General features: G+C 44.8%; 11 protein-coding genes, 2 long non-coding RNA genes, 1 other non-coding gene and 2 pseudogenes across 39 annotated transcripts; 6 read left to right on the top strand and 10 right to left on the bottom strand.

The window, feature by feature from the left end:
• Window positions 1–4,216: 4,216 nt before the first annotated feature.
• On the bottom strand, window positions 4,217–16,392 carry Spint1 (serine protease inhibitor, Kunitz type 1). 3 transcript variants are annotated; one of them, XM_006499062.4, is made up of 11 exons: window positions 16,206–16,356; window positions 15,509–16,051; window positions 8,470–8,597; window positions 8,104–8,242; window positions 7,845–8,015; window positions 7,666–7,692; window positions 7,268–7,393; window positions 7,105–7,155; window positions 5,571–5,741; window positions 5,349–5,396; window positions 4,217–4,995 (listed from the first exon to the last, which is right to left on the bottom strand). In XM_006499062.4, exons 2-11 carry the CDS (start codon window positions 15,963–15,965, stop codon window positions 4,790–4,792), a joined length of 1,524 nt encoding a protein of 507 aa, XP_006499125.1. In that variant the 5' UTR covers window positions 15,966–16,051; window positions 16,206–16,356; the 3' UTR covers window positions 4,217–4,789. The 3 variants fall into 3 exon arrangements, with proteins under 3 accessions (XP_006499125.1, XP_030104818.1, NP_058603.2); NM_016907.3 differs by having other exon boundaries at window positions 4,238–4,995; window positions 16,280–16,392; XM_030248958.1 differs by having other exon boundaries at window positions 15,509–16,356.
• Window positions 16,393–23,675: 7,283 nt separating this feature from the next.
• Window positions 23,676–35,633, top strand: Ppp1r14d (protein phosphatase 1, regulatory inhibitor subunit 14D). Of its 4 annotated transcripts, NM_001290796.1 has the most exons (5): window positions 23,887–24,210; window positions 25,931–25,995; window positions 34,905–34,988; window positions 35,094–35,126; window positions 35,329–35,633. In NM_001290796.1, the coding sequence occupies exons 1-5, from the start codon at window positions 23,953–23,955 to the stop codon at window positions 35,414–35,416; spliced, it is 528 nt and encodes a 175-aa protein (NP_001277725.1). In that variant the 5' UTR covers window positions 23,887–23,952; the 3' UTR covers window positions 35,417–35,633. The 4 variants fall into 4 exon arrangements, with proteins under 4 accessions (XP_011238084.1, XP_011238085.1, NP_001277725.1 ...); NM_028104.4 differs by lacking the exon at window positions 25,931–25,995; XM_011239782.3 differs by lacking the exons at window positions 34,905–34,988; window positions 35,094–35,126; window positions 35,329–35,633 and adding an exon at window positions 30,896–30,977 and having other exon boundaries at window positions 23,676–24,210.
• Window positions 35,634–36,701: 1,068 nt separating this feature from the next.
• Zfyve19 (zinc finger, FYVE domain containing 19) lies at window positions 36,702–45,145 on the bottom strand. 9 transcript variants are annotated; one of them, XM_006500207.2, is made up of 12 exons: window positions 44,774–44,860; window positions 43,520–43,622; window positions 43,149–43,270; window positions 42,921–42,971; window positions 42,453–42,571; window positions 42,209–42,354; window positions 41,738–41,846; window positions 38,712–38,921; window positions 38,225–38,298; window positions 37,445–37,543; window positions 37,211–37,338; window positions 36,702–37,123 (listed from the first exon to the last, which is right to left on the bottom strand). In XM_006500207.2, exons 2-12 carry the CDS (start codon window positions 43,520–43,522, stop codon window positions 37,045–37,047), a joined length of 1,140 nt encoding a protein of 379 aa, XP_006500270.1. In that variant the 5' UTR covers window positions 43,523–43,622; window positions 44,774–44,860; the 3' UTR covers window positions 36,702–37,044. The 9 variants fall into 9 exon arrangements, with proteins under 9 accessions (XP_006500270.1, XP_030107959.1, XP_030107958.1 ...); XM_030252099.1 differs by lacking the exon at window positions 44,774–44,860 and adding an exon at window positions 44,569–44,739 and having other exon boundaries at window positions 37,211–37,320; window positions 38,712–38,918; XM_030252098.1 differs by lacking the exon at window positions 43,520–43,622 and having other exon boundaries at window positions 37,211–37,320; window positions 38,712–38,918; window positions 44,774–45,145.
• Window positions 44,914–81,252, top strand: Dnajc17 (DnaJ heat shock protein family (Hsp40) member C17). Of its 2 annotated transcripts, none has more exons than XR_374520.3 (11): window positions 44,914–45,064; window positions 67,337–67,406; window positions 67,665–67,723; window positions 67,969–68,056; window positions 69,750–69,835; window positions 70,057–70,153; window positions 72,783–72,826; window positions 73,072–73,265; window positions 73,787–73,867; window positions 74,290–74,400; window positions 81,067–81,252. XR_374520.3 is itself a non-coding variant. In NM_139139.2 (11 exons), the coding sequence occupies exons 1-11, from the start codon at window positions 44,987–44,989 to the stop codon at window positions 81,184–81,186; spliced, it is 912 nt and encodes a 303-aa protein (NP_631878.2). In that variant the 5' UTR covers window positions 44,957–44,986; the 3' UTR covers window positions 81,187–81,252. The 2 variants fall into 2 exon arrangements, 1 of the variants encoding a protein (NP_631878.2); NM_139139.2 differs by having other exon boundaries at window positions 44,957–45,064; window positions 73,188–73,265.
• Gm14138 (predicted gene 14138) lies at window positions 65,453–66,258 on the bottom strand (annotated as a pseudogene).
• On the bottom strand, window positions 76,184–79,243 carry Gm14137 (predicted gene 14137). Its single transcript, NM_001039223.4, has one exon. The coding sequence runs from the start codon at window positions 78,770–78,772 to the stop codon at window positions 78,245–78,247; it is 528 nt and encodes a 175-aa protein (NP_001034312.2). The 5' UTR covers window positions 78,773–79,243; the 3' UTR covers window positions 76,184–78,244.
• A 110-nt stretch (window positions 81,253–81,362) lies between the features above and the next one.
• Window positions 81,363–85,964, bottom strand: Gchfr (GTP cyclohydrolase I feedback regulator). Its single transcript, NM_177157.4, has 3 exons — window positions 85,879–85,964; window positions 83,982–84,076; window positions 81,363–81,810 (listed from the first exon to the last, which is right to left on the bottom strand). Exons 1-3 carry the CDS (start codon window positions 85,912–85,914, stop codon window positions 81,687–81,689), a joined length of 255 nt encoding a protein of 84 aa, NP_796131.1. The 5' UTR covers window positions 85,915–85,964; the 3' UTR covers window positions 81,363–81,686.
• A 10,753-nt stretch (window positions 85,965–96,717) lies between these two features.
• Window positions 96,718–116,754, top strand: Rmdn3 (regulator of microtubule dynamics 3). Of its 5 annotated transcripts, none has more exons than NM_001033136.3 (13): window positions 96,718–96,845; window positions 97,201–97,394; window positions 99,670–99,862; window positions 100,233–100,376; window positions 106,158–106,443; window positions 107,312–107,414; window positions 111,064–111,124; window positions 113,417–113,492; window positions 113,631–113,708; window positions 114,302–114,400; window positions 114,660–114,713; window positions 115,325–115,405; window positions 116,000–116,754. In NM_001033136.3, the coding sequence occupies exons 2-13, from the start codon at window positions 97,208–97,210 to the stop codon at window positions 116,048–116,050; spliced, it is 1,413 nt and encodes a 470-aa protein (NP_001028308.1). In that variant the 5' UTR covers window positions 96,718–96,845; window positions 97,201–97,207; the 3' UTR covers window positions 116,051–116,754. The 5 variants fall into 5 exon arrangements, 1 of the variants encoding a protein (NP_001028308.1); XR_003953698.1 differs by having other exon boundaries at window positions 96,724–96,845; window positions 114,660–115,232; window positions 116,000–116,752; XR_001783171.1 differs by having other exon boundaries at window positions 96,724–96,845; window positions 111,780–113,492; window positions 116,000–116,752.
• Window positions 116,755–117,678: 924 nt separating this feature from the next.
• Rad51 (RAD51 recombinase) lies at window positions 117,679–140,938 on the bottom strand. 2 transcript variants are annotated; one of them, NM_011234.5, is made up of 10 exons: window positions 140,718–140,938; window positions 137,352–137,440; window positions 135,007–135,144; window positions 132,209–132,326; window positions 129,877–129,968; window positions 126,595–126,689; window positions 122,135–122,248; window positions 119,549–119,678; window positions 119,244–119,365; window positions 117,679–118,703 (listed from the first exon to the last, which is right to left on the bottom strand). In NM_011234.5, the coding sequence occupies exons 2-10, from the start codon at window positions 137,436–137,438 to the stop codon at window positions 118,580–118,582; spliced, it is 1,020 nt and encodes a 339-aa protein (NP_035364.1). In that variant the 5' UTR covers window positions 137,439–137,440; window positions 140,718–140,938; the 3' UTR covers window positions 117,679–118,579. The 2 variants fall into 2 exon arrangements, 1 of the variants encoding a protein (NP_035364.1); NR_156017.1 differs by lacking the exon at window positions 119,549–119,678.
• Window positions 140,939–143,254: 2,316 nt separating this feature from the next.
• Window positions 143,255–206,633, bottom strand: Knl1 (kinetochore scaffold 1). 5 transcript variants are annotated; one of them, NM_029617.3, is made up of 24 exons: window positions 206,529–206,633; window positions 196,421–196,471; window positions 195,358–195,397; window positions 194,149–194,208; window positions 191,331–191,392; window positions 189,655–189,707; window positions 187,751–187,803; window positions 181,133–185,629; window positions 177,382–177,520; window positions 176,749–176,816; window positions 175,756–175,854; window positions 172,127–172,242; window positions 167,102–167,192; window positions 166,160–166,276; window positions 164,866–164,953; window positions 159,669–159,746; window positions 159,447–159,486; window positions 158,523–158,624; window positions 156,234–156,334; window positions 153,922–153,990; window positions 152,930–153,039; window positions 151,652–151,770; window positions 151,131–151,253; window positions 143,255–149,774 (listed from the first exon to the last, which is right to left on the bottom strand). In NM_029617.3, exons 2-24 carry the CDS (start codon window positions 196,453–196,455, stop codon window positions 149,675–149,677), a joined length of 6,360 nt encoding a protein of 2,119 aa, NP_083893.2. In that variant the 5' UTR covers window positions 196,456–196,471; window positions 206,529–206,633; the 3' UTR covers window positions 143,255–149,674. The 5 variants fall into 5 exon arrangements, with proteins under 5 accessions (NP_083893.2, XP_006500439.1, XP_006500440.1 ...); XM_006500376.3 differs by having other exon boundaries at window positions 147,268–149,774; window positions 206,192–206,617; XM_006500377.4 differs by having other exon boundaries at window positions 147,268–149,774; window positions 206,526–206,609.
• A 287-nt stretch (window positions 206,634–206,920) lies between these two features.
• On the top strand, window positions 206,921–207,002 carry n-TSgct7. The gene has a single exon. It is a non-coding gene; the product is annotated as a tRNA-Ser (tRNA).
• Window positions 207,003–211,553: 4,551 nt separating this feature from the next.
• Window positions 211,554–218,962, bottom strand: Rpusd2 (RNA pseudouridylate synthase domain containing 2). Its single transcript, NM_173450.3, has 3 exons — window positions 218,284–218,962; window positions 216,538–216,834; window positions 211,554–215,712 (listed from the first exon to the last, which is right to left on the bottom strand). Exons 1-3 carry the CDS (start codon window positions 218,926–218,928, stop codon window positions 214,993–214,995), a joined length of 1,662 nt encoding a protein of 553 aa, NP_775626.1. The 5' UTR covers window positions 218,929–218,962; the 3' UTR covers window positions 211,554–214,992.
• Window positions 218,963–224,345: 5,383 nt separating this feature from the next.
• Ccdc32 (coiled-coil domain containing 32) lies at window positions 224,346–235,973 on the top strand. 2 transcript variants are annotated; one of them, XM_011239574.1, is made up of 4 exons: window positions 224,346–224,444; window positions 226,365–226,614; window positions 231,527–231,683; window positions 234,588–235,591. In XM_011239574.1, exons 2-4 carry the CDS (start codon window positions 226,371–226,373, stop codon window positions 234,724–234,726), a joined length of 540 nt encoding a protein of 179 aa, XP_011237876.1. In that variant the 5' UTR covers window positions 224,346–224,444; window positions 226,365–226,370; the 3' UTR covers window positions 234,727–235,591. The 2 variants fall into 2 exon arrangements, with proteins under 2 accessions (XP_011237876.1, NP_955014.2); NM_199310.2 differs by having other exon boundaries at window positions 224,359–224,435; window positions 234,588–235,973.
• Window positions 235,974–245,090: 9,117 nt separating this feature from the next.
• Uqcrh-ps2 lies at window positions 245,091–245,598 on the bottom strand (annotated as a pseudogene).
• Window positions 245,599–247,071: 1,473 nt separating this feature from the next.
• Window positions 247,072–256,741, bottom strand: Gm14089. Of its 2 annotated transcripts, XR_866667.1 has the most exons (4): window positions 256,544–256,741; window positions 253,092–253,209; window positions 248,385–248,552; window positions 247,072–247,374 (listed from the first exon to the last, which is right to left on the bottom strand). It is a non-coding gene; the product is annotated as a predicted gene 14089 (long non-coding RNA). The 2 variants fall into 2 exon arrangements; XR_001783447.1 differs by having other exon boundaries at window positions 247,072–248,552.
• Window positions 256,742–265,467: 8,726 nt separating this feature from the next.
• Window positions 265,468–274,161, top strand: Gm39914. Its single transcript, XR_866662.2, has 2 exons — window positions 265,468–265,638; window positions 273,996–274,161. It is a non-coding gene; the product is annotated as a predicted gene, 39914 (long non-coding RNA).
• The last annotated feature ends 9,161 nt before the right edge of the window (window positions 274,162–283,322 follow it).

Here is a 283,322-nt window from a genome sequence, read left to right as displayed (position 1 = left end):
ACTGAGAAGAGATGATATTGAAATTCCCAAATAATCTATAAAAATATGTTGGGGGAAAAAAAGGACTTTTCTGTTATGTAGCTCTGGCTGTCCTGGAACTCACTATTGTAAAACAGGCTTGTCTCAAACTCACAGAAACCCACCTGTCTCTGATTCCCTAGGACTGGGATTAAAGGATGGGTCACCACATCCTGCCCCAGCCCCGTGTTTCAGAATGAGAGCCTGCTTTAGGAAAACAAAGCAAGGCTGGAGAAACAGCTTAGCTCAAGGAACAGAACCTAATCCCCAGAACCTATGTGAACAGGCTCGGGATGATGGTGCTTGCCTGCATTCCTAGCACCAGGGGAGACAGAGGCAGGTAGAATCCTAGGGACCATTGGCCTGACAACCAGCCTAGTTGGTGAGCTCTAGGCCAGGGAAGGAGCTGATCTCAAATGAGAAAATAGACGGCACCTGAAGAAGGAAACCCAAGACTGTTCTCTGGCTTCCAAAACCACACACATGTGCACCTGCACACTAGCATAAAGAACAAAATTAAACCCAAGCATCTCTTTAGAATTTTCACTCTTCTACTTAATACCTAGTATGTGAAGCCCTTTCTTTCTTCCTTCCTTCCTTTCTTCTTTCTTTCCTTCCTTCCTTCCTTCCTTCCTTCCTTCCTTTCTTTCTTTAAAGATTTATTTTATGTATGTGAGTACACTGTAGCTGTCTTTAGACACACCAGAGAGGGCATCAGATTCCATTACAGGTGGTTGTTAGCCACCATGTGGTTGCTGGGAATTGAACTCAGGACCTCTGGAAGAGCAATCAGGGCTCTTAACTACTGAGCCATCTCTCCAGCCTATGAAGCTATTTCTTGCTTAGTTTTTCTTTTAGGAGACAAGAGTCTTTCTATTTTTTCCCAGGTTAATCTTTATTTATTTTTGAGGCATGGTTTCTGTGTGTAGCCCTGGCTATCCTGGAACTCATTCTGTAGAGTAGGCTTGCCTTGAACTTAGACATCTGCGTGCTTCTGCCTCCTGAGTGCTGGAATTAAAGGTGTGTAGAACCACTGCTCAGCCTCCAGGCTAATCTTTAAAAACAAACAAACAAACAAACAAACTACAGTGTGTGTGTGTGTGTCTGTGTGTGTGTGTGTGTGTGTGTGTGTGTCCTGGGCACTGAGCTCAGGCAAGTGCTTTTACCCAGAGACATACTGAAATTTCTCTCTATCCCCTTTTTTTAATTTTAAAATTTGAGACAATCGGGGTTGGTGAGATGGCTTCAGAAGGTAAAAGCACTGACTGCTCTTCCAAAGGTCCTGAGTTCAAATCCCAGCAACCACATGGTGGCTTACAACCATCTGTAATGAGATCTGACACCCTCTTCTGGAGTGTCTGAAGACAGCTACAGTGTACTTAGATATAATAATAAATAAATCTTTAAAAAAATTTTGAGACAAAGTCCCACTGGCTGGCCTGAAACTTTTAAGATTTGTTTATTGATTTTATGTAACACTGTAGCTGTGCAGACGGTTGTGAGCCTTCATGTGGTGTTGGGAATTGAATTTTAGGACCTCTGCTCGCTCGGTCCCTGCTCTCTCCTGCCCAAAGATTTATTATTATAAATAAGTACACAGTGCTCTTACCCACTGAGCCATCTCGCCAGCCCAGGCCTTGAACTTACCATGTGGACCAGGCTGGTCTCAAACTCAGAGATCTGCCAGACTCTGATTCCTAAGTGCTGGGATTAAACACACATCCAACCATATCTATAACCCCTTTTTAAAAAATGGGGCTGGAAAGTTGGCTGTGTGGCTGGACAGTTGGCTGTGTGGCTAGTGTATTGCTGGTCTTCCGGAGGACCCAAGTTTAACTCCTAGCACATCAGGCAGCTCATAACAGACTGGAGTTCCAGCAACAGGGTTTCTGATGCCTCCCGCCTTCACACATACCCATGCACAGATATAGACACCTACACATAAAGAAAGATAAATCATAGCACTGTCTTACTATTGTGTGTGTGATGTAAACACACCAACCACAGAGTTCAGGGAGAGGAGGACTACCTGCAGATGGTTCTCTCTTCCACTTTTTATTTATTTAATTCTTTGAGTCAAGGTCTCACTGTGTAACCCAACTTGCCACAGAACTCGAGATGTAGATCAGACAGCTGTCCGATTCACAAGTGCTGGGGGTAAAAGTGTGCCACCATGCCTGGCTCTTCTACTTTGCAGTGAGGTCCCAGGATCAAACGTTATTGGTCCCAGGTCATCAGACTTGTGGAACTATCACTTTTACCTGCTGGCCAAGCTCACTGACCTACTTTCTCTTTTTCTTCCCCAGTGTTGGGAACCAAATCCAGAACTATGCATGCTGGGCAAGCACTCCACACCTGTACTGTCTCCAGCTTCTCACTTCGCACAGCTCTAGCAGCCTCTTTACAGCTGCTGTTTTCTGAGTACTTCATATACACAACTGGGGTAAGACTCAGGCCCTGCTCTAAGGATCGCCAAACAATCCAGGGCAGACACGGGGCAAGGTTCACACAGTGAGCTTAAGGCTTAACAAACTTGTTAAGTTTTTTGAGACAAGTGCTGCATGGGGCAAAGGTGCTTTTCTTGAGGCAAAACAACACCTGAGGCATAGGCAATTGCTGGTGCCAAGCAGGGAATCAGGAAGGCATGACAAAGCATTATTCAGGTGGCGATGAAACCGAGAGCAGAGATCCAGAGATAAGGAGCAGGTTTGAGGAGCAAATGGTAAGTGCGCCCCCTGGTGGCTGCTGCGAGATTCCTCCTCCTCTAGCCAGTCACCGCAGGTGGGCTGATTAATACAGGCGTTTTGTCTGCTCGGCACATACACATCTACCACTCCCAGACAGGCTGCTCCTTTCAAACGAACACTTGCTAGGCACCTGCTATGTTGACCACCCCTCCTAGAAATTGGATAGTCTTTGAATCATTAATTACACCAACCTGTACTTTACAAAGAATCAAGATGGTAATATGTCTTTTTCGAGCCTTAGTGTGGGTAAATGGCTGTCAGGTTAAGTGAGAAAAAATCCCATGGCCCCTGAAATGGGACAAAAGGAACAAACTCCACCCCTGTGTGTACTCAGCCCTCGATGGGTAACTGCCATTAACCAAGGTAGTTGAGGGAACATGGCATGCTAGATACGGATGACTCAGATGCCATCTGTGACTCCAGGAGCTCACAACCTAGGAGGGAGACGGATACACAGACAAAAGAAAGGATGCTATGTGCTCAGGGTCCTGTTGGCAAACCCAGGGTGTGGAGCAGGGTGTGCCAGCCACCTGGGCCAGCTAAGGTTCAGAGCTTAGCTGAGTGATGAGAAAAGATGTGGTCCAACACAGCAGCACCGCAGGTACAGAAATAGGCACCGCAGACAGACAGAGGGCTAGCCTGGTGGACAGGAAGGTAGAGATATGCACAGCCGGCAAGCTTGCTTAACCTTTCCTGGAACATGGGACCTTTGGGCCACCCTACCAGGGTTCAGATCCAGTTCTACCATAAATCTTAGAACTGGGGAACTCCAGCTTTGCTGTCAACCTCCTGGCCTGTGAATGCCATTAACAGCACAAGGCAGTGTGTTGGGCAAATGAAGTGTTGTGTAGAGCATTTGAGAAGCACCCCAACAGTATTAAATGTGTACGGACCCGCAGTGTTTGGCACACAGATCTGTGCAATCTCTTCAAGTCTCTTTTGGCACCTCTAAGTGGCTTGAGCCCTGGAGAGGGGTGACTGGAGTGGTGTGCCTCAGCTAATGGCCACTAGGGAGGAGCTTGGAGCCTCAGCCACAGGCTCTCAGATGGGCACGGATAGCCTATGCCCAGTGACATGGCAGTGACTGCCAGGGTTCAAGCCCCCAACCACGGCTGAACCTCACCCCCCCCTCTGCGTAGGTGTGGTGTTGGCAACCAGAGAAACCCTGCACAGCGGGGCCAACACCCCCATGGCTCTCCACTCTGGTGGTCAAAGGTGACATTTTTCTCTATCCTGAGGAGCCAGGGCAGTTTCAGGAGAGACAGGGAAAACCTGCTGGACAGGGTGGCCAAAGGCTGAGCCAGTTGGACAGGAGTTGTCTGCCCCCTCCCCCCCCCAGCAACCCCACAAACCAGGGCTGAGGAGATAGCTCAGTGGCACAGCACCTGCCTTGCACATGGCAAGTTTCACATCAGCACTGGAAACTAAGAGGGTGGGGGGTGGGGGTGGGAGGAGCTCAACAAACACAACACTTTATTTTGTAATTTAATGTAGCTTGTGGTTCGGTGTAGAGAGCTCAGGGTGACCACACACACTCTACCACTGAGCTATGACCCTGGGGCCCCAAAAGCAATTATTTACAGCACAAACTACAAAGACACATCCTTCAGTGTGTGCAGAGACACACATCCTTCAGCCTGTTGCAGAGTGGAGGGACAGATGTGGAAGGCAGTGTGTGGCTTCTGGCCTCTGATACCACTCAAGGTCCTAGCGTCATCGGATGGTGATGGGCAGCTTTGAACAAGACACAAAACACCAACTTTCTCCAGCTCTTGGATAAGCAGGTCCTTCTATATACAGTACTCCTGGCTCAAGGCTGCTCTGCTCCTTCCAGACTCTTGGGCCTTCTCCAGAACTGGCCTGAGTGCAGCTGAGACTCCTGCGAGAGGCCCAGAGATCTGTCTTCTGAGACAGAGTAAGTATGCCCAGGAAAGAGGTAGGAAGAGTCTGGTCCCCAAGTTTTTCCAGGTTCTAGCTTCTGTCTTGGCAAGCAGGACCTGGTAAGACTGGCAAGAGTCCCAGGCTCAGAGAGGCTGGGTTGTGTGATTATAGACCAGGTGCTCTGTGTCCTCTGTGGTGGAAACAGTGGAGCTGGCTGGTGTGGGAGGTGGGTGGTGCAGGGGACTGTGGAATTCCTTTCTTTGGTTCTTGAAGAAACAGTAGCCCAGGATGGTTAAGACCACTATGATGCAGATGACCAGAAATACAGCAATAGCTACCTCAGCGGAGCCTGGGGGAAGAGCAGAATGAGGCATTACTAAGGCCTGCCTGGTCTGACACCCACCACCCTCACTCTGTGGAATGGACAAAGACCGGGATGTCATGTGTAGAAGCAGATGAACACTCATCTCAGACCTTCAGAATAGCTGCTTCTAGAAGCCCAGAGGGGCTCTGATACCTGACAATTGGCAAGCAATTCACAGTTCCTCTCCTTTACCTATGTCAGGCCTCACTACTCAAGTGCACTCTGGGTAATCTCAGGGTCCTCTCAGCAAGGCTGGGCATTCACAAGCAATCACATGCTGCCCGTTCCTGAACTGACACCTACATATCCACACTGGTGACAGGACAGACTAGGCTTACCTACAGTGGGAATGGAGCCTTCCCTCCGAAGACCAAACACATCCTTCTCTGCAAAGTGACATAGAGAAACCAGTCGGCACTAGGTAAGTCCTTAGACTCACCTGTTCCAGTACCACAGCCCCCTGCCACCCTCTCCATGGCTATCAAGTCACTTATAGAGGAGGGACCAGCCCAGGCCTAGCCAAATCTTCCCCTTCACCCCGCTACTGCCACTCTGCTCACTGGAGATGCCACGGCAGGACTCAAGACACTGCTGTTCCTCCTCAAAGTTGTTCTTGTTCCCATAGCAACCACCATAGGTGAATCGGGCACAGCGTTCACTGAATGGGTTGTAATACCAGCGTGGGATGTTCTCCTTGCAAAACCCAGTGTCTGGCAGCTCTGCACAGTACCCTGTGGTAAGGGAGCATACGAAGGGGCAAGTGAGCCCAAAGAGCCACCCTGCTGCCACCCATCAGGCCCCGCAGGACGATAGCTAAGTACCCCCTACGCCAGGCTGAGGGCAGATGTCGCCTCACTAAAGGCAAGACAGACAAAGGGATAGCAATCTTCAGCTCCAAGAGAACTACTACTTAGACTCTATTTTAAAGATACGCCTGGGTACATTGTTTACTTATGTGCATGGCATGTGCACAGGGAGGCCAGAGGACAAACTGGAGTCACTTTTCAACAGGATGAATTCCAGGCTTGGTAGCGAGTGCCTGAGCGTCTTTATCCCCGTTAAACCATCTTGTTGGCCTCAAAGTTTCCTTTTTCAATGTAATTTCTCTGTGTCAAGGTCTCTGATTCCTACCACCCAGTAATTTGAACTTTTAACCAAAGGGGTGGGCTTTAGGCAAGAAAGAGTACCCAGCTTAAGCAGAGAGGTCTCAACACCTGTGAGTGACCTTTCACCTAAAACCACTGGGAAACAGATGTTGACATTACCGATTCATTAACAGTAGTAAAATTAGCTATGAAGTAGCAACGGAAATAGTTTTATGGTTGGAGGTCCCACAACAGGAGGACTGTATTAAAGAGTTGTAGCCGTATGAAGGTTCAACACACTGAGCTGAAGTGGTTGGGTTTTTGGGGAGTGGTTTGAGGTAGATTTTCTTTTCTATTAGTTATTTTATTTATTTACATTTCAAATGTTGTCCCCCTTCCCAGTTTTCCCCGAAGTAGACGTTCTTTGTGTAGCACTAACTTTCCTGGCACTCAGAGATCTGCCTGGGATTAAAGGCACCCACCACCATGCCTAGCCAATTTTTCCTATAATAGAGAAGCTGACTATGTATCCCAGGCTAACTCTAAACTCTATTTAGCAGAAGCTGACCTTGAACTTCTGATCTTCCTGGCATAAGCCATCAGCAGCAGGCTATTATCTTTATTTTTCATACATGTTACGTTTGCATATTGGGTAGTTTTGTTTTGTTTTTCCTCTCATCCCCCAGTGGTGGTGGGACACAAGCACAGTTCCTTGCAATGCTAGGTGGGTGGTTTTCAGTGTGTCAAGTCATGGTGGCTTTCCATGTATGACAGCACTATGAAATTTCCTGAACACATATGATTTAGTGATATGTTCGACGAGCCTGCAGTGATGGAAATAATCAGACGAGTGACTAGTGGTGCCTGGGAGATGAGTTAAGAGAGCTCGGGCCCTGCCTGTGTGTTCACAGCCTGTACACATAGTGAACCCCTGGGACACTGCCGGTTGGGTGGAGTGGGGACAGCAGTGCCAGAACCTGTTGTGACACAGAGGAACAGGGAGACTCACCTTTGTCACTGAGGAAATGGATATTCTGAAGCTCATCAAAGCCGCTGGTGTCTGCAGAGATGAGAGGTCAGAGGCTAGGGCCAACCGTGGGGAACCCAGAGGCATACAGGAGAGTTGTTAGGATCGCCACCTGACCCTGCCCCATCTCCTATCCCCAGCTCACATTTTTCACAGGTGGCCTCGTCGGAGCCATCAGGGCAGTCTGGCGTGTCATCACACTCCAGGAAGCCATCGATACAGCAGCCATTGCTACAGCGGAACTGGGTGGCATGGCAGCTGCCGGAGCACACTGGATGGAGGAGGTGAAGCTCAGGCACTGAGTGCCAAGGGACCAGCATCTGCCTGGGCCTCCCATTAGCCCACTGCTCACCAACCCTAGCTCCTCCCATCTGTAAACCGGGCAGAATCTGACAGGAAGCTGCTGAGTTGGGAGAGTTAGGCGTTTGTATAACACTGGGGTGGTGGGAGCTGAGCAAAATCAGGGTCATCATATGGTCATCATATGGGCTGAAGACCAAGACAAGGGGGAAGAAAGGAGGAAAGAAAAGAAGTAAAACTCACCTGGATGGTGCCTTTTCGGTGAGATTCCTAGGGGGGAGAACAACAGGAATAATAGGGGGTGTGGCCAGACTCTAACAATGCTGAGATGACGGGGACCCCTAGTCCACTTCCCAGACCTGAAAAACTACCCACCCTGGGCCAAGTCACCTGGGCTCTAAAGCTGCCTTTCACAGACCCACCTTGCACATCCTTGCAGGCTAGCATGCACTCTTCCTCACGAAGGTAGTTGTTCTTGTTGCCCAGGCAACCTCCAAAAGTAAAACTTTTGCAGATCTGTTCCTTGGGGTCGTAGTACCAGCGTGGGAAGGAGCCCCGGCAGCGGCCCACCTTGTAGGATGCGAGGCAATAATCTAGATGGAGGAGAACTTGTCAATTTGGACTAGAGGGTTATCAGTGGGGGGAAGGGGGCTCCAGGCACCTCATGTCCACCCCCGTCACCTTCTGTCTGCTTGGCAGTTAGCACAGTGATAGTCAGGTTGGCTGTTTCCTCTGGTTGGTCTGAGTCAGTTCTTGTCAGTTGGAACAGGTAGGTCCCCTCCTTAAGTCCCCACAGCTCCACTTCTTCCGGACGTTTTCTCTATACACGACACTGGTCATGAAGCCTGGCCACTTCCTGATGTTCTCTGACAACCCCGGGTCCTCCCAGCCATGCCCCACTTCCCCCGGGAGAGCACACAGACTGGATATCAGATGAATCATGTTCTCTTCTCTAGCCAACACCAAATGAGCCAGTGGTTGGCCTACGGCCCCTGAAGGAGTCCTAGGAAGCTGTGGGAAGGCCAGGGATCCAGCCCAGCGTCTCACCTCTACTCTGACATCACTGTCACCTTGCAGTAGGTGCCAGTCTGTGTTGTCTGCCTCGTTCAGTACCAGGGGCTTCTGCAGCTGGACCTTCAAGTCTATGCCCATCCAGATTCGAGGGATCCGGGACCCTGAGAGAAGTGGAAGTAGAATTAACCGTAAACGAGACGAGTGGTGGCCAACCTAGGACTCAGTAGCCTGCACAGGCACAGAGAGGGCTTTCAATAAAGCCAGAACCTTGCTCTCTATGCAGTTACATTATGACTAGTAGATTGTCTGAAGCAAGCAACTGGATACTATGTGTTAGATTATGTAACCCCAGTTGCAGGCTTTCTGATGCCCTCTTCTGGCGTCCATGGGCACCAGGCACATAAGTAGTACCAAGCAGAACACTAGATATACAATGGTGAGAGATACACTCATACACAACGACGACGACAACAACAACAACAACAACAACAACAACAACAGCAGCAGCAGCAGCAAAAGCATCATCACTCCTCACTAGCCTAGACCACGCTGAGAATCTGGACAGAGGCCTTCAGCTGAGTGGCCTTGGTGCTCCAGGGTGAGGGACCATGGGACAGGGTGCCTCTGCCATCAACAACAGGGAATTTCCAGGAGCCACACCCTTCCTGGCCCTGACAGCTTGAGGCTTCCTTCACCTGAGAGCTAGGGGTTCTGTCTGAGAGATAAGCACAAAGATGGATTCCTGCTAAAGATGGGCTGGACGGCCCCCATCCTTACACCCACAGAACTTCTAGAACCTATGAATACGACTTTATTTGGAAAGAGTCTTCGCATAAATGATGACATAAAGGACTTCTAGGACATTACCTGGGATATCCTACGCTGTAAAAAACAGAAATGGCAAAGTGTTGAGCTATTGACTCACGTGAGCAGGGCCCTCGATCTCGCTCGCCAGGGTTAGGGTTAGGATACAGCAGAGCAGAGTGGAGAGCAGAGAGCGGAGAGCGGAGAGCAGAGCAGAGAGTGGAGCAGAGCAGGGAGAACGCTCTATATCACTAAAGCATTTCCTTGCAAGCATAAGGACTTGAGTTCAATTTCCAGAACCCATATCAAAAATCCGGATGAAATGTCATGCACTTACAATCCCAGTGCTGGCTGGGGAGACAGAGACAGGAGGATATCTGGGGCTCACTGGCTGGCTAGCCTAGCCTACTTGCTGAGTTTCAGACCAGTGAGAAATCCATTGTCAGACAAAAACAAAAAGATGATAGCACCCGAGGAATGACACCTGAGATTGTCCTCTAACCTCTACACACATCCATACACAAATGTGTGCATCCACACGCATATTTCGTACACAAGTGTCTGGGTCCACATACAAACTAAAAAGCAAGAAACAGAAACCTGGCTCTGGTGGCACACATTTATAATCCTTACACTTGAGAGTCTGGAGAGATAAGAGGATTGTGAACTAAGACCAGTTTTTCTATACAAAGGTCCATGTCAGCTTTCACTACATAGCAAGATCCTATCTCAAAACCAAAACCAAACCACCAAAAGGGAAAAACACGGCCTGCCCATGTGCACAAGCCCACATGCATACATACAGACAATTGTTTTTATCTGAATCAGGGTCTCACTGTGTGTTCCTGGCTGGCCTAGAATCCACTATGGAGGCTGCCCTTGAGTTCACAGAAATAGACTGACTGCTTCTATTTCCCATGTGCCACTATAACTGGCTAGAAAGAATAAAAAAAAAACAGACACTATCATGACGTGACATGAGGCAGAAGGCAGCAGAGTGGGCTATCAGAGGAGAGAGAAGCCCTCAACAGAAGGGAAGACAGACTCGTTTTGGTTTTGGTTTTGACTTGATTATGGGGAACAGGGGGTGTTTGTAAACTGTGCTGGAGAGTTGGCTTAGTTAGTAAGGCGTCTGCCATGGACTCAGAAGGTTCTGAGTTCAAATCCTCAGCATCCATGTGAAAAGAGGCTTGGTGGCTTTTCCACATGTGTAATCCCAGCACTAGAGGCAGAGACAATATGATCTCTGGAGCTCACTGGCCACAGAATCAGTGAGCTGCAGTCTCTCAAAGAGACCCTACCTCCAAAAATGAGGGGGAACCAGGCGTCTTTAATCCCAGCACTCCAGAGGCAGAGACAGATGGATCTCTGTGAATCTGAGACCAGTTTGAGCTATATCGTGAGATCCTGTCTCAAAAACCAAACCAAACAACCAAGACTTTTTTTATTTATTAACAAAGGAATAATTAAGGGAAGTACTTGATATCCACCTCTGCCTTTACATGCAGTACACACATGCACACACACATGCACACACTAAAGTGAAAAGGAATTAGGAATCTGCAGAGCTGCTTCTGTGACCGTGAGGAGGCCAGGCTGAGACAAACCTCAAGGTTTTCTGAATACTACGTCCGAGTGCTTGGATACACCAAGAGCGGCAGTCAAACATTAAACAGTGATACAGGAAGAGACCAGACAGTGGCTGTGAGCAGTGGAGTGGAGTTATGCGAGCCTGGCTACCCTAGTCCTTGACCTCTGTGATGCACATGAGGTCCAGGAGTCCTGTGGGAGGGACCTCGGGTACCCTTGCCTTGGGCATCAGCATTTAAACATCTGACTGGAAGAGTTTCTATAAAGTACGAAGGCTGGCAGGTGGACAAGGGCGAGAGGTTCATTCAGGAGGGATGTAACAGGAGAGGTCTGAGTCACAGGCAGCCACCGGAAGTAAGGAAAGATTAGAGAAACATCTATGGGCAGACACGTCCAGCTTCTCACGAAAGGTTCTGGGAATGGGGAAGGAAGACCCAGGGCTAAGCAGAAGAGAAACCAGACTAAGAAAGAACCTTTCAGAAAAGCTGAATCCGACCCACATTGTTCACACACCCTGGCTCAGAGGGAGATGAGTGTGGGTGTTCCAGAGAGACCAGGGCTACAGACTGACGTGGGGATGTGCTACCTAAAAAAGCTGCTAATCTGGGGGTGCAGTGAGCATGTGCTGGAGATTAGGTAAACGGTGTAGTTCCGTGGCAGAGTGCTCTGGAATGCACATGGCCTAGACTTGATACCCAGCAGGTGGGGGGATAGGTGTCTGTAGGTTGTCTACGTATAGGTCACCTACGGCTGCTTTTCCATCGCCACATATACTACTTGGTGTATGGCACAGAAAGCCTAAAAAAATTTACCATTGAGACCACTTAGCTTCATAACCACCCTGCTATAACTGCCAGGTCACTCTTACTGGATGAGAGAAATCGACACACAAGAGGCATGGCTCAGTTTCTATCCAACATAACTGTGGGGAACTGAACTCTCGTGCCATGATTCAGTGTTTAAGTGTTAGAAGTGAGATTTGAACCCAGGGCTGTCTATCTCCACTGCTCTCACACTCTATCTAAAATTTAACTTTTGAGTCAGTAAGATGTCTCAGCAGGGGGAAGGTATCTGCCAGCAAGCCTGACCTGAGCTTGATGCCCAGGAAACACACAGTGAAGAGAGAACAGATTCCCGTATATTACCCTCTGGCCTTGGTGAGTAGAAAGCACACCTGGACAAAGAACCATACAAATGTAAAACCAACATACCCAAACCCCCTCGTGTTCCTTAGAGTAAAAGGCACGTTTTCACTAGAGTGAGAAAGTGGGTAGAGAGAAGAGAATCTATCAAAATGACTGGTTTTTCTTTTCCTTTCTCTCTGATTTAGACAGGGTCTCACTATGTAATCCAGCCTAAAACTTACTGTGCAGTCCAGGCTGGCTTTCAGACCCGAGTGCCAAGGCTCCCCAGTGCTGAGATTACGGATATGAGCGACCATGTCAGGCTGAGGGGAAGTATTTAAAATCATCTCCTTCCTAAACCTTGCCTTCAGGTTTATTATTGTTACAGTACATCTGTTTGTCTAGTATGTACATGCTGTGTATGTGATGTGGGCACGGGCATGACAAGGCATGTGTGTGGAGGTCAATGTACAGCAGTCAGTCTCCTCCTCTACCAAGTGGGCTCTGGACATCAAACTCAAATTGCCAGGCTTGGTGACAAGCACCTTCAGCCACTCGGCCATCTTGACAGCCTGGTTCCGCCGTTTTTCAAAGAGCATCACAGCATTCAATTAAAAGATGTGCTGACATACACCGAAGCTGTTTCCAATCCTTCATTATTATATATAAATGATGCTTCTGGTGAGCTATCGTGCAAGTGCATACATTAAGCCTACGGGCAGAACTGTATCAAGGGTGGCTCCACAGCGGGTTATGTGGAGGGTAAGAGTGCTCAGAGAGCAAAGGAGATAAGAACAGCCATGGGGGCTGAGTCACAGAGATGAGAAGACTTTGTGTTGGTGATGGATGGGAGAGACAAGGTTTCACAGGGACTCAAGAAGGCAGGGTTGAATGGGCCTTGTATCACAGGTCTGTAACTCCAATTACTGGAAAGACAGGGGCAGAAGGATCTAAGTTCAAGTGGGCTACAGAACTAGTTCCATGTCGGCCTAGTGGGACCCCATCTCAAAGTTTTGCAAAAAGGGCCAGGGATGTGGCTTGCTGGTGGGAGCCTTGCTTGGCAGGTGAGGTTTGAGGTTAGACTCAGACTAAAATCAAGAAAGAAAGAAAAAAAGGGGTCAAAGAGAAAGCAGGGAACCTGAAAGACACACACACACACACACACAAAAAAAAAAAAAAAAAAAAGGGAAGAAGTCAAGAGGAACAGATTGTGGTTACCTGGAAACAGGGCTGCCAAGGGCTGGGCCGCATTTACCAGACACTGAGTGTAAGCCCTGGCTGAGCTGAACCTGTTTTTATTATGTAAAAGCTGCCAGCAATAGGAAGGGGGGAAAGCAGATGGGCAGGCTACATCCACCCACCCCCACTAAGTGAAAGTGGCAGGCAGGCATCAGCCTCTGAATGAGGAGCAGCCCCACCCCCACCCCTATCTGCTCTCACCAAGCCCCAAGACCAAGGGGCAAATGCCCTACCCTACCTACCACTCCCTTCTTCCTACCCTCAGAGAGCAAAGGGCTGGAATGGCAATAAAACCAGGCCTCAGGACATATCTGAGGAACTGCAGACTCCGCCTCCCAAGCCACTAGCCAGGGTGAGGGGACACAGACACAGGGAAAGAACAAGTTACTGGGCTGGAGTCTTCTTGCCTGGCCTAACCACAAGCTGGGAAAAGGGACCCAAGCCACCCATTCTGGGAAGGATTCGTTCATCCAACACAGGAATCAACCAACAGCTTAGGTTTCTTGACACATCCCCTCTAGGCTACTTGGCTGACACGGGGACCACCGACATGAAGCTTCTGGACTTCCTTACAGTATCCCTGATACAGCCGAGAATGGCCGGGAGTGCACACAACACCTGAGCCCTACCCAGCTCCTCAAATGTTCCAGGAAAATCCCCATTCTAGCCTATCTCACGCCAAATGGACCATTTCTGGGGGTTTCCGAAAGAGGAAGGCTGGCCCTAGGACTAAGGGGCCCAGATCCAGAGACTCAGGTTCTGGCCGGGGAAGGGAGTCCTGTAAGGTTCTTGTGGAACAGGCTCCAATGCTAACCAAGTGAGATACCTACTTCACAGCATCCCCCACTTTCCAGAATCCCCACCTGGGGTCTCCCCAGAGATCAAGGAGAGCTATTGGACGCTATTGGACAGTTAGAAGAGCAGACCTTTAGTCTACCATAGGTCCTAGTAGGAAGAAGCCTGGAGAGAAAGGGTCTGTCGCACTGGCCCTATGTGTCCTGCTCCCTGCACTCCACACTCTGGTTCTGTTTGCTGCTGGGTTTCCACCCTGTTCTACTAAGGAGGTGGTCCTATGTCAAACAGTAGGACTTGTGGAGTAGGCCCCTGAAGTGAGGCCTAGGCTTACCCTAAAGGGATGTTGTCCTGGGTAAACAATTTTTTTTTTCTTTTCTTTATTTCTGCTTGTTTGCTTTTTGAAACAGGGTTTCTCTGTGTAGCCCTGGCTGTCCTGAGACTCACTCTGTAAACCAGGCTGGCCTTGAACTCTGAGATCTGCCTGCCTCTGCCTCTAAAATGCTGGGATGAAAGATGTGCACCACTATACCAGCAAATAATTTAACACAGGAGGCTCAGTTTCCTACTACTCTACAAGTAGCACCGTCTTCCAGAAGACTGGGGACAGATGGGAACGCACAGTGAGTAAAATGTTAAGAGAGCCAGCATTAGTTATAACTGTGACCCACTCCTGTCCCAAATCCCCACCTGTCAACACCAACAGGCAGAGACAGTAGGCTGCTGCAGTCCTGCTCACAGGCCACTGCCCAGTCAGGCCAAAGACTTATTCCCCATTTTGCCTCCATCATCGAGACAAGGTAAACAGACAGCCAGGCCTACCATATCCTAAGCAGGTCCAGCCCTGCTTGGCTCACGTGGACAGGCACACACACCTGCTGGGCCAGCTGACATCCCTCACCTACCAGATACACATACCAGCAGGTTGACTCACCCCAGTGGCCCTCCTCACCCCTCACCAGAGAGTGTCTAGGAGACTGGACCCACAGCACAGTCCCTCTCCCACAGGAAAACCTTTGCCTGAGTTTGTCCTGTATTGTCTGGAGGCCTGGTTATATCATTGGTCCCACCTGCAAAAGGCCAATCTATTCCCAGGGCAGAGACACTAACCTGTACCTTATGCAGCCACCGGAGGAGACCATGGTCAGGCTCATTTTGTCAAGGCCTCAAACGGCCCAGGACAACACTTGGCCAGGATGCCTTTCTAGTAGTCACTTGGGCGCATCAACGTTCCCTGACTTAGCCTATCAGAGACAGAGGTAGCGAAACCTAGAAAGTCACTTCACTTCTCTCATAGGCACATCCTGGGCTAGGCCTTCAACCCCCAACTCTGAACACCCTTCAGGAGCCAGAACCTGAGCCCTGAGATGCCATCCTTCCCCAATCTCCCATCCCCTTTGTTTACAAAATACTGCCTACTTCAAAGGGAGTCGATGGAAGGGCTCTCCTCCCTAACTCCTTTTTGTTGTCTTCGCCAAGCCTCCCTAACCTGCCTAGCCCTTCTGGCCAGCAACTTTCCTCACCTCCAAAGCCTCGAGTCCGCAGCTCGCGGTAGGAGCGGTAAAGCTCCTGAGTAAGATAGTTGATGAAGCCCTCCTTCGGAGCGAACTTGCACACGAAGTTCTGCTCGTACAGGCAGTTCATGAGGAAGCAGGCAGAGATGGCGTCCTCGCCGCCGTCTGGCTGCAGCTCCACCAGCGCCAGGTTGCAGTTCTGAGTGGTGCAGCAGGAGCGCACGCAGTCCCAGCCGCGGCGCGCCGTCGGGGAACCCAGGAAGGTGGCCCCGTTGCTGACTGAGGCTTCGGTGTCCAGCACAAAGGACGGCACCCCGCTGGTAAAGCGGCTCAAGCAGGCGGCTCCCCCGGGAAGCTCAGCGGGTGCGGACGGCAGCTCGGCCTCGGTGGCCTGGAGGCCAAGCGCGCAAAGGAGCCATACGCCGACCGCAGAGATGCTGGCCCGCGCCAGGCGGCGGCCCGCCATCGTGCTCCCAGGGGCCGTCGCCCTCCTCCCCGAGGCGGGGGTCACCTTCACAGTGCGAGCCTCCGGGTTCCGAGGGTGCTTGTGACCTGAGATGGGAGGAGGCAGAGGAGACACACCTGATCAGCTCGGGTAGGGGCGCGGGGCACTGGGAACAAGGAGGCGCACGCAGGACGATCCGCCCACGCACACTCGGACCGGACCGCCGACGTCCGGCAGAGCACCGCTCAGGAGCTCGCGTACCCCAACACAGAGCGGACGTCCGCCAAACATGCCCGGAGCCCGCTGGGCGTCCGCCTACCGTCCGCCCCAGCTACCTGCGCAGGTGAACGGGGTGGGACCGCCGACGATCCCGCCCGGCTTCCGCCCGGCTCTGGCTGCACGGAAGATTGGCTGCCTCCTCCCGGCCTTTCTAGTTTCTGGTGAAACTGAGTCAGAGCGCGGGGCGGGACTGGCATTAACCCCTGCGCCGCCGGCCCCGCCCACGCCGGTTGTACTCCCACCGGTCCTGCCCAGCAGAACTTCCGGCTGGACCCGCCGGGCGGCTCAGCCACCCCAGACCCAGCCGCAGCGCCCGTGGTTTCCGAACGCCCAGCGGCGTGGGTGAGGCCCGCGTGCCCTGGAGGCGGCTCTACCCTGGCTCCACGGAGTCCAGCCACTCGTTGGGTCCCTGAACACCAGAAGTGCGTCCCTAAGCCCACATTGGGCCGCGACACCCCTGCAAGGTGGCGCAGGTGCGGTTGCCTCCGGCCTTCCTTTCCGGTTAGAGCCGGCATTCCCTACCCTTGGCTGGGGGCGTTTGGGAAGGAGTTGGAGGAGAAATGTCGGGGAAAGCTTATGCAAACGATTTCGCTGTCTGTGGCCTGCCCTTGGGACATCATTTCCAGTTTTCCAGTAAGAAGAGAACCCCAAAGTTGGATAGGCTGCGTTTGTGTAAACCAGATCCTGGGATTCGTGCTTCACTGATGCAGCTCAGGACAGCCCTTCCTTCTGCGAGAGTGGACCAACAGGTGATTCCTGGTATCCTGGCTTCCCTGTTTCACCCACAGGAGTGCATTCCCTTTTGTTTGCGCCTCTCCCTCATTCTTGTAAACATTTCCTTTTGAACTCTTCATCTTTTGTTGGTAAATTGTCCCCTTCCCTGAATCTCAGGTTTACTCTCCCATCCCAAGGGGAACTCCCAGTGAGTAGTTGACCACTCTCTTCCACATAAATTCCCTGTTTGGACACCTGGAGGCTCCAGCTCTCTGAAGGGTTCAGTTAATCTCCCACGCAACAGGGAACACCTTCATACCAAGCTCATTGCTTTTCCTAAATGAAAAACACGCAGTCCTTTCTTCACATCCCAGATGTCTACAGGACATCTACACTCCTGTTTTCTTTCAAATTAACTTATTTCTGAGACAAGGCCTTGAAAAGCATCTCTGGTTCTGCATCATTTCCTAGTGTTGCAATTACAGAGATGAGTCACTATATCTGGCAAGATTTGTCTTATTTATGCCCCCCAGCCCCCCAGGAGAGACGGATCAACAGTTCAGAGCAATTGCTACTCTTGTGGAGGACCAGAGTTCAATTCCCAGCATCCACATCTCAGGGCTCACAGCCTCTTGAACTCTAGCTCCAAGGGGTCTGAAACCCTCTTCTGGCCTCCTCAAACACCTGTGCAAATGTGGTATTTATTCACACATACACACACATACACGTATCATAAATATATATATATCTTTAAGACTATAAAACATTTGGCCTAGTGATGGCACTGCTGATGGCGCTGGTGTTGGTACAGCACTTGGGGAGGCTGGCAGATCTCCTGAGTTCAAGACCTGCCTGGTCTACAGAGTCCAGTACAGCCAGGGTTACATGGAAAAACCCAGTCTCAAAAAATCAAAGCAACAACAAAGATTCTAAAGAGTGTTCTGTGTATGAGTGCCTGTATGTTATATGCATTTTGTGTCTGCTTTGTGCCTGTTAAAACCAGAAGAGGACACTTGAATTCTTCTAGAACTGAAGTAAGGCAATTGTGAACTTCCACATGGGGCCTGGGAATGGAATCAAGGTTCTTAAAGAAAGATTCTACGTCTTTTCATACTATTTTACCTCCCCCCACTATGAAAACCATCTCCCCATCACTTACCGACAGTAGTCTCATGTGTTGATCTTGGAGCCAAGGATGACCTGCCTTCACTGATTGCAAACCCTCCAGCCACTCACATTCCGGACACTGGGAGCGGAAACACGTGGGTGTCAGGCCCTCTCTGGATCTTCTGATGTTCCACAGCCACTGGCATAGTGATGCCCATCATGGTATGCTGGGGAAGAAACATGATTGTGCATTTCCTGGGAAGAAAGAACTTTGTCACAGTTTGATTTCTGCCTTCCCAAATAGCTTATACCTAAGAGAACACTACCACAAGAGAGTACCACCTTATCACAATACCACATTGCCAGAAGTTTATGATTATATTCACTGTGTACATGATATTAAAAAGACCTATATTTAAAGCTGGGTGTGGTGATACATGCTTATAATCCAAGCATCTGATAGAAGGAGGCAGGAAGATCAGGAGTTCAAAGTCACTCTTGGCTAAAATCAAGGTTGAGTCCAGCTGAGGCTGAAAAGAGACCCTGTTCCAAAGTGGGGTGGGGGGAGAGAGAAAGAGAGAGAGAGAACTAAACCCTTTGTTTTGGGCTGGAGATGGAACTCTTACTGGTAGAACACTTGCTTTATATGCACAAAATCTAGAGTTTGGTTCTTCAGCACTGCACAAATAAACACATTTATTTATCAGGCACTGAAAACGTCTGAATCCTGTTCCTAAGCACTTCTCACAAATTACCCAATATCATCCGACCAAACCAAGGAAGTAAGTTCTGTTTTATTTCCATTGTACTGATGAACAAACAGACAGGTGAACTAACGTGTTGGGTCACCCAGCAACTAAGTGGCAGAGTGAGGCTTGGCTCCAAGGCAGGCCAGCTTCATTGGTTCAGTACCTAAGCCCTGGGCTTCACGGTGTGATTGCCGCTCTGACTTCATCTGGAAGTTCCACTCTTACTTCAGATTCACCTTGCCTGAAATACAAAATCATTTTCATTTTTTTTCTTTCTTTTTTTTTTAATGATACCTATTGCTGTAGTTTCAATACGGTTTGGTCCCCTTGGAAGCTCATGTTGAAATTTGCTATTGTTGTGGTGTCCAGAGGTGGGGCCTTTTAGTGGTAATTAGGTCATTAAAAAGGAACTGGGTTAATCCTTGAAGGACTGGATGAGTTACCATGAGAACAGGTTGTAGAGTGAGGCTGCCCCCTGCCCTTTTCCTCTCCAGTGCATACCTGTTCACCCACCCTTCTGCTTCTCATTGTTGTTAGGACCTTGTGTCAGGCCACTGCTAGATGTATTTGTCAGATCTTGGACTTTGAGTCTCTGGAAGCTATTATTGAAGTTAATATTGAGTGTCTTCTTCATCTACTTGTTGCCTTATCCCCTCCCCCAACCCGTGTGTGTTGCAGGAAGCGGGGTGCATATGTGCGGGCATTCCTGTGGAGGCTCAAATTTGATGTCAGGAATCATTACGGAGTCAGGATTACTCTGGCTAGTCAGCTTAGTCTGGGAATCCGCTCTGTCTCCTCCCTTGAGTCTGGTCGAGCTACCTGGCTCATCCAGTATTTACGGGCTTTCTGAGGATCCAAACTGTTTCTCACATTTGCATAGGAAATGTTGTAACTGCTGAGCCATCTCTGTCACTTAACCTTGTTTTTGGAGATAGTGTCTCCCTGAACCTGGGACTCACAGATTTAACTGGCTAGCAAAGCTCCAGGGGTCCTCCTGACTCCATCTCCCAACTGCTAGGTCTGTACCACCATGCATGGCTCCTCTTCCTAACTTTAGAAATAGTTTACAGCTTCCCTTGAAAGAGCATGGGTGGCCAAAATGAAGACAGGAACCCTGGATGCCATCACTCACTCTTTTTAGCCTCAAGCCGCTCCCTCCTTACATCCTCTCCCGCTCTCTCTGCACTAAGTCATCTCTTAGCAACTGTCTATCTCCCACTCTCTCTGCACCAGTCTCTTCACAACTGTCTATGGCAGCAAGTGCTTTAACCACTGAGCCATCTCTTCATCCCCCATCCAGCTCCCTTTTTTTTTCTTTTTGAGACAGGATTTCTCTGTGTAGCCCTGGCTGTCCTATAACTCACTCTGTAGACCAGGCTGGCCTCGAACTCAGAAATCCGCCTGCCTCTGCCTCTGAGTGCTGGGATTAAAGGTGTGCGCCACCACGCCCAGCTGATTTTTGTTTTTAAAGAGCAGTTTGATTGCAGGGCAAGAGGTCAGAGGGCTGGGCAGTAAGTGGAATATTACTTGCAGCATAGGGAAATGTGTTCTGTTGTCATTTTGAGAAATGGTTTCACTGTATATCCTAGGCTGGTTCTGAACTCACATGGATCTTTCTGCCTCAGCCTTCTGGGTGCTGGAGATTATAGATGTGTGCCACAGTGCCCATGTGATGGTTTGAGTGAGAATGGCCCTGGTAGGCTCATATATTTGTATCCTTGGTTCCCAGTTGGTAGAACTGTTTGGGAAGGATTAGGAAGTATGGTCTTGTAGGGAGGTGTGTCACTGGGGGCCAGTGCTGAGGTTTCAGGAGACTTGTGCTAACCCCAGTTTGTCTCCCCTATGTTCGAATCAGTGTGAGTTCTCAGCCTTTTTGCCTCTCCTGCCCCTAACCAGTTCTTCAATCTCCTCCTCTTCCTCTTCCTCCTTTCTTCTTCCTCTTTCTCCTCTACTTCTTCCTCCTCCTTCTCCTCTTCCTCTTTTCTTCTCCTCTTCTCTCTTTCTTCTTCCTCCTCCTCTTCCTCTTCTTCCTTCTGATAGGCTATCATACTTGTAGCCCAGGCTGATCTATAGCTCACTATGTTCTGAGTACTGGGATTATAGGTGTCAGCCACCATGCTTGGCATTTATTTATTTATTTATTTATTTATTTATTTATTTATGACAATCTTGCTATGTAGCACAGGCTGACTTTGAATTCATAGCCTTCTTGCTTCTGTTTATTTATGACAATCTTGCTATGTAGCACAGGCTGACTTTGAATTCATAGCCTTCTTGCTTCTGCTTCCTGGGTTCTAGGACTACACATGTATACCACCTTAGCCAGCATTGGCTCTTTGCTAAAGCTGTTTCTCAGGAGCCAACATGTAATAGTAGACGTCAATACACTGAGCACAGAAACTTCACATCATTAAGGCAACTGTTATAAGACCTAAAAAGAAGTTATAACAAGACTCAGGGACCAGGGATGTAGCTCTGTTGGTAGAATGTTTGTCTAATGTGCAAGATGATCCAGACTGCATAAACCACTGTGGGTCTAACCCTGAGACGTGAAGGCAGGATGATTGGAAGTTCAAGGATTGGGGCTGGAGAGATGGTTCAGTGGTGAGAACACATTCCACTCTTGCAGAAGGCCAGAGTTCAGTTCCCAGCATCCATGTGGGCTGGGTGCTGGTTGGTTGTTTTTTGTTTGTTTTGTTTTGTTTTTGTCAACACTGAGGTCATTTGGAAAGTGGGTGCCTCAATTAAGAAAATGCCTCCCTAAGATTGGCTTAGGCAAGCCAATGGGGCTTAGGGCCCAGCTCACTGTGGGTGGTGCCAGGCCTGGTGGTCTTAGATGGGATAAGAGAGCAGGTTAAGCAAGCCATGAGGAGCAAGCCAGCAAGCAGGACTCTTCCAAGGCCCCTGTGTCAGCTCTCGCCTCTGTTTCTAACTTGGCTTCTCTTCACAATGCAGCTGTTGTAGCCGTATGTGAAATAAACCCTTTTCTCCCCACGTTGCTTTTGGTCCTGGTGTTTATCACAGCAAAACAAAGTAAATATGGATTTTGTTGTTGTTGTTGTGAGAGAGAAAGAGTGAGAGCAGATTAAGGCTGGTGGCCTGGTCTACAGAGTGAGTTCCAGGACAGCCAAGGCAAGAGAGAGAAATCGTGTCTTGAAACAACAGCAGCAACAACAACTAACAACAACAAGAAGACAGGCAACTCACAACTGCCTGTGACATCAATCAAAGGGACCTGACCCCTGGTTCAGGAGCGTTTTCAGCTATGTAGCAAATTTAAAGCCAACCTGAATAGGGCTGGCAAGATGGCTCAGAGTATAGAAGTTCTTAGCGTACAGTAAGCTTGGTGACCTGAGTGCAGTCCTTGGATCCCATGTAAAAACTGTCCCCAGTGCTACGTACTGCATATCTGCAATCCATCACTCTTATCAGTGACTTGACGACAGAGGCAGGAGAATCACCCAGATCACAGTCCACCTAGCTGGTGCCACAGAAACAGCCTTGAGAGAGAGGCTGTTTCCTTCACAGAGAAAGAGGAGAGTGCCGTCCTCTGACCACACATACACCATGGCATGGGCTCACCTGCATTACACACATAAGAATATATATATTTTTCGAGACAGGGTTTCTCTGTGTAGCCCTGGCTGTCCTGGAACTCACTCTGTAGACCAGGCTGGCCTCAAACTCAGAAATCTGCCTGCCTCAGCCTCCTGAGTGCTGGGATTAAAGGCGTGTGCCACCACTGCCCGGCAATATGTTTTTTAAAAAGATTTACTTATTTATTTTATGTACATTGTACCTGTCTTCAGACACACCAGAAGAGGGCATCAGATCCCATTACAGATGGTTGTAAGTCACCATGTGATTGCTGGGTGGGAGTTGAACTCAGGACCTCTGGAAGAGTAGTCAGTGTTCTTAACCACTGAGCCATCTCTCCAGCCCATATGTTTTTAATTAACATGTAAAAGACCCAAAGTACAATCAGCTATTGATCAGTAGTAGAGCTTCCTCAGCATGTACCGAGACACACACACACACCAGATGGTACCACATAAAAGGACAGTCATTATCTCAAGAGAACTAAAGCCAAAAATGATGGTAGGAGTTGGGGGTTACATCTGGAGAAGGGAGAAAATTTCTTTCTTCCTTCCTTCCTTCCTTCCTTCCTTCCTTCCTTCCTTCCTTCCTTCCTTCCTTCCTTCCTTCCTTTCTTTCTTTCTTTCTTTCTTTCTTTCTTTCTTTCTTTCTTTCTTTCTTTCTTTCTATCTGTTTTTCTGAGCTGTTCATTAAAACGAAAAACAAGACAAAATGAACCACATTAAGTTATTTAAATTTTTTCTTATAAAGGACTGAATAATGAAAGTACTTTTAAATGGCAAGCTTGTTTACCAGTCCAGGATTCCTATGTGAAGTCAGGTCTGAAGGTGTCTTTTATCAGGAAGAAGCTGAATCAGGGGAGGGTCACATGACCATAAACTTGGCTTCTAAGAATGACAACAGGTCTTGTAGGCCAGGCTGCATAAATCTGCCTTTAACAATCACAGCAGCAAAGCCAATATCCAGACACACCCAGACACAGGACAGAAGTAGCCATCTGTGAACTCTATCCACTGGCTGAGATTGCCCTCGGTGGCTCCTCACCTTGAGGAGGAATCCTACCCCTGCAGGAACCAGAATTATCCGACCACAGCTGCTCAGGCCTGCAATAGACTATCTAGTTCCTAGAAGATTGGATGCTGAGGGACTTCAGTTGATTGAGCCTAGTCACCGTATGTCTAGAGCTATCCCGGAAGACAGGTGGGAGCCCCACACCCTTCAGCACTCAAAGGCTCCTTCTTCCTCTTCTCAAGGCTTGCTAGCCTCTTGACATTTGCTTGTTTGAGGTTTATGTTACTGTGGGCTCCAGCAGCTGCAGAATGGAGGCTGGGATATGGCTCTGAATGCCACTGGCTGGCAGAGAGAGGCTAGGAAGTTCATTCCCGGCACTAACTAGAGACCTATTGATCTTTGACCCCTGCCCCTCCCAAGAGCCTTGGCCCTCTTCCCACCTCCTTTCTTCCTTGTGGGCCTCTCCCTCCATTCTCTGTCCCCTCATTTCCCTCTATTCTCTTGCCTAGACTGGCAGTTTCTCCCAGCACCTTGCACAGTCTGATCTCTCCATGCTGTCTTCAAGCCCTGCTTCCTGTACATCTCCCAGCCCTGGCACAGACAACCCAGACAAGAAGGTCCACTGGGCTTCTGAGAAGAGAAGGAGGGCATCGTCCACAGACTCAGAGTCAAAGACTCACTTGGACATTTCTAAGTTGCCCAGGTCCCGGAGACCCAGCCGGCTGACGGTGAAGTATGACCGGGGTCATCTGCAGCGCTGGCTGGAGATGGAGCAGTGGGTAGATGCTCAGGTCCAGGAACTCTTCCAGGTGGGTAGCTTGAGGGGGCTGCTGGAGACTGTGGATGGATCTGGGCTTGGGTCCTGAGGTTCTGAGAGCTTCCTCAGAGACTTCCAGGGCGGCTGGAGGGCTGATATGAAACGGAGCATGCTTCTTCAGATGGAAGAGAAGTCTCAACCACCTCAGTAACCCCTTTGTGCTATGGAAAAGGCCTGATTTCATTTCTGGGAATGTCCTAGACTCGGTTTCTGAGCTGTATAATGGGGCTGTCCATGCCTGATATATCTCTTTGCTAAGACTTTCTGAGATTTAAATGACAGTTGAAGAGTAAATGCTTGACTAGACTCTGTTGTTTTATGTCTCTTCAATGTACGTCCATGCGTAAAGCCACATTGTCCAATACTGTCCCTATCAGTACAAGTATGGCTTTTAGTTTTAAATGAATTAAGATGAGATGAAATTCAAAATTTAGATCCCAAGTCACATAGAAATGGTTAAAGTGCTGATGGTCTCGTGTGCCATATTGTCAGCACAGATGTGGACCAGCCCCACTATCTCAGGATGGGCAGTGCAGAGCTAGACAGTGAGAACACTGACACAGTGACCTCCCCTGGCTTGCACTGTGTGGCTCCGGCTGCCTTTCCTCAACCTCAGCCCCGGGAAGGATGGATCTTGCCCCTGGTCACAGGGCAAGTAGTAAATAGTTTCTCACTTAGACTCTGTCAACTCTGACCCCAGAGCAGGAGCAACTGCTCCATCAGGAATAAGGTTTTGACTTCTTTACAATGTCTTAGCCACAGTGCGAAGCCTGGACATGCATTATTTGATTTAACCCTCCCCCAAGCTCCAGTGGGTAGCTGCTGGCTTACAGCTGAGAGTTGAGACTCAGGTTTGCAGATGCAGCTCAGTGGGTAGAGTGTTTGGATGAAGCCTTGGCTGATACCCAACATCGGCATAGCCTACGTGGTTCATGGCAGCACATTCTTACGGGAGGTAGAAGCTGGGGGCGAGGGTAAGAAATTCACAGTCGTCCTCAGTTACTTAGTTAATTCAAGGCTACTGGAATACATAAGTGACTTGTTCAAAGTCATGCAGCTAGGGAACCATGGACTAGAACTATAGTTTGGCCCCTGGCTAGAAAGTTTGGGTACTTACTAGAACAGCCAGCCAATGGGAATTTAATCTACTACCGTGTGGGTATAAGCCCCATGGTTGGTTCCCAGAGACTAATCCACGAGACCAGGAGTTCTCATTGTTCACATGAGTGTTTGTCTTCTTCTGCCCTCCTTCCCTTCTTCCTTCCTTCCTTCCTTCCTTCCTTCCTTCCTTCCTTCCTTCCTTCCTTCCTTCCTTCCTTCCTCCCTCCCTCCCTCCCTCCCTCCCCCTTCTTTCCTTCTTTGGGTCCTGTGTTCAGGCCTGTGAGTCTTGCAAGTGAGGCCTGTCAGCTGTCCTGCTATGAGAGTAGAAAGGATGACTGATGGGGCCTGCTCAGTGTCGCAGCTCACTATGTCCTGTGCCTGTCTAGCATACATGGCTGGTCTGCTGAAGCATCCTTCGCCTGCTTGTAGAGAGTAGAGAGATGCTTCAGAGCTAGGAGCTAGAGAAGTAAGCTTTCTTGTTCCCTGTCTACTCTGGTATTGCAGGGCACCTCCAGCCACCCCCACTTTACTACTTCCAGCTCCTCCCCACTGGCTAAGTTTCTGTTTCAAAGGGTTTCATGTGCCCTTGAACAAAATGTCTCATATTTCAGACATCTCAGGGCAAGTCCTCCCAAGCAACTGAGGAAGGCAGCAGCCAAAGAACCCACTTTACAAGGTGAGGATGAGGGTGGGAGCCATATTGTAATGTGCCCATAATACTGGGAAACAGGCATGTGGGAGGACTGCTCCCAGGCAATGACTGGCATAAAACACCTGCCCTGTTGTTCCCATGGCAACTGTCCAAAGGTGCCAGCAGGAAGCAACTAAGTGCCCAGGAAGGTCCAGGTGGCTGGGCATCTAGACAGAGGTACGGCAACTCCGAGTATATCCAGCTTGTCTTCTATCTTCCCAGTGGCCCCTCCATGGCCTATCCTGACTACCTTTCCCCTGCTGTACCATTGGGGACGGGTACAGGGATGTGCCTCTTGTTTAATGATACTCAACCTTCGTTCTTCAGAGGACCAATGTCCCCATGGGTGTGTAGCCTAGCCTGGAGTCTGTGAGAAACTAAATCTGGGGATACAAACAATCTGCAGCCCCTGGAATTTCTGTTCTCTAGAAGTTCCTGGAGGATTTGGCTTAATCAGCTGTACATTTAAGGAGACCTCTTGTTAACAACAGGCTCCATACACTTCTTCTACCTCCCCCCCGCCCCCGCCTTTTTAACCTCTTCATTCACATCAGGCCCCTGAAAGTATTTGTCCACACTTTCTTCTGACTTTTCCCACTCACATACCACTCAGTCCCCTGATATCTACTGAGAACTCTCTGCCTCTGCTTGCTAAGTGTGCATTAAAACTAATGTGCAAATCAGCAGGCGACACCGCGGACCAAGAGTGAACTTCCTATATTTCCATGATACTGGATTTTCCTGGTCCTGTTGAGGCAGTGACATTTTAAAGCAATAACTTTTTAAAATATGTGGCTGTCAGACCTGGTGGCACAGACCTGTAAACTCAGCTATTGAGGAGGCTGAGGCAGGAACATTGCAGGTTCAAGACTAGCTTGGGCGATATAGTGAGACTCTATCTTGAAATAAAAATACACCAAAGAATTGGGAATATAGCACAAAATAGGTAAGTAAATTGAAAGTATTGTTGGGACCACCAAGATGACTCGGCAGGTGAAGGTAGTTGGCGGGTGAAGGTAGTTGCCTCATAGCCTGAGAACCTGAGTTTGATCCTTTGCACCCATATAAAGGTGGATAGAGAAAACCAACTCCACAACGTCATCCTCTGACCATGGCACTTCCCCACACACAATAATAGTAATAATAATAATTTTTTAAAAGGTTTTTTTTGGGGGGTGTCATTTCAAGACAGGGTTTCTCTGTATAGCCCTGACTGTCCTGGAACTCACTTTGCAGACCAGGCAGGCCTCGAACTCAGAAATCCACCTGCCTCTGCCTCCCTAGTGCTGGGATTAAAAGTGTGCGCCACCACTGCCTGGCTTAAAAAGTATTGTTGGGCTGGGTGGTGGGTGGTAAAGATGTTTGAGTTAGCAAAACTCCATGTGAGTCTGCTTCAGTTGACATTACTCTGCCAATTGGCCCAGGTCTGAGGAAGCTGCAAGAACCCACCAGAACACCACCAGAAGTGTTTTAGTGCGTTTCTTTCTATGAAGTCATGACATAGGATGACCATTAAGGAATGGCAAGTCGTACCAATGCCATCTAGCATCATCTACCGTCTGTTGGGTCCTTCCTAATGTCGTGCATCCTTTTACAAGTTTGCTTTAGCAACCTTTTGCCTGTGTCTGCTTCAGCAAAACGTCCCTTCATGTGTCTGCCTTAGCAAAACATCTCACCTGTGTCCGCTTCAGGAAAACACTCTTTCATGTGTCTGTCCCAGCAAAACACCATTGGACACAACTGACTTTCCAAAGAAACCAGAAGTTTCCATTTCAGGGCTGTTATTTTCTGGGAATTCAAACCATATGTGAGGGCTGAGGGTGGAGCTCTGTGACAGAGCATGTGCTTAGCATGTTGCAAGACCTTGGCACTAGGGATGAGGGGATTTGAAAGAAAAAATATTGGGACTGTGATACACTCCTCTATTATCAACATTTCACTGTAGCGTCAATCATGTTCAACATATATTGAATACATACATGGGATAGTAATGGTTTCAGGGTCAGGAGTCTTTTATAAAAGCAAACATAAACTTTTAAAAAATTGTGTATGTGTGTATACACATGATAGATATATATGTGAGAGTTCCTGCCACAGTGTGGAGAGGAGACAGCTTGGTGAGGTTGGCTTTCTCCTTCCATTTTTGTGTAGATCCCAGGGCTCAAACTCAGGTTGTCAGGTTTGTGCAGCGAACACCTCCAGCCACTCAGCCACCTCAGTGGCCCCCAATCCTAACCTTTAATGATGTATTTAGTTTTGAGACAGGATCTGGCTTTATGGCCTAAAATAGCCTTGAAACCAAGACTTCAGAGTAGCTGGCATCACGTGTCCTGACTCTTCTGCCCTCTGAGATTCTGATCCACAAGTGTTAGATGATGGATGATGGGCAGGCCAAGGATCTGTTCTACCTTCTACTCCATGACCACACCCTGGGCTGCTTCTCAAACCGTTTTTCTACGGAATTAAATATGCTGTTAATCCCATCAGGTAAAGCTTTTATTTAAAATAAGATCACTTCCGGGGACTTTCCATGTCTCTTTTATTTTATTCTTGGTGCTTTGAGAGAGTCTTGCTGTGTAGCCCTGGTTGGCCTAGAATTCACTATGTAGCTCAGGTTGGCCTCAAACTCTCAGCAATGTTCCTGCTTCTGCTTCCTGAGTGCTGAGAGTATAGGCTTGTGCCACCACACATTTTATAGGTTTTATTAATTTATTGTTATTATTACTATTACTATGAAAGGTACTGAAGATTAAACTCAGGACCTCATGTATAAGAGGCAAGCAAAACAAGACCTTTACCACTAAGTTCCATCCATTTAATCCATCTGTCTGCTTGTCTGCTTGTCTGGGCTTTGTTGGTTGGTTGGGTTTTTTTTTTGTTTGTTTGTTTTTTTTTGTTTTTGTTTTCTTTGAGATAGGATCTAATATAGCCAAGACTGGCTTCGAACTTTTTATGGAACTGAGAATGGCCTTGAACTCCTAACCCTTCAAGCTCCATCTCCCAGGTGCTGGGTACAGACCTGTGTCCCCATGCCTGGTTTGTGAGGTTGCCTGTGCATGTTAGGCAAGCACTCTACCACCTCAGCTGCATCCCTGGACACCCCTTTGCCAGTCTTTTACTCTTAATTTTGAGATAGGGGATTACTAAATTTTCCAGGTGGGCTTTGAATTCCTGATTCTTCAGCTTCAGCTTTTCTGAATGCTAACGGTACAAGAGTGTACCACATGCCTAGACTTCATTTGTATTTCTTATTTTCTATTTTTCTCGTCTCCCTATCTAGAAACTCCATCATGTCTAACATTTCTGAGATTTTTGGGGTATGTGTGTGTGTGATTTTGGAAATTGAGCAATCAAGCTCAGGGCTTCTCTCACATGCTTTTCAAGTTCTCCATCACAGAATTATATCCAACATGATTGGGTTCTGGACACTGTGAATTGAATATTAAGTAGCTAGATATGTTTTAAGATTTATCTTTTATTTTTAGTTGTGTTCATGTCTATGTGTGGGTATGTACATGAGTAATGGGGGCTCTTACAAGCCAGAGGCATCAACTCCCCAGAGCTACACTTACAGGCAGCTCTGAGATGCCTAGTGTGGTCTTAATGTCTGAGCCATCACCCCAGCCAAGGTAGCCACAATAAAAAACAAACAAACAAACACCCACCAAAAACTAGAAATTAAAAAAAAAGACAAATAAAAAAACTTTGCTCTAGGGGTTCAAGGATTCTTGAGGCTTGTTTTATTGGTGGTATTACTTGTGGACCTGAGACTTTTTTCTAAGCTTTGTCGGAGTTAGTTGCCTTTAATCCAGGGACTCACTAGCGCTCCCAGTACAGAATGACCTTTTTGAGGTCTCTATTGAGTTCCTGCATGCTCAACAATAAGTGTTCAGGTCATTGCTCAGATTTGATTTATGTCCAGTCCTGGATCAGGTGTGAGAACAGCCCACCTCCATGCCTTCAGTGCCTCACAGTTGGTCCTGAAGGCCACCTTAGCCCTCAGCCCACACTCAAGAGTGTCTCCTCTGACGATTGCCCCAGTTCTCTTTCTGCTTAACTGTCTGTACTGGCTGGTTCTGTGTGTCAACTTGACACAAGCTGGAGTTATCACAGAGAAAGGAGCTTCAGTTGAGGAAATGCCTCCATGAGATCCAGCTGTAAGGCCATTTTCTCAATTAGTGATCAATGGGGAAGGGCCCCTTGTGGGTGGGACCATCCCCGGGCTAGTAGTCTTGGGTTCTATAAGTGAGCAGGCTGAGCAAGCCAGAGGAAGCAAGCCAGTAAGGAACATCCCTCCATGGCCTCTGCATCAGCTCCTGCTTTCTGACCTGCCTGAGTTCCAGTCCTGACTTCCTTGGTGATGAACAGCAGTATGGAAGTGTAAGCCAAATAAACCCTTTCCTCCCCAACTTGCTTCTTGGTTATGATGTTTGTGCAGGAATAGAAACCCTGACTAAGACACTGTCCTTCCCAGAAATCAGCCCAGTGACTTCTAGCTACCTCCATCTTCTCCAGGTCTGATCTCTGTCACATGGCTTCAGTGACATCACTTGGGTCTTCTGGCCTCTGGGGTGGGTCTTCAGTTGCTCCTAGGAAGGAATCTCTTGTTTCTATTCCTTCTTGGTTCACAGCCCCAAGGTCTTTATTGTCCAGTGTCTGGAAATATTGTTCACTTTTTTTTAATTATTATTTTATATGTATGAATGTTTCTGTCTGGCACCTGAAGAAGCCAGGCCATGTTGTTGGGTCTACTGGAACTGGAGTCACAAACAATTGTGAGCCACTATGTGAGTCCTGGGAATTGATCCCAGATCCATTGGAAGAACAGTTATTGCTCTAATCCACTGAGCCATCTCTCCAGCACCTGTTTTGTTCTTTGAAACAGGGTCTCCTTCTATAACCCAAACTGGCCTGGAAGAAATGATGTAGCTCAGGCTGGCTTCCTGTTTTAGCCCAAATATTGGGATAACAGGTATGTACAGCCATGCCTCACATTTTATTCTATTATTAATCTATTATTATTTCTGTGTGTATGTGTGCACGTGAGCATGCGCTCATGTGCAGGCTATAGGTCAACTTCAGATGTCACTCCTCAGGAGCTACTCTTTGTTAGATTTTTTTTGTGTGACTGGAGAGATGGCCGAGTTTGGGCTCACTTCTTGTTATTACAGAGGACCCAGGTTCAGTTCCCAGCACTTACATGGTTGTTTATAACCATCCATAACTCCAGTTCCAAGGGATGTGACACATCTTCTGACTGCCACAGACACCATGGTACACATATACATTCAGGCAAAACACTTATATGTATAAAAGAAAATGAACACCTCTAAAACATTTGTTCCTATTTTATGTGTAGGATCGTTTTACCGTCATTTATACTTATGTACCTCAGGCATACAGTGTCCGTGCTGAAAGAGTGACAGATCCTGTAGTTACCAGAAGCTTGTGAGCTGCCTGATGTGGGTGCTGCAAGAACAGCAGGTGCCCCTAACCAGTGAGACATTTTTTCCAGGCCTGTCCACACCTTGTATGTTTGAGATCAGGTCTCTCCCTGGGACTGAGGGCTAGTTGGTTTGTAGGTGAGGCTAGCAGACCAGCAAGTCCCAGTGATACTCCGAGCTCTGCCCTGCCTCTGGGATTACAGGCACTTGACACAGGCCACCTTTTGATGTAGGTGCTGAGGATCCACCGCAGACCCTCATGCCTGTGTAGCAAGCACTTCAGATGTTATCTCTCCAGCCTCCCGCCTAGCCACCCAGGCTAGCCTTAAACCTTCTATGTAGCCTAGGATGACCTTGAATTTCTAATCTTCCTGCCTTGACTCTTTTTGTTTGTTTGTTTGTTTGTTTGTTTGTTTGTTTTTTGAGACAGGGTTTCTCAGGGCTCCTCACTGTCCTGGAACTCACTCTGTAGACCAGGCTGGCCTCGAACTCAGAAATCTGTCTACCTCTTCCTCCCAAGTGCTGGGATTAAAGGTATGCACCACCACACCTGCTGTTTTTTGTTTTCCAAAATTTATTATTGTGTGTGTTCATATATGTGTGATTCGTGTTGGAGTGTGTGCACACATATGTTATTATTCACATGTAGAGATCAAAGGACAACTTTCAGAGAATTCATTTTCTCCTCCCACTGTGGAATCTGGGGATCAACCAGAAGTGATCAGCCTGTGGCAAGTGCCTTTATCTGCTGAGCCCTCCCACCCCACCCCCAAGATATGGTCTCATTGTATAGCATTGGCTAACCTAGAATTCATTATGTAGAGTAGGTTGGATTTGAATACAGAGAGATCAGCCTGGCTCTGCCTTCTGAATGCTGGGGTCAACTGTGTGTGCTGCCAAAACTGACCTTGGCTTGTGTGTGTGTGTGTGTGTGTGTGTGTGTGTGTGTGTGTGTGTGTAAAACCCTGGCTGTTCTGTTACTTGCCATGTAGCCCAGGCTAACTTAAAGCTTTCACCAGTTCTTCTGCCTCACCTTCCTAAGAGCTGAGACCAAGTGTGTGCTCTCACTATGAGAATAATCTAGTGCTTATCACTTACTCTTGCCTCTAAGCATCAGGATTTGGTGAAGTTGGTTTGTTTATTTGTTTACTTATTGTAGGCTTATATTTTTTTCAAAACCTACTTTAATAAGGGTTCTTAAACCCTTCAACCTCCCCTATAGCCCACCAACCAAAGCTAGGGGAGAAAGATAGCTAATAGGACAAGCGGGGCATAGACCTGGTTAGAAGTAGTTCTTTGGGGCAATTCCAATCTTTGTTGTCAGCAGTCTGGTCCACTAGCAAAACATCAACAGCAATCAGCAGTAGCAGCTCAATCCAGAGGAAACCTCGAGGCTCCACTGAAGCGACAAGAAACAGCCAGAACACAACCAGAAGTTCTTTGGTGTGTTTCTCTCTACAGAGTCATGACAAGCAAAGACCAGTTAAGAAAGCAAGGCGAACCAATGCCAGAGAGTCATCTACTGTCTGTTGGGTCATACTTAAACTTTTCCCAAACATCATGTGTCCTTTCAAGCATCCACTCCAGCAAAACACCACATGACCTTTCACCAGACAGCTTCCAGAAAAAACACCAAGTGTCTGTTCTCAGCAAAACATCCTCTTATAAGATAGTTTTCAGAGGCTGGGCTGTGGTGGTGCACATCTTTAATCCTAGCACTTAGGAGGCAGAGGCAGGTAGATTTCTGAGTTTGAGGCCAACCTGGTCTACAGAGTGAGTTTCAGGACAGCCAGGACTACACAGAAAAACCATGTCTCCAAAAAAAAAAAAACAAAAAAAAAAACCACATGACAAAAAAAACTGGGTCTCTAATGAAACCAGAAATTCCCACCTCTTTCTTTCTTTCTTTCTTTCTTTCTTTCTTTCTTTCTTTCTTTCTTTCTTTCTTTCTTTCTTTCTTTCTTTCTTTCTTTCTTTCTCTCTATTTATTTATTTATTTATTTATTTATTTATTTATTTATTTATTTATTTATTTATTTATTTATTTATTAGGCAGGGTGTCATCTCATGTTTAATAGCCAAGGGTGATCTTATGTCTCTTTCCCAAGTGCTGGGATTACATGTGTATTCTGGTTTTATGCTGGTCCTGAGGCCTGAATCCAAGGCTTTGTGCATGCTCTGCAATAACTCCACTGACAGAACTACCCAGTATATGGTTACTTCTTATGCTCCAGATTTAGGAATGGTTTCTTCCAGAGTCCTGGGTTGGTGAGCTTTCCTTCCCATGGATTCCTGTGGCCATGTGTGAGCTTTCCTTCCCATGAACTGTGGTCATGTGTGAGCCTTCCTTCCCATGGGCTCCTGTGTTCTCTTATCAAGGCATCTGTCTGTCACCATCTATTGTAACTGCTCTGTTAGTTATCTGTAGACTTTTCAAAGGCAGGATCATATTGTCAGTCATATAGCCCTGGCTAGCCTGGTAGTTGCTATATAGATTTGGCTGGTCTCAAACTCAAAGAGATCTTCCTACCTCTGCCTTCTGTATACTGGGATTAAGTCATGTGCCACTATGTCCAGCTAATTCACACACTTTTAAAAGTGTACAAAGCCATGGTATTCTGTATCTCATGGGTATAAGCAAAGGTTTCCACAACCTGACTTCAGAATACTTTATTCCCCTGGTCCCAGTGTATTAGTAGTCACCCCACATTCCCTTCCATGAGGTTTCAGCCCTAGGCAAGAATAGATCTACTTCGTCTCTGTGGATCAGCTTATACTGTGTATTTCATATACATTGACTCATTGACAAGGTTTTGTTGTTAAAACTGGCCTTTCTACACACCAGGCCAGCCAGCCTTGAATTCACAGATGTCCACCTGCCTCTGCTTCCTGAGTGCTGGGATTAGAGTTGTTTATCACCACACTCTGAAAACATCTTATTGTGTGTATAGGTGTTTCAACTGCATGTATATCTGTTCTCCAAATGTGAGTACTCAAGGAGTCCAGAAAAAAGGAACAGGAAGCACTAGAACTGGAGTTGTAAACAGTTGTGAGCCTCCATGGGGTGCTGGGAATGTAATTCAGGTTCTCTGGGAGAGCAGCAAAGTGCTCTGATCTGCTCATCTGATCAGCCATCTCCACAAGGCATTCCCCCTCCTTTTCCCACTATGTTGTTTAGGTTGCTTTGAAAGTCATGATCCTCTGTCCTTAGCCTAAACACTGAGAGTACAGGAACATGTGAAGACCTCATTTGGTATAACTTAACACTTTTGCATGGAATATAGTAGGTACTTAGTAAACCTTTATCAATAGTAAAATCAATGGTCCTTGTGAGTTAGCTGAGGAGGGGGATCAGTATGAAGATCAGCAGATGAAGGAAGAGATGGGTGAGTACTGTCAGTAACTGCCTTCCTAGCACCAGGTGCTCAGATGTCTGTCACTGTCAACTAGGGTCAAGAAGAATCTTCTGAGCCAGAGATTGATCTGGAAGCTCTCATGGACTTGTCAACAGAAGATCAAAGGACACAGCTGGAGGTAGGAGGGGAAGCTGGGCTTGGAGCCTAGGGAGGGTTCTTGGGAGACTGGTGAGGGCTTGTGGGGAAGTACATGGCTCAGTTCAACTTGCTCTCTTTTCCTCAGGCCATTCTCCAAGACTGCCCAGGCAACAGAGAGGTAAGGCCCTTTCTGCTACTGCCTTAGGAGGAAGACTTAAGGGGACAGCTATGAGAAATAAGAGAGGAGCCTTTGAAAGGAACGCTTGGCTCTTCATCTTTCTTTCTATTTCTTGCTCTGGGGACAGTGGGAAGACAGATTAAGGAGGACAGCGTTGTGACTGTGATTTCCTGCCTTGATCTCAGTGTTCTCTTTCCCTCAGCCTTTTATCTCTGAGCTACTCAGTCAACTCAAGAGACTTCGGAGACTCAGCAGGCCTTCGAAATAATCCTGGAGGGACCATCTCCTGAAGCCTCAGCACTGCCAGGATCCACATTCCTGACCTGGATACTGGCTGAAAAGTCTTGGATATGGACAAGGGCTGCAGAAGACAAAGAGAGACACTTGTATAGCCCACACTTGCATATGCAGCCACAGCTGGCTCTCAGTTGGGCTCTCTGGGAGTCAGCTGTAGTTTTGTCTAATGCTTTTCCTTAGCAGCCAAGATAAACCTTTAGGAACCCAGAATAAGGGAGTGTGGTGTGTATCTATGCTGAGGATGGGAGAGACGGGAAGTGATATCTTGGAAGACCAATGTCCTAAGTCACTTGGCTCTATCCACATCATGAATCCATGCATCCATCATCCACCCACCATCATCTCCCATCTCCATGCCAATAGGTGTTGGGAATGCAAAGACAGAGAACATAGCTTAGATTTGAAGAGATTGGAATAGTGAGGCCTAGAGGCCATGTTAGGAAAGCACACAGTATCCTGGTGTCACTAACAAGAAGGGCCTAACTGGCAGAGACAAGTTTAGAATTCTGCCAAAGAGGCAACAGGAAACACCTCACTGGGTCTCACAGGAAACACCTCACGGGAGCATCTAGGGAGGCTGACCCCTCCTCTACAGTGTAGCAGGCCTCCTTGGATAGCACTCTCTTCTTGGATTTGCTCCTGTGCAGGGCAGGAAGGAAAGCAGAGGATATGCAGAGGAGTAAAAGGGATTGTGAGAGACTGAGCCAGATGGCTGAAGACAGACATTGTTGGGTCTTTGAGGTATACAAGTTGGGATAGGAGCCAGGTCTTCTGTGAGTGGAGGAAGCTGGATATGCATACACTGTTCCTATATTCATTACTAAGTACTAGACAGATAGAAATCCAACACAGAAGGCTCTTCTGGATAAGTTGAGCCTTGCTGAGTACAAGACACAATTCCCTAAGGTGAATATTCATGCTTACTTGGAATGAGGCCACCAGGAGCTGTGACTGTCCTTGCTGGGAGCTTACAGAACAGCTCAAGCTTTTCATGAATTCCACAGGGGTCCGCTCCTAACCTGCTGTGTTCTTAGCACATCTCACATGCCCCAGGCTCAGGGGCCATGAGGTTCTCGATATAGAAGGTGTTGGGCACCTGCAGGTATAGGTCTGTGGTAGAGCAGCACACACTAAGTATGTATGAGGATGTGGTTTCAGTCCCAAGTAGTGCCAGTAACAAATACACAAGTGAAAGGTTCTGGAATGAAGGATGTAACATCCTTCTGTAGCATGTGCAAGGCCCTGGGCTCAATCCCCAGGACAGAAAAAACATCTGGGGCCAATGGCTCAACACATTTTATTAGATCCCAGTATAGCCAGGATTGGGCCTGGGAAGCAGATTTCAGGTATCACTTTTAGCTTCAGTATGGTGTCTTCTCCATCTGTCTCTGTTTGAGGCCAGCCTCTTAGGGGAGGGCCATGACTCCTCCTCTCACCTGGCCCCTCTCAGACTTATTATGTTTCTTCCTTCCAGGGACTGGGAAGCTCACAAAAGGGTGTGTTTACCATCAGTAGAGCAGGGTCTTCTGTCCCCCTGGATGCCCTGAGACTTGGCCCAGGAGTCTTCCCAGCCTGCTGGTTGCCTGTGGCACAGCCACCTCAGGAGATCATTAGGTTATCCTCAGTGTTCTTGGCAAGGCCGTCGGGGGTGGTAGGGAGAAGTCTGATGTTCTTTAAGATCAAAGTTATCATGGCCCTCCCTGCAGAACAAAGGGGTGAATGGCAGACAACTTGGCAGTCCTCAAGCCAAGAACATCCTCCTCTCAGAACACTCTCCCAGCACCCACCGGAAGCACCGGGCACAGTAGAGGTCCCCATCACAGCCAGCACAGCGCAAAGTAGCATCCTCATTGCAGATACAGCACCAGGGGAGTTCCTCCTCCTCAGCCTGGGGCCCCTGAAGCAGAGACTGGGGCTTAGGAAGAGAGAGGAATGGGGACTACAGAGATGGAGCCGTAAGGCAGGTGGCAGGCTGTCTGTGGGAAGTGTGGGGATGGAAGCCTGAGTGAGGCCTTGCTCACCTCCATCTCTGCCTTGCAGGGTTGGGCCCGGGATCCTGGAGCTGGTTTCTCAGGGATGTTAAAGCCACTTGCCTCATCCAGGGCAGCTTCTTCAGTGAGCTGTGAACAGGGAGGGAGAGAACTACTTCCTGCTCTAGGCACAAGCTGCCCTCCCATCATTTGTTTGTTTTGTGGCCTTGGCTTCTCAGCTCTTCACTGTAGCTGATCTGCCATGTTACCACCCTGGGGGTTCTCCTCCCCTCAGTGTCTTTCCCTAATACTAGATAAGAGAAAAAGGGTATCAGGGGGAGAGGGAGAGGCAGGGAGATATAGATAGACAGACCAACTGACCGACTGACCGACATTCCTGGATCTGATTTATTGCCTTTTGTTTCTTCTTTAATCATGGGTACTACAAACCACGAAACTGCAGAAACTCTCTGCAGGTGGCACAACCATGCTTCTGGTAGAACACAGGCAGATCATGGTCAGCTGGCGAGGACAGTCCAAAGAAGCCCCACGTCCCACACGTGGGATGAAAAGAAAAACTCATTTATGTTTTTTAAAAGAAACCGAAAGTACAAAATTCTCACTACACTTCACCCTTTACTCCCTTCCTGCCTATGCACATTTCCTATGTCAAGACACCAGGAAGAACAGGACCCAGGCTAGAAGAAGTGCTAAGGAATGACCGCTCATGTGGCCCCAGTGCAGAGGCCCAGCATGAGACCAGACAGCTGGTACAACATTGAGCATGGAGGCAGAGGCAGACTAGGGTGACTGGGTGGCTAACAGGGCTACCTGCTGCATGACTCTCTGGATGGCTGTCTCTTCATCCTCATCACTGTCTGGGAGGTGATAGTCCTGGAGGGTCACTGGAATGAGGGACAGGAACACAGGAAGAAGTGAGGTAAGAGATTTCACCAAATCTTTTCTCTTGCCTTCTAGAACTGTTGGTTGCTGGGGGCACTTGGTTCAGAGCTGAGAACCAAGCTGCTTGCCTCTACCCCAGCTCTGCAAGGCTGGACCATCAGCCCTGAGAGCAGAGGGCAGAATGAGAAGCATTAGCACCAGAAGGGACTGAAGGTTCCACTGCCCCAATATGGCTACCTCTGAGTCCTCATTCTCTATTTCCCCATCATACATCGCAGCTCTGCATGGCACATGGCATGACCTTTGGCACAGGGACCCTTTATCTGCTTTAGCACTGTCAGGGGAAAATACAGTCTGTGGTGGCAGTAGGTCTTGGCCAGGGGACCTGAAGAAGGATGCTGGCTAGAACCTTTACCTCTGCTGGGGTCCTGTCCCTTCAGTACAGCCAATCTTTTGGCAAGAGCCAGGATCCGTTCCTGCCTGGTGTTCTCCTCCTGTAGCTCAACAGCTGCCTCAGCCAGCAGCTTGTACTTCTCTTCCTCCAGAGACTGGCTGGCCTGGCCCTGGGAATTTGTGCGCTGGCTTCTCGCAGCTCCCTTGTTGAGGTCATTCTGGAGAGAGGCTGCTGGCAGGGGTGATGTAGTTAGGAAGACAGAAGAAGTCCAAGATCTCATCCTGGAAGCCATTTCTCAACTAGGTTTAACCATACATTTTCATTTTCATTGCTCAGTACTAGGCTTTTATTCATTGGTGTATTTATTTTTGTTTTTTTCAAGGCAAGGTTTCTCTGTGTAGTCCTGGCCTGCCTGTAACTCACTTTGCAGACCACGTTGGTCTTGAACTGAGATCTGCCCACCTCTGCCTCCCAAGTGCAGGTCTCAAGTGCCGGGATTGAAGGTGTGCACACTTCCACGTCTACTCCTGGAACACTTACTTACTTACTTACTTTCTTTCTTTCTCTCTCTCTCTCTCTCTCTCTCTCTCTCTCTCTCTCTCTCTCTCTCTCTCTCTCTCTCTCTCTCTCCCCCTCCCTCCCTCCCTCCCTCCCTCCCTCCCTTCCTTCCTTTCTTTCTTCCTTGTTTGTTTTTTTCGAGACAGGGTTTCTCTGTGTAGCCCTGGCTGTCCTGGAACTCACTTTGTAGACCAGGCTAGCCTCAAACTAAGAAATCCACCTGCCTCTGCCTCCCAAATGCTGGGATTAAAGGCGTGCACCACCACCGCCCGGCCTCTTTCTTTTTTTAATTCTTCTCTCATATATTACATTCTGACTTTAGTTCCCCCCTCCCTCCCGTCCTGCCAATCTCTCTGCCTCAACTTCACTTTCTTTCAGTCCCATGCCAGTTTCCCTTTCACCTCCTCTCAGAAAAGAGAAGCCCTCCCAGGGACATCAGCCATCCACAGCAAGAGAGGAGGTGACCTACTAGTAGGAAAAGGGTCTCACAAGCAGGCAAGAGTCAGAGACAGCCCCTGCTCCCAGCTATAGGAATCCTACATGAACAGCAAGCTACTCAGCCATAGCATATATGCAGAGGACCTAGGTCAGACCTCTACGGGATCCCACCTGAGTCCCAATCAGTCCTTTCTGTGGGTCTTGTACTCTTGGGGTTTCCCTGACTTCTCTAGTTCGTCAGATCCTTCCTCCCCTCCCTTTGCAGTACTCTCTGAGCTCCTCCTCACGTTTGTCTGAAGTAGTCTGCATCTGTTCCCGCAGGAGCTGGAGGAAGGCTCTCCAACACTCTGATGATGATTTTGCAGGAATGACAAACTGTAGGTCAAAGGTTTTGTGGCTGGGGTGGTGCCCCTATCCCTTCATTTGATGGCTTGGAACTCATGATCTTTCTGCCCTTACCTCACAATTCTATGACTGCAGAGTGCCTTGGAAAACTAGTAATTTTAGTTGTGTCTTTCAAAGACATCAACCTTGGGAGTGACAATTTTGGAATTTTGCTTTCTTTGGAAAACACAGAACTATTATAAGGCTATGTTTTTGTTTTAATCCCCAATGTGGATATGGGGCTGCTTTGGATTTTCCACAGTAGCTGACTATGATTTGCCTTGTGCCGTACCAGGGGTGTGATTTTGCCAGCTGCAGAATGTTTCTGTGAGTGTGTGACATTTGTTATTCTGGGGACTTTTCAGACAGTATATAAATGTTACAGCCCTGAGAGGCTGTTGGTGGGTTTTTGGTTGTTGTGGGTTTCCGTTTACTATGTAGTAATGTGCAGAGAAGAAACCAGAAGACGGAATTAGATATTCTGAAAGCAAAGAACAATCTTGTCCCCAAGGAATTTCACACCCCTATACAGCAGGAAGATGTCCACCTGTAATGTCACTGTTTTTCAACCTGACTTTATTCAGGGATCTCTTTCCTTTCGTCCCTATCCTTTTTTCTCTATCATCTAGTGTTTTAAGTTGAAAGGGCAGAGAAGAGAAGCACCTACAATGTAGCAATTCAGCTCTACATCGCACACACTGAGTTGGTGGCTATTCTGGGCTTGAGAATCAGAATGTGAGGGGCTAGGGTTTAGCTAGACTGTCTCTCAGAGCTGGACTTAGCATTTTCTGGGAATAACAGGAAGAAGTCATAACAGTAACAGCTAAGTTAGATGATGGGCAGGAAGACATTTGATAGTAATCCATGCATCAGATGAGTGAGGTTATCCACAGAGACTCTCTGCAGTAGTCTATCAATCTTAGTTCCACTGGTACATTTAAGGGCAGATTTTTGTTTACAGGTGGGGAGCGGGCAACTGCACGGTAGGGTGCCCAGCAGTATCCCCATCTTCCACCCACCAGAAGCCAGGAGGACCTGTGAACTGTGATGATGAAAATGTCTTTAACCAAACCCAAAGGTGTCTAAGGCTCAAAAGCATTCCTAGTTGGAACTACTGCTCAGTAGACTTCATTACCACTGTCCAAGAATTTTCTATGATGTCAGAACCCTGCATAGCATGTCCTAGATCTACTGTCCATGATGTGACCCGCGAGCTCATGTGGGTAGCGAACAGTGGAAATGTGGCTGGTATGAGGAGACAACCGACCCTAACTCTTTTCCCTGAAGCCTCTTCCTCACTGTCAGTGCAGTCAGTCGCTGCAGAGAGTACTCACGAAGTTCTTATTATGAGCCAGGCATAGTCCCAAGCCCTTACTGTATTGTTTCATTTAGTCCTCATGATTTCTCCCAGGACATAGGTTTTAGCACAGTAGCTTAAGCTTACTGATGAGAAAGACTCAGGTGAGGTAACTCATGTATGTGGTGGAAGTGGAATTCACCATCTGATTCTAGAGCCAGTGCAAGAGGCCCACGCTGGCTCTTTGGAGCTAGCCCTCAGTAAACAGAAGGTCTTTTGTGCTGACTATTCTCTGACTTACATTCACCTCCCAAAAGGGTGGGTATCAGAGGCAGGACATGACTTGGGAGAAGCCAAGGGGACAAGTTACCTGAGGCTCTTGGTTGGCAGTTTTCATCAATAGCCACCTCAGCTGTCAACTGTGTTAGCAGATCCTGCGTCTGCTGGGCCTGGGTCCTGGTATCTGGTGCCTGGTGTGCCTGTGCGGAGGAGGGCAGCTCAGTGGGGAAAGGGCTGTGGGGAAGGCCACACCAAGAGTGCAGAAGAAGTCTGAGTCAGGGGTAGATGCTGAAGAATTTTCAAAGCCCAAGGAAAGGGATGAATTCAAGTCCACATAGGTGAGTCGGTCTGGCGGCTCCCAACAGGACTGAGTATCCACTCTGCTGACGCACTCAGTCCTGCTGCTTGGCCTTTGTTCTTTGGCTTAGGAGCAGGCTTAAGGCTCAGGAGGTAGGGGTGGGAGGCTTTACCAATCCCTGCAAAGCACAGGATCATACATGTATCTGGGCTTGTGAAGGGTGCTCACCCTAGGAAATCCTTTTCTTCTAAGCCACACACTCACCGGTCTCACGGTGTGAGAAGGTGGGACTCTGCCCTGCAAGGCTGCAAGCCGATCCTCCATCTCCTGCGTGGAAGGAATGGGGCCCTGGACTTCATCCTTCAGTGCGGCTAGCCGTGCCTCTATCTCGGCTTGTGAGGGTACTGACTCTGCAGTTGGAAGGGAGAAGATTTGTAAGGGCCAGAGGAAGCTCAGACCTCACTTCTGGTATGTGCCTTTAAAGGTCCCCTGGCCCACTCCCACTCACTAGGCTTGTTTTCCTGACGAAGCCGTGCTAGGCGCTCAGCGATGGCTTGGTCTTTGTGGGTCAGGCTTTGGCTATGGGAAGTGCTGGACTTTTTCTTGGCTTCCAAGGCTGCCACACGCCTGGGTGAATATGAGGTAGAGACCCTTAAGGTTAAAGAGAAGACTGATGGCACCCATTCAAATCAATCTGGGCCTCTACAGGCCATCTTCTGTGGCCTCTATTCATGTGGTACCACAGCCTAACCCAGATGACCAGCAGGAGGGTATGCCTGACAGGGAAGGAGCTCCCAAATGCCTTTTCTGATAACTGGTTAATGAGCAGCTTTCAGGATCCAAGAGGGAAGCCAGGAGCCTGGAGGTGGGCATTCTCTCTGCCCTGCACCCATTTGCTCTGGAGACTGGAAGGAGAGATGTGGTAGTGGTGTCCTTGTTTCTTCCCAGCCCCACTTGTCTTCTTCTCAGCACTTACTTCTTATAGTTCTGAGGTGGTGACCACTTGGAAGCATTGTCAGAAGACCCTCTGGAGAAAGGACATCAGAGGACAATGGTGTCAGAAGTCCTGCCCTCCTTCCCATTGGTAATTTCTACCCCAAATACTTCCCAGGCAGACCTCTGGCCAGGGCGCACAAGGCCACAAGGCCTGACCAGATGCTTATTGTCATGTCTGTCTGAACCCTTGTCAGAGCCCATCTCTCACCTGGTCAGGATTGTGTGGCACTGCTTGCAGACTTTCTGTTGTGTGTTGCCAGCCCGGGGTACCAGAGCGCTGAAGCTAAGACAGCCGTTACAGAAGGCTCGGCCACAATTCTTACAGCCATACTATAAGAAACAGGAAGCAGGAGGAAGCATGTCTCACCCAGCCCCGATGGCTCTTCTCTGAGACCCTCTAAGCACTCACAGAAAGAAGGAAGTGAAGTTGTGACCAGATTTTGAAGGAAGGAGGAAGAGTGGTATCCCTAGGGTTCTGGCCGAGATGGGTTCAGCAATTCCTTGTTTCCGGAGTCTTATTCAAATTAGATAAAACTTCAGGCAAAATTCACATGCTTTCTACCATTTTCAATTTCTTACCATGGGGGTGTAGTGCAAAGACAAACAAGGCCCAGTGTGTCAGGTCCCTGGCTTGTCAACAAAAAGAATCAGAGTTGGGTGCAGATCCCGTGCTTTCTCTGTTCTGGTAGAGATGGTGGGAGGTTCGCCTCAGGATAGGGTTGTAACAATAGCTTCAATTATTAAGTACTTAGTGTGTGCCAGGCACTAAGCCTGCACCTTAAAATTCATCATTTGTTATAACCATCATCACTTACATACGTCATCATATTTGATCCTGATGCCCACCAGTATTATCTCTATTTTAACAGGGGCCAGTGAAATTACATGACCGTTCAATTAGATCATTCTTTGAATAAGACAGGGCAGCTGAAATTTGAACTCTGACACCAAAATTGATATGTAAGTGCTCCAATCCTATACACCATGAATTCGTCCCATTTACTTCCCTTGCAGCTCACAAGGGGAATGTGGTTGAGAAGAAGGCTTTTTCATTGTGCCCTGGGGAGAAAAGGGCAAGCTGTGGACGGGGCAGGTTTCAGAACAGAGAGCAACCGGCATGCATGGGATGACTTTAAAGACAGAGATGGAGAGAAGGGGAGTGGATAGAATGTAGGTGGAGATTTAAAAAAAAAGTGTAGCTTTTGGAAACTTTACAATTTCTAGGGTCTTTTCAGCTACAGCACCTCACCGAAGCTACTTTACATTTTCTTAATTTACATTATTTCTTTGTGAGTGTATGCGTGCAGACATATGCATATCATGGCATGTGTGTGGAGATCAGAGAATAACTTTCAGGAGTTCTCTCCTTCCACCATGTGGGTCCTGGGGTTCGAACTAAGGTCATCGGGATTTGCAGGAAGTGCTTTTACCTCACTGAACCTCATCAGACCATCATCTTAACCCGGAAACGGGTGGGCATCCGACCCACTTTACAGAGAGGTTAACCGGGTTACTTCATCAAAACCACACAACTGAAAAGAAGCCGTCAAACGGTCTTTAGCCTGCAACTCCCTTCCCTTCGCCCCGCGTCCTCCCTTGGCCCTTCGGCTTTCTGGGAGTACACTCGCCTCCTTCTTGAAGAGGGTGAACTTGACAGCACAGCCGTAGCACCTGCTCTCCATAGCAGTTCTCGGCGCTGCAGAATTGGTAGGTTAGCCTCTCACCAGCGCAGGGTAGGCCTCTCAGACCCTCAGGTTGTGCAGCCCAGTCCCACACGCCCATCGGCGCTGTCCAGGGGCGGCCCAGCGCGGAGAATTCTGACTTTGCACTCACCAAGGCGGGGCGGCAGCGGAGTGGGGCATGCTGGGAGTCGTAGTTCATTCTCCGCAGCGCGCTCCTCCACAGCCAGTCAGACGAGAATCGGAAGGCATCATCCCAGGAGGCTTAGCGCGCTTTTGGGCCGGCTCGGAGCGAGTAAGCCCCGCGCCCACGCACACGCTCAGACTCCTGGGAGTTGTAGTATCAATTCAAGTTTGGACTAGAACCATGGCGGTGACCAAAGAGCTCTTACAAATGGATCTGTACGCGCTGCTCGGCATTGAGGAGAAGGCGGCAGACAAAGAGGTGAGAACTTGATAGGCAAAGCAGTTCTTCGGTCCTCGCGTCAGGGCGCGCGCCTGGCTCCGGCTTTCTATGCTCCGCCCTATCCTGGACCCGGAGCGAGGGACGGCCAATGACTAAAAAGGGGGCCTCCGGGCACTTCCTGAAAGGCTTGAGGACTGGGTTAGGGAGGGAGGCATTGAGAACTCTGAACTGTGTGACCGTGCTGTCCCTTCTGCCACACTGTTTGGAGGCCGGTTGAACCTGAGAGCCCAGGCCTGCTTTTTTGCGCCTGCGCAGCATCAGTTTGTACGCTGAACGTTTTACCTGTCTGTCTGGAGGTGTTTGGTTTTAGTCTGTTTTAACTTCAGGGGGATCCTAGGAAGAAAAGTCTCTAGGCTCTAACTCCTCCCCTCAGCCCCTCTTCTTTTTCTGGATTTGACGTTGAGGCCTAGAACCTAGAGGCCTCAGTTTTCTTTTCCTCTTTTTAAGTATCAGATGTTCCAATGTTGTCAGTGCGTGCTGCTTAGCGGGTTAAACAAGAGGATCAGAAGGTTAAAGCAGGTGGTGTGGGGGTCCACTTATCTCAAGTGCTGTACTTAAGGTTTCTGTTATTTACTCTTAGATTGTGGTGGCAATAGTGACAGTACACGCAGGGGAGTTCATTGGATAAAAAGTAATGCCCACCGGGCTGGGCATAGTGATCCAAGCCTGTAATGCACTTGGGCGCTGGAGGGAGGAGAATCAGGAATTTAAGGTCAACTTCAGTTTCTTGTGGAGTTTAAGGTCAGCTGTCTTAACGTGTTTAAGGTGGGGGGGGGGAAGAGATCCTTTTTATTTATTTATTTTTTCGAGACAGGGTTTCTCTGTATAGCCCTGGCAGTCCTGGAACTCACTTTATAGACCAGGCTGGCCTCGAACTCAGAAATCCGCCTGCCTCTGCCTCCCCAGTACTGGGATTAAAGGCATGCACCACCACCGCCCAGCAAGAGATCTTATCAATGCTCTTATACTTCTGGACTGCTTGTCCAATGCTTGAGTGTCAGAAAGAGTGCTCTGGGGCAGAAAATCAGGGTGATTGGATTCTTCAGTAAAGTTGTGGTCATCCTGCTCAGAAAGCTTCCTGAAGATTTGGCTGAAGTCAAAAATGGATGTAGAAATAAATACTCGTAAAGCACAGGCTTTCTCTTTGCAGCCCTGGCTGTCCTGGAACTCACTCTGTAGACCAGGCTGACCTGGAACTCAGAAATCCACCTGCCTCTGCCTCCCAAGTGCTGGGATTAAAGGTGTGCGCCACCAATGCCCGGCTCTCTCTCTCGCTCTCTCTCTCTCTCTCTCTCTCTCTCTCTCTCTCTCTCTCTCTCTCTCTCTCTCTCTCTCTCTCTCTCTCTCGAAGAAAAGTTGATGTAGCCCTGGCTGTCTTGGAACTTTCTATGTAGATCAGGCTAGTTTTTCCGAACTCACAGCGATAAATCTGCCTCCCAAATGTTAGGATGCCCCGTGCCCTGCTTTTGGGATCCAGGCTTTTTACCTGAATGCTTAGGATCCAAATTCAAATCCTCTGCTTACAGAACAGGCACATTACAGACTGGGCCAGCTCTCCAACCCCAAATCATAATCCTCACCACCACCACCTGCTGCTTCTTCCTCCTTCTCCTCCTCTTCTTCCTCCACCACCTCCTCCTCTTTCTATTATTGTGTGTGTGTGTGTCTCAGACAAAAAAACAGCACAGAGACCCTACTTAAAAAATATAAACGGGGTTGGGGATTTAGTTCAGTGGTAGAGCGCTTGCCTAGCAAGCCCAAGGCCCTGGGTTCGGTCCTCAGCTCCGGGAAAAAAAAAAAAATATATATATATATATATATATAAACAACGAGGGGGATGGGGTGGTTGGAGAGATGTCTTTGCAGTTAAAAAGGCTCACAATACTTAGCATACTCTTCCAGAGGATATGAGTTTGGGGCATCTGTAGTCAATAGCCTCTGCAGACATCTGCACTCATGTGCATACATACTCCCACATACACTTAGACATATATTTTATTTTATTTTATTTTATTTTTTTTTTTTTAAGATTTATTTATTGATTATATGTAAGTACACTGTAGCTGTCTTCAGACACTCCAGAAGAGGGAGTCAGATCTCATTACGGATGGTTGTGAGCCACCATGTGGTTGCTGGGATTTGAACTCTGGACCTTCGGAAGAGCAGTCGGGTGCTCTTACCCACTGAGCCATCTCACCAGCCCTAGACATATATTTTAAAAAGAACCCAACTCAGTTTAGTTGGCCCCCTCAGTGAAGTTTTGTCTGTTACTCCTCAACCCCTATGCGGGATATGAACTTAGGACTTTGCTAGGCAGATGTCCTATTGAGCTCCAACCTAGTCTTTTTGCCTGTCACTCTCTTTCATAGCAGCTGACTCCCTCCTTTACAGCACTTTACACCAGTCTGCAGTTAGTTCTATTGTTATAGTCTTTGTTGTTGTTGTTGTTGTTGTTGTTGTTGTTTTTGAGACAGGGTTTCTCTGTATAGCCCTGGCTGCCCTGGAACTCACTCTGTAGATCAGGCTGGCCTCGGACTCAGAAATCCACTTGCCTCCCCAGTGCTGGGATTAAAGGCATGTGCCACCATGCCGCCGCGCTGGTTAGTTCTATTGTTATTTGCCTAATTCCTCAATACTTTCTGTGCTTCTACCTCTTGAGAAGCAGATCTGGGGGCTGGTGAGATGGCTCAGGGGTTAAGAGCCCTGACTGCTCTTCCAAAGGTCCTGAATTCAATTCTCAGCAACCACATGGTGGCTCACAACCATCTGTAATGGGATCTGATGCCCTCTTCTGGTGTGTCTGAAGACAGCAACAGTGTACTCACATAAATTAAACAAATAAATCTTAAAAACAAACAAATTATTTTATATTTTAAATTTTTATTTTCGCTTTAGTTTTATTGTTTTTAATTAGGCACGTGTGACTGCGTATGTACACATGAATGCAGGTGCCCTCATTGCCCAGAGGAGTGGATTCCCTGGAACTAGAGTTACAGATAGTTTTGAACCACTATGTGGGTCCTGGGAATTGAATCCAGGTCCTCTACAAGAGCAGCAAGGTTTCTTAACTGCTAAGCCATCTGTCTAGTCCCTATTATATTATTTTAAAGTGTGTGTGTGTGTATGTGTGTGTGTGTGTGTGTGTGTGCGCGTGCGCGCGCGCGTGTGCATGTAAGTGAGATCTGGAATTACAGTCATGAGCTACCTGATATGGACGCTGGAAGAGCCATTATATCCTCTTCATTTTTTTCAGCCCTCTGTGACTACTTGTTTAATGGCTATGCACTCAGAATGGTTTTTGCATGTAAAAAGTTGTAACAAACAAGCAAGCAAAACAAAATAAAAAAACAAAAAGCCACAAAACAACTCCATTTAAAATTTCGGTCAAAGTGTGGTGGGGGAGCTGATTCAGTGGTTAGGGTAAAGCGGACCTGAGCTTCATTCTCCTCACCCAAGTTGAGTGGCTGACAATCACAAGGAACGCTAGCTCCAGGGGTGGAGGTGGGGGATGTGCGGCTGGCTTCCTTGGGTAGAAGCTCTGTGTGGATAGCCACACTCAGATTCACACAGGCTTGATTGGTAAAGTGCTTACCACATAAGCATGAGGACATAAATAAAACCTAAGTGTGCCAGTGCACACCTGTGATCCTGGTGCTGGGAGGGGCGGAGACAGGAGGCTCCCGGAGCAGTGCTGGCCAGCCAGTCTAGCCAACTCAGTGAGCTTCAGGACTAGTGAGCCCTTGTCTCAAAAAATAGCTGGGCTGAGTGTGGTAGGGTAAGTCTTTAATCCTAGCTCTTAGGAACCTCAGGCAGGTGGATCTCTGTGAGTTCAAGCCCAGTTTATGATCCACATGTCTCAAAAACAAATAAATTAGGATTAGATACTACTTACTGTTAGGGTTCTAAGGCCAAAATAAATACACGCATATGTATATGAGGATGCAGAGAAATTGGAGTTGTTGTCCATTGCATGTGGTATGACTGTTGCTTAAAGATGTGAGGATTCCTCAAGATGTTAAATATTAAATATACGATTGCCATGTGATAATTGTGGTGTTGTCATGAGATGTCCCCCATAATCACAGGCCTTTGAACACTTGTCCCCAACTGATGGCACTGTTTGGGAGGCTTAGGAGGTGTGGCCTCTTGGAGGAAGTATGTCACTAGAGGCAGGATTTGAGAGTTAAAATACTTTAGTCATCAGCCAGGGATTACAATACTTTAATCCCAGCACTTGGGAGACAGAGGCAGCTGGACATTTGACCACTGGGAGCTGTTTCAGTTCATTGTCCCACATGTTATGTTAATGCCATTTGCTCTCTGTTGGCCTCTCCCATCAGGGTGTAAAAATCCTGGCAGCACCTTCCTGTTTTGTTTGCTGCAGTTTCTAGCTTCTAGAACAATGCCTAGCGCTGGACAGATGTTCAGTAAATACTTGGTGAATGATCGAATGAGCACGCAGTGTTGTTTTCAGACAAAGTGAAGTTAGTAGACCAAAAGTTAATGTAGTTACAAGATTATGATTCACACTGCACACTGACTCACAGAAAGGTTGATTTATATTCCCACCAAGTAGGTATGAGGTCGTCCATCTCCCTGCTTGAATCTTGACATTTGACAACAGCACACCAGGTACCCAGCTAGGGCAGGCACACCCTGACCCTTCACAAAGTCAAACTTTCCTTTCCTTCCTTCTTATATTGTTTAGGAGGATGGAACCATTTCCTGTAAACACTTCTTTTGGTGTGGCAATCAAAGCCAGGGCTTTGTACATAGCAAGCTTGCAATCTTCCACTGTGCCATCTCATAGCCTGCAAACAGTTTTATTAAGTGCCTACTGGGTGTCAAGCTGTGTCTGGTGCTGGTACAGATGTGAATAGAAATTCTCCCCAGGAGTGGCCACTTGTGTTTTGTTTCTAGCCTCTGTGCCTTGCCTCTGGGGCTATTTACTTTGAAATTTGGTGGCTAATGGTGATTTCCCAAGAAGCTCACATTTTCTTTTTAAAGCATGTGTATGTGTCTATTGTTCGTGTGCACATGAATGCAGGTGCCTGCACAGGCCAGGCACAGCGAGATTACAGGTGGTTGTGAGCCACCTGATGTCGGAGCTAGGAACTGAATTTAGGTCCTCTTTAAGATCTTACCTGCTGAGCATCTCTAGCCCCAAAGCTTACATTTTCTAATGATGATTAATTAATGATGATTGATGATTTCAACAGGCACATGCCATGCATAAAGTGGGAATTCTTCTAACCAATCTTCAGTAAGGTCAAGAATTAAAGCTTGTAATAGCTGTCATGGTTTGAAGGTGGATAGACATCCATGTAGAACAGCCTGCAGTGCTGTGAACTGTAAACGTGTCAGTAGTCTTTGAACGTACAGGCAGGTGTGGCTAAGGACAGGAACTTTGGAGTCAGGACTGCCTGAGGATGGTTTATGACTTAGCCCAGGAGTGGCCGTGAACAGTTAACTTTTCTGAGCTTTGGTTTCCCCATCTGCCCAGTGGAAGTGATGGCTTCCTCCTGGTTGCATTGTTGAGACTGGATCCATACAAAGCACTTAGTACAATGCCTGTAATCACAGTGCCTGGCACAGTGCCAGGGAGGTCCTCTAGCGATTGTATCCTCCTTGCAAGTTCTGTGTTTTGGTTTTTGAAACAGGGTTTCATGTAACCCAGGCTGGTCTGGCATGACTGATCTTCCTGATTCTCCTTCCCAAATACTGAGCACCACCATGCCTAATTCATTGCACGTTTTAAAGTTAAATACTTATCTGTGAGCTATACATCTGTAATCACTGCAACTGGGAGGCACAAGCAGGAAAATTGCCTACAGATTTGGGGCTATCCTGGTTCCTGTCCATAGTTCCAGACCAGCCAGTACTACATTTTAAGGTGCTTTCTCAGAAAACCAAAATAAGAGCTGAGAAGATAGTTCAGCAGATAAAGGTGCTTGCTGCCAAGCCTGTTTGGCCACTTTGATTCCTAGAACTCATGTAGCAGGAGAAAGCCAAGTACTGCGGATTGTCCTCCAGTAGATCTCAAGGGAAGCAGAGATCAGTAGAGAAGGGAGACAGGATAAAGTAAAACAAAGTTGAGCTTTACCAGAGTTCAGTATTACATGCGAATCAAATTGATGGAGTTTATCACCATAGACAATATCCCAGGTGGCCATGGAAGAGGTGAGTGCTGAAAAAAAAGTCACTTGGGGTTTGTCAGCTCAAACAGTGCTGTAACTCATGACCTCTGACGTGAAAAGAGGCTCAGTGGAACCATACAGGGGAAATATTTTAGGAATAAAAAGAAAAACATGGCACTGGAGAGATAGCTCGGTGGTTAAGAGCACTGACTGCTCTTCCAGAGGTCCTGAGTTCAATTCCCAGCAACCACATAATGGCTCACAACCATCTGTAATGAGATCTGATGCCCTCTTCTGGTGAATCTGAAGAGAGTGACAGTGTATTTACATAAAACAAATCTGCTGGGCTACAGAGTGAGTTCCAGGACAGCCAGGGCTACACAGAGAAACCCTGTCTCGACAAAACCAAAACCAAACCCAAACAAAACAAAACAAATAAATCTAAAGAGAAAGAGAAAGAGGAGGAGGAGGAGGAGGAGGAGGAAGAGGGGGAAAAAAAGCCATGATCAGGGAAGGCTTCCCTGAGAATGTATTTTGTTCAAAACTTAAGGGAACAAAAGATTATCAGCTTAGTTGATTGGAGGCTGGAGAGATGTTCTTGTAGACCTGGGCTTGGTTCGTCACATTGATGGTGTGGTTACAACCATCTGTAATTCCAGTTCCGGGGGATCACCTACAGGTGCAGCAGGCACACACATGGTACACGGATATAAATGCAGGCAGAGCACCCAGAAGTGGAGAAGCAGGCAGAGGGAGAAGCAGAGGGAGAAGCAGGCAGAGGGAGTCCTCGTGATTGTTTGCTGCTCACTGATCTCCAGAGATTCTGAAGCATGTCAAGACTGTCTACTGACTAAGTGTCAGGATCAGGCCAGGGCTCAGGTTCATAGTCTTTCCAGTTCTTGTATGCCTTTTCTTCTGTTTTCTTTTTGTATGTATGTATGCATGTATGATGTATGTGAGTGAGTGCTCTATCTACATTTATGCCTGCATTCCAGAAGAGGGCATCGGATCCCATTACAGATGGTTGTGAGCCACCATGTGGTTGCTGGGAATTGAACTCAGGACCTCTGGAAGAACTGACAGTGCTCTTAACCTCTGAGCCATCTCTCTAGCCCTTCCCTTCTGTTTTTAGCAACCTAGCCCTTCATTTGAAGCTTTTCGAAGGGTATATACTGTTGGTCTGTGTTTCTGCCCTGCTGCTGGGCTGCTGGGCTGCTGACATGCCACTCAGGAAAGGTAAAAACGCAGTCTAAGATAGGGGTTCTAACCCGTGTTTCCCCAGGTGAGAAACAGTGTGCCTGAGACAGGTGCTGTGGTCCTCTTAACGCCTGTGTACCCAGATGATGCTGGAGACCTTGAGGAGCTGGGAACAGGGGTGGGGGTGTAGGTGGGCCCATGCTGAGCTGGGACAGAGCAGATTGTGGCTTGGCTTTGAGTGAGTGCCAAAATTGCAGAAGGGTTTGAAATGAGGCCTTCTACAGGAGATCTAGGCTTGGCTGTTTAGGATGATGGCTCCAGGCAGTTCTTGATGAAGGAGACAGTCCTTGCTTTATCCAAACGGTTTTATTTATGGTGGATAAGAATGCATACATCTTACTCAGTGTGAACCAGAGATTAAATACCTTTTGGAGGAAGGGATGCCTAAGAAGGGAAGCTCATTGTCTATACTCTGGACCTATGTGTATACCTCATGAAGAACTGTAGGTTTTCATGTACAGTTGTCATAGTCCTCTTAGTGAGCCACTGTGGTCACAAGTTCCAGGGCAGATAGTCTGATTCCAATGCCTCCTGTTCTCAATTACGAGATTTACTGGGGTTTTGAATCTGCTTCAACCTTAACTGGTTCTGTCTGGTGGCACAGTTCCACTTGCCCCTCAACGTACCTTGTTTGATCTTGACAGATATTACTAGATAAAACAAAGTTCTTAAAAATATAGTTTGATTAGTTATTTAGTTATTTTGGTGACAGTGTCTCATGTAGCCCAGGCTGCCCTCTACTTGTTTTATGTCTGAGACAGGCTCTGGAACCCTGATCTTCCAGTTTCCTAAGTGCCAGGGTCACTGGTGTGTGCTTCCATGGTCACCAACCAACCAACTGTATTTGTTAGGAGTTTATTTTAAGATTTATTTTTATTTTGTCTGTATGTGTATCTTGCCACATATACACACACACACACACACACACATATGTATGTATGTCTGTGTGTGCACATGCGTGCGCGTGCCCGTTTGTGTACACACGCATTACATGCATACCTAGTGTTTGTAAAGACTAGAAGAGAACACTGGATTCCCTGAAACTGGAGTTATGTAGCCTCCATGTAGAAGCTGGGAACAGAACTCCAGCCATCTGCAAAGGAAGCCAGTGCTCTAAACGGCTGAGCCATTTCTCTATAAGCTTACTGATCAATTTATTTAAGCCACAAAATCTTTATACTATAGAATAAGGTGCATCAACATTATTTCTTTTTTATTGGTTTTTGTTTGTTTGTTTGTTTGTTTGTTTTGTTTTTCGAGAGACACATCTCACTATGTAGATCTAGAACTTGCAATGTAAACCAGGCTAACCCAGAACTCAGAGAGGTCCTCCTGCCTCTGCCTCCCTTGTGCTGGGATTAAAGGCATGTATCATTATGCCCAGCTCAACATTGTTTCTTTAAAAAATTTTAAAAATCATCAGGAGTTGAAAAGATGACCCAGCCATTCAGAGCACTGGCTGTTTTCCCAGAGGTCCTGAGTTCAATTCCCAGCACCCACATGGCAGCTTACACTTGTTTATGATGGGATCTAATACCCTTTTCTGATATACATACATGCAGAACAAGTATATGCATAAAATACATAAAATGCACACATATATACATATGTGTGTATGTATGTGTGTATTTGGTTTGGTTTTCTGAGATAGGGTTTCTCTGTGTAGTCCTGTCTGGCTTTGAACTCAGATCTACTGCCTCTGACTCACTGCCTCTCTGCCTCTCTGCCTTTCTGCCTCTGTCTCCCGAGTGCTAGGATTAAATGCATGTACCATCACCACCTGGCTAAATAAATACATCTTTAAAAAACAAACAGAACCCTTCAGTTTTGAGGCCAGACACCAAAGAGCTGAAAGAGGGAGGTAAGATGAAGGTATGGCAGGTGCGCTGTGTCAGAGCAAGGAACAGGGCGTTGCCTAGTGTTTGTTGAAGATTCGCCGGGAGCTGAATCTGAGAAACTGGTGGGTTTGACCTAAATTGGATTCTTTGGGGGTCATTTGTGGATTTGGGCTGTTGTCTGCATGTCACCAGAGAGACCTCCTCTAGGCTAGGCACTGAGAACAAGTCACTGGAAGACTGGTTCTTTTCATCAAGATCCAAGCATGGTGGGTGGCGTTAGTATGCGGCTCTCAAGTCCTGTGGGTCTGTTTAACTCAACTTTGGCAGAAGCTCTGGAGTTTTGAAGTTACTTAGCAGCCTACTCAGGAAAAAGCGTGATCCATTGTGTTTGGAAGCTGCTTATTAGCATTCTCAGTAATGCCTCACATTTATATGATACCAGAGAGCTTTCCCATGTCTAGTTCATTTGATGTGATCTTCAAAACAAGGCTGGGAGGCAGGCAAGGACTATTAACTCCAATTTATAGATGAGAAAACCAAGTCTCAAAGAGGTTAATTGATTTGCCTGGCATAAGGCAACAAATAAATGCAGAGCCCCTGCCCACACCTGAACATTCTACTCCCCACACCCCAGGAGCAATTAGGGCAGCCAGAAGTGGTCTGTGCTCCCCTACAAGACCCTCCCCCAATCTCTGTACGAGTGACAGAGACTTGCCTCCCTGTGAGTAAAGCCATCTGACTTGGGTGAGCCCAGCAGGTGAGAACTGAGCTGGCTTGGGAAACGCTAGACAACAGTTTCCATTTCAGCTAAGGCAGCTTTCCAAATAGTTTCCACTTGTGCAGCCCTTTCTGTTCTTGTGAGTAGTAGAGGGTGTGTGTGTGTGTGTGTGTGTGTGTGTGTGTGTGTGTGTGTGTGTGTGTGTGTGTGTGTGTGTGAAGGAAATTTCATGTTTATGAAGGGGTTATGGTGAACTCACTGTGGGATGGCCCAATCTCAGAAAGAGGAGTTCTGCCCCCAAGAGAGGCAGTGATGGGTCTCTGGGGGTCCAGATCTCTAGGGATTGAGGGTGACAGCAGATCCTCAATGAGGAGAGTGGAAGCAGCCAGACCCAGGCTATCTTGTGGATCTAGGGGTTGGAAATCAGCAGCCTGAGACAAGCCGGTAAACAGGGTTTGGGACCTGAGCCTGAGCCTAAGCTGCTTAGCCTGAGCCTGAGGTGCTTAGGAAAGGGAGGAAGAAAGAGAGGCCAGAGGGAAGGGTAGATCTGAGGGTGAGAAGGAGGGCTCATTCCAAGGGGCTGACTGGAAGCTGAGGACCAGGAAGACATGTTGGGAGGACTAAAGGAAGGGAGAACTTAAAAGAGTGAAGTGGGAAGACCAGAGATGGACTGAGCACACATACAACCCCCACTGTCCCCTACCCCCCATCCTGAGTCCATAGAGGCCAGGCTGAGCGCGTGCTTTAGTTGTTCCTGGGTGAATAGTTTCCTGTCCTGAGATTGCACCATGGGCCACGGCTACCAGGAGAAAGACCTTGGTGTGAGCTCCAGGCATCCCCTAAATCACCTTTGGGGACACTGAACTGAGGAGGGTAGTGTGGGTTGGCTCCTTCCCTGCTTGTGTCCAGTGGGAGTGTCCCCCAATCTCTGGGTGCCCAGACAGTTGAGGGTTTCAGTATTGTTTCTGTGTGGATGAAAGGAATGATATTGATCAGTCTTCAGGAGGAGGGGACTGTTGCTCATTGGTTTCCTTTGTTGTTCTTTTGCTGTTTGCATTTTAGACCAGATCTCATCCAGCTCATGGTGGCCTCCGTATGAGCCAAGACTAGCCTTGAACCTTTTGTTTCAACATGCTAAATGTTGGTATCACAAGGGTGTGCCAGTATGCCCAGTTTGTTTGTTTTATTTTTATATATTTATTTTATTTGCCAAGTATGGTGGCACATACCTTTAATCCTAGCACTCCAGAGGCAGAGGCAAGTGGAGCTCTGTGCATTTGAGGACAGCCTGTCTACACCATGAGTTCCAAGCCAGCTAGACCACAGAGTGAGACCCCGTCTCAAACAAACAAACGAATGAACGAAACCAAACATGCTTGCATGTTTTTCTGTGTACCATGTGCATGCCTGATGTCCACAGAGACCAGAATAGCAGTCATTTCCCCTGGAACTGGAGTTAGAGACTTTTAGGCTGACATGTGGGTGCTAGTATTCGAACCCGGGTCCTCGGAAGATCAGTTAGTGCTTTTAACTGCTGAACCATCTCTCCTTGCTCGTTTTATTTTTTGAGACAGAGTCTCATATTGCTCAGGTTGGCCTTGAACTCTTACAGAGGGGATTCTTGGATCTGTGTGCCCAGAGTCCTGTGTTGCCTTTCTTTCTGCCTGACATCAGACAGTCACATAACTCCTAGTGTTCCTGCTAGCAAGGGAATAAGATGTCTACCTCTAAGTTTGGGGAGAGATGAGTGTCCAGGCTGTGGTCACACTGTTCAGAACTGGGGCTGCTAATGGCGTTTGAGCTGATTCACCTAGATGGTTTGTTCATTCTGTCCCTGTAGCCACTGCCTCCCTGGGTGTCCTTGTCTGAGTGCTACCAACTGGCCTGGCTCTTGAGAACTGGGTCTAATTATTTGTACCTCTTACTTACCTGGCTCCAAGTCTTACTGCAAGAAAGAACAGCCGCCTTTAAAAAAATAATGATCTGTTCTTTGCAGGGCAGCTTTCTTTTAAGTTAATGATGGCTGTTTCTATTTATTGGATCCCTCGGCCCTTGCTTTTCTGGGTGAGTCAGGAGATCCTTAACCTCAAGAGGTGAAACTGGAGACGGAAAGGTTGTCAGAGGCCCTGTGGGGTGCCTGGGGCAAATCCCCTGAGTAGCAGGAGCTCAGACTGTGGCCACCTCCACTGGGCTGGGCTGCAGTGATTTGTGGAACCAGTTAAGGAGCTCCTGGAGGGGCTGAGTGCAGTTGCTGCCTTATTCCTTCTACCCCACCCCCACCCCTGTGCTGTGGGCTGTGGGGAGATAACATCTGGTTCCCACTGAGCTTGTCCTGGTAGTCTGTCTCAGTAAGTTGTCTTCTAGACTTTTGTTTTTGAAATAGAGTCTCACTGTGTATCCCTGGCTATCCTGGAACTCCAGGCTAGCTAGACCAGGCTAGCCTCACACTCCCAGAGATCCACCATCTCTGCCTCTTTTTTTTTTTTTTAAAGATTTGTTTTTTATTATACATAAGTACACTGTAGCTGTCTTCAGACGCACCAGAAGAGGGCATCAGATCTCATTACAGGTGGTTGTGAGCCATGTGATTGCTGGGATTTGAACTCAAGACCTTTAGGAAGAGCAGTCAGTGTTCTTACCCACTGAGCCATCTTGCTAGCCCCTGTCTCTGCCTCCTGAGTGCCGGGATTAAAGCATGTCCTGGCTTAGACCTGGTTTTTGTGAGGAAAGGTGTAAATAGGTAGAATGGGCAGTTAGGAAAGGGTGAGGGCTGGGGAGGAGGAGCCCGGAGAGCACACACTTCCTTCCACCCTTCTGTGGGCTGCAGCTAGTTGACTTGGTTGAGGCTTTCTAACTGTTTTGATTGAAAGCAAATGAATGTTTGCCCCTTTCTTTCATGCAACAGGTATTTGTTGCATGCCTACGGGATGCTTTTTGTTCCACTGTTGTGGGTCCTGAGGACATCCTTTCTCAAGATCCAAATTGAACAACTACTACCGCTACCAAAAGAAAAGCTTACTACAGGTCCCTTCCTGTGGTAGAGATGGCTCAGCAGTTAAGAGCACTTTCTGCTCTTCAAGGGGGCCCCAGTTCTCTAACCTGAGTAACTTGGTTCTGGGCAGGAGAGAGGGCTCAGCAGTTAAGAGCACTGACTGCTCTTCCATAGGTCCTGAGTTCAATTCCCAGCGACCACATGGTGGCTCACAATGATCTGTAATGGGATCTGATGCCACCTTCTGGTGTGTCTGAAGAGAGCAGCAGTGTACTCACATACATTCAATAAATAAATAAATCTTGGGGTGGAGGATTGGTTCCCAGCACCCACAACTGCCTCACTCCTGCTCCAGAGGATCTGATGCCTTCTAGTCTCTACAGGTGCCTACACACACACACACACACACACACACACACACACACACACACACACACAAATATACACACACACACACCAAGAAATAAGTGAATGATTCAGAAGGAGGAAGCAGGAGATTAGAAATTCAAGGTCGGCTGGAGAGATGGCTCAACTGTTAAGAGCACTGAATGCTCTTCCGGAAGGTCTTGAGTTCAAATCCCAGCAACCACATGGTGGCTCACAACCATCTGTAATGAGATCTGATGCTCTCTTCTGGTTCATCTGAAGGCAGCTACAGTGTACTTACATATAATAAATAAGCCTTTAAAAAAAGAAAGAAATTCAAGGTCATTTTTTAGCTATGTAGTTGAATTTGATGAGATTCATTAGACCATGTCAAAAAACAACCCAAAACTTTGTGTGGATTACAGTTCCTTGGGTGTGATGGTGCATTCCTTTAATCCCAGCACTTGGGAGGTAGAGGCAAGTGGGTCTCTGTGAGTTATAATCTAGCCTGGTCCTCATAGCAGGTTCCTGTCCAGGCAGAAATCCAGCCTGGTCTACAAAGTGAGTTCCAGGACAGCCAGGGCTATACAGAGAAACCCTGTCTCGAAAAACCAAAACCAAAACAAAACAAGAGAGAGAGAGAGAGAGAGAGAGAGAGGGAGAGGGAGAGAGAGAGAGGGTTTTACTATGTAGCTTTGATTGTCTTGGTTTGGAACTCACAGAGATCTGCCTTCTGAGTACTGGGATTAAAGGCCTGAGCCACCACACCCAACTAGGTCTTGAATATTTAATACTTCTGCCTCAGCCTCTGCAGTAGTTGAGAATAAAAGTTACCAACCCAGCTTGAATAAGCAGCTCTGAGAATTGCGGCCAGATGGCTTTAGGAGGGTTGTTGCCCTGGTGAGAAATTCTTCAGCTGCCAGTCCTGAGATCTGGACAGAGCTGGGATCCAGTTTGTAAGAAAGCACCAAGGTGTCCAGGCCAGCTGGTTCAAAATCACAACTCTCCTTCCAGCCTCAATCACAGGGATGGGCTCTGCCCAGGGCAGGCTGCGCAGCCAAATATAGTAATAACTAGTTAATCCAGATAGACATACTTGACCAGCATTCTGCGTGCCGGTTTGTGGCCGCCCTGGCAGATCTCAGGCTGTATGCCCAAGCCCTTACTTTTTCAGGGAGAGTATTTCAGAGCTCCTGGGGCCAGCCATGGGCTGACCTTTAGGACTACCTCCAGTGGGATTGAAACCATGCCTGTCCATCCAGACCTTTCAGGTTGGGTTCGCCTGGGTCTATTCCTAGACTTACCTGCATTCTGTCAGGCTCCTAGACTGCTGTAATGGCTTGCTGACTCCTATCAAGGAAGGGGTGAGGAAGAGGTTAGGGAACTTGTTTTGTTTGTTTGGGTCTTCAGCACCATCCCACTGGCTTCTTTGTCTGTGTGCTGGGATCTAAGGTGTGTGCTACCACACCCAGTTTTGGGGTTATTATTGAGGAGGCCTCATTTGGCTCCAGCTGGCCTTGAAGTTGCTCAAGGTATAGGGTAAACTTTGATCCCCTTCTTCAGCCTCTCAGATGCTGGGATCCAGGGATTGCCAGCACACCGCCTTTAGGTTTTGGGACTCGTGTGGAGTGTCTTGCTGTTTCCTTTAACCCTCCAGCAGCTGTAAGGAGTGGACGCTTAGGAGCCTGAGTCCAAGTGAGGTTCACTTGCTTGAAGTCTTGCTGTTAGTATAAGGAAGAGTCTGAATTTGAAAATATGTATCATATAGAAGTATTTTTCTTATATTACTTAAACTCATTATAGACAGTAAATATCAACTATATCCCTCTTCCATGAATAGGTCTACATTTTTATCTGCCACGGGTAAAAGGTGTGACGAGGCTGGGCGTCATTAATCTTTCCACAGTATTTGACTGGAGTAGATTCTGTATGTGAGTGGTGCTGGGGATTGCCCATGCTAGGTAGGTGTTCTACCACTAAGTTATATCTCTAACTAGAATAGGTTTTGTTGAATATAATAATTACAATAGCTGGGCAGTGCTGGCGCACGCCTTTAATCCCAGCACTCAGGAGGCAGAGGCAGGCGGATTTCTGAGTTCCAGGCCAGCCTGGTCTACAGAGTGAGTTCCAGGACAGCCAGGGCTACACAGAGAAACCCTGTCTCAAAAAACAAAACAAAACTTCTCACTACACCACTTTTCTCATGTGTCACAGAGGAGGGTAATATATCATCTACCACAACAGGATTGGTTTTGTCCATGTTGATTCTTAATTGTTGAATTCTTTTTTTTTTTTTTAAAGATTTATTTATTGGTTATATGACTGTAGCTGTCTTCTGACACTCCAGAAGACAGAGTCAGATCTTGTTACGGATGGTTGTGAGCCACCATGTGGTTGCTGGGATTTGAACTCCGGACCTTCGGAAGAGCAGTCGGGTCGGGTGCTCTTACCCACTCAGCCATCTCACCAGCCCTGAATTCTTTTTTTTTTTTTTTTTTTTAAAGATTTTATTTATTTATATGTAAGTACACTGTAGCTGTCTTCAGACACTCCAGAAGAGGGAGTCAGATCTCGGATGGTTGTGAGCCACCATGTGGTTGCTGGGATTTGAACTGCGGACCTTCGGAAGAGCAGTCGGGTGCTCTTACCCACTGAGCCATCTCACCAGCCCCTGAATTCTTTTTTTAATGTTTAAAAGTTTTAAGTTTTACTTTAGCCTGGCAGTGATGGTGCTTGCCATTAATCCTAGCACCTAGGAAGCAGAGAGAGGCGGATTTCTGAGTTTGAGGCCAGCCTGATCTACAGAATGAGTTCCAGACAGCCACAGGGTTACACAGAGAAATCCTGTCTCAAAAGACCAAACCAAAAAAGCCCACAAATGCATAAGTAAATAAACTTTAAAAGATAAAAATGAATCTTTTTGTTTTTAAAAAGATGTATTTATTTTTATTTCTGTATGTTCTGCCTGTGTATATGTCTGTGTACCAGTTGTGTTCCTGGTGCCTGTGGAGACCAGAATATGGTAACTCTGGACCCAGAGTTACAGATGTTTGTAAACTGCTGAGAACCGAACCCAGGTCCTCTGCAAGAGCAGCAAGTGCCCTTAACCACTGTGCTAGCTCTTCAGTCCCTAAAAATACATCTTTTTAAAAAGCCCATATAAAATGAAAACAGTAAAACTAATAAAACAAACAAAGAAACAAAAACAAACACCCTGGTGGTGCAAGTTTCTTATCGGCACTTGGGAAGCAGAGGCCGGAGGATCTGGAGTTCAAGGCCAGCCTCTGCTGTGAAGTGAGTTCTAGGCATGTGGTTTATATGCAACCCTGCTTAGAGAAGAAGAAGGAGGAGGAGGAGGAGGAGGAAGAAGAAAGAAGAGGAGGAAGAGGAGGAGAAGAAGAGGAAGAGGAAGAAGAGGAGGAGGACCCCCCCTTAGATCTGCGGGTTCAGTTTTATGATCCAAATTAAATATCTTTTTTTTCTTTTTAAAATATTTACTTATTTATATTAAGTGTATATCTGAGTGTATGCACGTGCACCAAATGACTGCAGAGGCCAAAAGACTGTTGGATCTCTTAAAACTGGACTTGGAGTGAGCCACACAGCCTGGGTGCCGGGAACAGAGCCTGGAGCCTTCTCAAGAGCAACAGGTGCTCTGAGCCCCTGAACGATCTCACCCGGCCGGCTAACATCCTTTTCTACTTGTCAGTAGCTGAAAATAGCTTGTAATTTTTGTGTGTGAGGTTGAAATTTTTTCTTGTTATTAATCATATTTTATGTGTTTGTTTTTCTTTTTTGGGACAGTCTCACTGTGTAGCCTTGGCTAGCCTAGAACTCCACAGAGATATGCCTGTCTGCCTGCTTGCTTGCCTGCCTTCTGAGTGCTGGCACTTAAAGAGTTTGCTTCCATGCCCAGATCTTTTGTTTTATAATTTTTTTCTTCATGGTCTTTGCTCCTTTCTTCCCTCCCTCTCTTGAGATGGGGTCTCATGTAGCCCCAGGTGGCCTCAAACTCAGGGTTCGACTGAGGATGACCTTGGACTCTTGATCCTCCCGCCTCCACCTATACAGTTTCTGCTTCTGCAGGGCTCACCGTGTATCCTAGTCTCATCATAGGTGATGAGGCTATCATGATGGTTTGGAACTCACGTAGCACATGTAAGGCCTGTCCTCCTTGAGTTCTTGGCAGCCCTCTCTGCCTCTCTAGTGCTAGAGTTAGAGGTGTGTGCCACCACACCCACATACCAGCTTCTTTATATATTTTGTGGCGTTTCACCTCACTGGAAAAAAAAAAGCAGATAAAGGGCCTTAAAATATAAAAGGGGTGGGGACATTCTCTGGGGGGGGGAGGATGAGGAACTGTTGGAGGGTGGGCCTGGAGGGGGATAAAGACTGGACTGTAAAAAAAAGATTAAAGATAATTTCATACACACACACACACAGAGACAGACACACACATGGAAAGCTGGGTGTAGTAACACACACCTTTGACTCCAGTAGTTGGAAGGCAGAGACAGATGGATATCTGTGAGTTCAAGGCCCCTCTGGTTTACATAGTGAGTTCTAGGACAGCTAGAGCTACATAGTGAGAACTTGTCTTGAAAAAAAAAAAGAAATACTGTATATATTTTCATACATATACATGTACATGTGCATATATATGAAAATGGTTAATAAAGCTTGGCTTAAAAATAAAAGAGAGGGGCTGGAGAGATGGCTCAGCGGTTAAGAGCACTGACTGCTCTTCCAGAGGTTCTGAGTTCAATTCCCAGCAACCACATGGTGGCTAACAACCATCTGTAATGGAATCAGATACCCTCTTCTGATGTGTCGGAAGACAGCTACAGTGTACTCATATGCAAAAAATAAATAAATAAATCTTTAAAAAAAAAAAAAAAGAGGAGCCGGGCATGGTGGCGCACACCTTTAATCCCAGCACTCGGGAGGCAGAGGCAGGTGGATTTCTGAGTTCAAGGCCAGCCTGGTCTACAAAGTGAGTTCCAGGACAGCCAGGGCTACACAGAGAAACCCTGTCTCGAAAAACCAAAATAAATAAATAAATAAATAAATAAATAAATAAATAAATAAATAAACAAACAAACAAAAGAGGTAGGAACCAGGTCTAGTGGTGGCTATCTTTGTTTGTTGTTTGGTTGGTTGGTTATTCGAGAGGTGGCTATCTTTGTTTGTTGGTTGGTTGGTTGGTTGGTTGGTTGGTTGGTTGGTTGGTTGGTTATTCGAGAGGTGGCTATCTTTGTAATGCCAGCACTGAGAAGACAGGTGGGCAGATGCCTGACAGTTAAAGGGTAGGCTGATCTACAAATCAAATTGCAGGCCAGCTAGGTCAACACAGTGAGAACCCGGCTCAAGAGCACCAGATGTAGCTGTGGGCTCAGTGGGGGCGCAAAGACAGATTGCATGCATCCTGGAAGTCAGGATTGCACTTGAGAGACTACCTGGGAAGCCATGTCTTTCCTTATTGTTGTATTGGGTTTTTGGAAGGGAGGAATGCTTAGTTATGGTCTCATTCTGTAGCCCAGTCTAGTCCAGAGCTTCCAATTTTCTTGCCCCAGTGTCCTGATGGTTGGGGTTACAGATGTGAAGCCTTCATGCCTAGCTCATTTTAATTTTTTAATAAGAGAGCTGGGGTAATGAGCGTGTGGTCTGGGGTATGCATAGGTGGGCAGTTGGGAAGATGGACCAACAGGGATGAACTTCTGTTCCCTCGCTGTTCAATCTGTTCCCTTGCTATTCAATCTGGAAAACCAGACTAGCCCTGGCAGGTATGGGTGTGGGACTGGCTGAGCCCAGCAGGTGGCAGCACAACCTCAGAGATCCGGGGCTCGGGAACTGGCGCGCGTTTGAGTCTGGTGCCTGCCAGGTGGACTCTCCTGGGAGATGCTGGCTGCCTGTCACTGACGGTCCTTGTTTAGCTCACTTGAGTGCAGAGGTAGAATTAGTTCCCTCTGAGAGACCAGGAAGCCAGAGCGCTGAGCCGCTCCTTCCTGGAGTTTAAGCAGCAGGAAACCTGTACAGAACACAAGTGAGATGCTGAGGTCTCAGAGCGGAGTCAGTGAGCGGAGTCAGGCCCGTGTCTGTACCACCTTTTCCTGGAAACGTCTGAGCAGGTCACATATGAAAGAATGTCTGCTAGCTGTTGGTTCACTTGTTTTTATGTGTTTTACCTGCACACACGTCTATGCTTATGCCTGCAGTGTCTCTAGAGGCCAAAAGGGGGCACCAGATCCCCTGGAGTTACAAGCAACCACTTGGGTGCTCAGAAGTGAATCCAGTTCATTTTAAGAGCAGCAACTGCTCCTAACCACTGAACCATTTCTCCAGGCTCTGCTTTTTAATTTTTGCAAATAAAGAAATGCTAGAGTTTGGCCTGGTAGTAGATGAGTGTAATTGCAGCACTTGGGAGGCCAGGATAGGAACAGGGTACGTTTAAGGTCAGCCTGGACTACACAGTAAATTCAGTTAGCTTGGTTCTACATCACACCAAGACACTGTTGGGGGTCCCTTTCCCCTTTTGTGCATGCATGTGATCCCCCCTCCCCCCGTCCATCCATCTAGAAATAGTTTTGGGTTTTTTTTTGTTCTGTGTTTGTTTTTTGAGACAGGGTCTGTGGCACTCACCTTGTACCCCAGTGTTGTCTCAGACATGAGCAGCCTGTCAGCCTGCCAGCTAGGGTTACAGACCTGAGCCTTTGCTCCTCATCTCTTTCTCAGAGTCCTTCTGATGCTCTGAGGACAAAGTGCTGATGAGCCTGACCAGGCGTCTGTAATGCTTTGACTTAATTGCTTTTAAATTTTAAATCCAAGCTGGGTGGTGGTCGCGCACACCTTTGAGTCCATCTCTCAGGAGGCAGAGACAGGCAGATTTCTGAGTTTAAGGCCAGCCTGGTCTACAGAGTGAGTTCCAGGACGGCCAGGGCTACACAGAGAAACCCTGTCTTGAACAAAAAACAAAACAAACATGAGGAAGAACAACCCTAGAGTGATTATTGTATACATAAGTGTTGAGTGCTGATTTCTCTCTCTTCATTTTTTTTTTTGAGATTCAAGGTCATTATTTATTTGTTGCTCTTAAAGACTCATTTCTGACTGGACTCAGACTTAGAAGTAGAAGCTCTCAGCGAGGACAGCCTACGTCTCTTGGCAATCTGTTCCTGGCGCTTTTCTTTGGCTTCCTTCATTCTCTTGGCCAAAAGTTTAGCGTATTCTGCAGCCTCCTCCTGTTCTTCTTAGTGCGTTGCTTCTTCAGAGCAATACATCGGCGTTTGTGTTATAGGACGCGTGGAGTAACAAGACGCTGAATCTTGGGTGCTTTGGTCCTGGGCTTCTTACCTTCTTTGTTTAAGGGCTTCCTGACAACATACTGGCGGACATCATCTTCTTTGGAGAGATTAAAAAGCTTTCGGATTCTACTAGCTCTTTTAGGTCCCGATGAGGCACAGTAGTGTCTGTCAGTCCAGGAATATCCTTCTCTCCTTTCTTTACAATAACCAAGTTGAGAACACTGAGATTAGCGTCCACGATGCATCCGAGAACAGACTTGCGCTTCCTCTCTACAGTTCTCCTTAGTCTGTAACAGGGATGCCCCTTACTCAACAGCAGGCGCACTCTGCCATGGGTCAGAACACCTTGCTTCATGGGAAAACCTTGCTTATCATTCCCACCGCTGATCCGGACCACATAACCCTTCCACTCTTCACCAAGAGCATCAGCGACTACTTCCGTGGCCATGCGCTTCTCATAGAAGGTGCGGAGCTTACGCTCGTCATCCACCTCGATGAGCTTCTGACAGCCGGTGGTAGGGAAGGAGATGTTCAGCTTCATCTTGACACAGCCGAGTGCCTGGGCTCTCTCTTACTTTTTTAAGCTGATGTAGTGGTGCTCGCCTTTAATTCCAGGGCTCGGGAAGCAGAGGATCTATGTGGGTTCCAGGACAGCCTGGTCTACATAGTGAGTTCCAGGACAGCCAGGGCTGTGTAGAGAGAACTTGTCCGCCCAAAAAAAAAATGAATTTAAGATTATACTTCTTTATTGTGTGTTGTGTGTAAGAGTACATATGTGTATTGCCATGGTGTGCTTGTGATGGTTGGAGGGTAACCTGTAGCTATTGGTTCTTTCCTTCCACTTGTGGGTTCCAGGGATTGAACTCTGACTTGACATCAAGCTCCCTCACCCACTGAGTCATCTCTCCTGTCGCTTGCTCCCAGCCCCTGTAGTGGTTATTTTGTTTGTTTTGATTTGACCTGATTTGGAGATAGGGTCTAATGTAGCCCAGGCTGGCTTGCAACTTGTTATATATAGCCCAGGACAACCTGGAACTCGTGATCTCCTGCTTCTGCTTCCTTAGAGCTGGACTTACAGGCATGGACTCCCATAACACCAGGCCACTGTCGTGGCTTTAATGGGTCCCCCGGAGGTAGAGGCTTGGCTAGTTCCACTAACTGTTGTTGCATTGAGCATCTTTATATATTTAGTCATTCCTCTCGAGTTCAAATTCCTAGGCTGAGTCAAAGGGAAAGTGTGTTTTAAAATGTAACGGATAAGGTCACCAGGGTGGGTCAGAGACTAAAGGCACCTCACCAGGGCATCTGAGTGCCACATTGGTAACCCACTCCACCTGCTGCCCTCTGACTTCACATGGACACCGTAGCATGGCAGCACACTCAAGAGCACAATGTAAATAAAATAATTAAGTGTGATAGCTTCCATGCCCACCAAGAGTGAGACCGGGATCAAGTGAGGAGACTGCTGGATGTCAGTGGCAACTCCCTCCATGGCCTGCGCCTTCTTATCACAGGTGCCATGGTGGCTGTGCCAGGGAGCCACAGCCTCTTAGGTGGCATGAGATTGATGTGGTGACATCGCTTAGGCTTTCACATTGTCCCTCCGGGAGGGTGACTGATTATGTTTTCTTTACTCTTCTAGGTGAAGAAGGCGTACAGGCAAAAAGCACTATCCTGCCACCCAGACAAAAATCCAGATAACCCCAGAGCAGGTAAGCCTCTCAGAATCTGGGGGGAAGAGACCTGCCCCCTGCCCCCCCACCCCCCTGCGCTGTGGGTGCACACACATGACCCGCCTTGAGCAGTGAAGGGCTTGGCTTCACATGGTGGGATATACAGTCGGTTGTAAATGTACTTAACCATTCATTGTTGGCCTGCTGTGTGCCAATATTGTCTTCTTTGAAGTATTCACTGAGGAAGCGCAATGTCATTACATCTCACTTCACTTCTTATTTTGTCCTTGTGTGTAGCTGAACTCTTCCACCAGCTGTCCCAGGCCTTGGAAGTGCTGACGGATGCTGCAGCCAGGGTAAGTACCACCATCTTTAGCTGAACCGTCCTCAGTGACCAGAGACTGCTGCTGCCTAGAATGGAGCTAATTTTATGCATCTCAGAAGCTAAGCAGGGGCAGGCTTCACTGGCTCTAGGCTATGAGAGGTCCTGATAACTCGGGGTTGGGGCAGGGCCAGGAAGATGCCTGGAGCTCTGCCCTTTTTCTTTGGCTGACTCTGCTGTTTTGTTTTTTGTTTGTTTTTGTTTTTGTTTTTTGGTCAGGCTGCATATGACAAGGTTAGGAAAGCCAAGAAGCAGGCAGCAGAGAGGACCCAGAGACTTGACGAGAACAGGAAGAAAGTGAAACTTGGTAGGTGACCTTGCCAGGCTGGCTGGCCCCTGGCTTCTCTTAGCCCTTGTTGTTAGTCTTCCTCATCTTGCTTTTTAGAGCCTTTCCCAGATCCTGGCAAAACAGTTTGGAGAGGCTGGGTCCTAAATGCACTCCCAAAAACGATATAGGTTACTAGATTTACTAATAAAGTTAAGACACTTAGGGCTGGAGATGTGGCTCAGTGGTTAAAAGCACTTGTTGCTCAGGCCCAGGTACAACTCCTAGCCCACATGACAGCTCACAACCATCTGTAACTCCAGTTCCAGGGATCTGGTACTGTCTTCTGACTTCTGCAGGTACCAGGCATGCAGATAGTGCATGCAACAAAACACCCATGCACATGAAAGTAGCAATAAATACATCTTTAAAGGCCAGAAGCTTGCCAGAGTAGGGACCTACGCTGAGCTTGAGTGAAGCCATTGTTCTGACCTCCAGTGGAGGCTGCCTCTCTTTCCCTCAGTCCAGCCCCTGCCCACTAACCCTGTACTCTGGGACAGTTCCCCAGAGCTCCAAGGGAGCAACGTCTAGTTAAACTTATAAAGACACATTTTACATGTGTTTATTTAGTATGTGAATATGCAGGTACATGCTACAGAGCATCCTTAAAGGTCAGAAGACAGCTTGCAAGAACCAGTTCTCTGCTTCCACCTTGTGGGCTCAGGAGTCCAACTCAGGTCATCATGCTTGGCAGCTGGCACAGGTGCCTGTCAAGTCACCTCACCAGCCCCAGTTCCATCGTTTTTTAAGGAATTTATCAAACAAACAAACAGGCTAGGATGTAGCTTTGTGATAGAATACTTGCTTAGCATGGACAAAGTCAAAACTGGGATGGGGGCTGGTGAGATGGCTCAGTGGGTTAGAGCACCCGACTGCTCTTCCGAAGGTCCAGAGTTCAAATCCCAGCAACCACATGGTGGCTCACAACCATCTGTAACGAGATCTGACTCCCTCTTCTGGAGTGTCTGAAGACAGCTACAATGTACTTACATATAATAAATAAATGAATCTTAAAAAAAAAAAAAAAAACTGGGATGGGAGGCAAAGGGAGGGGAGTTCCAGGTAAATCAGGTAGGCAGAGGGAGAGGGAGTCCTAGGCCCGAGAGAAGGGTTTGCTACAACAGTCGGCCTAGCACAGGGCTTGGGATGTGGAGCACACCAGCAGCAGTCTGCCTGTCTGAGGAGAGGCCACTGGAACTCGGGCCACAGTGAAGCTTGGCAGAGGGGAGTGAGAAAGCGACACAGTGACAACCTGAGTCCAGTGATGGGAGATGAACCAAAGCTGAGGCACGACCCATGTCAGGCTGCGGTGCCAAACCACAGGAACAGAGCAAGTAGCTCCACCCACAGGCATTTTTCACACAAGGCCATGGGCCACTGACACAGCACCCACCCGTACACTCTATTCACTTCATGGACAGAACCTGCTTGGTCAGTGTGAGCTGTTTTAACTCTTCTAGACCCACGGCTGCTTGGCTGGAGCCCACATCTCTTCTGCGTGTGTCCCTTTGCAGTGAAAAGTAACTGGGGATGTTTGGGCACAGCAAGAGAAGAGTGGGTTGCTGTATGGTGCCCGTCCTGTTTGAGGTGTTGGGAAAACAGCCAGAGCTAGGGTGGGCTGAGGCCATAATGGGTATGCAGACTAGAAACTGGACCACTCAACCCTTCTGCCTAGATCTGGAGGCCAGGGAGCGGCAGGCCCAGGCCCATGGGAGTGAGGAAGAGGAGGAGAGCAGGAGCGCCACCACACTAGAGCAGGAGGTGAGCACGCAGACCCGCCACTGGCCTGAGGGTGAGTAGCTTAGGAGTTGTGTGGGGAGAGCTTGCCCATCGCCTCCTCTGTGGGAGCTGGGTGATCTGTCCCACTTGCAGGTTGCTGAGCTGTAGCTTGCAGGTGAAACCTCTCAGGGACCTTTACAAGGTGAGCCAACCTGGAATTGGATCTGCACAGAGTTGTCACCCCTCCGCCTCCTGCCCTGCAGATTGCTCGACTTCGAGAAGAGGGTTCCCGTCAGTTGGAAGAGCAGCAGAGGCTGATCCAGGAGCAGATCCGCCAGGACCGAGAACAGAGGCTGAGAGGTGAGAGTGCACGCTCCCTGTCTCCTCCGGGGCGAGGCTCCTCATGGTATTGCGCAGCCATATTGGCTGCTTCATGGAGTGGCTGTGGGCATTTCACCTCCTAGAACCCTGTGAATACCCCTCGGTGTTCACAGCACCCTACCGTGGCACGCCAGTTTGTAGGAGCCTTTGTGCTCTTGAGCAGATCTGGAGAGGGAGTGTTGGTGCAGTTTGTTTTACTATTTTATTGGGTTCTTATATCTGCCACCCTTCCCACCCTTAGTTTTCTCTAATCCCTTCCACACACCCCCCCAACACTAGGTAGGAGAGAGAGAAGGTTAGGGGGAAAGGGGCAGAGTCCGCTATAGGCTGCTTCCTGCTGATTATGAACACTGGGTTCCTTGGGGCAAGTCTCATCTTCCTCATCATAGTCAGGATATCTCCAACATATTGTCAAACTGCACCACCAACCAGGACAGCAGGGAAGCAGCAGCCTCCACCTCAGGCCCTCTCGGGCCTCTCCCATTTACAGCCTCTCCAGAGTCCCCAGACTTAAACTATCTGCAGCTGCCCAACATCGTGTTCCTGCCAGTACAGAGGCATACAGGTCATAACCACCTGCTGTGAAGCCGCCTCTTGCCCCACGCCTGGCGTTAAAGGAAAAGCGTATTCACATGCCATAACTGGGATTCTAAAGAAACCAAAAATCTCACCACAGTTCTCCTTTTAGTCCAAAAAATGACTTTTTCTCTAATACCAATAAACTATATACAATAAGAACAGTTATAAGAGCTAGCAAGTAAGAATTGTATTTACAATGTTCAGTCCGTATTTATCTGGCAACCTTGGAAAAAGTACTATCCTATCCTGGTGAGTCCAAAGTTTTATACTTAAATTTCTTGTAACTTGGCATTTATCACCTTTAAAATATCTTTTTAGACCCTAAGATTAGATCCTAAACAACTTAAGTTTTTATGTCTTTAATCTTAAATAAGGAAAACTGTAAGACTATAACTATCCAGTCTTCACCCCCACGAGAACCCCGAGACAGATACGTGTTACCCAAGTAAACAGGAAGCACAGCGCAATGCAAGCCGCTTCCAAAGCTGCACACACGGCAGACGGCCGGCCGCCTGCACGGTCACCAAGCTTCCTCGGTAACACTGGGGCATCCAGCCTTCAGCCTACAGGCACAGAATATCTGACAGGCTTTTCTGCAAAGCAGGAATTTTGAAGGACTAGCCTACCTTGTCTCTGCAAAGTTAGGCAGTCAACTGTCCGGTGTCCTGCTTGTCCACAGTTTGGACAGCATGCTGTCATCAGTTGAGGTAAGGGGCAGGTCTTTGTCCAGTGGCCATCTTTGCCACAAATGAGGCAAACTCTAGGTGGAGAGTCTTTCTTTGATGGCCATTATCTTCTTTGAAGTAGATTGGGGGTGCTGCCAGGAGCAGCTATGTCTCTCTGTCAGAAAAATCTCTTATTATTAAAACATTTTTTTAATTAATTTATTTATTTATTATATGTAAGTACACTGTAGCTGTCCTCAGACACTCCAGAAGAGGGAGTCAGATCTCATTACGGATGGTTGTGAGCCACCATGTGGTTGCTGGGATTTGAACTCCTGACCTTCGGAAGAGCAGTTGGGCGCTCTTACCCACTGAGCCATCTCACCAGCCCCCTATTAAAACATTTTAAATGCCATATTTAGGCTGAAGAGATGGCTCAGCGGTAAAGAGCACTGACTGCCCTTCCAGAGGTCCTGAGTTCAATTCCCAGCAACCACATGGTGGCTCACAGCCATTTGTAATGGGATCTGATGCCCTCTTCTGGTGTGTCTGAAGACAGCTACAGTACTCTAATACATTAAATAAATAAATCTTAAAAAAATTTAAGTGCCATATTCTTTAGATCTCTGAAGTATTTCAAGACCATCTATCTATAGTATATCTGAACAGACAAACATTGCTTGTTTCTAGCTGTTTATTATCCCCTTAACTTTGAAAACATAAGAGACCAAGTAAAGCTTATTTCCATAATTAACTAAACTCGTACCTAACTAGACTACAAGTAAGATTATTTATAGGTGACTACTAACTTGCAATTCTAATTACCCTAAACAGTTTGCAATAGTAGCTTTCATAAAGCTAGAACTTTACATTATGTTTTTAAATGAGTTTCATATGTAGAAAACATTAAGCAAAAGTTGAACAAAATAACGGTAAATTTCTTTCAGTATATAATAGTCCATACTAATGTAAAATATTTGAGACTAGTAGGTCCACCTTCTATCCTACCTTCCTGTATCCCCCCACTCCTTTTCACCATTCTCCTTTCCCCCTTCATCCCCCTATCAGGGAAAGGCCTTGGGGAACCTGGCTTCCGAGGAGCTGAGCGGCCTGTGGCTGCCTCAGACCCTAGCATGTGTTCCTAGCTTTCATTTGCAAGAGCTTACAGGCGACCTTCCTGAAAGGGCTGAACAGGCTACCCAGGAGTCTAGCTTCCCTATGAGACCCTTTACCAGGACAGGGCAGGCATTACCCTTGGACATGAAGAGCCTGTATAGGGCAGTCCTCCAGCTTGGGGCCACCTCTCCTTTGGGAGACCTTGAACTCTGAAGTTTTACTTCTCTTCTTTTCCCAATATTTTCTAGGAAGAACAGAAAATACTGAAGGCAAAGGAACCCCCAAACTAAAGGTGAGTAGGTAGTATCTGATCACAGTGCGGCACCTCTCAGCAAGAACGGGTGCTTCCCTGTGGGTAACTATCCATCCTTCCATCATCCCGGGCCTGGACCCTAGGACTGCTTCTCAGAGCTTGCCACACCAAGTGGCTGTAACGTTGGCAGGTGTGGGCAGGGCATCCTCAAAAGCCATTTGAGATGGGTACTTATAGTGCACAGCGTCAGCAAGACTGATCAGGCTGCTTCTCCGTTTCCACAGGGAGCATGGTCTGGCCGGTCTAAATTGCCAGAGTCTGGAGAGCAGCAGGGCGTCTGCTTAGAATGGCAGGCTCGATTGTGCGTCTGGTGTGGCTGATGCTGATGTTGTCTTTGTAGCTAAAGTGGAAGTGCAAGAAGGAGGATGAGTCCCAAGGTGGCTACTCCAGAGATGTCCTCCTGAGGCTTTTACAGAAGGTATGCTCCTGGGACATCTGCCACCTCCTGTCTCTCGGCCCAGAGAGCCCAATACCCTGAACGTCACCTTTCTTCCCTGTCTCATAACTGTGGATAAGTCTAGAGACTGCCCTAGGCCAGTGCTCCCATCATTGAGTGATCATATATCCCCCTGGTCCGCTCTCCTTCCCTGCCTCAGCCTAGCCTTTCCTTGAAGCACAGCCTTAGCTGGCTGTGCTGGGGGAGAAGAGGTGGCTGTTGGGTGTGAAATCCCCTCAGCATCCCTGCTTTCAGAGGTTGAGACGGCTGGGCTGTGTGCTAGCCTAGGTCTCAGCTGGGCTGTGTGCTAGCCTAGCCTAGGTCTCAGTGCTCTGCCCATCTCACCTTTGCTGTCCTTTGTACCGTGGAAAAGGAAAACAACTTCTTTTCCTCTCCAGTCTTGCTCCTCTGGGTCCCTAGAAATAACTCCAAGATTGGGCTGTAGCCTAATGGGCCATGCTGTATGTCCAGTTATACTTACTATGGTTCTCTTGTTCCCACAGTATGGGGAGGTTCTCAACCTGGTACTTTCCAGAAAGAAGGCAGGCAATGCCATAGTGGAGTTTGCAACTGTCAGAGCTGCGGTGAGTGGGGTATGGGGCTTGGGGGCACTGGCAGTCCTGTCATTCTGAGCAGGAGCCCAACTTCATGGGTCCTCCTGATTGGGTGACCCACACTGCTAGTGGATCTTATGCCAGCTCAAGGGTTGAATCTCCCCCAAAGGTCTCCTGGTTTCAAGATTGGGTGGGAAAATGCTCTGGCTAATTATATTCTGGCCACTCCACACCACACCTTCCACCCTGTACCAGCATGGCCTCCTCACCCTAGTGCATCTCCTCCATGCTCCCACTGGGTCAGAACTTTAGTGTACCACTGTGTGCAGGTTGCTGAGGTTGCTCAGCTCTGCTTAGAGGATTAGAATGTTGGTTTTAGTCGTTCTGTGGGCTAGAAAGAGCCCCTTAGACCTGGATTGGATGGGACAGAGACTGGATACTCTGTTTGGCAGGAGCTGGCTGTCAGAAATGAAGTGGGCCTGGCTGACAACCCTCTGAAGGTTTCCTGGTTGGAGGGACAGCCCCAGAGCACAGTGGACCCCGGCCCCCCAGGACTGTCAAAGGTAAAAAGTCAGGAGTCACCCACCTGGGTCTGCTTGGGCCTCTTTTGCTCCACTTTCCTGCTCTTTCTGCCCAAGGCTGGATAAGAGTAGAATGGGGTGGGTGTGGGGTGAGTTCACCAGCTCAGGCAGAAGGCTGACTCCCTGTTCATGCCTTTTCTCTCTGAGTACCAGAGGACCCTAGCCTACATTATTTCTTTTTTTTTTTTTTTTTTTTTTTTGCTCTCCTCCCCCTCCCCCCTTTCTAGCATTGGGATCAAACCCAGGGCCCCGCTCATAATTAACCCACTCTCTACTCCTGAAGTACACCTCCAAGGCTGCATAAAAGTTGGCCTTTGCTTATCCTTCATGTGTGTCTCCTGATGGAGCCCTAATCTATACAAAGAGGACTTTGTTCTTGGGCATGGTGTGAAGGATTTTAGTTTAGGAACCCAGTGTTGGGTGAAGAGGCAGAAGGCAAGCAGCTGGAGCAATGGTTTTCCCAGAACTGTTTTCCAGCTTTGTCTCCAACTTCCCACTCACAAACTGACTCTAGGAAATAACATCAAGTCCCATGTTGAACCTGGGGTGCTGTATCTGGAACCCCACTTGTGAAGTGCTAGCTTTCTAGCGACAGTGGGCCTGGGGCAGCCTCGCAGTCCCTAGAACACCATGACTTGTTCATTCCGCCCTCCTTGGTCCAGTTTTTTAGCCTGACTGCAGAGGTTAGAGCATGGATGCCTTTCGCTCCTGTTGGAGGGACGGTTGCTTTGGGGGCAGGAGCTTTCCCCTTCTCTGAAACCGCCTGCGTACCTGTCCACGTGTCCACAGCTTCTCAGAGAGTTATCAGGATGCCTGCCTGAGAGATTGGAGCCTTTGGGGGAGTGTGTCAGTCTTGGCTACTTTTCTATTGCTGTGACAGTTTGGTCACCAGGACCAAGGCAACTTAGAAAGCCTTTAATTAGGGGGGTTATGGTTCCAAGAGGTTGTAGAGTCCATGACCATTACTGTAGGGAGCATGGCAGCAGGCAGGTAGGCAGGACACTAGAATAGTGGCTGAGAGCTTACATGCTGAAATAACCACAGGGCAAGGAGAGAGCTAACTGAAACTTCAGAGCCTGACCTCAGTGACATGCCTCCTCTCACAAGGCTCCACCTGCTAATTCTTCCCAAACAGTTCCACCAACTGGGGACCAGGCATTCAAACATCTGAGTCTATGGTGGCCATTGTCATTCAGTGTCCCAGGTCCTGATGGAGGAGGAACATGAATGATGTAGAGGTCAGCCCAGGATCCTGTAGCTGCCTTTGCTACTCTGTGGGTTCTTTCTTCCATCCTTCCCCAGCCTTTTCTCCCACCCTTTCAACCCTCTAACAGTAGATGGAGAAAAAGAGGGAAGAGAGGAAAGGAAAGAGATCCCTGACTAGGGGCCCCAAGAGACTTCATCAGTCAGGATAGCACATTTCTTTTCCTTAATGTTTGTTCTTTGCGCAAGACTACTTAACCACCGTGCCTCTCGGGGCCCAGAATATATACTATATATTCTCTAAAAAGGCCCCAGAATTCCAAGTGTGACACAGTTGCAGAAACCATCTGCAGCTGGCACAACCACGCCCCTGCTAGAGACAAGCTGCATAGTCAGCTGTGGACAGCCCCATGCCACACGGGGGTTAAAGTGAAAGCATAGTCAGATTTCTGTGCTTTTTAAAAAGAAACCAAGGTTCTCACTACAAGATCCTAGCTTAAAAGAAGCCTCATTCCCCACTAGAAAGTTTCAGCATTTCACATCCAAGACCATACTCTGTAGGTCATATTAGAAAAACCTTTATTGGTTGCCTCCTGTTTCCAGAGGAGGCTTGAAGCTGAGTACCTCTGCACAGGAACAGGAAAGAGAGATGTCACAGATGTGGATTTATCAGGCAGTGTGTGTCACAGCTTCCTTTACCCTTCTTTCACACTTGAGTGACCTGGAGGCCAGACCCACATGGTCCAGTGCTTCTGGGCTCTGGATTCAGATCTGACCCAGCCACAGGGCAGGGAGTAGCACAGTTTGTAGCCTTGCCCTGTCTTGGGCCTGGTGGAGGATCCTGGAGCCTCTTGGTGGTGCATTGTCCTTTCTGATCTGGTTATCCCTGTACTGTTCCTGCAGCCTTTCCCAGAGGTTCCACATACAATGCCTGTGGAAGTTCCCAGAGCACTCCTTTGCAGCTGCTGGTTCCAGGAGCTTCTTCCTAGAGTACTTGCTTACAGATCTGTGGGAAGCTTGAGTCTCATGCTGTGTTTGCTAATGATGTTAGGCCTTTCCCCTGCATTTTCCTCTGTCTACCTCTCCTGCTGTCAGCCCCTCCTGCACCTGCAGCCCAGAGCTGGCAACTTTCCTTCCTTGCCCAAGCTTCTGATGGTTACATACTGTGTCTGGCCAGCGCCATCCAGTGGACTTTGGTCTAACAGTGTCGGTGTTTATGCTCTGTCATCCAGTACAGTAGCCGTCAGTCAGATGTGGCTGTTGATTTAAAATGTGCCTAAGTGGGCTGGGGAGATGGCTCAGCAATTAAGAACACATACTGCTCTTCTAGAGGCCCTGAGTTCAATTCCTAGCACCCACATCAGGTGGCTCACAACTGCCTGTAACTCTAGCTCCAGGGGCATCCAACACCTTTGCCCTCTGCATGTACCTGTATATACTTGTTTGTGTGCACACACACACACAATTAAGAATAATTTTTGAAAACATCTTTAAAATGTGGCTAGAGGGCTGGCATGTGGCTCATTTAGGTAGAGTACTTGCTTAGCATACATGAAACCCTGGATTTGATCCCCAGTGTCTCATAAAAAAAAACCTGGGTTTGATCACACACACACATGAGTAATCCCAGGCTCCGGAGGTGGAGGTGGGAGGATAAGAAGTTCAAGGCCACCCTCACTACATATGAGACCTCATCTCAAAAACAAACAAATAAAAATTTGCTAGGATGAAAAATAACTGAAATTTTCTTTGTGTTTGTGTCTGGATGGTGTGTCTGTGTGTCTGTGAGTCTGTGTGTGTGTGTGTGTGTGTGTGTGTGTGTGTGTGTCTGTGTGTGTGAAGTGGAGGTCACAGGTTGATTTCAGATGTCTTTCTCAATTGTTCTCGGTGTTTTATTTTCTGAGGCAGGCTCTCTTGCTGGGCCTGGACTGTGCCGATTTGGCAACCTAACCAGGCAGCTGCCCCTGGGATCCCTAGCTTCTCCAACCTGAGCACCAGCATTCCAGATGGGCTAGCATCCCTGCCTGCCTTTTATACTCGGGTACTGGAGGTCTAATCTCAGGCCCTCCTGCTTGCATAGCAAGCACTGTATCCACTGAGCCATTCCTCAGCCTCTGGAGCTGACTTCTCAGTTTGCTTTTCCTTCATTAAACAGTCCTGCGCCGTAAGTGGTGACTTGTCTAGTCCTGCCTCTCTGACCTCCCCACTTCCCTTTCATCTCAGTTAGACTATGTCTTCCTAGACTGGCCTGTGACTTTCTGTTTCTGTGACGTGGTCTTTAGAGGCTGCTCTGCCCAGGCTGAGTCCTATTTCCTGGCTCGCCCCTGTGCCTGCCTGTCTCTCCACTGACCTCTGACTGGTTCCGTGGTTGCAGGTTGGAGTTTCCTTTTCCTGGTCTCTCCAGCTTCCTTCAGGACTCCTGCCAGAAAGTGACTCCCATACATTCCCAGCTGGCTTTTGCCCCTTCACTTTGGGCGACTTGAAGGATTGGTCAGCAGCCAGAGGGCAGGGAGAACTGTGGCTTCTGGTCCCCACCTGTTCTTTAGTCCACATTGTACCTTCCTCGCCTGGGTCCACAGGCGCCATTCCTCCAGTCACCCCAGTTCTCGCTACTCTCACCAGGTCAGAAGTGGGGCTCGCTTGGGAATTGCTCCTTTAGAATCTGCAGAACTTCTTCCAGAAGTGAAAGCCCCAGGTCCACTTTGAAGGAGAGGAAAGGGTCACTGAGGTCCGGAGTAGGTGTCCTCGGGAAGTGGGGAGTGTCCGAAAGGGCCTCCTCTGAGCACTGGTGAAGCGGCCCTGTCAGGGAGATTGCTGAAGGCAGGGTGGCCGAGTAGCCAGCTGTGTAGCTTGCTGGGGGCTCCAGAATGTTGGGGCAGCTGGAGCTCTCTCGGTAGAGGCGTGGGGGCTTGGGTGGGGCCAGTAGGGTGGCTCGGGGATGCTCATCCCCCCACAAGGGCAGACGCCGGCCGTCTGGCCTCCCTTGCAGTTCTCGGATGACTTCCCGGTTGCTGTACTCCTCATGGTCACCACCAGCAGTGCTGGCCTGGCTAAGTATGCTGCCCTGTCGATGCAGTCTCCGTGGCCGCCCCAGGGTGATTCGCTTGAAAAAGGAGGCATTGCGGAAGGAGCCTTTCCGCCAGGTCTCCATGGAGCTCCTGAGAGTCATCTAGTGGGTCTGGCATCTGAGAAGCCCCACAAAGGGGCTCAGCAGCAGCAGGTGACCTTTTTGCTAGGGTGCTGAATGCCAGACACCAGAGGGACACCCTTCAAGGGCCAACAGCAGAGGTTGTGCGTTTCTGCTCAGGGTGGTCCTTCGTTTGCCTCTGGGGTGGTGAGAGAAGACTAGCAGGAGGGAGGTTGTCTAGGAGACAGAGACAGCACTGCGAGCTCCCACCTGGAGAGCCTGGCTGTGGAAAACCCCAAAGGAAGTAGCAGTACTCACAGGGCAGAAGGGCAGGACAAGGCTGAGGGCTGGTGAGCAGGGCTGAACTCTGGCAGGAGGGCACACACTCCTTCCACAGGCAGGCAGCAGCTCTCTCTGCTGGTCCCTGGCATGAGTTTCGATCTTCTGGCCGGTGTAGGACTGTGCTCTCTCTGCCAGCATCTGGGGACTCTGATTAGTGGCTTGGCTGTTTGTGCCAGCGTGTGGTAGAGATGTGTTTTGTTTTCAGCTGACTCAGTCAGGTGGGAAGCCGGTTTCGTGCTCTGAGGTAATTGCAGCATCTACAGGCTGGGATTGGGGCAGCTGTGACCAACACCCCAGGGCAGTAGGACGCTTCAGATTCCTCTGGGGACTGGTCTGGGGACAGCCCTGCTTGGTGTGTCACCAGGTTACTTCCTTTCTAGTCAGTGCTCTGCCACTGTGACCTCAGTGGGCCTGCTTGGCTCCCTAGCCCCAGATGTCTCTGGGAGGAGCCCAGGGAGGTAGTGCTAATTGAAAGGCAGCTTTTGGAACAATTGCTAGGGAAGAAAGAGAGGAGACCTGCTGGTGTGGGTGACTCAGCCCCCAGCATGGATGACAAGCCCTCATTAGCCAGGCCACAGGAATGGTGGAGAAGGATGTGGAGGGTGTGTTAACGGGGAACAGCCCCATGCCTGTACAGGGCTTGCTCCGCCCAAGGTGCTGGGGGCATGCCAGGGGTGACTTGAAGTTTTCTTCGAGCAATATAAACCTGGGGAAGGAGCACTGCCCTCCCCCACAGCTGGGACATCAGTATGGCTGCTCAGCGCCCTTCTCTTCTTCACCAGCAGAAGCCAGTGCCCTGCTGCTCCTAGGATGCCCCAGCCTTTCCCTCTGGCTCATGGGCCTCATTTGGGGACCTTCTTATGGGTGGGACCAGGACGGTGAGGCTGCCAGGAGTTGCCAGTGGTTGGAGGGAGGGTGGCTGGTAGGGGGTATTTCTAGAGGGGAGGTATAAGGGGAGGGGGCCAGGCTGTATATCACTTCCTCTTTATCTGCACACCTTTACTACAAACAAGTGCACCAGGGACTGGCAGCCTAATCTCAGCCGCTCCCATCTTATTCCCTGGGTCATTGACTTCCAAGCCTGTGGGAGGGCAGCAGTGTGGGGTGTCCCCCCCCCCCCCGCAGTATACCATGCTTGCCTCCATGCAACTCTGATGGGTTTCCCACCGCTCTAATCAGCTACAGGATCACAGCCGATTAGAGAGGTGGGAAACCCATCCGAGTCGCATCTGATATCACAGCTCAGCTGTGCTGAGGGAGGAACTGCTCTGACTCAGAGTGCTTGCTGCCCTTGACAGAGTGGGCTTGGCAGTGCAGTGCTCTGTCCTAAGGCTGCTTCACTTCTCACAGCCTTGCTCATTGTAGTCTTCCTCAGTCCCCTGCACAGCTGGCAAGATCATAAAAGAAAGCCAGGGGCCCTGCGCTGTGTCTTTATGAGGCAAGCTGGGCTCATGCTTGCTCTTCTCCTCTTCTAGATTTATGGTCCTTTGAAGCCGCGTGTGGGTCAGGGCCCCCTTCTGTATTCTCAGCAGAAGCCAGACCACGAGGGCCAGTCTGTGTCCAGCAGAACCTGGGGATCCCAGCGCCACAAACAGCCTCTGTTGGAAACCTGCCAGGCAGAAGCCATGGGCGGAGGGAAAAGAGATAAAGGGCGGAGAGGAAATGAAGGGGGAGGGCCAGGCCAGCACAGGGAGAGTGATTGACAAGGAAGGACTCTACTAGAGCAGGATATGGGAAGCTGTGTGTCCTGGGTAAAGGGAGTTTGTGGGGAGCTGATGGAGAAGCAGCCTGGGGCGCACAGGCCTGTTTTCTCTGAAGGTTCCTGGAGGAGCTGGAATCCAAGATGTCTGGGTCCTTCCCTTCCTCTGCCCTTCCCTCTTTGGCTTTTAGATTAGGCTCTGTCTTGGCCCCATACTGAGTCTATAATCTGTGGAGCTGTACCCTCATGTCCTAACTCCTGTCTCTTCTGTCCCCAGGGCTCAGTGCTGTCAGAAAGGGACTTTGAGAGTCTCGTCATGATGCGCATGCGCCAGGCAGCTGAGCGCCAGCAGCTGATTGCCCAGATGCAGCAGGAAGATGAGGGGCGGCCCACGTAGCCCCGGCTCCAGCCTTCCCACCCCACACCCTTTCTGAATCATCACCAATAAACTTTTTTAAAAACAGTCTACTTTTCTTCCTCTTGGGCTGGGCTCTATCTGCAAGGGCTTCTTCCATGGATGGGGATAGGCCAGTAGAGAATGGTGCATCTCAAGAGTCACTGCACAACAGAACTGAGGAACAACCACTTGTGAGAGCCCTTTATTGGCTTGGATTAGCTGTGTAGGATCCAGGGACTGTCCTCGTCCTCGGGTTGGCTTGCCTTCAGCATGTGGCCTACAGCAAGAGCCAGGGTCAGGCCTAGCTGGGGGAAGCTGAAAGCACCAGGGCAGGAGCCTGCTGTGCCCAACCAGCTGGAGCGAGGTCCCTTAGGCTGTTCACAGCCCACCAGTATTGGGCAAGGGAGTTGACAATTTGGAAAGAGATAGGCAGGGCAAACAGTGATGCAAGGATGTGGGCAGGGCACATGGCGGTCTCTGAACAGGTCAGCTCAAGCAGCTCATTCCTTGTGCAGACACCACACCAGCGTCTGGCCCACCCCTGTCATGCTCAGCACTCGGAAGCCCTTGCATTCCAGCTTGTCCAGGACTATGCGAGGAGGGTCGTTGACGTAGTATTCGTAACTGTAAAGAGACAGGAAAGTGTCATGAGGTCATATGGTGCAAGCACCCATACAAAGCTAAGTGTCTACTCCGTGCCAGGCCTGTTTGCTGGCCACTTGCCTGGTGACAGGCGAAGTGCACAGCCCCTGTTCTGTTCCTTGCTACACACTTGTTTTCTCTCAACAGTGTGATGAAAACACCATTACTCTTCCTGACGACACATGTGAAAACAGGCTGGTTAGCTCTGCCTGCCTTGAGTAGCAGGCCCCAGGGGAGCCATGCAGCTGCTGAGTGATGTTAGTCTTTCCTCTGAGTAGTCTGCCCTCTGTGGCTCCTCTCTGGTTGTCCTGCAATCCTGGAGCTGCAGATACGGATAGTGCCTGGATCCATCTGCCATTTGTTGTCACAGAAAAAGTTTGATTTGCCTGGATTTGTAAAGAGCATGAAGCAGATAAGGGGCCCAAACCCCCAGCTTGTCATCTTGAAGCAAATCTCTAATGGCAAGAGATGCGAGTGGCTCCTCTGTGCTTTGACCAAAGGGTTGGGATCTGTTTGTCTCCTCTCTTCACCCCCCCCCCTTTTTTTTCCGAGACAGGGTTTCTCTGTGTAGCCCTGGCTGTCCTGGAACTCACTCTGTAGATCAGGCTGGCCTTGAACTCAGAAGTCCACCTGCCTCTGCCTCCCAAGTGCTGAAATTAAAGACGTGTGCCACCACTGTCCGGCTCTCTCTTCCCTTCTTGCACTTAGGTCTCTGACAGCTCTTCTCAGGATCCGTGAACCCACTCGGCGCTTCTCCCGCAATAGTAGGGAGGGTGTGGTGGTTTGAACAAGAATCACCCTACAGGCTCCTATGTTTGAATGCTTGATCCCTAGTTGGTGAAACTGCTTTGGGAAGGGTTAAAAGGTGTGGCCTTGTTGGAGGTGTGTCACTGGGGGTGGGCTTTTTTTAACTTTGAAAAGGCCATGCCAGGCCCAGTGTCTACCTTCTGTGCCTTCTGTGTGTAGATTAGATGTAAGTCCTCAGCTCCTGACCCAGTGTTATGCTGCCTGCCTGCTGCCATGCTCCCTGTCATTTTGGTTATGGGCTTACTCAATGTAGCCCCCATTAAGTGCTTTCTTTTTTAAGTTGTTTGATGGCTCCAGTGAAAATAGCTCTATAGGCTCATATATGTGAATGCTTATAGTTATTAGGGAATGGAACTATCTGAGAAGAATTAGAATAGTAGTTCACAACCTGTAGGTCATGATCCCTGGGGGGGTATCAAATGACCCTTTCACTGGGGTCTCAGATACACTGCATATCAGATACTTACATTATGATTCATAACCGCAGTAAAATTACAATTATGAAGTAGCAACAATAATTTTATGGTTGGGGGTCACCACAACATGAGGGACTGTGTTAAAGGGTCTCAGCATAGGAAGGTTGAGAACTGGATTAGACTGGGAGGTGTGACCTTGGAGGAAATGAGTCACTGGATGTGGGCTTTGAGGTTTCAAAAGTACTACATGCCAAGCCCAGCTTCTCTCTCTCTCTCTCTCTCTCTCTCTCTCTCTCTCTCTCTTTCTCCCCCCCCACTTCTCTCTCTGCTGCTGCCTGCAGATCAGGATATAAAGCTCTCAGCTCCTGCCCCAGCGCCTGTCTGCCTGCCTGCTGCCATTCTCCCCACCATGTCTGTCATGGACTAACCCTCTAACTCTGCTTGGTCATGGTGCCTCTTCACAGCAGTAGAACACTAAGACAGGGTGAGGAAGCAGAAAGGGAAGCAGTAGTATTTGGCCACAGAGATGATGGGAAGGAGCCTGAGGGAAGGGGCCAAGTGCCTTGGCAGCCAGGAGCTCAAAAGAGGACCCAGGTGTCCTGCTCTGTTTCTGGGGCTGGGCTCTGTCACTCAGGCCTTCAAGGTGAAGCTTGTCTTTGTTGATGGGACCCAATTTTGAGCGGGGAGGACAAGGCAAGAACAGTTGGTTTCCAGAGCCCCTGGGAGGGGGTGCCCCAGACGTCCACTAAGGATAAACTGCTTGTGAAGAAAGGCTGGGAAACTCTCTTTGGTGATCTGGGCCCTGTGGGGGCCTGAGGACGAGCAAGCCCTCCAGGGGCTGTTGCCCTCTGGGCTTGATGGCTGTGTGAAGGGAAAAGCAGAAGACCCTGCCAGGGAGAAAAGAAGGTGCGCAAGGATGCCACTACTTACAAGTTGTTTCCCAAGACACTTCTCTTGGAGGCCCCCAGGTGCTGCATCAGCTCCGGATCCGAGTGTTCATCACCCACCATGGTGGGGCCCACCTCCTGCAAGGAAAGCCACGGTAGCTGCTTAGCTGGGTGGCAGGCAGATGTGCACAGTTCCACTTCTCTTCCCCTCCCCCGGCCCCGGGGAAGCTCTAGGTGAAGGGGAGGTGGTAATGAAGGTCAGTTAAGGTGGGACATAACTGAGAGGGGAGCACAGTGGGTCCTCCCTAACTTCCCAAAAGGCTGCCTGTTGCCTCTGAACACTGCCTATCAGTGCTTTCAAGCCAGGTGCCACCAGCCAGGTTTCCTGTGTATTGGCATCACTTGGAGAATGAAGGAAATGAGAACATATGTCCACATACAATTTTGTACACAGGCAGGTAAACCTCCCAAGTTACAACCGACACCAAAATAAGAAACAAACCAACAAGAAAAACATATGTTCCTAGCAGAACTACTCATAATAGCCTAAAGACAGAAAGGACACAAAGCTTGTCAGTTGATGAGCACACAATACAATGTAGCAAGCCATAGCTGGGCGGTGATGGAGCACACCTTTGATGTCAGCATTCGGGAGACAGAGGCAGGTGGATCTCTTGAGTTCAAGGCCAACTTGGTCTACATAGTTCCAGGACAGATGGGCCTACACAGGGAAATCCTGTCTTGAATTTCCGCTCCCCGCCCCCCCCAAAGGAAAAAAACAGACAGAAAGACAGACAGACAGACAGACAGACAACAAAACCTCCATAATTTAAGAGAACCAAGCCAGGTAGGACATGCCTGGTGGGACATGCCTGTAATCCCAGTAATTGGGAAGCAAGGCTAGCCTCCAATACATAACAAACTGAGGCCAGCCTGTGTTACATGAGACCCTGTCACACACATACACAAAACTTGGAAAGAAGGCTAGTGAGATGGCTCAGCATGTAAGAGCACTGACTGCTCTTCCAAAGGTCCTGAGTTCAAATCTCACATGGTAGCTCACAACCACCCACAATGAAATCTGACACCCTCTTCTGGTGCATCTGAATACAGCTACAGTGTACTGATTTATAATAAATAAATCTTTGGGCCTGAGTGACTGGGGTTGACCGGTCAATTCCCAACAACCACATGAAGTCTCATAACCATCTGTACAGCTACAGTATACTCATATACATAAAATAAATAAATAAAACTCTAAAAAACAAAGAAAGAAAACTTGGAAAGAATTTTAAAAAATTATTTGAGGAGGAAGAGAGGTGAATGTGCCCAGCAATCCAGATTTCAACAACTGTACAGGTTTTCATGGCCCTTTGGGTATTGTCAAGACCTCTCCTGTTTCATGCTGAGCCCACTACTCCTGGCTATCCCCTGGGAGCTAGATTTGTACCTACCGCTGGGCATTGGAATAGGATGGGGTAGCGCGCCCAGCTATTTAGCTGTGGGGGTGGGGGGGCACCAGGTATCCTTTGAAAGGGGATTTGAGGAGACTTATAAAGCAGCCAGTACCACCTCCCTCCCATGTCCCCCCCCGAAACTTCACCTAGAGAAGCGTGACCTCAGACCCCCGCGTGGTGCTCTCCAGGCTGCCCGCAGCCCTCTCCACCTCTAACCCGAATTCTCTCTGCATCAGAACGAGCCCTGCCTGGAGGGGGCTACAGGTGAGCCGCTGTGTGCGCAGCTTAGCTTGGCCTTTGGCGTGCGGGCCCTGGCTGCAGCGCTTGTGAAGCGGGTCGTGGGTGTCCCCGCGGAACTCCCTGCCCATCCAGTCGCCTGACCCTGCCTGGTGTCCGCGCCGCGGGGGCGTGGTAGGCCGGTTGCGGGACCATCAGGAAAGTCCCTTAGAGTGGCTGTCGCTGTCACCCACTCCAGGTACTCACCATACGGATCTGAGTGCTGATGAGCAGATAGGGCATGGTGCGTGGCTGGGGCTGCCCGCGACCACAGTCCCGTTACTCCCTGCTCTGTCCGCGGGCGGCGCTTGGCGGCCGTGCGGACACTGCACGAGCCAATCAGGAGCGCGCGCCGCGGTCCCGCCGCCCCAGAGACCTGGAAGCGGGCGTGTCCCCGCGGACTTCACTAGGAGTTGTGGCCATGGCGTACAGGGTGCCTGTCGCCCCTTTGCCCTCTTCCTGCAATACCTCCATGCTCAGGCTCCAAAGTCCGGCGGATGCCAGTCGGTTTCCGCCTGTCCCTAAAACGTAGCAGAGCGAAAACTGCGCTGAGGACTAAAGGGAAGCGGGGACTGCGTGTCCTCACCAGGACGCGTGCCTTGTGAACTTAAGTGCACGAGGCGAGGCGAGACGCGAGTGTCAGGTCCTGGGCAGTCCTGCGTCCTGGGGTCTGTCCTGGGGTCTGTCATTTTCAAGTGTGGCTGCGGGTCTTTGCATGCCTATCTATGGCCCTGCAAATTAAGTCTGTGCATCATCTACACTCTTGGCTGGGTGCCAGTCCTCTGGCTGTAAAGGCGCGGAACCTGTTCCTCCTGCAGGGAGCCTTGGGAGCACGCGCAGATCACAGGGTAACACCTGAGGCATAGAAACGTCGATCCCTAAGCCTGATGCCCAAGAGAGGGCGGCGAGTTCACAACTAGCTGGTCCACGCCCTCATCTAGAAGTAGACAGGTCAACATTCTTCAACCGACTCATTCTGATTGGTTCCCTAAAAAGCAAAGACGAACAAAATAGTTGCCCTGGAAAAGCATATAACCAGTTGCCCTGGAACACGCCCCGCCCCTGGCCTGGAAACCTGACCTTCTTACCTAACTGGTCTGATGTATTTATATGATCCTCTTCCTGTCCGGCACCAGCTCTCGCACCCCAACAATTAGCGAGAGGGATAAGACGCATCTATGTTTAACAAAGAGCTCGTTAAAGAGGCAGAAAGGGACGTGCTGTAATGCAGAGGTAGAGGGCAAAAACTGAGGTTCTAAATTTAACCCTCAGTCCTGGGACGGTGAAAATAAAAGTCTCATCAGGGAACCTATCAAGAACCCCTACAGGGGCTGGGATGATGCTCCGCTGATTCCATGGTTCGCTGAGTTTGATCCTAAGCTCCGTTGTAAGCCGGAACTGAGAGCTGGGATAAAATAAGCTCTTTTTCCCCTAAGATGCTGGGCTTGTTGTGGTGGTGGTTGTTGTTTGTTTTGAGTATTTTATCTCAGCAACAGGAAGGAAGAGAGAGAGAGAGAGAGAGAGAGAGAGAGAGAGAGAGAGAGAGAGAGAGGCAGAGAGAGAGAGAGACAGAGAGAGAGACAGAGAGAGAGACAGAGACAGAGAGACAGAGAGACAGAGACAGAGAGAGACAGAGAGAGACAGAGAGACAGAGAGAGAGAACTGAATCTGTCTCAGAACAATCACAAACCAAAACCTAATAAGGAAACAAAGGAACAAAACAACAAACCCTCACCCCACCCCATAACAAAAAGAACCAATAGGGGAAACAAGATTGGCAGCTAACTTGGCTAGGCACTCCATGGGAGCAGAGATGATCAATAGGCATATAACCAGTTGCCCAAACCTTTAGGAATCCTAGAAATGCAATGTTTTATCATGTGTCTTGTCTCTGTGTGTTCACAGACCTTGTCAAGGCTAACTTCTGAAAGTTATAGACAGTTTTCAGGAGCTGGCTCTCTCCTCCCACTGTGTGGGTTCCAGGGCTCAAACTCAGGTTCTCAGGTTTGGCAGCAAGACCTTAACCAGTGAGCCAGTAAACTTCATCTTTATACCACCAGACACTGCCTTACAGAGAGCAAAAAAAAGAAGGAATGTACAATGTATGAGAATTTCCAGGTGTGTGGTGCATGGCTGTGGTTCCAGCTACTTCAGAGACTGAGGCAGGAGAAGCACTTGAACTTGCAAGCTAAAGACCACTTGGAGGTAACATAGTGAGATTTCATGGGGGTAAGGTGGTGGCTCACATCACTAGCCTTAGTACTCAGAAGACAGGATTGCTTCAAGTTCAAGGCTAGCCTGTGTTGAAGTGTGAAATATTGTCTTAAAAAAGGTCTCCTGCCCCATGGGCCTGGAGAGATGGCTCAGAAGTTAAGAACACTTGGTGCTCTTCCAGGGAGCCCTTATTCAGTTCCCAGCTCTCACATCAAATGGCTCATAACTGCCTCTAACTCCTCCTCTAGGGAAGCCAGTGCCCTCTTCTGGCCTTCACAGGTACCTGCTCACTCACATACACACAAAAAAATAAACCTTAGGGGCTGGAAAGAAGGCTCAGTGGTTAAGAGCACTGACTGCTCTTCCAGAGATCCTAGTTCAATCCCCAGCAACCACATGGCAGCTCACAACCATCTGTAATAGAATTCAATGCTGTCTTCTGGTGTGTCTGAAGACAGCTACAGAGTACTCACATACATAAAATAAATAATTAAAACACAAAACTTACAGGACTTTCCTCCCCACAAAAACATGAAGAAGAAGAAAAGACTCTAAAAACCAAATGTAGGTAAAGTGCTGGCGGTTGGGACTATCTGTCTGCTGAGAGCACTTCTATTCTTCAAAGTTGTGATTGTCACAATCAAGTTTCACCCCTTGTGACAAAAAATAAATCAGCCTGGAGTAATGGACACCTGTAATCTCAGTCCAGCTTTGACTCCCAATGGGTCATGTGTTTCCAGTCACCCACCCAGGAACTCTTTGGATCCACTAATGAAAGACACACACACACACACACACACACACACACACACACACACACACATCAAAGCTGAGCAGTTCTAATCCTCCCCTAGCTACCCCAAGCTCAATCAGGGGAGTGGCCAGTAACCATTTACCTGAATTCTTACCTGACTAGTTGGTTCTCTCTCCTGCAGCTCTAAATCTGATCCATCTCCCACCACATCATAGTGATTCTCTGTCTGTTCCTCTCTCCTGAGTCCTAACCCGCACAAATCAAAGGGTCCCTCCCTGTCTCCCTCTTCCCAACCAGTGGTCACTGGCATCTTTTATTGATCAATCAAAAACCAATTGGGGACAAGGACCATCAGCGTTTGGACTCACAGATTCCCAATGAAAGCGTTAGAAGCAACCCCCAGCATCACAACTGAGACATGAAGATGGAGTTTGAGGGCCGTCTGGGTCCCCTACCTCACCCTGAACATGCTTGATCTCGTCTGAGAAGCTAATCAGAGTCAGGTCTGCTTAAAGCTTGGATGGGAGCCTTGGAGGAGAGTCTGGGCTACATAGACAGAACCTGTCTAAGGCAAAACCAAAACAGAACTTACACAAAGTCCCCAGGTACATAAAACTAGATATTTTGTTTTGTGATTTGAAACAGACAAAAGTATCAATTTAAGCTTAGAAAGTACAAACAGGAAAGACCCTTATTTCAGGGTCTTGGGAACTGCAATTTGAGAGACATAGGTTTAGATAGGCTCTGAGTCAGAGTCCCAAAGCAAGTAGGGAAAGTGGAGCTTACAGTGAGAAAAAGTTCTTAACTCATCACAAGATCAGTATATTGCTCAGCTTCGTGTTACTGCCATGAAACACCAAGACACTTAACTTATAAAGCGAAAAGGTCCAGCACGCAACAGGTGAAAAAATGGAGAACTGGGAATTGAGGCCAACCTGGGCTGATGGAAAGACTGTTTCAGAAAACCAAACCAAACCAGAACAGCTCAGCAGTGGGGAGCATGATTACTGTGCAATCATGAGAACTCCAGCTTGGATCCCAGAACCCATGGAACAAGCTAGATGTCTCCACAAATGCCCGTAACCACACAGACAGGAAGAACACTGGTCCTTGCTGGCTTCCAGCCTGGATGAGAAAATGTGAACTCCAGGCTTAGGGTGAGACCACTTACACACTGAGGCTGGGTCTCCTGCTCCCCACAAGGGCTTGCCCCTGCAACCAAAGACCTTCCCTAGGCCCCACATCCTTTAGGCTTCATTATTTCCTAGTAATGCCACCCTCCAGACCCAGTCATTGACACCCAGACATTTGAGGGACACTCAGCCAAACTATAGCCATAAGTAAATTGTTTAGCTAAGCACTTGGGAGACTGAGGCAAGGGGATCACCTTGAGTTGAGGGCCAGCCTCCACTACAAAGTCCCTGTCTTAAAATAAAAACAGAAAGGCCGGAGAGATGGGTCAGTGATTAAGACTTGAAGAGGGCCTGAGTTCAACTCCCACACACATCAGGCAGCTTTAACTCCAGCTTTGGGAATGCTCCTTACCTCAGGCACATGAACACACACAGACACAGACACACACACACAGACACAGACATGTACATGTAAATAAATAATAATAAAAATATAAAAAATAAGATAAATAAAGAGAGGAAGAGAAACAGCTTCCGAAGCTGAGAAAGAATGCAGAAGTTGTTTGAGATGGACCATGTGACCCACAGAACATGGCTGTGTGAACCATGGAAATGTCTCTGAGGCAAGAGTCCTGCAGCCTCCTGATAAGCATCTCGAATCTCTAAGGCACACTGTAATTATCTGCTGTTCCAGAGGCCTGCAGTTGAAGGGCAGGGCTCAAGTTCTTAGGCGGAAGCCTGAGACACACCTGAGTCCTGAGCCTTCAGTGGCATCCTGACTTCACTTTGAAAGCCTCTACATCCCCTCATTTTGCCCATTTCTCTTTCCTTCCTGCCCTTCCCCTCCTTCCAGTCTTCCCTCCCTCTGTCCTTTTCCCTCCCCTCCTCTCCTCTCTCTGTTTCTCCATACAGGAAGTCCACCTAGGTAGCCCAAGATATCCTAGAACTTGCTGTCTTCCTGACTCAGCCTTTAGTGCTGAGATTACGGTCAGGAGTCGGCACAGCCTGGCTTGACAGGGTTCTTCAGCGTTGCTTCCAAAGTGATGTTCCTTTATTTTCACGAAATGTGTGGTCATGTGAAAAAAAGAATAGACAGGAGAAGAGCTAGTGCACTGTTCAGGGAGTCGTTCCCTCTGAGACAGGGAAATGGTGGAGGGGAAGAAGGAGAGGGGGAGGGGGAGGGGGGAGGGAAGGGGAGGGGAAGGGGAGAGGGGAGGGGAGGGGAGGGGAGGGGGAGGAGAGAGGGGAGGGAGAGAGAGAGAGAGAGAGAGAGAGAGAGAGAGAGAGAGAGAGAAAGAAATAGGGACTTACAAATGCTCTTTTGTTCATTTCAGGCAGAGTCTCCCTTTATATAGCCCCAGGAAGACCCGGAGTTCATTATGTAGTCTGGCTGGCTTTGAACTTTGAATCTGAGCAATCCTTCTGCCTCAGGTTTCCAAATCCTGAGAAATTCTGAGATAACAAGAGTGAGCCACCTCAGATAGTCATGTTGGAGATCAAAACTCAGGGCTTTATACATTCTAGGCAATTCCTCTACCTACAGAGTGACAGCTGAGCCCTAAAAATAAGAATATGTGTGTGTGTGTGTGTGTGTGTGTGTGTGTGTGTGTGCATGCATGCATTTATGTGGATATTACACATGTGTTTAAAGGGTAGAGGTTAATGCTGGGCATTTCCTCTCTGCATCTTTATTTCTAAAGTGTCTGTGTGTGTATGTACACACATGTGTGCAAGTATATGAGCTGTGTGCATACACAAAGGTCAGAGAGGACTCTGATTTTCCCTGTCACTCTTTTTATCCCTTTGAGACTGGGTCTCTTCCTCTGCCTGAGGCTCTCGATTTCTCAACTGTCCACTCAGAGCTGGGGTTGTAAGTGTGCCTGGAACCTGCCTTGTTTCAGCGGAATGCTCTAGTGTCCAAACTCACCTCACTCATGGCAAGCCATGCAACTGTGGGCTGCCTTTCCAGGCCTTACACCATAACTTTTGAGACATGATCTCCAACTGAGGCTGCAGCTCACCATTCGAGCAGGCTGACTGGCCCATGAGTCCAGGGACCTGCTTCAGACCCCATCCTTCCCATGAGCTCCAGGTCACTTTGGGTTTTACTCGAGTACAGGGGAGCCAAACTCGGGTCCTCATGCCTGCATGATAGACACTTAACTAAATCATCTCCCCAAGGCCAAGACCTTGTGTGTGTGCACGTGTGTGTGTGTGTGTGTGCTAAAAACCTTAAAAGTTATATACCAGACAAGGCTACCATTGCAAGGAACCTGTTCTGTTTACCTCTCTCAGCTGGCTGTGGCGGGAGACCTAGGATGGTGCCGGGGCTTGCTTTATTGCATTCACAAAACTGGCCTCCTGATGTACCTTAGCATAGAGCTCTGCCTGAATAGCCCACCACAGCACCCACTGCCAGGCAGCCTTACTCCTGCCAGATAACATCTTTAATATCCAGGAGGAAATGAATTTCCTGCCTGGGCTGCCTGCCTGGCCTTCCTGTCTCCCTCTTCTTGTCAGCTTTTGTGGATTGCTTCTGCAGTGGCGTACAGGGACACTGGAGCTGAATTTAGCATGTGAGCCTACTCTGCCCCCTCCCCCCTCTGTGTCTCGCCCTTCCTTTGTCCTTTTGAGACAGGGCCTTATTATGTTGGCCAGGCTGGCCTCAAACTTGGGTGGCTTCTGCTTTGGTCTGGGATTACAGGTGTGAGCCACCATGCCCAGTCCTGGCCACAGGGAGAGCTCTGAGGACAAGTTTTGAGACAACCTTCAGGAATCAGTTTTCTCTTTCCCCTGTATGGTTTCTAGGAATCAAACTCCGGTGAACTGAGGGGTTCACCCTCAGCAGCCAGCACCCTTACCTACCCAATGCTCTCATCCATCCGCCTCCCTTTTTCTTTTTGAAATACACTCTTGTGTTATCTTGTGTCCATAAATATGCACAATTACTATGTGTCCATTTTTGTTCATTTTATTATTTATAGATGTCACTTTTCTTCCAGATTCATTCATTCATTTCTCTGTATTTTATTCTTTTTTCACTTTATTTTTTTGTTATTTTTTAAAGATTTATTTATTTATTATATGTAAGTACACTGTATCTATCTTCAGACACTCCAGAAGAGGGCATCAGATCTCATTACAGATGGTTGTGAGCCACCATCTGGTTGCTGGGACTTGAACTCAGGACCTTTGGAAGAGCAGTCAGTGCTCTTAACCACTGAGCCATATCCCCAGCCCCTCTGTATTTTATTCTAATAAGAGCTTCCTCACATTTAGAATGAAGGAATGATTATCCATGTACATGAAAACCCCGAGGATTTCTTCCATCAAAATTATTTGTGAAATCTGTATTATACATCAAATCCCTCCTGTGTGTACCACATTCATGAAGATTTTGAGCACATAGTTTGTACTAAGACCCTGTTTTCCAAACTGCACATTCACAGTTATTTGCAGTCTTCAGTTTGCCTTGCCTTCCTGATGCTACACCCCCACCATTAGAGTCCCAGACTTTAATCTGAAAGGTCCTGATGCAACTGGGTCTGCAACATTCATGCTTCTGCTTGTTCTGGCCAGGAGATGCTATCAGGTTAGCGTGGTGATACAGCCCAGGGCCATAGGGACACTGGACCTCCCCACCATCACTTTCTATACAACCATTCTGTGCTGGGTCCAGCAGTTGCCACTCCTCCTGGGAAAAATCCACACAAGGTGTTTCTGCATCGGTCCATTTCTGCATCTTGTGGAAGATACCAGGTCCAGCAGAAAGCATATGAAGAGGGAAGCTATGCCCACAGAATATGGGGTTCAGCACTACAGCTCTGGACACCCTATCTCCATCCACTCTTAGGCAACACACCCAAGAAGTCTGTGGCAGGAGACTGGGGTCAGATTACAGTGCCCAACTCCTCAGTCCTAAAGGGAACCTGGGAGACCAGGAGACCAGGAGACCCAGGCTCCTGGCGGCTCCCACCAGATCAGCTCTGTTAGCCCAGGACTCCTCAGAGCTGCTCTGTGCTCAGGGAAGTGGCTCTTGGAGTGACCTGGAGACCAGACTGGTTCACTCTAGGTCTGGATGACTACATTGCCCAATAAAATTAATATATGTCATTTTAAGAATAAGAAGAGGAGAATGGCAGGTAGAGTGTGAATAAAATATGACTGTGGATGACTATAGACATGCACAAAATTTTCACAATGTTGTTTTTTGTTTCTTTGTTGTTGTTGGTTTTTTTTTTTGTTTTTTGTTTTAATTAGGTATTTTCCTCATTTACATTTTCAATGCTATCCCAAAGGTCCCCCTGGTTTTTTTTTTTTGTTTTTTTTTTTGTTTTTTTTTTGAGACAGGGTTTCTCTGAAAAATTTCACAATGAAACCCGTTTTCTTTTTTTCTTTCGTCCTTCTTTTTTTTTTTTTTTTTCTTTTCTCTTCGAGACAGGGTTTCTCTATTAGCCCTTGCTGTCCTGAAACTCACTTTGTAGACCAGGCTGGCCTCAAACTCAGAAATCTGCCTGCCTCTGCCTCCCAAGTGCTGGGGGATTAAAGACGTGCACTACCACTGCCCAGCAAAACCTATTATTTTCTATGCTAACTAAAATATTAGTTCTTAGTTTGTGTGTCTGAAACCTGTGAGTATGGAGGTCAGAGGAGAACCCTAGTGTTTTGCCCTTGCCTTCTATCTTGTTCAAGGCTGGGTCTCTGTTGATGCCCTGGAGAGTTTCCTGTGTCCACATCCCTTCTGCTGGTGGGAGAGCTGGGATCACAGACAATGCTACCATGTCCAGCTTTTACATGGGTCCTGTATCTAACATACATCGTCATGCTTTGTATAGCAAGCACTTTACCCACTTTGCCATATCTACTGTTCATGCAGCCACACTGTGATTGCAGGGGTGGGGGGAAGCTGGGGAGCAGGGGCTGAGAAAGGGTCTCTCTTTGTAGCCCCGGATGTCCTGAAACTCACTCTATAAATCAGGATGGCCTCAAACTTAGAAATCCTCCTGCCTCTGCTTCCCAAGTGTTGAAATTAAAGGCAGGCACCACTACCGCTTGGCTACAAAATGTTTTTGTTTTTTTGTTTTTGTTTTTTCGAGACAGGGTTTCTCTGTATAGCTTTGGCTGTCCTGGAACTCACTCTGTAGACCAGGCTGGCCTCGAACTCAGAAATCCACCTGTCTCTGCCTTCTAAGTGCTGGGATTAAAGACATGTGCCACTACTACCAGCCTGGCTCCAAAATGTTTAATAACAGTTTAATAACATTTAATAATTTAATAAATGTTATTTATTTATTTATTTATTTATTTATCGAGACAGGGTTTCTCTGTATAGCCCTGGCTGTCCTGGAATTCCCTCTGTAGACCAGGCTGGCCTTGAACTCAGAAATCTGCCTGCCTCTGCCTCCCAAATGCTGGGATTAAACAAATGTTTAATAACATTTAATAATAAATGTTTAAGACAGCGGCAGGTGGATTGCTGTGAGTTCAAGACCCTCCTGGTCTACAAAGAGAGTTCTAGGGGCTGGCAAGATGGCTCAGTGGTTAAGAGCGTCACCTGCTCTTCCGAAGGTCCCAAGTTCAAATCCCAGCAACCACATGGTGGCTCACAACCATCCATAATGAAATCTGATGCCCTCTTCTGGAGTAGCTGAGGACAGCTACAGTGTACTTACATATAATAAATAAATAAATCTTAGAGAGAGAGAGAGAGAGAGAGAGAGAGAGAGAGAGAGAGAGAGAGTTAGTTCTAAAGCAGCCAGCACCATACAGAAAAACCCCATCTCAACAAACAAACCAACCAACCCAAAACAAAAACTCAAACCAAGAAACAAAAAAGACAGTGGAGGGCTGGAGAGATGGCTCAGTGGTTAAGAGCACTGACTGCTTTTCCAGATGTCCTGAGTTCAATACCCAGCAACCACATGGTGGCTCACCACAACCATCTGTGATGGATTTTGATCCCCTCTTCTGGTGCTGTCTGAAGACATCTAGAGTGTACTCATATACATAAAATAAATAAATAAATCTTTGAAAAAAAAAGAGACAGTGGGATTATCTAAGTCCTCTAAAACCTGTGTCTATCTTAAAATGGTGAGATACTTTATATTATATTCATTTATATATGAATACATTTGGAGGCAGACAAATCTGTAGTCTTGAATTTGGAAGGCCAAAGCAGAAGGCCAGAGACGCCAAAGCTTGGCTTTATGACAAAGACCATATCCCAGCTTTTGGCAGAGTTGGGGTTCAGAAGGCTCACAAGATCGAGGTCTCTCTGTGCTACAGAGCGAATTCAAAGCTAACTTCAGCAACTTGAGGTCTGGTCTCAAAATTTAAAAGTCCCCCCTCCTCAAAATAAAAAAAAAAAAGTTTGATGATGTGGTTCAGTGGCACAGCACTTGCCAGTCTGGGCTATATAGTGATCCCCTGACTTAATAAAGCAGCAACATACAAAGCAAAGATAGCAGAAATGGTATGTATCAGACCCAGTTTCTCTGTGGAGCCCTGGCTGTCCTGAAGCTTGCTCTGTAGACTATACAGTCCTGATTAGATTCGAACTCGCAATGATCCTCCTGGTCCAGGGGCCCTGGCTTGAAGAGGATTTTTGAAAACTTGTAGGAGTCCCAGCGATGTAGGGACATCTTATCGATAACCAACAACTTACTCCAATTTCATCTAGCAGTGGCGCTGTTGTTTGGGGTTTGACTGGAAAAATCGGTAAACGACTCAGCTGAAAATAAAGCCAGTGTTAAGAAGAGGTGGGGGTGGTGGCATCTTCCAGGTATAAGCAGCGTGAGATTTGCGGAGCACATTCTGGCCGTAGCACCGGGTAAAGTCCACCCAGAGGCTCGGACACTAGACAGCCCAACCCACCTTCGCGGCCCCGGTAACCGCACAGCGTCCATTCGCCGATGTAGCCCCGCCCACAGAACCCGGGTGGGAGGCAGAGCCTCGTGCGTCATCTCCACGCGCGTCTCACCGTGCGCGGAGCAGGTGGCGCGGATTAAGGACGTCAAAATCATTGACAGAGTGAAAGCGCGGTGCCTGCTGCTGCCATGGTGGCTGGTGGCTGGGTAAGGGTCTGAGTTGGTCTCCTGCGGGCCCAGCGTGGCTTCGGGGGGCGCCGGAAGGCCGAGAGTGTGCAGCCGGCTGCGAGGTTGTCACGTACAGGGTGTTGGGAGGCCAGGGGCGCGGAAGCCGGACTGCACTGGGCAGGGGCGCGTTGGACCGGCGCTGCTGCCTCTTGGCAGGGCGTCCGTCTGCGCCGGGGGCTGCGGCACCCGCGGGCTGGACCTGGGTGAGCCGGGGGCTGCGGCACCGTCCGGCCGGACCTGGGTGAGGCCGTGGCTAACGGGTTCTGCCTCGGGGGTGGAGGGCCGGCCTCATGACTCTCTCTCGGTTCGCTCCTGTTTCTTACGCGGGCTGCAGGTACACTATGTCTAGACTGGGGGCCCTGGGCGGCTCCCGCGCCGGGTTGGGACTGTTACTTGGTACTGCCGCCGGCCTTGGATTCCTGTGCGTCCTTTACAGCCAGCGATGGAAACGGACCCAGCGCCATGGCCGGAGTCACAGTCTGCCCAACTCCCTGGACTATGCGCAGGCTTCAGAGCGTGGACGCCAGGGTAAGAGCACAGGTCATAACTTACTGATGGCACTGGGGCTCGGGCTGTCTTTCGCAGAGCAGGATGGCGGGGCAGTGGAAAGGCTGAGTTTCACAGTTTTAGGAAAAACTCACCAAAAAGGAAAGCTGTGCCCTTTCCTCCGATTCCAGGAAAGCTTGGTGCAGGACTGTAGCTTTCACTTTTAGTTCTGGTCGCGCCCATGAATGTGTACGGAGGGCATTTGAGAAGTGCTGGGTGAGGGGTGTGTTTGACAGAGGAAGAGTCTGAAAGAAGGAAAAAGAAATAATCTCATTGGAATTAAAAGTTCTGGTGGCGTGAATATATGTATCCAGATATGAAGTCGTGTTTGGAGAGTAATCCAAGTTTGAAAAATCCCTTTTATGAAGAAAGATTCATAGGGATTGTGTAACTTTCTCGAGGTTGTTACAGAGTAAGAGGTAAAGCTGGACCCAGTCGTCTGGTCCAGTGGACTTTCCACAGCACAGGCTGAGAGCACATTCATGCAACTCAAGCCAAATGGTTGAAAGCCAGCAGTGACAGATGAAATGGATTTCGTTTTGTAAAAAGTCTTCAGGTTAAGTCATTTAAGCAGAGCAGCTGGGGCTTTGAATCGCTCCCCTTATTTGGGTGACAGAGGCTCGTGTAGCCCCCCTCGTTCCGTGCTGATTGGAAATGTTTTCTGTGACCACTGCACTCATATATCTTCTGATTCAGTGCTAACTGGGAATGTGAGTTCTGCAAGAGTGTCTGCGCACTTATCACCCTAGGTTGCAGCTGTCAGCGTCTGATAACATAGTGGTAACGTGGCAGGGCCAGTGACCTGGCTTTCTCCTCACTTGTACTTTGCTCATTTGTTATGTTTTAGCAGTTGTCTGGCCTCCCATGAGGATGGGAGAAAGCCTACGCATTCTAGTTATCTTCCTTGGTGTACCCTGGCACTGCTGGCCTAGATTTCCTCTAACGAGGGATGTATGCATGTCTGCTCCATGGGGCCTGCCGTCTTCCATATTGTATATTCTAGTCCAGTTGCTTTAAATGTCTACCAAGTTCCTAATTCATTCACGCTCAGTTCAGGGTGAGAGGATTCAGCTTGGTAACTATTTTCTTACGGAGCTTGGCCAGTTTTTTTCCATGGACCTTTTCTTGGTGACTGTTCATTTTCTTTTTGCTCTGCTCTGATGAGATTAATTATGGCCTCAAGAGAGGCAGTTACTATTCACTCAGAGATCAGGATTTGAACAAACCCAGTTTTTGTTTTACTGGGTAGTTGGTGTTGACTACCTGGTATTTAGCACTATAAGGCCAGAGACTTTTTTTTTCCTTTTTGTATTTTTGAGACAGGGCTTAGGTCATATAGCTTAGGTTAGCCTCGAATACTGTCTAGCTGAAGCTAGTCTTAAACTCCTTACCCTCCTGCCACCACCTCTGAGGCTATCACTCCTGGCCAAAGGTTTTCTTTGACTATAGCAGAGCAGCTGCCCTGCCTTGTAGGTACCACACCCTTGCAGGCATTGTACACTACCTGCTGTGTTCTAAAGGTTCTTCAAGTAGTGTTTCTTTAGAGACTGTGACCTTAGAGGTTGTGTGTGTCTCTGTGTGTGTGTGTGTGTGTGTGTGTGTGTGTACACGTGTAGACACACCAGTATATAAACATTCCACAGCACTTCTGTGTGCAGGAGCTGATTCCTGCCCCCCCCCCCCCCATGTTGGTTTAGGCTTTGAACCTAGGCTGTCAGCCTCAGCAGCGAGTACTTTTACCCACTGAGCCATCTTGTTGGTTCAGATTTTAACGTTTGCTTTCTTTTTTCTGAATAGTGACTTGTCTACGACTTAGCTGTGAAATGTATGCTCCCAGAGGCTCAAATTCTTTTCTGTGAATTGAACTCCAGGAGAAGGAAATGGCCCAGCTCATGTCTCATGCCTTTAAACCCTACATAGTTCCCAGACGGCTGGAGTTACATAGACCCTGTCTCAAAAAACAAAAACCAAAACCAACAACAACAAAAAACCAAGAGGGCTGGACAGATGGCTCAGTGGTTAGGAGTACTAAATTCTCTTTCAGAGGACCTGGGTCCAATCCCAGCCCCCACATGGCAGCTCACAACTGTCTGTAACCAGGGGATCCGACTCCCTCATCCATGCGAGCAAAACACCAATGTACATAAAAACAAACAAACAGAACAACAGAAGCAAGTGCTCTAGAAGTCTAGATTTGAACGGTTTTGTTTCTTTCCCTCACTATATCTCATGGGTATCTCTGTTCGCCTTGCTTCAGTGACACAGTTTCGGGCTATCCCAGGTGAAGCTGGAGATGCTGCCATACTGCCCAGCCTCTCACAGGAAGGGCAGGAGAAGGTGCTGGACCGCCTGGACTTTGTGCTGACCAGTCTTATGGCGCTGCGGCGCGAGGTGGAGGAGCTTCAGAGAAGCCTGCAAGGACTAGCTGGGGAGATTGTTGGGGAGGTCCGGTGAGTGGCTGGGTCTCTTGCTTGACTTTTCCTATGGCTTTTCAGCTAGGATGTGTTCTGCTCTGCTCTTTGTGGTTCTAAACAAGCCCATCCTATAGCTGCTGACCCAGGGTGGAGGAGGCTGCGCGTCTGGTTCCTTCCTTTCCCTAATCGCGTTGCTCCTGCTGTGCCCTTTGGCCTATTGAAGCAGCCCAACCTCGATTCTTCCCAGTTTAGTCTGCCAGGAGGTAGCCTGAAGCGCTGTCCTTAGTCTCCTGAGAGCAAAGACTCAGAATCTTCTCCTTTCTTGATGCTTTAATGAGGGAGGAAGGAGGAAGAGACAGGCTGTGTGAGTCCTAATGTGCACTCTGGGGTGGTGCCTGTTTTCCAGCTCTCATATAGAAGAGAACCAGAGAGTGGCCCGGCGGCGCAGGTTCCCTTTTGCCAGAGAGAGGAGTGACTCCACGGGCTCCAGCTCTGTCTACTTCACCGCCTCCTCAGGGGCTGCACTCACAGACGCCGAGAGCGAGGGAGGGTGAGTAGTCTCTCCTGGAGGGCGTGTGCGTCCAGCGACATTGTACTTGTCAAAACACTATCTATCAACATCCAAAACACGGTGCCGTCAATCCTTTTTGAAAAGTTGGGGTATGAGTGAACAGAAAGAGCTTCCTGGTGTGTGTCATCCAGATGTAACATGGGGATGTTAGTGGTGGCTCTGTGTACATCTGTTAGTTTTATGAGGTGACTTTTTAAATATTGTTTTAAAAACTACATTTTATTTTATGTGTATATTTTGCCTGTGTGTATTTAAGTGCACTGCTTGTGTGCCTGGCGCCTGCAGAGTCCAGAAAAGGGCACCAGGTCCCCGAGAACCATAGTTACAGATTGTTGTAAACAGCCATGTGTGTTCTGGGGACTGAACTTGGGTCCTCTGCAAGAGCAGCACGTGCTCTCCCACGCTAAGCCATCTCTTCAGCCTAGGGGCTCTTCTTTTCACTCCATTTTTTAAAAAGATTTATTTGTTGTATTTATATGAGTACACTGTAGCTGTCTTCAGACATACCAGGAAAGGGCACCAGATCTCATTAAAATGGTTGTAAGCCACCATGTGGTTGCTGGGAATTGAACTCAGGACCTCTGGAAGAGCAGGCAGTGCTCTTAACCACCGAGCCATCTCTCCAGCCCTTCACGCCATTTTTAAGGGCATTTTTCCGTGCCATCACAAGCGTTGTCTTAGAGCTCCGCTTCCTTCCTTGGTGGCTGAGCAGGGTGTGCCCGACCTGGAGGCCTGTCCTGTGCTCCCTGCAGGGTGCACCGACCTGGAGGCCTGTTTTGGGCTCCCTTTCCCCAGGCACCGCTCTCCTCTCGGTGTGTCTGGCCTGCTTGCTCTGGCATCTGGACACCGGGGAGGTGACTCTCAAGTGCTCAGCAGATCTGATAAGAGGATTTCCTGTGAAGTAGGACAGCGGCAAGCAGAACAGGATCTTCCAACTTTGGTCAGGGCTTTTTACTTTTAAGCCACAGCTCCATTCTGAAGCTATGGTCTCAAGGACAGTCTGATGTCACTGGTGGCAGCTGCTATGTATGTGGTGCTGGTGCCAGTCATCCAGCAGGTCCACTGGGTGACCTCTGCTGACCTTTGTTTCTCCTTAGGGAATAGACACGTGAGAGAGTAGTGGAGGTGTTGGGTCCAAGTGGCTGAGTTAACCAGAGCGTGCCTATGGCAGCTACCAGTTACACTCTTGAACACTTGTAACACTAGCTACCGTTTATTTTTTTGCTTCCTCAGATAGTGTGCTAAGCGCCTTAGTGGTATTTTCTTACTTCATCCTCATGGTAATTCTGTGGCCCAGGTTCTACTCTTCTGTTTCTCAGATGGAGAGCTTGAGCTTTGTCACTCAGAGCAGTGTTATACAACGTCCAGGCTCAGACTTAGCCCGGCTTCTGTAAATCTCCTCTGTCCTAACAAGCTGGCTTATCTGTGATCTGAGGAGTGGCACACAGGGCTTCCATAGGCACATATGTGACCAGATGCACCAGCTCCCTGCCCGTGAAAGGCCTGAATGCAGTAGTCATTTGGCTGTGTTTAGGGGACTGTTGTTTTCTCCTGCTTTGTCCTGTTTTTCTCTTCATGTTGGGGATCAACCCCAGACCCTCCCGTATGCTAAGCAAGTGCTCTGCCATGGGGTTCCATCCCCAGCCCTTCATTTGGCTTTCCTACAAAAATTAAGAATACATTTACTGTCCCTTTTCATGTCCCTGCCATTGATCTTTAATGGAAAAAAAAATTTCCCCTGAGTTAGGGTTTCTCAATGTAGCCTTGGCTATTCTGGAACTCAAACTGTACCCCAGGATAGCCCCTGAGATCCACCTGTCTCTGCCTCCCGAGTCAAGATGTGAGCCAGCACTGCTTGGCCTTCTGGCAGCTTTGATTTCTGTTTAGGTGTCTCTTGAAATAAGTGAAGTAGTTATTTGTTGGTGCCAAGGATTGAACTCAGGGCTTCACATATGCTATGCCCAGGCTGTTAATGAGTACCCAGCCCAAACCAGCGGAATCTGGCTATGGACCTCCAGACAAATTACTACTGTCTGGGTGTCTGATTTCTAGTTGTGTATTTGATGGATAGTAGAACTAGATTTGTTTTTTGTTTTTTTGTTTTTCCAGACAGGATCTTATTATGTAGTCCTAGCTGTCCTGGAACTCACTCTATAGAGTAGACTGACCTCAAACTCACAGAGATCCTCCTGTTTCTTCCTCCTGAGTGCTGAGATAGAACTAGTCTTTTCAGTTTACCTAACAGTGCTCTGCCAGGAGCTTCCTTAACTCATGTTAGAGGAGGGGACCAAAATGACACATTTGGGATGCAAAGAAAGACTGATAGTGCTGGGACTAAGGTCATGCTTGCGAAGCCTGAGGAACTCGGTCACACTGGGACTAAGGTCATGCTTACATGGCCTGATGGACTCAGTCACTTGGATGGAGACTGAGAGACTGACGGTGGAGTTATTTCCCATGTGTATGATCTATGTGCGTGTGTATCTGGGGGTTAGAGGAGGACTAAGGGCGTTCTGTTATATCACCCTTTGCTTTATTTCCCCCAGACAGCTCTAGTGGCTAGGCTGGTGGCTAGCAAGTCCCAGTGAGCTTCCTGTCTTTGCCTCCTGTAGCATGGGTTACAGGTACTCAAGTCATCTGGCTTCTGGGGATGTGAACTGAGGTCTTCATGATTGGGCAGCAAGCACATGGTACATGCTGGTAATTCAGCATTCAGGAGTCTGAGGCAGGAGGATCGGAAGTTCAACGCCAGCCTAGAATTACAGTAGTAAGTTTGAGGTTAGTATAGAATACTTAGTAAGATCCTGTGTCTCAAGAAGTGACCTAAACAAATTAGTCTCCTGGAGTCAGTGGGTCAGAGTAGGTGCCTTACTGCATGCGGTGCTCCCTGGAGCATCCTGGCCACGAGGAGCAGGTAGGGCAACAGAGGGGTGGATGGCTTTCTTAGCTACAGCTGCACTGGGCTCAGCCCCATGACTGATCCTGTGGCATAGGAAAGCTGCTGGTGGTACAAACTGCAGCTTAGCTGGCTGCTCTCGGGGGCAGTGGCCATAGTGAGTAAGTTTTTGTCTATACAGTACATGTGTATACATATAGGTCTTTATGACCTATATGGTACATGCCATATAGTTCAAAGGGAAATTCTGAAAGGAGGTCACACACTCTGAAGTGGCTTTAAGCATGTGTACCTTAGGGAGGTAGGAATTTCTTTGAGGGATGATTTGGTAGGCTAGTCTATGGAGAGTTAAACTTTCTGTTTTTCTTTTCCGAGACTGGTTTCTCTGTGTAGTCCTGGCTGTCCTCAAACTCAGGGACCCGCCTGCCTCTGCCTCCCAAGCACAGGGATTAAAGGATATGCCACCACCATCACCACCAGCTACAGTCTCTTTTTAATGTTTATTTTTATTTATAAATCTTTTTACACTGATTTAATTTCTTTTGTGTGTGCATGCACAAGTATGTGCCACAGTTGTGCAGCAGAGGACGGAGGAAAACTGAGAGTGGATTCTCTCCTTTCGTCACGTGGGTCCTGAGCTCAACTTCAGCCATGCTTAGTCCCATGTGCCTTTACTTGCCAAACTGTCTCTTACCCTGGATTCTGTCTTTCTTCCAGTAACAAATTTGTCTTTTTAGATGCTGACTGTCAGTGGCGAAAGCAGAGTCACTGTGCAGGCGTATGAACTTATTCCCCGGGCATCGTACCAAACGTGGCTTGATATTTTTCCTGAAGAACCCAACGTGCCTTTGAATCCCAGCTTCCCTGGCATCCGAGCCACGAGTTCTCATCTTTACTCCTTGGTCTCTTGTCTCCTTTCCTTCAGGTCTTAACGTGGCTTATCTCTACTGCTGAGAGTCACAGGCTTAGGACCTAGGCTTGCTCCTGACTCTGTCCCAGGCTCAGCTCTCTAATGAGCTCTAGTGAGCTTTAGGAGTAAAGAAAGCAGTCAGTTAGCAGCAGGCACAGGCATTTGGGAAACCAAGTCTTTAATTTATCAGCTCTCTGTGGGAACTGTTTCTCTTGCATGCTTATCTCAAAAGCCTTGGGGCATGGCAACCAGTGAAATCCTGTCTGGTAGATTTCCACAAAGGTTGGAGGTAGAAGGTAAGGGAATGTTGTAAATAGTGTGAATAACCCTGGCACATAGCAGATCTCTTTTTAGGCCCTTAAAAGCCATGAGGTGGGCTTAAGCTTGGTGTGATAGGTGGGGCTGAGGTGCAAAACTCTCCCTGTTAGCCTTCTTGCTCCATGGGGCTCTCACCCAGGTGGTGGTGGGGTCCCGTCTCACCTTTTTAGCTGCTTGGCTTTTCAGAGTTCTGGCCTGTGAGCCTCAGGGAAAAGGCAACAGAGCCAGAGCAGTGCATTCTGGGAGTGCTGGAGGCACAATCTCCTATCTGAACTCCCTCAGCCTAGCTCTCCTCTTGTAGCAAAGAAAAGCAAGCTCTCCACACAGCTGCGTTACTTACCTACTTTACTTTGGCCCTGGCTAGGCAGGGTGGAGACCATGGCTTGGTTTTCTCACTTGGGCAGGTTATTGTCTGAGCTCAGCTGGAGTTTCTCTAGCTTGCCCTCTTTCCTCAGGACTCAGATTGGTTATGAAGTCTGGTACTTTCCCTAGGTCTTTTAATCTCCAAGTTCTTCCTGCAAATGTGTGTGTGTGTGTGTTTTCAGGACAGGATTTATCTGTTTAGCTCTGACTGTCCTGCAACTCGGATCTATAGACCAGGCTGTCCTTGAACTGGGATTAAAGGTATGAGCCACCACTGCCTGGCTCATGCAGGTTCTTGTAATTGATGCTTTGGATGCTTTTCAGATAGAAGGAAGCTGCTCTAAACAGTAGTAGCCACATGCTTAGACTGGGGCTCCGATAATATCTACTCCCTGGTGCCCTCAGGAGCCTCCCCGAGAGGCTCTCTGGATGACAGTGCTTTTGCCTACAGCATTCGGACAGATGTTAGGCTGTCTCATGTGGGCAGAGACTCTTTGTTTGGTTGATTTCTGTTGGCTACAGGGAATCTGCCTTTATTCTTCACTCCAGGGAAGAAGGTTGGCTCCCAAATGAAATGTAAAATCTTTCTTGTGCTTCTGGAGGGTTCTCGGGTATCTGTTTCTGGCCCCTGGAAATCCTCTGTTGTCCCAGGCCCATTTCTTGTATGATTTAACTAGTAGTTGGTTAGCTGCTGGTGAACAGAGAACTAAGACACTTAGCTTCCTCTCCGGTGTTGGCTCCTAGAAACCACCTGGCTTCAGCAGCCATGGAGACGATGTTCTAGAGGGGTGTTTGCATCCACTTCATGTTCCCTAGACTCCCTCTACCGCCATTGAGGTTTGATTGTAAACTTGGCCGCAGCTACACATTTGAGAGAGAAATTGGAGAAATGCGTGGGTGCTGCTCACGCCTCAGAGGCTGGAGCCACGCAGGCAGCTCCTGGCAATGTGTTGTGACTGAGATGAAGACTACCAAACCCCTGGCTCTAAAACAGTTCCTTCCCTAGTTTTCTGCAGTTGGAGTAGTAGCTAAACAGGGATTTTATACTTGACCCTGACCGGCACAGCACCCTAGCTGCCTGTAAACTTCTTCTCCAATCATTTCCCTAGCTTATAGTCCAAGTTTTCTCTTGAAGACTAGTTTCTGCCCTTACATAAGAAATGATCTGGCTCAGTGGACAGTGCTGAATAGTCCTCCTCCTGTGGCTGGAGAACAAACCCTAGTTTTGAGCTAAGTAATCCTCCTTTAACCCTGTCCCTTAATTCTCTGCCAGTTATACAACAGCCAACGCGGAGTCTGATTACGAGCGGGACTCCGACAAGGAGAGTGGAGATGCTGAGGACGAAGTGAGCTGCGAGACCGTGAGGATGGGGAGGAAGGACTCTCTGGACCTGGATGTGGAGGCGGCGTCCAGTCCGGCGGCGGCCGCCTTGGAGGAGGATGACTCCTCAGGCCGAGAGGATGTGCAGCTGGTCCTGCTGCAGGCCGATGAGCTGCACCAGGGCAGCAAGCAGGACAAGCGGGAAGGCTTCCAGCTGCTGCTCAACAATAAGCTGGCGGTGAGACTGCCTCCTCCCTCGAATCTGACACCCACGGGGAATGAAAACACCCACGGGGTTTCCAACCCTACAAAGCAACAAGGGAAAGGCGATAGGGGTGAGAGGGCTGCTTCTGCACATATCTTGCTAGGTTGCTTATCCTTTCCCAGAGAGGTCCTGAAGCTACCGTACTGCTTATTGTAGCTTCTCACTTGGTTTTCTGCCTCGTGTACAATTCCAGGGGGCCCTGCCTCGCTAGCGGGGTGGAGGGGTGTGGGTGGGGGTGGGAGGAAAGTGCAAAGGACTAGAATACTTGTGCCTCCCCCCAACTCCACCACACCCTGTTCCTTCAGTTTTCCTTGAGAGAGTTGAATCTGCATGCCCTACTTGAAATTTCTATTATAAGTGACACTGTGTAGGTCATTCAACAATTCCCTCAGGCTCACAAGCCAAATTTATTATGTAAATTCCCCCCTAAATTAGACACCCCCCGCCCCTTGAGGCAGATTTAACTAAGTAGCCGTGGATGGCTTCAGACTTCTACAGATCCACCTTCCTCTGCCTCTTGAGTAATGGGATTAAAGGTGCCTGCCACCGTGCCTAGCAGAATTCCCCTTTGTATTAAACATTCCATGTCAGCCTAAACTTCTTTTGCTGTGTCTCATATCTTCTTGGAGTTGACCTTTCCTCCTGGCATTATTAGGAGACTAATACGTTCTTACCCCATGATTGTGCAAGCTATCAATTCGAGATAATATCTTCAGTTAACTGCCTGATGTCAGTGATTATACCACTGTCTTGGAAACAAACCTACAGTGGGGGGGGGGGTGGCGCAACTGGGGCCGCCATTCTTCATGGCTGAGGAGACTCATTCCTGTTTGGTCTATAGTATGGAAGCCGACAAGACTTTCTGTGGCGCCTGGCCCGGGCCTACAGTGACATGTCAGACCTTACTGAGGAGGAGAGCGGGAAGAAGTCCTATGCCCTAAATGGTAAGTGCTGACAGGGGCCCGACGGGAGTGTAGCCAGCTGCTTGCAGATACAGCTGCCCATTTGCCCAAGGCCCAGGGGAGCCACAAGATCTGTCAGGACAGGAATAGTATAGTTCCTTAGCAGGGACAAACTACCTCCCAAGGCCCTGGGCCTCCTCTGAGATAGCAGGTCTGCTTTTCTGCTCTTGGCAGTGAGTAGCACGGTGCTTGTCGTGTTTCATGTCCACACCATGGCCACGCTAGTCTTTGCTTTGACTTCCCAACCACAAAGAAAGGCGCCATAATCTTAACCAAAGAAAGGTTTGCCTGCTCCTTAGGAAGCTTGAGTCGGCAAGGCAGAGAGTCTGAGACTGAGTGTAGTATGTATGTAGCCATCTAGAGAAGAAGTTTGGAAGATTATTGCTGGCTTCTGTAAGTCTCCAGAATCCATTTACTAAGTCTGTTTCCTAAGTCTCTATTTTGGAAGCTAGAATTCAATTGAACTGTGCCAGTCTTAGGACTTGGCTTTGTCAGTCATGAAGTAAGAGAATCTAGAACTTTAAAAAAAAAAAAAAAAAAAAGGATGACTTGGGTGTGGCAGCTCACACCATAACCCTAATTCTTGGGGGTTGAGGCAGGAGACTGCCATGAGTGGGAGGCAGCCTAAGTTACACTGTGAGTTTCAGGTTCAGTTATTACTTAGTTTTTCTCTTCAAAAGTTTCTGCTTTCAGCTAGAAGGAGGATCATGAATTTGAGGCCAGTCTGAACTATATGAGACACTGCCTTAAAATTCCTGGAGACAGGTTTAGCTGCTCTGGAACTGGCTACACAGACTGGGCTGGCCTCCAACTTTATCAGCAATCCTGTACCTCTGCCTCTATCCCCTAGGGCTGTACCACTACACTCAGGGAAAAGTTTGTGGGTGTTGAAGATATGACTCAGCAATTAAGACTACTGGCTGCTCTTCCAGTGACCTGGGATCAGTTTCCAGCACTCACATGGTGGCTCCCGTTGTAGGGGATCAGATGCCCTCTTCTGGCCTTTGTGGGCATGACACACATGTGGTGCATAGACATATCTATAGGCGAAATATGCCCAGATTTTAAAGATTGTTTTACTTCTTAGATTTCAGGTGATAGTTCTAGTTGTGCTGAAGTTTGACCAAAGGATTTCCTCTAACCATCTCTCCCCTCTCCCCACTGGACTTTATTCTTATTAAAAGTCTGAGCTGGATGTGGTAACACACTGCTGTGATCTCAGCACCGGGAGGCCCATGCAAGTGTAAGATCAGCTCGTTGTACATAGTGAGTTCCAGGCCAGCTAGGCACCTCCAATCTTCCAGTCTTCCATGAAGATCTTATGGAGGGGATGGATTAACAAGCCTCCCCACGCCTTTTTTAGACTTTTCTAATGCCTGTAATGAATTTATTGACACATATACACCATTATCTCTCCTGGACTTGGCAGACCTGCTAGTGCTCATCAACATAAGATGCCTCTCTAGCCGAAATAACTGAAAGTTTTTTGTTTGTTTTGTCTTACACTGGGCTTGAACTTCTGACTCCCCTACCTCTCAATGCCCAGATTACAGGCACACATTACTGTATCCAGACAGAGTTGAGTTTTTAATATACAAGCCATGGGTAGTCACTTTCCTATAAGCCTTTTTTTTTTTTTTTTTTGACAGTGTCTTATGACATAGCCCAGGGAACTTGAGATCCTCCTGCCTTAGCCTTCTAGGATCTGGGATTACAGGCATTTGTTCCACTGGGAAATGTATTTTAGGCATGGGCATGTATGCTATGGTGTACATGTGGTTATCAGAAGACAACTTAAGGGAATAGAACTCAAGTTGTTAACCTTGGCAGCAAGTGCCTTAATCCACTGAGCCATCTTGTCCCTCACTTGGGAGTCGTGACATCATCAAGGTGTGTAATCTCATGGTCTGACATCTTTTCCCATGGAACACTGTTTTTCATAGGATATACAAATGTGTTCCAAAACATGCTATGGAAGTTGAACAATTTTTGCCCTGAGTTTTCTAAATCAGCTTTTTTGTTCTGTAAGACTCCCTTTTAATACAAGACTATTGATACATTTGGATGTAATTTTAATTTCTTCAGCTTACATACAATTATATTTGGTTTTCTTTTTGATTTTTCAAGACAGGGTTTCTCTGTGTAGCCTTGGCTGTTCTGGAACTTTTTCTGTAGTTCAGGCTGGCCTTGAACTCAGAGGTCCACCTGCCTCTGCCTCTTAAGTGCTGAGATTTAAGGAGTGCGCCACCACTGCCATCCAGTTTATATTTGTGTTTCTTCCCAATTTTCTTTCTATTTCTCCATGAGAGTGTGGGTGCACTCATAGCCCAGGGATTCCATCTCTGTCTCCCAAGTGCTGGGATTACAGGCAGGCTGCTGTGTCCGTCTAAGACATGGATGCTGGGGACTTAAATTATAGTCCTCACACTTCCACAGCAAGCACGCCATCCACTTAGCCATCAGCCCTGGTTTGTAAAAATCTTTTTAAAAAATGGTTGACTTATTTTTACGTGCACTGATTGTTTTGCCCACATGTGTGTCTGTTTGAGGCTGATGGAATGCCCTGGAACCAGAGTAGAGACTGTTGTGAGCTGCTATGTGGGTGCTATGAATTGAACTTGGGGCCTCCAGAAGAGCAGCTGGTACTTTTAGTCGCTGAGCCATCTTTAGCCACCCCCAAACTTTTTTTTTTTTTAAAGATTTATTTATTATATCTAAGTACACTGTAGCTGTCTTCAGACACACCAGAAGAGGGTGTCAGATCTCATTACAGATGGTTGTGAGTCACCATGTGGTTGCTGGGATTTGAACTCAGGACCTTTGGAAGAGCAGTCGGTGCTCTTAATGACTGAGCCATCTCTCCAGCCCACCCCCAAACTTTTTTAGAAGACAGTTTCAATATGTAGTCCAGGGTAACCTCAAATTTATGACCTTCCTGCCTCAGTCTCTGAATGCTTGGATTATAGGCTTTTGCTGCCTCAATTGGCTTTTTAAAGAATTTTATTAGCCTGGTGATGGTAGCACATACCTTTAATCTGCACTTGGGAGGCAGAGGCAAGTAGATCTGAGTTTGGGGCCAGCCTGGTCTACAGAGTGAGTTTCAGGACAGCCAGGGCTATGCAGAGAAACCCTGTCTTGATAACAAAACAAAGAATTTTATCAAATTACAAATACTTTTATGAATAAAATATAAATAATATATATAATCTTAGTGATACATAAACATCTTTAAGCCTGTTTACAGTCTTTTCAGAATAAGGTCTGTTGGAGACAGTTTCTGTTGCTTCCTTTTTCATATTTGAAATGCAAAAATTGACTTCAAAAGAACATCAAGTAGGTATAAAAAGATGGTGGGTTGGAGCCAGGCGTAGCTCATGTACTCAGTACTTGGGAGCAGAATCTCAAGTTCAGGGGCAGTCTGTGTTACATGGGGAGCCCAAGCCTCAAGTTCAGGGGCAGTCTGTGTTACATGGGGAGCCCAAGCCTCAAAACAAAAATAAACACGGAGAGAGTTCAGGCTCACGCTGGTAGAGAGGCTGTATACAACCAAAGTGGTCATTCGTTTTTCCTGGACTGTTGCTTGTGGCAGTGCTTGGGGCCTGTATTTACTCTGGATCTACCTGTCTTCCAGGAAAAGAAGAAGCAGAGGCTGCTCTGAAGAAAGGAGATGAGAGTGCTGCGTGCCACCTGTGGTAATAATATCCTGAAGTTTTAGGGGAGCCAGTGTAAACCCTTTCTTTACCCTGGCCAGAGGCAATTGCTTCAGGAACCAGGAAGGGGAGCACTGTTCTGAATTTCTGCAGGCCTCTAAAACCCTAGGCAGGGGCCAGGGAGGTGTGCTGGAGGGCAAGGCAGGGAAAATACAAGCTGTGTTCTGCTGGGGCTAAGAGGATTGAATATCGTTCCAAGAGTCACTCGCTACAGACCTGGTTCTCCGCTCTTCAGAGAAGCTGGGATAACTTGCATTTCCTGTCCTGCAAAAGCTCTTTCCCCAGCTGTGATCCCTGGCTGGTGGCAGACATTGGCTTCTTTGCTTGGTTTGCATGAGAAAAAGATGTGAGCTTATACCCAGGAAGTTGAACAGTTGACTTATTAGCTTATTGGCCTGAGGGTGTGGTGCAGTGGTAGGATCTTTGCCTAGCACACATAAGGCCCTGGGTTCCATACTCAGTACCACACAAAAATAAACCCAAGAGACTCTCATAGTGGTCTCTAGGAGACACCTTCTGCCAACAGGCATGCGCCAAGGCCTCATGTCTTGGGCCCTGATTCCAGCATCTGTCTTGGTTTTTAAAAAAGGTTCATTCTTCTTCCACTGTCCTCTGCTTTTCAAATCTCTACCCTCAGATGTAAGCTGAGAGGCTGTGTTTTTCCATCTATGGCTGAAACTTTCCGTGCAAAGGTTCTGCTCAGAAGCCAGGTAACTTTCTAGGTACCATTGCTTTCCCTGGGCTCTCAAGAATGAAAAGCTAGTCCTAAGGAACAGCAGTTTGGAAATGAGCCCCTACAAGTGTCCAATACATCTCCTACCCCCAAGATACTTAGCAAGTGTATGCAGAAGGAACTTGGGCATGGGAAGTCATCCATTGTCAACTGCTTCTAGTACTGGGTATTGTGGGCAGAGCTCAGGTAGTAAGGTCTTCTGGTGTCTATGTTCGTGTGGTGCTGGGGACTGAAGACAGGGTCTTGTCCAGTGAGTGCATCCTACCACTGAATTCAGTTGCCCTGGAAGGTTTGTTTGGGGGTTATGAGAGGCTCAAGTAGATAAAGGCACTTGCAGGGCAAGTCTGCTGGAGCCCTGTTCATCCCCAGAATACATGTCACCGTGTCAGGAGAGAACTGACCAGAGTTGTCGTGGACCTCCACGTTGTGCGTTGTGGAATGTGTCTGCTAGAGATGTAGTTCAGTGGTTAGAAGCACATAGTGCTCTTCCTGAAAATTCCATTTCAGTTCCCAGCTCCCCAATCATAGTGGCTCATGACTGTCTGTAATTCAAGCAATCTGATACCTCAGTGGACATGTGCTCATATGCACATAGCCATACACAGACAAACATAAAAAAAAATCTTTTAAAAAAAGGTTGGATACTCCTGGCTTTTCAAATGGCACTTGTCATTAAACAGAGATCTTACATTTGCTGGGCAAGTAAGTACTCTACCCTGGAGCTACATTTCCCAGCCACAATGAGACAAAGACTTGACTTGTTCTCCTGACAGGGAGGACGTAGGGGCTAAAATAGAGCTTTCTTCCCCTTCTCCATTGGTTCCCAAGTTTAACAAAAATCCTTGAACATCTCATTTGACCATGCTGAGAACATAATTCTTCCTAATGATACACGACCCGTATGTTTCTTAAGCTAGAGACCTTTTAGTGCGCATATGGTCATTAGGTATTGACAAGAACGCACTTAGACCTCCTGGAGTTTGATGCTGACTTTTCAGATTGTGGTGTTGGAAGTCACTCAGAGCCTCACACGATGGCAGATCACTAAGCTGTAATCTATGTTTCCAAGTTGTAACAATACTTGTGACTATGCTCTATGAAAATAGGGACATTTAAAGATCCAGGTCAAGACCTTGTCTGTTTTTTGTTTTACACAGGAGTTTTGCTATGTAGCTAGTCTAGTACTTGCTGTACATGAGACAAGCCTTCTGCCTTAGCCTTTGTGAGTGGTGTGATTACTGAAATGTGCCATCTCACCCGAATAAATGTTCTAACATAAAGGAGAGATTTACTCAGGGTGGGTGGTGTCCAGGCAGGGAGAAAAAGGGCATTAAAAAAAAATACTTAGAATAATTACTTTGGAGAATTGTAAGCCTAAGTATTAACTGAGACCATGAGTCTAAGAAGAGAGAATTCTTTACAGATGAAAGATACATTTTTATTGTGCTTAAGTAGAGCGGAGGTGTAGCTGCCCTGGGTGGCACACATTCTCAGCACTGATAGTCCAGTCCTTGTCCCTGAGCTTGCTGCTTCCCCCCTAGGTATGCAGTGCTCTGTGGTCAGCTGGCTGAGCATGAGGGCATCTCGAAACGCATCCAGAGTGGCTTTAGCTTCAAGGTGAGGACAGGCTTCTCTTCCCTTGTGCTGCCCAGTCCGGTTCCTTTCGCCCTTAGGCTGGCTTCCCACAGCCTCAGGGCTTTGCTGCTCTTTTCTCAACAACTCTAGGTTTGATGTTAATTTGTATTTTCTCCTCAGGAACATGTGGACAAAGCCATTGAACTTCAGCCAGAAGACCCCAGGGGTCACTTTCTTCTTGGCAGGTGGTGCTACCAGGTGAGCTATAGTCTAAGGCCCAAGATGTTCCTGTCACACCCATCTCCAGCAAGGTCTTCCTGGTCTGACTCTTACTTCCTCTGAACTGCCCGTGCTGTTGGTAGATGACCCTGTTGCATGTAGCCCAGCGCCCTCAACTCGTGCTCTTCTGCCTTAGCCTAAGGGCTGTGAATGATACCCTGTCTAGACACTGCTTTTAATGCAGAACATTTTGTATTTACCATTCCCAAACACACTTTGTAATAGTGCTGGTGACTAAATCTAAGGAGTCACATGTGCTAGGCCCTCTGCTACTAAAGCTACATGTTCCAAGCCAAGAAACGATATACATTTGTATGTGTATGTATGTGCTTGGGTACGTGTGGATGTACACATACCATGGGCGCATGTGGAAGTCAGAGGACAACCTAAGGAAGTTGGTTCTGTCCTTCACCTATGAGTACTGCTCAGGTCTAGGGTTGGCAGCCTGAAACTGGCCTTTTGGAGATGGGATTTCATATAGCCTTATTCTACCTATGAACTGATAGCGTCTTCATCTAGAATGTTAGGATCACAAGCACCTGATAAGTCACACCTTCATTTTTTGATGGCAGGTTTCTCACTTGAACTGGTTGGAAAAAAAAACGGCTACCGCCTTGTTTGAAAGCCCCCTTAGTGCTACTGTGCAGGACGCTCTGCAGAGTTTCCTTAAGGTATGAAGGGAAGGGTGGGTGGAAGCTACAGTGGCTTATTCTTGGGATCCTTGATGGGGAAGATGTGTCTCCTAGTTGGGGACAATTCTGTATTTACCTTATTTTGAGGGAAAATCAAAATTACTTTGAGTTTATAAAGATGCCAATTTCCAGACATAATAAATCAATCTTGTGATTATTATATAGAGCTTTCTAATACGTGTATTTCAGCTTGAATTTATGAACCTCTTTAAAAGTGATTTTTTTCTTCTTCTTCCAGGCTGAGGAACTACAGCCAGGATTTTCAAAAGCTGGACGGGTATATATTTCTAAGGTAAATTCATCTTTAACCTAGATGGAAATACTTATATTTTATTTATGGGACTTTTTTTTGGGGGGGGGGTGTCGAGACAGAGTTTTTCTGTATAGCCCTGGCTGTCCTGGAACTCACTCTGTAGACCAGGCTGGCCTCAAACTCAGAAATCCACCTGCCTCTGCCTCCCAAGTGCTGGGATTAAAGGCGTGCGCCACCACTGCCTGGTTTATGGAATCTTTTAACACTGGGGATTACAAAGTCTATGTATGCTCTGCCACTGAGCCATCTATGCCACTAAACTCCTATTTTTTTTTTGAGAGCTAATATTGAGTGGTATGCTAGTAACAACAGTCCCAATAGCTCAGACAACTGTTACAGCAATCCCCCCATCCCTGCTTCCTAAATGTTGAGGTTACAGGTGTAAGCCGCCATATCTTTTTTTCTTTCCTTTCTCACTTTGGAGACGAGGTCTTGATATGTAGACCAGGCTGGCTGAGAATGCAGGAGATCCACCTGCTTATGTTTCCTGAATTAAAGGTGTGCACCGTCATCCTCAGCTTCTGGGCACATACATACACATGGGTCTTTCTGATCTCTTTGTTAAGTTCTAACTGTTCTTTCTTTCTTAGTGCTATAGAGAATTAGGAAAAAACTCTGAAGCTAGAAAGTGGATGAAGCTGGCTCAGGAACTGCCAGACGTCACTAATGAGGTAAAAAAAATTTTTTTTAAAGACAGTGTTTCAAAATGTAGTTTAGGCTGGCTTCTATCTGACCACAGCCTCCCAAGTACTAGGATCACATCAATTTACAACCTAGGTGGTAATACTTTGTGTGGGGAGGCCACGGCATATGCCAGGACTCATATGGTCAGCTCTCGCCTTCCACCTCGAGACACGGTTCCTTTGTTGTTGGCCACTGTACATGCTGAGCTAGCTGGCCAGAGATCTTCAGGGGATTTTGTTCCCTTATCTCCCTTAAGAGCACTGGCCGCAGTGGCTGTTACTGCCCTTGGCTTGGATGTGGGTTCTGAGCTTAGCACACTCACACCCTAGAACTAAAATGGCCAATGCTTTATTTACTCACATCTTCCCAGGTGCCTTTTTGTGTGGAGTCTCTTACATGCTCCTCTCCCAGGGCAGGAGACAGATTGCATAGACTCTAAGCCATCATGGGGAAAGTGAGGAGGAAGGCTGCTACCAGCTCAGTAAAACAGAAAAGGGTCCCTTGTCAACTTCTAGTGATTTGGGAAAAACTTAATTCTGATTCTAGTATAGATTTACTAGATTTGTTTTCTTTTATCCTAGGATTCAGCTTTCCAAAAAGACCTGGAAGAACTAGAAGTAATTTTAGGATAATAATCACACTTCAATGACGTGGGGGCTACTCCTTAAATGTGGAAAAGAAATCAAGTTGCTTTTTTCCTCTGTGACTCCCCCATGGAGTTCAGGAAGCCAAGCAAGGTGTCCTGGCCCCTGGAGATCTGACTGCTAACACCACCATCCCTCAGCTTTTTATGTTATCAGTTAATTTATTCTAATCTCCTACCTTAATTTAAATTGGGGGAATTTAAATTACTTGCAGCTAAGGTTTCTGCTTTCTTCCTCTTAAGTGAATTCTTGAAAAATCAAGACAGTATAGCCATAGGGTTTAGTGTGGACCCAGCCCAGAAGGCCAAGAGCTGAGAATGAAGTAGCAGAACTGTCTTCCAGCTGCCAGTGAGGTGGATGGACTTCAGAGCCACACAACAGAGCATAGGACTTGTAATCTTTTTTGCTAATATTCAACATGTATTTATTGTCCTTTAATGTCACACCCTACCTACGAGGACAAAAGGAGCCAGCACAGCCCAGGTACTGCCCTCCTACCACCCATCATGTATATAATACGCTCCCTGTATTCCTGGGTGAGGGCTGGACCATGGACTGGAGACCTGGCAGCTTTTGGGATGACAACGCTGGCAAAGGGTCTATGAATCTATTTTGAAAGTGACTTATCTGGAGAGGTGCCTGGAGTATTTTTGGTACAAATCTGAAATAAACTAAAGTTGATTACAAGGATATGTTTTGACTGTTTCTGTTATTTTTGACAACGTCAGAGAAAGCTGACAACGAAAGCAGCATATCACAGTCTGAGCCCCCCTGTGTGTGAATGTGTGTTGTATATGCCTGAAGGAGGCCAGACTCAGTCTGAAGCTGAGGTAAGGCACTCCGAGCCGCCTCTCATGGGGACTGGGACTCAGACGCGGGTTATCTGGAAGAGCAGCAAGTGCTCTAAGCTGATAAGCTCTCGATTCAGGACAAAGTGTTTCCTACCAAATTCTAGAAAACTTGGGTTTGAGACAAGAAATTCTAATCTTTATCTCACTACTTTAGAAGTAAGTCCTTTGTGCAAATGTCATAATTTCCTCACAGAATAAAACCTTTGTTTACACAAAGGTCCCCCACTGCAAATGATGGCCTAGAGCAGTGAGTGACCCCCTCTTCTTGCTATGTAGGCCAAGCTGCCCTGGAACTCAGAGACCCACCTGTCTCCTGAGGGCTGAGATTAAGAACACACCCAGCATACCCAGCTTTTCCACCATAAATATTTGTTATCAGAGGCTGGAGAGATGGCTCAGTGGTTATAGTTACTTGCTGCTCTTACAGAGCACCCATGTGGTGACTCAGAACATCTGTAACTCCAATTCCTGGATATTTGATGACTTCTGAGTAGCATACACATGGTGTGCGTACACACACACACACACACACACACTCTCAGAGCGAGCAAGCAAGCAATCTTAACTGCCAAGCCACGTCTACGGAGGCCCCAGTGCTTGCCTGGCTTTCTGGGCCTTCTGTTTCTCTTGCCTCCATGCCTAACTTAAGAACTAGGACGGATTCTCCATCTCTCCAACTCCTAGCAGCTGCTAACATTTTCAGCTTACCTATTCTATTGCTTTTCTCTCAAGCTTGAATAAAATGCTTTTGAGCTTTCTTCCAAATCTGTTTTGAAATTCTTTTAATAATGAGACTCAATGACTCAAAAGAAGACTATAGTTTTTGGAAATACTCCTGATGTAGAGTTATTTGAGTAATGTCAGACCTCTGCAACACAAAACTTATACAATAAAAACAAAGACCACAGGAAAGATACAGTAAACCAGCCTGGGGTTCTTATTCTTCGGCCAAAGGCTACAATGCAGTAACCTGAATGCTGGGCTTTCTTTCAGGTTCACACTTTACAACTGCAGCTGACCATAACGAACAACACAGTACCGAAAGCTGTTATAGAAACCCTGTTTTGCAATATTCAGTTTGCACTAGAATATCTCCAGCAAATAACACATCCACTGCACACAACTACTTTATTAGCAGCAGAACAAATTTCCTTAAGTGAAGTCTTAGTAATTTAGAGAACAAGCATGCAGGGATCGTAGTCTAGCATGCTGCATGTAAGACTCCTTAATCAAAAATAAATTTTAAAATGATGTGACAGTTCAGGCATATAACTAAGTTTGCATCTGTCTTACAGAGAAAAGAATGTGTAAACCACCCATTCCCACTTACAGATCCTCAGGCATTTAGTTTACCATCCTTGAGAAGTGAGAGTACTCGGATCTTTCCAGTTTACTTCTCCTGAAGACAAAAGACTGCCCCACACCTGCTATTTCATACTTCTCCTCTAAACACCAAAGAAATCAGTTATTAATAGACTCTACAGGAAACCTTTCAGATCAGATGTGTTTCTGCTACCAGAGAGCTGATACAATAGTTGTTTTCCCGGAAGCCATGCGGGGCAGTCACAACATGAGCCTGTGAAGAAGCCCAGTACACAGTCCTCTCCATTAGCTGTAGAGCATTTAGAAAAGCCGTATAGCATCACAGGAAAGAAAGCCTAAGGAGTCAGTCTTTGGCATCGCCCACTCCATCTGCATTAATGGCAAACATAGCTTCAGCTTCAGGAAGACAGGGAGAGTCATAGATTTTGCAGATTCTGGTCTCCCCTCTTCCTTTTCTCAGGTACAGCCTGACCCAGAGAAACAAACAAGAGCACCAAGTTATAAACAATTCTATTCCATAATAGAACTAATTGCTTCAGACATATGTAATTTCCTCAAAGGATTTAGGATGGTTTTCAATGTACCTCCAAAATGGAGGAATTCATTTCTGCCATGACTCTCTTATTGAAAAGCTCTACGAAATAAACATTTTATAATTAGGGAGGCATATCAACTATTCATGTATCTTTTTTCACAATGGAGAGATGTTAGTTACATGTAGGTGTTTGTATCTGTATGTGGGTATGTGTCTGTCAGAGACCAGAGTTACTGGATGGAGTTAGAAGAGGATGAAAAGCCCCTGACAGAGTGCTGGGAACCACTTTCAGGTTCTCTATCTACAACACAGGTGTATGCTTGCAACCACTGACCCATCTCTCCGGCTGCAAACACTAGTATCAACCAAAGCTTGACAAATTCCTAAGTGTCAATATTGTAGCAATTTTAGTAGGGTTCAGTGCAAGAATTCTATCACAGTTTGCATGACCGCCATTTTGCCATCACCTTACCTGGTGGTTGACGCATGAGCGATGATGTTCCCTCCAATGGGTTTTTTGGGATCTGCAGCGAACATGGCTGCTCCATCTACTTGGGCTACTACCTGGTTGGTGATTACCACTGCGACACCAAACTGATGAGGGAAAAAAATGTCAGCTTTGTGACCACAGATATACCAAGAACCTTAATGCTCACAACAAAGAAATGGCCAACTAATGTTTGTCTTTGATAATACAAGGTACTAATGTCCTCAGAAGACTCCTGGAATTTGGAGCCACGGAAAGTAAGCATTTTTCATTGCTTTCCTACAGTTTACCTCATCAGCAAGTCGAAGCAGCATCCTCAGAAATCTGGCCAAATGCATTTGCCTGGCTGAAAGCTCTCCCCGCCCTGAGTAGTCTGTTCTGTAAAGGGCAGTAGCACTGTCTACAATAAGCAGTGCATACCTATAAGAAACAAGAATTGTCAATTTTGCCAGGCGTGGTAGCGCACTCCTTTGATCCCAGCACTCGGGAGGCAGAGGCAGGCGGATTTCTGAGTTCGAGGCCAGCCTGGTCTACAGAGTGAGTTCCAGGACAGCCAGGGATACACAGAGAAACCCTGTCTCGAAAAACCAAAAAAAAAAATTTTTTTTTTCTCCGTTACAACCCTAGATTTTCTTTAATTTTTTTCTCCCTTCTCCCTCAGGCCCCGCTCACTCCAAGCCAAAGATTTACTAATTTATTATATGTAAGTAAACTGTAGCTGACTTCAGAAACACCAGAAGAGGGCATCAGATCTCATTACAGATGGTTGTGAGCCACCATGTGGTTGCTGGGAATTGAACTCAGGATCTTCAGAAGAGCAGTCAGTGCTCTTGCCTGCTGAGCCATCTCTCCAGTCCCCACCCCCATTTTCTTTTAACTTACTTTATTTTATGTGCATTTATGTTTTTGTCTGCATTCATGGCTATCAAATACCAGACAGTTGTGAGCTACCATGTTGATGTTGGAAATTGAACCCTGGTCCTCAGGAAGAGCAGCCAATGCTCTTAAATACTCTCTCTAGGCCATTAAAGACCCCACCTCCCACCCCCACCCCCGAACAGAGTTTCTTTGTGTAGCTTTGACTGTCTTAGAATGCCACACCATCTCCAGTAGGATCAGTGTGACAAGTTCCAAAGACTAAGACGATTGACCTCAAAAGTGAGAGGCCCCCTGGAATCAGTTGTGGAACTCTTCGTCAGAGAAAAAATACTGAGCTGTAGTTGTATATATGTTTTGTTTTCTCTTATTCCTTTTCTTATTTACATGTTCCTGGTAGCCTAGGCCAACTTCTTAAGCAAGAATAATGGGTAAGAAACCATCCCTTGAGATGAGGTCAGTAACATGACCTCATTCCCGGGGAAACCAATTTTTTACTTTTTAAATCATTTACAAAATTATTATGACAGATAAAAACTTTGCCAACAATAAAATTTCATATGGCTACACGTGTGTTTTTGGAGGTGGGATTTGGTATATGGTAAAGAAAGTCTTAAATAAAAGAATTAAAATAGCTTAAATTTAGCTTTGAGGATCCTTATTTCAGGAACCCCCATACCTGCCTGCGGTGGTCCGAGGCACTAGAACTCAGATATCTACCTGCTTCTGTTTCCAAGTGCTGGGATCAAAGTTGTGTACAACCACCCGACACCATCCTAAGCTCTTACATGTAGTGTGTAGTTTCCACTTTTCTTCTTTTTGAGACTGGGACTTGTTACTTATATAGCCCAGGCTGTCATGAAGTTTATGATCCTCTTGCCTCAGTCTCCCCAGGGTAAAACATGAGTAACTGACACTTCCTAATATGTGAGCACACACGCGCGCGTGCGCACACCTTTTCTTAAAATGTTTTTAAAATGTTCAGTCATGGTGGATCATGGTGACTTTTGGTGGATAGTTTCTGTTTTGGTTTTGGTAGACTTGACCAAAAGTAGTTCTGGGGTTTTTGTCTTTCAGTATACTTGACTAGACACAGGGCCTCAGGCATTATAGAAAAGAATATTTCACTGGTAATGTGACTGAAATCATAAAAGTGTCAAAGTAAGAACTGAAGAGGCGGAAGATGCTATAGTGGGTAAAGTACTTGCCATAGAAGTGGAAGGATTTGTGTTTGATTCCCCAGAACCCATGTAAAGCAGTCAAGGCAGCATGTATTTGTAACCTCAGCACTTCTACAGGCCTGTGGACAGCTACAGAGTGGACAGTGAAGATTCGGAAGAAGTGACCCCCAAAGCTGTCCTCTAACCTGCTCATATAAACCACCCCATATGCATGCCCACGCTCACATAGGCATGTGTGTACACATGAACACAAACATATCACACATAAGATAGACACACAGAGTATTTTTTAAAGAAAGGAACTTGGGGGTGGAGATATGGCTTGGCTGTTAAAAATACTTTCTGCTCTTTCAGAGAACCCAAGTTTGTTTCCCAGCACCCATCCTGGGAAGCTCAAAACCATCTCTTAACTCCCGCTCCAGGGAATCGGATGCCCTGTCCTAACCTATACAGTACCCTGATACATTAGGCATACATTCACAGAAACACACATATAAGTAAAGATAAATCTTTAATTAAAACAAAAACCAACAAACAGACAAACAACCCAAAAACCAAATTGTCACTACATTCAAAACAAACAAATAACTCTACTTCCAGGCATAGTGGCGCATGCCTTTAATGCCACTACTTGGGAAGGGAGAGGCAGGAGGATCTCTGTGAGTTTGAGGCCAGCCTGGTCTAAGACAGCCAAGACTAGACAGAGAGACCCTGTTTAGAAGACAAAAACCCCTTAAAATGTGAATTTCTATTCAAACTGTCATCCAGACTCAAGGAAAGGGCCACGGGCACACATTTAGTGTCTCACTGAGCACATACCTGGATTCTACCATCATGGCTGACGCTTGGTAAAGGAGCTGGGTCTGGTGGTCTGTGTTGAACCCTCGCGCATATGCTACATTATCTAGGACATCGCTGCCAGAGAGACCGTATCTAGAAAAGAGGAGACTTTTAGGCTGTAGACAGAGCTCAGTCCGGTGAGAAACGAATACCTAATATTTCTATCACCACAAAGATAGGTAGCAGCGTCCCCACAAATGTGATTCCTGCTCTGTTAGAGGTAAGGGCAAGCCAAATAGAGATGATAGCAACGATTATCTTAAACCAAAAGTGAGACCTAAGGATAAATTAAATTTATTCTTTGAGGCCTCCTTATGAGAAACTTTCAAGTCAGAAAAGCCAAGAACTACAGTCAGAATTATCATAAACAAAAATATCAAGCCATTCAAAGATTATGTTAAATGAATGACACCTTAGTATTTCTTATGCCTCAGTGATTATTTTCTTTTGCATTTAAAGAGCAAACTATATATTTCGTATTTTCATAGAATGATCTGTATTTTCTTAACTTTGTAACTGCCACCTAAGATATAAATGCTCAAGACAACTTAAGAATGGCACTCTCTTTTTCTCTCTCTGTTCTCTCTAAGTCTATGTTCTCTGTGTCTCTTACTAAGTTGTCACCTGGCTGTCCTCGAACTCATATATTTGCCTGGCCATGTCTGGAGTGGTAGAATTAAAGGTGTGTTTCAATATGCCTGGTCCAACAATTTCATTCTTATTGAGTCTGTAACAACAGAAGGGAGTCCCTCTTTGACGGCAGTAAGTTTGATGTATTCAACTGAGGACTTAACCAAATGACTGCTGTAAATTTTCTGAGATTTGGGGGGTATGGGGGCACGCACAGGTAATGGCTATGTTTTTTCTAGGCTAACCCCAAATTCCTGGGCTATGGTAATCTCAAGACTTAGTCTCCACAGTAGCTGGCTAACAAGAGCCTAGAAAGCATACTTTGTCAGCTTCCTCTCACCTCCAAAATAGATCTGATTCTCTTTCTTTTGCCCTTTTAAAACTTGGCTAGAGTCTAAACACCGGAGAAGAAAAAGCAGAAATAAAATTTGCTTTGCCAGGTGCCCAACCCATTTTTGAGACACCCATGTTCAAGGCCTTTAAAATTCTCAATTCTTTAAAATACTATACAAGTATTAGCTATACATCTTGCTGGCATTAAGGGGTTTCTTCACTGAGAGCAAAAGCTTTCCAGAAGTTTTTACATGATTCTATACCTTTTACTATTCCTTTCTTGAAATGAGAACACTGAGGCCCAGAGGTAAATGGGCTGACACAGACTGCAGGGGGAAGCATGGCAGAGAAATCCATCATTCCTGGTTTCTGTATCCTGGGCTGGCCTGGAAACCACAGATCCTCCTGCCTCTGTATCTCAAGTGCTTGTGAGGGGCTATCTGCCTTTCTTTTACAAGGCTATAAACACCTTGGCAGTGTGTCTTGTATATTAGTCAAGCACTGATTGTTTTTATCAACACCCCAATGAGAAACACGTGCAATCACTTCTGACCCAAGTAATGTTCTGTTTACAGTTCTCTTATTTAATAATTCAAAAGATAATGTTAGGACTGACAAGATGGTTCAGTAGTTAAAGGCACTTGCTGCCAAGCCTGACTACCTCAGTTCAATCCCCAGGACCCATGTGGTAGAGTGAGAAAACAGATCTCTGTGGGTTGTTCTCTGACCTCCACACATGTGCTATGGAATGTGTGCAACAACATGCACACAAGCAAAATAATTTTTTCTTTTTAATTTAAAAGTTATTTAAATGAAATCTAATGGGTTCTAATTCTTTTAGAGCTTTTGTTCCTGATCCTCTCATAAGGATAGAGTTACACAGTAAGACTCAAGAAAGAAACTCAAAGGCTGAATATAGTGGTGCACACCTTTAACCCACGCACTCAGGAGGTGGAGGGAGAGAGGGAGGGAAGTAGGGAGGGAGGGAGAGAGAGTGAGAGCGAGCCAGAGCGAGCATGCAGATCTTGCATGGTGGTACAAGCCTATAATTCCCAATACTTGAAGGTGGACACAGGAAGATCAGGAGTTCTAGGTCAACCTCAGCTATACAGTGCATTCATGGCCACCTAGGTCTAAGAGTGTTTCAAACAAGGCAGGCATGATAACGCATCATAATCTAACCACACCAGAGGCAGAGAGGAAATTATCAAGAGTTTCAGGATAACCTGGGATACATAAGAGTTTTGATCAAGCCTGACAAGCCTGAGCTACATGGTTAGACTGTATCTCAAAAACAAAACCAAGGGGCTGGTGAGATGGCTCAGTGGTTAAGAGCACCGACTGCTCTTCCAAAGGTCCTGAGTTCAAATCCCAGCAACCACATGGTGGCTCACAACCATCCATAACAAAAATCTGATGCCCTCTTCTGGAGTGTCTGAAGATAGCTACAGTGTACACACATATAATAAATAAATAAATAAATTAAAAAAAAAAACCCAAAAAAAACAAAAAACCAAGGGGCTGGGGTATCCGTACAAACCATTTGTGAACTTTTTATTCCATGCCATTGATCCATATCTTAGCTGTCTATTAATTTAGGTTTTTCTGTTTTGTTTTGAGACAGTTTCATTATGTAGCTTTCAGACTAGGCTAGCCTTCAGCTGACAGAACTGCCTGCTTCTGTCTCTTGACACTAGTAACTCTCCTCACGCAGACCTTTTTTTTCCAGTACTGAGAATTGAACTTAGGGTCTCATATATGCTAGACAAGTACTTTACCACCGTGCTATAGCTAGCTGCATATCTACGTTTAAGTCAGAATCATCTGTAATGACTACTGTAGTTTTATAATGAGTTTTCAGTTAAGGACTTGGGCTGGAGAGGGCTCAGTGGTTTAAGATCAGTGACTGCTCTTCAGAGGTCCTAGATACAATTCCCAACACTCATACATCAACTCACAACTATAATATTCACCAAAATTTCAATTTGATATCCAATGGCCTTTTCTGGCCTCTGAAGGCACCAGGTACACACTCTGGTGCAGACACATGCAGGCAATGCCCCCTCCTCACAAATAAATAATAAGTAGATAAATAAATGGAGCTCTAGATTTTTCCGCATGAATCTTATGAGTTTATCAATTTGTAAAAAAACTTGCTAGAATTTTGACATGACTTATGGCTTTTAACAACCCCAATTCTGTGATGTCCTCTTGGATATTAAGGTACTGGTGTTTACTGCCCTTGTAGAGGACCCACACTGTGTCTCAACATTTACATAGTACTCCAGCTCAGGAGGGTCTGCTGCCTCTCCTGGCCTCCATGTGTACGCATCATACACGTGGGCGACACTCATATACATAAGAATACATCTTAATCATGTCTGTAATTACCTTCCTGGTGAACTGATTTTTTTTTTAAAGATTTATTTATTTATTATATGTAAGGACATTGTAGCTGTCCTCAGCTACTCCAGAAGAGGGCATCAGATTTCGTTACAGATGGTTGTGAGCCACCATGTGGATGCTGGGATTTGAACTCGGGACCATCAGAAGAGCAGTTGGCGCTCTTAACCACTGAGCCATCTCGACAGCCCCGGGTGAACTGATTTTTTAATGATAAATGTTCTTCCTGGGCAAATGAGCTGGCATAAGGATCCTTGCCATCAAACCTGAGCTCAATTCCTGGAAGCCACATGGTGGATGGAGACATTAACTCCCGGAAATTGTCCCCTGACCTGCGCATGCACACCACAATGCACGGGCATGCCTGTGCCCATACAGATACACATGGAACAAGTTTTTCCTCACCAGGCGGTGGTGACACACACCTTTTAATGTAGCACTTGGGAGGCAGAGGCAGGTGGATCTCTGTGGGTTCCAGGCCAGCCTGGTCTACAGTGAGTTCTAGGCCAGCCAGGGCTACACAGAGAAACCCGGTCTTGAAAACCAAAAGTTTTTCCCCCCCAGCTTTAGTAGTATTTCTTTTTGGGGGGTGGGGTGGGGGGCTGCTGCAGTCTTTTAGTTTCTCTTAGGGTTCCTGATTATGTTATCTTTTTCAGGCCTTTTATTTTCAGCCTGTCTTTTTTTAAAAAAAGATTTATTTATCATTACATCTAAGTGCACTGTAGCTGTCTTCAGACACGCCAGAAAAGGGCATCAGATCTCAATACGAATGGTTGTGAGCCACCATGTGGTTGCTGGGATTTGAACTCAGGACCTTTGGAAGAGCCTTCAGTATTCTTGACCACTGAGCCATCTCTCCAGCCCACAACCTGTCTTTAAAGTGTTTCTTTGGAAGACACATGTAGTTGGATCTTGCCTTTGATTCCACCTGAGATACTTACAGATTGCCAAGTAAAGAATGTTTCCCATTAAAGATGGTTGTTTTCAACCACACATACAACTAGAATGTAGCGTAATGAGACACATTTCAGGCAAGTTCAACTTGCTAAACACATTCAAGTTTCGAGACCTACCTCTCAGCTACTGCTAGCAGCCGCTCCGGCCTAAAGGTGCCCTCGGTGTCAATGTACATGGCCTTCCCTTCACCTCCACCACGGTCAATGGGGAGCTGGTGGGGAAAAGAAACAGTGGAAACATCCACCCTTCTGATACAGTTGCCAAGTTCCCCACCATAAACCTAATCTCCTCCACTCCAAAGAAGGGTGAAAAAATATAAATATATTATACTATATAATATATACTAGAATCTCACAAAATAAAAAACTATAGTAATTAAAATTTGGAATGGCAGCTCACACATAGGAGACAGATGCCTCTCCATGACTTTGAAGCCAGCTTGGACCACATATTAAGATCCAGGACAGCCTGGGTTATAGTATGAGATCAGAGGTTAAGAGTACTGGCTGGCCGGGCAGTGGTGGCGCACGCCTTTAATCCCAGCACTTGGGAGGCAGAGGCAGGCAGATCTTTGAGTTCAATGCCAGCCTGGTCTACAGAGTGAGTTCCAGGACAGCCAGGGCTACACAGAGAAACCCTGTCTCGAAAAACCAAAAAAAAAAAAAAAAAAAGAGTACTGCCTGCACTCCAGAGGACCCAGGTTTCATTCCCAGGACATACCCGGTGACTCACAACCCTGTAACTTTAATTCCAGGGTCCAAGATACTACTCTGGCTTTCACGAACACTAGACGTATATACATAGTAAAACAAACAAAGAAAAAACATGACAATTAGAGGCAAAAGGACATATTCTCTTTTGATAGAAATACAAGTTGATAACTGACATGGAGCACACGAAGTTAGTGTTTTGTCTGAGCTGGACTGCTTTGAAACAGTCCAAACTATGAGATAAAACTGCACGTTAAGACCAGTCAGTTCAAAGGTCAAACATTTGACAACTGGCAATGATGACCCACGTTTGCAATGTCCGTATGAAGAGGATCAGGAGTTCAAGGTCCGCTATATAGTAAATTTGAGGCCAGCCCTGGCAACACGAGACACTGCCTCACAATAAACAAGGTCACTGAAGCAGAGCGCTTCGGCTCTGAGGCACTGGAACCCAGAGCTGTCAGAAGCAGAGAGGGAGGAGCATCACTTGAGTGTGCTGAGTTCTGCAGCAACAACAGAAACCCGAGTGAGTTCAGGTTCATGGACCGACTGTCTCAAAGGAATAAGGTGGAGATGCAGACACTGAAGTCAGCAGTAGTGGTTTTCAGTGGTGCTTTGATAGAGAATCACTGTGTAGCTACGCTGATTGCCAACTCATGATCCCCTGAGCGCTAGGAGTATAGGTTTGCACCATAATGCTTGGCTAGTTTAGAAGTTTCCCATAAACATTTAGTGCTGTAATTTATCTCTATTCTATAGAGGTACATCTCTCTTAACATTTTAATAGGACTGGCCAGATGTCTGAGCAGGTAAGAGCACTGACCACTTTTCCAAAGGTCCTAAGTTCAAATCCCAGCAACCACATGGTGGCTCACAACCACTTGTAATGAGATTTGATGCCCTCTTCTGGTGTGTCTGAAGTCAGCTACAGTGTACTTATGTATAATAATAAATAAATCTTTGGGCCAGAGCAAGCAGGGACTGAACAAGCAGAGTTGACCGGAGTGAGTGGGGCCGACTGGAGCAGGGTTGACCAGAGCAAGCAGAGGTCTTAAAATTCAATTCCCAACAACCACATGAAGGCTCACAACAATCAGTACAGCTACTGTGTACTCACATACATAAAATAAATAAATCTTAAAAAAATTTTTTAAAATAATGCGATGGTATAAATTCTTCAGACATTTATTCATTCTTGGACAAATGTGAAATGTTCTAGATTATATTAGATTAAATAATTTTTAGAGATCTAATGCAGTGAAGTTTCATTTCATTAAGTTGGGAAAATCTGAACAATGATAACAGATGTTTGAATTTAAGTAGCGATCTAACACTCCCTCATATTCTGGTTCTAGCTCTTAGACCACTAACATGCAACTGTTCTGACTGTTAATGAATTAGCATTCTTTGGGGAAAAAGTAACAAAGCTCTACAGCTGCTGGGCACTCAGAATGTTATTTATTTATTTATTTTTTAAATTTTTTTCCATTTTTTATTAGGTATTCAGCTCATTTACATTTCCAATGCTATACCAAAAGTCCCCCATACCCACCCACCCCCACTCCCCTACCCACCCACTCCCCCTTTTTGGCCCTGGCGTTCCCCTGTACTGGGGCATACAAAGTTTGCGTGTCCAATGGGCCTCTCTTTCCAGTGATGGCCGACTAGGCCATCTTTTGATACATATGCAGCTAGAGTCAAGAGCTCCGGGGTACTGGTTAGTTCATAATGTTGTTCCACCTATAGGGTTGCAGATCCCTTTAGCTCCTTGGGTACTTTCTCTAGCTCCTCCATTAGGAGCCCTGTGATCCATCCATTAGCTGACTGTGAGCATCCACTTCTGTGTTTGCTAGGCCCCGGCATAGTCTCACAAGAGACAGCTACATCTGGGTCCTTTCGATAAAATCTTGCTAGGGTATACAATGGTGTCTCAGAATGTTATTTAAGACTTTGTGTAGTGTTAACAGGATCATCTTACTACTTAATAAACATTGTCAGGCTAGGATTCTATTTGTTTTTTAAAGAATTAGCATGGTATGCAGGGTTGCCATAGAAACAATAGATATTTATACTGTACTCAAAATCCATTCTACATGAATCTCTATTAAAATGACATGGGGAGGGGGCTGGAGAGGTGGTCAGGAGTGTTCATTACACTTGAAGACCTGAATTTGTATCTCAGGACTAATTTAACAAGCCAGGTATAGTCTCAAAGGAATCTGCAATCCTAGTGCTATAAAAAACAGAGACAGAATGATAACCCAGGCTTGCTGACTGCCAGTCTAGCCAAAAAACAGGAGCTGTAAGTCCAGTGAGAGACCCTGCCTTACAGGAGCAAAGTGATAGAGGAAGAGACCAGGTACCTTCTAGTCTCTAAGTGTTCACAGGCATGTGCCCCTCACACACACACACACACACGCGCGTGCACGCCACACACATAAAGTAAAAAGTTACAGAGAAAGCATTTTTATTCAAAAACACCAGATACAGTATTTAATGAATTCTGCCAGGTTATTATTACACATTTATTTTTTTGAGACATAAAGTGTAGACTGTGCAACTAGAGAGATGGCTTATCAGTTAAGTGCACTGGCTACTCTTCCACAGGACTGGGGTTTCATTCCTAGCAACCACAAGGAAGCTCATAGCTACTTGCTGATCTGATCAGCCCGAACCCTAGCAACTCACCTGGCATGTAACAGCCAACGTATGACAGATCTGTGTCTTCCCAGTTCGGAATTCTCCAAACATCTCTGTGATAGATCCAGTCTCAATTCCACCTATGAAATAAAAAAGTACATCACATAAAACAACTGTTTAGAAAATACATTCATTGAAATGTTCATAGAGCACATGAGATGTTACATAACTTAAAGTAATCTGTAAATTTCTTTTCTTTCTGACTGAGCACACCAGTGCACACCTGTAAACCAGCTATGTGGGGAGATGAAGCAGAAAGATGTAAGGGTCAAAGCCTGTCTGGGCAACATAGGATGTTCAAGACCAGTCTGCACAAAATAGCAAGTCCCTGGGCCTGGGTATATAGCTCAATGGTAGAATCCTACTTAGATAAAAAGCCCTAGACTCAACTTCCAATATCACCCAAAATAAAATAAAAAACAATAAAAATAATTAAAAGCCATCACTTATTTTTAAATAAGTATAGGTTACTTGTACATAGGAGGTTCTGGGCACTCATTCCTGAGTTTCCTAGGGTAAACCTTACGTCCCTTCAGCTCTCAGTATGGTCACATCTCTCTATATACACTCATTTCTGTTGCTATATTTTTTAGGCAATTTTATTGCATGTACAGCTTCAAGTAATTGCTACCATATGAAGTTACAGAGCTCAACTAAGAAAAGCCAACAGCTTCAGCAGTTTTAATATAACCCAGTATTTACTATTCTTTGCGAACTCCTTGTTCAATGTACTTAAATGTAACATTCATGCTGCTATGCTGTTCTAAAAGCTTGGGAGATATGAAGTCTTATCATCCTCATCTTGAAGAAAACAGGCATAATTGTCACCAGGAACATTATTTAATCCATTAATCCAGTAAGTAAATACTAGAAATGAAAATTCCTTTATTTATTTTTTATGAGACAGGGTTTATGTAATCCAGGCTAGCCTCAAACTCATTCCATTGCTGAAGACGACATTAAACATCTAACCCCTTTTCCTCCACATCCCAAGTGCTAGGATTACAGGCATGAGCCACGGTCTCTCTATAGCCCTTGTTGTCCTGGAGGGAAGGGGATCGTCTTGGAGAGGTTAACACTCACATTTTAGTATGATTCCTGAACCCATGCTATTTTGTACCCCAAGAAGGAAGAAAAAGTAAATAATCAAATAAATAGAAAAACAGCAAGAACCAAACTTAACTTTTCAACAATGAGGACAACTATGTTTCAAAAGCTCAAACCGCTCAGACAAGGTGGCGCTGTCTTTAATCCCAGCACTTACAGAATCGAAGCTGTGGGATCTCTGAGTTTCATAGCCGAAAGCACAGCTCAGTGGTAGAGGACCTGAGTCTCTGGACTCAATACTTCCCATATACTTTTTGTTTTTAAATCTGTTATTGTTGTACTGTGTGTATGGCATGTGTGAACGTGGGCAGGCATGAGCCACAGCTCACATGGAGAGGGCAGAGGGTAACTCTGGAGAATGGGTCATCTCCTTCTACTGTGGGTGCCAGGACTGAATTCAGGTCATCAGGGTTGTAAGACAACCACTTTCTGTAACCAGTCATCGAAATTCAATCTTGTGTTAGAATTTTAAAACAAACAAACAATACATAACATATAGTATACATATAATACTTATTTCCTCAAGCAGAGGGAACTTATTCTTTAATATGTAGTCAGAGCAAGGCACTGTTTCAACAAAACAAAACAAAACAAAGCCAAAAGCTATTTAATTTACAGGCAATTTCCATATTTTATGAATCAGAGCCAGAATGACTGACTAATGCCTATGATCTCAAGTCCTGGCAGGTGGAGTACAGGACAGAAGACGGGGAATTTAAGTATACCATTAGCTCCTGAATCAATTTCTAAAACCACTAAAAAATAATTAAAAAAAAGTCTTTATTTTAAAACTGTTACATTTGTAGAATGCTACAAAGAAATATACAGGGAGTTCTAGGAACACTTCACCTAGCTTCCTCAGGGTCACCACCTTCCAACTGTAATGAAGTGTCTATGAGAAGCTGACATTCCTATAATCCAAAATACATTCAATTCAGCCTGAATCTTACATCTGTTGACACAAGCCAGGGAAACAAAAACAAAACAAAAACCCAGCCCACTCAAAACAAACAAACAAAGAAAAACCTAAACTAAGAAACCTTGCAAAAACAAAACTAGAGAATCAGGCAGCCAGGGCCCTGAAGAACCGACTGTCCACACTTCTCTGCAGCGCTCCCCTAAGATGAATTCTATGTAATAGCCTGGCTTTGCTCTGACCTGCCAGCCCTGCTGATTACCTAGGCTTATAACGCAGGGTAAGGGATCACTGTACCTTGAAGCAGCTTGTCCAGCTCTTTGGAGCCAGTAGTTATCTGTATGATCTCTGACCGGCGCTGGTGAAACTCAGTTGCCGTGGTGAAACCCATTGGAACCAATTTTGCTGCCTCAGTCTAGGAAAACCAGACATGTTAAATTAGTAACATCATGCAGGTAAAGAGCTCCCACTGTCGGGAAAGCTGGGACCCAAAATGCTTTAGACTGTGATTTTTTTTGTATATCTTGAGGTACTTGGGCAGACTACCAGTTGAACATCCTTCACTGAAAATTCCAAATACCCCAAAATCTGAACCTTCTTGAGTGTGAGGTTTTTCATAAAAGAAAAAAAAAATTCAGGCTTCTGTGCATTTCACCTCTTATTTCTGCAGTGGAGATGTTCAACCTACATGTGTTGTAAGCCAAGCCCAGGAGCACAACAGGAAACACTCCTGTGCAGGGATGACAGGAGGGCACCACCACAGGAGCTTACAAAGACAACGCAGCATGTCTTCACACCTCACTTCCTGTCAGCCTTGTAACCAAGGATGCCATCCACAGCCTTTCTCACCTTAGCAACAAAACTACTTTAGGTTGGAAAAAAAGTCTTAATATAATGGGACAATAAAACTAAACAGCTAGGGGTCGAGAGAAACGGCTCGGTGGAGAAAAGCATGTGCTGTTCTTTTTTTGTTTTTGTTTTTTTGAGACAGGGATTCTCTGTGTGGCCGGGGCTGTCCTGGAACTCACTCTGTAGACCAGGCTGGCCTTGAACTCAGAAATCCACCTGCCTCTACCTCTCGAGTGCAGGGATCAAAGGTGTGTGCCACCACGCCCACTGCACTTGCTGCTCTTGCAGAGGACTCCCATGGTGGCTTACAACTGTCCACAACTCCAGTTCTAAAGGACCCAGTGCTATTTTCTGGCCTGCCCGAGCACCAGGCATGCACAGTGCACTTAAATACATGCAAGCAAAATACTCATACATACAAAAGCAACAATCACAGCAACTAACTGGAGAGTGGTTAAGAGTTCTTGTTCTTGCAGAAGACGCAGGTTCAGTTCCCAGAACCCACATGGTGACTCCAGTGCCAGGGATCCACCACCCTCTTCTGACCTCTGCAGGTACCAGGACATGATGCACATATATACAGGCAAGCAAAACACTCAAACACATAAGACTAAATCCATCTTAAAATCATTCATGTGTGATGCATGTAGAATCTGAATTTCAACATGAACTTAGATAAGGCCAGACTGCTGAGATTACAGGGGCATACCACCATGCTTGCCTTCAATTCCTTTCTTTTCTCCCTTCCCTTCCCTTCCCTTTCCTTTCCTTTCCTTTCCTTTCCTTTCCTTTCCTTTCCTTTCCTTTCCTTTCCTTTCCTTTCCTTTCCTTTCCTTTCCTTTCCTTTCCTATTTTATTTTATTTTTTGAGACAAGGCCTTACTGTATAGCTCTGGCTGTGGGGCACTCACTCAGAGGTCCGCCTGCCTCTATCTCCTCAGTGCTGGGATTAAAGGCGTGTGCCACCAGGCCTGCTTTCCATTTCCCCCTTTGCTTCTCTTCTAACACCTCTGTAGACTTTTCCTCTGTTCAGATACCTACAGGCTTTCTTAAGTCTGAAAAGGAATCAGTCAGCTTGCTTACTGGTCCAATAAAACAAACATTAACCTTAAAACAAAGCTCCACAATTCTTGTGTGAATAAAAAGTAGGATTTTGGGGGTGGGGGTGGGGCTGGGGCTGGGGCCTTTGGCAGAGAACTGTCTCATGTTTGAGTATCTTCTCACACATCTGTCCTGAGGCCACACTGGTAGCCCTCTAACAAATCTCTTAAAGGAAGTTGTGAGATACCTGACATAGGCGCTGGGAACTAAGCTCAGGTCAGAATAAACTCTTTAGCCATGAGCATCCCTTCAGACCCTCCACACTATTGCCCCCTTGAAATATTACATATTAATATAGGCTAATAAAAACATTAAGAGATAGCGTGGATGTATACTGTTACTTTGATATTTTAGTTGTAGTTGGGATGGAACCTATGACTTTGAGCATGCGCGGTTACCATGTGACTTTGTATATCAACATTTTACCAATATCATTCTCTCTCTTGCTCTGGTGGTTCTGATAGTTAACTGGAGCCTAGCACATGCTAGGCAAGTATTTTTGACTGAAACACGTACCCAGCTTCTCTTTTTACGTTTTATTTCTTAGACAGGGTCTCACTCAATTAAGTTGGCCAAATTGGCCTACATAAACTCACTCCGAAGCAGAGACTAGCTTCCAACTTCTTGTCCCAGACCCCATAATAGTTTGAACTACAGGCTTGTACCTTACAATGTAGCATCAACATTTTTTCTAAACTGTTTAAGTGGCTGCATTTAGTTGTATACATTATAAACCTATTTTAGGGGCTGGAGAAATGGCTTGAGAGCACTTGTTGCTGTAAGTCCAGCTCCAGGGCATCTGACACCCTCTCCTAGCTCCCGAAGGCAAGAATGTGGTGCACATGCCAAAACAGAATATACATATAACTTAAAATAGAACTCTGAGGTGAGATCTCATTTAAAATGACAGGGTGCACAACCTTACTGTGGGGTGGTGGGAATGCAGTATTTATATCAAATCCCACAATACGCAATTCTCCACAGGAAATCAGAATTTAAGATAAAAACTGTCAAGAGTCACTTCTGGAATGGGAACCAGGTGACAAGAGGAAGGAAGAGGGCCAAGGGCTGTCACTATACACCACCGTGTACTAATTATTCTCACTAATGCCTCTGCCCTCTCCTCCATCTCATGGGTACACTTACCAGAATTTTGTCAGCTTTGGCTTCACTAATTCCCTTAATATTTATTAGTTCCTTCTTCGGTGCATAAGCAACAGCCTCCACTGTATGGTAACCGGCTTCTTCTAATTTCTTCACATCATTGGCATTTATGCCACACTGCTGTAAGAAACAATGAATAAAGTTAGGCTTCTTGTCCAATATGGATTATACACCTCAGAGAAGTGTTCGAAGATCACTAATATATGCAAAACCCCTGAAAAGTTTAACTACACATGAATTATTAAGTAACAAATTAAAGGCATATGCCTTTAATACCATCACTTAGAAGGCAGAGGCAGGTGGAACTCTGAGTTTGGGGTTAGCCTGGTCTATAGAGTGAGTTCCAGGACAGCCAGGGTTGTTAACCCAAAAAAAATCCCTGTCTCAACAAAACCACAACCTGTTAATGGCTTTTTAATAAGTTGTGTTACAATTTTCCTCTCAACCCAGCTAGATCCCAAATAATTAAGACTGCACGATATAGTCTGTAAGGTCACAGCAACCGAGCAATTGTTACTCCATTTTAATCTTCTGTGCTAAGATGGCTACTTCCGAGCCAGAATCTCCGAGATACTTGCATTCTCTGGCTTTCTCTGCTCCAGTTGTTTTCTCATGGTGTCTCCTAGACTGTTCCTCCAAGGCTAATTCCTACCTCCTCTCTCTGCTGCTCTCTCCCCTGGATGGGAGGAAGTCCAGCCCCGTTTTCTCCCCTGCGCAGTCATTGGCCCACTGGCTAGCTTTATTGACCACTCAAAGAAGAAATGGGAGCAACACTCACACATCAAGGCAGGAGATAGAATAAGGATTGTAACCAGATATGGGGACCCAGAAACCAGCATTTGAATTACACAGTGCGAACTATCATTATGTCTACAAAAAAAACACACACCAAATTATCAACTTTTTCATTATCAAAATTAATAGTTTTGGGCTGGAGAGATGGTGAGATGTGGTCGTGAGGAGGCGGAGACAGGGAGATCCCTAAGACTCACTGGCGAGGCAGCCTTGTCTACTCAGTGAGCTCCAGGCCAAAAACTGTGTCACCTGGGACTCCTGATTCTTTTTGCTCCATTTTAGAAGCAAGTGCCACCAAGCTCAGCTCACTTAGTTTCCAGAGTCTTGAGGTTCAGGTAGACTGGAAAATTAGATAATTGAAACAGAAGATCAACGTGTTTCCTCCCACAGGGTCCTTTGTATAGCAGGCAGAAATATTGTACAGATTTAGCATGTGCTATTGTTTTGCTTGTGTGTGGTATATGTGCATGTGCTCATGTATGTTTAAGTTTGTGTGTACACGCCTAGAGGCCAGGGGTGTCTGCCTCAGGCATTTATTTTGGGAGACAGGGTCTCTTATTATACCTGATTCTCACAGATTGGCTAGACTGGCTCACCAGAAAGCCCCAATGATCCTCTAAGAATCCAGGCATTTGCCACTCTGCCTGGATTCTATGTGTGTTGGGATCCAAACTGAGGTCTGCACTGTTTGCACGGCATGGACTTCACCCACAGATCCATCTCCCCAAGCCTCTCGTTTGTTCTGCTGCTGCTACTTGTTTGTGGCTTGTTTGAGAAAGGTTTAACACACACAGCCTTGTCCTGGAACTTGCTATGTAGACCAGGCTGGCCTCCAAAAGAATTCTGCTTCAGCCTTCCAACTGCTAGAATTACAGGTATGGGCCACCATGCCCAGCTAATGCTTCATATTCTTAATGTTGAGTCCTAAAATAGAGGTGAATCTTACACCTTAACAACCCCACACCCTTCGGTCTGCCCAATGACAGCCGGGGCCAGTGGAGACAGACGGAGGCTGATCCCCTTTCCCATGTGCATTCCTGGGTTACACCACTAATTCCCCATTAGCAGTTTTAAAAAAGATTTATTTATTTATTACATATAAGTACACTGAAGCGGTCTTCAGACACACCAGAAGAGGGCATTAGATCCCATTACAGGTGGTTGTGAGCCACCATGTGGTTGCTGGGATTTGAACTCAGAACCTCTGGAAGAGCAATCAGTGCTCTTAACTGCTGAGCCATCTCTCCAGCCCCCATGAGCATTTTTATACTTAGTATAAGTAGCACAGAGATTCCACTGGGGGATCCTAGGCCTTCGTTTCTAAAGTTCAGCTCTTAGGGAGACAACAGAGTAGGAAGAGAATTGTTGAGAGACTTGACCAGACATCTTTAGCTACAATCCTGTGCTTTTCTGTAGAAACCTTGACAACCTCCTGAAACCCTAATTTAATTTCTGTAAAGGTTAATTTTTTTCATTAGGTAGAACAATTTATTACAGCATTGTCAGAAAATACTTAGCAACTAAGAACATACCTCTAACCGTGAAATAGGCTGTGGACCAAAACTTTCTTCTTCCACTGAAGTATCTGCACTTGCTTCAAGCTGCATTTGCATAGCCATGACTAAAAAACACAGACAGCCGCCAGTATGAGTGAACACTAGAGAAACATTCGGGGGTAATTAAGAAGTGCAAGTTTAGTTCCCGACACACCTTTGAAGAACTGCAGCTGGCCCTCCCTATCCACAGGTTAAGAGCAACCGCTGCTCTACAGAGAGCATCCAGGTTCAGTTCTCAGCACCCACAAGGAAATTCATGTGTTTATAACTTCAGTTCTAGGAGATTCAGCACCCCCTCTGACCATGCGGACACGACACAGGAGTGTTATGTTTTCAGGCACAGAAACAAAACATTCAAACACATAAAATAAAAATAAGCTTAAAACAAACAAACAAGCGGGGCATAGTGGCACACGCCTTTAATCCCAGCACTCGGGAGGCAGAGGCAGGCGGATTTCTTAGTTCCAGGCCAGCCTGGTCTACAGAGTGAGTTCCAGTACAGCCAGAACTATACAGAGAAACCCTGTCTCGAAAAACCAAAACAAACAAACAAACAAACAAACAAACAAACACACACCCCAGGCATGTCTGACAGCCCATTCAAAATATATTTAAAAAAAAATTTTTTTTTTCACAAAGCAGCAAGTTCCAAGCTCTTCCTATACTACAGGATGAGTAAAATTCCAAAAGAGAATATTTCCATCTTCTTGGAACAGAGGAATTCTTGAACTAGATACGTACAGCAACAACAATCTAAAAGTGAACAGTATTTCCAGCCTTGAAAACGCAGGCTGGAAATACATATAGCAGCCTATGGAACGGTCCTTGTCCAGGAGATGAAAAAGAGGTACCAGGGCGAATCCTCAGTGCCACCAAGCAAACAAGAAACTGAGTGTATTTATCTTACTGTCAGCGATGAAGATGGATTTCCGGTTCCTGGACAGGTTAAATAACTACCGAAATAAACCCTTAGCTCTGACAACATTTACACTCATAACTTTGGGCTTTGGGATGTAGATCAATTGGTAGCATTTGCCTACCACGCACCAAGCCCTGAGTTTGAAGCTATGCAGTGCATAAAACCAGGCATGGTAGTTATGTCTGTAATCCCAGCATTTGGGAAGTAGGTAAGGAGACTAGAAACTCAAGGCCATTCATCCTCTGGGGTATAACAAGTTTGAGATTAGCATGGATTACCTATCTCAAAAAAAAATTCAAAACTGTAGAGAAATTATTTGTTATATACATAATTAGATGCATAATCAGAGGTGGAAAATCAGAACACAAACATAAAGAAATCATTCAAGCTGGGCAGTGGTGGCACACGCCCAGCACTTGGGAGGCAGAGGCAGGCGGATTTCTGACTTCGAGGCCAGCCTGGTCTACAAAGTGAGTTCCAGGACAGCCAGGGCTACAGAGAAACCCTGTCAAAAAAGAAAAAAAAAAAAAAAAAAAAGCCTGGTATGGAGGTCCATGACTGCCCTAGCACCTGGAAGGCGAGTCAGGAAGACGACCACAAATTTAAGGGCAGGCTGCGCTGCATAGTTAAATTATCTCAAAAAGCAGCCCCCACACCCATTCCCAAGTTCATAAAATACTATATGACCTTCATAAAATATGTGTTGAGACTGGCTCAGGTTGAGAGCACTGGCTGCTCTTCCAGAGGACCCAGATTCAATTCCCAGCATCACATGACAGCTCACAACTGTCTACAACACCAAGATTTGACATCCTCACACAGACATACATGCAGACAAAACACAAATGCATATAAAATAAATTATTAAAAAAATCAAAAAATTAAAAAAAAATCAAGTGTTGGCAAGCATATGGAACAAACATCCAATACCACTGACATATTTACATGAAATTTAAAAACAGGCGAAGATGAGCTGGGGAAGCTGAGTCAGGATGGGGAGTTCAAGGTCAGTTTTTGCTAAAATGCAAGATCCTTGATCAAAAAAAAAAAAAACAAAACCAAAAATATGGCCGGCACAGTGGTACTCTCCTGTAGTCCCAGCACCTACAAGGCAGAGACAGTAGGATCCCGAGTTCCAAACTAGCTTCTGGGTTACAAAATCAGATCCTGCCTAAATAATGCCTTTTAAAGGTAGGCCACCTTAGTGAACAGTTTTAGAAATCACTGTTCAGCCATCAGGGTGAGGGGGAAATACTAAAACCAGGAAGGATAACAAGAGGTTTATAGCATGGTAACAGCAGTCTATTAGTGATTACATAGATACATTCTTTTTTTGTTGTCTTGTTTTTGAAAGATTTTATTTTATGTATATGAGTACACTGCAGTTGTACTGATGGCTGTGAGCCACCATGTGGTTGCTGGGATTTGAACTTGGGACCTTCAAAAGAGCAGTCAGTGCTCTTAACCACTGAGCCCTCTCTCTAGCCCCCAATATATTCACTTTGTATTCACTCACGTATACACTTGTATTTTATACATCTTTGTATTTTATACTTCATTTTATTTTTATTTCTTGGAAGTTCCTTTTAGATTTCTTTTTTGTTCATGAGAATTTTGCCTGCATACATGTGTGCGTACCACAAGCATGCCTGGTATCTGAGGTCAGAAGGCGGCACTGGATCCCCTGGAACTGGAGTTATGGTTGGTTGTAAGCCACCATGTGGGTACAGGAGCTGAACTCAGTTCCTTGGGAAGAGCAGCAAGTGCTCTTAACAGCAGAGCCACCTTCCAGCCCCTGTTCTTCACTTTTCCTTTTCTGAGACAGCTCTTCCATTTGTGGCTCAGGATGGTCTTGAAACTGTCATCCTCCTGCCTCTCCCAAGTGCTACGATTATATAGGTGAGTCATCTAGCCAAGATTCTCTTTAGAAATTTGTTTTATTTCTCGGTCTTTGCTACTCTTTTGCTTACGCAATCTTTGAACTCTGGGGCCTTCTACTTCAGTCTCCAGAGAGACCAGCCACTACCCTCATTTTAAAGTAACCAAGAATCTGTTAGCCCTGGCCCTACTACGTAACAGCTGTGAGCACTTTTCTCTGATCTCAGCTTCCTGCGTCCGGACCACAGAAGTGAACCTGAAAGTTTGTAAATCCCAGCATTGGGAGACTAAGGGTAGCAGTTCGAGCCCTGCCCAGCCTAGGTCGTGACCTCGGGTCTCAAAACAAATGCTTGAAGTACAGGTCGGTTTTCTCCACAACGAATTCAGTGGGTCAGTTAGCGTCGGTCGGTTGGTCGCCCTGCTCCGCCTTTCTCCGGTTTCTCAGCGTAGAGGGGACCCACAAAGCTGGCTACGGGAGCACTGGCCTGAGCCGGCTCAAGAAGCCGAGCGGCCATGGAAGGGGTGCGCCGGCGCCGCACACTCACCTGTCCCGCGGCCACGGGCCGCTCGCTCCTCCGGGCAGCCGGCTCTGCACACACCACACTCCCCCCACTTCACCCGGCTCGAACGCGCTTCGTTGCTCCTCTGTCAGGTTTTCTACGAAAAATTTCAGTCTTCCTGGCCACACCTGTGGGAGCGCCTCGGCTTTGCCCAGGCGCGGATCTGCGCACGGCGCGCGACTTTCGGAAATCCCGCCAAATCCTCACGCTCCTATCGCTGCAACGTCATCACGCCTTTCTCCGACCCGCCTCATACCTACTTCCGCTTCTGCTGCGAACCTGACGGACATGCCGGACGGCTTTGAAGCCGAGTGATTTCGTAGGGTCACTCTTCCCTTCCTTTATGATTGTTCTGATCCGGCCTTTCTGGTTACCCGACTGAGGACTACAAGTCTGCAAAGACGATGTGATCAGCCCAGGACTACATAACCCAGAATGCACTGCTGCGGAAGCACCTCTGCAAAACTTCTTGCACAGCGGATGTGGACTTCGGTCAGAAAGGCTTTGGCCAGTTCTGGCAGAGTGTGGATCTTTGGTAGTTGGGATGGTATGCTTTGGAACCAGGTGTTCTCTTGGTCTCTGTGGGCGGCAGAGATGAAGAAGCTGGAATAAAGATAAAACCTGCGAATGGAGCCAGCGATTAGAAAACCAGTGTGGGAATCAGCGAGGTGGAAAAAAAAAACCTTTTAATTGGGCGGGGGTTGGGACCGGTGGATATAATCTAAATATATACATTCATAAAACTACCAAAAACTAAAGCGAAATAACTCACTCTCTAGTGTTTTTTTTCTTCTCTCGCTTTGTAGTGGTTACTCCAGAAAAGTAGGAGCAAAATTGAATAAAGTAAAGGTTTGTGGAGTTTGCCAGGAACTTCGTATGTTTCTTGTTATACATCTAGGTGTTTTCAGACAAGATCTCATACTCCTTGAACTCTTTTTTTTTTTTTTTTTTTTTTTTTTTTGGTTTCGAGACAGGGTTTCTCTGTGTAGCCTTGGCTGTCTGGACTCACTTTGTAGACCAGGCTGGCCTCGAACTCAGAAATCCGCCTGCCTCTGCCTCCCAAGTGCTGGCGTGTGCCACCACCGCCCGGCTCCTTAACTCTATGCCAAGAATGACAATCCTTCTCCCACCTTTGTTTCCTGTACTGCTGGAACATTACTATGTTCTGTGTTGGGGATTGAATCCTGGATTGTATGCATGCCACACAAGCACTTCAACAACGTAGCTGCATGCTTAGCTGAAAATTACTTATATTTAATGAGTACACTGTAGCTGTCTTCAGACATCCAGAGGGCATCAGATTCCATTTACAGATGGTTGTGATTCCATTTACAGATGGTTGTGAGCCACCATGTGGTTACTGGGAACTGGACTCAGTGCTCCTAACTGCTGAGCCATCTCTTCAGCCCTAGGTAATTTTTTTTTTAAGATTTATTTATTATATGTAAGTACCCTGTAGCTGTCTTCAGACACTCCAGAAGAGGGCATCAGATTTCGTTACGGATGGTTGTGAGCCACCATGTGGTTGCTGGGATTTGAACTCAGGACCTTCGGAAGAGCAGTGGGAACTCTTAACCACTTAAGCCATCTCGCCAGCCCCAGGTAATTATTTTTGAGACAGGTTCTTTGTAACCCAGATTGGACTCAGCTCCCCAACGTCTGGGGTTGCACAAAAAAAAGCCACCATTCTTGATGTATATTTACTTTGTATTTTGAGAGACACCTTAGTTAAGTTTCTCTGGATAAATTTCCCAGGGTGACATTTAAACTTTGAATCTTCCTGCCTCAGACTCCCATGTAGCTTGTTTTTTTTTTTTTTTCCCAACCCCATACAGGTGTGTGCCCACAGGGCTGAGTAGTTTTTTTTCTTTTGAGACAGGGTTTCTCTGTGTAGCCCTGGCTGTCCCGGAACTCACTCTGTAGACCAGGCTAACCTTGAACAGAAATCTGCCTGCCTCTGCCTCCCAAGTGCTGGGATTAAAGGTATGCGCCACCACTGCCTGTTGTGAGTAGTTTTAAAGTGGATAAAATTTGTATTTTATACTTATACTATTTTACGTCAAAGGATGGTTTGGTTTGGTTTAAAAATACATTGTGTGTGTGTCTGTTTTCACAAGTAGAGGGCAGAAGACAACTTGAAGGTCAGTCATCTCCTTCTACCACGTATGGAAGTTCAAGATTCAACTCAGGTAGCCAGGGTTCATGGCAGCTGCCATCTCCTCCATGAAACTTTTTTTTTTTTTTTTTTTTTTTTTGGTTTGGAGCTGAGGACCTAACCCAGTGCCTTGTGTTTGCTAGGCAAGCACTCTACCACTGAGCTAAATCCCTCTTAAAAGTATTTCAGGTGAGACAGAGGTTTGAGTTAAATATTTGACAATGACAGACCAGTTCAAGAAGCATTTTGGTTGTAGAAAGAAACAAACTGATTGATAGCAGGTAAAAAATGAATTGCTCCTCCTGGAAATTAGAATTATAATCTGGGCAAATCTTAGCTTAGAAATTTAAGAGGCAAAGGACACCAGTGGCTGTCAAACAAGAAAAGGTTTATTCATTCTCAGTTAAATTGAGATAGAAAGGGGTAGAAGAAACAAATACCCCAAGACCCAAAAACTTGCTTTTCGTTCTTATCACTTTTCAGATCTTTCCACTTCTTCAGAGGCCCAGCAGCATGGGTGTTGCTTTTGGTAATTTAGCACAACCCATACATCCCAAAATGCTTAAACTAGTCTGAGTACTTTTCTTCAAAAACCAAAAACCTAAGAACTGGGAAAAAAGATGAACTAGAATTCTAAAAGAGAACCAACAATTCCTAAAAATATAACTGTAATTGGAAAAATATTGAACTATACAATCTTAGTCATGTCTGTTCTTTAATTGGTATATGTAGCCCAGGCTTACCTCAAATTTGCATTGTAGATGAAGATACTTGGAACTTGGACCCTTCTGAGTGTTGGGACTACTGGAACTTACCACTATGACTGGTATATGTAGTACTGAGCAGAGCATCAAACTCTGAGTTCCTGAACTAGGCAAGTATTCAACTGACCCACATCTGTAACCCAATGACCTGAAGTTCCAGGGAAGCAAGCTCAATCAGATTTGAATCAGCAGGAATGTAATCTTCTCTCTGAATTTTATTTTGCTTTTTAAAGGCAGTCTCAGTATGTTGCCTAGGGAACAATCCTCTCTGCTTAGCCTCCTGAGTGCTGGGATTAACAGGTATGTGATAGCATGCCTGCCCAGCTAATATATCTGCAAAACCTCTATGGCTAAACAGAGTAACATTATTACATTTCTGGGGTTACAAATGTAGACATTAAGGGTTCATTGTTCTGCCTCCTACAAACTGAAATGATAAAAAACTAACAATTTAGTATATGATAATCAAGGCATCACCAATCAATAGTGGTAAAATATTTTATTAAATGGTGTTAGGATAGCTGCATAGCTAGCCATCTTTTCATTGCTACTGTTAACAGGGCCCCAGACCTCAGCACAACTGATATTATCATACAATGAGAATAATGATGTTTTTAGGTTGATTCATACAATTATGGTAGAAAGTGATTTAAATACAGAACTTTAGATTCACCAAGTTAGGATAGTGGGGTACTTTTTCCAAAGTTGCCAAACAGAGATGATTAGACACTGAATGTAATTCCTACCTGACAGTTCTCATTATTGTTCTTATTGTATGTAGTTAATTGGCATTAGAGAAATTAGACTTTTATTGGACTATAAAGGAGAGATGTTAGGATAATCTCTTGTGTACAACTGTGTTTGCTCATATCACAATTTGTGAATAGGGAGAACTGGCGGTGGCTATGGCCTGGAAGAACTTGACAAGGCGTCTGAATGACAATAAAAAGTATAACCACTGTGGTGCACCACATTAAGTTTAGACAGATGCTTAGGATCAAACCCAGGGTTTTGTGCATGCTAGATGAACACTCTCCTGAATGAAATCCTCGGTCTCTGTTTTTGAAATAGGATCTCCTGTAGCCCAGGCTGGCCTTCGACTTGGTGTGTAGTAGATGTAGACTCTGGGCAAGCTGTCAAAGCAGTTGCTGGCTCCTTCTTCCTGCTCCAACCTACCCATAAGATGCCTCAACATGAGCTGTTAAAATGCCAGTACCTGCCAAACAGCCATGTCTTACCCTGATACTGTCACGAGTAGCTTTCCACTGTGGCAACACATCCTTTCCCAATTCTGCCTGCTACTAGCTAGAGGTGCAGTCGTAGGAGCTGTCCATGGTGGTGGCACCTTTCCTGCCTCAGCCTATGAACTTCATGAATTAGCACCACAGGAGCTGTCCGCGGTGGCAATGTCTCCTCTCCAGTAGCTCCACAGAGGTGGTACCTCAGCCAAAGCCATTCCTAACCCATGAACCTGATGCAGAAAAGAGAGGGTGGAAAAAAAAAAGCCACCAATCCTTGAGCCAAAAAACCTACCAATCTCTGTACTTCTCACAAAAACCCACCAAACCAAGGACAGGGAAGCCCACCAGTCCCTGAGCTCCCCAAACGCAGGACTTGAAGTCTTACCAACTGTCAAATCAAAATCTCTGCCCTGAGCTGGGCGTTGGTGGCGCATGCCTTTAATCCCAGCACTCGGGTGGCAGAGGCAGGCAGATTTCTGAGTTCCAGGCCAGCCTGGTCTACAAAGTGAGTTCCAGGACAGCCAGGGCTTCATAGAGAAACCCTGTCTCGAAAAACCAAAAAAATAAAAATAAAAACCTCTGCCCTGAAAAGCCCCACCCTCTATGAAATCCTATATAAGCTGCCCCCAACCGCCTTGTCTAGTGCCCTTCTATCCTCTCCCAGGAGCAGAGGCAACCACTCCTGGATTCATCCCTTCCCTCCCAGGATATCCTTCCATCCAAGGAATACTTACAGGAGATATTGATTTTAAACTCCTGATCATCTGTGTCCACTTTTCAAGTGCTGGGATTATAGGCAGGAAGCATTTTGGGAGGTAGAGGGAGATGGGTCTCTGAATTTGTGGACAGCATGGTCTACATATACTTTCTGTAAGCTGGTGTGGTGGTGGCATAGGCCTTTAATCCCAGCACTTAGGAGGCAGAGGCAGGCGGATTTCTGAGTTTGAGGCCAGCCTGGTCTACAAAGTAAGTTCCAGGACAGCCAAGGCTATACAGAGAAACCCTGTTTCGAAAAACCAAAAAACAAAACAAAAACAAAAAAAGACTCATTTTTATTTCATGTATATGAGTGTTTTAGCCAGTGTAGGCATGTGTGCATTCTAACAAATAAGTTAAATCACTAGCTCCATCTAGCTTTTAATTCTTAATTATTTGATTTTTGAGACAGCAACTTTTGTATCCAGGCTGTTATGGAACTTGTCATGTAGCTAAAGATGACCTTTTGAGGTTTCAAGGACAGGCATTACAGACTTGTGCCACATAAAAGGCTAATGTATTTCCCCTTTTCTTTTTGGTAATACTGAAGGTTAAGTATAGGGGTGTGTGTGTGTGTGTGTGTGTGTGTGTGTGTGTGTGTGTGTGTGTGTGTGTGTGTGTGCCTGTTTGATTTTGTGGAGACAGGGTTTCTCTGTATAGCTCTAGTTATCCTTGGGACTAGGCTCTGTAGACCAGGCTGGTCTCTTGAATTCAGAGATCCACCTGCCTCTGCCTCCTGAATGCTAGGATTAAAGATCTGCACCACTATACCAGGCAAAAATACCCTTAAAAGAAAACAAAGGGGGCTGGTGAGATGGCTCAGTGGGTAAGAGCACCCGACTGCTCTTCCAAAGGTCCGGAGTTCAAATCCCAGCAACCACATGGTGGTTCACAACCATCTGTAACAAAATCTGACACCCTCTTCTGGAGTGTCTGAAGACAGCTACAGTGTACTTACATATAATAAATAAATAAATCTTTAAAAAAAAAAAAAACCAAAAGAAAACAAATTAATGAAAAAAAAAAGAAAAGAAAAGAAAACAAAACAAAACAGCCGGGTGTGGTGATGCACGCCTTTGATACCAGCACTCAGGAGGCAAAGGCAGGCAGATTTCTGAGTTCAAGGCCAGCCTAGTCTACAAAGTGAGTTCCAGGACAGCCAAGGCTATACAGAGAAACCCTGTCTTGAAAAACCAAAAGCCAAAACAAAAAAAGACTCCTTTTTATTTCATGTATATGGGTGTTTTAGTCAGTGTAGGCATGTGTGCCTTGTGCGAGCCCAGTGCTCATGGAGGCTGGAAGAGGTATTGCATGAGCTAGAACGGGAGTTACAGACAGTTACGAGCTATCACGTGGGTACTGGGAACTAACTCTACAAGACCAGCAAGTGTTTGTTTGTTTTCCTTCTCCTCTCCGAGACAGGGTTTCTCTGTGTAGCCCTGGCTGTCCTGGAACTCCTTCTATAAACCTGGCCAGCCTTGAACTTGGGGATTCATCAGCCTCTGTCTCCTGAGATGAAAGCTGGATTAAGGCTGCTAGACACAGCAGGTACTAATTGCTGAGCCACCTCTCCAGCCCCACTACAGAGTACTCTTAATAGAGATACTAATTATAAAGGATTACAAGTAATCAATGTACTTTAATAATGAAAAAAATCCTTTAAAATGAAAAAAAAGAAAAACTTATAAAATATGAAATTTGCCAAAACTATAAATATTCAAAAATACAAACACCTATATAAACATAATTACATTATCCAAAGCCAAAAAACAGACACCATTATTATAAGAGAAATTCTTGGAGCAGTTTTTTCAAGTTTAAGGAAAAAATATAACCTCTAATTTTTAGCTATACAGGAAAAAGGATGAATTAAATCTCATAGGAAACAAACCATACTGATGACTTTAAAAGATTTTTACGGGTATCTTGGCTTAATTTCTTGAGGCCGAGAAGCGATTTGGCTTAATTTCTAAGTCAAAAGAGTTTTGTGTTGACTTTTGAAAGCCATTAGAGTGTGTAACCTTTTGATGTATAGATCATAAGTAAAAACTTTCAAAAAAAAAAAAAGATAAAAAACATTTGTGGGACTAAAAGGACTTTACCATGATATAAAAAGTAAAAATTTAAGATAAATTAATTTTAAGATGTAAACACAGTTTAGAATTAAATATAAAAGAAACAAAAGTTACCATGATTAAGAATTGACTAGCATGTAGGGGGAAAGTTCGTTCACATTTGTCTACCTCAGAGACAATACTGTTAATTTATTAAACAATCTATGTATTGTTCTTGTATATGAGTAAAAGTGTGGTTTCAGAAAGCAATAGTTTAGAATGATTGTGAGAAACTTGTATAGCAATGTGATATTGTTTAAATTTTGTTATTAAAAAAAGATTGAAGCCAGTGCTTTAATCCCAGCACTCAGGAGGCAGAGGCAGAGGTAGAGGCAGGCAGATTTCTGAGTTGGAGGCCAGCCTGGTCTACAGAGTGAGTTCTAGGACAGCCAGCGCTACATAAAGAAACCCTGTCTCGGAAAAACAAAACAAAACAAAACAAAACAAAACAAAACAAAACAAAACAAAGGCATGCGCTACCACGCCCGGCCTGTAAAGCATTCTTTATAGATAAGGAAATGACCTATACCGAAGGCAAATTATTTCATTACCACATATATTACAAATACAAAATATTCATATATTTACATAATATATCAGGCCAAAATGAATGATCTTTTCCTAGAAAGAGTATACATGAGAAATAAAAAGAATATACATTAGAAAGAGAAAACATTAATAAACATTGTAAAAAAATACTAAGACTTGCAAGATGGCAACCATTCCAAAAGTTGAGTAGTTTTTTTTTTTAAACAGCATTTCTGAAATGGAGAAGAATGAATAATTTGTGAATAGATATGTTCTGTTGGTGTTATGGAGACAAATCTCCCTGGCTATGTTGACCGTGCTCGTCTTGAAGTCATGAGATCATGTGGTCTCCCTCTTTCAGTGATCTGAGTATCTGCAGCCATAGATATGTTCTACCAGAACCTGATAGAAGTGTTTCCACTCTAGACATATCTGCTAGGCAAAACCCATAAATACACAGCTCTAGATAACAAGAAATGATTAGCTAGGCAGTGGTGGCGCATGCCTTTAATCCCAGCACTTGGAAGGCAGAGGCAGGTAGATTTCTCAGTTTAAGGCCAGCCTGGTCTACAAAGTGAGTTCCAGGACAGCCAGGGCTACACAGAGACATCCTGTCTCGAAAAACCAAAAACCAAAACAAATAAAAACAACACCAAACACCCCCCCCCCCCAAAAAAAACCCAAAAAGAGGAAAGGCTTAATCTTTGTGCACTACCTCCTTATAAATGTTACCCCTTAGAGCTTGTATTAAGAGAAGAGCACAACTTTAGACTTTTTAAAAAATAGGGCTTTATACACACAAGGTAAGTGGTCTATCAACAAGCTACTTTAGGAAAATTTTCTCACATGTTTGATCATTTAATCTTGGGTATAAGGATAATAGCAAGCAGATAACATGCTATTTGAGACCTCATCATTTTCAACTAGGTATTTTAAAACTAATGATACAAATTAATTATGATATCATCAGGAGGAATTTTGCATTTTTGTTTGTTTTGTTTTTGTTTTTCAAGACAGGGTTTCTCTGTATAGCCTGGGCTGATCTGGAACTCACTCTGTAGACCAGGCTGGCCTCGAACTCAGAAATCCGCCTGCCTCTGCCTCCCAAGTGCTGGGATTAAAGGCGTGTACCACCACCACCTGGCAGAATTTTGCTACTTTTATATGATGTTAAGACAAAAGATAAATATCAATATTGACCCCGATATATCATTTAAGTATTTTGTTTTTCAACCAGGTCTCCTAGACAGCCCAGGCTAGCCTTGATCTTCTCTCACTGGAATCCTGAGATTATAAGCGTTTGCCTCTATATGGGGCCTGGGTAAATGGATTTTTTTTTCCTTTGTTGTTATAGCTGTGATCTGTGGGTCTTACGGGAAAACTTTCAGTCCTTAAGTAGATCTTGGTAAATTTGCTTGACTACATTCTTCAGGTAGTTTTCCTCTAAGGGCACTTTAGAGATAATTGCAGCAATTTCATCATGGCTAGAAAAGACAAAAGGGTATTTTTTATTACTTTCCCTGAAAAACTTATACCTCTCTCCCCTTCAGGGCTACTCATGTCCTTGGATACTATCTCAAGTTCTTAGGAAGCACAAATATATATTTCTGGAAATAAGCAGAACTTTACTTGAAACTGTATTCTAAAATAAGGCTAAATATATATATATATAATTGTAAAGTATACTGATATAGTTGTTTTGTTGTTGTTGTTTGCCTATAGGGCTAGAGATTAAACATAGGCCTTTGTACATGCTAGGCAAGCATTCTACCACTTTGTTATATCTCCAATACCCCTAATTGCTTAAAAAAAAAGATTTTGTTTTTAATTATGTGCCTATAGGAATGGGTACATGTGAGGGCAGGTGTTGGAGCCATCCAGAAGAGGGCAGTGAGTCCCCTGAAGTTAGAGGTGGTTGTAGGCTGCTGTACTCTTTTGACAGGCTGTCTGTTCTAATGTGTCACGACTAGGTGAGTGCTTGGAACTAAACCCAGGACTCCTGGAAGAACAGCACTCTCAACTACTGAGCCATCTCTCCAGCCCCTTCCATAATCCCCACTTTGTTTTGTGTTTGTGCATGCATGCACATGTGTGTTTATGTGTATGTGGGTGTCTACCAGAGGTAGACAAACAATGTTTTCCTCGTTCGCTCTACAAATTACTTTTTGAGACAGGTCTTTCACTGACTGACTGGCTACTGCTTCTCGGGTTCTTGCTATCTCTGCCCTTCCTGGAACTGGGATTATGGGTGTGTATCACCTCACCCTGATTTTACCCGTGTGCTAGGGATGGGATCACAGGTCTTTATGCTTGTGTGGCAGGCTCTTTACCAACTGAGCCATCTGGTCTCCAGCTACAAAATCCTAAGCTGTTGTTCGCTAATGAATTAATGAAGGACAGCTTCTAATATGTCACAGCATCATCAGAAAAGGTGTAAAGTAGATCATGGTCTGCTGGGGATGAGCTTGAACTTCTGATCCTGCTCCGTCCTCTTCCTCCTCCTGTAAAGCGGCTGGGATTACAGATGTGCAGCACCCTATGCTCCATTTATATGGTAGTGAGAATGCAGCCCAAGCCTTTCTGCATGCTACCAACTGAGCAACATCTCCAGTTCCATTTACAGAGAAGTGTTGAAAACCAAAGCCATCATAAAAGATGGGACTCCAGCAAAACTGGAGACAGTAATAAGACCACTGACTATAAAAGAATAAATACTGGAAAAGGAAGTCAAAAGGAAGTGACACATTCGCAAAGTATTTGCTAACACTGTCAAGGTCCTTTGGAATGAAAGAAGAATACAAAAGTAGCCAGAACTCTTATTGGGCTGTGTGTGTACTTACCCAGTCTTCCCAATGTGATTGTGAATGGTGAACGGTAACGGGACCAAGGGATAATGGGCCGAGGGAGACAAAGTTATCTCAAACTTTGCAAATGCTGCACAACTGGAGAATAAAAGCCTCAATCTATAAAAGACAGACACAATTAAAAACAGATTTTTCTTTTATACTTGCATAAGAAACTTAGGTGGCTATAATTTCTTATCCTTATCAAATAGAAAAGAAGGTAAAACATCTAGAGCAAGACATTGATTATAATAGTTACTTGCTCAGGAGAGGGAGAGATTGCACAAGAATGCACATTCACAGTAGGGTGGAGGTAAGCATACTGGGGACAGAGCCTCAGGCACCTTCGGCCTTTTGTTTGTGACTGTCTCTCAATGGGTAGTGATGTCGTCACCCCTACTAATATTGACTGCAGACTTCTAGCCTCCAGAACATTAAGTCAATTATGTTTCTGCTATTCAAGCCATTCAACTTATAATACCTTACTAAAACAGCTCCAGGGAACTGAATATACTCACTCAGTATTATTCACATTTATATGCATTAGGCTATAATTTGGCCCCCATCGCTTTAAAAATTCGATCTCCTCTCCAAGAAGCCTACAATGGTTCACTACCAGTGAGAGTTCTTGAAGCATCTAGAAAAAATAAACAAACAGATTTTTAAAGTATAAGAGTGTGTGTGTATGAAAAGATCATACTGAAATGTTTATTTTGGAATTTAGGGATGTTGCTCAGTTAGTTCAAGTCTAGTGGCTGGAGAGATGGCTCAGTAGTTAAGGGCACTGGCTGCAGTTTCAAAGGATCTGGGTTCCAATTCTACATCCATATGATAGCCCACAATCATCTGTTTAAGAGGACTTTGATACCCTCTTCTGGCATCCTCAGGCAATGCACACATTTGGCTCAGACATATAGTCAGGAAAAACACCTATATACATAAAATAAATAATAAAACTTAAAAAAAAGTTGGGGCTAGAGGGATGGCTCAGCAGTTAAGAAAGAGCTCTTCCAGAGGTCCTGAGTTCAATTCCCAGCAACCACACAGTGGCTCACAACCATTTGTAATAGGATCTGATGCACTCTTCTTTTTTTTGTTTTTGTTTTTCGAGATAGGGTTTCTCTGTGTAGTTCTGGCTGTCCTGGAACTCACTCTGTAGACCAGGCTGGCCTAGAACTCAGAAATTCACCTGCTCTGCCTCCCAAGTGCTGGGATTAAAGGCGTGCGCCACCATGCCTGGCTGATGCGCTCTTCTTAACAAAAAAAAAAAAAAAAACAAAAAAAAAAACAAAAAAACAAAACTGTTTAAAGACAGCTACAGTGTACTCATAAAATAAACAATTCTTTAAAAACAAACAAAAAACCCACCTGGGCCGACTATGCACAGAGCCCAGGGTTTGGTTTGCATCCAGCACTGGGATACAGAAGGCAAGGAGATAAAAAGTTCAGGGTTAACCTTGGCTACATAAGTCAAACAAGGCTACAGAGACAGACACAGTCACAAAACAAAACTAAAGAACAAGAACAACAACATCACATTATTTTGAATGGGAACTAAAAAATTAAATAAAATGGGCAGTGGTGGCATATGCCTTTAATCCCAGTGCTCAAGACACACACACATATGCACGCACACAAAGAAAACCTTTTGAGGTTTAGTAGCTATTATAATCCTCAAAGTGTGGACAACCAAATATATTTATAATTTCAGGGGAATATTATACACGTAGAATTTCAATTCTGCTATTTGTGACTAATAGTGCAAGATTTCCTTGCAAAGCCTCACTAGACTTTACCTGGGGCACCTGATGCTGTGCTGTGCATTTCTTCTTCCAGGATTCCTGTTCCTCAATGTACTGAAAAATAAGCTTGTGAACTAAAAGGGAGGAGGGAGGAGCTTTATCTTCTGAATAAGGAAAAAAATGAAAATAAGGGCATTATTTATTAATCATTTAAATAAGGCATGAATATAATATTATATAAGCTAGAAACATTTTCAAACTAGAAGCATATTTTTAAATGTATTTATTTATTTATTTTGTTTTTTTGAGACACGGTTTCTCTATATACCCCTGGCTGTCCCTCCCAAGTGCTGGGATTAAAGGCGTGAGCTACCAAGCCTGGCTACAATTTTTTTATTTTTAAACATGACCATAACATACGGAGTTATATAAGCCATTCTATAAAACTTTGAGCCTAAGCATATATAACAGATTTTGGTGAAAGCATGAATTTTGACAGAGTTCAAAGCTAGGCTTTCTTTATTATCTATGTAATTATAAGAACAGCATTTAATTTTTCTGATCTATAGTTTCCTAATTGGTAAAACAGAAAATAATATCTGTTTATAGTACTGATATAAGTAATATACATACATGGTATAGAGACTAAGTACCCATAGTGCTAATTTCAAATATAAACATAGCTATTATTAATCATTATTCAATATCTAGGAGTAATATAATCATTTCTTTTAAAGTCTACTCAGGGGCTGGAGAGATGGCTCAGTGGTTAAGAGCACTGACTGCTCTTCCAGAGGTTCTGAGTTCAATTCCCAGCAACCACATGGTGGCTCACAACCATCTGTAATGGGATCTGATGTCCTCTTCTGTTGTGTCTGAAGACAGTGACAATGTTCTCACATATATAAAACAAATAAATCTTTAAAAAAATCTACTCAGAATTTAGAATACTATACAAGCAGTTTTATTTTAAAACATATTTTAAGGACGTTATTGTACCTATAAATTACCAACAAAATTTAGAGGTTTAAATATTTAGAACTTACCATCTAACAGAGACTGAAAACTGAGTGCATTAATCTTCCTGCAAGCCTTGTCCAAAAAAGGGAGACCAACTAAAAAAAAAAAACAGAAAAGGAGATTTTTCTCTTTTCTCCTGCTGGCGTTAAAATCATATGTAGCTGGGGATAGCTCTGGAGTTTAGATTCTCTTGACCTAACTTCATCTCCTGAATTATAGGCACATATTATCATACCTGGTTTATGCAGTGCTGGGGACTGAACCCAAGACGTTCATGAATGCTAGGCATGTATTCTACTAAATGAATTATATCCTTCCTGGTCATAAATATTTTTCCTACTTGAGAATTCTATTGAAGGTTTATTCTTGAATCACATTATTCTCTGTATATGGTAAAGATCCCCTGATATCATTCAATTATATTGGTTTAGTAGGCCCTTGAAAGAAATTAAAGTGTAAGACATATCTTTATTTATTTATTTATTTATTTATTTATTTATTTATTTATTTATTTATTTATTTATTTATTTAATACCCTCCCCCCCCTTATTTTTCTTTTTCGAGACAGGGTTTCTCTGTATAACAGAGCTGTTCTGTCCTGGAACTAGCTCTGTAGACCAGGCTAGCCTAAAACTCACAGAGATCCCCCTGTCACTGCCTCCTGAGTGCTGGGATTAAAGAGTTCTTGAGTGCTAGAATTAAAGGCATATGCTACTGTGCCTGCCTTCAGGCTTGGGTCACATCAAAACCAATTTATGACCTTGCTACTGTGCCTGCCTTCAGGCTTGGGTCACATCAAAACCAATTTATGACCTAGGCTTGGTGGTACATGTCATTAATCCCAGCACTTAGAATGTAGTCGGGCAAATCTAAGTCTGAGGCTAGCCCGGTCTATAGAATGAGTTTTAGCACAGCTATGGCTAAACAGAGAGCCTATCTTGATAAACTAAAACACAACAACCTGTCCCCACCAAACAAAAAAACAAAAACAAAAAGCAACAAACAAACAAACAAACAAAACCAAAACCTGGGGGAAATTATGGAAAATAAAGTCAACCCCCACAACAGGGAGAAAAACAGCCAAGCCAACACTATCTGGTTCCTGGGTCACATCAGTACACAGAGAATGTATTTTATAACTGAAAAATATCACAAACTCCCTTGACTAAATTAATTTCAATGCAAACATTTTTTTTCCCAAGAATCAAACAGGTACAAGGTGCACATCAACTGCATTCAGGAGGCAGAGGCAGGTAGATCTCTGAATTTGGGGCCAGCTAAGTATACATTCCGAGACCTTCTCTCAAACAAATAAAACATCAAGTAAAGCCATAAGAAGACAGTGGGACCAACTTCTCCATATCTACTAGGTGTAAGTTACTTCTTGCTTCTCAAATTCCAAGTCTTGTCTTTTTGATAAATGTTTTATTAAATTCTTGTGTGTCCTAGGTACTACAGATAGCATGAAGAAAACAGCTGTGAGGTGGAGAGAGATGCCTTAGTTTGGTTCCCAGCATATCAGGCTCACAATCTCTTGCAATTCCCAGCTTCAAGGGATCCAACAGGTTCTCCTGTCCCTGTGGGTGTCCACATATACATACATATACACACATGCTGAAAAACATATACATATTGAGAGTAAAACTTAAAAGGGCTGGAGAGATGGCTCAGCAGTTAAGGGTGCCAACTGCTCTTCCAGAGGTCCTGAGTTCAAATCCCAGCACCCACATGGTGGCTCACAACCAGAGGTAATGAGATCTGACGCCCTCTTCTGGGGTGTCTGAAGACAGCTACAGTGTACTTACATGTAATAAATAAATAAATCTTAAAAAAAAAGAGAACAGCGATTCAAGTAAATTCTCTAACAGAACACACACACACACACACACACACACACACACACACACACACATGTGTGCGCACGCGAGAAAAAAACATTATTTGGATAGAGATAATTTCATTATCTAAAAGAACTCAAACCAACTATCTTTTTATTCTTATTGTTTGTTGTCTTCTGAGACAGGGTCTCACCAGGTAGCAGATGATCCTGTCCAGCCATGCCACCATGTTCCATTCTACTATATTCTTTGTTCTACAACATACAATTCTTTCATAGTGAGATAGCAGTAGAGCATAAACTTAGCATGTAGGAGTTCCTGGGTTTGATCTCTAGCAAACTTCCCCAAAGTATTATTATTAAAGTCCCTTATTCTTCTGAGATTCTCAGCAGTATTGCCATTTTGTTAAAAGTTATTATTATAATAAAATGTAGGTTTTTATCTTTAGAGAATACAGTCATTTATTTTTCTGTAGAGGTCATTTTAGCTTTGCTACTTACCTAGTGGCTCTCCAAAGGTGATGATGAGTTCTATTGAATCATAGACAAAGGTAAATACAGCTTGATCATCACTCCACTCAATGACATCCCACTCAGACAAACTAGAGAATGACAAACAAGAACAAGTAAGTCTACCCTTTCTTCCTTCCTTCCCAATGCTGGGGGTTCAAGCCAAGAAATTACAAGCCCAAATGAAGAATTTGTGATATCATTCATATAGTACCAATAGGAGCACCGGATTGGGAAATTATCTATTTAAATAATTTGAATGGCCAAGTTGGAAGAACGACACACATTTTCCATCCTAGCCCGTGAGAGGCTGAAGCAGGCAGGTCCCCTTGAGTTTTAGGCTGGCCTGTGTCACACAGTGAGATGGTGTCTCAAAACATGATACAACAACTTTGGCAGCACATATACTAAAATAGGCACATAGAGTAAAATAAGAACAAGTTAAGCCTTGTACAAAGATAACACAAAAATTTGTGAAACATTACACACACACAGAGTGATCACCAGTGGAAGCTTTATGACTAATAGATACCTTTTGAGGATAAATAACCTAAAACAAAATCTTGGAAAAGAAAATATGACTACACAGTCTTGTGCTTTTTGTTTGCTTGTTTGTTTGTGGGGTTTTTTTTTTTTTGAGTCAAGTCTAACTGTGCACTCTGGTTGGCTGAGAACTTGCTATGTAAATGAGGCTGATCAAGAACTTATAATAATTCTCTTGCCTCTGCTTCCCAAGTGCTGTGATTACAGGTATGTTCAACAACACTTGGGTCAATCTTATGTATTTGAAACTTTGATCATATATTGGAGGGGAAGGGGATCTATTTGATAAAAAGTGTTAAAGAGGGGCTGGAGAGACACTTTTGCATATACCAACAAGATTTTGCTGACAGGACCCTGATATAGCTGTCTCCTGGCAAACACAGAAGTGGATGCTCACAGTCATCTATTGGATGCAACACAAGGTCCCCAATGGAGAAGCTAGAGAAAGTTCCCAAGGAGCTGAACGGGTCTGCAACCCTATAGGTGGAACAACAATATGAACTAACCAGTACCCCAAGACCTTGTGTCTCCAGCTGCATATGTAGCAGAGGATGGCCTAGTTGGCCATCAGTGGGAAGAGAGGCCCTTGGTCTTGCAAAGATTCTAGGCCCCATTATAGAGGAATGCCAGGGCCAGGAAGTGAGAGTAGGTGGGTTGGGGAGCAGGGGGAGGGGGAAGGGTATATGGGATTTTTGGAGAGGAAACTAGGAAAGAGGATACCATTTGAAATGTAAATGAAGAAAACATCTAATTAAAAAAAAAGGGGAGGGGGAAAAAAAAAAGAGGGGTTGGAGCGATTGCTCAGCGGTTAAGAGCACTGACTGCTCTTCCAGAGGTCCTGAGTTTAATTTGCAGCAACCACATGGTGGCTCACAACTTCTGCAATGGGATCCAATGCCTTCTTCTGGTGTGTCTAAAGATAGAGACAGTATACTCTCATATATAAAATAAATAATCCTTTAAAAAAGTAATCGTTAAAAAAAGTGTTAAAGATATATTTTAAAGAATATTCATCTTATTTTATGTGTATGTGTGTGCCTGAGTGTATGTATGAGGGAGGCTCCTGAGGTAAGAAGGTAGCATTGGATCCCTGAGAAACTGATTATAGGTAGTTGTGAGCTACCATGTGGGTACTGGGAAATGAACTGGGTCTTCTGCAAGATCAGTACACTTAACCACTGAACCAGTTTTCCAGACACAAAAATATTTTAAAGTATTTTAAGCTCATGAGTTTTTACTCCCCTAGACGTTTTTACCTCAGGTTTGAAGTACACTGACTTTTTTAAAAAAGGTCAGTTAGTGGTTCTCAACCTTTGAGAGTCAAACAACCCTGTCAAAGTGGTTGTCTCACTGTAAAACACATATATTTACATTACAATTCGTAACAGCAGCAAAATTACACTTATGAAGTAGCAATAACATAATTTATGGTCGGGGGAGTCGCCTGGCATGAGGAGCTTTATTGAAGGGCAGCAGAATAAGGAGGGTGAGAGCCACAGCTGTGGGTGTTTAAGGCCATAGCAATGGCTGGGTAGTGGGGGGTTGGAATGTGGGTATTCTTGAGAAGCTGAGGCACGACAATTGTTTGGATTCAGAAATTCTAGGCCAGGATGGACAACATAGAGAAAGCCTAACTTTAAACAACATTAATAATAAACCTCAAATCCTCCAGAGGTCGATAGCAATAAATAAGGCACAGGATAGACCAGAAACTGAATGCTATCTACTTTTGCTTACCTCAATTGATCCAGTAATTCTTCAGTTTTAGTTGTTTGTTCTTTTATAAATTCTATCTGAGCAAGGGTCTGCGTTTTCTGTGTCTCTACTTCTAAGAACTTTCTGCAAATAAAATTAGGTATTCACAGAAAAACAAAGTATTTGTTAGTGAGTTCAGAATAGTAACAAAATGTTTTGGGGATGGGGAGTTGACTCAGTTGATGAAGTTTCCCTGTGAAAGCTTAAGGAGCCGAGTTTGGATCCCTGGCACCGAGTAAAGACAAAGCAAGGTGTTCTAACAGTGTTGGGACAGATCCTTCAGAGACAGATGAATCCTGGTGCTTGCTAGCCAGTCAATCTAGCCAACTGGTGAGCTCTAGGTTCATGAGAAATTCTGTCTTAAAAGCTGAGGTAGAGGTTGGCTATGGTGTTGCACACCTTTGATCCCAGCATTGATGGCAGATCTTTATGGGTTCAAAACCTATCTCATCTACCTATTATCCTTGAATTACAGCAATCTTTATGTCTCAGCCTTCTGACTGCTAAGATTATAAGGAAGTACCAACATACCCAGAGTTCTGTCAACTTAATTTCAGTTGACATTACTATCTGTCAAATTAATATTTGTCAACTCAAATTTAATTGGCTTTGTCATTATTTACATGTCATTTCTTTCTTTTCCTAAATGTATTCATTTTTATTTTATGTGTATTGCTCTGTGTGTGTGTGTGTGTGTGTGTGTGTGAGAGAGAGAGAGAGAGAGAGAGAGGGAGAGAGGGAGAGAGGGAGAGAGGGAGAGAGGGAGAGAGAGAGACTGTAGCCTTGGCTAGGGCTAGCCTGAAGCTCCCTATGTAGACCAGGTGGACCTAAAATGCACAGGGATCAAAACATATGAGTGACCACATCCGGCGCCTTAATATTTTTAACATCCAACTGTTAGCTGACCTCTGAAGCTCCTCTTCTTCAGTTTTCAGCTGTTCCAGTTCTATAAAAAAAAAACAAAACAAAATAAAACAAGCATAAAAAGGACACCAGGAGAAACTTGAAACATAGATTTTTTTCACTTAGTTTACTGAAAAATTCTGACTAAGCTAATCTCATCTAACATGTGAATGATCTCAACAGTGCTGTTCTCTCTGGCCTTGTCACCTTAACTAAGTTAGTTACCTTTCTCTGCATCTCTCATTTCAGAATCCCATTCTTCCATGGCATCATTTTTCTCTTCATTCTCCAAATTCTTAGTTTCTAAGGTAAACATCAAGCATTAGAGATATATTAAATATCAGAGAAATAGATGGTCAAATGAAATATTAGTAATATTTACTGTTTTCCCAAATACCCATCCTCTGCCAATAAAGTCCTAAACTATGATTTCAAAGACCTATGGTATCATATAAGTGAACTCTGAGCTAATGACAGTGATCTCATCTTGTACTTAAAACTATTATTATTATTAGTGTTCGTGTATGTATGTATGTGTGTGTGTGTGTGTGTGTGTGTGCATGTATGAATGTGTGTATATGTGAGTGTGGTGAGCACTAGAGGTCAGCAGACAACTTTTGGGAGTCATTTCTTTCCTCCTAAATGGGTTCATCAGCAAGCTTATGCATCTAGTGCTCTTGATGCTTTCTAGTACCTTTGAGACAGCCTTGTTCAGGCCAGCCATAAACCTGTGATCTTCCTGCCAAAGTCTCCCAAGTAACTAGGATAACAGGTGTGTCACCATGCCCAGTTTGTCTCATGTTAGCATTGAAATGTTTTCCTTTTTGAAACTGGGTCTCATAGAGTGCCAGCTGGACCACTGAGTAAGCTGACCTAACTCTTGATCTTCCTGCCCTTACCTTCTAAGGACTGGGATTACAGTGCCTACTCCAAGCTTGCATTTTACCTCAAAAATATTCCCCTACCCACCTTTTTAAGATAGGGTTTGACTATGTAGCTCAGGCTGGTTTGGAATTCATCATGCAGACTCTAACTCAACCTCCACAGTACTTGAGATTACAGATGTGCACCATGACAATCAGCTTGCATTTACTTATCTATTCAGACCCAAGCTCGCTCTATAAGCCGTTAGTGCTTAATAAACACACGGCTAGTTCATTAGTTTCTCTCTTTCTTTCTTTCTTTCTTTCTTTCTTTCTTTCTTTCTTTCTTTCTTTCTTTCTTTCTTTCTTTCTTTCTTTCTTTCTTTCTTTCTCTCTCTCTCTCTCTCTCTCTCTCTCTCTCTCTCTCCCTCCCTTCCTTCCTTCCTTCCTTCCTTCCTTCCTTCCTTCCTTCCTTCCTTTCTATTAGGTATTTTCTTCATTTACATTTCCAATGCTATCCCAAAAGTCCCCCCATGCCCTCCCCCCCATGCCCTTCCCCCCCATCCCCTACCCACCCACTCCCACTTCTTGGCCCTGGTGTTTCCCTGTACTGGGGCATATAAAGTTTGCAAAACCAATGGGCCTCTCTTTCCACTGATGGCCGACTAGGCCATCTTCTGTTACATATGCAGCTAGAGACACGAGCTCTAGGGGGTACAGGTTAGTTCATATTGTTGTTCTACCTATAGGGTTGCAGATCCCTTTAGCTCCTTGGGTACTTTCTCTAGCTCCTCCATTGGGGGCCCTGTGTTCCATCCAATTGCTGACTGTGATAGTTCACTTCTTATAAGCATATTTAGAGTTCCTTGAGAGGCTGTCCTATTCCTAGCCCCAATAACAAATCAAGCTTTTAGAAGACATTCCCTCCTGTTCTCTATTTTACTTTATCTCTATCTTCAAACACATGTAGTTGGTATGGGTTTACTAAATGTGTTTATTGTGAATAGTCTGTTGTTTTTTGTATGTGTGTGCATGAACACACATTTATCTGTGTATGTGTTATAAAGAAACTGTTTTACTCTGTAGTTCAGGCTGGCCTCATACTCACAGTAATCCTCCTGCCTCAGCTTTTCAAGTGATGGGATTAGTGATGTGAACCATGCCTGGCTTCTCTTTTTTCCTTTTTACTCCTATTCATCTTTCATATTTTAGCTGTAAAGTCTCTTCGGTATAGGTAAGGCTGCTTTGACCTCTTAACTAGATCAGATTTCTATTGAAGTATCCCAGTACCTTATAATATCATCCACAGAATTTACTATGAAATTACTTTTGGGGGAAGGATAATTTGGTGTTTTTGAACAAAGGTCTTGTGTAACACAGGCTAGCCTCAGACTCCTGATCCTCTTGACTCTGTCGCCTACAGACTGAGATGTCAAGCGTGTAATAGCATACCCAGCTTATTTGTTTAGTGTCTACAGTTGCTTCTGGATTAAAAGTTGCATAAGGAGCGGGGATGGTAGCACATGTACAGTCTGTACTGCGGAGGTGGAGGAAGAAGCATCGGGTGTTTAAGGACACTCTCAACCATTTTAGAGGTCAGTATATCCTACATGATAGGACATGGGAGGAAAAAAAATTCCACAAGGGCACAAATCATGTTTGGTTTGGGCTACTAATGTGTTCTTATTTCTGAGTACCATCATATAAAAGTTGCAAACTGCCGGGCGTGGTGGCGCACACTTTTAATCCCAGCACTTAGGAGGTAGAGGCAGGCGGATTTCTGAGTTTGGAGCCAGCCTGGTCTATAGAGTGAGTTCCAGGACAGCCAGGGCTATACAGAGAAACCCTGCCTCGAAAAACAAAAACAAAAACAAACAAACAAACAAAAAGTTACAAACTAAGCAAATTTGAAAAATGAGCAATGAAAGAAGAAAAGGGTAGCCATTTAGTGCTACCTAAAGAGGGGAGGGAAGCACAGCTGTTGTGTTTTTCTTCTGTGGTTTTTTTTTTTCAGTCCTGAGATCAAATCCAGAGACTTGAAAATACTCTGCCAACAAACTCCATCCCAGCCTTGTTATTTATATTTGATTTTTATATGTGGTGTAGAAGGCTTCTAAACAAATTTATTATTTGTAAATGGGTGTTTTGTCTATGTACCACATGCATGCCTAGTGCCCTATGAGGTCAGAAGAGGCCATTAGGTCCCCTGGGAATGCAGCTACAACCACTATGTGGGTGCTGGGAATAGAACTTGAGGTCCTCTGGAAGAGCAGACAGTTCTCACAAACTGTTGAGTCACCTCTCTAGCTCTTTTCTCCCCCTTTCTGAAGGATCTCCTACTATTCAGGTTAGCCTAGAACTCAACAATGTAACCCACACCAGTCTTGAGATCAAGGCAGTCTTCTTGCCTTGGCCTCCCAAACGCTGGGACTACAAGTTTTGAGCCAGGTTTACCCAATGATTTTTTTCCCTCTTTTTTTAAGAGTCTTAAGTACCTCAGGATGACCTTGAACTTAGTTATATAGCTGAAAATGACCTGTAACTTGAGGCCTCAACCTTCCGAGTGCTGTGGTCATAGGCATGTACATTCATATCTGACTCCATCAGATACTGTTGGGGATGGAATCCCAGGGTTCTGTGCATGCTAAGCAAACACTTAAGCAACTAAGCCACACTCCTACGTACGCTTTAAAGATGACATCGAGGTATGTAAATTAAATGGAAATGGATATGATAAAGGGAGGAGTCAATATAAGATTACTGAGAAGACATAATAGAAATCATTTATTTATTTGATTTTTAAAAAAGAGATAGTATCTTGCTATATAGGGCTGGGTAGCCTAGTACTCACTATGTAGTTCAGGCTGGCCTCATTAGCAAATCTTCTGCCTCAGCCTCCTGAGTACTGGTATTACAGGGTATGCACTACCACACCTGGCAAAATCAGTTTAAATGGGAAGATTGGTGTTAGGGGAGAGAAAAGAAGGAATAATGAATAAACAGATTAAAGGTCTGGTTTCTTTGTTATTAGAAAGTTTGGAAGGTTTAGTCTAAAGGTTTCTATTTCTTTTATTATGAAATAGAAAGTAAAGTAATGATGTAAGTTATTTTAAAACTATAATATTCATATATTCATTTTCAATTAAATGCAGGATGCATGTATTTATTTTTTTCTATGCAATTCATAATGCTAGGGATGTTTAAAAAAACATGCTTTTTTACTAAAGCATGCTAATTTTACCTCTTGCTGTATGTGTGTGTATGTTTGAGTGTGTGTGTGTGTGTGTGTGTGTGTGTGTGTGTGTGTGTACCTAAGTTTGCATGTGCCTGTGTGTATGAGTGTATGCCTGAGGATGCCAGGAAAGGGTGTTGGATCCCCTGGATCTAGAGTTGTAGGCAGTCATGAACCACCTGGCCTGGGTACTGATGGGTTAGTTTGAGCAAGAGAGACCCACATAGGAGCTAAAAGGAAAGCCCAGAAATAATGGAATTAGAGTTAGGTGTTGTAATGCCTCAGAGGGTAAATGAAATAAATGGTTTAGGAAGAAAAGAATAATCAGCAGTGTCAAAAAAAGGAAACAGACTAAGGACCAGGGAACATGAAAGTAAAAGAAAAATCTCATAAACAAATAACATTAAAATTACACACACACAGACACACAGACACACACACACACACACACACACACACACAAACAAACAAGTGTGATTAAAAAACAAAAACCAAGCTGGGCGTGGTGGCGCACGCCTTTAATCCCAGCACTTGGGAGGCAGAGGCAGGCGGATTTCTGAGTTCGAGGCCAGCCTGGTCTACAGAGTGAGTTCCAGGACAGCCAGGACTATACAGAGAAACCCTGTCTCAAAAACAAACAAACAAACAAACAAACAAACAAACAAAAAAACCCAAAAACCAAAATCCCAGAATACTGGGCATGGAGGCACACACTCATAACACCAGCACTTGGGAGGCAAGGCAGGAAGATCACAAGTTCAAGAGTAGCTCAGGCAAATTCTAGGCCACCCCGGGCTATACAGACTCTGTCCCCCAAAGAAGCAAAGCCATACAAGATTATGGTATAGGTTATGAAGAGCCTTGCAAAAGAACTTAATTTTTTGGATATCTCTTCTTTACTGTTATGGATGATTATAGCGAACCAGGTTTTAGTATCATTTTTTATGACATTTACTTCTTTTGGAAGGTGGGTTAGCACCACAGCATGCCTATGAAGATCAGAGGAAAACACATGGGACTCAGTTCTCTCCTTCCACCATGAGGGCCCCCGGCATCAAACTCAGGTCACCAGGCTTGGTGGCAAGCACCTTTATGCACTGAGCCAACTCATTAGCCCAAAAAAGGGTTTTATTTTGCTCCACTTTAAGTACTCAAGCTGCTAAGACAGCATAGTAAGACCAAACTTTCTAACTTATAGAAGCCTCTATAGAAAACTATCCTTTAAGTTTGTGTAGTTGCGGGAGTCGAGCCTAAGCCTTTCTGCACGCTAGGCAGGTGATCTCTCACTGCACTCTATCCTCAGCCATAGAGGAGAGCAAGACTTTACCTGTTTCCACTTCAGCGAGACAGTTATTGATCTTCTTGAGGATAGTGTCCATCTCATTTATTTTTATCTGAAGTTTGTTCTTCTCATTCTAAACACAAAATATTATAGATTGTAAACCTTAAACTCCAAACAATCCTTTAATAGTTTTAATTACTGTCGTGATTATAAATGGGTAAATTTGTTTCCCATTTTTATTTGGCAATACCAGTAACTGAACATGTTAGTCACATGATCTACTGCCCTTTATTCCTGTCCTTTTTTTTTCCTTCACTTTTTATTTAAAGTCAGGGTCTTACAACTCAATTGCCTAGGCTGATGCTGAACTTGTGATATTCCTGCCTTGGACTTTCAAGTAGCTAGGATTACAGGCCTGTGCCACCAAACTGGCATGAACAGACAAATTTTGAGGTCAAGACTTTTAGTCCGGACTTAATTTGTTTTTTAATGTAAAAAGACAAATGAAGTTATTTTGTATTTCTCTTTATTATAGCATTTCTTTTCTATACATGTTTCATGAACTGCATGGATATTGATATTTATTGCTTTAAAAAGGTTAATTTTTTTCTGTGATCAGATGGACACAGGCCAAACAGAACTACAGCCTTTAAGTGTGTGTTTTAGTTAGTTTGTTTGTATTGCTGTTATTATTGAGACAGGTTCTTGCTATGTGATCCAGAACTTATGGCAATTCTCCTGCCTCAGTTTCCTGTAGGTATGTGCAACAGGCACAACTATTTTTGAATTTTTATTTCTATAAAAGATGAAACTGTATAAAACACTTCATGTACTTGTTTGCTGATACTTACTAAGCATCACCAGGCTACTGTGCTTGCTCTTGTGTGCATGCATAAATGCTGTGCTCACTGGCACGAGCATCCCACTTCTGTCTCCCAAATGGGAGACTGAACAAATGCTAAGCAAATGTCCTACCACTGAGCTACAGTCTCAGCCCTGTGTGTAAGGCCTTTTTAAAAGAAAAAGGATAAACATATGCATATACATATGCAACTGAATATGGATATAAAGAAGATAACACTGCCTTCCGTGTGAATAGGGACACAGAATCACAAGTATTTTATTTCAATATGTAAAATGGATGACAACATGTGAGACATAGGCCATATTAGTAACTATACTTCATTTAACTCCCAGTGCCAAAACCTGAAGCTTCTGGTTTCTAGAACTTCACTTTTGATAAACAAACTTTTATCCAAGCTTCATTTACATGTCTCCTAAGAAGCATGTCATATTTTATATCTACTATACATTACTATATATCAACATCTCAAATTACCTCAGCTGAATGCACCAATTTGTTATACAGAGCCACTTTTCCTTGGTGATTGAAGACTTTTGTCATCTTGGTATAACGTGATTTGATTTTGTTAAGGTAAATCCCATAGTTCTTCAGCTGTATGAGAGAGTTAAAGAGTACATGTTACTAAAAACAAATCAGAGAAGGTAAGTTAGGTCTGGGAAGGCGAGTTCAATTGCCTGTGCTGGGTTTTGCCTAATCTAGATTCCAATTCCTAAGACAAGAATTTTTCATTTGCAAATTGGCAAGCTGGAAGTCACTATACAGATCAGGCTGGTCTTAAATGTGTGCTCTTTCAGCTTCTGCCTCTAAAGTGCTGTGATCACAGGTATATGCCATCACACTTAGGCTCTGCATATCTATTTAAGAATATAATCAAAAACTTCAGTTTTGATTCTTTCACTTATTTTATAAACTAGAAAATGATTGGCTCTTAATTAACAAAACATGATTATATATTAGGGTACATGTAAAATAGCTAATCAATTAAAGGAAATCTTCATTTAAACCTAAGGAAAATGCAAAAAGAAAAAGAAGCTGGGAACATCTTATATATTTTTTACAGGTTAAATTAGATATCATACATTAGAAAGGTTATATTTAACAATTACTTGGTAATAATTAGATAAGACCACAGCAACACATTAGATCTAAGACTAAATTAAAAAAACTCCATACTATCAAGTAACAGTTCTTTTTTGCTTATTTGTTTGTTTGTTTGACACAGGGTTTCCTTGTGTAGTCCTGGCTGTACTGGAACTAGCTCTGTAGTTCAGGCTGGCCTTGAACTCAGAGATCCACCTGCCTCAGCCTTCCAAGAGCTAGCATTAAAGGTTGGGTATATCACCACAGCAGGCCAAGCAACAGTTCCAAATGTATCAAAATGTGTCAATTCTTATTCAGAAAATGGCATAAAAATACCTCTTCATCAGAGTAGTCTTTCACTTTTTCCCACAAGTTCCTATTTACATCCGCCAATAGTTTATTTTGGTTCAATGCAGATATCTTTAATCTAAAACAAACAATGTTAATACAGGATTTAGAATTCTGCTTGAATAAACAAGCTTAAACATACAGCCAAACAATTATTTCTAGTTTTTTTTTTTTTTTCCTACACAGGAGTAGTTCACTCAGGACACACAGCTAGCGTGATTATTCAACATTTAAAGAACAAAAGTTAAGAATGCAGTCGGGCACACCTTTCATCCCAGCACTCAAAAGGCAGAGGCTGGCTGATCTCTGTAAATTCAAGGACAACCTTGCCTACAGAGTGAGTTCCAGGACAGCCAGGGCTACAAAGACAAATCCTGTCTTGAAACACACACACACACACACACACACACACACACACACACACACACACACACACACACACACACACACACAGAGAATGTCACAATGTGGGATAAATTCCAGGGTCAGAGAGGCCAGAGTCCATTGGTACCTTTAGGGGATGGCAGGACTTGGAGAGGGTAGAGATGGCAGCAGGGGGGCGGGGGTAGCACCTGAATTTCTGAATTACTAAGGTTCCAGCTTCCAGGGTATTCAGCAAAAAAGGGCAAAGACTTGATTTTGAGTCTTAGGACAGATCTAGGCTGAGTCCCTGAGACTCTCAGCCTCTGTGGGCATGGTAGATTAGGCCAGGAGTCTAGTCCTCCCATCCTGGGATTCTCAAACTTTCCCCAATGACTTACTCCCACAGCCCATCATGGTGTCCCTCTGCTTGCTCTATCTTCCCAATATGTTTTGGGATTCATTCCTTGCATGACCACTAACAGCTTAGGCTCTAAACTCCAGAGGTCAGGATCCCAGCAAGTGCAGCAGCCTCTGGAGGCTGTTGAGGCTCACTTCAGCCCACCACCAATCTTCATTCAGGCAGCAGTTAACCAAGACCCTCTAGAGACCTTGCCAGTAACATTACCCCTCACTCTGAGGGCCTCCTCTCCATGACTCGAGCCAATCATTCTGAAAATTCAAGCTTCCTACCCTTTAAGGCTCCCACCCACACCTGGACGCCAACTATAGTACTCTGTTCATCTGCTCCTTGGGGTTGTTTGTTTTCTTCTGTTTGTTTTTCCTTCCTCCTCAGTTCAGGCATTTGGCTTTTCCAGAAATGACTGCCCCTAGTTCTCCATAGCCTACACTACATACGTCAAGGCTAGTGTACCTTCCTTATAAAAATCTGACTACCTCCAGGATGATGCCTTCTTACCACTACCTGTACATTGCTTATATTATTTATTGTCTTATGCAAAGCAGATACTGTACATATAGAATTGTATAAGATGGCTGCATTTGCAATCAAGGGATGGTACACACCTATATTTCCAACACTTGGGAGACTGGGGTAGGAGCATTGCCTAGAATAACTAGCCTAGACTTCGGTCTCTTTTGAGGCACTGTCTCAAAAAAACGAACAAACAAAAAAGAACTTATACATAAGTACTAATTTTAGTGATTAAGAGCTTGCTATTTGGAGGACCTGAATTCAGTTCACAGCACCTACACTGGGTGGCTCACAATTGCTATTAACTCCAGCTCTAGAAACTCCAACATCTGGCTTCTTTGGGCATCTGTTCTCTCTCTCTCTCTCTGCATCTGTGTTCTCTCTCTCTCTCTCTCTCTCTCTCTCTCTTTCTCTCTCACACACACACACACACACATACACTTTAAAATAATAAAAATAAAATTTTAAAGTAAAAAAAATTAGGAACCTTCTAAAAAGGATTCCTACACTCTGTTTGCTTACTGTAAGTGAAAGCAGTGCTTTCAGGTTTAAGATGTCATTGTATAATTGATGTGAAGTTGTAGTTAGTTTATAAGTAAAAGTTCTCAATTTAGCTCAAAGTTTATCTAATTTATACAAGATAGCATTTATAAAACACAGACAAGTTAACCTGGCACAGTGGCACACACCATGCATATTAAGGCTGCTGTGATTTCTTAGTATGAGCTATAAAACATGAGTTCTGGCCTGGCCTGGCAATGAGACATTGTTCAAAAAAGAAAACAATAAGAAAGCTGTTATACTTTCAATAGTTACTAATAAATAGGGGAAGTAAATCTCTATCTAAAACAAAGAAGACACTTGTGATACTGAGAATTAGGCTAGACCCTTATGCAAAATTATGCAAGTGCTCCACTGAATGATATATATCCTCAACACAAAATTATAAAATATAATGCCGGGCATGGTGGTGCACACCTCTAATCCCAGCACTCGAGAGGCAGAGGCAGGCGGATTTCTGAGTTCGAGGCTAGCCTGGTCTACAAAGTGAGTTCCAGGACAGCCAGGGCTACACAGAGAAACCCTGCCTCAAAAAAAAAAAAACCAAAAACAAAACAAAACAAAACAAATTATAAAATATATCAAGCAACAAAACAAATCTAAACAAGATCTACTTTTTAAGGCTAGATTCCATTTTTTTAAAGATTGATTGATTGATTGATTGATTGATTTATGTATACTTGAAGGAGTTTATGTACACTATGTACATGAAAGAAACCAAAGAGTTAAGGAGAGGGCATCAATCTCCTGACTGGAGTTGCAGGCAGTAGTGAGCTTCTTATGATCATACTCACTAGCAACCTGTCCAGGCACCTGCATTTCACTTTCTAAAACAATATTAAGAATCTTATCTGTCTTATTCAGTGATGAGCCCTAGTAATTAATGTAGATTCTGGTAAACAGCAGGTGCTACATAAATATGTTGAATGAACAAAGAAGAATCAGACAATTGGTCTACCATCATTTTTTGTTTGTTCCTTCTTTTCCCCTTGTTTGTTGAGTACACAATGTGTATATGTGCACATTAGTGTGTGTCTATGGGCATGTGTGTGGAGGTCAGAGGACAATCTTGTTATCACCTGTTTAAGGCCCGAATCCCTTTTTTGTTTTTCTAATGCTGTGTATAGCAGGTCACATGACCCTTGAGCAGCTAGGGTCTCTTGTCTCTGCCTCCCATCTTCCGGTAGGAGCTCTGAGATTGAAGATGCTTGTGCTAGCATCTTTTACACTGGTGCTAGAGGTTTGACCTCAGGTCCGTTTAACCATACAACAGAGGTCCTCATTGCATTTGTTTGTTCTTCTGTAGATAGGGTCTGATTACATAGCCCAAGCTGACCTGGAATATAGTTATCACAGGATGGCTATGAATTTACCATCTTTTTTCCTTACTATGGAGATTATGAGTGTATGCCCCATGTCCAGATGAAATACTTAACAGTTTTATTTTAAATTTTAAATTTAAAATTACCTAAGTAAGGCTGGAGAGATGGCCCAGTGGTTAAGAACACTGACAGTTCTTCCAGAGGACCAGTTCCACATCCACAGCTCTACCCACATGGCAGCTCACCATGTATTTCCAATTTCAGGCGATTTGAAGCCCTTTCTGGCCTCCACAGGCACTAGACACACATGCATACAAAACACCCACACACATAAAATAAATAACTTCAAAGCTATCTGCTCTGTACAGCTAAGGATAAAGCTCATTGGCAGAGAAATTAAATGCCTAGCACTCTCAAAGCTCTAAAGTCAATTCTCAGTATCACACACACACACAAAGGAAAAAAGAAAACAAAACAAAAAACCCCAACACTTAAAAATTATTTATTTTTGTTAGATTGGGTCAAAAGTAACTGGAAAGTACTAAAATAGCATGACATAAACATTATTTTGAATTCTAGGTAAAGTAGTTTCATAAATAAATTGTAAATCTGGGTGTAATATTTACAAAGATCCAAGCATTGAGCTATATTCTAAGTAAAACTATACTTTATGTATGTAAATTAAGGGAAAAAATATAGCAAAAATTAGAAATACCAAAATAACTTTGATTTTGAATACTATACAATTGTTATTATTACTCTATTTTGAGATAAGATCTCACTTTGCAACCCTGGGTGGCCTTGAATTCAGAGATCTACCTGCCTTTGCTTCCTAAGTACAAGGATGAGAAGGCCTATGCCATCCTACCAAGTAATAGATACAATCATTTTCCCCAGAAAAGATATCATGTAGACCAGAATGGCCTGGCTTTTTTGTTTCTTGGGCTTATTTATTTATTCATGTAAATACATCTTTGGGCTTGGAGGCCAAATAGGCATGATGTGGATATTGGAATCAGAGCTCTTATCCTTATGACTTTGAAGCAAGTGCTCTTAACCAGGGAAACACAGCCAAGGATACACAGAGAAACCCTGTCTTATTGGTGTGTGTGTGTGGGGGGGGGGTGGCATATTATATCCTTTTGAAGATGTTCTGTTTCAACTAATTTATAACATAACATAATAATTTCAGTTTATCCTTTTATTCATCATGATATAAAACGTTTTGTGCAAATAGTAGCTATTCCTCGTGGTATCCATTGAATAGATATCACTACTACTTTATTTTATTTTATTTTATTTTCGAGACAGGGTTTCTCTGTGTAGCCCTGGCTGTCCTGGAACTCACTCTGTAGACCAGGCTGGCCTCGAACTCAGAAATCCGCCTGCCACTGCCTCCCAAGTGCTGGGTCATTACTACTTTATGAAGTAGAAAAGGAAAGCAAATGACTTATACAAGGCTATACAGTATTGTAGACAGAACTGGGTTTCTTTTCTTTCTTTCTTTCTTTTTTTTTAAAGATTTACTTATTTTATGTATGAGTACACTGTCACTCTCTTCAGATTCACCAGAAGAGGGCATCAGATCCCATTACAGATGGTTGTGAGCCACCATGTGGTTTCTGGGAACTGAACTCAGGACCTCTGGAAGAGCAGTCAGTGCTCTTAACCACTAAGCCATCTCTCCAGCCCCCAGAATTGGGTTTCTATTCATAATACTGCCTGTTAATTCCATTCTTTTTCCCATACTGCAGTTTTCTAATTAAAATACTACACAGATCACTTGTTTATTATAACCCTCGAAAAACAATCACAGGGGAAATAAAACTTTCTTACTCGTCAATCTTTTGTCGAAGAAGCTCACAGTCTTCTTTATAAATCTGTATCCTGGGTCCATAAACATATTGTCTCAACATCAGATCTTCTGTGGTAGGTAATGTGTTTATAGTAAACTTAAAAAAAACAGTAATCAATCAATCAATCAATCAATCAATCAATCAATCAATCAATCAGAATTGATACCTTTTTCTTTTAAAACCTAAGCTAGAACCTTACTATGTAGTTTAGGCTGGCCTGGAACTTAGGATCCTCTTGTCTTACCTCTTGCCACGCTGTGACACCATGTCTGGGAGAACCAGGTGTGGATTTTTGTTCTTTTCCTTTTTTTAAGAGAGGGTCTCATGTAACCCAGGCTAGACTGGAACTCCTATGTAACTGAAGATCACACTGACCTCCTGATCTCCCCAAGTACTGGAATTACAGAGGTGCACGATTATACCTAGCTCAAAACTGGCATTTTAAGGACAATACCAGATACAATAACAAATTCAAGTTTTAGAGAGTCTATTTTTAAAGTCAAACAAACAGGGCTGGGTGTGTAGTTCAGTATAGAGTAATATGATGTTCTGGGTTCAAAGTCCACTCTTCCATGGGTGATCGGGTGAGCTAAGAATATTGACTTATAGGATTGAAAGGGTTTAAAAATAACATGAATTGTTTTAAGAAAATCAAGGGTTAGCAAGGTGGCTCCCATAAATTGTCCTTTCACCTCAAAGCATATACAGGCATGTACATATATACACATACACGCAATAGATAAGTATAGTTAAAAAAAACAATACTTAAAAATTAAGCTTAGTAGGAACTACTTTACTTAAACTAGAAAGGAGAAAAAAAGAAATCAAGGCAGTAGTGGCTCATGCCTGCCATTCCCAGCACTTAGGAGACTGAGGCAAAATGGCCTTGCCTTTGTGAGTTCAAAGCCATCTTCTGCTAAATTCCAGGCTCCCTTGAACTAGAGACCTTATCTCAACCAACCAACCAACCAACCAACCAACCAACCAACCAACCAACCAACCAACCAACCCACCCACCCACTCACTCATTAAGAATAGTTTGTTATGTTTTGCAACTCTAGTTTAAAGACAAATAAATGCATTTAATCTCGTTTTGGGAGGAAAAAAAAACTAAACAAGGTTTTAAATTTCATTACTTATAAAAAAAACAAACAAAAAAACCAAATAACTCTTCATCCATTACTTACAAGCAGCATAGCACATAATATGATTTCTTTTTTGTTTGTTTGTTTGTTGTTGTTTTGTTTTTTCGAGACAGGGCTTCTCTGTGTAGCCCTGGCTGTCCTGGTTAATATGTTATTTCAATTTCTAAACTTTGGACTTATCTATTAAGTTGCTGGAAGATATATAAGCATGAGGACTGTGTTTAGTCCCCAGGACCTGGGTGTGTATATTTTCTTTGCATGTATTTATGTACATCATTCATGCCTGGTGCCCTGGGTAGTCAGAAGAGGCTGTCAAATCTCCTGGGAATGGAGTTATACAGTTGTGAACAGCCACATGGGTATTGGGACTGAAACCTAAATCATCTGCAACAGCAGAGACTGCTTTTAATCATGGTGCCATCTCCTTGGGCCCCTCCCACATTTATTTTCAGACAAGGTCTCACAGACACTTGGTGGCCCTTGAAATATACATGAAGTCAAGAATGACTGAACCTGTGATCCTCCTGGTTGTATCTATTAGGAACTGGGATTATAGATGGGGGCCACCACATTCAGCATACTGCCAAAATTATTTTTTTATTTTATATTATATTTATTTATTATGTATGTGGCATGCAAGTCACAGCATGAATGTGAAAGTCAGTTTTCTTCCACTATGGGTCCTGCGGAATCAAACTTACACAGTCAGCTGAGTGTACGGCACCTTTACCCACTATGTCATCTCACTGGCTCGATTATCACCTTCTTGCTTGTTTTAGAAACGGTTTCACTGTGAAGCCCTGGCTGACCTTAAACTCACAGAGATCTGCACTTCTTTGCCTCTAAGTGTTGGAGTTGAAGATACCTGGTTACAGTCCTCCAGTTCTTAAAAAATATTTTTTGTTTGTTTTTGTTTTTGTTTTTGTTTTTTTGAGACAGGGTTTCTCTGTATAGCCCTGGCTGTCCTGGAACTCACTCTGTACACCAGGCTGGCCTCGAACTCAGAAATCCACCTGCCTCTGCCTCCCAAGTGCTGGGATTAAAGGCATGCGCCACCACTGCCCGGCTTAAAAAATATTTTTAAAGGCATAAAAATCAAAACTATATGTACTGACTCAAAATGAAATGGCAATAGGAAAATGTAGATTGTGTTTTCTAACACTGTTTGATACTAAATGAAATCAAGATTCTTTGTAAAAGAACAAGAAAAGAAAGTTATGAAAATATTACATGGCATCACCATTCAATACAAGGCCAATCTCTTTTTTGTTTGCTTGTCAGTTAAGAGCACTTGTTGCTCTTGTACAGGACAGAGATTTGGTCCAAGTACCACATGGTAGCTTACAACTATCTGCGAACTGCAGTAGCAGGGGATCTAATGACCTCTTCTGTCCTCCTTAGGCATTGCACAAATGTGATCCACAGAACATGCATGCATATAAAACATCAATAAACATAAAAGGAAAATAAATTTAAAAAAAGTAAAGCATACAATTATGTGTCTAGTAAAATAGCAGAAGTGCCAGTGGATAAAAGACTCATGCCCTGTGGAACACATTGGATAATTATTATTATACTCAGTTGGTAAATTAATTTGTTGCATCTTGAATTAGACATTATGTGTACAAGCCATTTTTACTCATTTTGATTAAATGTACAACTTATATATAAACAATACTTGGGTATTTCAGGCCAAGGAGATCTTTGACCTAATTATACTTTATGGGTTACAGTATTTTAGCTTGAACTTCTCCATAAAGATGCAAGGATCAAGGATAACTATAAAAGCACCCGCTACTAGTGCAGCCAGCTGAGCTCCTACAACACACAGAAATATAAGGGAGCTACAGACATTGTCTATGAAGGCTAGCAACATCTCCAATCCCACTAAAAACATGTTTCCCACTTCTACTCTACAGAGACTTACAGTCATCCAAATCTTGGGACAGATGATGTCCACAGCTATAAACCTCATTTCCCATGATCTACATATACCCATTTCTTTTGATATCTATGACTTTTCAAGTCTCTTTTCTTCTTGAGTATGACTTGGATCTATTGACATCAAGATATTGTTAGTTATACCACTGATGGAGAAAAAACACTCACGGATGTCAAACTGGGAGAGCTGCAAGCTGGATCTGAGATCTTGCCTCAAAAGGCATCACTGGAATGTTTAGAGAGATCACAGCTGGGACTGCAAGTACATCAGTGTGAGGAAAGGGAACATCACCAGAGCATCCAAATTTGCGATGTTAGACTTGGCAGACTTGAGGCTTCACTCATAGCAGGTAGGCCTCTACCAACTGAGCTACATCCCTAGTTCATGATTTTATCTTTTAATAAATGTTTGCATTGGTACAACCTAACTTAACTAACAACAACAATGACAATAAAAAAAGAATGATATATTAATGTGGGCTGGTGATATTTTGATGAATGTTTGCCAAGAAATTGCACTTACTTTGGCTGGGAGAGTGCTCTGCCTAGGTTTCTGTATTAAGATGTGGACCTGAAGAAGTATGAAGAACTCCTTTATTGTAATTTGTCCATCCTTGAGTTTCTAAAAATAAAAAAAGAACTTTATATGAACACTCAAAGTGAATTCACTTTGTCTCTAACAACATCATTCATTTCTAAACAGCTTTATCTACTAAGTTTGGAAATAGCCAAACTTCTTCCAGAGGTCCTGAGTTCAATTCCCAGCAATTAGATGGTGGCTCACAACCATCTGTAATGGGATCCAATGCCCTCTTCTGGTGTCTAAAGAGAGTGACAGTGTACTCACATACATAAAAATAAGTAAGTAAATAAATAAATAGAAAAAAAAAAGCAACAAAAGACATTTAAAAATAGTGTATTAAAAGTAAGAAATAAAGCTGAGGGGTGGTGGCACATGACTTTGACATCAGCACTCCAAGAGGCAGAGAGAGGCAGGTCGGTCTCTGAGTTCTAGGACAGTCAGGGCTACACAGAGAAATTCTAGGAAGAAAAAAAATTAAAAAAAAAATTAAAAAACAAAACAAAACAAAAAGACAAAAACAAAACAGCAAGACATAAGCCATTGTGGTAGTACACATGGCTTTAATCCCAGGACTTTGGAGGCAGATAAAGACAGATCTCAGGGAGTTTGAGGTCAGCCTAATTTACATGGTGAGCTCCAAGCTAGCCAGGGCCACAAAGGAAGATGCTGTTTTAACACAAAGAAACAAGCAAAATAAAAACTTCAGTGAGAAATCGCAGCCCATGGCATGGCTCAGTAGGCAAGGGCACTCAACAGCCAGGCCTGACAGCCGGAGTTCAATACCTGAGACCCACAAGCTGGAAGGATGGATCAATTTCTACAGGTTGTCCTCAGACTGTCACATGTGTAGTATGGCATACATGCACTCAAACACACACACACAAAATAAATAATAAATGTAAAATAATTAAAATGAGAAATACATTAACATACCTCCTTCAAACTCTCTTCAGAGATAGTGTCACCAAGAAACTGTGATTCCATTTGGCTATTACGCTGTGCTAGAAACAAAGCAAAATTTATGTAAACGGTAAGCAAGCCAAAGCTAAACTGACAGGCTTGAAATGGTGGTGCGCACCTTTAGTGCCAACACTGGCTGAGCAGAAGCAGGCAGACCTCTGGGTTTAAGGCCAATCTGGTCTACATCACAGTTCTAGGCTGCCAAAACTACAGGTGGTGAGACCTTGTACCAAAAACAAATGAACAAACACTAAAATGTAAAGTTAATTTTGATTATCTTTCAAACTTGTGTGCTGTTCATGATCCTGATGCATCCCATGTTTCTGGGAAGCTTTTCACTTATTAAAACAAAATATCTGAAATATAGCTTTAAGGTTCCATTCAATGTTTCCCTTCTAATTATAAGCTTTTGGAGGAAATCAACTAGTTCTCTGTAATACAACACGTGTCATTTCACTACAAATTTTTAAAAAATCAAAAGTGAAATTACCTATCAACTCAACACTGAAAGGATTTATATAACATCCAAATACTTCTTAAGTGAAATATACTCATTAATCATAGATTCAAATAACTGTTATTATTTAGCCTTCATAAGTATCTTACTGCTGACATCCAGAGAGAGTCCATCAGACTTGATTGAATCCAGAGAGCTGCTGCAACTAGACGGTGTCCTGCTCAGGCTTTTCAGCAATACACTGTTGACATTTTTATTGATATCCTCTTCCATATGATTATCAAAAATCTGAAATTACCAAAGAAACATCAGCGTAAGAGCCAGTTAAAAGTAAACACACTTGCTATGTAAGCTTAGTGGCCTGAGTTCCATTCCCAGAACCCACATGAAGGGAAAAGAAGATAATTGACTCCACAAAGTTAAGATATCAACTTTGTTGCCATGACATCCACATACATGCTGTGGCATGTTCCTCCATCCGTATCATACATATGCACAAAAGTGTCCTCAGGTACACAGTACATAATCTAAAAATATCAGCATAAAGTGACGAGCTTGGAACTTAGTGACTAAATCTTGAACACCAGTAAAAACTTTTTTGCTTGTCTTCTGAAACGAGGTTTCTTTATGTCCTAGAACAGGCTAGCCTTGAAGTCAGAGATCCACCTGCCTCTGACTCCTGAGTGCTGGGATTAAAGGCACACTACACCACCACCCAGCCAAAAATACTGTTTCTAACAAAATTTACCTACATAATTCATATGCAATAACTTATGAAAGAAGTAGAATATCACTGGGCAGTGGTGACACATGCCCTTGGGACCACTTGGAAGGCAGAGGCAGGTGGATCTTTGTGAGTTTGAGGCCAGCCTGGTCTACAAAGCAAGCAAGTTCCATGATAGTCAGGATTACACAGAAAAACCCTGTATCAAAAAAACAAACAAACAAAAAAACAAAGAAAGAAAAAAAAAGAGAGAGAGAGAAAGAAGTAGAATATCAGGCAATTTAGGCTTTTAATGGTAGTTAATGTGCTATATAGTACAAACAAATTATTTCTTAGTTGTACCTCAGTTATAGAAAGATACCGTAAGTCAATTTATGCAATTATTTAGCTGCTAGTCACCAATAGTGGAGCTACCTCAGAATAGGAAACTAGGGTCTAAAGAGATGGTCCAATGAGGACTTGAGTTTCGATCCCTAGTGTCCACAGGGCATGCACCAGTCATCCCAGGAGTGGAGGGCAGAGAAGGAAGGGAAGTGGAGATCAGCTCAATGTCTAGCCAGCCTAGCTGAATTGGTGGTGAGCTCCAGGTTTAGTGAGAGTCCTGGTTTCAGAATAAGGTGGAGAATGATAAAGGGAGACACCTGACACTGACTTCTTGCCTATACACACAGGCAAACACACTAACAAGCAAATATACCCATACAAAAATGTATCTCTCACCATACACTAAAGAAATGCAGAGTAGAATTTTATTTATTTATTTTGGTTTTTCAAGACAGGGTTTCTATGTGTAGCCTTGGCTGTCCTAGAACTAGGTCTGTAGACCAGGCTGGCCTCCAACTCAGAGATTCACCTGCCTCTGCCTTTCAAAAGTGCTGGGATTAAATTTGTGAGCCACCACAGAAAGTATCAGTGTTTTACTCTCAGAATTCAGAAGACAGACAGTTCTGACTCTCTGAGTTCAAGGCTACCTTGGTCTAGATAGCAAATTCTAGATTAGCCAGGGCTTCATTTTGTTGGGGTATACTGTATGAAGGTATATCTCTATATATTCAATTCTTTTTTGTTTTGTTGTGTTTTTTTGTTTTTTTCAAGACAGGGTTTCTGTTTCTCTGTATAGCCCTGGCTGTCTAGGAACTCACTTTGTAGACAAGTCTGGCTTCGAACTCAGAAATCCTCTTGCCTCTTATATATTCAATTCTTAATTTGGCACCTGCACAGAACTAAATAGCCGGATCTTAGTATTGTTATTTCTATGACCCATCACTAGTCTCATGTTTTGTAAATATTTGTTCCTTTCTCACCTGCCTAAGGTAATCAAGATCAATTAGATCTAACTGGCTTTAATAAAGATATGAAGGAGCCGGGCATGGTGGCACATGCCTTTAATCCCAGGACTCAGGAGGCAGAGGCAGGCAGATTTCTGAGTTCGAGGCCAGCCTGGTCTACAAAGTGAGTTCCAGGACAGCCAGGGCTATACAGAGAAACCCTGTCTTGAAAAACCAAATTAAAAAAAAAAAAAGATATGATAACTGATAGCTGGTCAGATCTTCTGGGTAGAGGAACTCTGGGAGAAGAATCAGAGGTGGGAGACTCAGCCAGGGTACACAGAGGTGAAGGGACAGACCAGAGCTGAGCAGAGAGGTAGATGTAGCCACATGGCAGGATGTAGAACCAGGATTAGTAGGTTTAGAATTGCTGGGAGACTGCTCAGCTAAGGCCTAAGCTTTAAAAGATTAATAACCTTTAAAAAAATATTTTAGGGGCTGGTGAGATGGCTCAGCGGTTAAGAACACTGACTGCTCTTCCAAAGGTCTCGAGTTCAAATTCCAGCAACCACATGGTGGCTCACAACCATCTGTAACAAGATCTGACACCCTTTTCTGGTGTGTCTGAAGACAACTATAGTGTACTTACATATAATAAATAAATAAATTTTAAAAAATATTTTAAAAAGTCTTAAAAACTGAACTACATCCCTTTGGGGGTTTAGGATGAACCCTTTCACAGAGGTTGCTTGACAACATCAGAAAATACAGGTACTTGTATTGTGATTAATAGCAGTAGCAAAATTAGTTATGAAGTAGCATTGCAAATAATTCTATGGTTGGGGTCAGCACATCATGAGGAACTTCTCTATTAGAGGGTCAAAGCTGGGAGCTGGAGGTATGGCTCAGGGTTTAAGAGTACTGGTTGCTCATTCAGAAGTCCGGAGCTCAATTCCCAACCATCAATAACTGTAGTCCCATGGAATCTGCTGCCCTCTGTTATGTAAATGTACATGCAGACAAAACACTCATACACAAAATACATAAATACAGAGGTCACAGCATTAAGGAAGGTTAACAACCATTGATTTAGTCAGATATATAATATTTCAACAAAATACTAATTTTCATAAAATCTAGTCAGATTTAAGCATTATATTACTATTATTAGTTTCTCAAAGCTTTGGCTATTTTCTCATCACCTCACCTCAAAGCAAACTCCAGCAACACAGAAATCATTTTTTGTACTTACTTACATTGTTTTTGTTCACACACACACACACACACACACACACACACACACACACACACACACACACACACACCAAGCCTTACTTCAACCTATAACTCAGGCTGACTTCAAACTTGTGATCCTCCTACTTGAATTTCCTGAGTACTGGAATATTAGGCTATCATATTTGGCTATTTATGTGATTGTTTTGCTAAGGACTTATTTTCATTTTTAATTATGTACAAGTGTTTATACCTGTATGGAGGTATATGTGTGTGATGCAGGTATCTGAAGAGTACAGGAGAGGATACTGGGTCCCCTGGGGTTACAAGCAATTATGAGGCACCTGATACAAGTCACAAGACACAATTATAATATTTGGTATCTATACAATTTTAATTCCATTTTTGTGGGTATTTGCCACAACAAATTATTGTTTTGAGATAAGATTCTGTTACGTAGCCTTGGCTAGCCTCAAAGTCACAGCAGTCCCCTTTCCTTAGCCTTCAGAGTGCTGGGATTACAGGTATAGGCCATCGTGTCATGGTAAATCCTTTACCAACTGACCTCTAATAATTCTACACAGGAATATTTCACTAACCTATAGTAAGTAGAAATAGTTTCTATTGCTTAGATACTTAAAATTCAAGAACATTTTTTGGCTCAAGACAGCTTACCTCTTGATCTTGTGCACTGTCATGTGTTCTGATTTTTTTCTCATTTGTAACATCATTTTCTTCAACCCGGGTTCTTTTTTGGGCCCTGCAGTTTTCGGTTTTGTTTTCAGACGGTAAACTCTCTCTCTGAGATGTGTCAATCAGAACACTTTCCTCAATGTCCAGGCTAACAGAATCTGATGAAAGTATCTCACCAGGATATACAGGGAGATTTTCCTCATTTATAAACTGAGATGGACTCAAATTCAGTTTGGCTGCAACAGATCCAATGCCTGGATCTTTACTACAGACTGGCTGAGTTTCTAGTTGAGTTAAGTCAGCTGCATCTGCTAGAATCTGTTCCAGGTCATCAACACCAGTGATACTACAACTTCTCTTGCTTGGTAATTTGGGTAAAAATATCCCCAATGAACATCTTCTTGTTTTGTCTTTAACAGCTGTTTTTAGTGGTACAGATGTAGTTTCAGCCTCATTACAGAAAGTTTTACTTTCTTCATCTCTATCATTCCTGGAACCTAGTCTATATATTTCTGTAGCTTGTACTATACTCATACTATGTGCCTGACTTCCTTCTTCAAGTAACTGTTCGGCAGGAGGTAATAAATTAACAGTCTGAAAGTCTAAGACCTCCTCAGTTTTTCTATTCAAATTACTCAGACTTGGTTTGGTACTACTAAAACATGAAACAGTAGATGGAACTAAAAAGTCTAGTGCTCCTTCAGCATTTGCATGCGTCTGAATGACTTGTGTTGTCAGGGCCGAGTTACTAGGGCTCTGTACATTTGTATTACATTTATCTGTTTGAATACTTATACTCAGTTCTTTTTCATAGGTTACAGCAAAGTGTTCCACATTAGTGGGTATTTTGGACTCATTTTCCCATGTGGATGCAGCGACATTTTCTAGAAGAAAAGGTAAAGCCTTCTTCCCAGCTTTAGCTAATATTCCTTCATCTCTACGGGCAACATCCTGCCCTTTTTGAGTTGATGGACTTTGTTGGGCTGAGAGATGAGGCTGAGAAGCAACACTAACATCAACAAAGGCCTCTGTTTGATCCTTTGCCAGGTTAAGAGATACATGCTTTGAGTTAAATGTAGCCATCTCCCCCAGAGGCTCTTCTACCGGATCTTCATCTTTAAGCAGCGCTATGGCACTTTCAGTTTGAGTGACTTCTTTTGAAGGACAAGGTGGAAAGACAGACAGTTTTTTAGAATCCATGTGATATGTACTTGGTAAGATAGCTGCATAAGTAAATTCATTTGGCACTTGGCAATTATAAGCTTTCTCCTTATTTTTATCACACAAGGACATAGTATTACCACCCGAATTATCAGAAGAAGAAATATTTGGTAAAGAGGAATACTTGTCACTGGATCTACAAACATCAGCTGTATAACTGCTTGTAAAATCCACATTTTTTCCATCTGTTATATTTAACAGACAGCTTTCAGGTTTAGTTTGTTTCAGCATATTGGCTTCCACTTCCTTTCCTTTGACCTCCTCATCTCTATCAGCTTTGTGAAACTTGATTTTCATTGAACTTTGATCACTAACTACTGTACTAGAAGGAATAACAGTTGTCATATGGTGTTTGTGTTGAGCTGCTGGGTTTTTTGTGATTTCTTGAATATGGGTATCACCTTCAGAACCACTCAAAGTTTTTGTTTTCTGTATTCCCAAGTTAGTATATTCATCAAGTACCTTTTCTTTGGCTTGACAATCGATGAAAACCGTATGGGATCTGGTGACATCCAGATCACCGAAATTATCTACAAACATTACAGTTTTATCCATAGGTATAGTAGTTATTTCTTCTGGTGGGACAGTTTTATATTCTGAAGCAGTGGTTTGACCTATAGAAATCTCCATGTCCTCGGGCCCATATGCAGACAAAACTGGTTTGGAAGTTCCTGCCAATGGCACAAAACTGAAGCCCTTTCTGTCTTCCAGCCTAGTTTCATTATTTATTTCTACTGCAGAACTCTGAGGGATCTCTCTATAACTTTTATCATTCTCTGGAAATGTAATACTCTTGTTTTTGAGGCTAAGGCTTTTTCTTCTCTGAGTTTTGCCTGACAGAAGTTCATTCAGAAATCCAGGCTTTTGTGCATCATTAGTTTCCTCTCCAAGCCCGCTATTAGACCCTTCCTCTAATATTGTTAGCTGGCTGCCTTTTGCTGGTAGATGGTTGCTTTCACTATTTTTTGAAATGTAAATCTCTTCAGCCAGAGATGTCACTTTCGGCTTCTGTAGGCTTTCCTTTTTGGATAATTGAAAGTCAAGTCTGTCTGGAAGTACACCTTTTGCCTCTGCTTGGTAGTCAATGAAAACAGTATGGGACTTGGTCATGTCTAGTTCCTCATGATCATCTATAGACATCATAGTCTTATCCAGATCACCAGGAGTTATATCACTGGGCGAGATAATTTTACATTCTAAAGGAGTTGTGTGACTTCTATTGATTTCCATTTCAACCTGACCACGTGCATGCAAAATGGTTTTAGAAGTTCCTGCCAAAGATACTAAATGAGAATCATGCTTATCTAATAAAGATCTATGATTTATTTTGACTGTGCAACTCTTGGTGATATCCATATCACCCTCATTACCCTCTGAAAATAATATAGTTTTATCAATTTTCAGTCTACCAATACTTTTTCTTCCATAGATTTTGATGTTTTGCTTTTCCTTCAGCAATTCTGGCTTATGTGTACTTCTGTCCTTTAACATGTCCATATCATTAGTTGTTACTACTCTAGAGTTTGCTGCAGGAACGTTCACAGCTGTTTGTATGCTTTCTGCTGTAAGTTGGCTGTTTTTGTGTTCTAAATTAATTTTACTATGTTCTTGTACTTCAGAAGGACCAAAGCCAATTACAATAGTGTGGCTCTTGGTTAGATCCATAGTTTGTAACTCCTCTGAATACATTATCTTATGATGAGAACAGTCAGGATCATCTCTATCTTTCCTCTGTGGTAAAGGAAGTTTAGAATGCTGGCCTAGCACTACTTGTTTATCCAGGCTTTCCCACTCATTTAAAGGGCTTTTGCTGTGAGAGTATGATTTGGTGACATTCTTTGATGCTAAGTCAAAAGTTGTAGGAATAACTTGACTTAACTTAGTTGTGTGACTTTTAGTCAGATCCATATCTTCATCTGCCAAGAATTCCATCTTTTTGTCAGTCAATGAAACAGATAAAGTGTTTGTCTGACTCCGTTGTAAGCTTTCCTTAGATACTTGAGGAACTGAAATATAATTTACATCCCTTTTCTCATCTTTTGACATAGGCATAAGATTTCGGAGCACCATTTCCTTTTCAAATATTGGTATGGCTATTATTTCTTTTTTAATGTTTTCTTGATCATGTTTAAATATTTTATTATCTATTGCAACGGTGTGACTTTTGGTAATGTCCATGCTATCCTCTTCTAAATAAATAGTTTTCTCTCTGAGTGGGCCAGCATCTGGATTGGTACATATTTTAGAATACTTATCATCAGCCTTCAGCAATTTTTTTTCCTCTTCCATAGCTGATAGACACTTAGTCAGTTCCATTGCATCATTGCTACTAGAATGAAAAATTGTCTTATACCCCTCAATAGCTGGACTAGAACATATAGATTTTGAAGTTACAGCCAATGTGCTGGCACTTTGACTAGAAATCTGTGTGACTGTATGAGTTTCTGACTCTATAGGATGACATTTGATAATATGAATTTTATTTTCAGGGTTTGGGAAAGAGCCTTGAAAAGCAGCATTTAGTTTATCCTTAAGGGCTGTTTTCTTCTCTGGAGCTGGAGCTGTAGCTCCATCAACTGTTGTAACATTCATACCATTTTGAGTTTGAGTTTCTCTTTCAGATAAATTATTTTCTGATGACAAAACCTGTATCGTATAGTTAGTTGTCAACTCCATACACTCATTGCCATAAATTGTTTTATCACCTTTGAATTCTCCTATTTTGGCCTCCGTGGATGGAGGAATCCAAGTCTTAATACAGGCTGTATGACATTGGGTCAAATTCATACCATCATCTTGTTCTCTAAAGATTCTAGTCCTATTACTACTATTTTCATCTACACCAAGAGATGCATGCATTTGATATGTTGAAGAGGCACTGTTTGAGTCTTTGGAATAAACAGGTATCTCAGCATTTTCCTTATCAAGCTCTGTAGAAGACGAAATATGTTTTCCTGTCTTCAATCTTTTTATGAAGTTGTCAGAATTGATCTTTTCTGAGAAAATGTTTTGACTTAAGGAAACTGTGGAACATGCTAAATCCTTTTTAATTCTTGAATTTGCAGCATGATGCTTTAAATTCTCCAGAAAGGACGTGGTATCTATTTTTGTAGAATTTTCATTTTTGGTACAGTCTGAAAGACCTTTGGTAATCATTACAGTGTGACTTGCTGTCAGATCCATCTGGTTTTCATCTGAAAAGATGACTGTCTGATCATTTGCATGTTTCCTTTCATGGTTGCAGTCTGTAATTGAGAACTATAATGAAAAAATAGAAATATTAGATCAAATATAATTTTTTATAATTTATTGTTTTATTATTTTATGTGTAAGGGTGTTCTACCTGCATGTGTGCCTATGAACCACTTGCCTGCCTGGTGCCTGTGGAGGCCAGAATTGCCTAGAACTATAGTCACACATGATTACAAATTGCAATGTAGGAGTTAACCCAGGTCCTCTGGAAAAGCATCCAAAACATTTACCAACTAAGCCAATTCTCTAGCTCCAAATACATTTTGAAAAAAGGATTTTATAACATGTATTATATATTTTTAAAAGATTTATTTATTTTATTAATATGAGGGCTCAATCTGCATGTACACCTGCATGCCAGAAGAAAGCATCAGATCCCATTATAGATGATTGTGAGCCACCATGTGGTTGCAGGAGATTAAACTCTGGAAGAGCTGACGGTGTTCTTAACTGCTGTGCCATCTCTCCAGCCCCTAACATGTACTATGTAAGCACAATTAGTAATGGTTCCAAGCTATATTGCTTTCCTTGGTATAGTTTATTATATGTACTTTCTTATTACATTTTTTTCCCTAGGTCTAGGGATATAATTCATTTGGTAGAATGCTTACTTACCATGTTATTATAAAGCCCTATGATCAATCCCCAGCACAACATAGACCAGATAAGTTAATTCACATCTATAATGGAGGCAAGAGGATCAGCAAACAGTTCAAGGGAGCTGGGCAGAGTGGTGCATGCCTTTCATCTCAGCACTCTGGGAGGCTGAGGTAGGAGATCTCTGTGATTTTGAGGCTAACCAAGTTTATACAGTGTTCTCCAAGATAGCCAAGGCTGCACAACAGAGTGAGACTTTGTCTCAAACAACAAAAAAAGTTCAAATTCATCCTTAGTTACATAGTAAGTTTCAAGCCAGACTGGGGTGAAAACTTATCTCAAACATTTTTTTTAAATGTTTTATTTATTCTTATATATGTGAGTACACTTTAGCTGTCTTCAGATACACCAGAAGAGGGGATCAGATCCCATTACAGATGATTGTGAGCTACCATGTGGTTGCTGGGAATTGAACTCAGGACCCCTGATAGAGCAGCCAGTGCTCTTAACCACTGAGCCATCTCTCTAGGCATCAAACATTTCTTTTTAAAAGCTAAAATCTATAAATAAATTCCTTTTAGTTTAGGAAAAATTTAAATTCAAAGTTAGTTACATGCCTCCTGCACTAAAAAAATAAAAAGCACTGAATGTATGAAATGAAACTATAATGAAAATTCTGTATTGAATAGTCACTTCAACCCTAAATAAAAAATCTTAGAAAGGCATCTGTATTGAATTACCAACCCTAAGTAAAATCTTAGAAAGGCATAGGTACATGATGGCTAGTTCATATTACACTCTTTTCTTTGGAGAGTCTTGTTTTCAAAGATACAGTCTCTAATTTCTTGTTATTCAAAGTACAGTCTGTGCACCTGCATGTCAGTGTCATTCAAGAGATGGTTAGAAATGTAGATTCTTGAGGCATAGAAAAATGCCTCAGCAGTTAAGAGCATTCTCTACTTTTTCAGAGGACCAAGGTTCAGTTCCTAGCACCTACATAGCAGCTAGCAACTGTCTCTAACTCCAGTTCAGAGGGATCTGGTATCCTCTCGCACACAATGCATGCATACATAAAGTGGAACACTCATACATTCTGTAACAAAATAAATATTTAAAAAATATATACAATCTCTGAAGAGTTTACCCTTTTCAACTGGACATATACTTGTCTGTCTGTCTATCCTACCTACACACAATACATATTTTCCATGTGTGTGATACTGGGTATTGAATATAGACATTTGCATATGCTAGGCAAAATACCACTGAGCTATATCTTCAATCCCCCCAAAAAACCCTCTATATTTTAATAAAATTCTGAGATATTTCATGTGATCATTGATGTTTGAAAGGTCTTTGTATTATTTAAATTGGCAATGACTTAATTTACCTCAATTAACTGAAAATATAGGAAGTTTTAATAGGTTATGATAATTCACTTTGGTAAGTTATCTCAAAATTATACCACTACAATAAAATTTTGTTAACTATGTGAGTTTAATTTATGAAGATATTTGCATGATTTCATACCTCCTTTTGTTGCATCTGAGTCTGAATTGGAGCACAAAGCAAAGTGTTCATACCTATAGAACAATAAGAAAAAGATTACAGTAAGAAAAACATCATACCATAAGTCTTTTTTTCTTTCTTAGGACTGTCATCAGTTAGAAGTATTTACCAGTGTCCTGGCTGTTTGGCTGTGAACTTGACACAGCTAGAGTCATCTGGAAAGGAGAACCTCAGTTGAGAATATGCAAGTCTGTAGTGCCTTTCCTAGACTAATGATTGCTGTGAAAAGGCCCAGCTTGTTGTGGTTTGTGGCACTCCTTACCAGATGGACCTGCCTTGTATAAGAAAGCAAGATGGGCAAGCCATGTTGAGCAAACCAGTAAGCAGTGTTCCTCCTTGGTCTCTTCCTTCAGTTCCTGCCTCCATGTTGTTCCTGTCTTGAGTTCCTGACCTGACTTCCCATCAAAATGAACTACAACTATAAACAAAAATAAACCCTTTCCTTGCCAAGTTGTTTTTGGTCATGGTGCTTAACAGAACAATAAAAAAATAATAACTAAGACAATAGTTATTAAGGTCTTTATAAGGACTTATGAATTAAATATCTTTAAGATTGGCAGGTGGCATACGCCTTTAATCCAGCACTCAGGTGGCAAAGGTAGGTAGATGTCTGAGTTCAAGGCCAGCCTGGCCTATAGATTGAGTTCCAGTAGAGCTAGGGATACAAAGAGAAACCCTGTCTCAGAAAACCAAAATAAATAAATAAATAAATAGATTCTGAGCTCATATTTTCCTCCTCCAATGCTGAAGATCAAACCCAAGACATGGCAAGCAACCATTCTACTACTGAGTTATACTGCAGTCCCTGAGAGCCTTTTCTAATGATAGAAAACAGTGATTATTAGATCTGTTTTGGAAAAAAATAAATCTTATCTGTGCTAGCAATTTATCTACTTGCTTTTTGAGACAATGTCTATGTATCTGGAACTCACTATCTAGATCAGACTGACCTCAAACTCAGAGATCCAACTACCTCTGCCTTTCAAGTGCTAGAATTAAAGGTGTGTGCCACCACACCTGGCATTATTTTTTATATTTCATCTCATGTATCGCAGGTTGGACTTAAACTTGCTATGTAACCAAGGATGACCTTAAAGTTCTGATCCTTTTGCATTCACCTCCAGGGTGACAGGATTACAACTGTATACCACATGTTTGTGTACATGTTTTTTGGGTTTCTTTTTGGTTTTGTTTTTTTGAGACAGGGTTTCTTTGTGTAGCCCTGGATGTCCTGGAACTCACTCTGTAGACCAGGATGGCCTCAAACTCAGATATCCACCTGCCTCTGCCTCCCAAGTGCTGGATCATAGGCGTGCGCCACCACGCCCAGCTTCATGATAGACTCTTATAACCTATTTCTTTTATAAACTGCCTTGGTCATGGTGCTTTATCACAGCAACAGAAAAGTAACCAATACAAGGTATGTACTGCTTCATCTGTCACCCTCCACCACTTCACCACAACTAGCCTACACTGGGCTTTTAAATAGGTACTGGAGATCCAAACTCAGGGCCTCATGTAGGTATGGCAATCGCCTTACCAATAGAACTACTTCTCTATCCCTTAAGATAAAATACTTAAATATTAAATAGTATGATAGAGCTAGCAAAATAACTTAGGCGGCAAAGGCATTTACTGCCAAGAAGGACCCAAACTCAATCTTGAAGACCACATGGTAGAAAGAAAAGAGAATCTCAACTTTCTCTTGACTCTACATGTCTTAAGATGTATGCTTTCTTCACACACACACACACACACACACACACACACACACGAGAGAGAGAGAGAGGGGGGGGTTATGAGTACATAACCACAGAAAAGTTGTAAAGAAAACAGATTAGCAGGGACTGAAATTATATATTTACCTGAAATTTCTGAATTTCTCTCTGTTTTCATGTGAGACTCTGTCTGGAATACTCTAGAAGAGAAAAAAAGAATACTGAAAAGCCTTTATTTTTAAAAAATTTCCTATTGTTTTATTATTGACGGCATAAAGTACCTCAATAGTATTTCTAATTTTTAAAATCTCTTCCTTTACTTTTGCTGGCTGGAACCTCTACTACAATGGTAAATAGTAGCAATATTAGTAGTTATCTTTGTTTTGTTACTGCCTTTCAGGACTCATTCTGCTTCTCTTATATAGATAATACCGAATAATAACATTTGAAAAACAATTTTGTACCCACACTCACACACAAATCACACACACTCATACACAGCACTCTCACCAATAAGAAATACATTTACATTTTTAATTTTATGTATATTGGTGTTTGTACACCACATGTATGCCATGCCCACAGAGGCAAAAAGAGAGAGCCCAGTCTCCTGGAGCTCGAGTCATAGATGGTTCTGAGCTGCCATGTGAGAGCTAGGAATCAAACTCAGGTCCTCTCAAGAGCAACCAGTGCTCTTAACTGCTGAGCCATGTCTTCAGTCCCATAAATATATATTTTGAAAGGAATTAAAAAAATATATAGCTGGACGATGGTGGCACATGCCTTTAATCCCAGCACTTGGGAGGCAGAGGCAGGCGGATTTCTGAGTTCGAGGCCAGCCTGGTCTAAAGAGTGAGTTCTAGGACAGCCAGGGCTATACAGAGAAACCCTGTCTTGAAAAACAACAACAACAACAACAACAAAAACATGCCAGCAAGATGTCTCAGTGGATAAAAGTACTTGATGTGAAAGACAACAGCCTGAGTTCAATCCCCCAAAGTAGAAGGAGAGAAGTAACTGCCAAAAGCTATCCCCTGACCTCCAGACACATGCCAGGGCAGGATACATGCACACACGAATACATTTTAAGTAAAAAGTACTTTTCAAAATAAAGCAATACTCTGGTTGTGAGAGGATAACTCCATCAGTAAAGTGCTTGCTATGTAAACATGAAGACCTGAGTTTAGACTCCCATCCAGTGCTGGGAAATAGAGACTGGAGGCCCCCTGGGTCCCATAAAGAAGCCAGTCTAGCTGCGTCAATAAGTTCCATGTTGATAGAAAGACCATGTCTCTCTCTCTCTTTTTTTTTTTTAAGATTTATTTATGCCGGGCATGATGGCGCACGCCTTTAATCCCAGCACTCGGGAGGCAGAGGCAGGTGGATTTCTGAGTTCAAGGACAGCCTGGTCTACAAAGTGAGTTCCAGGACAGCCAGGGCTATACAGAGAAACCCTGTCTCAAAAAAAATAAAAAAAACAAAACAAAAAACAAACAAACAAACAAATTTATTTATTGTATGTATGTGAGTCGCTGTCTTCAGACACACCAGAAGATCCCATTACAGATGGTTGTGAGCCACCATGTGGTTGCTAAGAATTGAACCTCTGGAAGTGCTCTTAACTGCTGAGCGGACTCTCCAGACCAGAGAGACCCAGTCTCAAAAAGTAAAGTGGAGAGTGAGGAAGATACTTACACAGGAACACACGCACGCACACATGCACTCTAATATTTATTTAAGCAAACAGACTATCCAATTTAGTTCCCACCCATGTATTTGATAGGGGGAAAAACCTATAACAATGTACTTTCTTTTCAACTTACTTTATAGTATCTGCAAAGCTGACTCGACGAGAGCTTTTCCTTTTTCTTGGAGGATTAGGTTCCTAAGAGAAAACAGTAAAGGATACAATTCTTAATATAAATCATGGTGAACTAGATCTCCAGACTATTAGAAGCAGGGATCAACTCTTATTTTGAATTAATAATAGAAGATTTCCAAACAGCCCAATATAAAAGCACTTAATGAACATGAATATGATTTTCCAAATACTCTTTGGATGGCTGTAGTACTCAGGATTGAATCCGTGGTTCATGTAAATATGTATTTTCTTTTGTTGTTACTTTGTTTTCAAATACATAGCCCATGTTGACCTCAAATTCATAATCCTTGCACTTCAGGTTTCTGATTGCTGGAATTTTAGGTGTGTGTCACCACTCCTAGAGCATGATTTTCAGTAAGAGTTAAAATAAACATATTATTGTTTTTTGACCTTTTGGCTAAAATCAAGTAGAAATAAGCATACTAACAAACAATATATAACAAGAAAGACTGGGCACAAAACAGGAGCTATGTGGTCAGCTGTATTGATCTTATTACAATGTATTCTACAATTACAAATAAACAGCTTTTTGTTTGTTTGTAACATAGAGTCTTACTATGTAGCTATGACTAGCCTGGAACTCTAAGTAGACCAGGTTAGATAGAACTCATAGAGATCAGCCTGCCTCTGCTCTCTAGTGCTGGGATTAAAAGCATGCAGCAACTTGTCCATCTAAAAAAACTTTCATTATAGTAAAATCCACATAAGTTACTATCTTTTGTGATTGTTGTAATTATTATAGTCCATAGTTCAGGCTATATTCAAATTTGCTATAAAGCCCAAGGATGAATTTGAAATTTCATGTTCCTAGTGCTGAAATTACAGGCCTGTGCCATCACACCCAGCCATAACATAATTTACATCTTAACCACTCTGCCTTGACAAGTACTTACACTTCTTAGTTAGTGGTAAAAACTACATAAAGTTAAATTTACCATCTTTACCATTTAAAAAAAAATGTGTTTATGTGTGCTTGTGTGAGTTTATGTATTCCATATACATGCAGGCGCCATGGAAGTCAGAAAAGGGCATCAGATCATCTGGAACTACAGTTACAGGTAGCTGTGAGCTACTTAGCTGCAACCGAATCTGTGTCCTCTGCAAGGGCAAAAAGTGTTCTTAACCACTGAGTCATCTCAGCACCCTCATCTTTACTAGCACTTTAAAAGTATACAGTTCAATAGTGATGAAAGCATCTTGTTGTGTAACCACTCTCAAGATCTTCATCTTACAAACGATAACTATACATATTGAGCCATTGGAGAGATGGCTTAGTAGTAAAGAGCACATACAACTCTTACAGAGTATCATAGTTCATTTCCCGTGTTAGGAGATTCACAACCACCTCCAACTCCAGGTCCAGAAGGGTATCTGATGCCTTTGTGACCTCCATGGGCACTTTCACATGAGGGTGCATATGACACATACACAAAATTAAAACAAATAAGTAAAATACACATTTAGATCCTTCCTCCAAATCCTTGGCAACCAGCATTCTATTTTGGTATTTGGTTATTATCAGTGGTATGAGTAGAATTTGTCTTTTTGAGACTTTTTCTTTTCATTTATTTCTTTAAGACACTTGCATGCTATTGTGTGTCAGATTTTTAATACTGAATTTCATTATTTATAAATAGCAAATTTTGTTTATTTAAACAAAATAGATGGGCACTTGATTTTTTTCCTACCTCTTGACTACTGTGATTAATGCTGCTAAGACTATGTGTCTCTTTGAAGGGGCTGGAGAGATGGCTCAGTAGTTAAAAATATGTACAGCTCTTGCAGAGAACTCAGGTCTGGTTTCCAGCACCCCAATTGGGAAGCTCATAATTATCTGTATTTACATCTCCAAAGGATCTGGTTATCTCTTCTGGCTTCTGTGGGCTCCAGGCTTATAGAATACATACCCATGTGCAGGCATTCACATATACACATAAGTTAAAAATACAACTTAAAAAGAACCAAGAACAGTATGCTATCTATATTAAGCAGTCTATATGGTCAAAGGTCTAATCAGTCACAGTAGGCATGACAGAGAGTAGATAAAGTGCTTGCCACATAAGTGAGAGAACTGAATTTCCAATCCCTAACATCCACGTACAAAGTTATACACGGAGGCCAGATAGCTAAAAGCATGTACTAGATCCTGTTCTAGGTTAAAGAGTCAAAATACTATTCCCTATTCTAATCCTATGGAATTTTAAAATTATAAATGCCAACTTATTCAATAACCACAACCTCATGCACAGTAGGTAAGCATTGAGTTATATCTCTAGCTCTTGAACAAGAAAATGGAAGCAATGCGATACTTACCTGTATACATTTTTAAAAAGATTTATTTATTTATTTATTATATGTGTGTACACTGTAGCTGTCCTCAGACACAGCAGAAGAGGGCATCAGATCCCATTACAGATGGTTGTGAACCACCATGTGGTTGCTGGGATTTGAACTCAGGACCTTTGGAAGAGCATTCGGTGCTCTTAACCACTGAGCCATCTCACCAGCCCCCTCCTGTATACATTTAAATGGGAAACATTTATAGTATTATCTCTTCACATAACTAATAAACTTTGTGATGATCTCTGAAGCCAGGCATGATGACAGAAATCTATAATCCAAGCTCTTGGGAAGCTCAGGTGGAGAACTGCCACAGGTTCAAAGTCTCTCAGTCTATGTAAGTGAAACCAAATCTCAGCAAACCAAGTCCTCCAAAATAAAGTCCCTGAAATTGCAGAGCATTTGCACTCGGGACTTACCTGGTTTGTTTGATTTCCACATTTGAGGTCCTGAAGAGGACTCCTTGGGGGTTTCAAAATCTAAAGGCAATAATTCGAATTAGTCAAGAAAAGTTAATGTAGCTACTAGTCAATTTAAGTTATATGAGTAGAGAGCTAACATTTCAATTAAAATCCCTGAGATTCTTCAAAGTCATATTATTCACTGTTATGTTTCTGACTTAAATGTCTGACATTTATGCCTTCTCCTGACCCACTCACCCAAATTCTTTTGCACAAAATCTTCTAAGTGTTCTGGATAACGCTCCACACCAACTCAGGGGTATGAGACCATCTAACAGTCTGCAGTTTGTTTTTTCATAATGTGCAGTTCAATAATGAGGGCATGTCCTATAATAGGATAATCACACTAACACAATTCAGTACTAAGTCCTATTTTCCTACCTTGAGAAAATACATCAAACTCTTTACACAGAAATTAAACGTAGAAATAAGAAGTACTAGATATATCATAGCAATCAGAAATAATTACATAAATTATGCCTGTTAGCAAAACCTACCCAAAAGCAGTTGAAATAGAAAAAAAGGAAAGAAAATTCCAGCAGAGTTATGTCAGAATCCCTTATGGGTAACTTCTACACACAGCATCCTATACCACTGTTTTTCAGTTTCATAATATAACATGAATTTACTATGTGAATCAACTTGGGTAAACTTTTGTCTTGCAATAGTTTGAATGCCAGGTTAAATATACATATTTTAAAAAGAAAGAAATTTATACATTTTAAGCACTTATAATATTGAAATTAATTTATTATATAAACACTTAAAATATCACAATGCTGTAGAAATATGCTAACCAAAAGTTTATTAAATTACAAAAAAGTGCAAAAATATGAATTTTAGTACAGTTTTGAAATGTATAACCAGACTATTTGAGTCTTTACACAGAAAGCAGTAAGAAGGTAGCTGGGAGCTGGGCGGTGGTGGCGCACGCCTTTAATCCCGGCATTTGAGAGGCAGAGGGAGGTGGATTTCTGAGTTCCAGGCCAGCCTGGTCTACAAAGTGAGTTCCAGGACAGCCAGGGCTATACAGAGAAACCCTGTCTCAAAAAGTAAACAAACAAACAAAAAGTAGCTGGGATGCCAAGGTAAAGCCACAATCAAAATTCCTGTAATTATATTCAGTAAAAAGTAACAACTATTAATTTAAATAAAAATATTTCTTACTGAGGAATGCTGTCTTCTAACAGGTCTCTGTGTATTGTCACTAAAAGAAAAAGAGGAAAAATTATTGTATATGCAGATAAACAACTGAATTTCTCAAAGCTGTCATCAATTCATCCTTTATGTGTTATAAGACATCCAACTCTGCATTTAAGAATACAATGTTTTAAAGGCACATTGTGGTCAAGCCTGGTGGTACAGCCTGTAATCAGCTGTTTAGAGGCTGACGCAGAAGGGTCACAAATTTGGGCCTGCCTCAGATACCAAGTAAGTTCAAGACCAGTCTTTGCAATTTAGTGAGACCCTGTCTCAAACCAAAACATAGAAGAAGACTGAGGGTTGAGGCTCAGTGGTAGAGCGCTCACCTAGCAGGTATGAAATCTGAAATTCAATTTCTAGTACCAAAGAGGTGGGCCTAGAAGAAGTTGAGAGTATAGTTTAGTGTTAGTTCTTGCCTAGTCTAAAGATCACTGCCATTACATTCTACTAGTTACCTGTTCCAAGGGAGAATATGAGATTTGTTGCCAACATGGTGTTTCAAGAAAAACTGAAAACCTAATTATTGTATGAAATCTTGAGATTTTTTCAATTTTGGTAATTATCTGAAAAATTAAGTGTCATATATATTAAAAATTAGGAACAGATGTGGTGGCACATGCCTTTAATGAAGGTGGAGTCAGGTGATTCTCTGAGTTTGAGGCTAGCCTGGTCTACTTATGAGTTTTAAGCCAGCCAAGAGCCTCATAGTAAGACTGTCTCAAACAACATTGTTTTTTAGGCTGCAAACGGATCACTAGTTTATGGTACCAATTTTGGAGAAATCAATTCATCTCATAAGACCTTAATGAGATGGGAGGTGGTCTCTATGAAAGTCCTTCAAGTCTTAAGTTCTTACTCTAATGAACTTATACAGACATGGCAGAAAAGCTATTGCTTTGTAATACTGACTTCTTTTACTTGGAACAAAATAGAAAACAACTTCAGACATTACTGATAGTTCTTAACTAATTTGAAGTGGCCTTTCTGTAATAGAAAATAACATTTCAGCAGCACCGAATCAACTTACTTCTCTTCATTAGCTTCTGAATATACCCCATCCATTTTTGAAAACTTTTTTCTGTTAAAAAAAAAAAAAAGGCACATAGTATTAACAAGTAAAAAAAGATGAAAAATATAACCTATGGTAGATTAGGAGCATGGATATGACTTTAGAAGACTAAAAATAAGAAGCAAAGACTACATTGTGAGCTCTAAAACATGAGAAATGTAGGACAGTAAGTACCATGTTATACTTAATACTGGAATATTAATACTCAAAGTAAAAATCGAAGCCAGGTATTGTGGTCATCCTTACAATCCTAGCACTTGGGAGGTGGAGGCAGGAGAAGAAAGAGTTCAAAGCTAGTCTCAGTTACATATCAAGTTCCAAGTCAGCCTGGGCTGTATCAAGAGGGAAGCCATCCCTCTTGTCCTCCATCCCTACCCCCTCCCCCCCAAATCAAGATAAAATTTGTAGACTAACTCTGAGCACGATGGCATGGACTTTCCAATAAAAATCTGGCCTAATTTGCATGATAATTCGATAATATAATACTTGGATTACATAATAATTCAACCTCTAAATGGAAGTCAATCGGATACCTAAAATAGTGGATATATCTTAGGAAAATTGAATTATGCTGGGTATGATAGAACATAACTATAATCCCAGAACTCAGGAGGTAAGAGGCAAGGAGAATTGCTACAAGTACTAGGATTAAAGGCATGTGCCACCATACCTGTCCCTAAGTTTTAACATATACATGGTGTGTCAGAAGCCAACAAGCTAATAACTAGCAAGTGATCTTTCTGAGATGGTCCATCTTGGATTAAAAAAAAATAATAATAATCTGCCAGGCATTGTGGCGCAAGACTTTAATCCCAGCACTCCTGAGGCAGAAGCAGGTGGATTTCTGAGTTTGAGGCCAGCCTGGTCTACAGAGTGAGTTCCAGGACAGCCAGGGCTACACAGAGAAACCCTGTCTCGACCCCCCCCCCAAAAAAAAATCTATGATGGGTTTGCTCCAGTAGGCAAGGACAAGGAGAAATTCATTTTAGGAAAGACTGCTGCTATTAATATGCTTTTCCTGGTATATCTTCATCTATAGATATATAGATATAGTTATTAACCTGGCCAGTTAGCTCAGTTGGTTAGAGCATGGTGCTGATAATGCCAAGTTCGTGGGTTCGTTCCCCGTACAGGTCAGCAAGCTGCCTAGATTATGGGGGCTGGTGAAATGGCTCAGCAGTTAAGAGCACCGACTGCTCTTCCAAAGGTCCTGAGTTCAAACCCCAGAAACCACATGGTGGCTCACAACCATCCGTAACAAAATCTGATGCTCTCTTCTGGAGTGTCTGAAGACAGCTACAATGTACTTAAATATAATAATTTATATTAAAAAAATAATAATATAACACTACGTATTAGCCCACCCTTTTGAGCAAATCTTTACAGAACAAAGATATACAGTCTTATATAGTGATGCTATATAGACAAATAGATGACTTAATTCTTAATGACAATCCTATAAGAATTCCTAAAATTATATCAGTATTTATTAAGCTCTCTTATAGTCGGACTGGTATTAGGTCCTTTCTGGTAATCAAAACTGCAATGAGAACTCTGTCAATCTGGCTTCGGAGATAGTAAGTAGGCATTCTACTACTCAGAGCACAGTCCAAAAGGTTGAAAAACCATTGACCAAAGGTCATAAAAAGAGAACTAACAATTTATTATAGGTGCTAGGACAGAAGATAAAATACTAACTGGATTTATCTATACAAAACTTCACTAATAACTTAATTATGGTTTTAACTCTCCATGAACTTGTGGAGTTGTGACAGGTGATGAATGTTTAGCCAGATAGTCTAATGAATATGCATGTAAACATCTCTATTGTAAACTTATATGATTTGAATCTATGTATTTTGTGATGAACCTTTTATCACGTGATCATGTATGCTGAAAGATGTATAAGTGCTGAGGACAAAGAGGAGAGCACTTCTCCTTGTCCCACTTTTCTTGGCATTATTCTCCTTATCCCCTCTTTTAGTGCTCCTTGTCCCGCTTATCCCCCCTTTTTTACAAGCCCCATTCCCATTTTTCTTAAAGAGCTTTCTTAGGAAATTTTTTACAATTTAGAAATAAACTCTAAAGCCACTTTTCAAAGTGTCGCTTTCTCTTCCTGTGACTTCAACCAGCAGGCTGAAAGTGAGAGCGGCACAGTTCCTGCAGAGCTCGAGCAAAGGCTGCTTTATTTACTCTCTGCTGTTTTAGGATGAGGTGCTACCAGTTTCAAGCCTCAGAGGAGTTCAAAGGCAGGTCAGCTACTGCGGCAAGTGACTTAGACTTAAGATAGGAAATGTTTTATTATGATATAGCAATCCTAAATACCTTGTAAGACCAAATCTTACCCCCACCGAAGGATGCTCTTCCCGCTCTGCTGCTGCCTCAAGAAGAATAAGCACAAGAAAGAGGACCTGCCAGAGCTGACACCCGCTCACCCCTTCCCCCCCTGGCCCCTCACCCCGTCTCCATCCCCAGCAATGATTCTTAATTTTTTAGTTAATTGCCCAAATTGCAAAAATCTCAAGATTTTTTTTTCATTTCATAAAATAATTAGGGGGCTGGAGAGATGGCTCAGCTGTTAAGAGCACTGACTGCTCTTCCAAAGGTTCTGAGTTCAAATTCCAGCAACCACATGGTGGCTTACAACCATCCTTAATGACATCTGACTCCCTCTCCTGGTGTGTCTTAAGACAGCAACAGTGTACTTACATATAAAATAAATAATAAATAAAATCTTTTAAAAAAATAAAATAAAATAATTAGATTTTCAGTTTTTCTTGAAAGCCCAAGTGTGCAACAGCACAATTCATATTCTCTAAGTTGCCCGGGTAGCCTTGAACTCATTCTGTACAAGGCTGTCCTTGAACTTTTAATTCTCCTATCTCAGTCTCCTAAGCAACCTTGATTACAGGAAAGTACAACTAGATCCAACAATATTCATGTTTTATATACTATAGTCAAGTATTCAAATTGGAATTTTACTCAATACGTGTTGAGTGGAATTGGAAATGGAAATCTACTCAATTAAGATAGCTCAGCAGGTAAAGGCACTTGTCACTAGGCTTAACTACCCAAGGTCAATCACTGGAATCCACATGGTAGGAGAAAACCTGAATAGACTCCCATTAAGTTAGCCTCTGACCTTCACATCTGCAGTATAACTCACACAAAATAAATACATACAAGATTTTCTCACTGCATGCATTAACTAGAACCTTATTTTCAGGTAAGAAAAGACATCTCAGGTTTAAAAATAATAGCTATAAAGTTTGACAACTACTACTAGCCATTTCTATCATAACATTAAATTAATACCATATACCTACTAACAGTCAATGTTCTTACTTTTTTTTTTTTTTTTTGGTTTTTTTCAAGACAGGGTTTCTCTGTATCAATGTTCTTACTTTTAACAATAAGGAAAAATAAGATACCTAAAAGATAATATTTTTCACATAAAATAAAAGCCAAATTTAGGGAACAGACTTTCATAAGTCTGAATTTAAGTCTGAAATAAGTATTTGGGTTTAGAGTTTTTGTTGTTATTTGTTTTTTAAAAAATTTATTTAGTTTTATGTGCATTGGTGTGAGGGTATCAGATCTCCTGGAACTATAATTACAGACAATTATGAGCTGCCCTGTAGGTGCTGGGAATTGAACCCAGGACCTCTGAAAGAGCACCCAGTGCTCTTAACCACTGAGCCATCTCTGCAGCCCCTGTTTTTGGTTCTTAAGATAGTCTCACTATGTAGCCCCACCTGGCCTGGAATTCAATATATACAGACCATACTGGCCTCAAACTCACAGATGATCTTTCTGCCTTTGCCTCCTGAGTGTTGAGGTTTAAAGCAAGGATCACCACAACTGGCTTGACTGCTTTAAACAAAATGTACATGAGTGTTTTGTTTGCATGTATGTCCGTGGAGGTCAGAAAAGGAAACTGAATACCCTAGAACTGGAGTTAGGGACAGTTGTGAGATGCCACATAAGCACTGGAAATTGAACCAAACCCCCTGACAAGGGGCAAAGAGACGCCTTGTTGGTGATACTGTTTTTATACTAAGCAGCGGCAGAGTAAGTGGCAACCCTTTGTTCATTCTGGCTTGATAGTCAAAAGTTGTTTTATGCCTAGAACTCATAAAAATCAAATCAAGGGGCTGGTGAGATGGCTCAGCTGGTAAGAGCACCCAACTGCTCTTCTGAAGGTTCTGGGTTCAAATCCCAGCAACCACATGGTGGCTCACAACCATCCGTAAGGAGATCCGACTCCCTCTTCTGGAGTGTCTGAGGACAGCTACAGTGTACTTACATATAATAAATAATAAATCCTTAAAAAAAAAGGATCTGCTGAAAAATCAAATCAAGGGAGCTGGAGAGATGGCTCAGTGGTTAAGAGCACTGACTCCTCTTCTGAAGGTCCTGAGTTCAATTCCCAGCAACCACATGGTGGCTCACAACCATCTGTAATGGGATCTGACGCCCTCTTCTGGTGTGCTTGAGGATAGCTACAGTGCACTCACATAAATAAAATAAATAAATCTTTAAAAAAAATCAAATCAAATTCAGACAGTGCAGGGAGGAAGAAGGAAGACAGAGACCTGTGGACCATCATGACATCCATAGACCTGCCCTCCAGTGCAAGGCACAGGGGGGACATAGACATCTGCTTGTAGACAGGCCATGCAGTATAGATGGAGGATGTCACCCAGGGACCTGCCAGCCATGTGGCCAGCCTGCAGCTGGAGCCACCATAATGTATAAGCATTTGGTGGTCAGATGGGAGAGAAAGAGAAGTGGAACAGCTTGAACATCAAGAAGAAAGATGGAACTAGACATTCGGGGGAAGAAAGAAGTAACCTGTTGTGAGTGACCAGCCCTGCCACTGGTGCTATTTCTGACTTTGTGCCTACTCAGTGGCAGGGGTCATGTAGCAGGGGTCGGTGTCCTTGTCTGTGGCTCATATTTCCACTACAGAACATGAGGAAGTCCTTGGTCAGAGCAGCCACCGGGGACCACTTGGATGTCCAGGGGCTGTGCCAAACTGGCCCTGCCCCTCACTGAGATGGCCCACCCCAGAGTAGAGCTGGTCCTAGTTGAGGGGACAAGGATGAGCCAGTCCTAAGGACGAAATTGTGGGAGAATTGGGCCCACGTCTATGCTGTGAGGTGGCTGCAGTACTCTAGAGAGCCGGCTCCATCTCTCACAGCTGGCAGCACTCAGTGGAGTGGGCCCTGAGCCTTGTCAGGGCAGCAGAATAAAGCTGATCCTGACGGTGGAGGTATGGGTGAGCAGGCCCCAAGGGCATAAGTGTAAGAGAGCTGACCCTGCCACTCATCTGCCATGGGGTGGCACTCTTTGCAACCCCCTCCAGCAGGAAGGAAAGTTTCCCAGAGATATAGCTCTGCCCCTCCCCTCACCAGCTGCAGCATCAGGAGAATGGGCCCTGAACCCCACCTGGACAGCACACAGAGCTGACCCCGGTGGTGGAGCACAGGTGAACCACCAGCCTTGAGGGTGAGATCCAGGGAGTGTTGGCCCTGCCACTCACTCATCTACTATGAGGTGGTGTGGATGCTCTCATCCCTCCCCACCTTTGGCAGTCAGAATAGCTGGCCCTGGGGTCATAAGAGTGGGTAAGCAGGTCCTGTTCCTTGCAGACTGCTGCAAGAGGAAGAGCAGTCCCTGCACTTCTGGGCCACAGAGTCTTCTGGTCCTAGTTGAGGGGACAAGGACGAGATCACGGGAGAGTTGGGCCCACGCCTATGTTGTGAGGTGGTGTGTGTGTGAGTGTGGGGTGATGTCCTCCTCCTTGCCACTTGCTGTAATTGGTAGAGTTGGCCCTGCGGGCATAAGAGCAGAAGAGCTAGCCCTGTCCCTCACTGGCTAGCGCTCAGAAGAACAGGGCACCTGGGCAGCACAGTGAAGTTGGCCCTGATGGAAGGGGCTCAGATGAGCCAGCCCCAAGGGTGTGAGAGCAGGAGAGCGGTCCCAGCCCCTCATAGGCTGCAGCACTTGGGAGAGTGGGCCCTATGCCTTGACTGGGCAGCACAGTGGAGCTGGCTCTGGTGGAAGGGGCACAGGTGAGTTAGTCCCAAGAGCATGAGAGCAGGAGAGCTGACCCTGCCTCCTGCTGATGGTGGTATTGGCCGGCCTAGCCAGAGCAGTGGTAGAAAGCTTGCACCGGTGGTGTAATTAAGGGAGAACTAATGAGCTGATCAGCTGTTACCACTTAGACCCAGATCCAGGGCTCTGAGATGGCCCACCCCAGAATCCAAAGCTGCAGGATCTCCATGATACAGGACAACAACAGAATAACTGGGAGGAGTCCCAAAGAGGATCCAATACTGATGGTGTCACAGAAGCCAGAGATCTTGAACCAGACCAATGACTGATCGCAATGAACATTTCAAGTGAAATGTGTGGTCAGAGGGATGTACTGTGGGTCACACTATAACATACTACTACCGTCTCTACTGTTTTCTATGCTTTGTTTTGGACTTGTTGTTGTCTGTGTGTGTGTGTGTTTTATTTTGGAGGAGGATGCAAGAGCAAAAGGCTGATATGAGGGGACGGGGAGAGGAGCAGAACATGATGGGGGTACATAATATGAAACTCAAAGAATCCATAAAAACCTAAAAACAAAAAAAAAAACAAAAAAAAGAAACTGAATCAAGGTTCTTCCTCTCAAGATCAGCCAGTGCTCTTAATTAGTGAACTATCTCTTCAGCTCATAAATGTATGTATTTAAAGCAATTGCTTGCTACTGTATTGACCTTCTTCACTGGGACCTATAAGGCTTAGAAGAGACGGTCTCTGGCTGTCTCTCAGACTTCATTACTCCTGACTACTTCCTGATTTTAGTAGCCACACTCGCTGTTCTAGTCCTATACAGAGTTCTTCCACAAATTAGTGTACTAATAAAGTGCTATTCTCTCTTGGCAAGAAAGACAAAGTCTTCTTGGTAGCATTACAACTGTACTTTAAAATCTTGTTATATAACTTGTTATATATTAACGGGTGTTTCTATCACTTCGCTCAAATACCTTTACCACAGCAGAAAGTTATGAAAATAAAGTGGTGTGTCTTGAGTTTCCTGTTATGGTCTAGCAGTACTTTTAAATGGTAGGAGCTCAATGGCTATTTTCTGAATGAGTCCCCTTCACAAGTAAACATGCAGCACTTACAACTATTAACTAGTACATTTGTCTCTTCTATAGAAGTGATTCTCAACCTGTGGATTGTGACCTCTTTGGGAACCAAAAACCCCTTTCACAAAGGTCCCATATCAGATACCCTGCATATTACATATTTATATTACAACTCATAACAGTAGCAAAATTAGTTATAAAGTAGCAACAAACTTTTGTTTGTTTTTGTTTTTCAGCACAGGGCTTCCCTGTGTAGCCTTGACTGTCTTGGAGCTAGTTCTATAGCCCAGGCTGGCCTAGAACTTGCCTCTGCCTACCAAATCCTGGGATTAAAGGTGTGTGCCAACCACACCCAGCTGCAACAAAATAGTTTTATGTTCGAGGGTCACGACAACCTGAGGAATTGTATTAACAGGTTACAGCATTAGCAAGGCTGAAGAACCACTGCTCTATAGAAATCATTTCAAGTTCAGCTTATCTTTTACAGGAATAGTTTTAAGTTCTGTACTCAAAACAGGTAACTACTAGGAACTATTAACCCAAGGTAACCTAAACCATTGTTGTTTCAAAGTCTTTGAGAACCATTCCTCTCCAACTTGTGAACTAGTTACCACTTAACCAATGAGATTCAAAACTTTCTGGAAGTCTCTAATTTCATTAAATGTGTATTTTATTATATAACCCATGTGTTACACCTTTAACAAAACAGGTCAAGCCCCTAAACCACTGTAATAAACCGTACTTATAAAATGCTTTTGATCACATTCATACTAATTATTGATTGTCTAGAAAACTACATTTGGCATTTAGGGGTATACTTATAGCATATAGTTACAGGTTTTTACTTATATACTTACAGGTTTTTGGATACTACTAGTTTTTTTAACAGCCATTCTTGAAATCTATCAGGCACTGCATGAACTAATTCAAAATATTATCTATCTACATTACCATCAATAATACCGTATCATTGTGAAGTAAGAGCTTTGGCAACTGGTATGAATAAAAGCTAGTGGACTTAATTAGTAACTTGATTACTTAAGAAAAAAGTTTATTATCTTTTCCTTCAACTTACACTTACCAAATGGCTACCAAGTTGTTAGGACATACTCATTAAATTTATTGAACCAAGCTATATAAAAATGAGGATATTAAGTATTTCTTTTGGACTGTTTGAACCAAAAAGTTTGAGCCACCAGTCTAAATAATCCAGGGGTCTGCAGACCAACAGTGGGCCAAAGCAACCTTTGAGAACTTTCTTTTAACTGAAGAAAATAAACATCACCACCAAAACATCATGTAGCAGAGACCATCATACTGACCCACAGCAAGCAGAGCCTAAATACTATCTGGCTCTTTGTCCATTCCTGAATTTATACAACCAAAATATACAAACATTTTCACTGATTCAGACTCCACTGATACAGACTCTAGACCTGTGCTGTCAAATTGAATGATTATATACAATGAAATTAAGATGAAACAAATTAAAACTCAAGTTTTTGGTAATCATACTACATTTCTTTGATAACCATATTTTAAGTGCGCCAAAAATGACTGCTAATAGATACCATGTTGGACAGTGCAGATATAGAATATTATTATCACAGAAAATTCTATTGGAAACGCTTGTTCGATCCAGTATCTAGAATCAGTACCTTCTCGTATTCTCAGCATCAAACACATCATTTATATCACCATCCCAAACATTTTACTCCATTTACATCTATCAACTTGTAAAGGTTTCCAGCCATTCACATAGTCAAGAAGTACACTGCTTGAACCTAACCTTTAATGACCAAATACCTTACGATATATTTCCTTCCATATTTATAAATCATCTCTCCAACAATCTGACCAATGAAATGCCATCCCCATGAAGTCTACTTTAGCACAAGACAATGAACCTATGAGACATACAAGGGACTCAACGGAACCAATTTAACTGAAATGAAAACTAACGGTCAACCTTGGTGTCTAGAATAAACTGCTGCTTTGGGTTTTAGCCACATGCTTTATCTCTGTTAACTTCTGTCTTAGTCACAGTTTTATTGCTGTGAAGAGACACCATGGCCACAACTCTTATAGCAGGAAGCAGTTAATTGGGGGTCTTGCTTACAGTTTCAGAGACTTATATAGCAGTCATCATGGGGAACCTGCGAGCAAACACAATGCTGAAGGAGTAGCCAAGAACGTCCACAAACAGCAGGCAGAGTTTTGGAAACCTCAAAGCTCATCCCTCATTAACACATCTCCTCCAACAAGGCCACCCCTCCTCCTAATCCTTTCAAACAGTGCCACTCTCAGTTGACTCGGCATTCAAATATATGAGCATAAATCAAACTACAACGTCTAGTACATTTTAAAAATTGCAGTAGGCAATATTTTTCTTCCCAAAGGGAATCCAAAGTCTTTTGGATGGGAAAGGAAATTTATGTAATCTAACACACCGATTTGTCTTTACTAATGTTGGACCTGCAGAAACCCGAAACTCTATTATTGTGCTCGGACGGAGCCTACAATTTAAAGTTCACTCGTCGCCTTCAGACCACGGAAGCAGGGAACGTCGGTCAGAAACACATACCACAAGGAGTTGGCGAGAGACGGTGGGACCGGATCCCGGAGCCCTGACCAAAGATGATGGGCGGGGCGAACCCGGAGGCCCACGGCGCACCGCGCAGACGACACGACCCCGGGAATGGAGCGGCTTTGGGAAAGGAGAAGCGAAACGCGGCGCTCCAGGAGAAGGAGAGCGGGCCGTTGGCGCTCGCGCGGTCCGGTCGGCTGCAGGGCCTTTCCGAGATCGCCCCGACGACCGAGCGACCTCAGCAACCCGCGCCCGCCCTTCAGCACTCAAACAGAACCCGAGCCCTCTCAGGAGCCCAGAACGGAAAGGAGCATTCTGACCCGCCACCGACCACCTGCTTGACTTGTCTGGGGTCCTCGCGCTCCTTGGAGTCGGACGTCACCTCTCAACGTCCCTGAAGTATTCAAATCTAACCGCCCTAGTGATGCGCATGCTCAGTGCTGCGCGCCGCGCAGACCCCACCCCTTCGGCTCCAGACCGGCCCCGCCCCTAAGACATAAACTTCTCTGTCCTCCTCTGCTCTGACTTAAGTTCCCTCGGGTTTTTCTTCTTTTCTACAGAATTTTCTTCGTCTCTGTTATTCTGAGAACGGCCATCTTCTTTCGAGTGTTTGCAGAGTAAACAATCGCACTGTTGGCTTCCGTACAAAATGGCGACTTCCATGGTATTGCGTCACAGCGCTCTGTGTCTACTCCCTATAGCTACCAGGAAGAAACTAGCTTCTGGGACGAGGTGGCCGAGTGGTTAAGGCGATGGACTGCTAATCCATTGTGCTCTGCACGCATGGGTTCGAATCCCATCCTCGTCGAAAGTGTCTTTTGCTAATTAGTGTAATGTGAATTTATAATCCACAGGATGGAAGTGATTAAATATTGCTTCGGGTTTTAATTCCGATCAGGTTCTATCTAACACAATTAGTCTCAGCATCGAGGTGTTTTAGTTGGTGATATTGTAATTTGAAGGAATTTGATATTTGAAATCAGCTGAAGGAATTGAGATATTTGAAAGGCTGCTTTTGGAATGTTATGACTCACAGATGAAGAAAAAGCAGATAAAGAGACTTTTTTCTAGGAATTTAATTTCTTACAAAGTAAAATAACAGGACATGTTCAGTGGTGGTCTGGAACATGAAATGTCCTAGCTCTGAGATGAATGCTTTCAGTCTTTAATGAGCTCTTACTCCGAGGGCTTTGTTTTGTTTTTGTTATTTTGAGACACAGTTTTACTGTGTAGCAGTCTAGCCTCCAGGTTAAAAATCATCCTGTCTCGCCTTCCCAAATGCTAGGATTACAAAGCTATACCCCCATAATCGCTATTTTGGGGGTTTAATACCTGTCCTGATCGTGAAGTACCATATTGCATTACAAATGCCACCTCTTCCAGCCCTTAAGCAAGCTATGGGATTTGTTTTCAATGTATACATTAAAAAGGTGCCCATGGGGGTGGGGGTAGGGGTGGGGGTGGGGGTGGGGGTGGGGGGGTAACCCAAGTGAACCCTTTGCAGGGCAGTGGTGGCGCAGACCTTTAATCCCAGCAGTTGGGAGGCAGAGGCAGGCGGATTTCTGAGTTCGAAGCCAGCCTGGTCTACAGAGTGAGTTCCAGCATGAGTTCCAGGACAGTCTGGGCTACACAGAAACACTGTCTCAATCCCCCCACCCCCACCCCAAAACAAAACTCCCAAAAACAAAACAAACAAACAAACAAAAATGCCCATGACATTTGAAATCTTGCTATGATCCAGAAACTACTGAAGAAGAGGAACACGACTACCTTTTCAAAAGACAAAAAGCTGAATCTTCTGGATTTAACCAAAGGATTAGGAATAGAAAAAAGAACAGAGATTTTCCTCCTGTAACATCATCAGACAAATTCATTCAACTCACACTTAAAAACCCTTAATGTTTTTTACATAACTAAAAGCAACATACATTTTACATGGATTATGTGTCTCCGACTCTGCAGAACCCTGTGATCATGATAGATGTCTTCATATTCTATTATTGTTGTTTTACACTGAAAGATTAATTTGTCCAAGGCTATACAGCTTCTAAGTTGCAGACAGGACAGTGTAACCCACATCTATTGACTCCATGATGTTTAACCCTCATCCTGTATGGTACCAGATCATGAAGAGTTCTTAATGATCCCCTGGAGTGGTGATTTTACATTCCTCTCACTGGGCATGCTCAGTGTTCAAGAGCCCAGCACCAGGGGCAGGTGCTTCAGCAAGATTTGTGGCACTGATGATTGGAAGGCAGTCAGACGCCTCTCTCCTGGTTCCTCCATTTTAGGTCCAAATCCCTTGGGAATGTTGCTACCTTCACAGTCTGGGCACTTTTGGCCAGTTCTCTTCAGCCATGTCTTACTGTCCGTTTTCTGTCCTGGTGGGACATACATCCCTTCAGGGGCCTTGCAGACAATTTAGTAGCCAATTTTTTGTGGGTGAAGAGTGGGCAGCGACAATCATTTTCATAATCTCTCATCAAAAACACTTTTAAATAAGGCAATGAGCTTCAGTGATATTGCCTGTGACTTTGCCTCTGATTGAAATCGTGTATTTTATATTACTCTGACTGCTTTAGAATTCCTATGGTTTGAGAGTGTCTGTCAAATTTTGTGTGTCAGAAATTTGATCCAAACTGGGTAGTGACACAAGCCTTTAATCTTGGCACTCAGGAGGCAGCAGTAGGCAGATTGCTGAGCTCCAAGGCTAGCCTGGTCTACAGAGCCAGAGGCATCACAGGGAAGCCCCGACTGGAGAATCAAAACAAAGCAAAAAGAAATTTGATCTAGAGCAGCAGACAGAGCATCCATCTCTCAGATTTTCCAGCCCCCAGAACTGAGAGCAAGTGCCTCCCACAGATGCCTCTGTTTATGAGCAGCCTGAGACTCACTCTTTAGCTTAGGCTAATCATACATCCTGCTTCAGCCTCTTCAGTCCAGAAAGTACAGGAGTGTGCCACCATGCCATGGCCAGCGAAATTTATATTCTATATAAATCATTCAGTTTCGCGTATTCTATTGTAGTAACAGAAAGCAGCCTATTACAGTATTCACTACTTTAAAACTATGGTCATGCCGGGCGTGGTGGTGCACACCTTTAGGCAGAGGCAGGCGGATTTCTGAGTTCCAGGCCAGCCTGAGCTATGTAGTGAGTTCCAGGACAGCCAGGGCTATACAGAGAAACCCTGTCTCGAAAAAACCAAACCAAACCAAAACAAAACAAAAAACCCAGAAAAACAAACAAACAAAAACTATGGTCATTATTAGACCTGCCATTAGACTTTAATAAAAAAGGATCTGGGTGTGGTGGCACATCTGTAATCTCAGCCCTTGGAGATCAGTTCAAAGATATCCTCAACTATTCAGTCAGTTTGAGGTCAGCCTGGGCTATGTGAGACTCTGCCTTTAAAAAAAGTCGAGCATAAGTTTGTATAAGTATATATGTGAATTTTTGGTTGGTAGGTTGGTTGGTTGGTTGGTTGGTTGGTTTTGGTTTTTGAGACAAAGATCCAACTGCCTCCAGAAACCAAAAAATAAAAAATTGTGGAACCATCATTCATTCATTCATTTTTTTGGTTTTTCGAGACAGGGTTTCTCTGTAGCCCTGGCTGTCCTGGAACTCACTCTGTAGACCAGGCTGGTCTCAAACTCAGAAATTCACCTGCCTTTGCCTCCCAAGTGCTGGGATTAAAGGCGTGCACCACCACGCCCGGCTTTTTTTTTTTTTTTTTTTTTTGGTTCCACAATTTTAAAAATATTTTTGTTGAGCATAAATATGTATATGTATTTTTGATTGGTTGATTGGTTTGCAAGTAGCATTTCTCCATAGTTTCTGCTTCAAGTTCCTGCACTTCCTTCTCTAGAGGTTGGACTGTAACCTATGATCTGAAATACACCCTTTCCTTCCATAAGTTGATTTTGGTGAGAGTGCTTTATCATAACTGAAAAGAAACTAGGACAGAAGTCATTTTCATCAACAAGCATCCCTACCCCTGCGTGCTGTACATCCCCATCCGCATCCATCAGTCTGCTCTCACTCATCTCCTGGGTTTTTTTTTTTTGGTTTTTTTTTTTTTTTTTTTTTTTTTTTTTGTGAGACAGGGTTTCTCTGTATAGCCCTGGCTGTCCTGGAACTCACTTTGTAGACCAGGCTGGCCTCGAACTCAGAAATCCGCCAGCCTCTGCCTCCCGAGTACTGGGATTAAAGGTGTGCGCCACCACGCCCGGCCCATCTCCTGAGTTTTACCAGCTTCTAGGATTTGATGGCTTGTTTTGGGTCTAGTTTCTACAAATAAAAGATAGTTGAAGCTGGAGGAGGGGCAGCTACACACTTGTAACCTAAGCATTTAAGGATGTTGAAATAGGAGGAATACAAGCCCGGGCTATATAGTGGAGAGTCTCATCAACCACAATGAAAAAAAGCAGGTAGGTATTGTATTGTTAGTTCTTTTTCTTCTTTTTTTTTTTTTCATTTATTTATATGAATACACTGTAGCTGTCAGACACACCAGAAGTGGGCATCAGATCCCATTACAGATGGTTGTGAGTCACCATGTGGTTGCTGGAAATTGAACCCAGGACCTCTGGAAGTGCAGTCAGTGCTCTTAACCGCTGAGCCATCTTTCCAGCCCTGTTATTCTTTTTTTCTTTTAAATGTATTTATTATCATAAATAAGTAACTGTAGCTATCTTCAGATAGATCAGAAAAGGGTGTCAGTTCTCATTACTGATAGTTATGAGCCATCATGTGGTTGCTGGGATTTGAACTCAGGACCTTCAGAAGAGCAGTCAGTGCTCTTAATCGCTGAGCCATCTCTCCAGCCCCCTTGTTAGTTATTCTTAATTCATTATTTATTTTTATTCTATGTGTAGAAATTGTGCCCTTCCCCCAGCCTTGAGTGGGCTAGTTCAGACCTTTTTTGCAACAATCGGCTAGCCCACCTCAGGTAGAGTCTTCCAACCTAGGTGAAGTGTATTGTCCTACCATCTGCAGCTTCCTGCACGAAGTCACTACGTGTTGAGCAGCTGAGCTTGTCTTCCTGACAAGGTCCTGGCAAAGTGAGGAATGGCTTTTGCCCCCCTGTAAATTTCAGATCTTAGAATTAAACATTGAGCCTTGATCAGAGAACTTTGTCTTGGCTCGTTATTTCTCTCATCGCTCTTCCCATCCATCCCCAGCTTTCCTTTCAGGAACTCAGTAACCCATGGCCGCTGGCGGCTACAGGTGGCACCCAAATGAGGGATCTGATTATGGAAAGACCGACTGAGGGACATTCTTGGTGAAGCTCCACAGAAAATGAAGAAGATGGTATCCTACACGGTAAGCAACATACAGCATTAATGTTTATGCTATAAATTTCATCTTTTGAAGGCTGTTGATTTTAATGGTGCAAAAAGGATACAGGTTAAACTGAGTCAGCGTCAGCCCAATGCTGATATCAGCTAGAGGTTGACAGTGGAAAATGGGGCTGGAAAATTCTAAACAAACATTTGTCTGTAGTCAAGAACTGTATCCGATGAAAGGAGTAGGGCTTAAAATAAAATAAATAAGATAAAATAAAAAGAATAAAAAACAAAAACAACAAAAGGGAGATGCTAGATATACAAATGACATGAGAGAGATCAAGTGAAGGAAAATGGATTTCAGAGCTCTCCCAGGGACAGAAGGAAATCGGGAGACTTCTTGCTTCCTCTCTGGCCCCTACAGTAGGCATCCTTAGTTCTGGTTACATCAAGTTCCTTCCTTCTCTGCATTGTCTGTCCTTGGTGCACCAGTCTGACCATGTGTCAGTTTGTGTGTTTTTGTTTTGTCTGAATGACTGTCGTTCTATGTTTCATGTTGAAGAAAAACTGGTTAAAACTTTATCCAATGGATATCCATCTCTGATTCAGTCTCAGTTTGCACAGCAGAAGCTGTGCAACTTTTCATTAGTTAGATCACTGAAGAAAATGGCATCCAATCTCCCAGCAACCATTAACTGCCAGTAGCCCCTCCCTCACCCATGTTTAAATGACAGTGGACTCAGAATTGCGCCTGGCTTGCAGAGGTAACTACTGCTGCACGGGTGCAACAACCCAGCCACTCCCCACAGACTTTTTAAGGCACCCCTCCTTATCCTCTGGCTCTTCCCTTCTTTCCCAGTCTTCTCCCATATGTTCTGAGCCTGGCAGGTGTGATGCAGGTATCCAGTTTCAAGAGGCTCACTCCTGAACCTCTTGCTGCCATGCCTTTGTAAGTCAGGGTGTTTAGTTCTTACTCTCACATGAAATTACCGTGAGGCTTGTTATGAGAATACCAGGGTTTTCTCTCCTGATGATTTCCTGATTCATAACTACCAGTACTTGGCTCCCATTTTCTAAGGGAGTGAAAATAATCAACAATACCACTTTATTTTAAAGAACGGGAGGGGGAAATTACTTGAATTAGTAACAGAAAGGGAAGAGACTGATAAAAGAGTGAGAGGCGCCATCTACTGGATCAGTGGCTACTTCCAGCTTTGGGTGAGAAGGAGGTTTCATGTTTTTACCCTTTAAATCCTGCTCAAAGCACTCAAATCAACAGCAAGGTTACTTCACACTATCCTGAACTATTACAGGATATTCCAACCCCGAGTCCCTGGAAGACCATGAGAAAAGATTGATACAAAAATACCTAATTAAGACTAACAGCATTTACTGCTTAAGTGCTAAAAAATGGGTCTTAATCCTCTAGATTCAGCTTCAGGAAGACTCATTCCCTCTGTTGATTATGAACTTATCAGGGAAGAATTGTCAGCTGGTGATGCGCCACAGTCCTGGATGGTTATACATCAACAACTCTTTTAAGACGTAGCGCTGAAAGAATTGCAATGGATGGTTGTATGTTTGTTTGCTTATAGTCTATGTTTTATTATACACAAGAAATCTTCAAAATCCTGAGTGGCAGTGCATGTGTTTAATTCTACCATTTGGGATTTAAAAACAAAAACAAAAACTTCAAGGCAAGCTTGTACATGGCTGTCTATAACTCAAGCAATTGGAAAGCTTAAGAAAGTAGAAACTGAGTGTGAGGCCAGCTGGGATACTTAGTGATTCTGAGGCTATCCTGGCTACATAACAAGACCCTCTCAAGAAAAACAGAGAGAGAGAGCAGGAAAGATGGAGGAGGAGAGGAGTTACCCCAGATTCAAGGCTTACAAAAATGTCTGTGTGTGTTATTTTCTTTGTTTGACACAGGGTCTCAGTACACTCCCCTCTCCCACTCCACCCCCCCCCCCCGCCCCACATACACACAGAGGCAGCTTTAGCAATAGACAGACATTTTCCAATTATTTTGATGTGGCTAATGGCTGATAAAATGTGGTTTTGAAAATAAGAATGCGCTTCACATGAGAGAAGAGCTCATTTGGAGTGGAAAGACAGCCGTGATCACGCACAGTGCTTACCTGTGGAAGGCAAGGCATCATAACAGAGTCAGTGCTCTGGTGGTAACAGTCCTGACTCCAGGAAATCTGCCATTCTAAAACATGTTAGTTTTGTTAACTGCACTGCTTCCGTCTTTGTTATTTTGAGACATGAGTCTCACTATGTAGCCCTGGCAGAGGCCAGAAGAGGGGAAGGGTCCCCTAATGCTGGGGTGTCAGGTGGTTGTGAGCCACTCAAAGAGCAATGAGTGCTCTTAACCAGACCGTGTGTGTGTGTGTGTGTGTGTGTGTGTGTGTATGTGTGTGTGTGTGTGAGAGAGAGAGAAAGAGAGAGAGAGAGAGAGAGAGAGAGAGAGAGAGAGAGAGAACCAGAATCATTTTTGGATATTTTGTAATTGGGCTGTTAATTCTTTTGTTAAGATTTTATGTCCAGAATAAATAATAAACAACACAACAAAAAGAGTATATTCCACTGTGAGAAATTATATCACATGCACTAGGAGAGAGATGATCAGTAGAACAAACAGAAAAGAATAAGTGTTGGGTAGCTTGGGGGGCGTGGCACACTCCTTGAATCCCAGCACTCAGAAGGCAGATGCAGGTGGATCTTTGTGAGTTCAAGACCAGCTTGGTCTACAGAGCAAGATCCAGGACAGCCAGGGCTATACCAAAACCATGTCTCAGAAAACAAACATACAACAACAAAGAACAAAAGAAAAAAGAAAAAGACACAGATTGTCTGAGTCCATGCCTGTGGAATAAAGAATAAACTGTTTACCAGGAGTTGAGAGAGAGAAAAAGGGAAGAATGTGCTGTACAGTTTCCTGTAGGAATGAGAAATATGTTTTGAAATCTTGAGATAAGGTTGCTCTAGTTTGTGAATATAGTAAATGCCAACAGTGTTTATCTTAAAGCGGTTAATTTTATGCTATGTGAATTTTATCTCAATTAAAAAAAAAAAAAAAAAAAAAAAGCAAGGCATGGTGTTTCATACCTGTATTCCCGCTCTGGAGGCAATGTAGGAGGATTCAGGGTTCAAGATCTGCCTGAGCTAGAGAAACTCAGAAATACTAAGGGGCTTGGAGGTCAGTTGTAGAGCACTTGCCTTCTAATGGATCTAGATTCTATCCTAAGCACTGGGGGGAAGAGGGAAGGGATCGTAAGAAACCAGTAAAAATGGACATACAAGGTGTTAGAAAAAAATGATCTATGTACAGATCTGAAAGCCCCAACAAGCCAGAAGGAAGGAGGTAGCAGCAGGTACAAGCAAGGTTCCTTACTGTGAAACCTTGCTCTTCTCCAAACCTGAGTATCAACCAATGGGAGCAGTCCCTGTCTCAAGGCCCATCCTTGCTCCAATCCAAGAAGCCATTTTTCCAATGGTCACATTCCTCAGTCTTCTTGCCAGTCATCCCGTGCCCAGGCTGGGATGGGTGAGACGTACTCAAAGTCTGGCCCTTTATAGCGGAGGGCATGCAGGAACATTACGAGATCCTGGGGCAAGGGATCCTGTCGCAACACTCGGCACTCGGCACAGAGCGGGTCTGTTTCTTGAGTCACATCTGCTTTAGCTGCCTTCTCTGGTGTGTCCAGATGCTGAGGGGCTGCCTCAGCTATTCCATCTATCTTCTGGGCTGCTGTAGCCAACCCTTCCAGGCTGTCTTTAGCCAACTCTGAAGAGGGAGCTGTCGAGTCTATGAGCCCTGGCGTCAGGTCACTCTCACAGAGATCTAGCATACTCAGGCTTTCTTTGGCCTGATGTTCTGCAACCAGGTCTCGGAGCAGTTCCTCGTCTGTCTTTGGAATGTGGCCACCCTGGCCTCGAGAAGGACCCCAGGCAGTTGAATTGTAGATGGGGTCATTGAGAATCGGGTGGCCCAGGAATTGGAGGTGGACTCGGATCTGGTGAGTGCGACCTGTAAGTGGTCGGCACTGTACCACACTGGAGCGGCCATTGTAGCTCAGCCTCTGGAACACAGTCTCACAAGGCTTGCCCCGGGGATCCACACGGCACACTCCTACCTTGTAAGACACCACTAAGATGGGTTCCTTACAAATTACCTCCTTGTCAGGGAACTCCCCTGCAACCCGGCATACATACTCCTTCTCCAGCTGCACAGGAGGAAAGGGGAAAAAGTCAGTCCAAAGTGAATACAGAGTCTAAATCCTCTCTTCAGGTACACCAGTGTATCTGAGAGAGGAAGATTCAAATTCTAACACCAGCGTTGTCAGTTTCACCACCTGGGTAAGTTACTTAAACTCTATACATCCCATATCTCATCTAGAAAGTATGAAGTCAGGGCAATGGCTCCACAGTTAGGATCACCTGCTGCTCTCCCAGAGGACCTGGGTTCAGTTCCTAGCATCTACATGGTGGCTCACAACCATCCCTAACTCCAGTTCCAGGAGAGCTGTTCTCATTCTAACCTCTGCAGGGGCATGTGTGCACGCGCGTGCGCAAACGAACACACACACATACACATACACATGCAGAACACTCATATAAACTAAAATGAATACATAATAGAAATTCTTTTAAAAAGAAAATATGAACTGAGAAAACATTTACCTCACGGGGCTACCATAAGCGTTTCATAAATTGGGTTCTAATGTGTTGGGGATTAAGTCTGGCGTGTGCTCAATGAGCGAATTATGATCCAGATGCAGAGCATAATCACCACCAGTAAGAATCTTACTTGCACCTCTTTCAACTTTATCCTACTAAGTGAGCTCTCTTCAAAATCTTAACAATGTTTAATGTTTCCAGAACAGCAAACTACCAGGGCCATCTCCAAAGCCCTTCTGAAGCATACAGGATAGCTGTCTTTGGAACTTCAGGTGCTGAGCCTCCTCAAAAGAGGAAGGTTGTAGATGCCCCTCAATCTACTTTATGATTCCTCTGTGTTCCAGTGTACAGCAGGCAAAAGCCTGACTCACCTGCCGATCCCGAACCTGCTCATGGATCTTCTCCGAGACTGCAGCTGTCTTCGCAAACATGAGCACTCCTGAGGTGAGGCGGTCCAGCCGATGCAGTGGGTGTAGCTCTTTCAGTTGGTGCTCCTTGCCTAGGATGAAGATGACCGTGTTGTGTCGGAAGCGGCCACAGGGGTGCACAGGAATGGAGGACGGCTTGTCTATAACAACCACATCGTTGTTCTCAGCTAGCAGGTGGATAGGCTCTGCTGTGACTGGTGGCTCATGTCTGTGCACTGTGTTCCGCAAGAAATCATTGTCCTGTCAAAAACATACGCAACATCAGCCTGGGACCAGCAACCTATAGATAGTCAGTCACCCCAGCTCCTCAGTTCCTTACTGACACAGAGGAACGGTCACAGTAAAGCCTTCAATAGAAAAAGAAGTGGGTGTAGTAAGATCTCATTTTGTAAAAATATACACAGGCATACAGCTAGTTTTGAAAAATATACAAAGTTGATTGAATTTCTTGGTGGTGAGAATGAGTATTTTTGCTTCTTTATATACTCTTTACAATAAAGTTGTATTTTAAGATTTTTCATTACATTCATTTATGTGTGTACATGCATAACAGCGGCACACGCAGAGACAAGAGGTTGTGAGTCTTAGTGGCAAGGACCTTTACCTACTGAACATCTCACCATCCTGACAGAAATATATTTGAAAGTAAATGTCTTTTAAATAGAGAGACAACCTCTACTAGTTACGAACAAACAACACAAGTTCAGAGCTCTAGGCTCTACACACAGATTTGATACAAGCTCACTACATACTCTTGGGCAAGTCATTTTAACGCCTCTAGGACTTGGTTTAAAAACCTATGGTTTTCAAAATCTGTATGGGGAAGGTTATTTCCAAATCCTGAAATTCTCCTTTTCTCCTTACAATCTCTGTGAGCCAGTGTTAATGATAGTAGTCTCACTGAATTTAAAAAAAAAAAAAAAAGGCTGGAGAGATGGCTCGGTGGTTAAGAGCACTGACTGTTCTTCCAGAGGTCCTGAGTTCAATTCCCAGCAACCACACGGTGGCTCCCAACTATCTGAAATGGGATCTGATGCCCTCTTCTGGTGTGTCTGAAGACAGCTGCAGTGTACTAAAATAAAATAAATAAATCAAAACAAAACACCTGCCTAGTATCTATCCCTGACTTCCTAATTCTATACACATGGGAAACGAGTTTCAGTGTTAATATGAGCGCACACTTTGGGAATCGTACTGTTGCCTTACTTTGAGGTTCAGTTTGGTCACAAAGGGGAGAAGAAGCAATGCAAACTCCCCAAAGTTGCCACTTGAGTTTAATGTTAGAGTGCACAAAACGCTTAACTTTGTTCCTGATACAGTTAAGAACACATAAATGAGGTCTCTATTATTATTTGTACAGAGATATATCATGCAGGGTAGAAAGTAGGCAGTGCCCTTGCCACAAGGCAGATATTAAAGGAACATGAGAATTTCCATTTTGTTTGTTGGAAACAAACAGCCTTGCTGGCAAGGATGATCAGGTTAAGTTCTGGAGCGTGGGAAGGCTATCTAACCTACTTGGGGCTGTGGGAAGCGGGGACTAAAAGAGCACCAAGAGAAAATGAGATTGTTTCTGAATTACCATCACTTTACTCCCATACTTATAAGGTGTGTCTGAGAAAACAAACAAACAAAAAAAATCCCAAAACCTTCCCTCCTTTTCTCAAAGCTAGTTCCATCAGACACCACCTTGAGCACGATGCTGAGGTCCTGGACTGGTTCCTCGTTGAGATGCAGGCGTCCTGCCCGGACAGCGGCCTCGTAGTAAGACAGTGGCTGGGATCGGAACTCGGTGCTGAAGACGTGCAACAAGCTGCGGCCCACCCAGCGACCTTTACAGTAGGTCTGGAAGTCAAAGTAATAGGGCCGCACCTTGCGCAGGCCGCCCTCGAAGTAGTAGGTAGTCTCTGCGAAGTGCTCATCGCTAAAGCTCACCCCGGTGCGCCGTTTCTTCGGAGGCGGCACGACCCGTTCCCCAGTGGCGCCCCTCCGCTTTTTCCTCTTGCCTGAGTCGGCGACTGGAGCTGGGGTCTGCTCTCCGTTGCTCGGGAGCTGCCCTTCGCCTCCCTGGGCCTGGTCCCCGCTCTCCGGGACCTGCTTCCCTACCGCCGCCGGCTCCAGGCGCTCCAGGAGCGGCTCTCCGCTCGTGTTGCTACCAGCATCTCCATTTGGCTGAACCAAAGCCTTCAGCCCGCCCGCTGCCTCGGCTTGCGCAGACAGTGCCTCAGTCATCGCCTTCCCACAGCTACCCCAAGTCCGGACAAAGCTGTGGGACCAGAGCGCCACCTGCCACTGCACAATGTCCCGTAGGCAGCCCGGGACACCCCGCCACATGACAGCACGGCTAGCCGCTTCAGGGTCGCAATCTGATGGCGTCACAAGGTAACAACCAATCAGGAAGATCCCAGTACAGAGGCGGGTTTGCAAGAAGGGAAAAGTGAGTTGTTTTCAGAGTTAGGTGTCTGAGGAAGTCCTTGCTTGGAGTACCCTTATGCCCAAGGTCACAGGTAGACTCATTGAAGAGATCAGATGGTATTTCCTAAAGGAAATCTTCGGGAGTGCTCCACATAAAAGACTTGAATGGAGATGATGGTACACATTTCAAATAGATAAGCGCTATTTTCCTGGGTCTGTAAAAAACGCCTAAAAGTGTACTTAAAAGAGGCAGAGCCCGCAAGGTATCGCACACCTGTAGCTCAGAAGGAGCATCAGGAGTTTCAGTTCTATGGTTATTCAAGAGTGTGTCTCAAAATAAAAGCAGACAAGCAAAAGAATAGTAATTATTATTGTTTTAAAAAACGAATACAAGGCAAACAAGCAGGAAAAAAGTACCAATCAGAATGAAAGTTGCTACAGCTATGACTGTATTAGTACCAATTTGTCTACTTTGCTTTTACTTTTGAGGGACAGTGTTGGAGAATCCTAGAGTATCAAGCACTCGTTCATTTAAGTATACCCAGTACTGCTATTGTATGACTTAAAGGCTGCATATTATAGTATGTTACATACCTTGATAAAGCTATTATTATATATATTATATATTACATATTATATATAATTGTATATGTACATATGTATTATAGACATACTCCCCAGAAGCAATTTTTTTCACACCTGCCCTTCCTGCTAACAGCATGAAAAGAACTAGAGATTGCCTATTTGACTTCCATGAACTCTTATCCAGAACCACTTGCACATTAGAACTTCAAATGGATCAAAATTTTATTGCCAAGGTCTTATGTGTGTATGTGTGTGCCAGTTGCATGCACTTGTATGTATGAGTGTGTGCAAAGGTGAGAGGTCAACCTCAGATGACCTTTCTCTGGTGCCGTCCATTTTGTTTAATGAGACAGGGCCTCTCACAAGCATGTACTGCAATGCCCACCTTTTTAATGTCGGTTCTGGGGATCGAACTGAGGTCTATGTTGCATGACAAGCACTTTACCAACTGAGCCTAGCCCTTCCTTTATCTCCCTAGCCTGCTAGGGTTCTTAAATGCAAAATGCTGAAAACTGCACTGGCTAACTTCATCAGAGCAGGGATTACTGGGAGGATGTTAGTACTTCATAGGATTCATAAAAGAGTTGAAGTATAGACTGAGGAAAGAGACCAAATCAAGGCAAGCAAGGCCTCTGAAAACTATCTGTTGCTGGAGAAGAACCCCACTTGGGATGCTGCCACTGTGAGACTTGCTGCTGTGCCAATTACTCTTTGCCCCCACAACCCTTTGTCCCTTGAAAATCACTAAATATATCAGTCTCTTTGTGATCCTATCTCAAGATCTGGAATCCTACAAGGGAGCCAAACTTCCAAGAGGGACTAAATCTGTCTTTATTTTACAGAGTGCCTGGCAATAGTCAGTAATCCCATTATTCTTCACAGTGGGATTTCTCCAAAAAATGTAAATATTTGATTGCTAGTGTCTAAAAACAGGACAAGTGTCTAGTCCAGTTCAAGTATGTGAGCATGAACTTTCTCATGGGCGTTTACTATACAAAATGTTAATGTTGGCTTAGACTATTCTTATGCATTAGCCTTCTGGAGAAGATCAAGAGATGATTTTTATCTAAATGCTTCTATATATCAAAAGTCCCACAAAGGGAGGTGGACATAGGAGGACCAGAATTGTTAGGTCATCTTTGACTAAATAGAGAGTTCAAAGTTATAAACAAAAATTTCTGGGGGGAGGATATGGGGGACTTTTGGGATAGCATTGGAAATGTAAATGAGGAAAATACCTAATTAAAAATAAAAAGGTATTCAGACAATGAAAAAAAAAAGTCTCACCAAATGAAGTGAAGGACAGAAGATGTCCGTGTGGTTTTACTACAGATCAGACTGAGATACCTGAAGCTGTAGAAATCTTTATGCTGAATGCCAGATTCCTAATTACCTGCTTTTTAAAACAGAGGTTGGATTTTACACTGGCTGTGAATACCATAGAGCAGAAGTGCTTAAAAAAGAAAACACTATCTCTTGAGCATGTTGCCTTATTAAGAAATTTACATTGAGGGCTGGTTTGCACCTTTTAACTGGAGATATGACAGAGAGAGAGAAGACAGAGAGAGAGAGAGAGACAGAGACAGAGACAGACAGAGAAAGACAAATAGAGACAAAGTTAGGGAGAGAAAAAGAAGAAACTTACAACGAGGGTAGCATTTTATCCAGAGAAACTTATACATCAGCAGGGTTTCTGCTTCATAGAGTTTGTACAAACTCAGCTTGACCTAATCACAGACACCATGAGTCATAACCACGATTGCCCCTGAGAAACGTCAGTTGATTTTTGCCACATAGTTTCCTAGTAAGTGTACGTAGACCAGGCCATATGTGGAGCTTTGTAACTAGATCCCAGTGCAGTCAATGTCAGATGACATTGATATTGAGTTAGGCAAACCAGGTATTTTCTACCTGGAAAGCACTTTTGCTGTGTACCAGAATATACATTTTTTTGGCTGAAATTACAGGTATCCACTGGCCTTATTGCCAGAAAGGACCACACTTGCACCCCCAAGTTCCTAATAAATTGCATTGTATACAATCTGAGGTCTTTCTGCCTCTTTCTCTCTTCAGTCTCATGTGACCTGGAGCCCATTTTTCACACTGGACTGTTCTTGAACAGAGCTGATATAATTAATAAATTAATTCAATTAAAGCACATATTATAGTGCTTAGTAAAGTTGCTGGATGTAAAAACAAGTCAAAAATCTTATTTCCTGACTCTTCTTGACTTTTGAATGGAAGTTTGCTCTCCAGCCAGGTTGTCAGTGGTTTGTCTGCCCGGCTTGAGAAGCACTAACATACACGTTTACTGTGTACTTTGTGGGCATCAAGCATCTTCTGAGCTCATTTAAAATTTTAAAATATCATTGAGTTTTTGTGGTATTGGAGGTTAAACCCAGGGCCTTGCACATACTGGGCAAATGCTCTCCCACTAAGCTAGACCCCCGGATCCTGTCTCCCTCTTTTGAGTAGAGAACTTCTGACACTGCATTATTACCTTCAAGAAGTGAAAACCACAAACTGGTTCTGATGGTTCGTTCTGACGGAAATCGTATGAGATCAAGAGATAGCCAGGAGATCAGTGTGTATTTATCTAGCACACTCCTGAGCATTTCTGGGAGGGAGGTTGATATGTGGTACAGAAACCGAGAGGGAAAGGCACACCCACTCAAGATGGAATAAAAGCAGAAAGAGTAGGAAGCCTGAATCACCGTGGATGGACACCAGTCTCCAGCACTTGGATCGGATTTGGAGGACTTAAATTAATTGGTAGTGTTCCAAGTTGTTAATTTAGGATTGTAAATTTAAGAAAGTATACTTCTTTAGCAACAGGGTCATTCACAGCTACAGTTTAAAGGCATCTTATTGTGGTATCCAGATATCTGAGAGACTAAATTACAAATCAAGGATGTGAGCAGGTCAGTGGTGGCACACACCTTTAATCCCAGTCATTGGGAGGCAGAGGCAGGTGAATTTCTGAGTTTGAGGCCAGCGTAGTCTTCAGAGTGAGTTCCGAGACAGCCAGGACTACACAGAGAAATCTTGTCTCGAAAAAACGAGTATAAAGAGTGTATGTAACACAGAAAGCCTTGGTGCACCTTACTGAAACATTGGGACCCTTGTTCCCACACTCCACTCTGTGAGCCAGGTAACACTGAACGTCTTTCTTTTATCCTATGAGTAAGCATTGCTGCAACCTTGCCTGTTTTTTGTTCTCTAGTCTCTCTGCTTTCCACTCCTTTCAATTCACAGTCTAAGAATGCTTACAGCTGTGAGCAGCAGAGCATTCTGCGGTGACACTTGCCTGTGACAGTAGGTTTGCTACAACCTTTGCCACACTGATGGAATTTGAACACATCTCCTCAGCCGAGTTACTGGTATGGGTGATTGGCTGATATTGTCCATCACAGCTTTCTTTGTGACGGAGTAACAGCTCTAGAAAGTGGGAATAATGGGGCTCAGGTGTTAAGAGTGCTTGCTGCTCTTCCAAAGGACCAGATTCAGTTCCCAGCACCCACACCAGGAGTCTCACAACCTTCTACAGACACCAAATGGAAGACATACATATAATTTTTTTTAAAGTTACCCCAACATTTTTTTAATCATTGGGAACAAGGAATAACCAAAGAAACATGTTGACAATCATTGGAGGCTGTGTAAGAGAGATAGTTTTAATTTTAGATAGGATTTTCACTTGCAGTTCAGATTGACCTAGAACTCCACAGCCTCATGCCCTCAGCTTTAGAATGCTAGGGTTACAGGCACTACTACATCTGGCTATTGAAGGTGTTATAAACTCTCTCTCTCTCTCCCCCTTCCCACACTACCATCATCTTCCATACGTCTTTGGTGCCATTTGTACATTTGTCTGTCTGTCTGGTGGACCTCCTCCTACACTAAGCTGGGGCCCATAAGACGTCTTTTTAAAAATATATATTTATTTTATGTATATGAGTACACTGTAGCTGTCTTCAGACACCAGAAGAGGACATTGGACCCCATTACAGATGGTTGTGAGCCACCATGTGGTTGCTGAGAATTGAACTCAGGACCAATGAAAGAGCATTCAGCGCTCTTAACCACTGAGCCATCTCTCCAGCCCCACCATAACAAGTCTTCTGTGTTCTGAATTCACACTCACAATACCTATAGCAGAGTAGGAGCTTAGTATTTTTTTTTTAACTAAATGAAGTCTCAGGAGTCAGTGAATTGAGGCCCCGATATCCTAAGTCACTGACATGCTCTAACTTGAGATAGTCACGAGGTAAAGGTAACACAAATATTCAGAGGATTGTTTGGGAGATAATTGATACACGATTTACTGACCCCAAATCTGTATTTTCACCTAATATTGGGATACACACTGAAAACAATCCAAGCAAGGGCCGTTGGAAGGGGATGCGCCTAGAGCCTTGGGGCTTTGAGGACCATCTAGTTTTGTAAGATAAGCAGGGACCTTATTTCAGAAGGACTTTAGAAATCAAGATCTCTGGGGACCAAGAAAAGTCTAGAAAACTGGCTTCCCTAGCCGAGTCTGGGATGGGTGGTGAAAAGCTGGAACTCTGGAGCCTGCAAAGAATCAATCCGGTCCTGGAGAGTTAAGGTACTAAACTCTGGACAGGAGATTCCATCGTTTCCTGGCAACCACTAGTTCCGCCCACCGATTGCCCGCCTCTGGGCGTCATTAACTATTTTACCAATCAACTCATAGAACGACAGAAAATCAGACATCAATTGGAGGGCTTCTCAGCTCCGTCACTCAGAGACTCCGCCCCTCCCCGATTCTTCCTGACTGCCAGCGACAAACCTGAGCCGGGCGTTTGGAAACTGCTGGGCAGGTAATTGCGGTAGGTGAGGGGCCGCGGTGTCCCGTGTTTAGCATCTCCTACTATGGCCTGACCCCGAAACACAACTGAGGGTATCAGGGGCCGGATCGTCAAGACCAGTGATTTGTTTAGGCCGGGGTGACTGAGGCCTGGGATCTGGACACACGTTTTCCTCTACCGTTCTGAAGGTTCCCGGGGTCAGGGACATGCCTCACCCCACCCCACCCCCGAGTGAGTGCAGACTTGGGGTTTGGGTGTGTAGAGTACTTCCACGGAGATTCTAAGGACTTCGTGACATATCTGACCTTCTACTACTATCTACTTTGGGCCCTCGCGCTGGCTGGACTTGGCTGGAATTCAGACTTTGCCCTTGTCAGCTTTCCTGATCTTTAAAAGCCCTCTTAAAAGAAGGCGTCGACCGATTCCATAAACCTAGATGGTTATGGAAGCCCCTAGACTCTATGCATAGCCCTTCTCCCATCTCGGCGTGGGCGACTTTCAGTGTGTTTCCCAAGCAGGCATAGTGTTGGTGCTGGGTGAAAATAAGGATTTGGAAGCAAAACATCATATACCAGCAATGCTGCTTTGAGCAAACTGCTCATTTGATCTTGTTATTTCCTCTTCCTGCTTCTTCCTCGCCCTTTTCCTGCTCCACTTCCTTCTTCCTCACCAGCTCCTGGAATTCATGCTCTTTTCTGCCTCAGACTCCTTAGTGCAGGAGTACAGATGTGCTTCACCATTCCTAAATGTGTCTCTAAAATGATGAGAATGCCTCTCTTTCATTATTTACATTCAGTGCTAATTATTTGGTTGAATACACATTGCATACACTTATTCAATTATCGCACTTTACAGCAAAAATATGGGCAATTAAAATAGTAATAATAAAAAAATAAAGTGGAAAAAGTATGAATAGGGGTGTGGAGGAACTTGAAGTACACAGCCCTGCTGCCACTGTAATACACACTTAACCTTGCGCTATGATGACTTTTCACCAAGCCCATTTTTGCTGTTTTCACATGTGAGGGACAATGTAAGACTGTCAGTCTGTGTCCCACTGAAGACACCCTAACTGACCATGATAGAACAGCTGTATGAGGGAGGTCTGCAGACAGCACAGTAGTTAGCCACGGATGCACCATGGGAACATAGAGAGTCTTGTGTTCATTGAATATGTAAAATGCAAGGGCTGGGGCTGTAGCTTCTCAGATTCATTTGTGGAGCCTCATCCTGTAGGTGAAGGCTGTTGTGAGGCAGCAGAATCCACTGTCCAGCCCATGGTAAAGTCCTGGGCTCCTTTATGGACATCTCAAACTGCTTTATGTATTCATGTTTCTTGTGTGTGTTTGTGTGTGTGTATTTTGAGATAGAGTCTCACTATGTAGCCCTGAGCTGACACTTACGTAGTCTAGGCTAGCCTCAAATTCACAGATATCCTCTTGCTTTGCTTTGCCTCCTCGGTGCTGGGATTGAAGGTGTATACCACCACAGCTGTCTCCACTATATGTATAAAGACTTATTTATTTTTATTTTATGTGTGTTTCTCCTGCATGTATGTTTATGCACCACATGCCTGCCTGGTGTCCACAGGGCATTGAATGCCCTGGAACTTTTGTCTAAGATGGTTGTGAGCTGCTATGTGGGTGCTGAGAACCAAACTCTCATCCTCTCCAGGAGCAATAAATGCTGTTAACCTCTGAGTCATCTCTCCATCTACTATACTGCATTCTTTTTTCTTTCTTTCATTTATTCTTTATGTATTTATTTTGAGACAAAGTCTCACTGTATATTCCTGACTGGTCTGGAACTCACAGAGATCTGCCTGCTTTTGCCTCCCAAGATTCGGGTTTAAAGGTGTTCACCACCGCACCCAGCACAGTACCGCACCCAGCACGCTTCTGTGTTGAACTAGGCTTTACTCACTTGAGTTTCATTTTCCAGCTCCAGATGAAAATGTTTGAGAGCCTTGACTCTTCGGCTACAAAGTCTGGCCGGGATCTCTGGGCTGAAATTTGTTCTTGTCTGCCAAGTCCTGCCCAAGAAGATGTTTCCGACAATGCCTTCTCGGACTCCTTCATGGACTCCCATCCTGCAGGGGAAAGCCATACAGCAGCAGCAGACTCTGCTGTCCAGCCAGCTGGAAAGCCGTGGGCTCCCTTGCATGATTCAGAAGTGTATTTAGCATCTCTAGGTGAGTTGTCAATCTCTGTTTTTCTTTTTCTGTCTGTCTGCCTCTCTTCCCTCCCCCATTTCCTCCTTCCCTCCCTCTACTGTTTTTGTTGACTTCTGCTTTAGACCATTTCATGTAAATTCTGTCTTATTTCTTAGCATGCTGTAGAAACCTTCTTGTTTATAAATGGTAGCCCATTTGAGTTCAAGTAAGTCAAAAATTTTTTGTACTAGGTACATGGGAGATTTCCAGTTGCTGCACTTTAAAAAGCTATTCCATTAAATAGACTACTAGTGGGAATGAAGTCATGTTGCCAGAAGAGTCATTCTGTCTCTGATAGCAATTTTTAAAAGAGTGTGCATATGTGTCTGTATATGTGTACATGCATGTGCATGTAGGTGCCTCCGGAGGCCAGAGGAGAGTCTCAACTCCCTTGGATCTTGAGTGACAGGCAATTTTGAGATGCCCAACATTAATGCTGGGAACCGAATTCCAGTGCTTTGAAAGAGCAATTACATGTTCAGTGCCCTGCATTGTGGCCTTAGTATAAATCTCTAGAGAGCCTGCACACAAGAAAGTAAGATAGTCTCCTGCAAGTGGAAAGGGAGCTGTCAGTCTAGGGCATCGTCTCGGTCACTTTTTCTATGTCTGTGACAAGATATCACAATGGAGGCAACATGGAGAAGAACAATGTTTAATTTAGGGCCATCCATTTCAGAGGGTCAGAGTCCATGCTGGCAGAATAAAGTCATGGTGGCAGGAATATTTGAGACCTTACATCTTACAAGGTAGACAGATAGACAGAGACAGAGGGAGGGAGAAAGAGAGAGAATACTGGGAATGGCATAAATCTTCTGAAACCTCAAAGCCCACTACCACTGACATACCTCCTCCAACAAGGCGACTGGGTACTCAAACATATGAGCCTATGGGGCCATTTTCATTCAAACTACCATAGGCTGACTCTGACTGTGGTATCTATGTATGTATTCATTCATTCTGCTTTCAAACCCAGGGTTTCATACATACTAGACAAACCAAAGTTCTACCTCTGAGCCATATCTCCAGTCTAATCCCCACCCAATGCTTCTGCTCTTAGAGGAGGTCTCTGGTAGCTCAGGCTGGCCTTGAACTTACTGTGTAGTTGAGGATGACCTTGAATTTCTGATCCACAAAAATTCTATGTATTAACATACTGTTTTTAACATATTTCTATCAGCATACTGTTTTATTTTATGTATGTGAGTACACTACTCTTCTTGCAGTGTCAAACAATCATCCCCTTATTTTCTAAAAGACAAAACTTAAATGTTACCTAGGCATCATTCTTTTTACTTCCTTCAAGAAAAACTGAGAATCCCTTCGCTATTACCATGTGTCACCTACAGGGTTTTGTTTTGTTCTTTGTGGGTGAGCTCTTGCTAGTAACTTAAAGGAACTGGGTATTTATTGCTTCGATCAGTGGTTTGTAATGTTTCAGTTCACCTGTACATCGTGTACTGTTTAATTCAGGAGAAATACATCTCCTCAAGTGGTTTTCATTATGGTGAGATCCATGTGTTGTAAAACTAAATCTAGAAATTATTATTTGAAGAAGCCCCAATCCTAGGGCATGTTTAAATACTTTTGTTACCTTTACAGTGTCAGGAGTCAAATATGAGCCCCTGCTAGGCAGGCAGTCTGCTACTGAACTACACAGAAGGCAGGCAGCCTCTGTGGACGGACACAGGAAGAGCCAGAAGAGGGCTTAGACGAGTGCTGAGAAATGGGAGGACAAAGGGACTTTCAGGGCTGGAGAGATGGCTCAGCGGTTAAGAGCACTGACTGTTCTTCCAGAGGTCCTGAGTTCAATTCCCAGCAACCATGTGGTGGCTCACAACCATCTGTAAAGAGATCTGATGCCCTCTTCGGTGTGTCTGAAGACAGAGACAGTGCACTCATATACATAAAATAAATGAATAATTCTTTTAAAAAAATGCAGTGGGAAGGATGGAAGACAAGATGTGGGGTCCGAGTGAAACTGATAAGGAAGCCAGCAGGAATAGCAGAGCTCGAGGTCATGGCTGAGAGCCTGAGAGTTCCTTCCGTTTGTCTTAGAGCATCTGCTCCACTATGATAAAGGCAACAGTCTGGGAAGAACCAGGCCCCTTGGCTGGTTGATAACATGTGACCGGGCCCTGTAAGGAACACTCTCGGGGTGATGGTGTGGATTGAGTATTGGTCGGAAAGATAAAACTCCACTGGCCTTTCTAGAGTCAGGTAAGAAACTAACTGGAAATTAAGAGTTCCATCTTGGGGCTGGAGAGATGGCTCAGTGGTTAAGAGCACCGACTGTTCTTCCAGAGGTTCCAAGTTTCAATCCCCAGCAACCACATGGTGGCTCAGAGCATCTATAATGGGGTCTGATGCCCTCTTCTGGCACGCAGGTGTACATGCAGGTAGAGCACTCATTCATAAAATAAATAAATCTTAAGGGGAAAAAAAAGATTTCCTTCTTGAGGAAGCCAAGAGGCTTTTTGCAGCCCGGGAAAGAATTGGGTGATGATGGCAAGCAGGTCTGGGTGTGCAGTAGTACCTGGCTCTGCCTGCCTGTTAAAACTACATCTGCTGGGGAACTTAGCACCCTCAGAAGCCCATTCTAGTCCCAAAGAGTACCTATCTCCATGACAACTAAGACCAGACTATCTGAAGATTGTTTTTTATTGCCAAATAAGCCTGTGCCAAAAAGAATCCACCAATAAGAGCAACAATTATAAATCCAGCTAGGTAAATGCATTATCCTTTTTATATCCTTAAGGAAAAAAAAATATTACCGTTTATCAACTGCAGGTGTTTTAGCTGGGTGGCCTCTTGCTGGTGACTTACAGAAATACAAGGCGTTCATGGTTTTGGTCAGCAGCTGTTAGCTGATGTCACTTGCTTAGAAATGGAAACAAGACTGCGGATTACAACCTTTCTCATAGTTCTAAGATTAACGGCCATCCCTCAAACAGCTATCATCTGCTTGTTGTTTTGAACATCCTTTTCTGGGAGACGATATTTACCCCATCCTTATGGGGTCTTAATGACTAAATTAAGTACTATAACACCATAGCTCACCCTGGGAAACCAATGAGGGTTTTTTTGGACTTACTTACAGAGCATGGATGAGAGGTTACTTGTAGGAGAATGGCTGGTCCCAAAGCAGGTAACCCTGAAAGACATCAACTACTCTGGAAGATGGCTTCCTAGTAGCTGCATAGATAGAATCCCTCCTTTCAGTCAACCTTCCCAGCTCATACAATGTGACACCTCTTAAGGCTACCCACATGCAAGTAGAGCAGAATGGCTGAAGTACAGGTGGGGTGGGGTCGGGTGGGGGTGAGGTGGGGGGGTGAGCCAGAATCTCAGATGAGTGTCCTACAGCCTCCTTCCTCTAAGGCAGCAGTTCTAAACCTGTGGATCACGACCCCATAGAGAATTAAATGACCCTCTCATACAGATCACATATCAGATATCTACATTACAATTCATAACTGTAGCAAAATTACAGATATGAGGTAGCCTTGAAACAGTTTTTTGTTTGGGGGTCACCACAACATGAGGAGCTGTTTTAAAGGGTAGCAGCACTAAGCAGGTTCAGAGCCACCGCCCTGAGGGCATTGTCAGCAGTGAACGGGTTGCTGGGAATGCTCTCCTGTAAGCAGGCAGCTGATTTGAAGATGGCAGCTGGCTTTCTTGGAGAACCTTGTTCTATGACTCATGTGCAGACTCACATTTTGCTTATCATTCAGGATTTGGTCTGAGAAAGGCGATTTCATCAGAGAACTGGATAGAGCTTACTTACTCAAAGTAAGACGCACATGACGTCACCTGTCTTAAGGAATCACTGTGGCGTTTGTGGCTTGTCCTAGACTACAATGTGACTGAATCATATGGTTGAAGTAGTGACTAAATTAAGGCAGAAAATAATGGTGATGTCATTTCTGGTGTGCTTTTGAAAGGGGTCTCCTTAACAATTAAAACGCAAAGAAGAGTAATTAAAGGTCTAGCACCAAGAAGCCCTTTGAGTCGCTCTCAAAGGATTACAATATGTTTGCTTTTATTAGGCTCCAATATCCAGGCCACAAATTGAGCAACTTTTTGAAATGTTGGGTGATATTTTTCTTTAATCAAGAGCGTAATCCCACATAGAGATCCTAGAGGTCTCTTATTGTTGTGTTCCCATTGAGTTGGTTCCAGAGTCTAATGAACCATTGCGGCTCTCGTCATTTCCTCAAATTCTGTCTCATGAGGGTTAGAAAACACTTCATGTCCTTAGAAGAAGAAGAAGAAGAAGAAGAAGAAGAAGAAGAAGAAGAAGAGGAAGAGGAAGAGGAAGAGGAAGAGGAAGAGGAAGAGGAAGAGGAAGAGGAAGCAGAAGCAGCAGCCATTTGCTCCTCAGAGACATTATTTTCAAGGAGTTGAAAACAGAAGCTGGAACACACATGGAAAACAGGCATTTGTTAGAGAGATACCTGCTGGAATTCTGTGATTTAAAAAAAACAAACAAACATGCTATTGAGTTATTTCTGAGAGCCAATGGCTCTTCCTTTTTTCAGGGTTAAACATTTACTCGATATAGTGCAAGATGTGGAAAAGAAGCATATTCAGTCAACTTTCAACTCTCAAATGAGTCCTTTTGCAGGGACTGCGAGTGTATTCATCAGTTAAAAGGATTTTTTGGGGGGTGGGGGGATCTGTTTGGTTGGATATTTGAGACAAGGTAACCTGTAGCCTAGACTAACCTTGAACTCCTGACCTTCCCACCTGCCTCTGCCTCCCAAGTGTTAGAATTACAGGCTTCTCCATCACACCCGGCTGGAGAGAACTGCTCACTTCGCATTTTGCACCTTAGACTTAATTAAAATGCCATTTCGTAGTCTACATCACGCTCCATTTCTTTTCTCCTCAGAGAAGAAACTAAGAAGAATCAAAGGTTTAAATGAGGAAGTAACTTCCAAGGACATGCTTCGAACTCTGGCCCAAGCTAAGAAGGAGTGCTGGGATCGATTCCTCCAGGAGAAGTTAGCATCAGAGTTTTTTGTGGATGGACTCGATTCCGATGAGAGGTAATTGACTGACGGCTGGCTTCACTAAGACTACTTCTCACTCACTAAAGAACTCAAGTAGAGTGGTGTCGGAGTACTGGTACCAGTTGATGCTGATATCTCTCTGAGCTGAAATCAGCCCTTGGAAGGTTGTCCAATAGATCCTTGTATGGACCAGGAGTAGATTTTTTAGAATGAAGAGAGTTGAGGATGAGCCGCTGTCTTCAAGTGTACCCTGCACTGGAGAAAGATGGTACTGAAGCGCCAGCTAGCGCTATGTCTTCTTATCCTCTAATCTTCAGTGCCATAGAACTTCTACATATTCTAGCCACCCAATAAACGTGTGTGGATCAAACAGATATATTTGTTAAGCATCTATTATGTGCTAACTGTGTTTAGTGACTGGAGGAGAGTGTCATAGTTACTTTTCTATTGCTGTAATAAGACATCATGACCAAGGCAACTTATAGAAGGAGGGATTTATTTGGGGCTTATGGTCTCAGAGGGATAAGAGTCCATTAATCTCACGGCAGGGATGCACATTAGGGATGCATGGTGACTGGAGCCAAAAGCCGAAAGCTGAGGGTTTACATCTTGAACCACAAACAGGATACAGAGAGAGTAAACTTGGAGTTTCGGGAGGCTTTGGAACTTCAAAGCTGTCCCTCAGGAGTGTACTTTTTGCCAGCAAGACCACACCTCCTAATCCTTCCCAAACAGCATCACCAGCTGGAAACCAAGTGTTCAAATGCCCAAGCATATGGGAGACATTTCATTCAAACTGCCACATTTTCACTCCCTGGTCTTCATAGGCTGGTGACTGTATCATAATGCAAAATACATTTAGTCCAGCTTGCAAAGTCCCCATGGTCCTTCGGTCTCAACACTGTTTTAATGACAGAAGTCTTTTGTGAGACCCAAGGCAGTGTCTTAACTGTAACCCTCTGTAAAATCACCAGCCTGCTCCAGGCTCCGTGGGACACGCTGCCGCTGTCTCACGGGGAGGAGGTGGGAATGATGGATTAAGACCCTGGTTGTCTCCTTTTCACCTCTGAGTGCACGCCCAAGGGTCTTCGTACCTGCACTTGCATATACCACACATGTGCATCACATGTTTTTAAAATTAAATTTAAAGAAATAAAAACAATTTTAAAAACTGGTGGAAGGAATAACAACTAAAGGCCTTAGGGGGTTATGACTCTCACTCACAACACATAGCTAATATTGATTGTGAGAGTCCCTTTGTGTCATGTGAATATGCTTTTGCCTGAGTCAGGACGAATATCTAAATAAAACTTCACAGTCACACTTAACTTACAAAGCACTTTCATTTGCGTCCTCATGCCTTGAGTTGGCGTACCCTCTGCCAAACCACCCCCGGAATATATTTTTCATAGATTTCTGACCTGTTCATAGCTTGGCATAAAGATGTCTTCCTGAAAATCTCCCTCTACTTCAGTTCTAAGACATGGAACTTTCTCTTGCAGAGTCAAGATCACTGTGTTTATGTGATCATACAGAAACCAATGTGCCTTTCCCCGTGTTTGTTCTGATTTTCCATTTTCTAAATAATTTGAACAGTTCCATGAAAAGGGCAGTAGATAAGGAGTAATGTCTCTTTCATCTGATTTTCTTTGAGTTGTGGACATACACCAACCTACTGCGATTCTCCCGACCTCTGACACTAGGTTCTGTTCCTCTTACCTACATTTGTGGGAACACAGCTGTCGGTATGCAGAACAAGCTCTGGGAAACAGTAGCTATGCATTTGTTTTCAAACTCAAAGTTTGCATTTTTAACAGGCCAGGTAGGAGATTCCTCTGGTGAGAGATGCTCCTGTTGAAAGCACAGCCCTATGTTTTTTTTTGTTTGTTTGTTTGTTCAGTTGTTTGTTTCATTGACTGGTTAAGCAGTGTGGTCTCATCCTGTATTCTAGGCTAGCCTTGAACTTGTGACGGTCCTCCTGCCTCAGCCTCCTGAATGCTGAGGATTCTGGGTTTGAGCCACCAATACCTATGAGTTAGTGACGAGCATAGCAGGAGGTTTACATGACTTATAGCCATTTATAGTTTACTTTGAATGTGTAAATAACTGGAAGGGATAGGATCCTGGGTTCTTTGGTTTTTTTCTGTTTTTTCGAGACAGGGTTTCTCTGTGTAACCCTGGCTGTCCTGGAACTCACTCTGTAGATCAGGCTGGCCTTGAACTCAGAAATCCACCTGCTTCTGCCTCCCAAGTGCTGGGATTAAAGGCGTGCGCCACCACCACCTAGCAGGATCCTGGGTTCTTAAGGGAGGTAGGAGAGAAACATGAATCTGACAACCAATCAGTTCCCCTCTCTACACAGGCAAATGAAAGAGCCCTCTGGCATAACGCCCATTCCTTGGTGGGAACACTGGGTTTCTGTCTAGGGATCTTAATCTCCGAGCCACCCCCCTCCCCTCCCCCCCCCATACCCCAAATTACAGTTCTTACAGATAAGCTCTGTTTGTGTAATTGAGCCCCATACTGTCTTAGGTAGAAAAGACCTCAGGTTTTTCTGTCTCACCCATAATTTGATATTTATTTGAGTGTTTCATCCCCTTGACAATCTCTTTCCTCTTCAGATCTGAGGGAACAAAAACTAAGACCGAGGCACGAGCTCTTCAGCTACTCCATCAAGCCTTCAGAGGCCCTGCTTTGAAGGGGCCCTGGCGCTGCTTAGAGCCAAAGTGCCCACTAGGGGGTAAATGATGCTGTTGGGCTGCCAGGATATGCAGCTGTCAGAGTATCAGTAGCAAGGCTCTCCCCGTGTCAGCAGAGAAAAGCAGAGGTGGGAAGAGATCAGTGGTGGGCAGGGGGGCAGGACTTGAATAACTGAGCCAATCGCTAAGCAGTTAATCAGAGAGATCTGACCCAGCCATTCCTTCTTCTGCTCTTTTGTAGCACCTTGGAACATTTCAAAAGGTGGCTCCAGCCAGATAAAGTCGCCATCAGCACAGAGGAGGTCCAGTTCCTCATCCCTCCGGAGTCGCAGGCTGAGAAGCCCGAGGCCGGGGACAAGCCAGCGGCAGCAGAACAATAAATTACACACACACATACGCCAAGCAGCTGTCTGGGGCCCAGGGGGAACAGCGGAGAGCTTGACAGCACGGCAGCAAGGAGAAATCCAGGGAGGGGAAAAAGCCCAGACTTCCACTCCACAAAGCAAACAGCTGCTGGCCCCCGGGGACTTGCTTAGGGCTGGCATGTGTGACTGTCCTGGATGAAGTGACAGACCCAGTGTGTGCTGGATCAAAACACTGCTGTCCTGCATGTCTCACAGCTTGACTGAGCACTGCGGCTACGGGTTAGGGGTCTGTAAGGACCCAGTGAAGAGCGGAGTGTGAAACACTGAGCACACTCGAGCAGAGCTCGGGGACACTGGAGCCCTCGGATAGAATGGATCAGTCAAGTGAGCCATGTTTTCTCTCCCTCTTCTGGATCTTCATGTATGTGTCTCAAGCATTCCATAGTTAAGTAGTCAGGAACAAGGGTAGCCAAGGAGAGTGAAGTCAGTCTCCTTGAGTCCAAGTCCTGGCCGGATTCGCTCACACACTCATCGTAAATGGACGGACTCCCAGGAACCGGGCTTTTCCTTTTGATTTGTTCCTTTTGTCAAAAAGTGGAAGAAGAAGAAAAAGAAAAAAAAGTGTGAAAACGTGGGTGTTTATATCTGTGTAGATATATTTTCTATTTTGTGGCTGCTCCCCCAGCTTCTGCTTGTAGGAACTTTACACGTTCCAAATTAGACTTGTAAATATGGTTTAGTGTTTGACACAACTCTTGATTAATTCCAAACTTGCTTCTCATGGTAAGTTCCCCGACTGAGACTGAGCTTGCATTTACTCCTTGTTTATTGTGTTGTTCATGTAAAGTTTGAGTTGTCTATATAAAACTTTCTCATTGGAGCAACTGTGTAGTGTGTGTGTGGGGGGGGCGGGGGTTGCCGTTGACCCATTTCCTCTCACATGAACGCCGAGGACACAGGAAATAAAGACAAAGATACGCCAAGGCAGGGGAGCCAGCAACCTTTGCCAGCCTGGTGACCATAACAAGTTCCCGGATAGCCAGGGCTACACAGAGAGACTCAGTCTCAAAAAAGGAAGAGATTGGGGTCTGGAGAGATGGCTCAGCAGCACTGGCTGCTCTTCCAGAGGTCCTGAGTTCAATTCACAGCAACCACATGGTCGCTTACAACCATTTGTAATGGGGGTCTGATGCCCTCTTCTGGCAGGCAGGTGTAAATGCAGATAGAATATTCATATACATAAAATAAATAAAAATAAATGTAAAAAAAGAAAAGATTTTCTGATTTTCTTATTTGTTTTATTTATGTGTATGTCCTTTGCTTGTGTGGGTTTATGTATACCATGTATGAGCAAGAGCCCACGGTCACCAGAAGAGGATATTGGATCCTTTGCAACTGACGTTACCAGCAGTTGTAAGGTGCCATGTGGATGCTGGGTGGACCCAGGTTTTCTGCAAGAGCAATAAATGCTCTTAACTGCTGACCCATCTCTCCAGTCCCAGGTCTCTAGTTTTTAACACGTTTCTGACAGTTTACACTGAAACATTCTGTGCTAAGATTCTGGGGCTGTGGCTCCTCGGTGACAGTGACGATAAGATATGATAGGAACCATGCCTAAAACTTTTTAGAGAACACTTGCTCATTTCCAAATCAAAGTATTTGCCATATTGAGGAGGATAGGAGCCAGGTAGGTCATACCGTATACTTGCTTAATGGCAGAAATGCTTGATCATTTCCAGATATACTTTTCTCAGCTCTTTTGTCGTTAACTACCAGTGTCAGCTCTATTCCTGCTACTATTGGTGAGTTGGATATATTTGATATAAAAGGTGGCCCTTGGTGGCACCTTGGGAAGCCTGAACACTGATAGAATCCAGTGCTGCCCCAGGCTCTCTAGCTGCCCCCCCCCTCTCTCTGGAAGCCAGATGACAGACCTCTCTATTCCTCTGGGGCCAACTAATGGCTTCGGCTACATGGGGAGGAGTAAAAGAAAAAAGCTAAGATTTTTCTTCATCCCATATCATAAAAGAAAACCATTCCTCCTCCGGAACGAGAAGGAAGAAAACAAGTAAGGTTCAGAGGAACTCTACCAAAGAGCAGCTGGTCCTAGGGACCGTAAGACAGTCTTTTATAGCCAAAAGTAGTGGTTCTATAATTAAGGCAAAAATCTTAGCTTTTTCTTTTCTCTACCTCCTATTTTCTACCTCAGAAATAGACATTTGGGGGCTGGAGAGATGGCTCAACAGTTATGAGCACTGGCTGCTCTTGCAGAGGACCTGCGCTCAGTTCTCAGTGCCCACACCAGACAGCGTACCATTGCTTGTAACTCCAACCCTAGGGGATCCAACACCCACTTACAGCTTCTGGGGGCACCATCCCCCCCTACAGACAGATAAAAAAAATACATGTTGAAAACAACAACAACAACAAGCAGAACACAGACGTTGTGGTCTGAGAAGGCAGAAGACTGATTCTGAGAAAACCTGCTGGAGGTGTGAGAGGAAGGGCTCAGAGCTCCAGCCATCTTGATTAAGAATTCAGCAAAGCTGTGCTGGACGTGGTGGCGCATGCCTTTAATCCCAGCACTTGGGAGGCAGAGGCAGGTGGATTTCTGAGTTCAAGGCCAGCCTGGTCTACAAAGTGAGCTCCAAGACAGCCAGAGCTACACAGGAAAAAACCCTGTCTCGAAAAACCAAAAAAAAAAAAAAAAATCAGCAAGTTTTAGCTATGGTCACTTACCTAAGTATTTTATTAATTTTATTTATTTATTATTTTAATAAGTGAAACCCCATTAACCTACACCGAATCTGACATCAGCTCCTGAAGCCAACTCTGTACTCATATAGAATTGTCTTAAGCTCCTGAAGGGGCACTAAATTTGAAACCAGGCATCTGGGGTGCTATCTTTGTCCTGTGGCTTACTGTGTGGTCATAAATAAGTCAAATGACCTCTTTGTGTTCCAGTTCCCTTTCAGTAATTAGACTAACCATAGGAAAGATAAGATTGGCCTAAAACACTCATCTGGTTCCTTTCACCCCGAAGCTCTAGGGAGAACTTCCTTAAATCGGTGAAGTGCGAGTGTTGGGGAGAGCCTCGTCACCCAGCTTCCTTCCGTGTCCTTACTGAAGGACACGGTAGAGCAACCGCAGTGATAGCGCTCAGCCTCAGTCACGGGAGGTAATTACCAGCCAGGGATAAGGCATTAATGACCTGGTAGATGCAGGGAAGGTTGGGTGGGAGCCAGGGAAGTAAGTGACTGGCACTGTTTTTTTTTTTTTTTCTGGCGTATGTACTCATCACCCAGGGCTTGGCAAGGTCAGTGCTGGAATGGCACAGGCTTGCATCCAGTACCTGCTCCAGAAATAGGCTCCGGACGTTCACACAGCATAAACAAGTATCCCACCAACTGTTGCCAAGGTGTGTCCCTTTCAGGCAGGCCTGCCTAACCAGATGATTGCTGGAAGAGGAAAGATGCCCTGAGCCACATCTTCCATCCTGCCTCCCCAAGCCACATAAAACTGCTCACATTTTCTTCAGACGACCTCACGCAGCATCGGCTCTATTTCAGTTACAGGAGTCGAGACAGGACGCTGTCATTGTAGTCATAGTTTGTGGGAGCACTGTTTACTCGAGCCTAGCAGTAGACTATTTAAGGCAGAGATCCATTCAGCCAACCATCGTGTGCTGAGCCTCTGTCCTGCTCCAGGCACTGGGTGTGGTGGTAAATAAAGTAGAACCCCAACAGAAGGAAATGTAAGTACAGGGCACTTCTGAGCACCTGCAGAGGAGAGATGAGAGCCCTAGGCCAGCTGGTGGCAGGTGTTGGAGAAAGGCCACTTAAGGAAGCCACTGCAGAAGAACCAGTCGGAGCAGGAAGAAATAGAGTGTTAAGAGTATGGGGGTGGGGTGGGGGCTGGCGAGACGGCTCAGCGGGTAAGAACACTGACTGCTCTTCCGAAGGTCTTGAGTTCAAATTTCAGCAACCACATAGTGGCTCACAACCACTGGTAATGAGATTTGACGCCCTCTTCTGGTGCCTCTGAAGACAGCTGCAGTGTACTTAGACATAATAATAAATGAACCTTTGGACCGGACTGAGTGTGGTTTGACTTGAGCGAGCGGGGCCAACCTGAGCAAGTAGAGGTCCTAAATTCAATTCCCAACAACCACATGAAGGCTCACAACCATCTATCTATACAGCTACAGTGCACTCATATATATTAAATAAAAAAAAATAAATAAATATTTTTTAAAAGAGAGAGAGTATAGGGGAGCCTAAGTGTGTACAAAGAGCTTAGGCGAAAGGGTGTTTGAAGGATCCTGAGAACGTTGTTCAGTGGAGCATAGAGAGCAAAGAAGGCGCCAAAACAAGAGATGCTAATACAGCAAGGCCGTGTGGAGGGCTTCAGGGAAGAGGAGCTAATGGCCGGTTAAAGAAGGGCAGTGACAACATCAGGTTTGCATCTAGAAAGTTGGCTATGATACCCTGGACATGACCTGGTTACATTGATGGAAGATGTACAAATTATCCCCGTTCAGACGTGATAAATATATCTCTATAAGGACAGGGCTTGTGGTTTTGTTTTGTTTGTTTTTTCTAACTTGATTTATTTTAAGTTATTTTCTTCCTGTTCCACGACAACTGGAATTATATGCGGCAAATTGTATTTTCCAATGATGGCTGGTTCAGTATATCACATCTCATGTGTTCACACTACAGGGTGATTATACACTCCTCCACTGAGATGTCGGGTCAATATTCTCTCCCTTTGAACTTGGCAGACCTTTATGTCACTGTTTTGCTAACAGAGCACAGCACAAGAGGTGCTAAGTTCTGAGGCCAAGTTGTACACTTTTCTGTGTGCTTCTCCCTTCCTCCCATCCTCCTCTCCTCCCACCTTCCCTTCCTCCCTCCCCTTCTCCTCTCTTCACCCTCCTCTCTTCCTCCCTTCCTCCCCCCCCCCCCATTCACTCAAATTATTTTCATTCTTGGCCTTTAATCAGGCCTACTTAACACTAAGTGGAATTAAGACAAGCAGTTTCTGCTAAACCCTGAAAAATTTACGGGCAAGCCAAATGTTACATCGTTAAGTTTGGGTTGGATTTGTTACTTGACCACAGCCAACAGTTGACTATGATTTAGGCATCAGATATCATATAGTTAATTTCAACTATATCATCCTACAGCCTCTTCTACTTTCTGATGATGGTTACATTTTTTGTTGTTGTTGTTTTGTTTTGTTTTTCGAGACAGGGTTTCTCTGTATAGCCCTGGCTGTCCTGGAACTCACTTTGTAGTCCAAGCTGGCCTTGAACTCAGAAATCTGCATGGCTCTGCCTCCTGAGTGCTGGGATCAAAGGCCTGCGCCACCACGTCCGACAGTTACAAAATTTTAATACACTGCCTACAATATGGATGGAAGCAATGTTAGATGTGGGGGGTCCAGTTTGAAACAGTTATATTTGTTTAAGAAAGACCTGGTAATGGCTTGAGGGCGTCTATTTCCAGTTAGGATGCAGAATGGTGGAAGCAGAATATCTTCTATATCCTAACAAAGAGAAATAGCCAGATAACCTCTCTCTCTCTCTCTCTCTCTCTCTCTCTCTCTCTCTCTCTCTCTCTCTCTCTCTCTCTTTCTCTTGGTTTTCTCTCTCTCGGTTTTCTGAGACAGGGTTTCTCTGTGTAGCTCAGCTACCCAGGAAATCCCTCTGTAGATCAGGCTGGCCTTGAACTCAGAGATACACCTGCCTCTGCCTCCTGAGTGCTGGGATTAAAGGTATGTGCCACCATCTCTCTGTTTTGGTTTCTTTTTATATGATGTTGAAGATTGAACCCAGAGTTTTCCTCATGTTACGAAAGTGCTCTACCAAGGAGCTCTATGCCCAGTCTTAATCATCGGTTTTCTTAAACTGATAAGAAATAGGAGGTTACAAGAAGACAATCAAGTAAAACCCCTCCCAAGAGCCCTAGGTACACACACACAAAGTACTACACCTCTGGCAAAGATGTGGTCACCATGAAGTAGGTAAGAAGAAGTCTACAAATATGTTAACATCTGTGTGTAGGCTATCTGCCTGTGGATGATCACATCCATTTAGACTGGTTTGCTCTACCTTAGTGGTGGAGCATTTGTGTAGCATGCATAAGACACTGGGTTGGATACTCAGCACTGGAAAGGAAAAAAAAATGTGAGATACTATTTCAGAAACAAGAAATCTACACTCACAAGCAGCCTTGTTTCAACAGGCCTGTCTCCTGGGGACCTGAGAGTGGGAACAGAGCAGGAGACAGGAGGGGACAGGAGAGAACGTTCTCCTTGGAGACACAGTCTACAGAAATTGTCCAGGTGGTGGCTGCAGGGGAAGTAAAAATTCCTCAATCATCTCCAGAGTCATCTCCTGTAAGTAAAAGCCTTAAGTCACTGGGGAAAGAGGCAATAGCTTCTTGCTTCAGGAAGAGAATGAAAGCAAGACTCATCTGTTTGTAGCAAGTACAAGCTCACTACACATAGTCAAAGATCATTGCTTTGGGGAGAGAGAGAAACCAAATGAAAAGAACCCCCAGTGAGCTGGTTTGTTTGTGTAGGGTGAGCATGGTCGGTGCTTATGCCCATAACCTCATCGCTGGGGAGGCTGAGGTGGAGAGCAGAACTACAGAGTGAGTTCTTAGACCCCGGGAGGAGGACAATGAGGAGGAAAAACAATGGTAGGAGAAGCTCTGTCTGCCCCAGGGTCAGGAGCAAGAAATTGTAGGTTGAAGAATCAGCAAAGATCTGTTGTGTTGCTGGGAGGGTGGCAGTCATTTGTAGCCGTCTAAAGTCAGCTACAGTAGAGTTTGGCTGCCATTTTGGGGGGTGGGGGGAGAAGAAACTGAGAAAGCCCTAACTCTGTTGCAGGATATTTGATCCCACTGTGAACCCTGAGATTGTTTTTTTTTTTTTAATTAGATATTTTCTTTATTTACATTTCAAATGCTATCCTGAAAGTCCCCTATACCCTCCCTCCGGAGATTGTTTTATTTACTGAAAAAAAAAAAAAAAAAGTATTTCTAGTTGTGGTGCGGTTCAGCCTTTCATACACATGTTTAATCCCAAGCAATGAAGGTAAAGTTAGTTTGTAGAAGGAAGCACCCATGTTTGAAAGTGACGTCTAATTGAGTAGCAGATAAAGTGATGAATCAGAGAAAGATCTGATAGAATAGGATATAAACAGCTCTCATGAGAAGAGATTATTGTGCCAGGGAAATTTTAGTGATCCCCAAAAACACACACAGGAGCCAATCTGATGCAACTCACAGCAGGATCTTTATTCTATTCGAGCTAGCTTTGCGCCCCCCTCCCCCCCAATGCACCACCGCCATGCAGGTTGGTTTTGGTGGTGGTGGAGCCCCAACTGTCTATCAGGGTAAGGCTTTATAGTAAGCAGCAAGCAGGGAATACGTGTGCAAGCATCTAGTTGGAAAGTTACTGTAGCCTTCAACATAATTGGCTGGTGCTGGGAGTCATATCATAAACTTAACTCCTGCTCCCCTCTGCATTGGTGGTCATTAGGCAAGGGGCAAGCTTGTAACCTGGGGTGCAGGTTTGTTGGGGGAATAACCTGGAGACACTGGTCTTGTTGAGGGTGTAGCCTGGAAACTCTGGTCTTGTTGGGGATTAACCTAGAGACTGGAGCTAGGCTTAGGTTTTGTTGGGGGGGCAACTTGGAAGCTAATGCTAGGGACCAGCTTGTTAATCTATCTGAGTTCAAACTTAGGTTAGGCTCTCTAAAATGGAGTCTGAACTTCAAAGATTTGGCCTCTCATCGGTAATGAAGAGAGAGACTTAGAGAAAGAGACAGTGAGAAAGAGGTAGGGGGTAGTTTTACTAGGACGGTTGTACAGAGACAGGTTACAAAGAGAACAAGCTAGACACAGGTAAAGACAGAATGAGCCAGAGAATGAGAAGGAGCCAGAAGAATAGAACAGATTGCTAGAGTTTGTTTGAGGTTAAGAGAGACAGAGAGAAAGAAGCCAAATTGAATCAATCAGCCTGGAGAAAATTTTAAGCCAGAACAGCTGAGTTGAATCAGCCGGCCAGAGTTCAGAAAGAACAAGAAAGGGTGAGCTTATTTAGCAGCAAGTCTCAGAGACAGAGAACATTCTAGGCCTAGATAAGATTCTATGGAGGCTAAGAAGCTTCCAGGGCTAAGCCTAGGGTAGCAGACAGAGGTAGTAAGCCTCAGAGATGACAATTAGAGAAGGAGAATAAAAATTATTTTTACATAACTCATTGTTTACTATTCTTTTAAAGCCAGGCACATGCATTTAATCCCCAGTACTCAGGAGGCAGAGGCAGACAAGTCTCTAAGATCCAGGCCAGACTGGTCTACAGACTATCTACCAGGAGAGTCAAGGTTACACAGAGAAACCTTGTCTCAAAAAGCCAAGCCATAAAGTGTGTCAGTCCATCTAGAGACTGCCATATCCAGGGGGATCCATCCCATAATCAGCCTCCAAACGCTGACACCATTGCATACACTAGCAAGATTTTGCTGAAAGGACCCAGATATAGCTGTGTCTTGTGAGACTATGCCGGGGCCTAGCAAACACAGAAGTGGATGCTCACAGTCAGCTAGTGGATGGATCACAGGGCTCCCAATGGAGGAGCTAGAGAAAGTACCCAAGGAGCTAAAGGGAACTGCAACCCTATAGGTGGAACAACAATATGAACTAACCAGTACCCCGGAGCTTTTGTCTCTAGCTGCATATGCATCAAAAGATGACCTACTCGGCCATCACTGGAAAGAGAGGCCCATTGGTCATGCAAACTTTATATGCCCTAGTACAGGGGAACACCAGGGCCAAAAAGTGGGAGTGGGTGAGTAGGGGAGTGGGTGGGTAGGGGAGTCGGGGGGGAGGGTATGGGGGACTTTTGGGATAGCATTGAAAATGTAAATGAGGAAAATACCTAATAAAAATATTAAAAAAGAAAAAGAAAATAAAGTGTGTCATTGCATGCAGGTTCCGACTGATGCCAAGAAGTTGGCAGCGGGTTCCCTGGTTCTCAGATACAGGTCATTCTGAGCTGCCAAATGTGGGTGTTGGAAACTGAAGTCCCGTCTTCTGCAAGGACAGTAAGTTCTCTGCACTGCTGAGACAGTTCTCCAGCCCTAAGCTCCAACTTTGAAGCTCACCATTGTAGGATCTGCTCAAGTCTGAAGCTAAGAGCAAGTGAGATGGGCTAGTGAGATGGCTCAGTGGGTAAGAACACTGACTGCTCTTCCAAAGAAAGGTCTTGAGTTCAAACCCCAGCAATTACATGGTGGCTCGCAACCACCCATAATAAGATCTGATGCCCTCTTCTGGTGCAACTGAAGTCAGCTACAGTGTATTTATGTATAATAATAAATAAATCTTTTTTTTAAAAAAAGAGCAAGTGAGATGACTCAGTGGGAATGAGTGAGATGAGTCAGGGTTCTCTGGAAGAACAGAACTGATGGGATGAGTCTAAATATAGACCCACAAAGGGGATTTATTAATGTGTTTTACAGGTTGTAGTCCAGCGAGTCCAACAATGGCTGTCTTCTGCTGTCTTCTGATGGAAAGTCCAAGAATCTAGTAGTTGCTTGGTCTAGAAGGCTAAGTAAGTGTCTGAGCTGGTCTTCAGTATATACCAGAATCCCAAAGAAGAAGGCTCTAATGCAGTCAAGGAATGGGCTTGCCATCAAGAGGGAGGGCAAACAGAGAAAGGGTGCTTCCTTCTTCAAGTCCTTTATAGAGGTTGCCACCAGAGGGTGTGGCCCAGGTGACAGATAGATCTTCTCACCTCAGAAGATCTGGATTAAAAGTGAATCTTCCCATTTAGTGCAATTTAATTAAGAAAAAAAATTGACACAGGTGTACCCAGACTCTTGAGTTTTAGTTCATTCCTGGTGAAGTCAAGTTAGCAACCAAGACTAGCCCATCACACTAGCCCATCACACCTGAGAACTTGAGTTCAACTCCCAGGGTCCACGTGGTAGGAGAGAGCCAGCTCTTGCAAGTCATTTTGTGTGTTGTGTGAGACCTCCACATGTGCATATATGTGCAAGATCACACACAAACATAAGTTTAAACATTGTTAAGGCTGGGTCTGGAGAGTTAGCTCAGCAGTTAAGAGAACTCACTGCTCTTGCAGAAAACCCAAGTTCAGCTCCCAGCATCCACATGGTGACTGACAACTAGTAACTCCGGTTCCAGGGGGTCTAGTGCCCACGTCTGACCTCCACAAGCTCCTGCACAGACGTGTGGACCTACACACACACACACACACACACATACATACACACACATACACACACATACATACATACACACACACACACATGCATACACACACACACACACACACTAAATTCATTTTTTTTGCAAGTTTGCAGATCAGTTTATTAAGATGAAGTCACTGCTAGTTACACAGAAGAGAAGCTACTGCCAAAGTCAGTGAGGTTCTCGAGAACTCGCTACATCAGACACAGACGTCCAGAACCACAAGGAACTGTTCCTGATTCCCAGTGACAAGGCTGAGGAGGACAAATCTGCACATTTACTTCAAGTTTTTAAAGAGCTTGTGGGCCACACAGTGGTCCCGTGAGTGCAAGAAGCCAAAGAGCTCCTCTGTACAATCCTCTCCTGTCTGTGATCGGGAAGACACGGATTATCACACAACTCTGGTCATTCCCGGGCCTTTACACACTTCTCCAGCGGTTCACAGTGCTCTCTCACTGTTGTTAGGGGGCCCACTAATTCTTCCTCTTCTTCCTCGTTGGGGTCTCCGGATCCAGTGAGCATCTTTCGTTCATCCTCTAGTCCCATGTCGGGAGCCGGTTTGGGATTCAACAAGCGCGACCAGGGTAGCTACTCCACTTCAGGTTTAAGAAGCAATAAATTCATTTTTAATTGTTAAGGCAGAAGTCAAGCCAGAATAGCAGGGAGTCAAACTCCATCCTGAATGAGGCTAAACATCAAATAAGCAACATGTGGCTTGGGCTGCTGGAGGGGCAGCAAGTGGGGACAGTTGGAAAGCCTTGGAGGCTGGCTCAAGAACACAGGTTTCCTGACATTTGCCCACTCTAAACAGCCACACAGGGGAGGTTGACGACTGGGTTGCATGGGGAGATAATGAGAGCAATGAGACCCAAACTGCCTGACTTCCAACCAGAGTGACTTAACCCTCCTACACCAACAGGTTGCAGGCAGGGGCATGTCCACTTTCAGGCTTAAATACTATTTACTATTGACCTCAAGCTCTGCTGTTTTATATACCAAGGGCATTCACTTAAAAAAAAAAAAGCAAAAGAAACAAACAAACCCCTCCCCCTAAAAACCACTCACAACGCACAAAAAGGCACAGAAGAAAAAAAAAAATCTCCATTCAGATCTGTTGTTTAAAAGGAAGTCAATAGACCCAGACTCACATATGACACAGATGTTGAATTACTAGACAAGGGCTTTAAAATAATTATAATTAATTTGTAAAAAGGTCTAGTGGAAAGAAGTGAGCAACTTGCATGAACAGATGGGGGATCCTGCAGAGACATACAAAGTATAAGTCAAACAGAAATGCTACAAATAAAAACATGCTGTCTGCGGTAAAACGCTCCAGCCGGGTTCTCAGCAGTGAGGCAGGCCTGAGGAAAGGGCCACTGAACTTGAACACAGGTAAATTAAAAACCATCTGAACCGAAACACAAAGAGAAAATGGGAAGAGTGGGGGAAAGCAAACGACCAAGGTACCAAGAGCTGTTCCGAGGGACAGCAGCATCCAAGCTATGTTTAGCATGGGCCCCAGAAGATGAAGAAAGAGTGAGGCAGAAGAGATGTTTCAAGAGATAGTGACCGAGGATGTGGCAGTGAGGCTGACAAGTGACAATGGAAAGCATTTCTTCCACAGACTTGGCAACTGAGTGGAAGGGCAGATGGGGGCAGGAGGGGAGCATGGCAGCCTCTGCCTGTCCTGGGATCACCGGTGAGTCAGCAGAATGGCGAGGTCTTTTCCTGGTGTCTGACGGAGTCATAGGATGGAGGAAGATGGAGGATAAGGCTGGAAAACAGTACGGTGGAGCAGACCAACAGGATTCTAGAAGAGCATCCCAAAGTATTCACGTGCACAGATAAAATAACATACAATTATTTCTCCTTTTACAAGATCATTTGTCATCCATGTTACGTCTCCCACCGTTACCACCACCACATGGGCAAAGACACACCTTGTTGGTGGTACTGTTCTTGTGTCAGTCAGGGACAGAGCAGATGGCAGTCCTTTGTTCATTTTAGCTTAAGGCCTGGTGTGGTGGCCAAAGTGCCTTTATGCCTAGGACACATAAAAATCAAATCAATCAAATCCAGGCAGTGCACTGAGGAAGGAGGAAGACAGATAGAGACCTATGTCTGTTATGTCAGGTGCTGCAGGTAGGGAAAGATGCCCCCAGACCTGCCTTCTGCCCCATGGCATAGTTGGGCCATAGATACACAGAGCCCCGCAACTAGGGAGGAGGAAGACAGACAGGGACCTCTGGACCACCATGAGACCCACAGACTTGTCCCCCTGTGCACCTACAGGTGGGCAGTAGATACCTGCTTGCCTCTAGGACACATGGTGCAGACAGAAGATGTCACTCAGGGGTCTGCCAGCCATGTGGCCATCCTGCAGTGGGAGCAACCACATGTGCAAGTACATGGTGGACAGATGGGAGAGAAAAAGAAGTGGAACAGCTTAAGCATTGTGAAGAGAGATGGAACTGGAGACTCAGGGTGGAGAGGAGTAGCCTGTTGTGAATGACTGGCCCTCCACCTGGGGCCATGGTGAGGTCCCAGTCAAAGCTACCACCTGAGGGGCCATGTCTAGGTCCATGGCTATTCAGTGGCAAAGGTCAGTGGCAATGGTCATGGGTCATATTATCATTAGAGAACGTGGGGACATCCCTGATCTGGGCAGCCACCAGGGACCATGTACATGTCCAGGGACTGTGCTGAACTGGTCCTGTCCCTCATTGGCTGCTGTGCTCTGGAGAGCTGACCCCACCTCTCACCAGCAGCAGCAGTCAGGAGAGCAGGCCCTGCAGCTCACCAGGCACTACAGTGGAGCTGGCCCTGGTGGCAGGGGTGTGGACAAGCCAACCAGAGGCTAGGGAGAGCTGACCCTGCCACTCTTCTGCCTTGAGGTGGCCTGGATCGGGTGGGAGTGGGAGGGGGGATACCCTTCATTTGCCCCCTCACCACTGGAGGCAGTCAGGAGAGCTGATCCTGGGGTCATGAGAGTGGGTGAGTTAGCCCTGCCCCTCACCAGATTGCAGCACTTGGGAGAGAGGGGGCCCTGCACCTTGCCTGGGCAGCATAGTAGGGCTGGCCCTAGTGGAGAAAGCACGAGTGAGTCGGCTCCAAGGAGAGTTGGCCCAGTCCCTCAAAGGCTGTAGCACTTGGGAAAGTGGACCCTGTGCTTTGACTGGGTAGCATGGTGCTGGCTCTGGAGTTGTACAAGTGAGTGAGTTATCCTGAGGGCAGGAGAGCACCCCCTGTCTCCTGCCAATGGTGGCACTGGGTGGTCTAGCTGGAGTTGTGCTGGAAGGCTCACCCTGGTAGTGCTAACTAGAGCTCAGCTACCACGGAGGCCCAGATGGAGAGTTCTGAGTTGGCCCATCCCCAAATCTATATCACCTGCAAATGGTTGAGATTCATGAATGGGCCAGTCCTGCTGATCCAAAGATGCAGGATCTCCATGACATAGAACAACAACAGGATAAGCAGGAGAAGTCTGGTGAGGATCCAATATTGATGGTGTCACAGAAGGCAGAGACCTCGAACCAGACCAACTGCAATGTCCATCTGCAAGAAAAGATGTGTGGCCAGAGGGATACACTTTGGGATACACGACGACATACTACAGCTTCCACGATGAGATGTTTTTCTGTGTTTTGGGGTGTTGTTGTTGTTGTTGTGTTACTTTGGGGGTACGTTGCAAGAGTGAAGGGTAGATATGAGGATATGAGGGGATGAGGAGACTGGGATGCATGATATGAAACTCACAAGACTCAATAAACTTTTTTTTAATTAAAAAGAAAGACTTATTTGTGTGTATGCATGTGTGTACATGTGCCTGCAGGTGTCCTCAGAGGCCAATAGAGGATGTCATCATCATCATCATCACCATCTCATCATTGTCATTATCCCGGGAGAGGGCTCAGAAGCGTGAGACAAAAAGATTCTGGTTTCAGGGCTAGCCTTAGCTACATGAGAGCTCTTGGGCTGTGTAGCAAGCCCCCTAACCCCCTCACCGACCAATTGCAAAAACCAGATGAAAGAACAGAAACTCGGGAGGAAACATCTTGCTCTCCAATTGCTCTCGGGGAAGGGCTCTGATGAGCACATCGTACCCATATATACAGGCAGTCAAAACACGAATACACATAAACCAAAATAATTCTAAAAGAAAAAAATGTAATTATAATTCTAAGCCAATATGGTGGCACATTTGTTTGGTCTCAGCACTCAGGCTGCAGAGGCAAGTAGGTTTCTGAGTTCACACAGCCTCATCTACAAAACACATTCCAGGCCAGACAGGATTATGGAATGAAAACTTATCTCAGAAAAGAAAAACAAAACAAAACAAAACAGCCACAATGAAGTAATAAATTACAGTTCTAGGAATCAATAGTGGAATGTATTTAAGGCCTGTTACAGTTCTGATGTAAAATGTCTGTGTATTCAAGGCAGGTCCCCATAGTTAGTATATTAAATGTGACAGGGGCTGTTGAGATGGTTCAGTATATAAAGGTGCTTGCTGCCAAGCCTGACAGACAGAGTTTAACCCCTGACAACCTGAGCTTGAGCCCTGGGGCCTACATGGTAGAAGGAGAATTAACTTCTGAACATTGTCCTCTGACTTCCACACATGATCTGTTTTACACACACACACACACACACACACACACACACACACACACACACACACACACACACACACACACACAATGTAATTAGAGATTCCTGGTGTCAAACCTGATGGTCTTAGTTTGAGTCTATAATATACACAGTAGAAAGAACCAACTCCCAAAACTTGTCCTCAGACCTCCACATGCAGGCCATGATAGGAAACCCCTCCAACAAACAAACAATGAATGAGTGAATGAATGAATAAATAAATAAATAAATAAATAAATAAATAGAAGATAACATTTCTAAATTTTTTAAGTAAAATATTATTGGACCAAGAGGATGTAACCACATCAACGGATGGGTTTATTGATGAATTCTTACAGGATGGGCTACTAGGAGGTGGGGCCTATTGGAGGGAAGTAGGCTACTTCATGCCTGCCTTTGAAGGGTGTAACTTGTCCTCAGCCCTTTCGTCTCTCAGCTTTCCAGCCATTGATGGGTGACCAGCCACCTCTCCTGCCTGTCCTCTTCCCTCCCTCCTGCTGCAACCTGCCATGATATCCTCATACATGTCCAAAGCTGTGGAGTCAGCCCAACTGGAACAAAATCTAAAATCATCTTTAAGTTACTTAGCTTAGGTATTTTGGGGTTGTTTGGTTTTGGATTTGTTTGTTTGTTTACTCTTTATTAATTCTTTGTGAATTTCACATCATCTACCTTAATCTCATTCTTCACCCCATCCCTTTGCATCTGCACTCACCCTGCAATCTCCCTCCAAAAAGAAAATAAAAAATGTAAATACAAAATAGAATAAAATAAACGAAAGCAAAACAAAACAAAAAACATCTTGTCACAGTGTGTCCTACAGTAAACCCTTTTGTCCACACATTTTTTCACTTGCAAATGTTCATTGCAATGAGCCATTGGTCTTGTTCAAGGCCTCTGGCTTCTGCTACACTATCAATACTAGAGTCTCAGTGAGACTCCTCTCAGATAGTCTGTGGTTATCCTGTGTTATGGAGATCCTACAGCTTTGGATCTGCAAGACCAACCCCTTCACGAGCAGTTCATAGATAGGGTAGATGTTGGGGTAGGCCAACTCAAAGCCCTGGATCTGGGCCTACATAGTAGCTGAGTTGGTCAGCCTGCCAGTTCTCATACACCTCTACTACTGGAACCAGTCTCTCACACTGCTTGGCTAGCTTACCCAATGCCAAAGCTGGCAAGGGGCTGGGCCAGCTCTCTAACTCACCTGTGCCTCCTCCACCAGGGCCAGTGCTATTGTGCTACCCAGGGAGGTAAATCTCTCCCTCTCCCAGGGCTCTCCCAACTGCTGCAGCTGACAAGGGATAGGGTCAGCTTTCATGACCTTGGAGCTGGCTCTCCTGCCCACCACTGGTGGTAAGGGGCAAGGGAGTTGTGTTTTTGTTGTGAGTCAAAGTCTTACTATGTAGTCTTGGATGACCTGAAACTATGTAGATCAGGCTGCCTCCAACTCACAGAGATCTGCCTACCCTTACTTCTTCTTTGTTTGTTTAGGTTTTTTGTTTGTTTGTGTGTTTGTTTTCCAGACAGGATTTCTCTATGTAGTCCTGGTGGTCCTGGAACTTACTCTATAAATCGGGTTGGCCTTGAACTCATTCACCTGCCTCTGCCTCTCAAATGCTGGGACTAAAAGTTAGCATCACCAATGCCCAGCTACCTTTGCTCCTTGAGTTCTGGGAATAGAGTCATATGCCTCGACACTAGGCTAATCACAACCAGTTCAGGTACTTGAATCACAGTGATGTACTAAGTAACTGACACCATTGGTTATATCACTCTGTGGGACCCCATTGTCATCCCATTACATCATGTGGGACCCACACTCTAAAATGATCATTAGTAAGTGAAACGTCTTCTCAAGGAGGAGTTCAAAGGATCAGGTCATTCAAAGAAAGGGCAAAACAACAGAGATTATTTTGTCTGAGGCAGGGGATGTAGCTCAGTTGGTAGCGTACTTGCCTAGGATGCATATATGGCCTTGGGTTTGAGCCACAGCACCATATGAACTGGGCATGGTGGTAAACTCCTGATTCTACCACGGGGGGGGGGGGAGGTGGAGATAGAAAGAATAGGAAGTTCAAGGTTACTGTTGGCTATATAACAAGTTCAAAGAAGCCTAGGATATGTGAAAGAAACCCTTTCCCTCCTTTGTTGAATTTTTATTTACGTATATGTTTGTGTGCCTGTATATGTGCCGTGTGTTCAGGTGCCCATGGCGACCAGAAAAGGGAGTTGGGTTTCTTGAGCTGGAGGTATAGATGATTATGAGGAAGTTCTCTTAATCACTGTGCCAACTCTCCAGCCCTGTGAGACCATTTCTAAAACAGAAAAGAAAAGATTGTGGGACCAGAGAAATGGTTCAGCATTTAAGAGCACTTGCTGCTCTTCCAATGAGCTGAAGTTCATTTCCCAGCAGCCACATGGTGTCTCACAACCAGGGGATCAGACACCTGCTGACCTCCAAGGGCAGACATGCATTTGAGAAATACATACATACATATGTATATACATACATACAATATATAAAAACACATACATATATACATACATAAAAATACTAATACACATGAAAAATATGGTTTAAAAAATTTAAAGACTATTTTGCCTGGAACAGAGGAGATATCATTGTAACTGAGAAATGGCTGACTTTAGAATATTTAGAGGCATTTGTGTAGAAAGCTGAGACATTGAAGTATAAGAGACAAAACTAGAACCAGTAGACTAAAGGTTTAGGGAGTCTAATTACAACTTTGTGTTCAGGAGAGCTTTCTAGTGGCTTCCAATTATGGCCAGTGGGTTGTCTGTCCTTGAAGGAGTCCATATATCCATAGAGAATGGCCAAAAGGGGATTCCTTTAATAGATGGAAAGCTGGATCAGGTAACCCCCGAGGTCCTAAGCACTGTGGATTGACTCTAAGTCTTCACTCATAATAGGCGAGTGCTGGACCATCCTGAGCTACATCCTCAGCCCGTGAAAAGCTTTTTAGAAACACTTCTTTTTCATCCATCGTATTCCGACTTTGAGTTTTATTTTTATTATTTTTATTAACGTGTGGGTGCCTGCTCCTCTGTCTCTGTCTCTCTGCCTCTCTGTCTCTCTGCCTCTGTCTCTCTTTCTGTGTCTGTGTCTCTGTCTGTGTCTCTGTCTGTGTCTCTGTCTCTCTGTCTCTGTCTCTCTGTCTCTGTCTCTGTCTCTCTCTCTTTCTCTCTCTCTCTCTCTCTCTGTGTGAGTGTGTGTGTGTGTGCACGAGATCATGCCCTGGTAATAAATGCTCTTACCCACTGAACCATCATGCTGACCACTTTTTTCCTTATTCTTCCCATTCCTGCCCAATATTCTGAAGCTTCATCTCCTGGGAGGAGCGGCCGAGAGTCGGTGCTTATGATGAGTTGGGAGGGAAAGAGACTCAGAGAGGTGTGTACTGGGATGAGTCCCAACTTTACCATTGTTGCCTTAAGAGAAGTTCCCTTCGAAGGTGGTGACTGTCCAACCAGAGGCAGAGCTGGGCCAGCCAGCCATCACAGGTCCAGAAACACCAGAGAGGATGAGACAACGAGACACCTGGTGGACAAGATAAATTGCTGGGTTGTAAATGAAGACCTTACTTATTTATATTTAACCGTTCTTGCTCACGGCTCCCCTGCCTATTTTCCCTTCTGGGAAAGGAAAGGCTGAGAGTTTAGGATGAACTTGAGGAGAAATAGAATGAGGGACTTCCCTTGTGTGAGTGTGTGTGTTAGTGTTCGCGTCTGTTCCCTGCTACCTCTCTGGTCTCTGCCTCTTCTCCTGTCCTCCCTCACAGCCTTCTTCCTTATTCTTTCAGTCCGTGATTATCTCCCCCAGTTGTCTGTGTTCTCTGTGCCTTCCTGTTTCTTTGTCTCTTCTTTTTAGAAATGAATTTAACTTATTAAATATGCATTGGTGATTGTCTACATTCATGTCTGTGTGAGTGTGTTGGATCCCCTGAAACTGAAACTGTAGTTACAGACAAGTTGTGAGCTGCTAACTGGGTGCTTGGAATTGAGCCTGGGTCCTCTGAAAGAACGGACAGTGCTCTTATCCACTGAGGCATCTCTCCAGCCCCTGTTTCTTTCTCTTGCACCACCTCAGATCATTTGGTTTTATTCAGCCCAAAGTCCCGAGTAGCTGGGTTCTTGCTTTCTTGCTTCTTCATATTTTTTGTGCCTCTAAAACTATGCTCATCTCTGGTTTTGCCAGTGAGTAGGTCTCTGACTTGATCTGCATTTTTTCTGTTTGTCTTTTTGTCTATTGGTCTTGTCTATCGGTCTTCCCAGTGGTTCTGAAACTCCAGAGTTTCTGGTGACAGGGCTTTTCTGAGAATAGTCCTTGGGGTAACCACCCAGTGTGCTGGTAGAGATGGCTACAGACATTTCCAATCCAGCAGTCGTCATGGTAACAGCTAGGACGGGCCAGGCAGGGGATGTACAACCACATGGGCTTGACCTTTCTGTGGGTGTCAGATTTGAGTGGGAACTAACTGAAGGAAAAATACCAACAAGGGTTCCCTGTAGCCCAGGTCTCGGGGCTTCTTGGGAGCCTAGGGCAGCTGGCAAGAAAGTGAAGAGACAGAGGTATTGCCCTACCTGCCTAGGGGAACATGGGAGGGGCTGTGTGCACACATGCTGGAATGTCCACGCTCCCTAGGTCTCACCACCTCCTGTTGGGAGTTGACCCTTGGAGGGCAAGCATTCCTGAAGACTCAGCTCTCAAGCTACCTACCACACCAAGTGGCTCTGTGGGTGGGTATTTAAGGTCAATGCCCCATACACAGATACTCCTAGACTTTTTCAGATCAACCGTCACTTTTTCCATATTGCAAAAGCCTTTATAGTTTAGAGGAAAATATGCTAAAATTAAAAGGCCCAGATGGTTTTTTTAAAAAAAATAGATATATAAATGCAAAAGTCCAGAGACTTTCAATGCAAAGGGCATGGCTGTAACCTTTTAAATTATCTAATAGTTATTGGAGGTATAAACTGAGGTTTAAAAAAAAAAGCCCTGCTAGCTTAGCAAGGTAACTTTATTTAAATTATATACAAACTACCTATGTACAGGCCTGATTTTACAACTAACCTGCTAGCTCTTTAGAAGTCTCTTTCAATCTGTGTCATTATACTGTACTACATTTCTCTTGAGCTCCTCCAAACCCAAGAGGGCTCCTTAGCTTTCTTTCTTAGAGGACTCTTTTATGTGTGTGCTTCTCTGTTGTTCCTGCCCAAAGACACAATCCCTTCCCTAAGTCTCTTCCATAAAGGCTCTTCCAAGGTAAAAGAGAAAGAGAAAAGGAGAGGAGAGTACCCTCTATCAAAGGTCCAGTTGTTTATAAAAGAAGTCTCTAGCTCCTCCCCAAACTGCCTTGGTGACTGGGGGCTCCAAGCCAAGCCAGTAGGGGCAAAACTATTTCACCTTTACAATGGGGTAGCTCAAAGCCACTCAGCTGACTTTGCCTCGGGTCATAAAGCAAAGGCCACAAGACCTCTCCCAAGTAACTTGTCTTAAAATAGGTAGGAACTTTCCATTCTTTAACATTCTTATCTGTGGAGGCATTTAAGAGACACACCTAAACTACCTCTCTACCGGACACACCTAACTGCAGCTGACAAGTGCAGGGCCTATGTGAACTTTTATAATTTGCTAACAATTAGGTTTTCTGAGTACAGTAATCAAATATCCTGTAACACACTCATGCCTTTCCTCTCCCTGCCGCCCCCGTTTCTCAAGGTTGTTTCTCATGTCTACCAGGTTAAGAGAGAGGGACAAATGCCAAGTTCTCTGACAAGAGACAGGAAGTGTAACTGGTTGCGCAGTGAGTGTGAAAGGGAGTCGGACTCCCAGGCTTTCCCCCATCTCTACCAGTGAAGGATTTTTCTTTCTCCTATTGGTGCATTTAGGCTCCATAATGAGGAGCCTAAGAGGCCCTGCAGCCCCTGAAGAGGGAGGCAAAAGGGACACAAGGCACCTTCTGGTAAACTCCACAGATCTGGGCTGTTAAGTCACAGTTTTCAGAAACACACTGCTGTGGAACACAAGACCACATCATGGCTCTCTCATCAGACAGCAGTGGGTATTATATACAGCAGAATAACAAACTTACACTGTGGTTCTTACTACCTTCTTGCCATCCAGTGGCAGGTAATCACTGGGAGGGAAGGGGAAGGGGACAGCACAGCCTATGACCTGAAGTCAGCACACTTCAAAAAAAGCCATCAGGAGCAGGGTGGTACAAGGCTTTAATCCCAGCACTCAGTAGGCGGAGGCAGGGGGATCTCTGAGTTCAAGGCCAGCCTGGTCTATAGAGCTATAGAGTGAGTTCCAGGATAGCCAGGGCTACACAGAGAAACCCTGTCTGGGGGGGGGGGGAGAGGAAGGGGGAAGCCATCTGAAAGGATAGCAGATTGTATGGAACTGAGAGTGGCCCTGGAATTACCCAAGCCTTAGTAAGACTCCAGCTTTTCTTTCTCTGACTTGAAGGTTGTGAGCCACGAATTTCTGAGAGTTCATTCCTAGTTTTCCCCTTTGAGAACTGGCTTTCCTCTTCCCTTTGCGCCCTCCGGAGCTGTCTGCAGAGGATGGGAGGCTGTGGGGACCCTAACACCTTTCAGTAAGGCCTAAGCTTTGGGACACACATGCAAGTCTCCCTCATCTCCTAATGTGCTTGCTTCCCTACAGGAGACAGAATGTGACCCTGAGCTGTGCTTGACTCTCTCCAGTTCAGATCTACCTAATGTCCTTCCTCTAGCCCTGCCTTTTCTGTCAAGCCCTTGACTCATCTCTGAGCTGTCCTTCCAGTTCAGCTCCCTGGGCTGGGATAGCTTCTCAGAGGGGCATCTGCTGGTTACCTGATGGGAGTGAGTAAGCAGGGAACGTGGGTCACCTTAGCTATTGTTCCTGCCAGCCCATGACCTCTGATGACTTCATTAGAATCTCCCTGTCTCTTTTCCATGCCTGCTTCAGCCCAAGCCTGTCACACGTGCTGGCTGCTCACTGGCCTAAGACAGGCCACCTTCTGCTTCTTGTTCCATGCCTCTGTTTATTCTATTCCCTTTGCCCCAGACATCTCTCTTTAAGCTTTAACTTGATGCCACCATTGAGTTGCCTTAGCAACTCCATGACCCTGTGGAACTATGCCTTTGTGACTATCTTGGCAGCCATGGCTGCTTTCACACCTGCTCCTCTATTGGAGGGAGCACTCCGTAGAAAACACTGAGTCAAATGGACCTGTAGATCTCCAGGGCCCTGCTGAGGGTCACTCACTGACATATTAATGATGTTGGCCCTGATTAGAGAGACCCCAGGGTCTAAGGTGTGATCCAGAATGGCCCAAACGTCTCAGAGATACCAGGCATGCGGTGTCTGCACTGTGCCTCCTGGCTCTGTTAGGATCACATCTTCCTACATTCCCAACCAGTGCCAGGCAGGTTGCAGGGCAGGAGGCTCCTCACCGCTGATAAAACTGTTGACACTCTCCCTGAGACAAGAGCAGCAAGGGTCAGGCTGGCACACACCTAGGCGGCTGTCTTCTGAGTTGTCTTTTCATCCCATGGCTTTATCACCCCCCTCGCTGTACCAGGAAGCGCTAGAGAGCAGGCTCTGAGCAGAGAGAGAAGGCAGAGAGCATCCTTACTGTCCTCCCTCCCTCCCCTCCTCTCCGCTGGCTGCAGCTGTGCTGTGGAACTGAACACAGTCTTAATTACCGCTCAGCCCTACTCATTAGAGTCTCTGGAAGCCCGGAGTCAAGAAGCTCCCAGCTTTGCAAAGACCAGGGCCTCCAGCCCCTGAGCCCCACTAGTCCCACATCTAGAGATTCAGTTCGACGTGACTTGGGGGCCTGAATGGGGAAAGGGTGGAGCTGGAGGGAGGGGAGGGGAGGTTCCCCCACCACCACCTTGGGCTCCCACTCAAGCGTGCTGAGAATTTCAGGGACAGCATATGGTGAATCTCCGCTGTGATCAGAGAGAGATGAACAAATGATTAAATAAACCAAAAGCACTCGAAGCCGGAGCACTGATGACTTACCTGCCTCTGAGGGGCATAAGCATGGAGCCTGGTGCATTCAGCATGCCTTCCCCCCACCTCTATTGTGTAATGAAATGACTGAGCAAAGGAAGCTAAATGCGGGAGGAGAGAAGGCTGGACCCTGGAAATGATAAACTCATAGGTCCAATTTCAATATCTAGAAAACATCCTCCACAGAGAGCAACTGGCAAACACCCTCGAAGACCAAATGAGATAATGTGATTGAAAGCACTTTTTGAACTATAAAGGGCTCTAGAAACATAAGATGTTATTCTGTAATATTTCTGCTCAGTGCTGACGATGAGACAGATGCTGCGGGGAGCCTGAAGATTTATGATAATGGCTCATCACCCACAAGGTACTCACACACTTTGAGCTGTTTCATTTAATTAGTCATTGCCTCACATGTAGACGCCTGCAGAAGCAGTCTAAGTGGTCTCCCCACCTCTGCCTTCTCTTCTGCTCCATTCATCTTGCATGGCACTGCCTGGTAAATCTTCCTGATGCAGAGCTGTGATCAGACCTGGAAGGGTTTCTCTTGCTCACTGCACAGAGCCGGGACTCCTTGGCTTAGAAATCCAGGGTCTTCTTGATCTGGCTCTCGGGACTTCCTCCACCTCATTTCTTTTCTTTCGTTGTGGCAGATGGAAGATCAAATCACTTACCTAGGCACACGGACACCAAGTGGCAGACGATGAAACTAAGCTCTCACACCCAGGTGCCTGATTCTGAGTCCAGCCTTCTTTCTGGCACGCCACCTTCTGACTTTTTTTGATATTGTAAAAGTCTGTATTTGTGGCTCACTAAATTCATATGTTGAATGCTAATCTCATTGTGATGGTGTTCCAAAGTAATTTACTTCAGGGAAGTAATTAGCGGTGAGTCTGGAGCTGTTGTTATAGATGGGATTAGTGAGTGCCCTGTAAGAGCAGGCCTGAGGACCAGCTATCTCTCTCTTCACCATGAGAGGACAGAATGAGAAAATAACAGAAGGCAGCCTTCCCAGAGTCTGGCTCTGCCCTACACTAATCTCAGACTTTTAGCCTCCAGAACCAGGAGGAGTAAACGTAATTGTTTAAGCCTTCAGTTTATGGCGTTTTGCTATAACAGCTGGAACAGACTAAAACAAATGGATAGAGCTGCCGCAGAGATCTTCCCACAAAGACTTTTTCTCTTTCCTCAGAACATTTCCTGAGGACCAGTTGCTGGGCATGGGATTACTTGATCTAAAGGTAGCTATTTTTTTTTTTCTTACCATACTGGGAAACAAACCCTGGATCTCAGACATGCTAGACAATGCATTGAGCTGTCAGACATGCTAGACAATGCCTTGAGCTGCACACACAGACCCAGCATTAATATTTTTAATGGCTAGATAAATTGGCATAATGCCTCACAAAAAGGCTGATTTCCATTTTAGCTAGGCATATAAATACATGCAAACTTCATGAGACTCTGCCCTGCTGGCAGTCAGCTTCGAGTGAATTGCTAATTGAATAAGGGGTTTCTTGTCATCTCTTCCACTGTCGAGGTGAGGCATTTTCCTTATTATTTTTTATTTTTATTGTTGTGGTGCTGGGAATTAAACTAGGCCTCTGAGGATGATCAGAAAATGCTTTGCCGCTGAGCCACTCTCTCCAGCCCTAAGGTGGAGTGTTTTTCACGGGTTAGTGTACTCTTTGTCTTTTGTGATTTATAGCTTTGTCACTAAATTCCTTACATTTAGAAGCTTCGACTTCAAAGAAGAAAAGGCAAACTTGAAGAGCTGATACAGTGAAGTCACAGATAAGATTGTTTATACAAAGTTCAATCTCAAGGAAATCTCAGAGGACTCAGTGGCTCAGCAGTTAGGAGGGCTTGCTGTTCGTGCAGGGCATCTGAGTTCGGTTCCCAACGTGGACACTAGATGAAGTACAGCCACCTATATAACTCCAGTTCTAGGGGATCTGGTCCTGTCTCCTGGCCTCAGTGGGTACCAGCATGTACAGACCCACACAGAGCCACATAAATCATTATTTTTAAGTCTTGAGAGTAAATCCTTTGAAAGGCTGAGGTCACTTGAGAGTGTGCTCAGTGGTAGATGGCTTGCCTAGCATACGTTAAGCCCTGGTTTCAATCCCTAGGATTCAAAGTATAATAAAATGAAAGTTTAAAGAATGTGAAGCCAAGTATGGCAGCATTGGCAATATGCCTTTAATCTCAGCACTCAGAAGGCGTAGGCGGGCAGGTCTCTGTGAGTCTGGGGCCAGCCTGGTGAGTTCCAGAATAGTCAGAGCTACATAGTGAGACTGTCTTTTAAAAAAAAGAAAGAAAGGAGAGAAAGAAAGGAGGAGAAAAGAAAAGAGAGAAGAGAAGAGGAGAGGAGAGGAGAGGAGAGGAGAAGAGAGGAGAGGAGAGGAGAGGAGAGGAGAGGAGAGGAGAGGAGAGGAGAGGAGAGGAGAGGAGAGGAGAGGAGAGGAGAGGAGAGGAGAGGAGAGGAGAGGAGAGGAGAGGAGAGGAGAGGAGAGGAGAGGAGAGGAGAAGAGAAGAGAAGAGAAGAGAAGAGAAGAGAAGAGAAGAGAAGAGAAGAGAAGAGAAGAGAAGAGAAGAGAAGAGAAAGAAAAAAAGAGTGACGAAAAGTAATGTCTTCAAATACTAGTCTATCCTTAAAGAGAGAGCTTGGGCAGCCAACATCCTAGCATCAGATTGTGCTTCTCTGATCCTGACAGCCTGCCTTAGTGCAGGACTCAGTGCTGTCAGAGGAAAATTTCTGACTGTACAGTGAAGTAGTGATGCTTATTTTCTTACATCGTGTTAAAGTATTGTTTTCCTCTCTACTCTTTTTTGAATCTTGGCAATACTGGAGATCAAACCTAAAAAGCTGTACATGCCAGGCGAGGGCTTTGTCACCAAGATGCTGTACATGCCAGGCGAGGGCTCTGTCCCTGAGCTCTATCTGCAACCTTCCCCTATAATTTGGTTATCTGACTAAATAACGTGATGAAAGCTGAAACCATATGGGGTGGAAATAAAAAATGTCTCCCACATTCTCTGTGTTCTAGGCACTTTGCTTTCCTCCTGGTGACAGAAGATATTGCTAATTCCCAGTGAAGCCTCCCAGGGATGCTATTGCAGGCATCTGAGCACCTCTGCATGTGCTTCTGAGAGAAACAAAGCATATCCTATGTCCGATCCCTTCTTTGTTATCTTGGAGACTGTTCCCATTAGCTGTAGCACTGTGCAGGTGTGTTCACTCAGACAGAACCCAGTGAATGAAAGCCCAATTCACATCTACAAAACCAACTTGCAAAGAAATACTTATTTCACACGTGGAATCTGTTTCCCTAGAACATTTTAAGAGTTAAGCTACTTTCACATGTCTCCGTTGTCATTCATTTCACTGAAGTGATGTTTATATATTTATGATAGAGACAGTCCATGAGAGAAAAGGCCATTTAATCTGGAAATGATTTATTAAGTGAGTCAGTTGTTAAAGATAGAGATTCTCCAGACAAAATGATGCACACTGGCCTGGTGAGAAAGAGTGAATGAATGTTTTTAAAGTTTCTTTGGGGCTGGCTAGCATCTAAAACTGTTTACCACCCAAACCTGATGATCCGAAATTGATCTGCCAAACATATGGAATTTTGAAAAAAGAAAGAAAGAAGAGGGGGCTGGAGGGATGGCTCAGCGGTTAAGAGCACTAACCTCTCTTGCAGAGGACCAGGGTTCAGTTCCCGGCAACCACATGGTGACTCAGAACCATATGTAACTCCAGTTCCAGGCGATCTGGAGTCTTCTTCTGGCCTGTTCAGGATGTGGCACACATACATAGGTGCTGATAAACAATCACATACATAAAATAAAAATACATCTTTAAAAAAGAAAAGAAGCCAGGCAGTGGTGGCGCATGCCTTTAATCCCAGCACTTGGGAGGCAGAGGCAGGCAGATTTCTGAGTTCAAGGCCAGCCTGGTCTACAAAGTGAGTTCCAGGACAGCCAAGGCTACACAGAGGAAACCCTGACTCAAAAAACCAAACCTCCCTACCAAAAACAAAAACAAAAACAACAACAACAACAAAAACCAAACAACAACAACAACAAAAAACAAAGAAAAGGAAAGAAGAGAAGAGAAGAGAAGAGAAAAGAAAAGGAAAGAAAAGAAAAGAAAAGAAAAAAGAAAAAAAGTTGGATGTGGTAGAGCGCACCTTTAATCCTAAGGGAGATGGAGGCTTGAAGGCCAGCTAGCAAGGTGGAGGAACAAAGGCTCTTCCTCGGCAAGGTAGATGGGGAGGACCAACTCCACCCTCTAACCTCCAGCCACATGTACATACATATATACATTCTCTCTCTCTCTCTCTCTCTCTCTCTCTCACACACACACACACACACACACATACACACACACACACACACACACACACACACCAAACACACACACACCCCAAACACACTCTCCCTCACACAAAATCACCTTTTAAAACATTTCTTATGTAATTGTTATTTGTTTATTTTTGTTTTTGTTTTGAGACAGAATTTTCCTCCTTAGCCCAGGCTGAGCTCAAGCTCCCAGATCCTCCTGTTTAAGCCTCCCAAGTACTGGGCTTTCTAGGCCTGAGCCTATCAATCTGGATCTAATTTTTGTATCCATGTGGGTGTGTACACACACCCGGAGGTCAGAGGCTGATGTAGAGGGTCTTCCTCAGTCACGATCCACTGTGTTTTTCCTGACATGTTCTCTCACTGGACCTAGAATTTACAGATTCAGGCCAGTCATGGTGGCACATGACTTTGTTCTTAGCACTCAGGAGACAGAAGCAGGTAGGTCTATCTGATTTCAAGACCATCCTGGTCTATGCAGTGAGTTCCAGGATAGTTAGAGCTATATAGTGGGATTCTATCTTTAAAACAAAACAAAACAAAACAAAACAAAACAAAACAAAACAAAACAAACCCAAATAAATATAAAACCAACCAAACAAAACCATCTTACAGATTCAGCAATATGGGCTATCCTGCAAGCTCCCCGCCCCCCCGCCATGTCTTCTCAGGGCTGGCCTTTTTATGTGACTCCTGGGAATCCAAGCTCAGCTCTTCATACTTATGTAAGCATTTTGCTGACTGACTCATCTCCCCAGTCTCTAATTTTTGAAAATGTCATGAGTGTATTAATTCTGCTAGTTCAATTTGGAATTGATTCAACAAATATCAGAAGTGTAGTATATAAAGGGATGGACTTTCCATATTACTTATATGAGATATACAACCCAGAGTCTTTTGGCCTGCTGGGGCTGTCTAGTATCTTAGTTATGGTTCTACTGCTGTGATGAGACACCATGACCATGAGGCAGGCAACTTACAGAAGAAGTAATTTATTTGGGCTTACAGTTTCAGAGGGTTAGAGTCCATGACCATCACGGTGAGGGGCATGGCAGCAGGCAGGCAGGCAGACATGATATTGGAGAAGTAGCTGAGACCTTACATCTTAATTAACAAGCATGAGGCAGAGGAAGGGACATTGGGAATAGCATGAATCCTTTAAAACCTCAGAGACTGCTTCCATTGTCACACCTCCTTTAAGAAGGCTACACAGTTCTTCCCAAACAGTTCCACCAACTGAGGACCACATATTCAAACATGAGTGTAAGAGGGCCATTTTCACACCATGGCCAGCTTAACAAAATCTTGTGTCCCAGCATGGGACATGACTTTTAACCTGAATCACATTAAAAGGGGTGTTCTCATGGGTTTGTTGAAAATGTTTCAGGGGCCCCACACACCATTTTTTGCAGCACTCCGGAGGCAGAGGCAGAGGATCTCTGTGAGTCTGAGGCCAGCCTGATCTACGTAGTGAGTTCCAAGACAGTCAGGACTGTATTGAGAGACCCTGTCTCCAAAAAAGGGGAAAAAATGCCAAACAAAGAAAAAAAAAAAAGAAGAAAAGAAAATACTCCAGGGGCTGTCGCGGTGACTGGCTCAGTGGTTAAGAGTACTGGCTGCGTATAAGGGCAGTGCTGCTTTGTTTCTTTTTAAATGTCTTTATTTTTACTGTACAAATGTTTTGCCTACACGAATGTCTGTCCACCATGTGTGTATGCCTAGTCCCAGAGGAGGTCAGAAGAGGGCATCAGATCCCCTGAAATTGGAGTTACAGGCAAGTGTGAATCATCGTGTGGGAACCGAACCCAGGTCCACTGCAAGAGCAACCAGTGCTCTTAACCACTGAGCTATCCCTGTCCCTGAGGGCAGTCTTTTTAAAAAAAATGTATTCTTTGAGAATTTCATACAATATATTTTTATCATATTCTATCTTGACTCCGAAATTCTACCAGATCCTCCCCCAATTCCCTACCTTCTCAATTTCATATTTCTGACTCTCTCTTTAAAGTAAATAAATATGGGGGATATGGAGTCTGAACCAGTAATTTTCTGTGACCAGGCAAGGCTTCCAGTGGTGGGGGAAAGAAGAAAGAAAATCAATAAATAGATAGATAACACCACAAAATACAGGGTCACTTGCCACAGTGGTCCATGCCCTTAATCCCAACTCTGGGGAGTCAGAGGCAGGAGGAGCTCTGTGAGTTTGAGGCCAGCCTGTTCTACATAGTAAGTTCCAGGACATCCAGAATTACATGGTAAGACCCTGTCTCAAAACAAAGAAACAAAAAGACACAGAGCCCATTTTGTGTTGGCTGACTGCTCCTGAGCCCTGGTGTGTGTGCCCTGGTGTGTGTTGACACATCTCCTGTCACTCCATTGAGGGAAACTGATTCACCCCTCACAGCAGCAATCAACTGTGAATAGCTTCTTGATTAGGGATGGGGACTTTGTACCTACTTTTTTTTTTTGGTTTTTTGAGACAGGGTTTCTCTGTGTAGCCCTGGCTGTCCTGGAACTTACTTTGTAGACCAGGCTGGCCTCGAACTCAGAAATCCGCCTGCCTCTGCCTCCCGAGTGCTGGGATTAAAGGCATGGGCCACCACGCCCGGCTGTACCTACTTTTTTGAGGGCAATTCTTACAAGAACTTTTTTTTTAAAGACTTATTTATTTTATGTATATAAGTACACTGTTGTTGTCTTCAGACACACCAGAAGAGGGCATCAGATCCCCATTACAGATGGTTGTGAGCCTCCATGTAGTTGCTGGAAATTGAATTGAGGACCTCTGGAAGAGCAGTCAGTGCTCTTTTTAAAAAGATTTATTTATTTATTATATGTAAGTACACTGTAGCTGTCTTCAGACACTCCAGAAGAGGGAGTCAGATGGTTGTGAGAAACCGTGGGGTGCTGGAATTTGAACTCAGGACCTTCGGAAAAGCAGTCAGTGCTCTTAACTTCTGAGCCATCTCTCCAGCTCTAAAGAACTGATTTATAATTAAGAGGAGACAAGACCTAGGCAGGCCAGATGTCGTGAGTAGGTGGATGTTCTCAGACTTAGAGAAATGAGGCAGAAGCCACTCGGTGTTTCCTAAGGGAGAGTCATGATCCAGGAACAGCCCTGGGTCCCTTTGTTCAAAGCTGAAGGCAAGAAAGCAGGTCAGACAGGGTCATCTCTGAGGACTTTATGCCGTGTGGCCTGTCCTGGTAGGCATGGCAAGGTGTAACTTAGACTAGCAACAGCAAAATATAAAAAGACAGACTGTAGTTTGAGGAGGATGAGGCCTTCTCCAGTTTGACAGGACAAAGGTTGAGTGACTGCAGTCAAGACAGCTTACAGCCTCTCTAGCCAGGCAAAGCAAAATGCATTCCTTGAGAAGCAAAGGCCACAGCCAAACTTCCCCAGGCTCTCAGAAGTGACCCAGATCCTAACCAGTCTCTCATTCTTCTCCGAGGAGCTTCAGAATGATTCCTAGAGGCGAGTGTAGCAAGCCAAGATGCTGCCAGGGAAGAGTCAGACTGGCAGCTCAGGAGGCTCCGCCAGGATCCCAGGGAGACTGGGCAACAGGGAAGACGGGAAGATCTTGAATTTAGCAGGTAAGACTTCCTTGTTAAAGCCTTTTAGAGTGTGGTATATGGACAGATGACATGTTTGGCTTTCCAACAGTCTTAACAAGTGTGGTGATTTGAATAGGTTAGTCCTCCATAGACTCCTGTGTTTGAATGCTTGGCCCATGGGGAGTGGTGTTATTAGGAGCTGTGGCCTTGTTGGAGTAGGTGTAGCCTTGTGGGAGGAAGTGTGCCACTGTGAGGGTAGGCTTTGAGGTCTTTATGCTCAAGCTCTGCCCAATGTGGAATTAGAGCCTCCTGCTGGATGCCTTCTCCTGGCTACCTCCAGATCAAGATGTAGAACTCTCTTGGCTCCTCCAGCACCAAGTCTGCCTGTATGATGCCATGCTTCCCACCATGGTGATAATGGACTGAACCTCTGAAACTCTAAGCCATCCCCAATTAAATGTTTGCCTAAAAGTTGCCTTGGTCATGGTGTCTCTTCACATCAATACAACCCTAACTAAGACAACAGGGGCATCTATTCATTTTTTATTATGTTCACCCTGGGTATTGTTGTTTTGGTCAACTAGTTTGTTTGACAACAAGAGTCATCTGAGAAGAGGGAACACTTGAGAAATGCCCCCATTAGATTAGATTAGTTTGTGGGCAAGCTTGCAGGACTTTTTTTTTTTTTTTTTTAATTGCTCGATGATCAATGTGGAAGGGCCCAGCTTCCTGTGGGCAGTACCATCCTTGGGAATACGGTCCTGGGGTATATAAAAAGGCAGGCTAAACAAGCCAGAGGTGCAAGCTAGTAAGGAGTACCCCTTAGTGGCCTCTGCTTCAGTTCCTGCCTTGAGTTCCTTCCCTAACTTCCCTTCATGTTAAACTATAAACCATAAGCTGAAATAAATTATTTCCAAGTTGCTTTTGGTCATGACAGCAATAAAAACATAGCTACGTTACTATGGAAACCATATTTCTCACATTCATTTTGATAATTAGCACCTAATATAGAAAAGATATAAAGATGGCCAAAGCAATTAGAATGGTCAACTCTGGATGGAGGAATTATCGTTTATTTTTACATATATTTAATCATTTACTTATATATCTATTTGTGCATGCAAGCACGCGCGCGCGCGCACACACACACACACACACACACACACACACACACGTGTAGAGACCAGAGGACAACTTGTGTCATTTCTCCTTCAATCATAGGGGTCCCAGTGGTCAAACTCAGGTAGTAATGCTTGACAGCAAGTGCCTTCACCAGTGAGCTCTTCTCCGACCCCTGGATTTATGGTAAAATTACTTTTTACTGAGATATTATTTACACACCTATACTCATCCTGAGTATAGATGATCCTGACTCTGATGACTTTTCAAGATAATGGTGAGCAGGTAACACTCATTCCGCAGAAATCATACTGAACATTTTTAGTTCAGATCTTTTCCTGGACTCGTGGCATGCTTTACAACACTCCTGCAATCCTGGGCAGCTGGCCAGTTTTGTGTCAACCTGACACAAGCTGAGAGGAGGGAACCTCAATTAAGAAAATGCTTCCGGGGCTGGTGAGATGGCTCAGCAGTTAAGAGCGCCAACTGCTCTTCCAAAGGTCCTGAGTTCAAATCCCAGCAACCACATGGTAGCTCACAACCATCCATAACGAAATCTGATGTCCTCTTCTGGAGTGTCTGAAGACAGCTACAGTGTACTTACATATAATAAAATAAATAAATAAATATTAAAAAAAAAAGAAAATGCTTTCATAGTATCAGGCTGTACACAAGCCTGTTGGGAATTTTCTTAATTTGTGATTGGGGGAGGGCCCAGACCTTTTCTGTGGGTGGTGCCACCTGAGCTGGTGATCCTGGGTTCCATGAGAAAGCTGACTGAGCAAGCCATGAAGAGTAAGCAAGTAAGCAGCATCCTTCCATGTCCTCTGCATCAGCTCCTGCCTCCAGGTTCCTGCCCTGGTTGAGTTCCTGTCTTGACTTCTTTGATGATGGACTATGATATGGAAATGTAAGGGAGATAACCCCTTTCCTTTCCTTTCCAACTTGCTTATGGCCATGATGTTCTATCACAGCAATAGGAAAACCTAAGACAGTATCTTACATACAATTTTTCACTTACCACTTTCAATTTCAATGTACCATGGGCTTGTTGGAACATAAGATATAAGTTAAGGAGCTACTGTACATTTACTGCATTTTATCAGGGATATATCAGGTTTATTGGATAAATTTACTTTTTTTTTTTTAGAAATCAAACCTAGAGCTGGCATGCTAGGCAAACATTCCACCATTGAACTATACTTCTAACCTTAAATACATTTTGTTTAATTTTTGAAACAGGCCCAGGCTGGTCTTGAATTCAATGTGGTAGAGGATGGCCTATTTTGTTGCTGTTGTTGTTGTTGTGTTTTGGGGTTTTGTTTCATTTGAGACAGGGTCTCACTGTGTAGTCCTGGCTGGTGTGGAACTCACTGTGTTGACCAGGCAGTCCTTGAACTCATAAAGATCTGCCTGTTTCTGCCTCCTGAGCTGAGATTTAAGGTGTGATACACACACACACACACACACACACACACACACACACACACACACACACACCCTGCTCCCCAGCTCTGAGTATGATACTGATGGTGGATGGTCTTGAATGGGAAGATAGTCTTGAACTCTCAATCCTCCTGCCTCAAAGTGCACCATGTCTAGAGAAATAAATCAATTTTGTACATTGAGTTTCTTCAGAGCAAGTAAGGCCAGCAGAGGAAGGGAGTGGCCACCGTACTGGGAGTGCTCTTTCAGAGCTGTGACTCTACTGCAGGGCTGTGAGCTTTGGAAGAACGCTGGCTACATTGTGGAGCAGTATTTCTCTGCAAGCAGGTGGAGTTCTCAAGCCCCCACAGATGCCAATGCTGAGTCCCTAAAGGCTGGCTTGTACCCATAGGTCTCCATGCCCACTCCACTTAGAGCCCATGGTGTTCTGTGCCTTGTAGAGCTAGGTACCAAATTCTTCCAGCAAGCCATACCTCATGTCCTACATACCATATGGTTCTGGTAGCAACATTGGAAGAAAGTATAGGAGTATTTCTGACTTCAGAGTGGACAAAGGCATGAGTAGTAAAGAAAAAATAGGAAAACTGAACTTTATTCAGATACATAACCTTTGTTCTTCAAATAACATTGGAAAAAATGAATAGATAACACATAGAATGGCATTAAATACTTATAAATCAGGTATCTGATGAGAATTTATCTGGAACCTATAAAGAATTCTTGGGTGTGTTGGCTCATGTCTATCAATTCTAGCCCTTGGAGGGCTCAGGAGAAGGATCAGCATGAGTTCAAGGTCAGCTTGAGCTACATAGTGAATTCTAGAGCATCCTGGGCTGTAGAATGAGACTGGGTCATTATTGAAGAGTAGGGAGAGATTGGGGGGGGGGAAGAGAACGAGAGAGAGAGAGAGGGAGAGAGAGAGAGAGAGAGAGAGAAGGGTTATGGTGCTTACCACCAAGCCTGCTGAGCACATGGTAGAAAGGAGAAAACCAACTTCCAAAAGTTGCCCTCCTATCTCCACATGCACACATGTGCACACATACAGAATAAATAATATTTAAATAAATATTTTTTAAAAAATAGTTTAGCATCTCTACACCTCAATAATGGAATGGTAAATAACCCACTAAGGAAAGACAACGTATCTGAATAGAATCAAAGACAACTTGAACATGAGCCCTAGCCATTAGGGCACAGCAACTCAAAAGTATACCCAAATATCACGTCACTTCTACTAGGATGGCTATGGCCAAGTAGAAAGATAATAACAAATATTGGCAGGGTGTTTGGATTTGGAACCCTCCTACACTGCCAGCAGCAATGTAATGGCACGCCACTTAAGAAAACAACCTGGCAGTTCCTGCAAAGGTTGAACTGTGTGTGGGACGCAGCAACTCTCCTCCCCATTGACTATTTAATCAGCTTTGCATCCCTAGAAGAAAGGCCCCGGGGCAGTTAGCAGTAAAGAGAAAGATTTATTTTGGTTTGTGGTTCTGGAGGTTTCAGTTCACTATCAAGTGACGTCATTGCTAGGTCTCTGGCAAGACGGCACAGCGCGACATGGCAGGCATGCATGGCTCATCTCATGAGTCAGAACACAGAGATGACCTGCTGAGGTCCTTCAGTTTTTCTAAAGGCCGGGAGCATCTCTCACAGGTGCCACCTTGAGGCCTTTAAGAGGATCTCATGGAACCATCCAACATCCAAAACTTAGCATCATAGAGAAATGAAAGGACATCCCCACAAAAAACGTATATGTGAACAGTCATTGTTGAGTTGTTCGTCACGGTCCAAACTGAGCACCAGGTGTGGCAGTGCATTGCGCGACCCCAGCACTTGGGAGGTAGAGGCAGGCAGATCAAGAGTTCAAGCTAGGCATGGAGGCACATGCCTTTAATCCCAGCAGGCATATCTATGATTTTGAGGCTTGCCTGGTGTCTTAGGGTTTCCATTGCTACAAAGAGACACCACGAACAAGGCAACTCTTATAATGGACAATGTTTAATTGGGGCTGACTTACAGGTTCCGAGGTTCAGTCCTTTATCATCATGGCAGGAGCATGGCAGTGTCCAGACAGGCAAGGAGCTGGAGGAACTGAGAGCTCTACATCTTCATTCAAAGAAAGCTAGGGGCCAACTCGCTCCATGCAGCTAGCAGGGAGGTCTCAACACCCACTCCCACAGTGATACTCTTCCTTCAACAATGCTACACCTACTCCAACAAGGCCATGCCTCTTATTAGTGCCACTCCTTGGGCCAAGCATATTCAAACCACGATACCTGGTCTGCAGAGCAAATTTCAGGATACCCAAGAGTCCACAGAGAAACCCTGTACTGAAAAAAATGAAAACCAAACCAAGAGACATGGTAATTCTTAGCTATAGAGTGAGTTCAAGGGCAGCCAGGGTTAATGAGAGACTCTGCCTCAAAATAAATAGATAAAAAGCCCAAAGTAGAACTAACTCAAATATTTGCCAAAATATAGACAACGAAATATTTTCAATAATAAGGAATTATGTTATTCCTTGAAATATGCACACATACTAAAATATGGTTAAATCTTAAAAACATAATGCCAAGTGAAGGAAGTCAATCACAAAAGATCACAAAAATGCAAATTTTGGGGCCAGAAAGATGGCTTCATGGTTAGGACTGCTCTTCCAGAGAACCCAGCTAGGTTTGTTTTCTAGCATTTGCATGGCAGCTCCCAATCATCTGTAACTCAGATTCCAGGGGGCCTGTCTCCTTCTTCCAGCCTCCTTAGGCACCAGGCATGAAAGGCAAAATGTAAAATTTCATTTACATGGAATGTCTAAAATGGGCACATGAGTAAAGACAGCAGATTTGTGCTGATTTGGGTCTAGTGTGTAGGAAACAATGGGGACACCTGATAATGGATGTTTCTTTTGGAATATATCCTAGTTTGCTTTCTATTGCTGCGACAAACACCTCGACCTAAAGCAACTTGAGAACTAAAGATTTAAGCCAGCTTACAGCTCACAGTCTAACATGAAGGGAGTCAGGGCAGAACTTAGGGGAGGAGCCTAGAAGCAGGAACTGACACAGAAGCCATGGAGGAGTGTTGCTTACTGGCTTGCTCCCCCTGGCTTTCTCGGTCTGCTTTCTCTGACAACCTGTGCTGCCTAGTTTTATGTCAACTTGATACAATCTAGAGTTATCAAAAAAGGAAACACAATTGAGAATATGTCTCCATAAGATCGGACTGTAGGAAAACCTGTAGGACATTTTCTTATTTAGTGATTCAAGGGGAGAGCCCAATGTGGGTGAAGCATCTGTGGGCTGGTGGTCCTGGGTCCTTAACACAGCAGGCTGAGCAAACCAAGAACAAACCAGTAAGTAGTACCTTTCTCTGACTTCTGCATCAGCTTCTGCCTCCCTTTTTGAGTTCTTGTCCTCACTTCCTTTGATGATGAACAGTGCTGCGGAAGTGTAAGCCAAATAAGCCCTTTTCTCTCCAAGTTGCATTGGTCATTGTCTTAGGGTTTCTGTGAAGAGACTACAACCACAGCAACTCTTATAAAGGAAAAGATTTAATTGGGATTTGCTTATAGTTCAGAGGTTTAGTCCATTATCATTATGGCGAGAAGCACGGTGGCAAGCAGGCAGCCATGGTGTTGGAGAAGGAGCTTAGAGTTCTACATCTGAATACACAGGCAGTAAAAAGAGACAGGAACATCTGAAACCTCAAAGCCCCGTCCCAGTGACACATTTCCTCCAACAAGGCCATACCTTCTAATAGTGCCACTCCCAGTGTGGCTATGGGAGTCATTTTCAAACCACCACAGTCATTGTTGCAGCAATAGAAACCCTAAGACACGACCCAAGGCCATCTGCCCAGGGGTGGCAATGCCCACAGAGAGCTGGGTATCAATCGTTAATAAAAAGAGGGAGCAGGGGTTTGATGATTTGTGCCTTTAATTCCAAATCCCAATACCTGGGAGACAAATGCAATTGTATCTCTATGAATTTGGCACCAGACTGGTCTATATAGTGTGCTCCAGGCCAGCCAAGGCTAAATAAAGTCTCTCTCTCTCTCTCTCTCTCTCTCTCTCTCTCTCTCTCTCTCACACACACACACACACACACACACACACACACACACACAGAGTAATATGTAGCTGTTCCCTAATTTAGTCCCGGCACTTGGGAGGCAGAAGTAGGTGGTCTCTGCAAGTTTAAGGCCAGCCTGGCCCTACAGAGCAAGTTCCAGGACAGCCAGAGGTACACAGAGAAACCCTGTCTTGACCTCCCCCCCCCAACTCCCAAGAAGAAAAGAAAAAGAAAAAAAAAAGACTGTGTTCTTTGTGATTTTTCTGTTTGTATTATTTCCCTCAAGCTTTCACGTTTTCATCTTTAGGATGGCCCTTTACTTCAGACAGATGTGGACAGAAGGTTGAAGAAAACACATTCACTTCGTACTTGACACCATACATGCTTTCTTCTGCTCCTCAGCCACTTGCTGTACAGGCTGTCTCTCTTTTCAGAGTGCCACCATGCCACCATGTACTGGGACAGAAGGGTGGGGCCAGAGGACACGCGCAAGGGTATGACAGAGATGCCAGAGCCAAGGCGAGCAGCCTCTGTAAGCTGTACTGCTGCCTTGTGGCTGGGCAAGCTCCTGCCTTGTGTACCGCCCCAGAGACCTCAGCAGGGTGGCTTGGCATTCATTCTTCTGAAGAAAACCTGTAACCCCAAGCACTCCTTCAAGCTTCACTCATGTTGCTTGTTATAAAAGTATTTCATAAAACCCAGGGGAAGTGTAAATAAAGAAATGATAAAATTACCTGTAAATCTAGTCCCTAGAGATGACCAAGGAAGACACTTGGGTATGCATTCTTCCCGGCTTTTTTCTAATTCTTTCTCTTCTTTCTTTCAACAAAAATGATATTACAAGAGGTGTGCATGGGCATGCGCATGTGAGTGCAGGTGCCCACAAATGCCGTGGGCATTGGATCTCCTTAGGCTGGAGTTACAGGCTGCTGTGAGTCACCCCACAAAGGTTCTAGAGATCAAACTCGGGTATCCCACAAGAGAAGTGCATGCCCTTACGTACTGAACCACCCCTCCAGCCTCTATTTATTGTTAATAAAACAATATTAAACTGATATGAATGCTTGTGAGCCTGTGCTCTATGCCAGTGCAGGAGGGAGCCTGGCAGCCGGAGGTGTCAGATCCCCTGGAACTGGATTAGAGACTGCTGTAAGTATTCTTTGGTTGCTGGGAATCAATCCTGTGTCGTCTGGAAGAGCAGAGGTTCTCAACCTCTGAGCCACTTCTCCAGCCCTAGTCTTCACTTTTTTTTTTTTTTTTTTTTTTTTCGACTGGCCTCGAACTCAGAAATCCGCCTGCCTCTGCCTCCCGAGTGCTGGGATTAAAGGCGTGTGCCACCACGCCTGGCTAGTCTTCACTATTAACACAGGGCGGATCCCATAGAATCATGTTTTGTTATGTTTTGTTTTTCTCAGACAAGGGCTTCCTATGTAGTCCTTTCCTGTTAGGTGTCTGTCTATACACGTATTTCATAAAACTCAGGGAAAGTGTAAATTTTTAGAAAATGATAAAAATTATCTGTAAATCCAACCCCTAGAGATAACCAAGGAAGGCACTTGGATCCATATTCTTCCTTTGCAATCGGTGTGACTTGCAGTCTTCTGCTTTGTAGGGGAATAGCCTTCCCCGACCTATTAAAATTCCATGTGATTTTGTGCTTTAATCACTGAAATGTGAGGAAAGTGACCTTGCCACTCTCTGAAGACTGTGCCTCAAGAAAGATGGAGGTTTTCTCTGCTTTCCTTTTTCCTCTCCCACCAGGTAGGCAGATTCCAAGCATAGGCCGAGTCATCTGACTGATACAAGAATGGAGGTGATAATGCAGACTGGAGCCACCATGGACCCTATCTGATGCACAATGTAAACAAACGAACCCTTGGTCTGTTTCTTGCTGAGACATAATGTATGCTAAGCTAATTAAAAGACATTCACACGTGAGTGTTATTTCTGCCATCACAGGAAATTCTTGCCCGGAGGACTGGAAGAGAGAGCTCTTGTAGCGTCTAGGTTATAGCATCAGCTCTTTTCCAAATGTAATCCAGCCTCAAGCAGCTTAAGACATGGCTTTGGGAGACCTGAGCCTAGGCCAGTCCATCCAGATTGAGGGGTTGGATGGAGAAGGTGGGCGTGGAACAGTGCTGGTTACATACAGTAGTAGCCAGGCAACTTGTTTGCTGGATGAGTGATGTACTCTGTGTGGAATCCAGTTCCTGACTCACCAATGATCTTGAAGTGCTTTTCCCTAGAAAAGAGGAAAAATTATCATGATGCGGTAAATTTTTTGTTATTGTTGTGTTTCTCTGGTAGCCCTGGCTCTCCTGGAATTCACTCTGTAGACCAGACTGGCCTCAAACTCAGAGATCTTGTCAGCCTCCTGAGAGCACATGTATCTCCATGGGCATGTGCATGCACGTGTATGTGGAGACCAGAGGTTGACATAAGGTATCTTCCATTATTGCTCTCCACTTTATATTTTGAGGCAGATTTCCTTACTTGAACCCTCAAACAAGGCTTGCTGGCTTGGCTCTTCTAGCTACACAGCTGTCTCTGGAGATCCTGTCTCTGCCTCCCATCATGCACAGTGGATTTTATATGCTTGTCAAGGATCCCAAGTCTGGTTTCTCAAGTGTGAGTGCTAAGTACCTAGTGAACCATCTCCTGAGCCCAAAAATGAATTTTCTTTTTAAGACAGGGTCACTCTTTATAGCCCTGGCTGTCCTGGAACTCGCTTTGTAGACCAGGCTGGCCTCGAACTCATAACGATTCACGTATTTCTGAGTCCCCAGAGCTAAAATTAAAGGCATGTGCCACCATGCCTAGCAATCCAATTTTTAAAGAGAACATTTTATTTGATTTTAGAGATGTGTTGCTGAATGTGCTAATGTACACATCTAGTCCAGGCATTCAGGAGGCAGAGGCAGAAGAGTCAGGAGTTCAAGGCTACTTTAGGCCCACACAAGATTCTAAAGAAGCAAAAACTTGTGATTAATCTGGAAATGCTGTCATTCTTGTATTTTTAGAATAAAAAATGTGTTTATAAGTAAAAGGATGATAATAATTAGTGATAGTATTTTCAATGAACTTACAAAAATATAGCTGTCCTCACTGGCCTGATGATTTCCTGGTGCAAGAAACTCTAAAACTCAGGAAGTGTTATTTCCAATGTGAAAAGATGAACACGTGAGGCAAGGCATGGTGTGTCCTCAGAGGTGGGCCAGGAACAGTTCCGTGGAGGCCTCCGGGGGCAGCAAAGACCTATAAACACACATCCGGGTACCGATTCACAGCACACATTCCTTCTGAGGACTCTGAGATGAAGGATAGCTCCCCCTCCCCCTAGCATGGGGTTGGCTGTTTTTGACTAAGGTGTGTAGGTGACCAGAGGAACAGAATTGACATCACTATCTCTTTCTGGAAACACTGTTGACAGGGTGTGAAAAAACGACAGTAAGTGATAAAGGCAGGCTCTAATTAAGCCCTCAGTTGAGCTAGGCTCCAGCCTTGATGCAAAGGATGGAACTTAGCTGGGTCGGGAGAAAGGACAATGGTCTTCCTTAAGCCACTCAGCAGGTATTCAGTGTTCACTAGCAGCCTAAGGAAACAGACAGTCTGGACTTGAGGCAGGTTGGCCCTGACACCTTTACCAATTCTTGTCCTGGAAGTAGCTCTGTAGACCAGGCTGACCTCCAACTCAGATCTGTACCCCCAGCCCTACTAGGATTAGAGGAGTGTGCCACCACTGCCCAGCTTCCTTTACCAATTCTTGGTGTGAAAAACCTAGCAGAATCTCTGGACAGACCAACAGGAAGAATAAGGTAGGAATCATCCTTCCTGGCAATAAAGGTTGTGTGGCCCATCCTAGGAGGACACAGGACCTCCCAAAGTAGAAGAGCTCGAGAAACAGAGCTCAAATCCCTTGGGGAGAAGAATAAGAAATCCGACTTTGTCCTGGGGGACCTGTTGGGCAGGAAGAGGATCCTTCCAAGCCTAGAGATTCCAGGGAGGGTTCTGAGAGCACTAGTCTGCTACACAAACTTCATCAGGCCCCATCTAGAAACCGTGCTCTGAACTGAGATGGTGAATCTAGATCTTAGGGAAGGTTGGGCCTGAGTCAGGCACAGCGAGGACAGCGTTTAGGACACCTAAAGGACAGGAATTAATGAGAGGGCCATATAACAGACAGCCAGAAATAGCCTAGAACGGGAAGACTGGGAACCAAATGGGAGCAGAAATGTGAGTTGAATACTTGGGTCACAGCTGATGGAGTTGTGTTAGCCTAAATTGCCAGGGGTCAGTATTGAGGCTGATGGAGGGTCTGGGGAAGAGTGGGACACGGGAGGAAGACAATGGCGACAGGAAGAGGAGGAGAAGGGAGAGGAGAAGAAGCAGCTAGAATCAGGAAGCTGGGTGGTGTATGCCTGTAATCCCTGAGTTCCGGTGGAAGCTTTAGGATCCAGAGTTTGAGACTCTATCTCAAAATAAACAGAGGATCAGATCAATTATAGGTATGAAAATGTCAGCTCTGTGTAGATAAATACAAAGCATTTGGGCGATGTCACAGTTTGTCATGTTTGTCCTCAAAACATAAGTTCGGGGAGCAGGCGAGGTTGTTAGCGCAGTGGTCAAAAATTCCTCTATCGCTGCACCACATACCAGAGCGAGCCTGCTTTCCTACCCTCCTGTGCCAAGACTGGCGGCCTCCAAAGAGCCACCCGAAAATTCGATCTAAAACGCTGTTCTAATGAGGCTGATCTCAGGCTCGCGCATGGCTGGCGCAGTGCAGACCGGGGGGGCTGCACAGCCGCGGCCTGCACTGTATCAGCACCGGGTTCACCCAGCGCTCCGTCTCCGCCTCGCCGGCGGCGGTGCTGGCACCGGCATCGGCTGCCCCAAGTTCACGCTTGCGCGACCCGCACGTTCCCTCGGTCCCAGCCCCAGGGAGCCGCACGGCAGCAGGACTAAGACCTTGATCCTGACCCGGCCGGGGATGCGTGGCCGGGCGCTCCGCGGCTCGCGAGGGCTGGGAACTGCAGCAAGTGCCGGAGTCACGAGCAGGGGGCGCTCAAGGGATGCCCCGAGTCAATACCGGGTGGGGCGGAAAGAGAAGGTCCTGTCACTCGCTGAACCATGGGCCCACTAGGGTAGCTCCCTAGAGGCTCGGTGTGGGCGAGAAGCCACCGGAGGGAGTGATGAGGTCCCCGAGGGGCGGAACAGCTACTCGCTGCTCGCTGGGCGCCTTCCACCGGCGTGAAGCTAAGTGGAGAGCGGCAGAGAATAATTTGCGTCCAAACGAGGGAGATTTTCCGGTCTGTAGGGAGGAAGAATTGGAACACATTATAACCGCACCCCCACCACACAAACGCCCACCAGAAGATGCAAAACCCCGTTGTCGTTATACAAACACGTGTGCCGGGGAGCCCACTATAACCACATCCCCACCACACAAGAGCCAAGACCCTTTTGTCGTTACACAAACACTTGTGCAGGGGCCAAGCAGATTCCTTTGCCAGAACACGTAGACACGAAGCGCCACCTAAAAAATCTGTCACTCATTAAACACAAAACCCGAATCTAGGACTGTGCCAGACACATTCAGGATAAGGCAGTCATGGGTGTTGTTTGCAACCTGACTTTCCTGACTGTACCCTTCAAGGCAGGGCTTGGTAACTCTCCCACTCCTCCCTAGAAATCCACTTACACAGCGCTTTCGTAGAGCACGTGGATTTTATTGAAGGCTTCTAGAGGAAAGCAAAGAAAGGACATGTACGCATAGGGCAGGGGGCACAGCCCTTCATTCGTCCAGAAAGTTCTTTCTTTTTGCCTGTTTGGCTGTTTCTTACGGCCCCTTTATTTGAGCAGCGTCTGAATCATGCCTACTTGAACCGCACCCCCACGCCCTTCCAAGAGACTTTGCCACATCTTCACCCGTTTGTGCAGAGAGGAGGGGGGGGGCTTGCATCTCCTAAATTGCTCACTGGCACGCACACTTGCTTACTCCAGGCAACCTGCTCAGCATTCCCTGCAGTTAGTCAACAACACCCCACCTCCACCGTCTTTCTCTTTCTTTCTGTAGGAGGAGATGGCTAGGCATCCTCGAGTGCATGCGCAGGCCAGAAGCCAATGCAGGTGTCTTCCTTTATCGCTCTCCATCTTGATTTTTTTTTCAATTTGCAATTCTTTGCAAACAATTTTATTTGTTTGCGTTTCCACGTGTCTGTACAGATTCACACCTGTAGGAGCCAGAGGACAACTTGTGGGAGTCATTCTCTCCTGACATGTAGGTCCTGTGCATCAAACTTGAGTTCTCAGGCTGGTGGCAATAACCTATGCCCATTGAGACATCTCATCAGCCTTGCCTTATTTTCTGAGATGGGGGGTCTCTTCCTGAACCTGGATCTTACCATTTTAACTAGACTGGTTGGCCAGTCAATCCGGGGAATCCACTCATGGCTGGGATTACAAGTACCATCAGCGAGTACTGCAGATATGAACTCTGGTCCTCACACTGACCCAGCAAATCCTTTTTACCCTCTGAGCTTTCTCCTCAGCTTCAGTGCCCCACCCCATCCCAAACCCCTGTCCCCTGACTCACACATGCCTTTTCCTATCCAACTAGCTTAGAAAGCCCTATGAGGTCATTCCTGCTTTGCAGCTAAGGCTGAAGAGGTTAAGTGACATCCACAGTCTCAGGTGTAATAAGTGACAGAGCTAGCCTGCCACTCAGGCATTCAGAATGGACGTCCCCTTTCCACGAGGCACACGGCATCTAGGAAAGGGCCAGATTGAAAAGCCACAGCTAGTGCAATGTCCTGGGTGCATCAGGGAGCAGCGATCGCTGAATGTGTGGTTTCCACATCAGAAGAATGTGCACTGTCCCTTGCTAAATTCTGTGACTCTCTGGCATTTGGACTAGAAGCAATGTTTCACAGATGCAGAGTTCTATCAGGGCAGGCATAATATCAAGCTTCAGAGATGGAAATAAGAGAATTGTGAACTGGAGGCCAACCTAGGCTACACGGTGAGACCCTGTCTAAAAACTAAAAACCACCAACAACATAGTAAGTAGTTATAGCAGAAAGATATATTGAATAACTTATGCACATTTGTATCCCTTCTTGATCACATGTAAATGTAAGGATGTGGCCCCATTTAACCCTCTCAACCCCACTTTTGGTTAAGACGGCAGTAGGCTGATTCCTCCTTTCGTACTGTGAGTTTTTCTCACAGACACTTCTGACATGTAGCACTTTAAACTATAGGTCTTTCTCACAGTCTCTAGGATTTGGGGCTAGCTATGAATATTAGATATAAGTGCTGCATAAATACTGCATGCATATACGTAGGATTTGTATGGTGGCATTTAGGTCCACACGTTCTTTCTTCTTACAGTTTTGTGTGTGGGCTTATGTGTGCACATGTGGAGACCAGAGGGCAACCTCGGCTATCCTCCTTAGCATTTTAAGACAGGGTCTCTTGCTGTCTGAGTAGGCTAGGCTGGACAGCCAGTGAACCCCAGGGGTTCCCTGCCTCTGTGTCCCCAGCAGTGAGATTACAAGCGCTCATCTTAAAGCTGGAGTTCTGGAGACTGAATGTGGGCTTTCAGGGCAAGTGCTTTACTGACTGAGCCATCTCTCCCCAGCTCTCCAAACCTCTTGCGTAGCTTATTTCATAATTAAAACCACTTATAAGCTGGGTACAGCTATTTTTCAAAAATATTTTTATTGTCCTTCTATTTTCTCAGCACTGGGGAGGTAGACACAGGAACTATTCAAGGACAGCCTAGGCTACATGGCAAGACCTTGTCCCAAAACAAAGATATTTTAAAATTGATGTAAAAGTTTAATGTTCATGCTTTGAAATGTATAAATCTTCACGTACTGTTTACTAACAAGTATATGAACTCACACAGACATTAACCACAGTCAGTCAAGATTCACAACATCTCCATTGCTCCAGAGGTTGCTTTCTGTCCATACTACTCAAAGAGCCCAGCACTCTGATATATAATATCATAGATTACTGCTGAGTGGCAGTCAGGTCCACGGTGTGGTGTGCCCTTCCTTATGCGTTGATAGACATTTGGCTACTGTCATACTGCTCTGAACATGGGTGTAGATCTTAATTTCGTCTGAATAAATACTTAGGAGTTTTGCTAGGCATAGAGTAAGCACATATTGAATTTTATAAGATACCATCAGATTAAAAAAAAGAGTTGTAATTTTAGTATTACTAGAAAAAAAGAAAAGAAAAACTGAATCCTGGACAGGTTAAATTACTTATCTAAGAATAACTTGCACAAGCATAGCGTTTTAGAGTTTCTCTAGTTAAGACTATTGTTTTAAAAAAGGAAGCCGAGAAAAGACAGTGGGGTGGTAGGAAGAGACAAAAACCGAGGGAAGCCACCTTTGAACTCTGTCCTGGGCGAGGTGATCTCCCCCACCCCCCACGTGCAGTCAGTGGTCGACTGTCCAGGCTGAGCCCTGGGGTTCAGCCACTCCTTGTCATCTTCTCGGTGTCCTGGGCCGGCCACTGCCTGCAGCCCACACTGTCAGCCCGGAAGCGGCGAGCAGGCACGCGCAGCAGCCAGCAGCCCTTTAAAGCCGGGACTCCGGGGCGCATGAGGCTGGAACATTTTCCAGCGCAGTTCTCTATCGGTCCTGCAGGGGGAGCCACGTCCGCCGCCAGAGGCCGGTCACCCGCGGCTTTGCATCTCTGAGCGAGCGGAGGCCCGGAGCCCACCCTGGCTTTTGGCGGGAGTATTTCAGAAGCCTGCGCGCAGCCTCCCATCCCAGCAGTCATCCCAGCGTGCGGCCAACTATTCTTTTTCGCTTTTGTCCTCTGAGTGCTTTATTTATTTATTTATTTATTTATTTATTTATTTATTTATTTATTTATTATTTTAAAGGACGCGAATCACATTTGTATGGTAAAATCAAACATCTCGGCTGAACTGTCCTTCGGCTGAAAAAGTACTGACTTTCAGATTCTAATAGAGTTGTCAACACTGAAACAGAAGTGGAGGAAAAAAGATTTTTAAATTTTGGTATTTTACCCAGATAGCCATTTGAACCAGAAAATGCCATGCTATACACAATGGGTAACTGACTGAGTAGAAAGCAAACACATTTTCATCAATAAAATGGAAACAGCCCCCACCCTTTAATCTAAAGATTCGCTCTTAGAAGGTCCAGTTTCGCTTGTCCTTTGCTCTAAATTTCGGTTTACTTGAAAGGAAGAAGTGGAAATCTTATGTGGCTGTTCTGAAAGGAAACAAACACCCACGAGGCCCCTTCATCGTAGCAGCTGTCCTCAGGTAAGTGGGAGCTGGTGATTTCATTGGGGAAACAGGACTGAGGGGTAGGAAGCAGGTGAGTGAGCCCTCCAAAATTCAATGTCACAAAATACATAATGCCACTACTGGTAACTGCACATTTCCCTAAGACTGTCATCATTCCTATCAGAGCTAATTTAACAGTTCTAGAAGGGACGTGCGGCTGTAATCCTAGCACTCAGGAGGCTGAGGCAGGAGAATATTCAGCGCAAGCTGATTTGGAATTTATTAGGTAGCTGAGATTGGCTCTCATCTTTCCATCTTCACTGGCTGAATACTGGGATTATAGGTGTGTACTACACATACGTGTAAATTGGTGAATTTTTTCCTGTTTTTTGTGTGTTTGTTTGTTTGTTTGTTTGTTTTCACTTTTGCTTTTGTTTTTCACCAGTTTCTCTGTGTAGTCCTGGCTGTCCTCTGGAACTCACTCTGTAGACCCCGCTGACCTTGAACTCAGAGATCCACCTGCGTCTGCCTCGCAAGTGCTGCGAGGATTAAACGCATGTGCCACCCTGCCTGGTTTTTATGTGTCTGTGTATTCTGACTCCCTGTATGTGTATGTACTGCATGAGCGTCTGGTGCTCGAGGAAGCCAGAGGAGGGGGATGAGTGCCTTGGAACTGGAGTTACAGATGGTTGTGAGCCACCGGACACAAGTGCTGAGAACCAAACCCTAAGGCCTCTACACGACCAGCAATGCTCTTAACCACCTTGTCATCTTTCTAGTCCTGACTGACTGGCTGGATCTTTAATTTTTTTTTTTTTTAAGTACACTGGGGATCAAATCTAGGGCTCTGTGCTTGTCTCCCACCACAGAGCTACATCCTCTGCCCAAATTTTAATTTCGGTTATCTATTTTGTTTTTTTTTTTCTTTGAGTAGCCCTGCATGTCCTGGGACATGCTCTGTAGACCAGTCTGGCCTTGAGCTCACAGAATCCTTCTGCCTCTACCTCCTGAGTGTTGGGATTAAAAGCCTGCCGCCACTACGCTTATTGTCCCTTTTCAAACAGACAATACATAACAACGTTCAAACAAACAAACAAACAAACAAAACAAAACAACCTTGAAACAGCAGGAAATATCAGCAACGTTTTCAACAAACCGCCCTTTCTAAAGCAACTCTCAGAACTGGGTGCCCACCCGCTCTCCTCCACGGCAAGTAAAGGGTCCACGGCCCAGTTTCTTCATGTGTGAACTTCTTTTTTGGCTAAATAGAATGTAGCATTATGTATACTGTCCATCTTGATTTTTCTCCATATTTATTTTGAGACAGGGTCTCTCTTATAGCCCCTGCTTGCCTGGAACTTCCTGTGTAGACTGTCCTGTGACTCACAGAGATTCGCCAAGCCCCTGCTCTCCCCAGCTCTAGGACGGAAGCCATAGAACATCGCCCAAGCCTCACTTCACAGAGAGCCACCCTACGTCACTTTTTAAAAATGATACGAGAGTATTCCCTTGCATTAATAAAGCACACATTAACTATCCAGGCTCTCATCTATGGACATTCAGGTTTTGCCCAGTGATTTTGCTATTACAAACGAATCGCAATGCCCACTTTGCACGTCATTTTGCACTTGCATTTTAAGGTAAGTTCCTAGGGCTGTAGTTTGTAGAGTAGCAAGCTGGGCACGCACACTTTTGAGTGATCCTCTCAAATCCTTCCCTGCAGGGGCTGTCCCACAGTGTTCCTCCCTTCCTCATCTGCTTGCCCAAGGAGTGTTATCAGAGGTTTAGCTTCTTGGCATATTCTTAGTTAA

This window comes from Mus musculus, chromosome 2 (assembly GCF_000001635.26).
Source record: "Mus musculus strain C57BL/6J chromosome 2, GRCm38.p6 C57BL/6J".
Taxonomy (NCBI): Eukaryota; Metazoa; Chordata; class Mammalia; order Rodentia; family Muridae; genus Mus; species Mus musculus.
The sequence above is the reverse complement of the archived record's forward strand: the minus strand, read 5'-3'. Positions and strand labels throughout refer to the sequence as shown.

Coding starts and splice junctions, on each gene's coding strand:
- Ccdc32 (NM_199310.2), top strand. CDS start 226,371: ATGAAAATGTTTGAGAGCCTTGACTCTTCGGCTACAAAGTCTGGCCGG. Junction 226,615..231,526: donor AGTGTATTTAGCATCTCTAG/GTGAGTTGTCAA, acceptor TTTTCTCCTCAG/AGAAGAAACTAAGAAGAATC. Junction 231,684..234,587: donor GGACTCGATTCCGATGAGAG/GTAATTGACTGA, acceptor GCTCTTTTGTAG/CACCTTGGAACATTTCAAAA.
- Rmdn3 (NM_001033136.3), top strand. CDS start 97,208: ATGTCTAGACTGGGGGCCCTGGGCGGCTCCCGCGCCGGGTTGGGACTG. Junction 100,377..106,157: donor GACGCCGAGAGCGAGGGAGG/GTGAGTAGTCTC, acceptor ATTCTCTGCCAG/TTATACAACAGCCAACGCGG. Junction 113,709..114,301: donor TTGGCAGGTGGTGCTACCAG/GTGAGCTATAGT, acceptor TTTTGATGGCAG/GTTTCTCACTTGAACTGGTT.
- Spint1 (NM_016907.3), bottom strand. CDS start 15,965: ATGGCGGGCCGCCGCCTGGCGCGGGCCAGCATCTCTGCGGTCGGCGTA. Junction 8,598..15,508: donor GCGGACTCGAGGCTTTGGAG/GTGAGGAAAGTT, acceptor CACTTCTCTCAG/GGTCCCGGATCCCTCGAATC. Junction 7,156..7,267: donor CGAGGCCACCTGTGAAAAAT/GTGAGCTGGGGA, acceptor TCATCTCTGCAG/ACACCAGCGGCTTTGATGAG.
- Gm14137 (NM_001039223.4), bottom strand. CDS start 78,772: ATGGAGACCTGGCGGAAAGGCTCCTTCCGCAATGCCTCCTTTTTCAAG.
- Rad51 (NM_011234.5), bottom strand. CDS start 137,438: ATGGCTATGCAAATGCAGCTTGAAGCAAGTGCAGATACTTCAGTGGAA. Junction 129,969..132,208: donor GCTGGACAAGCTGCTTCAAG/GTACAGTGATCC, acceptor TTTATTTCATAG/GTGGAATTGAGACTGGATCT. Junction 122,249..126,594: donor CTGCTAGCAGTAGCTGAGAG/GTAGGTCTCGAA, acceptor CCTCTTTTCTAG/ATACGGTCTCTCTGGCAGCG.
- Rpusd2 (NM_173450.3), bottom strand. CDS start 218,928: ATGTGGCGGGGTGTCCCGGGCTGCCTACGGGACATTGTGCAGTGGCAG. Junction 216,835..218,283: donor ACCTCAGCATCGTGCTCAAG/GTGGTGTCTGAT, acceptor TGTTTTTGACAG/GACAATGATTTCTTGCGGAA. Junction 215,713..216,537: donor AGCAGGTTCGGGATCGGCAG/GTGAGTCAGGCT, acceptor CCTCCTGTGCAG/CTGGAGAAGGAGTATGTATG.
- Dnajc17 (NM_139139.2), top strand. CDS start 44,987: ATGGCGGTGACCAAAGAGCTCTTACAAATGGATCTGTACGCGCTGCTC. Junction 67,407..67,664: donor TCCAGATAACCCCAGAGCAG/GTAAGCCTCTCA, acceptor CCTTGTGTGTAG/CTGAACTCTTCCACCAGCTG. Junction 73,868..74,289: donor TTGCAACTGTCAGAGCTGCG/GTGAGTGGGGTA, acceptor TCTGTTTGGCAG/GAGCTGGCTGTCAGAAATGA.
- Zfyve19 (XM_006500203.3), bottom strand. CDS start 44,622: ATGGAGAGCAGGTGCTACGGCTGTGCTGTCAAGTTCACCCTCTTCAAG. Junction 42,972..43,148: donor TGCCACACAATCCTGACCAG/GTGAGAGATGGG, acceptor TCCTTTCTCCAG/AGGGTCTTCTGACAATGCTT. Junction 38,922..41,737: donor CTGCCAACCAAGAGCCTCAG/GTAACTTGTCCC, acceptor CACCCCTGCCAG/CAGCCTCTCTCCAGAATGAC.
- Gchfr (NM_177157.4), bottom strand. CDS start 85,914: ATGCCCTATCTGCTCATCAGCACTCAGATCCGTATG. Junction 84,077..85,878: donor TCAGCACTCAGATCCGTATG/GTGAGTACCTGG, acceptor CTTTCCTTGCAG/GAGGTGGGCCCCACCATGGT. Junction 81,811..83,981: donor AGTGTCTTGGGAAACAACTT/GTAAGTAGTGGC, acceptor GTCTCTTTACAG/TTACGAATACTACGTCAACG.
- Ppp1r14d (NM_001290796.1), top strand. CDS start 23,953: ATGCTGTCTTCAAGCCCTGCTTCCTGTACATCTCCCAGCCCTGGCACA. Junction 24,211..25,930: donor AGGTCCAGGAACTCTTCCAG/GTGGGTAGCTTG, acceptor CTCATATTTCAG/ACATCTCAGGGCAAGTCCTC. Junction 34,989..35,093: donor ATCAAAGGACACAGCTGGAG/GTAGGAGGGGAA, acceptor TCTTTTCCTCAG/GCCATTCTCCAAGACTGCCC.
- Knl1 (NM_029617.3), bottom strand. CDS start 196,455: ATGGATGGGGTATATTCAGAAGCTAATGAAGAGAA. Junction 175,855..176,748: donor CTGAAGAGAGTTTGAAGGAG/GTATGTTAATGT, acceptor TTTTATTTTTAG/AAACTCAAGGATGGACAAAT. Junction 164,954..166,159: donor AATTGGTGCATTCAGCTGAG/GTAATTTGAGAT, acceptor TTTTGTGTTTAG/AATGAGAAGAACAAACTTCA.